At 45.5% G+C, this 227,912-nt stretch overlaps 2 protein-coding genes and 1 long non-coding RNA gene across 14 annotated transcripts; all 3 read right to left on the bottom strand.

Moving 5' to 3' along the window:
• Window positions 1–12,008: 12,008 nt before the first annotated feature.
• LOC119715628 (uncharacterized) lies at window positions 12,009–15,682 on the bottom strand. The gene is made up of 2 exons (XR_005262885.2): window positions 14,911–15,682; window positions 12,009–12,574 (listed from the first exon to the last, which is right to left on the bottom strand). It is a non-coding gene; the product is annotated as an uncharacterized lncRNA (long non-coding RNA).
• Window positions 15,683–21,819: 6,137 nt separating this feature from the next.
• Window positions 21,820–47,096, bottom strand: LOC101793878 (interleukin-1 receptor type 2). 3 transcript variants are annotated; one of them, XM_072031209.1, is made up of 9 exons: window positions 46,888–47,096; window positions 32,173–32,303; window positions 31,802–32,060; window positions 29,315–29,489; window positions 28,201–28,375; window positions 27,475–27,540; window positions 26,406–26,541; window positions 24,143–24,288; window positions 21,820–22,819 (listed from the first exon to the last, which is right to left on the bottom strand). In XM_072031209.1, exons 1-9 carry the CDS (start codon window positions 47,079–47,081, stop codon window positions 22,692–22,694), a joined length of 1,410 nt encoding a protein of 469 aa, XP_071887310.1. In that variant the 5' UTR covers window positions 47,082–47,096; the 3' UTR covers window positions 21,820–22,691. The 3 variants fall into 3 exon arrangements, with proteins under 3 accessions (XP_071887310.1, XP_027301564.2, XP_005013465.3); XM_027445763.3 differs by lacking the exon at window positions 46,888–47,096 and adding an exon at window positions 34,048–34,127; XM_005013408.6 differs by lacking the exon at window positions 46,888–47,096 and adding an exon at window positions 33,884–34,032.
• An 11,955-nt stretch (window positions 47,097–59,051) lies between these two features.
• MAP4K4 (mitogen-activated protein kinase kinase kinase kinase 4) lies at window positions 59,052–192,797 on the bottom strand. Of its 10 annotated transcripts, none has more exons than XM_027445809.3 (32): window positions 192,481–192,797; window positions 192,071–192,136; window positions 132,992–133,048; window positions 113,104–113,229; window positions 112,202–112,312; window positions 109,502–109,592; window positions 107,950–108,080; window positions 105,593–105,647; window positions 103,612–103,690; window positions 101,470–101,645; window positions 100,709–100,781; window positions 100,030–100,240; window positions 92,726–92,887; window positions 90,513–90,599; window positions 89,598–89,843; window positions 86,144–86,305; window positions 83,898–84,128; window positions 82,879–82,985; window positions 81,785–81,936; window positions 80,999–81,096; window positions 79,521–79,696; window positions 78,794–78,914; window positions 77,412–77,603; window positions 74,914–75,031; window positions 74,474–74,644; window positions 70,931–71,074; window positions 66,971–67,105; window positions 63,498–63,598; window positions 62,603–62,752; window positions 62,152–62,311; window positions 60,262–60,401; window positions 59,052–60,115 (listed from the first exon to the last, which is right to left on the bottom strand). In XM_027445809.3, exons 1-32 carry the CDS (start codon window positions 192,535–192,537, stop codon window positions 60,032–60,034), a joined length of 4,170 nt encoding a protein of 1,389 aa, XP_027301610.1. In that variant the 5' UTR covers window positions 192,538–192,797; the 3' UTR covers window positions 59,052–60,031. The 10 variants fall into 10 exon arrangements, with proteins under 10 accessions (XP_027301610.1, XP_071887265.1, XP_071887270.1 ...); XM_072031164.1 differs by having other exon boundaries at window positions 74,474–74,641; XM_072031169.1 differs by having other exon boundaries at window positions 83,898–84,122; window positions 192,481–192,782.
• Window positions 192,798–227,912: the final 35,115 nt, after the last annotated feature.

Genomic DNA, 227,912 nt, shown 5'->3' with positions numbered 1-227,912 from the left:
TTTTCCTGTAAGATGTTTTCTGTAACACCCATGGGTCTGTTTGTCCAATGTCTATGAAAGACCATGAGTCTCTTGCATTTTCTGTTCACTAAGGTTCTTCTTTTAATTTAATGAAGACAAGCTGACTCATGTCTTGTTTGGTTTTCACTGTACAGATGGAGAAAAGACAACAACAAAACCACCATTAATAGCTCTCATGTGTTTGTTCAGAGTGATGATCTCAATAAAAAAACCTGGTCTGCAGCTGTCGTTATTTGGAAGTACAAGAGAAAGTGCCGGATTCTGCACGTGGGAAGGGGCAACCCTGGCTGTACGTACAGACTGGGGGATGAGAGGCCCCGCAGAGATATATCTGGAGATTTTGGTCGACAGCAAGCTGAACATGAGCCAGCAGTGTGCCCTGGTGGCCTAGAGGGACAACCATACCCTGGGGTGCATCAGGCACGGCACTGCTAGCCGGTCGAGGGAAGGGATTGTCCCGCTCTGCTCTGCACTGGTGCGGCCTCACCTCCAGTATTGTGTGCAGTTCTGGGTGCCACAGTATAAGAAAGATTTAAAACTGTTAGAGAGTGTCCAAAGGAGGGCTGTGAAGATGGAGAAGAGTCTGGAGGGGAAGACGTATGAGGAGCAGTGAGATCCCTTGGTGTGCTCAGCCCCGAGCAGAGCAGGCTGAGAGAAGGCCTCATGGCGACCTGCAGCTCCCTCACGAGGGGAGCGGAGGGGCAGGCGCTGAGCTCTGCTCTCTGGGGACAGCGACAGGACCCGAGGGAACAGCATGGAGCTGGGACAGGGGAGGGTCAGGCTTTGGGTTAGGGAAAGGTGCTGCACCCAGAGGGGGGTCGGGCACCGGGACAGGCTGCCCAGGGCAGTGGTCACAGCATCAAGCCTGCTGGAGTTCAAGGAGAGTTTGGACAATGCTCTCAGACACATGGTCTGATTCTTTAGGTGGCCTTTTAGGGACCCAGGAATTGGACTCGATGATCCTTGTGGGTCCCTTCCAGCTCAGGATATTCTGTATATCTGTGGTATATATGCTATCATTCCAGCTGTCCATGTATTTAACAGGTATTCACACTTCAGTATGATCACTATAATATAGACTATCTTCAGTATGCCTTTTCCTATATACAAGTCATGCACATTCATTTGAGCCAATTAGATGTATACTCCCTTTATAATGCCTGCAGTGGAGAAATCCCTGCAGAATATAAATTCATTCGTATATCTACACTTACTGTTTGCAGATCTGATACCAAGTCTATAACCAGAGGAGAAATCTGCTACTTTACAAGGGCTTTGATTTAGGTCCTAACTACATGCCAGAGAACACCATAAAAAACAATGTTTAGCTTAGAAACACTCACAAAAATGCCAAATGCTTGACTAGCATTACCTTAGGCTAAGATCTATTTGTCACAAACCGAACAGGATCTATATCTTCACTTCATTGTTTCTTTCTTGGGTGACAGGTCTAACTTCCAGTGAGGCACGCAGAGCTGTTGCTGGTCCTTTAAAACATGCTCATGACTGAGTCCATGACTGAAGCCCTTTTATTTGTTAAAGATTAAAACGTCCTGTGTACAAACTTGTGCAGTGCCAAAACTGTAGCTCACAGGCAGCACACTGTCTCGCTTTTATGACTCCTAAGAATTATTGCTGTGTTTGGGAAAGAGCCAAAGTAGAAGAGAAAGCCCTGTTCAGATGATAACCCCTTCATTATGCTGCATCATTTACTGACGTATCCTTTAGGAAGTCCAAACAGGAAACCAAGCCAGCCGTGTTTGTATGAAGCAGCAGAACATAAGGCTTTGTTATGTCATGATAACCAGGAAGTAACACATTAGGTTGTTTTAACTTCACTCTTACTTGTCCACTGAATAAGTGGACAACAGTTTGGTTTAGGCACACACTCATGGCTTCAATATTTAAAGTAGGTTTGAAACCTTCACATATCTTCTCTCCAGTGTGCTACCTTCCTACTTTCCTTTATGTTGATGTACACAGATAGGACATTATTTGACGTCATGCTGATTTTATATCTCTTTTCAGTGAAGCTAATCCCCATTTTTCAAGCAGTTGTTGATTAAAGTCAGATCATTTGTTCTGCATGGCAGCTTATGGGTTAACAAAACTGAAGCTGTCAGTTGCTAGAGCCAATGTGGCAGAGAAAGAGAGATCTAAGGCCAAATGAAGGGGCCATCCAGCCCCTGAGGCAATCTCATGTTTTTGACTTTGGCTGCAAATACTTGTAAAAACTTTAAATGAATAATGCAAATACAGTTTGTTTTTATTTGTCATACTTTTCCATTTTCCAGTAATAGTGTTTCAGGCATCCACTCTGCAAAGGGTCATGCCCAGATTGTCATATTCATTAGTGACTAATTAACTTTCCCTCTATCATTTTGTCTAGTCCCTTTCTGAACTTCTTATCTTTTGTTGCCTCCACAACATTCAATGTATATTTCCTGCAGTTTAATCATTAAACTGTAAAGGCAGACTCTCATTAAAAAGTGATTAAAACCCTCTGCTACTCTTTCCTAATCTGCCCCTCAGTAATTTAGCTAGGCACCCTTCACTCTGCTTGTGTGAGAAAGAATGAACACATCTTTTCCCTCTCACTTTCTCCATTACTATTGATGACTCAGAGGAACCTCACAGCATTTCCAAGCTGCAGAACCTTGTAGCAAAGCCAGCCTGTACTACCATCATGTGTGGCACCCTTCTTTGTGCTGTATTTTATTGATGATGAAAGGACTCAAAAGTTATGCTCTTTCCAAGATGTTGGTGTGCCTGCTTTGGTATAACCACCTAAAGTTACTCATTGAGAGATTTGAATTTAAATCTCTCCTTTATCAGGCAGTTCAGTGAGAAGATTTTGTAAGATCCTTCCATAGCTCTCCCAATATGTTTCAATGAATTTGACTAGCCTAACAATTTTGTAGCAGGCACAAGGTCTGTCACCTTGCTACTATTCACATCACCTTTTTGTGAGCAACATGCTGAAAGTCCCAGATCCAGGCAGTAGGATCCCACTGAGCACTTTCCTGGCAGGTGAGCAGCACCAGTTACCTGAACCAGTGTAAGTCAGCTGATGGAATATGCTATCGTTTTTACTTAACAGCACTCAAAGGAAATTGTGGACTAAAACATTCCTGTCTGCAGTGAGAGTGAATGAAGATGCCGCACCCTTGCAGGCTCCGCTGTAGGAGTCTGGCCCTGGGGGTGGCTGGGGTTTAACCTAGAGAAGAGAAGGCTCTGAGGAGGCCTTATAGCAACCTCCCAGTACTTAAAGGAGTCCTACAGGAAAGATGGGGAGGGGCTCTTTGTCAGAGAATGTAGTGATAGGACATGGGGTAATGAATTTAAACTAAAAGATGGTAGGTTTGGATTATGTATTAGGAAGAAACTCTTCACTCCAAGGGTGGTGAAGCACTAGAACAAGTTGCCCAGAGAAGCTGTGGATGCCCCATCCCTGGAGGTGTTCAAGGCCAGGTTGGATGGTGTCCTGAGCAACCTGGTCTGGTGGGAGGTGTCCCTGCCCACTGCAGGGGGGTTGGAACTGGATGGTCTCTAAGGTCCCTTCCAACCCAAAGCATTCTGTGATTCTCTGATTCCGTTCCAGATGAAAGAAAGCAGTTTGAAGCTAGAAATTATCAGACTTTGCAACTTGCCCCAGCTTAAATTGGAGATCAGCTCTGTTGTACTTCAGATCATGTAGGAAATTCTTGCTAGACAGACAAGAGAAAGGGGTGTCATGCAATAGCAGAAGTATGATGGAAATTGCATTCCCATGGCACCTCGGAGCTCAGAGATCACAGTGATAATTATGCCACTCTAATGTGAATTGTATCCATCCTGCAGCCAAAATGCATACAAGTGCTAGGTTTGGTGTTACAAGAAATACTGGTGTTTCACACTGGTACATGCTAGCCTGTTTCAGCCACTAAGCTGCTCCTGTTTTGTGTTAGCAATATTCCAGATATTACAGGTTATGAATGAACTCTCAGGATGAAGATGCCAAATGAGTTGTGAAAATGTTGCTCTTTCTGATTGTAGAATCAGCACAAACTGGGAGGAAATAATAAAAAAAAAAAAATAGTGGGAATCCACACATTCCTAACAATTCCTTGAACTTAGACATGAACAAGAAGAGCAGAGACTGGAGAAGGACATGAACTCTCTGAAGGTTCTTCCTGGAAATTAACTTCACCAAAATAAACTCATTTTAAAAATAAGTTTAAATTTTAATAAATTGTTATTTTCCAGTGACTAAAGTTTTAATAATTAAATCCCTGTTCTTCTCCACTTACACTGGCCCCTTCAATAGGAAAGGAAAATTTGCCATCTTATGTTATGAAGTTGCCTAATTAAGTAATTTCTTTTCTCTCTGCCATTTTTAAAGCACATACTGTCAGAACAGCTTTAATTTGAGCCTGACTGTACCAATACTTACTCATTGCACTAAATATGTAACCAAAAAAAATTATCCTAATTGCATAAACACTAAAGGCAGCTTCTTGTGCCTTTGCAGAGACTGTTAAAAAAAAGAAGTCCTCTCTGCATTTTTACCATTTATTTTATTTGACAGTGACATGTGGGAGAGAAAAAATGTACTGAGGGCTGATTTTTTGTTTCCATTGTGGAATATCAGGACCTTAAATGAGCCACAACAAAAACCAAAGCTATGGCTTGCAATAACATGCAAACCATACACAAGCCCATGTTACAGCAGGTAAAGCCTCCCAGGAGCATCAGTCACTTGTCCTTGAGGAAGAAATATCTCTTTCTCTTGCTTAACTACACAAATGTAGTAGAAAACTTAACACTAAAAATATGCCAAGGGCTGGTAAGGAAAAGTGGGAAGCTGCCAAGCCCACATTATGGAAGCAGAAATCAAGTGCAGGCTTGCTCTTCTGCAAACTTATTGTCACATATCCCATTCATACACATAATCTGCTAACAGTGCAGATTTCATTCTGCATACACATACAGAATGAGAGCCTGACCTTGGTGACTGTTTTGCCCTTGTCTCAAAAGGGAATAGGATTGCACTCTGCTTTATGCCTCAGGCATCGTTCCCTAAAAACTATGCATCCCATTCAGGTTCAGTGTGGCTCCTGCTCACACGTCATTCCAGTGAAAGCGAGCAAGACTTGCTTTCTGGTAGCTGACTGCATACACTAATTACTGAGACAAACCTTTAGACCCTTCCTATGCAAGAATTGCTTTGGCAAGCTGTTCTCCAACATGAGGCCTGTTTGTTTTTTTGGAGAATTTGTGCAAGAGTTTGGGGCAAATGGGTTTACTGGAAAAGATGGTGGCAATTCTCAGAAACATTCATCCAAAATAATAACTGTCACAGGTCACCCTTTCCCCCCCCCCAAATTTTATTTGCTTTTTTAATTCACTTCTGAAAGCCAGGCTCAGTCCACAGCTCCCCTTCACACAGGAAGGAGCCACGTATCCCAGTGAAGCATGCATGTCTCCCACACTGCTTCCTTTGCTTACAGACCCTATCTGCTTCTGTCTGACGTTGTTGGAAAGGTTCCCATTGCCTGCAGGGAGATGTCAATGGAAAATTGGAGGTTCACTGGTGTTGTAAATAGGTTTGAAGACACCCGGAGGTATACATATTTGCATAAAGGAAAATGAGTATTTCCTTTGCTTCATCCTCTGTAAGGTAAAGAAGGTAGCCCTGATTCTGCCCGGGATACTAATTCTACAGAAATAATAACTAACTGTGAGACTGCTAGCATATATGGTGCAAACTAGAGCCTACAATAACAATCCACACTTGCTCTTGAGAATCCCAGGCTCAGCTGGAAACTGGTTCACAGTTTTTGCTGGAGATGTTTCAGCTGGTTTTAAGGAAGACAAAATTCTCGGCCCTTATTAACTGCAAGTCTTTCCTGACCTGTCTCTGAGCTCATGTATCCACTGAGTCCATAGTCTGAAGAGCAATGGCATTGAAGCAAGGCAATATTAAGAAAAAGAAAAAAAGAGAAAAAAAAAAAAAGGAAAAAAAAAAAAGGAAAAAAAAAAAAAAAAGACTGAAAAACTATTGTTATCCGTACTCTGATCATCCCGCTGGCAACCTGTCTTCCTTTCCTCCAGGCACTGCCTCTTTCCAGACCACAGCTCCAGGCATAAGCTTCTAAATTGTTTTTTCATTCCACTCGAAGTCCCTCTTTGCTTTGGGCAGGGTTGTTTTTCCCACAGCTATCTGCAACTAACACAACGTGAAGAGTGCTGTATCACAAGTATTTAATTACATACTAATGCCAAACCTGTCAAAGTAGCATCTTCCTGTCTCAGCTCCTTCAAATGTAATGCAGCTTCTGAAAAACACAGCCCAAGAAGCTTCTGAGTCAAGCAGGGCTGGGGTAGAGCGGTACTTGAATGACAGGCATGTTTTGGTCAGCTGTAATCAGCAGACAAGGGATGAACTGAAAAGGAAGATGTAGACACTTAAGAATAGTTTCAGGCTGTCAGAAGTGAAGAAAGAGCTTCTCATCCCACTGCGTTTCAGGTCTGAGCCAATTAGTCTCAGGCCAAATTCCCACTCAACAGTTAGTCTTTGGCCAAATTGCTACTGAATCTTATGCCATGATTTTTTATTTTTTTTTCCCAATTATTATTTTTAAGAAAAAACTTGATGAAAACTCTGGGATCTTCCCCAGCACACTCTGCTGCCGTCTGCATGGCTGAGTCAAAAACTGTTCCATGTTCTCACACTTTGTTCTTTCAGCTGCTGCTGGCGGGGGAACATAGGACAAAGCTCAGCTGCCACTTACTGGAAAACTCACCCAGCCTTTGACTAATCCTTAGAGGCATTTCAGCACTCTGTAGCCCAGCCCTGTCTGGATGCCAAGCCTTGTACTTTCACCTGGTACATCTATGGCATGTTCAGCAGGGGGACGTGCAGGGAAAGTAGGCTCCATCTCTTGTTTTCCCATTGCAGAGCTTTTCCAGAACAGCCTCTTTTGGCCCATCAGTCCAACATGCTGGTTGAAGGCATAGCATTTTTATCTACATTCAGACGGGAGCCTGTGGTTTGTACCATCTTATAGCCACAGGCCAGCCTTTGTCACGTGCCCCTTGAGGAAGGGTGGTGGGCAGAGGAGGAAAACTTCCTCCTCCTCTTCACACTGTAATCGTGTTTCTCCCTAAAATATAATTCACTTTTTTTCTAGCTGGTTTTCAACTTTGATATGTAAAAGTCCCACAAATCAACTAAGAGTGACAAGTACATTTTAAAGAAAGGAAAAAAATGAATTTTATTAAGGGACTTTGCATTTAAATTAGCTGTATTAGGAAAAGTTTCTGCAATTATCTAATTAGCAAAGATATTTCTCAGGGCTACATAACTGTGAGAAAGGTTAGAAATGCATACTTTGGCTATGGCCTTGTATTTCTGAACTATGAATTTCAGATTTTTCTTTTTTTGAAACAGTTTTTAATTGCTTTTCCTTTTCATTTCTACTGTGTAATATCAGGACATTTACAGTGTATGTAACAGAATATGTAAGTATGTTTATTTGAAACCCTTTACAAAGTTACAGCAGGACGAGTAGAAGCTTAATTCAATGGAAAATCTTTGAGTAACTTTGCAGAAGCCAAATGCAGTAGAAAATCCTTGAGCAACTTTGATGGGCTGCATGATTGGTGAAAGTGTCAATGTCAGTATCTTAAATTGTTCATTAACTTGCTGCTGACAACCAAACTCCTGCAGCCAAAACAACCATTGTATGAATCACACACACACACACACAATATTTAAAAAAAAAAAAAGAAACTGAAGTGTTTTCCTGGTTAAAAAAAAAAAAAAAAAAAAGCATACATTAGAAGCTTATACAAAAAAAAAGCAAAACAAATTGTTAAATAAAGGTGGGATTATAAGTGCAAAGGGACAAAGTTGATTATATAACTGTATTGTTAGTTGTTCTGTGAACCTGAAATAAAATTGAATTAAATATTTATATAAAATGTCCACAGACCTAGAGAGGCAACATAGAGAAGAGGTGCTAACATTAATTTTACATATTTATATTTGCCAACATCATTAAAGGCTCCAAAGTACTTCTTGGATTTTAAGCCACACTGTGTTCAAACATTCAGCAGTCAAATGCAGTCTCAGATTACCAAAAGTGAGCATGATGTTTCTGTGAAGATATTAAACCACGTATCTGTCCCTAGCCACAGCTAAAGGGGAAAGTTGGGCTTCTGTAATGTACTCAGCTCTCCCTTGCAGATTTAGTGTCTTTTTTGCTCACTTAAAGTTGTCTTTTTAAGATAAGTTTCCAGCATGCCAAGTTCAGATGGATTAATAGGGTAACAACTAATTAAATTTCTTTACTTAGTTACATAAAGAGAATGAATGGCTCTGAATGGCAGCTCAGCCTTCTGGGGTATCAGCCACTCCTCCCCATTTTGTGCCATCAGCGAACTTGCTGCGGGTGCACCCTATTGCATCATCCAGGTCATTGATGAATAAGTTGAGCAGGACTAGATCCAGTACAACCCCCTCAGGGACACTGCTGTCACAGCTTGTCCTAATCCAGTGAACATGGAAGACAACTGTTCACTGTCTTCTTGCCGTTTTGGAAGTCTGTTATCAATATCACCCCAGCCTTCTCTTACATTAGCAAATTTGTTTAAATTTATTCCCAATAAATCTTATTTTCCAAAACTTGTTTTCATGTATCTCTTCTGGATTGTCTCTAATTTATGTGCATCTTTCTCAAAATGTGTTTCCAACTGAATAAAGCCTGAATCTCAGATGAGGTCTTCCCACTAAGAACAGAGTGGAATAAATACCTCCTGTGTTATATATAAGAAAACCCTGTTAGTACTTGTCAATACAAATTGTCTGTGTTGCAACTGTTTTGCATTACTGACTCATGTAAATTTCTGCTGGACTTTGTCTTCCATATGCTTTGTAGAGCTTCTATTGCTTAATCAGTTCCCCAAATACCACCAAGGGTTTTTTTTTTTTTTTTTTTTAACTAGCATGTTCCTTTCTTGGGCTTGTCTTTATCAGTTTGTACTATTACCTACCCCCCACCCCCTACCCCCATATCAGTTTAACTTTGACCCTTGTTGTTTATCTTCAATGTGTTTCCACCCTATCTTACTCATTTAACATATGAATTCATTAAGTATTCTCTAGTTTGTCACCAGCATTACTAACTTAAATAAGATTAAGTAGAATTAAACCATTTACAGGGATTAAATTTGCAACATTGCCTTGAAATATCCTGTTTGACAGAAATTCTTTGGTGATTACTGAATGAATATTCTTTTCCAATAGCTGAGTGTCAGCCTTACGTTCCCATCATCTTAACCACATTTCTCTAGTTTACTTGTGACAATCCTCAAACCCCTTATTAAATCTGAGATAAATCACAGCTGCTGCTTTCTCTTTAACACTAAGTCACTTACCCTAGAAAAGAGGAAACTGAACTAGCATGGCTTGCTTTGGTATTGGCATACCCACCTTATTTTTAACCAGCTTTTTATCTCTTACATGTGTTCTTTTTCCTTAGATACTCCTTGGAAGTTCTTCCAAAGATATGCTACCTGTCTGACTTACACTGATTCAAGGCTTCCTTCCTTCACTTATGATGCTATTGTTTTGTAGTCTCCTATAACTCAAATTAATGTCCACCCTCTGACTGGACTGAATTTCAAACACATTTAATTATTCTCCATTATCTATTAACTTCCTCTGTATCTACAACACAAAGTTGCCACTAACACATTCCCAGAACTTGATGGATCATCTGTATCCTCATCTGTTTCTTTCTCAACAGATATCTGAATAGTCCAGACCGTTACTACCAGCAAATCCTTACCTCTGCCATTACTGTGAGACTGAATCTTTTCTCTTTAATTTATATTTTTGCCTAAAAATGGTGAAGAAGTCTGCCTTCCATCTCTTTCTGGCCTTGAGAAGAATCATAGGCAATCTGAATTTGCAGACCTCTCTTGTGTCTTCCTTGGCCTCTCCTTTATCTTTGTATACTGCATTGTAGTATAAACTATCAACTTTGTTAGGTGTGCAGAGTACACTAAAACATTTTACAGTGTAATGTTTAAAAGAGAAGAGAAAAAAATGCATGCAAATGCATAATAAAGTCACAAAGAATATAGGATAACCCATATTTTACATATACGTATAGTATATGTATATATATAATGGAATGAATTCAAAAGTAAGTAATCTCTTATTTGAAACAATGGAAGAGTAAACACTGGTTCAAAACCAGATATTAACTACTAGAGGTTTTTTAATGTTTATTTTGAAAGGCTCTTGTAAAGTGGAACATACTTAGCTCTCTGACACAATCTGTGAGCAGGAAATTAACTAACACAAATTATATTTCTCACATTTCTTCCATTCTCCCTAATTGTGTCATTATGTAAATACCACACTTCTTACACAAGTAAATCAGCACCACAAGTTGCAGGAGACTAAGAAAATCTTTGATCTGAAAAGCACAATCAGTCTAGTATCTGATTGGCAGGAAATCTAAAGCTTTCCTAGGGTTTAAAAAAAAAAAAAAAAAAAAAAAAAGGAGGACGGACAGACAAGCTGCCAGCTACTGAAATAAATTACAAAACCATTAGATTATCTCATTGCAAAGGAAGGTTGGGAGATAGGTAAGGTTGAACAAGGTTGCATAAGGCGCTCTCTAATGAATTTCAAATGTAAAAGAAATTGTATAAAAAATGAGAATTAGTATCAACACCTGTGGCTATAAATAAATAGTCTGAATTCTCTAACCCAGAAGCTGGCAGAATTAGGCACACCTAGGCTATTTCTTCACATGAAGGACCAGGAAAGGAGACTTAAGTAGAGCTATATTTCCTAATCCATCCTTTCTTTCCATCCTTCATCCTGCCACTTCCAGGGACACAGAGATACTTTGCACTCAGGGAGAACGGAGAAAGAAGGGCAGGTGAAAGGGAGCCAGACGACCTCCTCAGGGAGGAGCTGGGGGATGAGTCTGTCCCCCCTCTCCCCTGTTCATGAGGAGAACAGAACTGTGACAGTCACAGGACCTCATCATTTCCATATCCAGACACATGCAGTCTCATTGTGGCACATTTCTGGCACTGAGATTTGTTTTCCTCATTCTAAAAATCATCTTAGATGTGGTCTTTCTTATTCCCAGGAGAGAATTTTTTCATCCTATGCACTAGGCAAAGGCAGGAGCCAGCAACACCTACAGCTGTTTCGAAGCCCAGCTTTTCAGGCTGCTCCTCAGTGTCAAATGTGTCTGTGTGTCTGAATACCAACCCAGCCCTATCTTCACATCACTCTACAGCACATACGTCTATGTACATACCAACACCTAGTTACAGACACTTGGGAAATTTTCAGGTCACCTAGAATCAGGCCTGGAGGGTTAGAAAACGATGGAAATTAGGAGGTGGAGTTGTCTTGACTCTACTACACTGCAAGGTCAAGGAGTCAAAATTCATATTTGAAGAAAAAAAGGATGTTTCAATTTGTAAGTATGGTGCAAATCTGAATGGAGAATGACAGATGGCCTCTCTCTTGAGATGTAGATGAGAGGAGGTATCTCACTGCCAAACTCAGTCTCTCCTCTGCACACTGAATATGCAGACGTGCTGTATGCACACCGTTGAAGGATGCAAGATAAGATTTAAAATCTTATCTTTCCGCAAAGAGTTTCTGCGAAAAAGAGCTTGAGAACCTAATGGCCTTCAACATTAGCTTACGCCCTTCCTAGAAAAAGTGTAGGTTTGTCACCAGACAAGGAAGGAAAAGTACTTCTTTATGGGAACTAGGGAGCTATTTTCCAGCTTAAGCAGTCATCAGCTGGCAGATGCTTGTGGAAAAGCTGTCCTTTTCAACTGAGGCCAGGAAAGCAGTGAAGAGATACTGAGTGAGAACATATGGCATGATTTCATATTGTATCTCTCTGTAGCCTAATTACAAGAGACAGCTAGCCCAAAAACAGGAAAGTGAAAAATGTCAGGGTGGAGCCTGCAACTGGGTGCAGTCAGCATGGAGCGAGACAGGGAGTCACAAACAGTAGGGGAGGGGTCAGGGGAGGTAGGAAGAAATAGCCACACTGGTTGCAAACAGTAAAAATAACAACATAACCTGTAATTTTGAACAGTGTTATTTTTCTTTTTCCATCTGCAGTAAATGGTATATGCTGTTTTGCTGTTTTACTGTTTCATTAATTGACATCCTCCATCCCTTTGACTTTAACTGGGCCTGGCTTGACTAGCATCCAACTTACCATTGTGATTTTTAATAAACAAAAGCTCTTTTTTGAAAGCAAAAACACACTTAAAAACAATATTTAAAAAACATGAACAAGATTGATGAATGAAATCGAGCCTTCTGAAATTAGGCAATACAAGAATGGAGAGTTCAGACACATTATAAAAAAAAAAAATTAAATGCATGATGCATATTCTTTTCCCCAGCTTGCAGGGCACCGGATGGACAAAGCCATGGAGCAAATCAGGACTTTGCTGTACAGGAGGTTGCTCTTGATGGGATTCCTCTCTCATTCATCACAGGATCTGGAAGCTGGTAAGGGATGAATTAGGGGTGGGAGAAAACGAAAGAGAACATTGATTATTTTTTTTGATGACATGAATGCTGACTTTGAAAATCACATTTCATCTTCAGCTTTTCCACAAAACTCCTGTGGAATGACCAACAGGTCACAAAAATAAAAAATACATGGGTGATAACTAATGCTGTATATGCCTTTTGATACCCAAATGGATTGTTAAAATATTGCTTGTCAACGATGCAGCAAAGACACAGAATTTACTCAAGAAAGAAGGTTTAGCTGCATGTTTCATGGAATAGACACCTGGCAGACAATGTCCCTGATAAACATAATGATATTGCAGGTACACAATAGTTTTGAGTACCTTAAAGCTTTCCTGAGATTTCTTTTTCTTTTTCAGTACAATATGATCATAGTTATATACATACATATATATATATATATATGGAAACGATTTCATAAATTTCATCTAGATAAAACTGGGGGAACTTTTGAACAGGCTTTCTTCCCTTCCATCCTGCACTTCTGTGTATTCTTTATGAATTCATAGCAAGTAATTCCCCAAGCCCACAGTGCAAACATTGCTTTGAAAACAAGTGTTTGAGACCCTGCCTTTAAACTCTGAGAGAGTCCCAAGGTCCAGGCAGTAGATTCAGGAGACTCAAGTGTTAGTTATGTTTTGAAAAGCTTTCTGGGGCCTGTGAGAGTGAAGCAAATAATAACTTCAGTTCATTTATTTACTTTTAAGAACGTTTCGAGCTGTTGAATAGTAAGTTGCAAAAGTCTAAAATACTTCATAGGGAATCATACATCCCTTAAGATAATGACATGCCAACCTCTAATATCCAAGCTCTCCACTAATGTTAGGTTTTAGTCTTATTCCACTATGTCCCTAAACACAAATCCAAGCAAAGTTGATGGCTTTTGAATGTAAGGTCAAAAGGTGAGCAAACAATTTACATGTGGCAAAAAATAACTGTGCTAACTATAAAATCACCCTCTTTTTCCCCCCAGTGAAAACAGACACATGTTAACTATTTGTCCTGAAGGAACAAGTTCAAACCAAGTGAAAAAGATGCAATTACATTAGTCACTTCTTAACAACATCATGTGTTTTGTTACAACTTTGGCATTTGTTTCAATACCTAAATTTGGCTCTCCCACACAATCTTGGAGTCATCAATCTTAAAGCATTTACATGACATGAGAAATGCAGGAGTTTGAGAATACAATACTATCAACATCTGCATTTAAAAAAATAAATAAAAATCCATTAAATATGCCTCAGCTTACTTCATTTTATAGTCATTCACAAATAATTTGTGGTCTCTGATCACACGCTTTGAAGCTACACTCAACTCACGTGGAAAGGCTGAATGACAGTATATGGTCACATCATCCATGATTCAGCGACATATTTTGATTTGTGTTGAAAAACTGAAATATGCACTCCGTTTCACATCAGACATGTGGCAAGAAGTCAAAGGCTCCCACCTCATGAGCTAAACTGAACTGCCTCAGTCCTAAGGAAAATATATCACATGGCAGAGTGTGAAGCCAAAGTGACTGCATCCAAACAGCCATATGCCCAGAGGAACAGACAGCTTTTACATCACCTAGGATTTCAACTAATGAGAACAAAATAGCCTGAAGTGAAGATAACACAGGCAGAGGAGAATGGGAGGTACAGGAGTTGTTCTTCTCCATAAATAAAAAGCAGCTTATTTCAGTGATGTTATGACCCAATAAGTCTATGCCAGAAGGCCACTTGGTTTTAAATCCCCTTTCTCCCCCTCCAGTGTTTCTTTCTTTCAATGTTTGAGCAAGCTGCTTTGTTTAGAGGGGAAGAATTGAGTGCCCAGAAACCCACGGGCTCCAGAGAGCTGAAGGAGTCTGCAAGGCTGCCAAATTTGGGGCTACAAGGTCCTATTCTGCACCATGCCAAAACACCAAGACCTGGCACCTCCATTCAGATCTCCGCCTGTTCACTGTGCAGATCACTCTGTCTGTTTTCCCCCATGCAGGATTTTGGGTCCCACTGTGTGCCCTCTCCTCTTTCCCCCTGACAGAGCAGAGGAAAGGATGAGGTGTGACAGAATGCAAGGTGGTTTTCTTTCTGCCATTCCTGAGCAAGAAATCTTGGGATGAGAGGAAGCAGGACTACTGCTCTCAGGAGAGCTGCACAGGGACTGGTCTCTTTGCTCCTCTACCCTATCTCCATAGGAGGTGAAGAGTCCTGCATGCTTCTGCTTGGTTTCCTGAAGGATTGCTCTTCACTGGAAGGTGGGGAGAAGGGGGCAGCATCCATTCAGAGGGATTCCTACTCCTGCAAGAGGCCTGTACATACGTTGTCATGTAAGAGTGGCCTCAGCCACAGGTGAAGGCTCCCATGACCAGGGAGAGTTGCCTGAAGTTGCATCCTCTTTGCTGAAATGTATGTTGCAAACAGAATAACTGAAAGGAAGACAAAATAAATAAATAAATAAAAGTGCTGAAACTGGATCAGTTCCCTGGAGAGACTGAGGATGAAGACTAATCTCTGCAAATAATGTTTTGCCCGTACAGACAAGCCGTAACATGCTCAGACCTCCCCAGTGTATTGCATCATAACAAATTGTTTTTAGGAATAACATGCCAAAAGTACTATGGGTCAAAAGACATTGTAGAATCAGGATTTAATTATTTTTTAATCAAAAAGAAATATAATAAAGGCAAATGTAAAACATTACAAGCACAAATCTGACATGAACTTGATGACTGATGTATATGCAAAGTCTCGGGCTGCTTCTGGATAACCAGTGTCCCATACTGGGTAGACAGATGATTAGAAACTTGAATTACTGACTTAACCATTGGGGCAGGTGTTACATCTGGGTAATTCAACATTCTGCTTTTATAGTTAAAGGTAAACAAAAAATAAATAAAAATAAAAATCCAGGCACAGGCAATAATCCTGAAATGTGATCCCAGAAGCTGCAAAGTATTTCTGTCAAGCCCCTTGCAGTTATGTTTCAGCAGTTGGTTCTGTCTCCTAAAGCCCTCTTCCAGGGCTGTATGCTGCTGCGAGTTATTACTCCACTTTTTGTTCCTTGAGACTTCACTCCTGCTTTCCTGCACTGTCCGGGGATGCTGAGGCTGGAAGCTCTTGGTACCCTCACCAGGGCAAGTGGCTCCCAGTGCATGGCCAAGTGTGAAAGCCACAACAACAGCCATTAAGCAGTAAAATGAACAAGCAGAAAGTAACCTCTGTGAGACAGAGTGAAAAAGGGCAGAGCAAGGTTTAAGGGGCTCCTCCTCTCTGCATAGCACAGGCACTGGGGTCATGTGGAGCCCTAGCTCACCTCACCAACACAATATTGTTTAGAGACTGGATTGTGCCCTCCAGCAGGAAATCCAAGATTCGTTAAGGGCTTTTTTTTTCCAAGGAAACTGGCATCTCCGAGAAGAGTTTAAAGCAGATTAGGACTCTGGACATGACTACAAAGACATACAGCAACTGTGTTCAGTGTTTAATTCTTTTGATCTTCCAGCCTTTAAAAGCTTGAAAGGGCTGTATAAATTTGGCACTGGAGATTTAGCTGAGGAAATAATTGCACAATAATTAAACTCTTAGATGGGATTTTGTATCTGCATCTCTACAGCTTGTTTTTTTGTTTATTTTTTGGTTTTGTTTTTTGTTTGTTTGTTTGTTTTTTGTTTCCAATGGAAATAAAGAGCACAAATCTGCAGGACATGATGCAGCCTTGCAAACAGACCCCCTGCTGCCACACACATCAAATCCCTTTTGCAGCTTCACCCTGCTCCAGGTTAAAAGTCATTTCTTTTCCTCTCCATTACTCCTTCTGAGAAGGTATTTCAGGACCCCACTGCTGTGTAGTGATTAGCGGCCAACATAATTTTGGTTACGCGTCTTTCATCCCATTCTGCTTCATTAGCTGAAATATTTACAATCACAGGTTCTCCAGCCCCCAAAGCATCCTTTCAGCACTTCATATCCCTCCCTGTAGGAAACCACCCTCTTCCACACATCTTACCCATGCGTTCCACATTTCCTAAGTGAAACCGTGCCTGTGTGATTAAACAAAAAATAAATAAATACGATTTGTTTATATATTCTTCCCTAACAGGGAACTGTCACACATGGGGCTTTGATGATGTGAAGATGTGAATTTATGACCTTTCTCTACAGTGTATCCTCAGGCTTGTTACAGGATTAAACTCAGCAGGTAAACTAATAGCTGTGGTCAAAGGCAGGGCATCTGTGTGTCCCCTGAGCTGATAGCTCCTCTCTACTACAGAAAAGAGGTCCTCATCTCCAGCATCCACAGACTGTCAACGATGAGAGCTGAGAAACCACTGTTGTTTGCTGGATGTCTCCTCTGGAGAGTCCCTCAAGCTGGCTGGAAATCAGCTATGATAAGTCCTAGTGAAAAGGAAAAGAGCAGCACCAACATATTGAGGATATATATGTAATGATACTAATTACTTAGTTCAGCTGCATCCCAAACATGAAAGCCGCAAAGTTGTCGAGTCTTTAATTTTCCAATAAACTAACATGGTATTGACTATGTCCAGTCATACTCTGACCTCCCCAACACTTATGACAAAGCACATTCAGGATCCAAAACAAGCAAACAAGATGATTCATTTAGCCCCAAACTAAACAGATGGATGAATCCTCTATACCCAAGGCAAAAAAAAAGCTGGAAGTGAATAGTACCATTTAAGCCCTGCTAGGCAGAAGAACTGGTAATGCTTCACTGTCCGCAAAGAAATCAGAGCCCACCAAGACTTGTAGGTATGACTTGTATCAGACTTGGGTCTGATAAGCAAATATATATAAGAGAAATTCAGGTTCTGGGACAACTCAGGCTGGTGCCAAAAACTAACACTGGGAGAAGGGACACACAATTAAATGAGCTAAACTGCACTTTGCAGCTAAGAATTAGGTAATGGGTGAATTTCCCAAGTCCTAACAAGTGAGTTTGGGTCTCTGGGAGCTTTTGAAATCTTCCCCATTATTATTAGGTATCTGGCTCTCCCTTGAGGATTTTAGGAAGACAACAATATGTCCTTCCTGAAAACCGACTTGTGCTATTACTTGGTCTGCCTTATTGAACTCTTTGGCACCGTGTATACCAGCTACAGACTGCGACAGAGTAGGAGTTCCAGTCTAATGAACAGATGAAAACAGACTAATATGTAATGCATATTTATCATGTTTTCTTTATCTGCTGCTGCCCGTGTTTGTCCACCGGCAGCAGATGAGTTTTACAATATATCAGGTACACATAGCAGCTTTTTTTCTGGTCTACTGTTGTTGCCTTGCGGTGCCTGCTAGCAGTAGGTGTTCTCCAGCAGGAGTGGAAGGGCTGGCAGCCCTGCTGCTAAGGCTCTGCTTCACCTCTGCAGCTCTTTCTTTTCTTCCCGTAATAGCTATGGCTCTTCTCCAGGCCATGGACCGCACTCTGTGAGCCACAAACATTTTTCCAAGACATTGCCCAGTCATTTTCAGCCTGCTTTCTTTCATGTTGGGTTCCACAATGCCTAACTTTGTGCCTGCATCCCAACGTTAGGCAGTATTTTCCTTTAGCATGAGCCCGTGTCCTTTCTCTGCACAGGGAGCTGCCAGCACTAGAGTCATTTCCCAAGAAGGCCCAGCAGCCTTGACTGTGTGAAAGGATGTCTCTGAGCTTTTTTCTGGGCCATTTCTTTCTATAACCTTTCTGTTAATCTGAAATCATGTTGTCCACAATCAACTTTTCCACTAACACTGCGTGGATAGACCTACCTTTGTCTTGAAGTTAGATGTTTAGCTTGTGTAACCAGTGGAAAAAGGCACCTCTAGAGGGCAATTCATCCTATTTATTTCAGACACCAGAGAGAACTCTTCCTCCACCAAGTGGAGAGGAAACATCAATGACCATCAATGTTCCTTTCTGTTGGTCAAATGCTGGATGGATGAGAGGTGCCCAACCCAAGGTTATCTTTAGCAGCTCCAAGGTTACAAGTGGGCAGGGAGCGCTCAGCTCCAAAACCAATTCCTTATTTTGTTTTGCTCTCCTGAGTTTCTAGCATTGCAGACTTGAGTTGGAATAATCATCAAACTTTTTCATCAGCTATTCTCATATGTAAAGGTTTGTTTCTAGCAATGGTATTTGACATCTTTCTTCTCCTTCCTCATGCACACCTTCCTCCCTCAGCTACTAAAATCAGAAAAAAATACAACCTTCTAAACTTCATCTGCCAAGATCAGCTCCATGGATAGGTTTAATTCTTATTTCTACTTTTATTCACTCTGCTATTAATTTCTAGTTGTATTTATTCCCATGTTTATTCAAAAGTTTTGCCTGACAACCAGCAGATCTAGTTATGTGGTGCTCTCTAAATTATACTTATTACTTTATTTTAGTTGCTACTTTGATCAAACAGTTATGTTGTCTATTAGATGGACAGCTGACATCAAGATCAATTATTCTAAGTAAGACTAGAAAATAACTCTTAATTGAGCTCACTCTTCCTGCAAAGAACTAATTCTGCAGAAGCTGCTGCTATCCTGGAAACTAACTCATGCCAAGATCACGCCACACCAGTTTTTTCCCCTCTGTAGAGGTTCCTTGGAAAGTTTTGCAGATAGATGAGCAAATGCAGTTCCATAAAACTGAGACCTGCATGAGAACTGCAAATGCAGTTCCATAAAAGAGGTGGCTTTGTCTTCCTTACGTCAATTTTTCTGCAGAAGAACATTGTTACACAGAGACCCAAGTCCTTGACATGAAGTAGCCTTTGTTTTGTTTTGTTTTGTTCTGTTTTGTTTTGTTTTTCAGGTCTGATTGTAAGTTGCTACAACTAAGTCCTCAAGCTCAGTTTGCCTTGAGATTCAGGATATTTTCTCCTCAGAATGTGTTGAGACCAGAGGAAAATTCCTGGGAGAGACCTACCCAAAGGACTATACATATGGTGACAACTAGAACTCTAATTTTTATTAAATAAATAAATAAATAAAATAAAATAAATAAAATTAAAATAAAATAAAATAAAATAAAATAAAATAAAATAAAATAAAATAAAATAAAATAAAATAAAATAAAATAAAATAAAATAAAATAAAATAAAAAATATTGCCATTGGGAAATTGAATAAGATAGATCTTCCTGACTAAGGATTATGTACTAAATTCACATCCCCACAATAACAGTCTACATTTCCAGCCTCAGAAGGCATGAGAGGACACAATACTTCAAACTCTGGTAGCTGGAGAGAGAATGATCAGGGACAGCTGTGGCTGTGGCAGCAGTCAGGAAAGGAACCTGCTCCGTCCAGATTTGTTTTCCTTTTGGTGTTAAGACACTGCTGCAGGGCCAGAGCAGAGGTAGGTTGAAGAATGGAGCACATCCTAGAGCCCCTGCAGCCCAGAGAGCAGGGGACACTGCTGCCAGGGTTGAGCACTTTCCAGAAAGGTGCTGGAAAACAGGACCCCCAAGCAGCCATCTCAAGCCTTCCTTCCCACCCAACTCAGACACCAGCACTTTGATTTCTTTTGTGTGTGTTGTTTGTTTGTTTTATTTCTTTTTATGTAGTATTTACAAGAACAATGTAGAATGTATTTCACTTGCTTATAACAAAATGAAATCAAAGTAAAACATTTACATCGTGCAGTTCATTTGAACAAATCTACCTGTAAAATATGTACATACTGTAGTTTATTTGAACAAGTCTAGCTACCATGAAAGCCTTCAGAAAATTACTGTACCAATAGTTAAAGTGGGTATCACTTACTTCATTAAAGAGTAAATCTTTGTTTCTTTACATTCCCCTTGTATTCAAGACACCATTGAGTATGTAGGGGCAGCTCCCTGCATGCCCAATTTTTATCTCATATTCACATTTCCTTCTCCTTCTCTAGTGTGGAGGAGGATCTGAGGTATTTAACTTTCTTTTGACATCAATACTCCATATACAAAACGTTCTACTTCTTTTCCACTACTTAGTGTAATCCAACCCTGTTCCCACAGCCAGATGTGTTATCATGCTACTCTGGGAGGATATAGATGGATGGAAAGAGCAAACCACATTTTTGAAAGGTTATACTTATTGTCAAACCTATTTTGTTATCTATTTATAGAATAACAATTGCTGGAGAAAAAAAAAAAATCAGGATTCCTGATGTACCTAAAACTTTCTCTTTTTTCATGTTCCTTCCAACTATATTCAGCATTTTTCTTCCTTCAAAGAACAAATATCCAAGTAGGCTGACTTTTTTCGACACATTCAGCCACATTTTTGCATCTGCCCATAAAATCTATGTATCGTTTCTTGTCGTCTTTAACATCCTGCACTTGGAAACAATAATTCCTGTTGTCTTGTCTGGTTGCCATTGACACAAACCATGTCAGAAATTCAACTCCTGTATCTTTTCAGCGAACATTTAGAATGTATAAAGGGAAATTTTGTCTTAAATTTCATAAGTTGTGAAGGTTCTTGCTAATAGCCTGAAGGGTTTCCTAATTCAAGCCACATCCTAGTCTTTAAAATTCTTCAAATATTTCTTGGGCTAAATTCAGAACCATCTGTAAGTGGAGGTGGAAAGGAGATTGACAATGGCTTCTCCCAGATGTCTGAGAGAAATTCATCTCTCTGGTCTGCAGGACTACACACAATTCTAACATTCTTACTTTACAAAGTTGTTTCTTTAGAGCCAACATTTTTCCTGATTATTTTTTTCCTGATTATTTTTTCAAAAAACCTCCAGGCTGGTTTTCCTAAAGAAACAGCTTTTTCTTCAGTGTCTGTGAGAGGTGTCAGTTATGGATCTGTAACAAACTAAACCTTAAAACTGGATCTCTTCCCCTTCAATACAGATGAAGACATGCACCATGTACGATGGAATTATTTCTCCACTATCTGCTCGGAAGAGGAAGTAACCAAGGCATTCTACTCATTTTGATCCTCAAAGTACAGCATGGTTACTTATTTATTTATTGCTCCCTTCAGTTTTATGTGAAGACTTGAATCCAGTTACACGAAACTAAATAGGCACCATTCTGCATCGTGATTAATCAGACTGCATACTTCAATTCAGAGGATACGTGGTTCCCAAACCTACACCAGTCTGAGACTGGTGCAGACTCATTGTTTACAGGAATCTATTCCAGACTTTCATACTTATATCAGAGAGAAGGAGACATCCAGCAATAAAAGTTAGAAGCACAGAAGGGCAAGACTGTACCTTATTACTGGTAATCTGTTGAATCACTTCCAGGAATAAAATTTTATTAGTACTAGTCGAATGACTTTCAAAACATTAAAACATCCTCCAAATCCTTTTCTTGGCAAAGATAACAACATGTTACAGCTGCCTACAGTTCTGTAGCCATGAGATGTTTGTAGAAAAAACAGAAACAAATTCTCCAGTGTACAATTATCTGTTACGCTGAGGTAGTTATCTCTTGGAGAGGAATATTCTGAAAGCACTCATTTAAGCAAGGAATAATCCAAGTTGTTAAAAAAAAAAAAAAAAAAAGAGAGAGAGAGAGAGATTTTCTGTGGAAAAGTTCATAGAATCATAGAAGTACCGTTGTCATGACAACTGAATTTGGATCTGGAAAATGGAAAAAAAAAAAAAAAAAAACACAGCTGTTTTGTAGACTGAAGAAACATAAATTGAGTTTGGGTGCACAAGGAAAATTCTTATCACTCTGGCGTGGAATAGCTCTTCTGGAGCAAGCTTTCTTAGTTTCTGTTTTTTAGGTTCTAGTTGTTTTGTTTTGTTTTGCCTTTTTTCAAAGGATAAGGCTATTGAATTTACAAAGGGTGAGACCATCTCTTTTTCCTTACCGTTCTTCTCATAACAAGGGCACGTACCTGGGACACCATGTTTCAAAATGCTACAAACCACAGCCTAGGTGCAAAATAATAGAAGTGAGTTTCCTGCATCTAGGCAGCATTTTACACAAACTTGTATTTCTAATTTATTCAGATCATGGAAGACATGAAGAAGAAAAAAGCTGATATACATCCATCCGGTGAGAAAGCAGTACGTCTAGCCTGAAACATCTCTCTGTGTCTCACGTGGAAGTCAGCCAGGCTGAATTTTTCACTGTTGGCAGTTGGAGAATAAAGCAGATCTTAAACCTTTGCTATCATGTATCCTTTATCAGCTCTCTGCTTCCAGCACTTGTGTACAAATATCGCCCCTAAGATGACACAGGCCAATGCAACTGGGATCACTGCAATGTACCAGGACAAGCCAACAGCTGGAAAAGTAAAGAAATGAAATATTGTCAGAAAATTTAATTCTCTACTTTCAAGGAGGAAGAGGAGAAATCACATAAAAAGGATGTCTGCAAATTAACCTTCCAGCAGGGTTGACCACTTGCAAAAGGAACAGGTCTATTGATTCAGTGCTCTGGGAAATGGGTTTGTCGAGGTGGGAGGAAAATATTGGAAAACAATAGAGGGTGAGAATTTAAAGTTCAGTCCTCCTGTGTACACATGGCTCTTCCCAGCCCCTGCTCAGAGTGGCTACGTGCTTTCCATCTTAATTCGGTTAACACAGCGACAATCCAAGCAGGAAATAAAGGCACCACATGGAAAGGGAGTACATAACAGCTAGTCTGCTCTCAAGCTCTATGAAGAATTTTCTCATACAGACCACCCAATAAATTACTAATGATCAAGCCAAGACTGTGAGCTTCTTCCCAAAATACACCTAGCTTCCAAGACAAGCATCTGTCCAGACCATTTTGGATTATGCTGGCCTACACCAGTTCATGGACTGCCTCCCCTTTAGCAATACCTGTATAGCTCACAGAAGACATGAGCAGCACATCATCTAGCTAAATGAGTACAAACCCCTCATCATAGGATGCTGGAGTGAGTCATGAGCTGTAACTCATAATGAAGACTGTAAATGTTCATGTTCCTTTCTAAGATGATATGAGCAAACTTTGGTGATTCATCAACGTCACGCAAAGAAACAATTAGCATTGCTTCATATTGTTTTTACAGCTGCTTCTTAGCCAGTGGTCTATCGCACTGCAACATTAATTGCGCTAAGTGTAGGGCTTCTCTTCCCATTACTAGAAGCCAAAATAACAACACCCACCATAATTTACACCTCTTGTTATTTTGGCAACAGTCTGTGCATGAGGAGAAGGAACACTCTGATCTTTATTCTGCTATTGTCTTTTTTTTTCCTACTTTCTGAGGAGCTGGGGTTGATCTGGCCCCGTTACACCCAATGAGAGTTTGCCAGTAGTCTCACTGGAGCCATCATTTCACAAAGCATATCTAAATTTGAGCCCTAGCCAATGAACAGATATATACCAGCACAGATCTTTTCGCTTGTGGAAAATGTCAATAATCAGCCCACAAGATGTGTTCATTGTGAACAGACTATTCTAAAACACTGTGCATGCTAGGTCTACAATTTAAAGAGGCAATCAGTTTTTCCCAGGTAATAATCCAGTTCAATACTAACTTGGAAAGTGTAAATGACTTTGATGATAATTTAGTTTTAGAATAACTATAACAATTATAGAACGTTTGTCCCCCAAATAAGCAGTCAAGCTCATTACCTTCCTGCTTGACCCTTGTTGGCAGTACTTGGGATCCGTATCTGTTCTGTGCCAGACACTTAAAGTCTGTATAAAAATCCACTTCTTCGACAGATTCAAAAATCAGTGGCACTTCAATGAAGTTCTCACCATTTTCTGTGGTTTCTCTGAAAGAAAAAGAAAAGTCACATGTCAATTCCTTTTATCAGCTGGCTTTTCTCTCTCTGATATGTTCTTTCTAACAGCATATTGCAAGAAAATGCATTGGATATTTGCTCATCTCTGACTAGCCTCTTTGCATTACAGGACACCTGTGGCTTCCAGACCAGTTCTGCCAGCTCTTTGAGTCTCCATTCCTCTCAGTACCCTTGCTGCACTCCAGAATATTCTTTTTCTCTAAGATCTTTATTTGTCTTGCAAGAAATAAAGAAAAGGGAGGGAAGAAATGCAGAGAGAGTTGTGTATAACTGAGCTCCCCACAGAGGATCATGGAAGAATCTAGTTCCTTGTTTCTGACCATCTAGTAGTTTCTGAGATTAATTTTTACTATCAGCTGGAAGAGTATACATGGAGAACATAAATCTGCAAACACTCACTTAGCAAACTGAGCCACCATACCTGCTTATCATTCACCTCAAATCTAGATTTCAGTACAAGAAACTGCCTAGAAATTTTCCAGCTGACTTTAACCTGATTGTTTCATGAGTGCAACTATTTAAAAGTGGTTTTCTAGGTGCAAATACTGTCTCTTGATACCTTTTAGTCACTGTTGGAGAAGTTGTCCAGCTGCTTTGCAATGGCTTGTTCATGAGTCTGCTATGTATTGCAGCAATGGACTTCTCCGGGGTCAGTACCGCAGGAAGGTAGCAACACGGCAGTGAGTGCTTTGCCACAAATTTCTGTGGGAAATACGTTTTCCCTGTGGTATTTGACCTGATATGACTTGCTGCCCTTCTGAGGGCTTCCAGCAGAGCTGAGACATCTCACACACCATGGGTGTTGTGTGACCCTGAGATGGCATTGCCTCTTTCCATGTGCAAACATATAGTAATATTTAATAGTTACATTAGTAATATTAGTAGTAGTGGTGGTGGTAGTAATAGTAATGAAAGTCTAAGTAAGAAAGCGCATGTGCTGCTCTATTTTAAGTCCTGAAGAGACTCTAGATGTTCCACATTATGTCTTATGTCACTTGACAATGCATTTAAGTTCTCTCACTCATGTAAACAACATTATGAATGAGTGGTCCAAATCAAGCTGGGGGGAATACCAAAACACAGAAACACTCGGGAACCCAGCTGAGCTATCATGTTACCTCTGGGTCTAACTGTGCAATAAACTCAGCACGGCCAGGTTTTTATCTGGCACTGAAGCCGCATGGCTGCAAACAGCCCACATCCATAACTGTTAAACACTCTTGTCCCTCAGAACAGGGATGTCACATCCCCAGACCCTGTCGTCAATGGTCTCTGCCATATAACAAGTCTTAATCTCTAGCCAAGACCTGTTTGGGAAGGTCATAGCTGGTGAGGGACCCGTTTGGCCACTAACAACACAAGCCTTGAGGCATGCAACTATGAGGCAACTCAGAAAACATCTCAAGATGGGGAGAGACAATGGATCAGGGCAAGAGGATGTGGGATATCCTGCCTTCCCTCCCACCAGCATCCCCCCTGGTGCTTCCCTGGCGCCAGCTTTAGCACTCCCTGGGCATCTCAGTGAGTCAGTTTAAATTTTAAGTCATTGACGCGAAAAACAACAACCCTAAGGGGAAAACCAACAATAATTAAAATAACAATTTTAAAAAATAACATAAAAGGCAAAAACCATTGGGTAGCTTTCTGTTATCTAAGTGTATTCAGAGGTTCAGTGAAGTATCTGATGAATGCCAGAGATAGTGTGGGGGAATGGATGGTGGCATTTCCTTGGCACAGGGCAAGGAGAGTGATAAGAAAAGCACTGGGAAGGATCAAGGCCCATTGCTTTCCACTGCAGTCTGCTCTTACATTAGCTCAGCTGCCCACGAGACTGTGCTTCAAGTGTAAGGCTCTGAGCTGGGTCATTTACAGTATAACAGGAATGAAATCCAGAGATTACAAAAAAAAAAAAAAAATCATTCTGCTTGGTATGTTTTGGCTTTTTGCTTGATTGTGTGTTTTCTTAGCTCTGACTTTTACTTCTGGACTCTCCATATCCCATTTCATTACCTGGCATTCATCTAAGAGCCAGTGTAACACTGCAGGTTAAGATAACAACCACAAGAAAACACTTCAGTCTGACTTACTGTCGTTCTCCCTCTGTAACTCTGTTTTGCTTGTAAACCACATCAATGATGGTGTCATTTGCTAACCATTCCACGTCAGTATCGATATGCCTGCTCAGTCCAGCAAATACTTTACAAGGGAGAGTCATCTTGGAGCCTGTTGGTGAAAGATTAAAAAGCACTCAGATACATGTTGAGAACTACTTTATCTCGGTGAAAACCAACATCTCTGGTGGGAGATCAAGCTCCCACACATGTCAAGCACTGCTACATTCAAAACTGAAGTTAAGCCCCAGATTGTTTTTGATTTAGATGTATTCCTCAGGAGGCAAAAAGGGCACAGTGCGATTTACTGCTCTGGAGCAAGTGCACTAAGCAGCAGTGCAACCTCCCTCGGAGGTGCTACAGGCAAGGACATTCAGATCAAGATGGGACCGCTAGAGCCAAAGTGATGATACAAAAATTCAGAATTTTGCTATAATTATTGCTACTCTGAGCTAAGGATAAAAATCCTTCACACTAGTGCATAGCTATTTTATATGGAAAATGCGTGGCTCAATATTTATACAATGTTGTTATTATACTGATGGTGATCGGAGGGATATAATACGTTCTGTGGAGCAGATAGGCAAAAAAAAATGACTTAGTGGTACATTGACAGAAAAAAAAAAAAAAAAAGTGGCATTTAAATTTAAGAACACTGTGTGTAGAGCATCCACGTTAAAAGAGCTTAGTGTAAAATATACCTGCTCTTCTCTAAAATGAGGAAAGGCAACAGAAATGCACAGTCATAACACGATCTTCAAAGAAAAAAATGAGTTTCTGTCAAGGTACTTTCTAACCGATTACAACTGTCCAATTGAAACATTAAGAAGCAATTAAAAATATCTCCTCCCAAAAGAGTTGGTGGCTCATTCAAAACCACTGGAAGACCTAGAGCTGTTTGAGGGAATAGTGAGAAGCTGCCTCTCAACTGACATAACCAGTATCAAAGGAACTATAATAATAAATACCAACGAATTGGACTGTAAAGGAACCTCCTCTAATTTTCATCTCATTAGATGTTCCCCAAAATAACGCTGAGCCTTACCAAGAGCAGCTGATGTTGTCTTTTGAGTTGGATACACGATTATGGGGGTAATTCTCTTTTCTTGTTCTGGACAGAGAGAGAGAACGGAGAGTCAGTGCTAGCACAGGGGGAAATCTGGTCATTGCCCGGACCGGCGGAAAGCAGCACTCCATCACCCAGAGGGGTTGGATGTGGGTTAGTGGTGATATTGGTGGTAGGGGGACGGTTGGATCAGGTGAACTGGAGGTCTTTTCCAACCTTAGTGACTCTGTGATGTCCCTTTGGAGCCCGGAGGAGAAGATTTAGGCAGAAGCCTTGGCGAGCCCGGAGGATGCCGCCCGCTGTCGCTGTCGCACGGCCGCCCTCTGCTGCCCGCCGGGCGGTGAGAAGCAGCGGCCTTCCCCCAGCCCCAGCCAGGACGGAGGCTCCTTTATCCCCCAGGCTCCCCAGAGTCATGCACAGTGACCTCCCGCACCCTAGGACGTCGAGGGATGGGTTTTGCCTCCTGCAAGGCTGCTGCCGAAGGCAGGGCGAGCGCTGCGGCTAGGCGCACAGCTGTGCCAGATGTGCTATGAGAAATTGCTCTATCTCCTCCAAAAGCAGGCACCCCTGTTCTCTCCCCCTGGCAGCACCAGAGGGCTGGATGCGAGCCCCCCCTCCTGAGCTTCACTAGCAATGAGCTGTGGCAAAGAGCTTTCTTCAGCGCGGCGCTGTTTTTTTTTTTTTGGGGGGGGGGTCAGTATTTACCCACTGTCTGCAGCTGGATTGTTCTGGTGATCTCGTACGTTACGCCTTCGTACGGGAAAGACATCTTGCAGGTGTAGTAGCCAGAGTCTGTTGGCAATACAGAAGTGAAGATCAGGGAATTCGAGCCTTTCAGAAACACAAATTTTTCACCGTTGTCTTCCAAAAGCAGGGCATCCTGGAGAAAAGGCAATAACAGGTATTATGTCCCCAGTAGGTGTGGTTGCACCCAGCTCCACTTTCCCACTACAAATCCAGTTGTTCAAATGTACATCCCTCTTCAAAACGGTCTGGGGCATTCTATGAAGTGTGAAGAATTGCTATTGTAATGTAGCTATAATATGCGTGTAAAACCTTTCAGTAAAGCCACGTTTTAAGATGGAAAAATATACCAGGGTATTTCCTGAATCCTCTTACGAGTAATCAACTAAGAAATTCTTCTAAGGAAAATAAGTTCTGTGTAAACAGGAAGGTTTTCCTGCTATTACTTTCCATACATGTCCTTATAAGAATAATATTCTAAGGCACTCTTCTAAGACAGATAGATTCTAGTAATCACACAGGTTTTCACAACACATTGTGGGGAAGGACTTTCACATAGGTACATCAGTTATAGCCTGCTCCTGAAGGAAAACCTGAGCAGAGACAATTTGCTGGTGTGGTATTTATCACACCATAGGCATGGCTGTGTGAAACCAGCACAGGAATGACATCCTGTGTTAAGAAGGATAGCAGCAAGAGGCAGAGCATATGTTCATAGTGGGAGTGTAAATAAAAGCTAAACCAAGGTATGGGGAAAATATAACAAGACTCCCATGCTGTGCAGTGGAGAGCTGAGGATGGTCAGGTGAGGGATATTTAACATTAAAGGCAAAACCAGGATTTCCTACTTGAAAAGTCCTGGACTAGCAAGATAGGCAAGAGACCACTGTGAACTTTGATTCAATCTCTTCCCAGCACCTCCACATGTTGTAATCTTCATTATATTATGCTGTGACATAAAAACGCTTGTGACTTTAACTACATGGAGTTCAGGAGAAACAGAAAGTGGAGATAAGTGTTTGTTTAAAAATGGGATGAGATTAGGCTTTGCATAAAGAGAAGTTTAAAGTTCTACCTTGTACCACTTGAGCTCCAGACTGGTTATATTCGATGTAAACTCCCACAGGTCAGGGCAAACGATCTTTCCAGAGGTAAAAGTGAAGAGGACCTGCATATAAGCGATGTCTCGAGCAGCTGTCTTCTCCACAACGGTGAGGTGGATGGACACCTCGGCACAGTAGGAGTTGTTCCTGTGGGCAGAGTGGGGAGATGTGAGCACCCACAGGTGACAAGGGAGCCCAAGTGACACCCATCAAATCCATGGCAAGTGAACTTGAAAGCTGGCAGCCAATAGCTTAAGCTGGTTTGAAGCCAGTGAGAGCAGGCTTTGAGACTCTCTGCGGTAATTGAGTGGGTGTGAGCTGGATCAGGGTGTTCCTCTCTACACCTGTCTTTCCAGACCTGAGGAGACCACCCGGCCTGGTCTGAGAGGTGCCCTCACTTCCACAGCCATCTATCCCTTGATACACAGCCTCTGGTCTGTGTTTGATTCCTCCCAGCTCTATTTCCCTCCTTAGCCCGTTCTAGGAGGCCAAGACAGAGATCATACCAGGAGGGATCCCGAAGAATCACTGGTACTTGTTTTGGGCACGATCTAAACATGTTGCTGACACATGTCTGCCTCAGAGTTCCAAGCTTTCTTTTCTTATTTGTACACAAAATTTGCTGCACACCCTCAGGCTAAAGCCATGGCTTTGATTTTGCACGGAGGGGCACCGTGTCCATCTGAATAGTGGCAAGTGTGTCACGAACCCTCCACCCATTTCCTTGGAAGAGCTCTTGACTGTGAAAACCCTAATGATTGCAACGTAAGGAAGAAATAAAAAGTTTAAAGCATGTATTAAAATACATCTGCAGTTACTATTGTACAGCTGGTAGGCATTTCTGTGAGTACATATTGGTCTACATAGAAAAGAAGGCCTGAGAGTTGCACAGTATCTAGCTTTTCTTCCCAGCCCCAAGTAGCAATCACTTCCAGTCACAAAGAGGAACAAAATGGACAAATAACTTGGGGGAGGCTGATGCCTGAGCTGTGTTCTCTCCATCCTGTGAAAGCCTGCTTCTGCCTTCCCCCAGGAAGAGGCCAGCATAACCAGGCATGTGTCTGTGGTCTGATGGGCTCACACTGCCCCTATGGCACTGGGACCGGTGGGATGCCCAAATCCCAAGTTCTTTCTCAGCAAACTAAGAGATCTGTGATACTTTGCTTCCAGCCTCATTTCACAGACTGCTGAAGACATGTTCTCATTTCCTTATGGGATCATATGAGAAGGAAGTACATTTATTATTTTTTTTGTACTCCATTAATCCTGTAATAATGCTAACAATGAAGCTATTCACTCAACCCCTGCATATCTTTCTCAAACAGGTTTCACAGCATTTTGCTATAGCTGGCAGTAACACTGCCACATTTAGAGGCATTGAGGAACTGAGGCAGGAGTGTCCAAAAACAGGATAAAAAGCAGAATTTGCATGACTTCCATATTTACAACCTTTTCTAATGCTGGCTGCACTACTGAAGTCTTTTCTCCTGTCCCACCATTGCATTCCCTGCTAACACATAGAAAGGCCAGCCTAATAAGTTGAACGTGATTTATTAATTTGCTTTCTGCCTGCTGTTCTGCAAGGAAAATGAGCTCTGCAGAGGCAGCTCCAGGTGCTGGGATGTGCAGACGGGTACAGACCTCATGGGTCCCAGAGCGAGGGAGGTGGACTGGAAGGAGGGCAAAGACCCAGGCACCTTCTGGATTTCAGGCCTGCATGGCACTGATGGTTTTTGCCTTCCTCAGTCCGCCACAAGTCCAGATCCTTGTTCCTCTTTTGAAACTGTACAGCAGGCTGTCAGACCATAAACTCTCAGAAAAAAAAAAAAAATGACCAGTAAGACTGAAAATAGCCTTGGCTGCAAGCCTGTATTATCACAGGTCTGGTACCAGCCCAGTAAATACACACCGGGTCTCAAGAGACATCTTCCAGCAAAGCCAAAGCAATCAAATTCTGCTTTAAAATGTGCAAAAGAAGAAAAGTAAAGATCAGCGGAAAGGAACAGGGAAAAAGGAAGACACCTCAGAGCCACTCTCTCTTGGTATATGCTTTGTAATGCAATCCAAACCGCAAACAATGCTGTCTGCTTCTCTAAAGCTGTGATGTACAGCTTGTATTCTGCCGTGTTCCCTGTCTGCTGCACACCCCTGCTTGCTGCATCCCTGACTGACTTAAAAATAAGCTAGAGCAAACTTCTCATGTACACTATTTCCTTGTGAGATCGTAGAGTAGCAATACTGTGTAGCAATACATGACGCATCAAGATTTCTATATACTTATAGAGGAGACACAACATATTTAAAGTTTCTAACTTCCCATATATTTTCTATATTAAAGTTGGTGAGGAAATGATCTTATCCAAACCCACTCTGAAGATAAATTGTGTTTAGAATCAGGCTAACATATTTTAGATACAGTCACCTTTTTCAGCACACTGAATTTTCTTTTAAGCACCTACCTTCTCGTACAGACATACACTCCTGAGTCTTCTTGCCTTGCTGGTAAAAACCAGAGTGCATCTCCTTTTGCCCAGATTCTTGGATCTTCACCTCTTCCTGATATCATGGTTTTTGAGTCATTTTTGTACCATGTGATATTATGGGTCAAGGAAGAAAAATCCAGATGTTTGTATCTGGGGGAAGGGCATTTCAGAACCACAGGTTCTCCATGCAGTTCATAGTAGTGTTGGAAAGAGATGATGTGATCTGGGCAGTTTTCTGTATAAATCAGAAACATTTTATCATTACTGCTGGCCAGGCGCATTAAAAAAGAGGGGAGAGGGAGACAAGAAATAAAAATAATAATAACAAAAAAGGAACATGCCCTTACCTGTGCTTTTCCCTTGCTGGAGCCTGAAAGCAGAGGCACCCACTGTGCATGTAAGCAGGACAAAGAAGAGCCCCTGCATTTTTTCCCAGAGGAAATGGGAAGGAGAAGACCGACGGAAAGTGTCTTGAAATCTGAAGGCAAGTTTATTAGGAGACAAAAGATACAATTAAAATACTCAACATTAACACCAGCAGAGTTAATTCCCCTATTCCAAACACCAGGCCTGGTGATCTTGGGTTCTCCTTAGGGAACAGATGGGCTTCTTCACCCCCAAATTATGGCTTGGCATCTGGCTTGGCACAAACACTTCTGTCATTTTCCTTTCACTCTGGGAGATGCAAACAACACGCCACAAGATGCTGCTGTCCCCATGTGTTTGTTTTGCTTTGTTTTGTTTGGTGCAATAGCTAAGGGTAGAGAAATACAGCTCTGTGTATTTAGCAATAAGACATGATGGAGGCATGGGCCAGCCACTTCAAGTTGGCTGTAGTGTAGCTTGTTTGGGTAAGCCCAGGAAAGAAGATGCAGCAGAGATTTAGGTCTCTAAGCATTCCCTTCAGCTTTCTGCCAAGGCTGTATGCCTTAATTAAATCCTGTGTGACTCCATCTTCCCCACTATGGCTACCAAAATAGGCCAAAAAGCACAAAACCTTGCTATAACCAGAGCCAAGCTCTCCGTGTCCCCAGCAAATGGGGGAACAACAACTTTGACTCATGTACAGCCACCTTGCAGTTGGTACACAAGTGAGTACAGAGTATAGACACCACAACCATCTCTGAAAACAGAACTATCTGCTGCTGGTCATTCATTAGCTATCATCTGTATTGACCTGGACAGGCAAGTAGGCATCTGCGTACATCACTGGCCACTATGGTCTGCCATAAGATTTCAACTGCTGTTGCTCAGTCGACTGATCACATATTATCTCTGTGTACAACATTCAGAAATGCATTACATTTGCTATAGATAGGCATCAGTTTATGCTGTACGTAAGTATTTGTGTACATAAATAAATACAGTACACATACATAATGCGCACTTTTTCCATATTGTGTAAAGAAATGCAAATTACATACATTTAACATTAGTCTAATGCTAAGACTGTCCCATTAGATGGATATGAAATGACTAGACAACTGCTTCAAGTTTTATCCAAGACCAAAAATGTATTTCAACCAGTATAATTCATTCCTATTCATAGGTACTTACTTGCAAACACTCTCTGTGTATCCCATCATGCTCATATTCATGTGTTTTTAATCCAAATTTCTCCATGTTCTAATGGCTAAATTTACCTGACACCTGATAATCTGACTGTAATAACTTATCTCTAGCTTATTGTCATCTTTACAGCACTACAAAGCCAACCTCTTGCTCAACAAATACAGTTTCATAACCACAGGTTGGCTCCCATACCATGACACATGCAAGCGTTTGGCATGGAGCAGTATCCCCTTCCATGACTATGCCTGGATCAGGAGCTAGTGTCTTCCTTTGCTGCATTAACAGTGCCAATGGGCCAATGGTTTACATGTAATGCCCTATAAAAGGATATCTTCAGATCCTTTGCCTGATGAAAATACCTGGTTATTTTTGTTCAGAGGTTTCCAGTCCCTTAAGTGTAGTATCTAGCATTTTCTGTAAGCCCCTGCACACCCTGAGGTTTTTAAGGATAGCTTTCATTCCCAGATGTCCATAAGCTTCACTTACCTGTGGTTCTGCATCCTTTCACCCGTTAGTCTCTCGTGAAACGATGTAACAATGAAAATTGCTGGTGAGAGCCTTATATAGAGCTTAGCCCAACAGGCAGCGGAAATTTATCGCTCGTTGCCCAATCAAATTTGTGTCAAAACCAAATGACATTTTAGACCCACCTTTCTTTCCTTCCGTAGAGTGAGGATGAGAGAAATAGAGACAGGGAGAGAGCAAAAATATGCATTTGGGTTTCCCAAAAAAGGGGAAATGACTGCTAAATATATGACTAAATTTCCCTTTTTCTGACGAATGGCAGTTTACATGCACTCGTGTCTTCACATGACTATTTTACGCTCTACCTAAACCCAAACTTTCTCATGGGTGACAGACGGTGTCCTGCAGCATAGTCAGCAGCTGAACAATTGCACTCTTCACATAATGTGTTTGGTGAGTTTTTGTGTGGACAATATGGCAGGTTTTTCCTCTTTTGTGATTCCTCATATAGCCTGTGAATCACGAATGGGTTTATTCCTCTTTCCTTCCATGACAACCATCTCAGTTTCACACTTTGCATGCAGGCCATCTCTATGGTGGGGTGTAAGGAATTAACTGATGCAAGCAGGCTACGGTCTCCAGGCTCACAAGCAGGAGGGTGAAAAAATGGGTTTTCAACTGTGGTAATGTTGACTTCTGCCTATCTAGAAGAGGGCAGTCATGTGAAGGACTTCAGTCTGGAGCAGGACCACAAGTCAGTTTTTCCCGTGCCTTGCCCTGACATGTGATGCCTCCTGCAGGCAATCCAGGACTTCTTCCAGCCCCTTTGTCCCTCAGGGACCGGCTGTCATGCACCACGTCACTGCTAACCCAGGAAGGCACTGTGTGGTGTCCTGCTGACCTCCCAGCACTGGTGTTGGCATGCAGCTCCCTGCCCACAGACCTCACAAAAATGCCTCCTCCCCAGGACTTCACAAACCTCAGACAAGAAGCCCTAGTCTAGAGCACCAGGATCCCAGCTTGAGGTTAAGGCTTCGTGGTGCTGCCACTAACCGAGTAGTGACTCAGAAACAGAAGCGATGCAACCATTGATTGCAGTAAGGAGATACAAATCCTTCATGTACCATTTATTAATTTATCCCTAACATAATTTGTGAACTCTTTATTTCACTATTGTCATCCTCATTTATACTGGAGACCTTAGAATGTTGTTTAAGAGAGGGAAAATTGCCAGGTTTTGAGACCATGCTGCCATTTTCCACAGGGAGAAGAAGCATATAGCTGATGACACCTATTGACATACCGCAGTCTTTGGGGATGTGTCATATGCCAGACAGAAGAGCCATCAGATAAGGTGACCAGTGTCATCCGAAGTCTAAGCTCTACTTCTCTGGGACAGTCTTTTCACGTACGCAAGGGAGGTGGGAATCTCTAATGGCAACCCTGGCCAATGGTGCCAAACAAGTTGCCAGCACATAAACTCAGACATTTACCAGGCTCAAAAAGAGCAAAACTGCAGGAAATGAGGTTAAATGACTTTGAAACGATCACACCTACCAACTGCTGCAAACACATTCATTGCATTCATTGAATGAAGCCATCTGATCGCAAGCTGTTCAGCGAGCAGCAGAATGAGCATCGCTAGCTCTTCTGGAGATATGTGTCCTTAGCGCACACACAAACCCCTCCACTCCAGCCCTTTCAGCTCTCCCCTCATGGCCTCCCCTCACGGCCAACCAATTTCCCTCACGCTTCTACAAATTCAGATGCTCTGAAAACATGAAGTGGGCTACGAGATTCAAAGTGAGTTTATAATGCAATGATATGTGCTATCCTGCTTTTAAAAAACTAGACTAAAACCAAATACCTACAGAGTAATGGTGTAGTTGCCAGATAATATTTTTTAAACTTTCCATTTATTTTTTCCAATTTTTTTCCAATTTTAACTAAATTTCTTCAGAAGAGCTCTATCTTAGCTGTCTTTTTTTTTTTTTTTTCCCATAAAACATTGTGATCACACACCACTACCAGGATTTTAAGTCAAAATATTACATCTGGAAGTGCAACAGCCTGGTTTCCTACAGCTCAGGAATAAATGTATGTTTTTAGGGGCTGTCTGCTGAGAAGACCATGTCACTTTGTGGTCAGTTATTACTGAGTATTTATAAACAAAAATGTGCAAGTCCAGCAGCTATATATATAGAGGCACTTTTAGGGAAGCTGGTGTCGTTCTGTGGTTTCGCTGTGCAGATGATTCATTTATACTGCTCAAGATGCCGGAGCAGAGCTGTGAAATTCCTGACTTGAAGACCAGGCTATTCCCCATATGTCTCACTCATTGCTCATCTCACTGGAGAGCTGTTTCCCACACCAGGGTTGCACGCAGATACCTTTGCTGCTCATGCGTGGATTTTTCTCTCTTAGGACATCCCAACCAAATAACCCAAAATCTCAAATAATATTTAGCATTCTAGCAGTCCCTTCCTACAGGGGTTTCAAAAGGCCTTCACAAAAAAGGTGTGTCTGTTCATGATCTGTAGTTCATGTAAGGGGAAATAGAAAATCAAGTGTCATGGAGTGGGGATAAGACCATCTGTACAAGGGACTCCCAGGTTCTGATGTCTTTCCTGGGAGAACTCATCCAAATTGCTCCATGGTTGATGCTGTTTGACATCCAGGGACTGCACTCACATGGATTTTGCTAATTAGTTCTGTTACTCAGTTTGGCTGAGCCAGCTTCACATGATTAAAAATAGGAGAAAATTTCTCTTGTTCACATAAGAATAAGGTGGCAAGACGTTAAGAAATATTGAATGTTGAAAGCTAACTGGCAAGAAGATGCAAAGTAAACCACAGCTATTGCACCAACAACACATGTTCTTGGGCTTATTGATATGGGCAGACCTGGTTTTAATAATTTATAATGTCCTTGTGCATAGTTCCCAGATGGGCTCTTGGGGAGCTCTGAAATGGAGAGGCAAGAAAAACTATCCAGCTCTGAGAAACACCAAATAAAAGGGACAGAAAGAGTAAGACTGAGCAGAGGGACTAGCCTGATGTGCAATGGATGCCAAGAATACAGGAATTCGTATGCTTTTCCAGAGAAATAAGTGCTGTCACATACCAGTTGTATTTGGTATATGTGAGAAACAGGGAGAGATGGGCCAAGAAACAAACACGCTGTCACGAGGGGGTGCTTGCTTCACTAGAGAAGTGACAGCTTGGTTGCAGGCTGCCTCCCTGCTGCCCCACGGGCTCCTAAGCTTTCAACAGCTCCTTTCACTGCAAAAGCAACCCGACAGGCTGCAAAGACTGATTACACAGGCAAGGGCTGGAAGGGGAAGGGAGGAGGAGGGGACCTTCACTGTAGAAGTCAACAGGCTGCAAGGGGCTAAGTGAGGGCTAGAGAGGCCCAGAGCCAGCAGCAATAAGCCAGAGGGACTTCAAGCAACAGAAGGCTGTGTTTATCCTCTCCGGTGCTTCTTCTGCCCTCAAATGGAGTCTGAGCCAACAGAGGAGGATGTCTGAGAAGCCTCTATCTGCTTTGGCCATGCTCTTCACTGAACACATCACACCCATGTTTGCAGACCCCTTCTGGGACATGGGAAAGTCTTCGTCCTGCCCACTAGTGCTGCACACAGGCTGCCAGCAGCAGATTAAATCGTCAGCTATAGGATGATGAAATAAAGAAAGGATTGCTAAAAAAGTGGGGTTTGCTGGCTTTTTATTTATGGGAGAAAACCATCCTTGGGCATGGTCTACATGACATATGGCACAATGAAGGCAAGCAGGGAAGGTGGATTGTTGCAAAGATGAGGTTGATGGGAGCTGAAGAAGTGAAGTGTTGTCTCCGTTCCTGTGCACCAGAATGGAGATGGTAATCTAAATTGCTAAGTAGTGACAGTTTCACCATCACCACATCTGAAAGCCTCTCAAACATTACAATAAGAGTGGGGAAAAAAAGGCCCTTTACTTCCTTTTCCCATGGATAAAATTGCATATAGGTATGCTGAACTGTGTTCATGGACTGTCAAAGGGCAGTTTCACCAGTGCAGCAAGTGAAATCAGTGGGGCCATGCAAGCACAGATGTGTGCGTACTTCTCTGCATTTCTGCAGCTGATTGCTGACGAGCCAGGTGGGCCACAACTGGCAGCTCTGCTCGAGCGTTTTCCCAAGCCATCACTGCTTGGATGGAGCAAACCTATAGCATACACTTCCTACCACGTCTCTGTGCGAGGCTTTAAGTAAAGCTGCAGCACAGGCACGGCCCCTCACCATGTTGGGGCTGACCAGCGTGAGCAAACGATGCCAAGGAAAGCAGCGAGCAGACACTTCCCACAGCTGTGGCATCATCTCAGACCGCAGGCAGTGAGTCAGTAGGGGACGTGGTTTGAAAGCTAGCTAAAGCAAACCTGAGATTGCTGAGCAGCTTTTTTTCCCCTCCACTTCCAAAATGTGATGCTTGCAATCACAAACAGTTTTTTTATGTATGAAGTAACATAATGCACTCTGTGGACTTGCATGTGAAAACTGTATAGGGATTTAAATACGTGGCACTGGTTATGAAAAGCCCATGGTAACAGCAGGCAGGGGATGAAGTGTGACCAGATGAGGAGCATGAAGTCATGTAGAGTTACAAGAGCCAGAACAACAGGAATAGAATAAGATTTCTAAATCAGTTATGGTGGCTGCTTCAAGCAGTCAATCCAGAAAACAATGAACTTGAGAAGCTAAGCAAAGAAAACCAGATGACGAAGCTTTTTGTTCATGATTACTGTTCTTGTTGGCTGTATTTAAATTTAATTGGTAAAAAAGTCACTTTAGCTCTGAAAAACAATGACAAACATATATTCTAAGAGTAGGGAAAAATGTAGCTGGTGTTGATCTGTAGTAGTGGTTACTGTAGGTGCACTCAGAGGGTAATAGTAACCATTCTTTTTTTATTACATGTTCCTGAATGAAATCTTTGTCTCACCAAGGAGATGAAGTCATTTATTTAATGCAGACAGTAAATCTTGTAGTTTTAATATCCTTCTGACACACAAGTATAGTTTACACACTTGTTTTAAGAAGCACAAAAGATGAAATACTCTTAGTGGGTACAGTTACCCATGATATTTCTTTCCTGCTCCACAGAAAGAATGTGCAATTCATTCACAAGATGTTCTGTGGGACTGGGGTGGGGTGTCACAGTGCAAAACATAAGAAAATGCAGATGATAGGGAAATAAATGCGCCAAAGTTTCAGTTGTGTTTTGCATTTTTGCTCAGTACTTGTCCTGTGTTCAATGTCACGATGGTCAGCAATTCTGACTGACAGCAAGAGCTGCTTGAGAGAAAAACGAAACGAGAAACTTATTCTGGATTGGTGATATCATGGAAAAAAAGGGTTGCAAATAAATGAATAACATAAATAGATGATTCTCAAGTGGAGAAAAAAAAAATCAGAATATTTGAATACAAGAGAAATCAAGTCAATTCAGAAGAAAAAGAGCAAATCTCAAGATCACCATTGCACTTCTGAAGAAGAAATGCAAAAGCAAGCCAAAGTGATGCTGCAAGATCACATTTGCTTGCAGATTTTCATCTGTCCAATTGGTGCATGTACACAACCAAGAACCAAAGAAAAAAGAAAAGATTTTGTATCATTAATTCAGGTTAATGAACAAGTTTGTTTTAATAAAAACAGCTATCACCAGTTGATCTTGGAGGGTTCTGTTGTATTGACAATGGCTGACTACATGAGAAGAGTATAAACATACTAGGGGCACCAAAATTAATTTAAGGATGATTTCGTGCTTCAACTGCACTGAGCTAAGGCCTTCTCCAGTGTGTTCTGCAGCAGCTGAAAAGGGAAGTTGTCATTTCAGCAACTATTTTTAAAGATTTCGTGTGGATTTTACACATGGAAAATCAAGACAATATTTTATGCTATATGTGGGGTGTTTGTTTGTTTGTTTTCCTTCCAGAATATCCCTTGATTCAGAGCCTCCCTGCAAAACTGAGATCCCTGTTGGTCTTCCTGCCTGTAGCTTCCAGGATCTGCTCCCTCAGGGGCAGTTATTATAATGGGGACCTGGCAGAAACCTGCATTTTCTTTAAGGACAAGTCATCTAACCTGACCTTCTCAGAAGTGTTGAGCCATTCCTTATGTCTTCACAGAAAGCTCAAAAATGTCAGGACCTTTACGGATCACTGTTTTGATTAAAGTACAAGTTCCCGTGAATAGTCTTGCCAGGGAGAGTGGCTTCCGGCAGAGTGTATGAATAATTGATACAGATCTTGGCTTGATAACATAGTTACGGGAACAAAACAAAAATGGGGAACTGAATTTAACCATGTAATGCCATTATGATATGGCAGTGTTGTTTGGAAAATTTAACCATCGAGGGCTCCCCTAAAGTTGCAACTGGCCAGCTCTGCATGGCAAGGACACAGCTCTCAGCCACAGGCTCTTGATGGATGTTAAAAGATCCAGAAGAAATCCTGAAAGAGTCATAGTAAAAAAGCACATACTCCTCAGCACTCCAATGGTCTAAAAATTGACTCAGATCTCTTTCCCTCCATATGAAGATCAAGAGAAAGATAAATATATATATATTTAGGGAAATATACATACCCATGCATGGAGAAATACAGAGGCTGCCACCTGCTGAGAGGGAAGGGTTGTATTCCATGTGCAAAGATCCCCAAAAGAAGGGTGGAAATGAAAGCCCCACAGGATTTCTGTCTCTGCTTGTCACAGTGCCATGCAAGGTGAACCCGCCACAGGCTGTGCTCTCCCAGGATCTCCCAACTAATCTGACTGTTTGAGGCAAACTGGCAAGTGTTTGGAGAAATTCAAAACTATTTTACAGCAAAACACCAGCCAGAAAAAAAAAAGTTGTTATTATAACACAATTAACAGTGTTTTGTTGATGTTTAAATGCATAGTGAGAGCCTGAAGACTACGTTAAAACATATTTTCTTTACATAATTCTACAACATTAAAATTTCAGTAAAAACACAGAATCACAGAACATTTTGGGTTGGAAAGGACCTTAAAGCTGATCCAGTTCCAACCTCCTGCCATGGGCAGGGACACCTCCTAGCAGCCCAGGCTGCCCAAGGCCCCATCCAGCCTGGCCTTGAGCACCTCCAGGGATGGGGCATCCACAGCTTCTCTGGGCAGCCTGTGCCAGGGCCTCACCACCCTCATAGGGAAGAATTTCTTCCTAACACCTGATGTAAATGTAACCTCTTTTAGATTAAAGCCATTACCCCTTGTCCTATCACTACATCCCCTGACAGAGAGTCCCTTCCCAGCTTTCCTGTAGGCCCTCTTTAGGTACTGGAAGGCTGCAGTGAGGTCTCCCCAGAGCCTTCTCTTCTCCAGACCGAACAACCCCAACTCCCTCAGCCTCTTTTCATAGGAGAGCTGCTCCAGCCACCTGATCATCCTTGTGGCCCTTCTCTGATCTCACTCTAATTCTTCCATGTCCTTCTTGTGCTGGGGTCTCCAGAGCTGAATGCAGCACTCCATGTGGTGCCTCACAAGAGCAGAGTAGAGGGGGAGAATCACCTCCCTCAACCTGCTAGCTACAAGTAGCAGCAGTGCTGTGTTCTTTCAGGTCAAGGTTCATTAACACGTTTACTGATAATATCATGTTTATTAGAGTTGACAGACTCGTGCCAGGCCCCTGTAACTGGGCTCTCATGGAGCCATCAGATCCAAGATGCCACTCTCAAGAGCCTGCTCAAATCATTTGTCTCTAAGGGCTAATTTTATTCTTCACTTCCTAGCATCACTGCTATAGCAGAAGACAGTAATTTTCTAGTATATACTCAAATCAAAATTTATTTATGAAGTCTTGGTGGAACAGCAGAGAGGTATGAAATTTTCTGGCACTGCAGTCTGCCAAAGGGAGATGTGCAATGTTTTCTTAACAATACAAGCAGCCACCAGTTTTAACAGCCCACTTCAATGAGCATTTCAAAACCCTGTAAAGTAATGAAGAAAAGTGCCTGGCAGAACTGTCCCTTGAGGCTGAGCTTTCTGAGAAGATGAGGAAACAGCACCTTGAAGAAAGGATTCTTCTAATGTGTCAACCTGGATGTTTTTGTAAGAGAGGTTTTCATCAGATGTTCAGGCAGAAGAGAAATAATGAACTAAGGAGACTGTGCTTTCAGCAAGCCTTAAGCCTGACTCAGGATCTGTGGTGGGTAACCTTGAGTTGCTTTGAGTTCAGCTGCTTCATAGTCAACAAACAAAATGCAGCATCTGCAAATCCTGTAGTATTTTATTCATATTATCAAGCCCATTTCAAAAACAGGTTTTCCTAGACAGGACACAAGTGTCCCTGTGGCCTCTGACAAGTGTTTTTCTCCATGTCTCAGCCTGCTCTCTTCAACACCCCTCTGTCCTCTGCAGACCTCCGTCCTCCTCCCAGTGCCCCATCAGTCATGCCCAGGCTGCTATAACCAGGTCGTACATTGAGGTGCTGGATTTAATTATCCTATACCACTAAAGATGGTTATGACCCTTCACAGGCCATCCAACAGCCACAGCTCAGGGCTTACAGCATCACAGAGAAATACTCGTGCCATCTGGGGAGTCTAAAACCATAGGAATATCACAGCAGTCATTGGTCATACTGAAAGTCTGTGTAGCACGCTGTCTGATCTTCATAGTAACTTGCTGCAGATGTTTAAGGAGATGTAAGAACATAGCAGGTTTAGCGTGACTTTCACCCTTGTATTTGCTGGCAACCAGCAATTAAAGGCTTTCGGGGCTTCCAGAAAGGGCTGTTCCCAAAGCCAGCTGGTTTCCAGGAATTTCTTGAATCCATGAATACATTCAGTCCCTACCACACCCTATGGCAATGGGTTCTGTGGTTTAAATATGTTCTTGACAGAATAATAATACTACTTCTTGTACATTTTAAACCTACTGTTTGATAATTTCAGGGGATGTCTTCTAGAGCTGGGAGTGTGAGGATCAGCAATCACCCATTCCCCATCTGCCTTTTCCATACTACCCCGGACTTTTGGCCCCAACCATACCCTTCAGCTGCCAATTCTTTGCTGTGCTATAAAGTATGTAACCTTGCCATAGAGGGATGCAGCTCCTGGTCCTCTGTCACTTCTGCTGCCCATTTGCGTACATTTTATACCCCTCTTGATGTAGGATCGCCAGAGTTTTTGCATGCATAATATGAACTTAAAAAGGACTGTAACAATATTTTCTCATGCCCTCTGTTCCCTTCCTACTTGTTGAACCCAGCCCCAGCAGTCCAGCCATGCCTAGACACTAACAACTTCCCGTTTGCCTCTTAGTCTTACTACTGGGCAAAGGCACTTTATGGTGGCATTGCACATTAGCCATCATGTATTGTCACCATCATCCACCAAGTGGGTTAACAAACAACAGGCAGCAAGGTTGCAGAGAGCAAAATCTACATCCAGGGGTTCTCACATTGTCAGGCCATTGCAACAAGGGCTTCCCACAGCCTGAGGCAAGTGGAGTTTGATGTAATGAAGGTCTTTCCCTGCCACCCCATCCTTCTGACACTGTCCCCACTGACCGCTATCTGGGCACTGCTGGTTGACCCTTCTCTAGAGGTAGGATTAGCTCTGTTTGATTGCTTATATCTTTCTCATTACCCTCAGATTCAGCTTCTCACCCCGTTTATTTGCCTGACTGCAATGACTACAAAGTACATCAAGGTTTTTTCCATGCATTGGGGCAGAATTTTAAAAAGGCACCCATTTGCAGTAGCAGTGGAGTGCAGGAAAGACAGTGATGGGTCCAAGACATCCTACAGCACTGTGCAAAATATGTGCGTGTTTACTGAAAACATTCAGGACAGCTCTGAAGAAATACATGACAAGTTGGCTGACCAGAACTTGTGGCACTTACAGGCAATCGGAATTCATGAGGGACGTACAGGGTGAAACGAAGCCTATGGACACCGATTGCAGAACAGCACGTACTGTACGTGCACTGCTCACGCAACCGTAGGGAGCTCTGGCACAAATACACAGCTGAAAATGTAAAAGTGCACCCAAGGGCAACCTCACGATTGAAAACAATTCAACCCTTGCATCCACTTCGAGCAAAACCTGATGCTTTGCACTCTGGGTCATAAAGTTGTAGGTTTACTAGGTGAACAAGGTAGAGGTAAGGTGCCCAGAGTTCATTTTACAAAAAGCATCCTATTACTACTCAAGTAATAGGAAGAAATTCTTGTGAAATAAGACCCTGTGACTGTGTTTACTTGGGCAACGTCTCCGTGCAAGTATTCATTGATTTGCTTTCCACGGGGCCATCCCAGATTGCGTGTAACCTGCCTTGTTCCGGAAGAATTGCCACACACCAAGAGGCTCCAACTCGCTTCCTCTTTACAAACCCAACTCTGACAAGTTCGCTGCTCACTTGGCAATGAAAAGCTTACACTGTTGACACGATCCAATTTTCAACCAAGGCAAATCAGCAGTGCTGAAGAACAAGGTGACAGGAAAGCACCTGAGGACAATGAGGCTTTACCTCTTGAAATATGTCCTGGAAGATATCAGGCCAAATAGCTGTTATAACAACTCATGTCTTAAAGTTTAATGTTGGCTGTTGATGTATATGTTCATTTTTTTAAATAAATATTACATTCTGTAGGACTTCTATTATGACTAGCATCACCTGCATGTTTCCCCCCTAACAAATGTGACAGGGAACTTGTTCCACACAGTGGGATGCTTCCACTCCACATTTATCCAATCTTGGTGGATTTTGGAAGTGTTTCCTTTTTATGACCTCAGTCATTACTGCACACAGAAGTACTGAGAGCCATGAGATTTAATGTGGATTGCAGGGACCCTACCATTACCCTAAATATGACCCAGAACTCTTGTCAGCCAAGGTAGATAGCAGCAGGATCGTTTCAACATAAATAAAAAGATAACATTGATACCTTCAGTTATTTATTATTATTGATAAAATTATGCACCAAGTTTCCTATATAATATTTCCTTCCAGCAGCTGGAGTTGAAAGAACATCCTGCTCTCTAATGACTCCTGCTGCTAAGGTTATGGATATTGAATCAATGACCTTGTGCATCCTACCAGAACAAATCTAACTCTATTATGAACTCCAGCACAGAAGGAAAAGAAGCTGGAGAAGCACTCACATGGAGCAATTGGTCATTTCAGTATTTAACCTACTTCTCCTTTCAGCCCTGGCTCTTCACTTTTTTTTTTTTTGTTTGTTTGTTTGTTTTTAAATCGACCCTTCTCTCCACTTCGTCAAGTTTGTGTTTGTGAAACAAAACAAAGACATTCTAATGGCCAGCATTGAACTTCTTTTTGATCCACTGCCAGTTGTCTTTTCGTGAAAGATTTAATCAATATTTCAACAAAAAGAAGCCATGTATCCTTTATCCTGGCTCCAGAAATAACAATTCCTTTCTCCATCTGCGATACACAATAAATATTCATTTTATCATGTATCTAGAGGTTTTTCAGCAGCTCTAGAGACTGACAGCTGACAAGGTGAAATATTTTTCTATTTGAATTATTATTCAAACAAGAATAATTTTCTTATTTTAATAATAAAAAAAAACATACACCTTACATCAAATATGGCCATAATTATTTCAGAGAAAAAAAATCATCTAGGTTTCATGAAGGTTTTAAGAGATCTTTTTCATTCTGCAGGTTAGCAGTGCTCAGTTAACGTACATTTTCATTCCCCAGTTCATACAGTATGTCTCAGTTTCTACCAGAAAGACAGCTGGCTCCCATCTGTTTGTGCATAATGCCACTTACACAGCTAACTTAACAAGCTCTGTTTTTAGATGCTTGTTCCCTTCTCTCCTTTCTCATATCACGCACTGTTCACTTCAAGGATGCCATGCTTTCTTTAAATATCTCTCAAAAGCATCACTTTTTTAAAAAAATAATTCCCAACAGTGATCAAACAGATAAGATTCAGGCCATCAATTTCATTGAGTCACAACCCATGAGCACAGACTGAAGGGGAAAAAAGTCCATTTGTGTGCCACATACCCACCCACCTTTGTGATAAAAGGTTAAACAGGGATCACCCAAACTGACACACTTGGCACAAACAACCTCAAAACTGGGGAATGAAAACATCTGAATCTGCCTCAGAAAGATGCATTCCAGCCAGTGGAGGAATCCTTGGACAACCAAGGCCCAGCAGTTTTGCTCCTCAAGTCCAGTTCTTTTTGTGTGGCTTAGGCAGTTCAGACCTATTATTACAATGAGGAAGAGCCTAGATTTCTAAGACAAGGTTCATTTAAGGCAGCATTTTCATTTTTCAGCAACATCTGAAGTGTTTTTTAAATGTAATAATAAAGGTTAACAATAATTTTATAGCAATAAAATAAAAAACTATAAAAATAAAAGCAATTCTAAAAGTGCTGCATATCTATGTGGAAAAAAAAAAAAAGTGACATTTACACTTGGGCTATTTTAAAATTAACTTTTGAAATCATACGCTTGTATTTTTACAGTACTTGAGAAATGATAGGCATGCTAGTTACTATGCCTGGAGATCAGAGACTTAGCAGAGAACACAATACAAAATCACCGTAGCTCAGGGAGACCTCCTCTGGTAAGTGATAGCAAAATGGATTACAAACCCTCTGTTTCACATCAGGAAGAAACACAATTACCAAGCATTCAGCCAAAGCAAGTGATTGGGTACCATATTATTCTGTCAACAACATACCCAGTCAATGCATTAAGAGCCTGCCTGCTCTCCTCAACAGGATTAGACATCATGCTATTCCAGAATGGGTTGACCTGACACTCAAATCGTGCTCAGCTGAAGTAGTCTGAGTCTTTTAAATGTAGTGAAGTGAGAATTTTAACCTCTTAACAAGGCAACCAAAATGGGTTTATAACACATTTATGTGATAGCACTGAGACAAAACCTTTGATTTAAAAAGAATAACTATAATTCTTAAAAAACTGAGAGGACAAAAATAAGAATATAAAGGAGAAATTAAAAGTATATCTACAGTCTTACCCAGCGCCTCCTTTAGAGGCTGTTCCCTGCCAGCTTCTGCAGGTTTTGATAGCCCTCCAATCCCTTACCTGGTTACACCTGTGCTTTAAAGACAAGGTGGGGTAAATATGAGATTTACCAGGGAGCCACAGGTGTGTTTGCATGGCTAACAGTTCTCTCTTGAGATTTTCTGACACAATATGTCTTAAAATCATATAGTAAGGTGATCACTACATTTCATTTATTAGGAGTTTACCTGAGTTAATTGTCAAAGTCTCAGTACAGCAGCAACCTCAATGGTCCTTCCAGGACAAGCCTCTACCCCAGGAAAACCACAACAGAAATCGCAAGTGACAGAATTCCTGGAACTGCATTCTAACCATGGGCAAATGAAGTTTTGTTTTTCTTGGAGGCCTCTTTAAAGTAGGTTTAAAAGTTACAAAGCTTATGAATCTGATAATAAGTACTGCCATCATAAAAGCTTTCCAAGATGAGATTCGCAGCCTCTTCCTACCTGTGAGCTACAGATGCCATACACCCTGATAACAAAACCACCAGTCCCACGCAACTCTCAAGTCTCCACAGCTGGTGTGAAAATTCTCACTGTGAAACAGCAGCAAAACATTCTTTGTCTGAGATGTGAACCTCTTTATATGGTGGCTTTACTATCTTAATGTATTAAAGTTATTAAAAAAAAAAAAAAAGTGTCAAATAATGTGAAATATTGGCAACACGCAGAGCAGGCAAGATGTTGAAAGAGGCAGAATTTGCCCTTCTGTGGTTAGAAGGATTTGTGTGCACAGCATCACTGCTATTCACCTGGAAAAAGAAATGCTTTATATTTTATCTCTGACATGTCATGACCTTCAAAAAGTATGTGCCTCTGCGCACTTCAGATTTTGGAGCATCTCCCAACCTACTGTCATTGCACAAAGCTCCCACAAGAGCCCACCCTGCGTGCCAGCAGGCACTCGACATCCTTGCTGAGAGGTACTAGCTCAGCACACATCTTACTGGAAGGAAACTGGATGTACTTCTCTGATGGTCACATCTGTATGAGAATAGTGTTTGCTGGAGTGAGAGTAGAGCTTGCAAAACGGGCTTGCTTAATAGTGCCCTATTTCAAGTCCGAAAGGAACTCCTTTTCATTCAGTGTCTGAGAAATGTCAGCACAGAAAACGCTTTCCAGGGTAAGTAGTGAAGAAGACTATTACAAAACTATTAGTCAAGCCTCGGAGTTACCACAGTCAACTTGAAACCAAGTCACGTACGTGAAATTATAGCATTTGCTGTTATATATTTTGCAAACAGATGGCCAATGTAGAAGCCAGAATTGGATTTGGCCTGTTCAAAACCTCTTTTGTAGCCTCATCCCTTCATGCAAATCCTGTCATTTGAACAAATTTCCATATTAGCCCAAAGCTGCTTCATTAATAGATGGAGTGTCATCTTATCTCAGGACAGTTGTCACTGGAATAAGCCCAATTACACACTGTAGTGCAGAAATGCAATCCCACTACCACACAGCTGCACTTTTGCTAGAAGGAGAGAAAGCTGCATTCACTGAAAAACCTCCAGAGTATTGCTTCAGCCCATTGCATTGCAAAACAAACACTGCTTTGGACAGAAACAGAAGTCAGATAGCTGCTCTTTCAGGCACACTCATGCTCAAATGGCACAAGAACTCTGGAGACAAATAAATTAAGGAAGGACAGAAGTTGGTGAGGCCCTGGCACAGGCTGCCCAGAGAAGCCGTGGATGCCCCATCCCTGGAGATGTTCAGGACTGGGTTGGATGGGGCTTTGGGCAGCCTCACCAGCTTCACCAGAACCCTCAGGCTGAGGGGCACAGCCATGGGCAGCATCCAGACACAGCTCAGCCAGCCTGCAGTCCCCAAAGTCTCTATTCCTTTCCCTACAAATGTCTGGAGAAGAACTTAAGCTTTCATTTCTTTGGTCTCACCATGCAAACATCTCCCAGCCACCGGGAAATCATGTCTTCCTCCATGCACTGCTGTTATCACAAAGGAAGGGGAAGGAGACCTTGAAGGCAGCCATTTTGGTAATGGAAATGAGAATGTGGTCCTTTCCCCACAACTAGAAATAAAACCGAAACCAAAAGGGTAGCCTATTTATAGAAATAAGGGATCAACAACTGCACTTTGGCTGTTTTCATGACCACACTCTCCTCTTCCGATTCTCTGTGGCTGCGCTCCAAGGGGGAACAGGGGCCTCGGGGCACTGAGCGCACCCATGGTGGCAGTGCCACGTAAGGAGGCAACCAAAACACGAAGCACTTTAATTCCCTCACAGGGATGGCCAGCAAAGGCCCAGGTGTGCTTGCTGATGGCTGGGCATCCCCATCTGCAGGGCCTGGTGAAGGTTTGTCCATCCCGTGGGAGCAGAAGTCAGCGGATCCCGGGCACGGGGATGGTTGTGGGGCTGTCTGCTCATTTGTCTCGGTGCCAACAGGAGCTCGCAGGCTGATTTAGAAGTAATTGCAGTGTGATCCCTTGCTGCATCGTGGGCTTGGAGGGAGGCACAAAAATCAGAGCAGGGGATGGGCTCTTCGCCTACCCCTACCAGTAGAAGGGTACCAGCTCTTCATTGCCTACTTCCTCACAATTTATCTGAATTAACTTTCATTGTCCTGAGGTACCTGGAATGTGACTGACTCTAGAGAGGAGCAGAAATTTCCAGATTTGTTCCAGTTAATGCTACATCCATATGTTTCTGCAGATTCCAGATTGACGGGTTTCGCTTCCAGGCAATGCTTCTGGCTGGAAAACACGAGGGAAAGTTTGAACTGCTAGTCATGCTCTAGACCATCTACTCTGACTGGTCTTTTAGGAATAAATGTTCTGCTGCAATGAATCCAAGCTGCAAACGGATCCCAGGGGAGCAATATATTGGATTGGTCTCAGTTAGGAAACACAATTGTGAGGCAGTCTCTGTGAATGCGTGAACAACTGTGCTGAATAACGCCCCACTTGATTTACAGCCACATGCACATGTGCAACAAGGAGCAGAGGGAATCTATTCCTTTTCCCCATATGCTGCAGCCTGGGGCTGGTGCCCACCTCCCAGTGAAGTGGTGCAATGAATCTCTCTTTAAAAGACCCCATACTGCAAGGGGAAAAGTTTCCTGCCAAGGGGAATGCGTGAAAAAATCGATTTCATGCTGTCTTCACAAAAACAAGATCACTGTATGCACTTTTAGGCAGAAGACACATTGTTAAAGGCACGACAATAAATCATCTTCCAAAGACAAGCTTGAGAAACAGACACCAGAAATCAGGGACCCACTGAAGACACAGGGTTTATAGCACAGCACAACCAGTGTTTTTCCTCCTTTTCAGGCTGAATATCTCTTTGTTTGACTGGGAACTTGTTTTTGCTTAGGAAATACCCAGCTTATCTCCTCTTTAATTAACAGCCACCTACTGCAAGCTCTCTTTTTCCCTCGGCCAGTTGGAGATGTGGCTGGTTAAACTCAAAGGACTTGTTCTCCCCTTGTGCATAGTGCACTTGAAGAGGCCCAAATCTCCGTTGTGACAAGAAACATCACTTCTAGTGAATGTGATTCTAGTGAACACCTACCCAAAACATGTGTGTCTGGAAGTCTGCAGCTGAACCCTGTGGGTGCTGTGGCCTGGAGGTAACCAGGAGCTGCTCACCTGGGGCAGGCAGCGAGGCGAGGAGCACCTCATGAGTGGAAGCTCTGGCCAGCCAGACAAAACATTGCTGCAGTTCTTATATCAGAACCATAACACAACAACAAAATGTAGAGAGGCTCATTAGGATTTGGGAACCATATCGAGTCGATACAATGTATGAGAAAAGGAGCACTTTGGATGACACCAAGTGCGATATACACAAGGCTCCAGAACTAATTAACGAGGATGAAGAGCTTTTGAGCACTTCTCCCTCCCATGAGGACCATCTGTTGAGTGAGCATGGCACTTCAAGAAAAGTCTGTACGTGTAATTAAATGCTCAACAGTAGTAAAAGGTGTCTGGGTTAAGTTTGGTATACTAAAGCCTGGTGTTTTTCAATTTTTAGCACTGTCAACATACTTTTTTTTTTTTTTTTTAAAGAGTTGTGTTACAGCATCAACTGGCTGTGTTACGCAAGGAGGCACTCAAAAACACGCAACAGGCAAGCCCTACACTGAAGACTCCGACGTCACAACAAACGCGTTAAAACGTGTGACGGGATTTAGGTACCTAACACCAGCCTCCAGTTCCCTTCCCGATGGCCATGGCACCTGGGACACCTCATTGTCCTGAGAATCCCAACGCTCTGCAGCAGCAAAAAGCCAGCCAGGATGTTAAAGGGCATCCAGGTTTTAGGCATCCAGAGGAATCCCTCTACAAGTAGCACTAACTATTCTGAGGCATCCATAGAGAGAATGCTAAGAGCAAACCTAGAATTCATCCCCTTGCCCTTTTGCTCTGGTTGCGGTGCAATATAGGGAAAGTTAACTTCTGTTGGGTTTTGTGTAACTTCTGGGTTTGTAATTTGGTACCAGTAGGGAGTTACTCACCAGCTGTGAAGCACTCAGTGCCTCAAGAAGAAGAGCAGATGTCCCACTGCCTCACCGGCTCATCCTTTGCAGGCCACGGCCATCCCAGGTCTCTGAGTCCACCAGCAGAACCACTGCCCCTTTGCACACCATGCCTGGCTCCTGGGGAGATGCTCACGAGTCTGCTGGTCACCTACCATGCTTTACAAAGGGGCTTTTAAGGCTGATTGCCATCAAGGACTTCTCATCTCAATACTGCAAACCGGAATTCATCAGCAGCTGATTTCCAGGCTTACCCATCTGAGCACCATAGATTGAACCAAGGATGCTGTTTGCCACTCTAAACTGTGTTGTCCTTGCTCTGAATTAAAGTCCTGAATTACCATTTTACAAAATAACTTAATCTTAAGCATGTGAAGAGCTGCATTGGAGCGCATTGCTGGTCAATGTTGTTGACGGCAGGCATGGCTTTATAGAATCATAGAATCATAGAATCATAGAATATCCTGAGTTGTAAGGGACCCTTAAGGATCATCAAGTCCAACTCTTGACACCGCACAGGTCTACCCAAAAGTTCAGACCATGTGACTAAGTGCACAGTCCAATCTCTTCTTAAATTCAGTCAGGCTCGGTGCAGTGACCACTTCCCTGGGGAGCCTGTTCCAGTGTGCAACCACTCTCTCTGTGAAGAACCCCTTCCTGATGTCAAGCCTAAACTTCCCCTGCCTCAGCTTAACTCCGTTCCCGCGGGTCCTGTCGCTGGTGTTAATGGAGAAAAGGTCTCCTGCCTCTCGACACCCCCTTACGAGGAAGTTGTAGACTGCGATGAGGTCTCCCCTCAGCCTCCTCTTCTCCAGGCTGAACAGGCCCAGTGCCCTCAGCCGTTCCTCATACGTCTTCCCCTCCAGGCCTTTCACCATCTTCGTAGCCCTCCTCTGGACACTCTCCAACAGTTTCATGTCCTTTTTATACTGTGGTGCCCAGAACTGCACACAGTACTCGAGGTGAGGCCGCACCAGCGCAGAGTAGAGTGGGATAATCACCTCCCTCGACCTGCTAGCGATGCCGTGCTTGATGCACCCCAGGACACGGTTGGCCCTCCTGGCTGCCAGGGCACACTGCTGGCTCATATTCAACTTGCTGTCTACCACGACCCCCAGATCCCTCTCTTCTAGGCTGCTCTCCAGCGTCTCATCGCCCAGTCTGTATGTGCAGCCAGGGTTTCCCCGTCCCAGGTGCAGGACCCGGCACTTGCTCTTATTGAACTTCATGCGGTTGGCGATCGCCCAGCTCTCCAACCTATCCAGATCCCTCTGCAAGGCCTTTCCACCCTCATTCGAGTCCACAACTCCTCCAAGTTTGGTGTCATCAGCAAACTTGCTCAAAATGCCTTCTATTCCTACATCCAGATCGTTTATAAAAATATTGAAAAGTACCGGCCCTAAAATGGAGCCTTGAGGGACCCCACTGGTGACCGCCCGCCAGCCTGACGCAGCCCCATTCACCATAACCCTTTGGGCCCTGCCCGTTAGCCAATTGCTCACCCATCGTATGATGTTTTTATTTAGCTGTATGGACAGCTGTGTGATGTGAAATACATCGCTTCATTTGAAAAAAAAAATATAATAATTGTGGTTTTGCTAGTGGAAAACTGAGATTCTTTCCACTGGCACATTTTGAAAAACACTGGAAAAATATGTTTTTATTTGAATGGCAGACAATAGATGAATTCATGCTTAACTTGCATTATTCCATTTTAGAAAAATTAGTTTAAAAAAAAAAAAAACTATCATAGCAGCACAGTAATGATAATTGCAGCTTAATTACCCATAACTGATTCTTTATGGCCTGAAATAATTTATTCTCCTTTTATACTCGTCTCTGATATCCATTAGAATCATTACAACTGTGAGTCTGTAATTACATACTTTGCATTTTAATGTTCTGTGCCGGTTCGTGCTCTCCTCTTATCTTTCAGTTAATTTTATTACCAAAGCATTGAGAAAATTTCCACGTGGATTTTCCAGAAGTTCTTGTGGTTTGATTTAGGTAGGTTTGGGTCTTAATGAAGTCCAGGGAGTCAGCTTGTAGGTCAGAGCTTCTGGGCTCACACTGCCCCAGCTCTGTCAGCCACTTACTCTGTGGAGTCTGCATTTTAAGCATTAAAATAGAGGAACTGTATGAGATTGGACCTTTAAAAAATAATAAAATAAAATAAAATAAAATAAAATAAAATAAAATAAAATAAAATAAAATAAAATAAAATAAAATAATAAAATAAAATAAAATAAAATAAAATAAAATAAAATAAAATAAAATAAAATAAAATAAATAATAAAATAAAATAAAATAAAATAAAATAAAATAAAATAAAATAAAATAAATAAAATAAAATAAAATCACAGAAGGCATTTTACAAGCTACAGTTAAAGAAACACGAGCTAATGCAGAATTCAAGGGGACCTTCAGCAGAGGAACCTGTTGGTCCTGTCTGGACCAGGAGCTCCAGAAGGGCTGAAGGTGCACCTTCCCTGCATCCTGCCATTGTGCCATCCAAAGGGGCTAAGTGGGTTCAACGGCTGAGGTGAAAGATTTCATACCAAAACCTCCGTTTTCTTCCTCTATCCCCAGCTCACTAAAAGATCCCAAGCACGTAATTTGCTCTCGTCTCTCTTTCAACTTCGCCTGTTCATAAAACCAGAGTCTTGCTAACTATACCGACGGGGCTCTGCTGAAAATTGCCTGAAACCTCTCTGTGACAAAAGCCTAGGCAAACAGTATTTTATAATCCCCTCACTCCAATGGCTTTTTCACAGCCAAAAAAAGCACTTTTTTTTTTTTTTTTTTTTTTTTTTTTCCCATGGCTAACACAGTATAGACAAAATTACTTCGGAAATGCAAATATTAAAATAAAATCGGGGTGTGACGCTGCCTTTAAATGGACAAATTGCGTCTAATGACAAACACGGGGTTGTGCAATAACAGCTTCACACGGAGGGCAAGTAGCATTTGAGCTGTGTGCAGCAGTTGGTACAAAGCAATCTCACTTTCCCATGCTGCGGGTTTGCCCCGCAGAACCAGCAGAGCCTGAGAATAAAATGTTAAACTCAATTTCCTGCTATAATTTAACAACTGGGGAAAAAGAAAAAAAAAAAAAAAGTGTAACTTCCTCAACTGGACTGAGCACATTTTTATTGAGTCAGGGATGTATTTTCTTAGACAACAAAACACCCTCCTCTCTCCTTCTCTCCCCAGTTTAGTATTGCCTAGAACAAGAGCGGGATAAACCAGAGAGATAAAAGAGGAGGAGGGAGGCTGTCGGTATTTCGGTATTTCTAGAGCAGTTTTTACCCTTTATGGGAGCAGACGCTGCATGGAGCCAGACGATCACGAAGTGCAAATGAAGCGACTGCAGGTGCCTGATGGTCTTTGCTTCCCCCATCCTGTAATTTCCACGGCAGTTCACACTGACACGGGAACCTGCCTTGCCGTACCTGTCTGAGCAGCACAATACCACACTGATTTTATTTTTTAAAGGAGAAAAATCTCAATATGACATTTTTTTCCAGCCTTTCCTGCTTTAACGGGTTAGAAACAGGCCAACAGCTGGGTGCTGGCAGTCAGCAGCGAATTTGCCCCCCTTGGAGCAGAGCTGCAATTTGCACAGCCGCTCCGCACACACCCGCGGCTCTTTGAGCTTCCATCCCTCGATGCCCCACGGCGTCCCAGCAGGCCAGGGATGCCCACCACGTGCAGCTGAGATCCTGGCTACCAGGCATGTGTCTCAAATGCCCTTCTCACAGCATCCCAGCATCGCTTCTCTGCTGGGCTGCGCGTGGTTTAGGGGAGAGGGAAAGCCGTGCTGCACAGCACCACGAGGCAGTGCCGGTACTTCTCCAGCGATGCGGGGAGGTGCCTGGGGGACACAAACAGCTCTGGGCTGAGCTGCTACAGACTCAGGGTAACAGGGAACTGGGCTACAGTGGAAATGTATTCGCCCTGCTATCAGCAAATTTGTTGCCTTTGACCATTTTCATGCGGCACAGTCCCGCGTTGAATGCAGTGTGCTCTCCCACAGGCTCTCCTCTTCCATTTGCAGTTGTTTCTCCTCCAACATTCACTTTATTTTTTTAATTTTACAGTACTCCCAGACAATGGCACAGACACAAGCTGACGAACAAGCTCTCTGCACAATAGGCAGCCCACAACACTCAGCTTTCCCCATTCATTACGGTCCCACACAATCCTATTTCTCTATCATGTCTTTCAGCAAAGCAACAAAAAAAAGAGGCTGCTTCTCCTCTCTCTTCTAATTTGCAGCGTTTAAAACTTTAATCTCATGTTTAAGTGTTCTTTACTTTTCATTACTCATATTTCCACTTGTATGTTTAAAAGCTTTGTAAAATAAAAATAAATAAATAAATAAATAAAAGGGCTCCTTTTGATGTCCGATTACTTCTTTCTCTGGTCTGACAACTGCAGCTGTTAATTACTATTGCATCTGTCAGTTTTAAATATGCACTTTTTTTTTTTTGCCTGCTATTCTTTTCTGCCCTCTGTTCCTCCCTCCTGCCCTCACAAGGAGCTCACTGAGGGCCTCCGCACTACTACTGCCTGCAGCAGCAGCTGGACAAGCATTTTCCCGGCCCCGTTAGCTTTCCAAGTTCAGACACCCTCGGTATCTGGTACTTGCAGGGGCAGAAAGCTGCGGGGCTCAAGGATTTCAGATACCCTTGTCTGTAGGAAGCACGCAAAACCCCGACACATGTTTCAGCCCTTGCCTTCTGAAGATGAAAGTGAGAAGGCAGGAGGCCGGGAACACACGCTTCCTCCTCCTCCTGCAGAGACCAGCCCGTTCGGAAGGAAACGTCTACTGCTTATCTCCACTGAAGAAAACAGGCACAGCCCATGGTGGAAACACACGTGCAAGAGCCGAGGAGAACCCCGCCAGTGCAAACAGCGGCCTTGTATCAAACCTGCTCAGTGCTCATGGCCTAGGACTTGGAAAGCCTTGATTTTTGTTGGAGCAGTGCTTTTATACCATGCAAGAGTCCGGCTCAGGGTGCTCCCTTAGCAGACAGTAATCCCAGCCACCAAAAATCAGGTCTGGGCGGAGGTGGGAGGGCACACTCACAACACTCCCAGGCTCTCCTCGAGGCAACTTCTTCCTTCTGAACCACTGGCCACTTCCTAACGTTCCTGATCTTCTCTTTTTCCTTTTTAAAGGAAAACCATAGTTCTCAAAAGAGCAACTGCACCAGGAGACAGGACTTGGAGTACAAAAAAAACAACAAAAAAAGCCCTAAAAATTAGCCCATGTTTACTGTCAAAGTCTATAAAATTATGAGATTTGACAATAAAGCTTGTGTTCTTATGATACATGCTACTAGGCATCATGCAGCTTGACTTCTGCAGCCAGGAGGTACTCAAAATACTTTCCACATACAATAGGTGTCAATTTGACTTTATTTAAGGAAAAACGGGGAAAAAACAGTAATTTCCATAATACACAGAAGACAAGTTAGATAGCACTGCAAAAAAAAGGCTGAGTGTTTTACTTGTCACCAGTCTGCTTTGCAGCTCTACGATTAGTAATTTTAATGCAGTTTGTCATTTTGTATTATTGTTTAGCATCTTTATAATCAGCAGAGTTTGGGGTTATAAATCACAAAAAGTGTACTACTACTATGAAAAACTAAAAAACCCACAAAAATCACTTTCAAATAAACCATAAATATGTGATGCACATTAGTGTAACAAAACCATTTTTGTAAACATTTTCTCCAACATAACATGTGCATAAGATAAAAAATAAAAACACTGCAGTCATACAAGTTAGGGTTACTTTGACTTAAAGATACAGAAAATTATTACTTATTAAAGCTTAAAACTAAATCTAGGAGCTTTTTCTTTTCTTCTTTGCTTACAAAAGCACTGTTTGAAGAGTTCGATGTCTGTATATGTAGTGGTTTTGTAATACTGTTTTTACCTTGCCATGTTGCTGTCCTGGCACTTCTGCGGAGGCGAAGGCTGCGGCGCGAGCAGCCAGCCCGGAGGAGTTTCCCCCCCAGGAGCCTCCAAACTTCAACAGCACGTATCCGTGACCTGGGAATCCCTACAGTACTGGAGCATCTTCCTCTGGGAGAATAGCATCGGCTTTCAAGGACTAACTTGATTTTGGACCGCATAGCGCTGGAAGAATTAAATCACGCAGACTGGCATTTGATCAAACCAGCTTCGGGAAGCTACACTACGGGGCCGCTGTGTGATTACACCCACGTCGCTTCTCCAAGTCCCCCTTTAGTTCATTATAGTACAAAAAAAGAGTTGATCGTTCTTCTGGCTGAGCGTGCCAGGCATGAAAAGAACACATCCTTCACCTTCAACGCTATCCAAAAGTCATACGGTTAAAAAAAATATTTCTAGGTCCTCCTCTGCCAGCAAATGTAAGGCTTTCTTGAGTTTTGATTCTTTTGGTGTGTGGGGTGTGTGAGCGTGTCTGTGTGTGTGTGTGTACATGCACTTGTGGTATGCATTGACCACTCACTCTCAAAACTGTCTGTGATGTTCACAGGAGAGTCTTCAGCAGAAGCGCTGCTTGGGTTTGCAGGGTTTACAGCAGTCGGATTGGATCCCACAAGAAGGGTCGGTCGAGTCTCAGCTCTGCACAGCTCGTGCTCTCGGCTGCCCACCGACCAGTCACTCGAACGGTCGAGTCTGACTGAAGAAGACGTGTTTAAAAAGCCCTACCTGTCACGCCGTGAGGGAAAGTTAAACGCAGCAGAAGACAAAGCCCGTGAAACACTGAGAGCCTGTTCACTGAATGAACAGCTTAAGGCAGCTGTCAACAAAGTACCCCACCGAAGGAATAATAATAATAATAATTAAAAAAAAAAAAAGTAAAAACCAAACAAAAAGATGGCTGAATCATGACACTGTGCATTATTACATCACCAACAGATTATTATACACTCAAGGTTTCTCAAGTAATGAACATGTAGCCATTAAACAAATTATTACTCTCAAGACATTTATTACAAATGTCAGAACTTATTCATAAAATAAAACTGACTTAAAAACAAAACAAACAAAAAAAAAAAAAAAGAAAGAAAAAAGCCAGAGCTGGGATCTTACATCTAAACACAGGTATACGCTGTTTTTTTATGAATAAGCAGTATTAACTACATTCTTAAAAGAGTTTTAGTGCATTGCATTCTTAAAAAAGAAAAACATCACCGCCCCAAAACGTTTCCTACAACATTTAACAGTTTATAGAACTAGCCTAGTTATTTTACCTGCCTGTTACTAAGCCCACGTGTTAGAAGAGTGAAACCTCCGGTTTTAGGCTAAATTCGGACTTCTAGTAAGGATGAAATTGGTTCCAAAAAATGCTTGCTTTCCAAATTTAGTAAGCAAATTACATTAATCAGTGTCTCACTGCCATAACGCTACCACTATTGCCCCAATGGACCACTCTCTCCTCCTGCTGAAACTTGCTACACGATAACAGTCAGAAACCTTTCGATCTGGTAGTTTTGGTATTAAGATTAAATTAGACATTAATGGTTTTCATCTAAAAACGTATAAACTAAACCACCTCTTTTATTTTATGCATTAAAAACAATGAGGTAGGCACAAAAAATAAACATATGTAGTTTGGATTTTATTTCTTTTTTTTTTCTTTTTTTTTTTTTTTTTAGTTCTGCGAGTGCAGACTGTGGTAAAACTGTTGTTGCACTTCTAGGTTTAAACAAAAATTAAACCTTTAACTGAGGCAGTGCTAATACTGTGACATAACCAAGTTCTGGCCTAACACAGAATCATTATAGAAAATGAATGTTTTTTTTTTCTTTATTTTTCGTTGTTGATTTTTTCTTTTTTTTTTCCTTTTTCCTTTTTTTTTTTATCATCTGCACATGTTTCAGGCAATACCTGGTACACAGAAAATGACTAAAAGTTATTGGCGAGGCCAAAATAAAACTGCAGAAACAAAACAAAAAAATAATCAAGAATTCCACCCCAACCCCTTCCCACCCTCCCTGTCCCCAAGAAGAAGTTATCCTAGTCACTGTGTCTTTCACATTTTATAAATATTAACTTCTTAAAACCTGCACCTTCCTCTTTGTCCACATATTGTCACATTACAAAAAAGAAATGTCAATTAAATACATTGTTAACATTACTAGATAGACTAGATCTGCCCTCTGTTTCAGCCAGTCTGACTCTCTACACCACTTCTCACCTTCTCTTGCCTGCCTCCTGTCCACTCAACAGCATGTTCATGATAAGTCTGTGTTTATTTTTCCTTTTTTTTTTCCCCCTCTGTTTCCACACTAACAAACAGAGTCCTTCAAAGCCTAGGAATCCTGGAGCTGAAGGGAAAAAAAGACCTGTAGCTTTCTAGCATGATCCCAAACCTCAAAGACTTTGTAGCACCTGATGGCAATATCTTTACAGCACCAGCTGCCTTGCAGCCTCAGTTGAAAAACAAAAAGAAACCTAACACCAGTGATGCCTGCACACACATTTACACAGAGTGCTGCTGCATTAGTGCAGGTCTGTACTCCAGTTGAAAATAATTCCGAGTTATGAAGATCTCAGACTCTGGATGTCAGCAATCCCTCACCACAGCTCACTGCTTCTACCAGCTCAGAAGAGAAGTCCTGCCAAGGGTCATGAAATAGACTTGACTGCTTCCACCTGACCGCACGGAGGCAAAGAAGACCTGCAAAGGAAAGAGAGAGGGAAATTCAACAGGTAGAGCAGCAGAGGCTTCAATTTGTCTTCACCGCCCGTGATATTTACGGTGCAATTACAGCTCTGTACAGTTTATCATCTTGTCACGTAACAGGGACCGGGGGTGGCTCATACCTTGTCGTTGCGTTCACATAAGAACTTGAGTCTCTGTGCCCTTTTGTGCATGAACACACCGTCCAAGTGTCCAGTTTCCACTGATCGTATTTCGATCGCTTTTTCTCCCCAGCCCATAATCTGATTGGATCGAATATACGCTGTGGGGAGAAAGCACAACACAACATAGCCCATTAGGACAGGTAGAGGGAAGCACAGAGGGACTGAAAAAGCAGAGGAACATAGTTATATACTGTACTTAGAAATGACCTGTGTGCACACTCAGAGTGCTATTTTGGTCTTCAACATCTTCACAATGCCCCCAGATCCTTTTTTTATTTAAATTATTTCCACGTGGGCTTTCCATGTCAGTACCATAGTTCGTGCCTGAGCATTTATGACATGATGGAAGCTTTCCAACCTTCAATTAAATGGAAGGAACACTGAGTTTTACACAGGCTTTTTTCTCCCAAGTTTGGCAAGGAGACAGGTTAATTAGGTGTTGACAAGGAGAAAACAGAACCCAAGGTTTAAACAGACTAAGCCTATCCAATCTGGAACATCCCCAGCATCAGTTCAGTGTCTTAGGGTATTGTTTCTCTGACTTGTAGGAGTTTAGATAAATAAAGCAAAAATCAAGCATTTTGCCTCACAGTATCACTGGGGGAAACAGATTAGTATTAGAATGAGAAAAAAAATCTGTTCTTGATAGCAGTAAAAATTGAATAAAGGAGAAAGGCACCAGCACTATGAAAAGGTATATTCAACAAGCAATTTGATGGATAGTCTTATGAATTCTGCCAAAACTAACATATGGGAACTTAGTGAAGAATAAGCTGTTGACTCTGATTTGTATGCATACTTAATGGAAAAATGAAAAGAATAACAATAGATCTTAGCAAGGAAATTTTTATAAGATTTAATTTCACAATACTTCTCTATGTTTTGTTTTTTTTATATATATATATTAATTTTCATTTAAATGAAACCAAATTATCTACTATACAGCACATCTATACCATCATGCCTACCATTGTGCTGGATATTTATTTACTTTTACATATGTCACGAGTGCTAAGTGGGCCAAATAGTTTATTAAAATTGTCAGATGAGATGTTCAGATGATGCCAACTGCCTCAGTGCTATTTACTTCATGGGCACTCCAGTTCCCAAAGCCTCTATGGTTTTTCACTTAATATAATCTGCTTGCTTCCAGATCTAGTCAAGAGCTAATCACCAGCAGAGTGAACATGCACTGCATGAAACTTCTTTAAATTTCCTCCTCTGTTATTGTTCACGTTACTCTAAGAGCTATCAGCAGTAACCTCCTAATACGTGCATCCATTCCCAAACAAGCAAACCCAAAGTGTTTGCACAAAAAAATAAGGTGTAATCACAGCCCGTCCTATGCTCATCACTGCAATAAAGCAGCACAGATAGCAAGAGCACCTATATCAGCACCGTGATTACAGTATCATGCTAAGATAGATGAACAAACTGCAGGTAAATTAAAATAAACCCATCACATCAGATATGCAGACCGTTATCAATGTAGAAGTACCCTTAATAATATCCTACCTGTCTGCCTCTTTATATACCTTTATACTAAAGGGTTTTCATAAATTTGCTGATGTGCAGAAAAAAAAAAATTGTAGTGAATTTACAACGGCCCTCGTGTTTATTAAATGAGTTTTTTTATTTCTGCACTCCACAAGTTTGTTTGGATTTTGTTCTAAAAAACTCAACACAAAACAGATCCATATGAACCCTCTGCACTTAGTGCAGCTGTTTTCCAGCAGTATTACAGCAGCGCTGCCTCTGAATCTGAAGTCAAACCCAATGCATTTTCCTTCTGCCCACATTCACGCTCCCTTATGCCACAATTGTATTTGATTCTCTCAGGGCACTTACCAACTGAAGTTGGCATCTCTCCCCACTGCAGAACCACGTCCTTGGTGATCCTTCCATATGTGTTTACATAAACTCCTTCATCCTCATAGCAGACCAGTAGCTCCATTCCATCCGTATTCGGGAGAATTATGATTGCATGAGGTTGGATACTGCTCTGGATCTACAGAAACAGAGAAGTAAGGCCAAAGTCATTTTATGATTGCCTTGCTGGCCAACACCAGCCCTGAGTGAGCAGCTCCCAGCCAAGGAGACATATGGACCTTAGGGACAGGACAGAGAGTGAGGTACAAGACCCTAAGATACATTCACTTGGACCCCTCCATCTGCTTTTCCACTGCCAGTGGCTGGCAGTGATTCACAGGGTCCGACAGACATTTTGGTCATCTGAGGAAAGGAAGAGAGGGAGAAACCAGAAGGAAAGAAAAAAGTCCAGTCCAGAAACAGCTCTTACATGTGTTGGTAGATAAATGTCATAGACTGATCCCGAATCCACATCAACGGCATGGAAGCCAGCACAGGAGCCATAGATCACTTTTAGTCTCTGACCTTCTTCTACTGTTAGATCCACCAGCAATGGCTTATGTACCAATTCCCCAAATGACTGTAAGACAATAATCAGTGAGATTTATTTTACTGCTTAGAACCACAAGGGTATTTATAAAAATATGCTCTTAACACACATATTATAGGTCTATTCCTCCAGCGTGCCTCTGGCCTCCATTCACCAGATCAATTGGGTTAGCATCTTCCACACAGAAGGAGAGATTTACTTAGCACCCTGTTATATTTCAACCACATATTTTTACATGCTGTTTTCCCTGGGGTTTGATTTAGTTGGTCTGCTTCATTTTACTAGTAAGAATTGCTTTCCCCAAAGTTCAGGGCAATTTGACACTCCTGTAGCATTTACTTCAACCTGCACCACCGGCATTAACTCATTGTCTGCAAATCAGCCTGGTAATTACTCCAAGTCAGCTAACTTCATTCTTGCAGCATTCAAAATACAGTAATGTTGAGCATCAGCTAATGATGTTCACACGAAGAAGTTTTGACTCAGTTCACTTCTCTCGGCCTCATGGTTTATTTATAGAGAGGAAACAAAGCATTGGGATATCGTGTCATTTTGATCGTTCATTTATGCTTGGTTACAACTTAAGAGTTATAGGTATACTGCCTCTCATAGCCAGCCTCCCACACCCTTTAACAAAAATATACTATGATGTTCATGGCAGATTTACCAAATAGCTTGTAACACAGCCATGATAAAATGTCAGGCCAGTTTTGTAAAAGGGGTAACTGCAACTTGGTAGGTGAAAATCCTATGTGTGACTGAAATAAATTGTTACCTTAAAGGCCATAAATTTGTGGTATGGCTTTGGTGCCCATGCATAGACTTCCACAGAACTCTTCAATGCAATTACCAAGAATTTGATTCTTTCATATTTTACTGAAATTTAAACAAAACAAAAGTCAGTTCAGTAATCATACCAAAGTCATTCCAGTTACTTTAAGAAAGCAGAAAATGACAATATTTCTCCCTACTTACATACCTTTCAAGGTTTTCAGTAACACTGCATTTTAGAATTGCTAATTCTATGTAGCTGAGAATTTTGACACGTTTATGCCACAAAAATCATTGCTCTTGTCAGTAACTGAACCCATCACCATGCTTTCAACTACCTAGTCAGTACACACATATTGACACTTTTCTTTCCACATTAGACAGTGCTTGCTCATCCAGAAATCAGTCTTCAGTCAGGGGCAATTACAGTAAAGGAAGCCAATGGCTGTGGCAGAGTTTATTGGCAGTCACAATCACAGCGCTGTGGCAGCGGTATTTTGAGCCGAGGGAAAAATTCCCCAGAGAAAGGGAGGGAAAAGGAGGAACTGAAATGAAAAGCTAAGAAGTAATGAAATAAGTCCAGTTCAAAAACAAAAGGCAACTGTTGTTTTGTTGTCGGCTGCTTTTTTAATTTGTTTATTGCCAAAAGGCTCTGTTACCAAAAACTTCCCAGGAAAAGACTAAGTGGCTGCCAAAAACCTCTTCCTCAGCAGATGGCTTAAAGGAAACAGGTAGCTGACAAAGTAAACAAGTTGTATCACCTGAACTTTCTCTAACTGACCTTAACCCTAATTCTCAAGTAAAACACATGTGCTCAAGTCACCTTCATGACAATTCCGGTGACACGTTTTACCTTCTGCCTAAAGAATGGAAAAGTTTTCAGAGGGGTTAAGGAGTCAGGAGTTTCTCTAGAACATTTCAGAAACATAAGCCCAAAAGCAGATTCGCCCACAGAAGATGCAACATTATTCAGTATTTAGCAACATTTTTTTTTTTTTTGGCAGAGACAAATGCAGCAATCATTGCTTTTCAGCCACAAAATGCTACTAAGCAGTGCTAGTGCAAAGACATGAAAAAAAAATCAGAGAATTTATCAGAAATAATAATGTGTCATTACATAGCTGATCTGTAAATTCTCAAATGTATCTCTGTTCCCACACTCAAACAGTTGGCAAATTTAACCACCGAAAAAGGCTCTGTTTACTATCACTTTTTTTTCAGGACAGGACCCATGAAATCTAGAAATGGGCATTCAAGTAACGCTGCTGGATCTGTATTTCCAGCTGCCATCTGGGTTTGTGCTGGAAGATACGGTGAGGACTTGCAAAATGTTGAGGTTTGTTAACCTGTTTCTTTTTTGGAGGAGAGGGGAAAAAAAAAGGCATTATTTGGGTGACACCTAGAAAGCTCAAGAGATTTCTTCTCTCTTTACCTCAAGTTTTGGGGGAATGGTGATTTTCCAAAACACTGAGTAATTCCCTGCACCTCCACCTTCTGCCGTTATTACCTCCCTACCAAAACTGATTTTAAAAAAGGGCAGGAGTGAAAAATCTCAGACTTGTGAGAACAACGCTTCTTTAATAAAAACTATTTTCACGTCTTTTAGGTATCTGACTATTGTACAAGCCTGTAGCTGTTCTCTGTTGGTAGGCAGCAGGGAGACAAAGCTGCTACTTGCTCCCTTTTACTCTGCAGGAAAGCAAGAATACTGAGCTGTAAGTGCTAGAGGACTTGACACTTTTTCAGCAGGCAAAAAAAAAAGCCTCTCAACCTCCACAGCTGTACCGGCTGAAAAATAGAGCTTTTGTTCAGTCTTGTCTGGCTCGCAAGACTTCTTGGAATATTTTCTTGGGGAAGAAGGGGGTGTTGAATAAAACCACCTTATCTGTGAAAGGGAACCTTTGATAATCTTCACTCTTTGCTCTGGGTGCTATCTGGGAATTCACCCAAATTTGAAGTTTCAAAAGAGCAATTTATCATTTAGAGGAGCCAAAAGTTGCCCGAAGCGACCAAGCTCCAGAAATACCACTTCAGCCTGACGTCTGAGAGCCCTGTAGCATCAAAGAGACGGGGAAGCGGCCAGTGCCAGCTGCCTCGGTGGCAGCCACCAGACTGCAGGCGCGACTATTCGCAGGGCTCATCCTTCTTGGGAACTGAGGCACAGCTGTCCAAGAGGCCTCTCACCACCTGAAGAAGTCTACTGTACGTTTCTGGTTCAGAGGGAAGTTCAGTGCCAGGCTGCAACAAATCACTCTTCATCTGGAAGAGAATGCTCTTTGTGTCGCACACTTCCCTGCTGGAAAGCCTCCTTTCAGTAGCTGTTAATGTATTGCTAACAGGCCGCTTCATTACGCTGCTGGCACCCTGGGGTGTGATCCCGGAGAAGCACATTATTAATTGTTTTTGGGGTCAAGCCCGAGGTTCAGCAGTCCCTTCTGCGGTAGCTATTGATGACTCCCCGTGAGCAGGTTTTTGCAAGAGCACGTGTACGACAGAAGGAGACCGAGCTCAGTCCGACTGCTGCTGCTCTGCATTGACTGACACAGCTTGAAAGGAACTGAGCTGGCACTTAGGAGAAAGCCAAATCAAACGCAGCATCCAGGGGCCATTAAGATTCATCGTGAAACGGAAGCAGCAGAAAGAGCTCTTAGTTCATATCCCCACCTGCAGGGCAGCAGGATCACTGCATACGGCAAAAACACGACGTGCCTTTATTGGGTTTGGTGGAAGTTTCCACGTCTAAACCCCTTTAAACAACTTAAGGCCGCTCAGAAGGTGCCTGCCTAGTGAAAACACACTTCATCCCTGTAACCCCAGAACTGCATTGCAGAGGATCTGAGACAGCATTTGGAAAGTTCATGAGCTAAGGGGAATCAATGAATCATCTGGAAGTTAAACATATGCTTCTGTTCCCAGATGCCTCCCCAAAGCTCGTGCACTAGCTGGGCTTGATTTTTCCTCCCACTCTTTTTCTTTTTTTTCCTCTTTTTTTTTTTTTCCTTCCCTCCAGTCTTAAAAATCTACATGAAAAAGGAGATATTATTCACCCTGTTCCAGAATTTGATTTCAGCATGGTAAAATAAGAGGGAAACCTGATGACAGAGAACAGCTGTTGGTTGACACAAGTTCCCCTGTCACCTCAAGGGTCTAACAAAGGTGGAGAAACATCACCAGCCCTCAATGTCCATGTCAGCCTTCTCCTGGAAGATGCATCCACCATGGGAAGGAGACTGATGGGGGATCTGTGCTTGCTCCAGTTCACAGCCCAGCATCCCGTTGCAAAACCTCCCCCATATTCAGTTTAACCCACAGTAACCTGCCATCTATTCTGACACATCACCAGAAAGTTTGTCCTTAGGGATAAGGAAGACAGCCAGCAACAAAAACAAATCTTCAACCCACAAGCTGCATGCACTGCAGTTCTCCTTCACAGCCAGCTTTTATCTCGACAATTTGATTACCTCGTTTGCCACTTACCAACTTTATAGTGCACACAGCCTTCCAAGTCGCCCACCGTCGTCCAACCCTGTTTCTTCTCAACTTCGGGATCATTGTGAAGGATTTTATTTCTTAACCAGGACAAATAGTACACTCGCAACTTGTTCTTCTTACCTAGCCACAGAGAGAGAAAGGTTAGTTTATCTCCCCAGCGAGATAAGTGCAAAAAGAAAACAACAATACAACCCTACCCCAACAAACAGAAAGCCCCATAGAACAAGCCAAAGTAACAATGAAAGGGAAACTGCTGCAACCACGGAGATCTCTCCCAGTATTTATGCCCACAACAGCTTTGCTCCAGACTCCACCCAAAAATGTGTTTTCCTGATAATCAATGACAGAGATGCATGGCAATACCACACGAACTGAAAATGATAAACTCTTTGGCTGTCTGGATCTTAGGACAAAACCAGCTTCTACGTGAAAAAGGTTATAATCCCACAACAAACGCACCAGAGATTCCTGCACGGGGATGAAGAAAAAACCCCAAAACATAGCTGAGTAACAAGGGCTTTTTTTTTGCACAAAACTCTAGGATAGAAGCAGGGTAGAATTCAAGGCTCAGAATTAGCTACAGAGCCAGAAGAGAGTAGGACTGGTGTGAAAGGAGGCAGAAAAAGCAAAGAAGAATAGGGTGATGGGGTTATACATTACAACCTTTTTGCAGCTAGTGACCAGGACATTTCCATCACTTACATCACCCTCTCCGATACAAACCAGTCAAGTTTTACTAAGCCTGTTTACTATTTAATTGGAGGAAAAGTTTGCCAAAGAACAATTTCAGCATCTAACTGCTTTATACCAGTTCTGCTGTAAACAGGAACGAACAGCATCTGAAATTGCAGTGGCAGAATTTCCCATGGCTCACAAAAAAATTCAGCTGCTTGCTAAAAGCCAACAGCTGCCTTACAAACAGACTTGCCCCTCTGCTCCAAGGGCTGCAGTACTTATCTGGCTGCACACAGAAAACTGCAAGGGCTGTTTCTTCTTCACAGGTGAGAATCTACCTTCAGTTGACATTACATCTCCTACTGTCATTACAATACAGCCCAGAGTCTAACTTCCCAGCTGTTCCTAGCTGGATCCACCCTGGGATCCCTGCCCCTGATGGCAGAGGACCCCTGACAGAGCCAGGTACCTTGGGAAAAGCAGCTGTGAGGGCTGGGGCATCACAAGTCCCTATCTACCAGGAGACAAATTCTCTCCCAGATATTTCCATCGTTTTAGCTTCCCCAGTAACGTAGTAAAACTTAAGACTCAGACCAAACACTGCACATGGGAACTTCCCAGCACGTGGCTATTTTCTTCCGGTTCACATGATGAGCACCAGGGCACTTCTCTCCAACGAGAAACATTAAAAAAAAAAAAAACAAAAACAAGACAGAAAAATATCTCAAGTGTGTTCCTATTGTGTTTAAGTGTCTAGACCACAAGGAAAGTCACAAGACAGGAAACACCTCTGCCTTCCAGCAGGCTGACATGAAAAGAGCACAACCAGTTAGTTACATAAACATTGTTATGCATCTATTGCAACAAGTTCTGCTGCTCTTCATACTCATATTGGGGAGGGGGGTTACATCTTTCTGCTTGTAAATCTGCACCAGCTTAAGCAGCTCTCAAAAATCTAATCTTTTTTTTTTTCTTTTCTTGTCTGTTATGGCCATGAAATAGGAAAGAAACCTCTGTTCCAGCCTTTAAGTTGATCAGGCAGTGACTTCTGTGAGAACGCCCAGCTCTGCTTCTCCCACAGACAGCGTTTCAACTGCAAAGTCTCTTTTCCCATACGGAGTTCTTGTTTGTATTGTCGTGTGGTTTTTAATTACCAAGAGGGCAGATTCCAACCCGTTCTTCTACTCCGTCTACCTCTCCTACCTTGCCGAGTGCCGCGATCAGCCGGTTGTGCTTAAAAACCCTCAGGGAGCCACAGATGGAGCATGTTCTGTGCACACGTCGTTAATCTCTCTTCCAGCATCTTCATAACTCTCAGCACTGTATACTGCTACCCTGAGCACCCAAAACTATGGTTTTGCCTCCCAACAGTATGAACTAAAGAACTGCTTAGCTACTCTGCTCAAATTTTCTTGTACCAGCTGCAGTGGCTCAGTATCAAAAGCTTTATGGTCAAGATTTCGAATTTCAGACATACATATAGTGGGAAAATTTGAGTTCAGCTTTTCAAACACTGCAGAGTGTGTATTCAAAGCAAATTTTAGGTGACAATCCCCTCAGCATCCTAACGTACTGCAACTTCTTCTCGCAGTGTGGTAACATCTTTCAAGTATCACCACCACCAGCACATCACTTCCCCAAAAAGCCAAGGGAACAAGGGAACACACAGCTGCGAGAGCCGTGGTTGGGCAGAAATGCCTCTTTCCTGCCTTGTTCTTCTGTGCTCTGCCAGAAAATGCAGGACAGCGGGACAGAGACAGAGGCGTAAAATAGATCCAAAGACCGGCTGATTTCTTAAGGGTTAATGTGGCGTGTCATGACAGGGGAAGTAATAGCTTTGAAGGAAACAAAGAAGACGGATGTGTCAGGGTACTTGGATTGTGACTGAAGCAAACATAAATAAACCTAGAACAATCACACATGAGATTTATTCACAGACACTCGTCTGTATAGGATATGCTTCAAACCAGCAGATCTTACACAAGTTGGGTTATACAGTATTTTTGTTTATAAGGCAGACTCTAGAGTAAGCTCTATCAAAAGATGCTTTCCAGTAGCTTATATTTTTATCAGTGTCACACATCAAAAGGACACACAACAGGTTGTTGTTTTTTTTTAAATGTTCCTCGATTCATCTTTTCTTTTTACACATTTCATGGTGTAACTGCAGCTGAGAACTGAGCACGCAACAAGCCAAGACAGGTGCAGCTGCTCTAAACAGAAACAAAGCTCCATGATGATACCAGCACACGGCTCTTTGCACCTGTATCAGCATAATGCTGCCAATGCATTCACTTGTCTAGGTGCGTGTTCCTTCGTAAGAGAGTCGGAAGAACCAGAAAGCTCCTCCAGCAGAGTCAGATGGCTTCTGGAGCCTCAACAAAATTTTGAATGGCTCTAATGAACAACACAGGGGCCACTGCGAAACCTCATTTAACATTCCCTCTCTCACATGCGCAACAGAGCAAAGGCTGACTTCCCAAACAAACCAAGCCAAAAGGAAATGTAAATGGCTCAACGCCACCTGTGAAGAAAGCTTAACAGTGCACCACATCAAGTTGCTTAACAGCAGAATAACCTTGTGCAATAACTCTCTGGAGCCAACGAGTCTGGAACCTCAAGCTTTATAAAACACATTTTCCATCAGCGCACACAAAACAAACACAACAATCACCACCGCCCTTCTTCTCCCATTGCTGAGTTGTCTGCTGTTGCATTCAGTGAGAGGCAAGGCCAGAAGCTACCCCAAGCTGCCTCCTCACCTCGTTAATTCTCATGTCACACACACACTGCAGTCCCCCTGCCATCCACACACACTCTCTCCATGTTATTCCTATTTCTCTACATTGCAAGAACATTTCCCATTCTACATATTCAGACACAGAAGATGTCTTTAAACCCCAGTAGCAAATCACGTCTTGGTTAGAAAGCTGCCAGGCTGAAATAACTGCAGCAGAGGGAAAGAATGTCATTTGTACAAACTGCACAAAACATTCACACAGAGCTCCCAAACACTGAACACAATGAGAAGTTTTCTCCAAACCTGTACAACATTTTAGAAGGAGGAAGGACAGGGACAAGCATGCACAGGGTGTTGTGGGGAAAATGATTCACTCGCAGAAACTGTAGACTCAAGAGAGGTGAAATGATGGAAAACCCACTGACTTCAGTCAAGTCAGGACTTCCCCCTCAACACACAGGCTGCCAAGAAAAGCTTTTTGCTGTGCCATACCAGATGGAAGAAAAATCATGTTGAATAGTTAACTTTACCAGAAATTGTCACCAAGACATTCAGCCCTTCAAGTACATCCATTTGCTGGAATCTTCTTCGATTGATGAGCGGATAAACCTTCCCCTGACCACTTCTGTCTAGCAGCATCAGACCACTTTCAGTGCCCACTAACAAGTTCACTCCTAGATGAAACAGAAACAGAGATCCAAGTTAGTAGGCAGATTTTCCACGTACTCTGACGAAACGATGCTTTACACGGCAACCGTCTTGTTTCAAGCAAGCCTAACCACTCCTAGAAGGCTCTCTACGTTACCTGCACCCAGTGACTGCTGACACCAAAACTGCAGTGCACAAGAGAGTAAGAGACTGGTAGACCATGAAGCACTTTCTGGAGCAACAATTTCCAAACAAAAAGGTACAGTAATGCTGGAGATGGGGGATGAGGCATGACATGGTTCCCAAGATATATTCTGAAGGATGTGTTAGCTGTTGATTAGGGGTTCTGCAACTGGAGGCTTTAGACAAGGGCATTGCAATAAAGCACTGGGAAGGGTTTGGTCCCCATTGGGAGGGCTGGATTGTGGTGGTGCAGCCCTCCTGTAAAAAGACAGGCACAGGGCTGGTCCTCAGCTTCCCAACAGCTTTTTCCGTCTGAATCTTATAACTAGAGGAATTGTATTACTCCTGTGTTTCCATGGATCTCTCCTAAAGGTCAAGCAAATACAAACTAAAAAAAGTAAGTAGATCAGTTTCAATATACGAAAAAGTCCATACATCCACTGGAAACCTGTCTATGAGTACAGAGAGCCTTAGTATTTAAAATCCATTGCATTCTTTTAGCATATATATGAAATACATTAAAAGGTTTAAAAAATCTGTTAATAGATTATCACTCTTAAATTTCATAACCATAATTATTACAGTGTTTCAGTCCCAGACCCCACAAACTGTGCAGAGACAGGTAAAATACAGTACAGGGAAACAAGCAGTTTGATTTCCATTAGATTTCTATGTCCCAATCCCAATGTAAAACTTGTTATCCTTCAGCGTGATAAACTAATGAAACAACAAAGAGAAATTCATGTGAGATAATCACAATTACTTTGCTTAGTGCCTTAATCCCATGGCAGACAATGAATCCCTAGATATAGCTAGATTGGTGCTGAAGGTCAGGTACTGACTGATTATGTATTGAACTCTTTCTAATGCAGGATGTGTCCCAGGACGCAGGAGGCTGCATCTCAGTACCTAGAGCAGTGACAAGCCTTCTGATGGCATTCAGAAACAGCACTGCTCACCAAGGCTGCCCGCCTCCAAGGCACGAGGCACGCTACCTAAACACCATCCTCGCTACCATGCATGGGGGAGGTTTGCAAAAGGGAGGGCACGCTCACTTCAAACTGGGAAGAGGAGGGAGGGAGAGCGAGGCACAGGGTACAGCAGCACCAAACTGACCAAGGAAGCACCCAGTCTCTTTCCTGCAGCTCCAGGACAGCGCGATTAAAGCTGCAAGTGATTCAGCTTTGATACATGTTTTTGCTTTTTTTTTTTAGTGTGGTTTACAGTTCAAACAAAGGCACATGCACACTGCTCCCTCACGGTCTCTTCCTCTCTTCATGCATCAGGGCTCAAGTGCTTCTGCCTCCAACCTCACCTCCTCCTCTGCTGCCTGGCACTCATTCCTGCTCCGAGCTGGTCTCCGCGCCCCATCCCTAACCCCTTCCCTCAGCTATGTGCATTTCAGGATGAAACTAATGAGGTACCAGTGCTGGTGGCAAGCTGTGCCTGGATTTTCAAATGCAGACATTGTCTTTATTCACAGCCAGCCAAGCTCTTCTACCTCCACCCTACAATTAAGCCGTTCTAATTTTTCAAACAAATGGGAATGCTTCCTGAAAAAAACATAGGCTCTCTGTAGAGGCTGAGTGTAAAAAAATTATGATACGGCATCCATGTCGTTAACATCAACCTTCTCCGCTCAATACTAGAAAAAATAGCATCACAGGCCTCACACAACCAGCAACCTACCAGATACTAGGGCATTACCACTGGTAAAGCCAAAGGAAAACAAAGGACAAAGCCCCCTCTTTGCTGCTAAGAATCATTATAAAATGCCCTCATTTGCTTAAGGGAAAAGGAAGCTAGACCTTATCAAGAAATAAGCACGTGCACCAAGCAGATACCACCATCAGCTTAGCCCTAAATGTTCAACAAGGAAGCGCTTTGTTATAGCTATAAAACACCTCTAGGATTTTACACCTACATTTTAAATCATCGAAACAGTCAGATACATAGATCAAAGAAATAGAAAGCCATTAACACAAATTGCTATTGGCAAAACAAGGCAGATCAGAGGAACTGTGAGTCATCTTTACCGATCCCATACAACTTCTCTCTGCCTTCACCCTCTCAGACTCTGAAAATTTACACCTGCACAGGTCTCCTCATTTTACCAGGGAATTATTCATATGAATACATGCAGAAATAGCACGGGGTAAAAATTCTTACCAGTAAACTTTAGAAAAAAATAAAAATGCAGATTGGAAGATGATAAGGTGTCAGAAGAGCTATCTAACTGACATGGCTTTGCAGGCAAGAAGGCTAGGTCAGCAATGCTGTTCCAAGAAAGAAATGCAGGGAATAAGCTCAAAAGATAACTAAAGCCTTGCAAAAAGCTCTGAAAATGTGAACAAGAGAAGTGCCCTGTCCTACCTGTACACACACCATGTGGCTCAGGGGACTGGACAAATCTCTTCTTCATAGTCTTTGAAGTTAAATGCCTATACAATGTGTCTACTTTAGGAACACTATATAAGCATCTACATAATATACACAAGCACCACCTCTTAACATCTAGATAATGAAAAAATTAAAGTGGCCCCATGGCTCCTGGACAGAGAAATTGCACAGCAGGGAAAAGCTTTCAGCCTGGTGTTGCAGGGATCCTGACCGATTGTCTGACACTTGTATAAGTTAGCCCTTGTGACAAGTAGGCCAGACATATAGGGTCAGCTGACATCCCATACCCAGCTTCTCTGTGCACTAACCACCCTTAAAGAAAGGAAAGCAATTCTCACACTGGAAAGTGTTCCTCCTACCCTTCTGTTTTCTTTCTTCCTTCCTACATAAACTGATGACTGAGTTGGAAAGTCATCTTACGAAATGCATCTTCATCAAGTACTTTGATAACACGTTAGCATCAAGAAGATATTATTTTTCAAACAGAATACCCTATGTGCATTAGATGCACAACACAAATACCACCACAAGCATCCAAAAGCTGCAGTAAATGTACTAGTGGGGGTTAGAGAGAGCTGAAAAGGTCATGCCAGCAAGCTGAATGAAGTCTGAACTCTTTCATTTGAAGAATATATACTGTAGTGAGAACTTATATTGAAGCAGAAGCAACATATTGTAAAAACATAATAAAAATAATCAGCTTTTGCAATGAAGTGAACAAACACTGAATAAATCCAGAGAAACAGCTGTCTTCAGAGAGATTTTCTCGAAGACTGTAGGTCCTACTGGCAAGTCTGCATCTCAACACTGCAGGAGGCAAGTGAGTAACAGGTTTTTCTTACCCCATAAGGCAGCGCACAGTATCTCAGAATTGAATCTCTTCTTGTATTTGCGAATCTCTGGGGTATCGCTCTGTGGTCGCGTATTTGTAGGATTCACATTGACAACTGATCCTTTCCGCGTTGGGTCTTGCCTTATTGCCTCTGATCTCATTGCTTCACTAGAAAATCCTACTGAAGAAAGAAAAGTAACGTGCATGTAATATCCCTCACGTGAGAAGCTTTGGCCATATATTCCTTACACCAAACAACCCAAATCAGTAACTGAGAATATTGAGCAAGCCTTTTTTTTTTTTTTGTAAGAAATGTAAATGGAAAAAGAAAAACTATGCAATCCATTGCAAATCAAATAAAAAGCATGATGGTAACATTCGTAGTACTTTAAAGAGCCACTGAAGTCACTGAACCTTTTTTCAATTGTCGTCTTCAGCTACTTTACTTACCCACAGAAGTCACAGTTGTCCCACTAGATGGAGAAATCTGTAGTAATCTGGGGTCTATAAAAGGTGTAAAGGAGGAGGAAGATTTGTGTTTCTGGAGTGTGTTACTAGCGGACTGAGTCTGCAATGTAAATTTCAACTTTATTAATATTAATGACAATAAAAAGCAAGGATAACAACAACCAACATTTTGAAGTCACTACAGAATTATGCTGCATAGCCTCCCCAAGCTTGATTTACAGATACATAATGCTCTGCAGGCACCACACCTGAACATATGCACTCTGCACATGTTACAGTGAATTGCGATTAGCTACACCTCCATCCCTGTCACCTCAGCTGCCAGCGAAGATTTTTGAGTGGCCACTACGATCAGGCACAAAGCGAGGGAAAGTCTCCTTTTTTTTTCAAAATCTGCTTAAATGTATGCCTACTACCTCATCTGCAAGCTGTCCACTACATTCAACTCTTGTACTGATGAAGCATGTTCTAAAATGAGCTAGTTATGGAGTAAGTTAGGAAATTTGATCTCTTGGCTTGTGCAACAAAATCAGAACCATCTGCGATCAAGCATTCACTTCTGTAATGGTTTATGTTTTCACTGTCCACTACTGGTCATTCTCCCTATTTTGTTTAACCTGAGCCTCTTGCCAGAAAGCTGCAGCAGGTTCTTCCACCTTTTTTTTGACAAAGCAAAATATTAAACCTGTATCGAACAAAGGGGCTCATTAGTGTGGAAGGTGTAGCAAACGGTGATATGAAGCTATGAATATGTAGTGGATAAAATCACTGGTGCTTGCCGAGTTATGTGGTCTAAACATGAAAAAAACATAAAGAAAGGAAGAAGACGAGTGAAACAATGAACTGTTAAAAGTGGAAATGGAACGACTTAAAAACCCTTGCCAGTTTAGTATTATAGTGACAACATCGCACGCTGAAGCAGAATGGGACAAGTAAAAAAAAAAAATGTATTATATATACACAGGGTGTGCACATGGGTGAGTTATACCAAGCAGTACTGGGTTTTTGCTCAGCTTTATGCAAATGTAGTTAGGGACTTCATCGTCGTTAACTGATCTTCAACCTCTGATCTTTCTAAGGCTCTACTCTGCACAAAAAAATAGCGATGGGTCCTTGTGAGCACATCACTCCCCTGCACAGCTAAATACCAAGAGGCTCCTTCACCACCAGCCGCTGCCGCTGCCTCCACTTACCAGGCTGAGTTAACTGAACCCTGCTTATTTATTGCTTAGATCAAAGTAAGGAGCAAGCCTATCTGTGGATCAATCAACTGATCTCTCTAACCCACAGAAGCGTGCTTTTACAAAGATCAAAGGCGAACGAAGCATAGCTGAAAATGAAATATTATGCTAACTGAATTTCCAGGAGGAAACCCTCCCGCCCACCCTCCTGTCCGAGGCATTTTTCATCCCGTGGTAAAAACGAGCATTGCCAAGAGCCCACCCAGCTCACCGCCATCTATTCTTCTCAACCCAGCGCTTGCATACGTACACGCCAGGACAAATCTAGCCCGAGAAGCAGCCGCTTCTTTCCACAAAGCTTCCCTCCCCCTGTACCACTCGTTTTGGGTACAGACAGGTCCCTGAACGCCAGGCTGGCCACCCGCTGGGAGTGGAGCAAGCATGCTGGGTTCCCAGCTCACTGCTAGAGGTAGCAAGGCAGGGATGATGCCCTTCATTCACACATGTGCATCTCCTCTGATGCAAGGGGCTACACGTGTGTGAAGGACAGAGTTTGCCCAGCTCAGTGACAAAGGGCAGGCACCGTTCCTGGCAGTGCCCTGGGACTGGTCCAGGACAGCAGGAGGGAGCTTCCCCAGTGGCAAAGCCTTGCTTCTCCAACAGACGCGAGCAGAACTGGTGGAGAGCAGTGATATTTACACAGCTGTGTTTCAGAACACAAACATTTCTCCCCACTCGTTATTCCAGAACAGTAATACCCAAGGATTTTAAAACCCTCCCGGGCAACACCTGATATGTTCCCCCAAGCCCACGTGGCAAGTTTTTAAAGAGCAAAATCCCTCCGTGGCAGCTTCCTCTCCCAAAGGGTGAGTTTCCACAAGCAGCTCCTTATACGTGCACAGTTACTAGCCCAGCCTCTACTGACAAAGCCAAAATTAACCACTAATTTTTAAGAGGCACACTGCTTGCAATTAGCCTGCTCCCAGAATAAAACAGAATTAACAAAATAACGAGCACTGGCTAGAAAATACAGCAGTCAAGTTTAGTTTAAAACAAATGCCATGCAATTAATGACTCACTAAAGAGGAAGCAAAAATAGTAAACTGGCAAGTTTGGCGTGGGACTGCTCTAGAGTTAAGGGCTTTTTACACAGAACTGAAATGTGTTATTTTGGGGTGGGAACAAAGGTGACAGGAAAAAAAAAAGCAGGGGAGATTGGCTGGAGTTCCTTTGCAAACTAGCTACTAGGCAATGCTGCTATAACCCTACGAAAGCAGCCAGCTGTGGTGTAAGACATACCTCATTAGTAGTTAGCTTGTCCTGGGGTGTCTGTGGGGACATGGTGGGTGTCGGCTGGCTGGAGGATGGGGAGGAGGAGGTGGAGGAAGTGGAGGAGGAATGGCTTTGCTGTAAGAGATCTGGCAAGAGGTGAATGCGACCGGCAAAGCCATTGCTCTCATGATGGCTGGCACGCTTTTTGTCAACTGTACTCTGTAGAAAAAACAGGCACACTTGTCTTGCTCAAGTGCTGCTTAAAGGCCTATATCCCTAACAACCTCTCTCCTTCTCTCCCTCGCTCTCTTCCTACCTTTTTTACATGTAGTTTTTAAGTAAGCTGATCATCCATGCCTTGATGCCTGGATGGAAAGGGAAAGTGGGCAGAGCTACTAGAATTCTGCATATTTCCACCCTTTCTGGCAGGCAAAAGCTTAGTTCACGTGGTGGACTTGCACAGCCAGTTCCAGTAATGAACAGAAGAGTAACTGTGCCGGTAAGTCTTCCACCACAACGCAGACAAGCGCACTTTTGGAGATGGGGGAGGATTTCTGCCCTATTGTTTTGTTTAAAACTAACTTAAATCCTACAGTGATATGAGCATTGACTGTCTGGTGAATGCCTTCAGCTAACTATTTAAAACAATAAGCATGAAATCTTAATTTTCAAACCAGAGGGCTCAATTAAGAAATTGGCATTCAGTTGTGAAATTCAGAAAATGCGATTACCGAGGAAACTCCTATAAGCTAGCATGCTCATTACCATGAGCTCATTTAAAAGCAGGGCATCATTATCTTTCACAGGCAGAAGAATGCGGTATTTTCAGAATTAAAGGCAACAACACAGCACTCTAGCTCTGTCCACATTCTCTGCCTTGCCACCTGTTTTGCTTCTCCATTCCCCCACGCTAACCGTGACATGAATTTGTGTGTGTGTGTGTGTGTGTGTGTGTGAGACAGAGAGAATGATCTGGGTGGTCTGTACCTCTTCAACTACAGGTTTGGAAGAATTTTTTTAAAACCCTAAACTCTTCCCCCCAGGCTCCTCCCCAGCCCTGCTCCTGAGAGCCACACTTTGTTCTAGAGTAAAACTAAACTAAACTTCCTCGCTCCAGGTACCTGCTTCACACACCTGTAGCTTTTCTACCATTCTCTCCCACAGACTTTGAGGTATTCTGCATGGTGCTGCCATGGGTGTCACTAGAAAGCATGCAAAACAGTAGCAAGGGGTGAAGGGCTACTCTCCTCTTTGCATGCATCAAACATCTTGCTCATCTGAAATTCACTACAGCTGTGTCTTGATAATACAAACAACGAATATAATGTAGAAACAGCATGGGTGAATGAGCGAGTGGGTTAATGAGCACAGAAAAGGTGCAATACTGCGCAGGGAAGGAAAAGCAATACCTGTCGGACAATTAAGGTGCCCTCCTTAGAAGGAGTCAAGGCAGGTTCGCTCTCTACATCGTCGTGGACGATCATGGTTTTCACTGACTCTGTTTCACCATTGCTCAAGTTCAGTGTTGACCTATTTGCCAGACAAGAAATAATCAGGATGAGATAAGAGCATTTATGTCATAACTTTCACTGCTCCACAGCAAGGCAAAGTCAAATAATTTTAAGATTGTGACCAGAGTGGAATATTTACATAACCTGCCTGCATAAGCTTCTCTGTCATTAAAAAAAAAAAAAAAAGTAAGGAATTTGTAAAACACTGATTCTTCTTTTATTACAAATCAAAAGGAGAAGAGGGAAAGGATTCGCTGAGAAACCCATTTCCCGTTTGCACAAATGACTTAAAGAGACGTATGTGCTAAACAGGCTCCTAAATGCTCAGATTGAGTTTGAAAAGACTACCTTCAGTGCTTGAAAATGTGAGCGTACAAGGCTGCTATGCCTTACTCACAGATTGGTGTGAACTTTATGGTTTAGTGGAGGACTATGGTTTAGTGAAGGACTTATGGTTTAGTGGGGACTGTTAGTGTTAGGTCAGAGGTTGGACTCGATGATCTTGAGGTCTCTTCCAACCTAGACAATTCTGTGATTCTGTGAACTAATATACAAGCCAAAATGCCCAATGTCAGTTTCCTTCAGCTCCCTAAAAGTACCAAAAGAAGCAAACCACAGAACTAACACTGCTCGGACATCGTCTGGTCCAGAAGTAGATTCATCTGCTCCTTCTTGTTCCATATCATCATCTTCCTCATCCGTTGTCCCTGACTCCTCACTTGAGGACGAATAATCCGTCACCTTATGTGGAGGCCGCACATCCTCTACTGCTCGCAATTCCTTTGCCAATGCAGTTAAATCCTGATGGGAGAGGAAGGAAAAAATTAAAATTGCAGTCAGAGAAGAGTTTGCAAGACAGCCCCACTGGATTAGTGGCCAAGGTTGCTCGCTTGTCCACTGCTGTGTTTCCTTAGCCCCAGCAGCACTGTTTCCTTTGATTTATTCATTCTTGACAGTTACCAAAGCTTTCTGATAAACTGGAGCACCTACAAGGTCAACCTAAGAAGGCCATGCAATATTATAAAAAAATGCGTATAATCTGAGTCCAAACTATTCTGATTAGGACTTCAGTTTATCCCACTACACCATAAAGTTACAGAAGACGTAAATAAGCACCCAGACCCACTTTGACAGAGTGGTTGACTGTTGCAGTTCATTTTTCTTAACTTTGCAGGTAAATAACATCCACCACAAGAAACTCTGGGCAGCAAGATAGCAGAAAGAGTCTAAGAGTTATTGAGCTGCCTGAGGCGCAGCATATTTGGACAGTTGCAGACAGATGATCACCTTGAAGCCTTTTGATCCATTTCCAGTTTCATGGACATGCTCTAAGGAGTTCATCCGAGAGGACAGATTCATTAGGCCTGGCTCAGCCACACGCAACTGTCAAACAGTACAGACATAAGCTGCTTTTCTGTCTGCAGATCGGAGCGTGGGTAAAACAGGTTTGCAGTCACTGCAAGCTGCTCTCAATTGTATAGCAAGGATTTATTTAGCTGAATACAGTTTAGAGCAAGTACTTCACACATTATACTACTGGAAGTGAAGGAAGGACCAACTTCCATGTTTCTTTAAAATAGCAGCTCTGAGGGATTTGGCTGCTAGTGCATTATCATGATAGCAAGAGAAAAAAGTTATAAGGAAAGCTGGAAGTACTGCAAAATCCTACGGTGCATACAAAGAACTGTAATCAACTGCAACAACAACCAGCTTAGGAAAACATCAGAAAATAACGTTTTAAAGTCTTACCACTTCTCCCTGCACCATTCAGCACAGCATTGATACATTCAGGTCAAATGCATTATCATTGGTCCAGCCACAGCAAGGAAGCACAGGATTGAAAGAAAGAGAAAGGGAAAGGTTAGGAAGAAAGCAGATGAGAGAATAGAAATCAATTCCCAAGGCACAGCAAACCTTATTCTTTAAGGTATTGTGATGTGTAAAAGCAACTGCATCACCCAGAATGTACTGCTGGACCCACAGGCACAAACTGCAGCTCAAGCTGAAGTTCACTCCCGATGACACCACGAATGAAAGCTCACACTGTATTTTGTGGGCCTACCTGAACATGTGGGGGAACAGGGGAAAGCAGATGCAACTTACAGCAGGCTTGATAGGTCTGAAGACTTCCTTTTTCTCTTCAGGCTTTTTAGGTGCACTTTCATGACGCTGTGATGGCGAACCCTCTGATTTGGATGATGCTGCATGTGCCAAGACCCCAAAAGGAAAACAAAACAGGGATTCACCAGGAAAGTAAAATACATTTTCTTATTCCACTCTGGAGTGAGGAACAGAGGTGAGAAGGCTACCAAAGCAGTGCTTGAGAGCAAGACACCAGTTTCACTGGTTCATTATTACATTTTCCCTGAAAGACTACGCAAAAAAATATTGCTAAGCTGTGATCTCTACAGGTGCAGCTGACCTCTGACTGAAGCCAAACCAAACTGTCCACAACTGTAAATCAATGTGGTTGCAAATACTGTCTCATTTGCACAAGGGATTGGGTCTGCAGGTGACTGAAACTGCCTAACTTGACTGAAGCCAGAAGCCGAAAAGCCTGTATTGGCATTCAGCGTGCCCTATCTCAGACCCATCCTTAGCAGACTGCACCCCTTCAGAAAACAAGGTGACAGACAACAAGCATCAAAAGGTGTAGCAGCGACTCAGCATGAATCAGAGGAGAAGGAAACACATTTCCTTGATGACTTCTGCACGGTCCATCTTTCCCAAACAGGCATGCATAGCAAAGAAGGGTACTGGAAGCTAACCAGCCCTCAATACTGCAAGCACCAAGGTCTTTCCCAGTGAGGGTTACCATTCTCCATTAGTGAGTGTTGCACAGTCAGCGAATTTAAAACCCAGTGTTATGGTGGGTGGGGAGGGACTTACATCTCATCCGGAACCGCTCTCCAGACCCACTCTGAGAGCCGGGGTGAGAGCCAGGCTGGGAGCCAGAGTTGCTTGAACCCGAAGAGCTGCCACTGCCTGGCCTTGGTACGAGCTTCTCCACCCTTTCCCACAGCAGACGAGGCTCTATATTGCTGTATCAGGGGAGGGAGGAAAGCCTTTGTTACACACTTCAGTTTCAGATTCCTGTTTCTAAACTCAGATTTCATTCTTCCTCAGCGTTTTGCTAATAATCAGTCTGAAAGAAAACTTAACACTGAGCTGAGAGCATCAATGATACATCACAGCCCAAGCAGTGGCTCCCTTTGAAACACTTATTATCTTATTTAGGGTGGTCAAATAAAAAGTTTAGGTGGGTTTAAGCTATTCATTTTATTAGGAATTGGCTACCTGCCATTCTTATGTATCTAACCCAAAGTGGACAGTTCTCTCCGGCTGGATGCAACAGGTTTAGAATTGGCACAGAAGTGCCCTGGCTACCCAGGCACAAGCCAAAAAGCCAACACAGCCTGTCGCTCTCAGAATGCCCTCATCCATGATGCCAAAATCTACAGTGGCCTGTCCACATGGCTCTGCTGAGCTTAGGGGAGAAACCCCGTTTCTCCCCCTTCCTAACCTCAGATGTTCTGCATCACAGCTCAGGGATTCTTCTGCCTCTCAAAGTCTGGTTCTGGCTGAGAGGCTGGAAAGTTTCTGCGACCTCTTCACTTTAGGTCTTACAAACACTTCTGCTGCCAGTAATCCCCACAATAACCCAAGATGACCTGTTGCACCGAAGGCATGATGTTCACGAATGGCCACATTTTTTCAGTAATCTTAGGGATATTTTGAAATTATTGCAAAAGTTGTAGGACAAGCAACTCAAGAAGGAGAGGCAAGAGGAAATTTAGCCAGTGTTTGTTGGCACACATGATCCACCAGGGGAAATTAAGATTCATCATTACGAAAAGGGGATCCAAATCCTTCTTCCTTCCACATCCAACAGACAATGCCAAAAGCTCTCTGAAGAACGCCCGTCTTCCCATCAGCCTTTTCCTTCCAACACAGGAAAGGCAAGGACATGTAGGCTTACAAACCTCGTGGAGTTTCTTTGACCTGCTTGGTTATTTTGCTGCCCACTGCCCTGCAGTGGAGAATCACGACGAGACAGGACTGGTGATCGGGACGTTGTTCTCACAGGTACCTTGGGAGAAAAAAGGTTGTGTTAAACCCTTGAAGAAGAGAGAAAGAAGAGGAAGATTAAACCTCTCCTGCTACAGAATATATTCTTTAGATTTTAACACTGCTTATTCTATGTCCGAGTTAACATCAGAAACCAAAGCAATAAAGAAATACCCACAAACCCCAAAGCCTTAGTTGGGATGCTGTTCAGATTTTGAAGAGAACTCCAAGTTTAGTCTTAACATTAAGTAGTGTTTAATAGCTACCACACAAACACATACACACCTCACTACCCTCCAACTACTAAGACATTTGCAAAGAATACAGCATTTTGACTGAAGCAGGGGAGGCGCAAAGCAGTTTGCTGAAACAGCATGAGAATTAGGAGAATAAGCTCAGGGGAACCAAACAAATGCCCAGGAATGGATCAGCAGAAGGCAAAGACTGGTGGGGGAGCAAGAATATACTCGGAAGAAGCAAATCCCAGTGGATGGAAGGGGGTTGGGAGGAGAGGAGGAGGAAATATTGAATGTTTCCTTTTTGTTCAGTTCCGTCTCAATTTTTAGTACTTGTATGATTCATAGTTTGGGTTACTAACACATGAAGAAGAAAATTAACTCTGAGCAATAACCTCAGGGATATTTTAAATTCTTTCTGGAATATGGTAATGATTTGTTAACTTTGCATAATAAATTGTCTCTCTGCAATATCTGCATTCTATAAATAATTGCCAATTTTATACAAAGCTTCAATATTGTACTGAAGGTTGATTCTCATTAACCCGTTGACTTAACTCCTGCATTGTGATCTGACTTAGGAAATACTAACACTGGCACGAGGGCACGGTCTTCCCAGTGCCCAGACTATGACATGCTTTTAAAAAAAAAATCATCATCATAAAGAAATAGCACACATCTGTCTTTCTACTCCTTACCCTTGGAGGCACCTCGTCACTGTCTGATCTAGCCCAAGCCTTTTGGGTGGGGTCGGGTACCTCCGACTTAGAGTCAGAACTCTGATTTAGCACTTCACTGCGTGAAGGTGGATATGGGTCCTGGGAACGAAGATGGTGATGAGCAAATTTGGGAGAAGGGTCACTGAAGGAATGGGATCGCGAGACAGGGGAAACATTGTTCTTGAGAGATGCCAGATGGGACCACTGTACCTTACAAGAAAACAAAACATAAAACATTCAATGCGCTCAGTATAACTGGCTGTCCAATCAACACAGAATAAAGGCAGGTGGGGCGGGCAGAGACAAATTGGTTATGGCATTAGGTAAGCGTGGGGTGGAATCAATGCATTTAAAAGCAAGGCAAGCGCCCAAAGAACGTAACAGACTGAAAATACAGCACATTTTTGTGAGATACGCTCTCCACATACATGTACACTAGTGCCCAGAAGAAAAGGGGACCTAATATCTGCACCATGAGCCTGGGGCCGAAGGCCACGCAAGACAGGAGTCATCATCTGTCCCCCAGTCTTCCGTGGGTTTTGGCCAGGTCTCATGGCAGCACTGATGGGTTGGGGAATTTGAAGCAGATTTCCAATTGAAAAAAATGTGCAAAATTAAAGAATGCTCTAAAGTGTGCAAACCAACAGACATTTACGTTATCTATGAAATTTGGAAACTAGATACAGTTCCAAACTTTTTGGAGAACAGTTGTAACACAAAAGCCTTTATTCCTTTATAGTCATTGCAATATATATATAAAAAACATAATATATATTGTATATTGTATATAGTATACATATGGACAATGCATATTATACATATACCATATATGTACCATATACTGTATGTACATATATACATATTTATTCACAAACTCAACACACACGTACACACACACATATTCAATTACAGATACACTAAGAAGGCACAACAGTGACTCCAGAGCTAAAAATCCACTGGGGTTTCCTTTGAAATACATACTGACCCTTCAGCTACTCCTTCTTTGTGCATAAACCCATGTTTCTAATTTAATTTCTGAAGCTAAGGAGGAGGAAGTGTCACAACTGAGGAACATACTGCTTTTGCACCTAGTAATTAATCAAGATTTCACTTTCAACCCCAGTTTCAGTAGGCTGGTTGTATTTGTTTTTATATGATTATTATTTCCTCAATTTTCATACACACAGCTGTTGAAGTGCCTGATTATTCTTAATATGAGTGGAAGATCAGACTTTAAAAGTAACTGGCACAGAGAGCATGAAGATGCAAGTCCAATATTTTGAAATAATCATAGAGGTTTGAATAAAAGCCAGGAATTAATGAGTAAGAGATGAAGTTCTGTCCTGATTTCTCCCACTCTCTTGTCTGCAGAAATTCTCCTGCTGCCCAAAAGAGTTTCAATGCCTAATCACAACCACGGATGGGTTTAGTTTGTACTGTCATCAACAGTCTTACGTAGGAGAAGAAAATTCTGCATGGAAACAGAGGAACTCAATATAGAACTAGACTGTTTAATTTAGCATATCTCAATAGCTTAGAGCATATGGTGTATTTGTAATTTTTAAACTTTAAGTTATTTTTTAAATGTGTGCTATAATTCCCATGAGGTACGATTACCGAGCTTTGCAAGCTTCCATTAGCAAACAACAGAATGACAGCAACCATGTTGCTCAGTGGTTTCAGTCTCTTTTTCATTTTCCAGGGGTGGTACGGAACTCTGTTTAGCAAGCATAAGCCTACTGACAACAAACTTGCTTTTCTTAGTCACGTTTCATGCATCTCTTTGAAGCAGTGATCATTCTATTAAAAAACACTTGCTCGGTTAACTTTTTTCCCCCATTATCTTAGAAGACTAAGCCAGCTCACTGCTTTCCTGAACATCTTCTTTGGTGGTAAATATTTTGCACAGATCAGATTCTGAATTGTAGAAATATACTGAAACTATGACCAGTACTTAGCCAACCATTCCACTGTTGCACAGATAATAAGATAATGCAACAGTAGTCATTAAAAAAAAAAAAAGGGAAAACAAACACACAAATCCATCAATTTATCAGTACAATAAACAAAACCATACAGAGATAATCTACTGAATAAGCTGTTTTGTGTAACAGTGCTACTCTTTACATAAGACTTCCTATGTGCCAAGATCTGCAAATCTGAAGGAAACGTGTTGGGACTTCTGCACTTCCTTCAGGCTCACCGATATTTTCCTGGGCACTTACTTGGGGCTCCATTGGCCTCTGCAGGGCAGGCTGAGCAGGTTCTGAGTTTCCATTGGAAAAGGACTCTGATCTTGAAGGCACTGGTGGCTCCAACACTTTGCCCATCTGCTTTGACTGTGCTTCAGGGGAGCCCTGATTCGTTTTTCTAAATCTCTCCTCCACCTAGGACAAAATAAATGCAGGTTAAGTCTAGAATCAGGAAACCAATTACAGTAGAAATATGAACGTGACCACCTCCCTTTCTTTACCATGGAGACCAAATATGTTTGAGGCTTGGCAAGATATTTTTCCCTGCAGCTTTCACCAGCAATGTAAAACAGAATGAACTGTCCCAACATGGCAAGTATGGCATATGGGAATCCATACTAGGAAAGAGGTTACAGTGGGCAGTAAAACGTGAAGTGATATAATGAGAGACCACCAGGATACTTCCTTCTGCCTAGACTAGTTACTACCCATCAGTAGACATAGATAACAAAAAGAATAAGTGAAAACAGCAACAACTTTACAATATAAAAGTACATTTTCCTTACTACATTACTTACATTTTCCTTACCCACCTTACTAAACTAAAGAGAAGTTATATTATTGATTATCTGCTTTCCTGTGCTTGTCTCTTTGGCAGTGCAAGAAGAAAGAGGATATGCTTCTCTATCCAGTAATATTGGAGGCAGTTCAGCTTTAGATACAGAACTGTAGGACTGCTCATCCTCTCTATTATCAGATAGTCCCAAAATGACATCTAAGTGCAGCACTCTGACCTCAGACTGCAGAGAACAACCCCCGCAACCTATTCCTGGTTCTCAGATACATGTAGAAGTGACTGTATGCTAACCTATGGAGCTTTTCCAGAGGAAGACTAAATCAGAAAGTGCAAGTCCTCAACCAAACATCAAGCAAGGTCCCCATGCAGAAACGTCACCTCTTTCAAGTCCACGGCATCCAGAACAAAGCAAGTGGTACGAAGGGAAAGAGACGGAGGGAGGCTACAGGCAGAAAGGACAGACCCTCCCGTTTCCTAAAATTGCTGGAATCATGGCAGCATGCACCCTTCTGCCAGAAGAGTTGCTGCTGAGGAATGCTAAGCTCCCAGCACTTTATCAAAGTGTCAACAAAAGATCGAACCGGTAGCTGGGGCTGAGATTCGTTTGTTGAGATGCTGCTCATGAGATCTGCTTTAACCCATGTGCCTGGAGGATGAAACCAGTATTGGGGTGATTCCCTAACTGCTCCCTAGCAGCAATGGCACAATGAGACTATTTAAATATCCATGCTGGAAGACAGAGGCAAGTCTCCAGGACTCCTTAGCGAGGCTGCTTTACAAACCTAACCTGCCTCTGCTTTCCAGACTTTGAGGACAATATCAGATTGCCTGCGGGAGCAACCAGACGAGCTTCTGGCAGGTCTACACAAAATACACCGTGTCTTGGGGAAAATGACAAGAATGGAGTCAAGCATCTTCAGCATACAATCATTTTCACCACCATGTCAGCCTCACAGAGCCATCCTTTAAAGTACAAAAATAGGCCAGACTCCTCTCGGTCTCCTTCTTATGAATAGAATAAGGAAAAGCCCCAAGTCTTTTTGTCTGAAGGAACAAGCTTTCATGTCTCTAGCTGTAAATGATAGGAGGTTTCCTCCACAAAGCACATAAACTGTGACAGCCACATCTCCTCAAAAACAAGCAAGATGTGAGAAAGAGATAGTCAGTTATTCCCTTGATAGAAACAGTCCCTGTTCCAGTCATCTGACTGTCTGGACCAGAAAACAGTATTAAGTTTCATTTCTTGCTCTAAGCTTCCTTCTGTTTCCCAGAGACAATCTTAGAAGTCATTTTCTTTATATCCTCATTGCAGTTGGAATGGGTAAAAAAAGGAAGAAAAAAAAAAAACACACCAAAACAACATCACGATTTGCCAGAACAGGAGAGATGGCCCATGTTGGCTTAGCATCATGATGGTCAGCATCAGTGGATGGAGACTTTCTCTGGACAGAGTTTTTGTGAAAGTATGAGGCACAGAATACTCACTCTAATTCACTATTTTATGTCCAAAAGTACATCAGAGTTAATGTCTGCTTTTTTATATTAACTGGTGTTGCTCCAACTGCCAGGCACAGAGAGATGACAGTTATGTTTCTGACTACTGACTCAATTTTTTCTTTGCCCTCACTTTACTCTTTCTAACTTTCGAAGGTCTTTGAATCTTTAGGAGTTTATCTCCTTTTCAATTCTGAAAGGAAAATGAGAGGTGGATAACAGATGGTTCTGCACCCCTCCAAAGCCCACCCTCAGGCTGGAAAGGAGTTCTAGACTGACACTGTGCTTTCACCAAGGCGGGCCAGGAATGAGCACCAGGACAGGAGAGGAGGACTGTTCCACACTTGTACCACAACATGCTGTACAAGCCTGAACTTCTTCCAGAAGAGAGGCACATACCAGATACTTCAGCCAAGAGGAACAGATGAGATAGCACAACGTGGTTTATGAAGAACCGGGACAATAGCATCCACGAGAAAATGAGTTTGTGCTCATCAAGTCCAAACAGCAACACTTCAAAGGCAGTGAAGAACTACTGGACAAAGGTGGACTGAAAGCTATTTTATCAGGTTCAATAGCCCCGAGGATTTTTTTTGTTCTTGTTCCAGAATGTATTTACCTAGTTCCCACATGCTAGTGATGAATGCCGTTAAGAGTTTTGACCAGTATTGCCCAGTCTAGTGGTTTGTGGGCAGTGTGATGCTCAAGGGAAGCACAAGAACAAGACCGCTGAAAAAGAGCCAAGTATGCATCAGAGGCAATTACTTGTTTAGCGATGTTAACCGTGGAGCAATGAAGTCAGGGGACCACTCACTGAGACAAACAGCACTCTGATGATTTCAGATTGACTTCTGAGTGCCCGAAGTCCAAGAAGGCAGCACCACAGAGTTTCACAAAGGCGGGGATGTCATCTCAGCAGAGAATACTTAACACTTCAGAAATTCAATTCATGAAATTCATGTCTGTGTTCATGAGAAGCAAATTTCCAAGAGCATGGGCTAAAGCACCTACAGGTGGTGTGTGTAAGCATCCCACATAGGTTTGTGCTCTCTCAGTTTCCAGGCCTCAGTACCTGCCAGCAGCAGATTGACAACTGTACCAGTACTTCCTGTGAAAACATCTGATAAAGTGCAGATGGGATTGACCTGATACTTCCACTATCAGTTCCCCTTAGTCTGCAGCATTTCACAACTCCTTTTCACTCTTTACACCTAAAAACCCTGACCTACAATGATAGCAGAAGTATTCAGAAGTACCTGGGTTTGGAAACCAGTGGCCAAAAATTAGGGATATCCTGCTCTTTAAAAGTGACACCCTGGTCTCCAACCATACCCTAGCAGAACCGTAGTCACCATGATGCCAAGAGGCAGGGACCGAGGAGCAGGTAGCATATTCCTGGCCACATGCAGGACTTACCTCACGCGCTCTTTCAGCAGGCTCATAGTGGGGTTTTGGCTCAGGGGTATGATAGCTTTGCTTATTTCTTTCTTGCTGCTGCTGTTGCTGCTGCTGCTGCTGCTGTTGTTGCTGCTGCTGCTGTTGCTGCTGCTGCTGCCTCCTGTGATCGTGCTGCAGCGACAGGAGGTAGGCTTGCTCCTGCTGCAACTGGCGCTGGAGTCGCTCTGCCTGTCGATGCTCCTCCATCTCTCGCCATCTGTATTCCTTTGAGAGAACGCGTGAGTAATTCAAGACATGACGTGGAAGGTATGGTAGACATGTCCCTATCCATCCCGTTAAAAATGCACCTTTCTGGTTGCTGTTGCTCTTTTTATTTTTTTTTGGATTTATTTCATTGTTAAAGTGTAACCAAGAGCTAAGTCGGACCAATATGGCATGTGTCTCATGTTGGGAAAGTTGAGAGTGTAGTGCTAAGCTTCACATGATTGGAGAGTTATGTCAGAACTGGTTTTTATTAAAAGAAAAAAAATGAGTTATTTATACTAAATCCAGTGTAAATTCATAAAACAATGATTTAAAACAACACTAGGCCATTGTATCCCAGGGAAGATTTACATATCATGTGTGCTTTTGATCTGCAACATAAGCACTCTAGTTCGTCACTGAATGCCAAGGTCTGTTCAGAAACTCGACCGCCAAACCAGAACTGTTCCACTTTAACATAAAGCCTCCTCTTACTGCCCAGAAAGCAGTGTGACCTTACAGCACTTCTCATATGTGCCTGTCAGCCCACGACGCTAGCATAAATGGCCTTTTAATCAAGCTCCTTTGTTGTCATACTGTCAGTGCAGCTGTGCCTGACTGAGGGAAGCCTAGGACTGGCCGGATAAATGGATCCTATAGCTACTGAACAAAACAGATACAGTGCTTTACCAGTAACATGGCCTGCTCCTGGAGCAGCTGCTGCTGTAGAATTTCCAAGTGCCGCTGCTCCTCTTCTAGCTGTCGCCTGATATACTCCTGTCACATAGAAATTACCCAGCAATGAATTTATTCAAAAGGAATGCATCAGAACCCCCTGGGTGGCACACCACACGCTACTTCCCCAGTTCAGCTTTAACGAGAAACGCACTTCAGGAAGGATTAGTGCCTGCAGAACAATTTAGGGAGCCCTGTCTACCGAGCATCGGATTTTGGCCCCTTCCGTTCCGAAATTTGGACTCCTGCAAATGTTGCCAGCACGGGCCAGAGCTCATTCGTGTCTTTGGGAAGGGATTTCAGGAAGCAGCAAAATGCACTCGAAGGTTTTGGAAGAGTTAAAACACAGCAAGTCTGACTCAACACAGCCAACACAAAGTCACATGCAAGTCGTATTAAACATTAGTTTGTTGCGCTGGTGCGATGAACTGTTAGCAACAGCTAGAGCCAGGCTTAGTGTAGGTCGACCTGGTGCAAGCTTCCCCGAAAGGGGCTCTGCCAAGTGCAGCTCAGACCTGCCCTGCCGTCTCCCCTGCCGCCCTCACCAGAAGCTTCTCCTGAGCAGACGCCGCCAGCCTTGCTGAATTATGCGATGAGTTATGGCACAAACAAACATCCACCAGGAAACAGGTATTAGACCAAAGTCGCTCGCTCTTGCGCTCTAGCCGCCTCTCACCTGCAGCCTCAGCGGGCCCAGACTTTTGCCCACCGCTCCACCTGACCCCCCTAAATACGGACTCGACCCCTGAGGCACCAAAACCCAAGCTGGTCACATCCTGTCATGCAATTAATGGAGGTACGTAACACATGCATGCGCACACACGCAAGCACACACGCACGCACGCACACGTTTACAGTGTATGCAGAGAGAAAGAAATGGATCTGTGATGCAGTGATGGGAGCTGTAGGGAGTCTTGCGACGGACTGGTGATGTATACACTGTGCTGTCAGTACGCACGCTGGCTGAGCCATGGTTTGGGTGACAACAAGTCTAAGAAGGGACACGTCTTCTCTCAAAAGGAAAAATAAATTTGCAGTGGTTCGGGCTGACCACACCAATTAACCGTTTGTCATTATTGGCACTGTGCGTAATTAGCATTTCAACAGTTGAAAAAGCAGCTGGGGGAATACCCGGTGTCTGCCCAAAAGCAAATTGCTGTGCTGCAATTAGAGATTTTCCATATTTATTCCCACTGGTTAGTCTTCTCTCCTTTTTGACTCAAAAATCTTTGACACGAATACAAGCACAATAAAATTCCCCAGTAACAGGATCACCAATGATCACAAACACCGTGACTTTACGTAAGAAAAATTAGGCACGTCGAGCCAAAACTAACACTCCTGAAGGTAATGGGAAATTTATAATGAGCCTCCAGGAGAGTAGTTTGGGCTCTTTATTTAGGATCAGGATTTTGCAGTTCATGCAGAGTAATTATTACCCTGATTATGACCCCGATTAGAGTTTTTAAAGGATTTTTAGAACATGCAGATTTCATGCATAAATATAGCAGCTGAATTTCACATGGTTTCAAAGGTTTCTCACCTGTTCTTTCAATGCATTAAGGGCACACTGACAACTTAAGATATATTTCCTGCCTGAATTGGCATATGTTATTATAGCTGATTTTAAATAGAGTAAGAGAGAGAGATCACATATTTAACTACATTAATTTTAGGAAGGAAAACTCTCTGCAGCACAAAGGTTCCATCTCAAATTCAGAATATTCAAAGTTTTTGATGAGCTTCTGACCGATTCAGTGTGCAAGCAGCTGACACGGAACAGAGCAGCCTTTCTCTCTGAGGCCTCCTGAAGATGGAGCATGTCCTGCAAGAACCACTGACCCAGCAAGACAAGTCTAGAAACGATTTTCAGCCCCACTGAGAATTTTGCCAATTCTGCTCGTTTTTAGTCAAGCTCAGAGGCCAGAGCTGAATTTAGAGTAAGTACCATAACAAGAGCTCTTTTTGAGGGAACACTGAGGCTGCCAGAATTTTCCAAAAAGCCCTACGAATCTATGTTAGTGCGTTTGCTGTCAGAGACAACAAAGATGAAAATGTCAGCATAAGGCTGTCTCTACACTGATTTAGTCTTACAATTTTTTTGGAAAATAAGATTTGAACTTAGAAGAAACAAATCTATTACATATATATATGTATCATGGACTCACCTGCTCCCTTTCTACCCTCCTCTTTTCCTCCTCTGCTCTTCTTCTCTCTTCCTCCTCCTTACGTCTCCTCTCCATTTCTTCCAGACGTCTTTTTTCTTCCTGTTCCCTCCGCCTTTGCTCACGCTCCTGTTGCCTCCGAGCTTCCCGTTCTCTTCTTTGTTGCTACAAAAAGGGAAAAGAAACCACAAAGTTTTACTTTTGTTGTTATCAAAGAAAGAGGTGGGGTTATTTTCAACTGAGAAGAGAGGGATTCACCAGGACTGGCAAGCTCTGCAACTGAGTGACAAAACATTTTATGCAAGCGTTCCATCAGGAAACTAACTTGTACCTAGCACAGAACTATCCTTAAAAACATCACTGACTCTCTTGTTTTTTTCATATACACACAAAATCATGTACTATCTTCTTGACAACCAAGGTGTGGAAGCTCACCTCTACTCATCAAAACAAAGAGAGGCTTTGTGAAAATGAAACCTCGATGTTTGAGTAACTGTTGAATTAATGTATAAATCAGAGGGACAATTTTCTTGACTTCAACACCTTATCCACATGTCACCAGAAGGAAATTATTGGCCCCACTGAATCAGCTAAAACTCAAACGACAACTGTCTGAGCTGTTGGTAAGCAGCTTCTCTCTTAACAACCAGCTCATAGTCTGCAAAGAATTTGGTGGTGTTGGATCAACAATCAAGCTCAATTTAATGCACTGCCCAAAACTTTGCCTGACAGAGAATGGAAGGCTGACCAACAGCACCTCAGCCCCTCCCAGAACATCAAAAGCACCTACATGTAAAAGAGACAAAGGAGCTGAGATAAGCCTTTATGCTTACACAGATAAGCTTCCACACATAACCCAAATGCAAACTGGTGCTCATATGTCTGCTGAAGTCTGAAAAGAACATGGAAAACAGCTCTAAAAAGCATGGACCAACTCATTTATGTCCAGATAGAACCATGTATAACGTTCAGAGAAGACATTTCAAATGCCTGTACAGTCGTGACCAAATCTTCCTGCACTTCTACAGAAGCATCCAGTTAGTCCACCTACCCTGAAATCCCAGGCAGCCTCCCACAACTGCCTAAGTGTCAAAAGAGCCAGCTGTCTCCCATTCAACCATCTCTCTACTTTTGCTTTCATTATAGATTTCTACAATATGCTAAAAATCACAGAAGACGTTTAAACAAAAAAAAATCATACTCAGATTTAATTCCAAATGAAAGAACACAATGAAAAGCTACATTTGTTAGTCCTTTTACCTTTAGATTAATACAATCACCAATTCTTTTGTTGAAGCAAAGTTGCCGTGGATTTGCAGGTTTAAGGCACTCCAAATAGTCTTGCAAGAGCACTTAGATTACGATTTTATTGAGGTTCCTAAATCCATGGTTACTGGTGCGGATTTCAGAGGTGTGTTCACTGAATGAGCAAAGGCCAAACTTTGCTCCCTGTGTTACTTTATGGGATGAACTTGCCCTGCTCAGGAAGACAACCCGCATGCCTATGAAGTAACTGAAAGTTCAACAGCTTTTTCTGTCTTTTGGAATCAATACTGATACGACTCACACAGGTTAGGAATTGGTAATACTTAAATAAAAAGGGCTGCTTTATGACTTTCTTGAACTAGGTGCTCTTTTGGATCATACACACTCTGCTTGAAGACTACTGTTCATATATACCCTCTCTGTAACTGTGAAACCTTCCTTCCTTGCCCATGAAGTCAGCCTGGGTTCACCATCACCTCCCTGTGCCACAAGACACAAGTTTTCTTCTCCCCCATGTTTCCTGAATCTTCTCAGAGAAAATAAAAAAATAAAAAAAGCTTCCTTGCTCTGACTTCTCTCCTAAGTAAACACATCTACCAGCCTTTTCTCTCTTGTTTAAGCACGCTCTCTTCAATGAACGTTGATACAAAAATAGCAGAAGTGCTGCAAGGCAGCGAGGAACACAGCGCATTTCATGGGTTTCGCTGCTCCACCTCCTTCCTTTCTATAAGCTCTTTAAAAGGATTAAGTAGGCACTTTTATTTCTGAATATAAACAGCTGTGTCAAACAATTTCTATATTTAAGTCAATATATTCAGGTGCCTCTTGGCTAATCAAGTCTGACAGGCTCTTTGTTTAAGAAAACTAAGATGTGAAGTACAATAATTCTGTCGCCCTGAGGATGCAAGAGACAACACACTGCTGACTGGTTAATATGCACATTTATCAGCTCAAACACTTCTTAAACATACGAAGCCTGTCTGTCTGACAACATTGTGTTGACACTGTCAAGTGGATGCACTGCAAATCTTGTGATGGCATCAGCCTTGTTATGAGGAGGATGGGGAGGATGAGGTCTTTTGGATGAAACAAATTCATCACTTCTTGAACCAAGGGAGAAGTAGTCAGCAATAAATATAAATAACTGAACTTAATAATATGAAAATACTTTACAAATTGACTAAGAGAGAGCTGATTTCCCATGGCATCGTGAAAAAATATCAGTTGTTAAAAGACGAGATCTTTAAACAAGCCTTGAATAAGACTGCTAGCTCAGCACCTGCAGGAGATATTTATTATCCAGCAAATGATAAAATAAAAATAAAGATTCTCTGCCACCAGTGTGTGGTTAAGTCAAATCTCCAAGTCACAAACGCGCTACTGTCCAGGCGCCAAAGTACACAGAGAGATGGGGTTTCTCTGCATCGCTTCCAGCTTCCCGTCAGAAACCCACCAGCCCCTTGCCAAGGGAGTGGAAGGCAAAGCACCTGGCACTGCATCAGCCCATGCAAGCACCCTCATGACCTGCTTCTTCCCAGCCCCAGCTGCAGGAGAACAAGTCCACTTCCTTTGGACGCTGCCTTGAAACCTGAGCATTGAACGACTGGCTGTTAACGAAGTGGAATTTACATTTAACAAGCAAGGGAAAGGAAACCTAGGGTGACAAGGATCTCTCAGGTCCTATGCTACCTTTTGTCAAAAGCAAGGGCAAAGCTGGTTAGCTGCAAGCTGTCATCGACCCAAGCTGAAAACCACTACAATTTTTTAGGCTGAATTAAAACCAGTGCAATTTCTCTTTATAGAGACTGGATTTCTGACTTTAATAAGTCTGGATGCTGTAATTCTTATCACACAATACAAAAAAGTCCTGGAGTAAAACACAGCTCCTGTACCTAACCAACAGACAGCAAATAGAGATCTGGATTCTCTGAAACTATGGATGCACATACAGATCTTCTTTAGTTGGATAGGGTATTACCAACTTACTTATACGTGTCAGATGAAAAGCTTATTTTCAAAGAGGTAACTGGTACCCAGAAGGTGAGGGCAGGAACTCTTTAAAGCAATTTCAGAGATGCCAAAACAGAATTTTGACAGAAACCCACGCAAGCCTCAAATTTCTGCACTTCACAAAACATTACTATACCAACAAGGAAAAAAAAATCAGAAAATATAGTGTAAATACTCTGCCTCCTTATCTGGCTTCAGGGTGCATTAAAGATGTTCTCATAATGGTGCCCTGCACCTCCAAACTGGAAGACCATGCAGTGGAGCACGATTTACCAGGAGGGGGCAATGCAAGTTCACATGCAGTTGGTATAGACCAACACATCCAGGACCCAGTTCATACAGCAAATTGCCTAAGATGAATGTAGACCACCCTAATTTTATATTCATAGAATAGTAGTGCTCTTCCTTATACCCAGTGGAAGGCTGATAAATACATGCATTTATGATTTCTTGCACAAAGAACTAGGTAGGCTGCTATCAGCTTAGGAAGAGGATTATTAAGACTGATAATGAGACTTTTATTTTGCCCAGAGTAGAGATAAAGTCAGGAGTAGAACTTCTTACTCAGAATCAGTCCAAACTGCAGGCTATTTAAATGAAGTAGATATGAATAATCTGCTCTTCTGTAAAAGAAACAAACCCCGACAGAAATCACCTGCGGGTACATGTACATTACCATCTCAGTTCAAATCAGGAATGCTCGTTTGAAGTGAATCATCCAATCATCTCCTCTTACCAGGTTTTGTTTCGTATTTTAAAGAGGTTTCATAGTGCCAACCACTCCTTTTGGATGAAATTAAAAAGGCAGATGCACTCCAACCGCAAGCAGGCAGGCAGTCTAGACCTCGGCTAATCCAAAGCAACTCCTCCTGTCTTCAAACACATGCAGTGAAGTCTTTGGGTCCTCAGCACTCTAATTACTGTGCTGTAAATCAAAATCTGTTTCTACTGGACTGTACTGCTTGCCAACGGAGCTATACCCTATCCCCTCAAAAACATCCATCTTAGGTTCTCATAACCAGATAAATCACTTAATCAGGTTGTCCAAAACTGCAGAGGTCCACAAAGAATGGGATTCCACCACAGCTAATTCTGCATTTGTCAAACCAGACTCAGTTTTGCAAGGTAAAACTCAAATGCCTCTCCCCATGCATCACACTGAGCAACGGTGCCTCCGTGTTGCTGAACAGAAACACGGGCACCTGTTAGGACAGCCTAGATCAGCTCAGATCTCTGCTTTTAACCATCTAAGTACTCATGTGTCATAGAGCTGAAAGTTATGCAATGAATCCTTATGCTCATTTTTAAAGGAGGTTGGGGAGGAGCAAGAACAATCCCCTTTCCAAAACGTTTCAAGTAATGTCCTGCACTTTGACCCTGTATGATTTCCACCTCCTAAGCCATACACATATTATAAGGTCCCTGCAACAACGACTTCTAAAAGTCACCTATACGCCTTTTAAAAAGTAATCTTTTTCTCTTATACTGCTGAGAATTATATTTGGCAGATGTCCTAAGCACCGTTCCTGTTGCAGTCTTAGTCAAAACTGTCTAGGCTCTGGGCCAGCATTGTAAGAACAAGCCCTCAATTTTAATTTAGGAACTGGGGGGGTAGGGGGGGGTGAGCAACTTGTCCAAGGAGATTATCTAATGCATAAAATTCTTCCCAAAGAACGTCAAATAGGTATACCAAAATACACACTTACTGTACACAGGCAAAAATGAAAAGAAAGCAATGCTTGGTAAAAATATCAACAAACCGGTGAAAAACCAAAGATTCAATGCCTGATGCTAATCTTAACTCACATTACCAAGCTTCTCATTGTTTACGAGCCTCATCAAAACAGTGGGTGAGTTAAGGACAGAGTGACAACGTTTCAATATTTTGGCCTTCAATTGTGTCACAACACTGATGTTTATCTAAATACGTGTCTACCACCCTTCCCCCATCTTAAAGTGCTTGTTTTGGCTGTTGCTTTGTTAGGAATCACTGGGGACCACACATTTTTCCAGCAGAAGATCCAACAAATTGAGTTGTTGGTTTTTTTTTAAGCTCACTGTGAACCTTCATTTAATTCACTTTAAGGACAATATTCACCAGCACCACCTGCAAAAGGAAACCTTTACAGCTTGTCATTCATATTTATGTTTCTAAGTGAACCAGGCAGAGGTTATAGACTCAATAAAAGATAATAGCTTTTCTCTTTCAAACTGTGCATGGTTTACTGTGTAACCTTATTCAGTAATACATCAACCTACATTACATGCTGCCTTGTGGTTGCTGAAGTTGTTAGTTCTGCCTTGTATTTTAAGAAGCAGCAGGACTGTTTTAAACGACTGTTTTCAGGTACCTGCCTTTTCTTTCAATTGCTCATTGAATTGTGAGTTCTGCAACATCCCAAAAAACTTTCAACCCTGTGCAGCAAAGAGGGATGTTGCTTAATTTCCATTATTAGCAGCAGTATCTCCTTTATTTTAAAAAGAAACTACTAAAGTTAAATGACCTAGATAATTTAATTGTAATTGCCTTCCTCACCGAAGAAGTACCCTTGCAGAATCCTGGAAATTATAGAGGCATTTAAAAGACCTTGTTGACTAAGCTGAAGTTTAGAGGATAAGTGATATCTCAACTTTCGCCCACCTTTGTTTGACAATATTAATAAAAAAAATATTTTCACATTGGCTCCTTGCTCTCTCTTCATAGCATCTTTTTATGATCTGCTCCCCCTGCAACATCACTACGGAGCCAGAGTCTAAAAACAGCTGGATGAGCAATGATGTTTATCTTGGCAATCTCAGAAGGGTGGGGAAGAAACAGAGGAGAAAGGGAGTTTATAAACCTCCCCCTTGTCCCTCCTGCTTCTATCTGTGGCTGAGTGTTTGCTTACCAGCCTTCTTACAACAGCACTAAATGCACTGGCACATTGAAGAGGAGGGATAAGGAGCATAGCGTGACCTGGAAAGCTACTTGGAATTTTCTGTTATTTGTTATGCAAACACGTCACGTGAAATTTGAAGTCAGGATGCAAATCAACATTTGGTCCTGGTTGCCTCCTCGTTAAACATTACAAGGATTTGGAAAACCAAACTGGGTGTAGTTTTTCCACCATTGCTAAGTGAGCGGTAGAAACAGCGACTCAAACAAGAGGTCCTTTAAGGACGACTGGAATCTGACCCTGCACTTCCTGAGAAGCCAGATGATTGGTTTCGCTGCAGCTCTCATACCCAGCCTTGGCTAAGGAACCGTTTTGAAAGTTCTGAAGCTCATAGTGAATATTCTACTACGTAGATATAAACATACACAAGATCTTAGGAGGTGAAAAATAGGACAGAACAATATTTTACATCTCCATTTCTCCTTCAATTTTCAGATTGTATACTGCACACCTACCATATCGCAAGTGTGATTTAGTTATTAATAATTTTGGTACAATTATAATTTCAGCACCGATTCTAAATCATATTTATAATTCTGTGTGGCTTTTAGTCATCATGGTACTATGTGTGAGAGGAGTAATACATGAAAAAAAAAAACTTTCTGCCTACCAGGAATGAGTGCCAAACACAGATGTTTGACAAAGCTTTAAAGTGAAATTCTGAGCATGTCATGTCCCCCCCCAAAATCATCTTGAGGCACTGCCCAATTAAAAAAATAAAAATAAAAATCCATAGGGGAATAATTAATGTCTCTCATTCTCTACAGCTACCTAAAGCCTAGACATGTTGTCTCTTCTTTGGAACTGAGACCAAGGCCCAGCCTTCCCCCAGGTATCTTCAAACAACTAGGCTTTGGCTTCTGTTGCCTCCACAGGAGCTGCTGGATATTCAGTGCTTCGGAAGACCGCTCATATTCAAGTAGCCAAACATGGATTTAAGTGTTGTGCTCTACACTTGCCAGTGGATTTGCACGTGTTGTTTTCCTTCCTGAGGTGTGCGGGAGCTACAGGGAACTCTTTCTAAACGGGCGTGGGGATGGGAAACACAAGTGGAAAAGGGGCTCTTGGCGCCGAGCACCAGCCTCCTGTCTCTACCTCTTCCAGCCGTCTCCTTTGCTCCTTTTGCTGCTCGATGCGTTTCTGCCTCTCTGCCAGCAGCTGCCTCTTGTACTCCTCCTGCTCACGGAGCTGCTGCTCCTGCAGCAGCTGCTGCCTCCGAAGGGCCTCGGACCGTTCCTTGTTTTCCTGCTGCAGCCTCAGGAAATCACGTCGGAGGGTTGATTCTCCAGGCACATTGACAATGGAACTGCAACAAAAGGAAGTTGAAGCCTCCCATACAATGAAGCCTGATGGGCCATTAAATACCTTTTCCAAAGCAGGGGAACATTAATAAAATATATCACGACGTTAAATTTTAATCTCATTTCTTTCAGAATGAAGACATTGGATGCACATCAAATACACACTCGCAGTGGAAGGCGTGAAATGAGGCCAAGCAAAATAAGGACCAACTCTGACATTTTGGAGCCCCTGACCAGTCACGTTTGCCATAAATCTCCTTCCATTCAGAGCTCTCTGGCTCTAAGCCACATGAGAGGGAGCTTTAAAACCTTTAGCAGTCATAGAAGAGGTATTCAAACCCTCCGGGTGGTTTGTGTGGCTTGTGCACACACTTAACAGAAGACAGAAATTTAGTGTGCTCCTGATTTATGGTCATGGGCTTTAGACTTACTTGGCATGAACTGCCCAGAGTCCTCTGAACAGCAGTTATTACCTTGGCTCTCCTTCTTGTTCAGGCACTTCCTCCTCTTCTTCCTCACTTCCACTATATTCATACTCCGTCTCATCTAACAGGAAAGAAACAATGGTCCAGGTAGTGCTTATCTTTAATTTGAGGACAGTGGGGACTGGCAGCAGCACCTTAGTGAACCAGTTCCTGTCCCCCTCAGTGAGAAGATCCATCTGAGACCCCAGGATTCATTCTGCATATACAAAGCCCATCTTTCCACACGTGTAAAGCAGCACAGTGCTTTGCGGTGGATTTTCAGCACGTTTCCTGAATGGCACCAGGTTTGATTTCTAAGACAAGACACCTGGAAAACCTTGGCACCACCTGAATAAAGAGAACAGGCTGCCCAAGACATTCGCTTCATAGGTCTTGTAATGTGTTATTTCCTGTGAGTCTGATTTATGGCATCATTCCAAGAATGAACCTACTACAAAGAAAAAAAGGGCAAGGCATCTATGCCAACATCCTCCTGACTACTGTTTAACACTCACATGGAAGAGGCATAGCCTAGATGTTAGTAAATTTAAATTCTCTGAAAATATGACACTTGCAACTGATGTTTTCTCCATAGATGGAGAGAATAAAACCTAGAAGTCTGCTGATAGTCAACCCATGAATTAAAAAAGAACCTCTCAAGGGTATGGGTTGTTTGGAGCTTTTCTAAGGGTGGGGATTTCGAACAAAAAGCAGGACAGAAATGCCTATTTTTAATAAGCTGCAAGACTGGATTTTTAGAAGCTGCATACCTTTTTCTCCTCTCTTCTTCCTGGTCCTGTCTATATGGTCCTTAAGCTGGATTCGAACTTGCCTTTCATTTGGTTGGTCACGTATAAACGGATGTTTCAACAGTTGTTCTGTAGAAGGTCTCTGCATGTAATTCTTCACTAGACAGCCTTCTATAAAGCTGAAAAACTTCTTTGACCTGAGAAAAGAGGAAGGGGAGGGAACAAAACTTAAGTTCATAGCTAGAACTCAGCTCAAACAATTTTCTTCTGTTCTCCCCCAAAGCCTAATCCCTGTGAATTCCTTAATTTCTTCCACAGAGCATCATGTCCCAGAGGACGGTGCAAGTGCTGTCTGAAAGTGTACACCCAAAACAGAGCTGAGCGTCCTCCAGCTGAACATCAGGTTAGATGGACACAGGGTGATGCTGACATACCTGCAGCGCTTTGGCACAGCCCTGCAGTAATGTGCCCTCTTTCACGGCCATAATTGCCCTGAAAGGCAGGATGTATTAGCGAAAGCAGATCATGCAAACCCAGCTCTGCTACTTCTGGGCCAGCGCTGGCTTGCAGCCAGCTTGCTTGGAGCACAGGCAGGGCAGCTCTGGTGTGTCTCCACCTGCCCGTGCTATCTCAGGGCATGTCTACTTCAGACGAGCCATGAGGAAAGCCGCAAGAGCCGCTGCCAACATTTCACCAATGCGAGAAGCACCACACTGCTTTTCCGTGCACCTGGGCTCACTGAGATAGGTCTGCGAGACCTTACGATTATATTAATTTCCACCTTAAGAGCCAGACAAATAAATCCTCAGTGAACAACACGCGGGTGTTGAACACTGTTGGCTGTTCAACACCAGTGTGTGGGGTCAAATTCTCACTGGCACAATTTGAAGGGCATAAACCCAACTGAGCTCCTCCTGCACACCACGTAAAGTGACAGGGTATGGAAGTTTGTCAAACTGGAGCACCGTCTTTCTAAATTTGCACTTAATTTGGACTCTTGCAAGAGGACCTCTCCAGACAGAAGTCACCAAACGAGCTGCCTTGCAAAATGCCCATCATGAAAATACCCACAACCGTATTTTTCATCATTTGGCCAATTTTCTCATAACCCATCACTGACTACACTAAATAAAAACAGTTGAATCACTTTTTGTCTATTTGGTGCTCTCAGACTGCTCCTGTGCCTGGGCAGCAAACACTTCCATTAAATGGTTAAATGCAAAACCAATAATGGTTTCCACCCATCCCTTCACTCTCCTGGTGTCATCCAGGAGGCTCAACTGAAGGTAACCTCGCTGCTTTCTGTTGTTCCTCACACCTCAAATGTTATGAATCCAAATAGAAAGGTTCATGAAACGTTCGTGCAAATACTGCATATGCATCTCTATCCCTTTAACACATGCAGAAAGCACATACGAGAGAGGGAGAGGGATGCCCTGACAGGACAAGTTCACAAATAAGTCAACCCAGGCAAAGACCAAGCCCAGCAAGCAAGCCAAGTCTGTATTATGTTGGTTTTGACGAGGCAGTCAAGTCACTTCAGTATTTTGACAGGATCACAGCATCCTGCTATCACATCCAATCTATACAAAACCTCTTTCTAGGGAGTTTTTTTCATTTCATACGTGCCAGTCATAACCAGTAACTGTGAGGAAATCCTCCGATACTAATGGATTCTTCTCAGCTGGCAAGAAGCACACACTCAATTTCAATCGTTTACAATAATTATAGTAAAAGCCTTCATTAGTTTTAATAGCTCCTTTCAACTTAGCAACTAGAACACCATAGCACTGCTCTGCTTCTGTGTTATGATACATCTGAGAAAACATACTGCATATTAAGAGTGCTGCGGGAGTTTATTTTTTAAAATATGGTTCCATTTGTCACCTTGATACAGATGCTGCTCTGCCAAGAAAAGAAGAAGCTTGGTTTTTATTTTTGCAGAAATCGAGATGCAATTTCTCTGGGACAAACAGAACTAAATAAACAAGGCACGCTTTTTATTTTATGCTTCGATTCCGTAGCACAGGAGATAACAACAAATGGTTTTAGCTAACAAGTCTCCACAATTCTGTGGACGCAGTAACAGAACGGCATGCAGTGAGACAGAAGAAAACATCTCGCCACAAGAGGAGTTACAAACCAGAGGCAATTATTACGTACCATTTCTTGGATTTTAACCGTGGGGGAGGGTTTCTGGGTATCAGAAAGAGCGCCCTCATGGGATGCATGTCACAAAGCGCTGGAGGAAAGAAAACAACAGTGAACAGAAACATGGAGACATTGGCTTAGCTGCTCCCTGTCCATACCATGGCTTCAGCTTCCACAAACATTCCTGCCATCCCCAGCACATGCAGCAGACACAGGAGATGGGATTAGACAGAGCAGACACGGAGCAGGGAAGGAGGATGCCCAGGAAAGGACACTAGAAGCAAATCCTCCATTTTTATCATCTTTCTATGCTTGACCCCTTGCACCATACGTCTCAGGCTCAATAATCTCTGCAGGCAGAGCTAATGTTTTCCACACAGCAGAAATTCAGGAGAAACAGACTGAAGTGCCAGGGATCCGGGATTCAGAGATAAGGGGCCACAACTTTGGTGAAGAAGCTCCTTGGATGCCTGTGGATGCCACCAGACCACCAAGCTTAGAGATGGGCTTTTCAGCTGCCTCTGGGGGAAGAGGCAGACCCCACATACCAGTGGACAAACCAAGGCAAGTGCTGATTAGAATTTACATTGCATCTTTGCTTACTTCTCAAACACCCCTCTTGTGATTTTATGTGATGAGGGGCCAAGCTCTGCTTCAGTTTGGAAGTGAAAAAAATATTCTTGTCCAATTCCAGGTTTACAAAACCCACTGAAAGAGCTTTTAACTGACAGCCACCCAGGCAACCTAGTGCTCTGAACAAGAAGGTAAAGCAAAAAGGAGGTCAAGTGGTAGCTCAAATGCTGTTAACACAAGGCTGGCTGAGGTGTCCTGGGAGCAGCTCTCCTACGGGCATTCATGCAAATGTGTAATTAGGAAGGAAAAAACAACAAAAAAAATCAGACCTCCTACAACATGAGCCAAAACAAGAATGTGTTGCTTCATTTTATAAATTTTGCATTAATAACAACAACAATCTGGCAGAGGCTATAATGAAATGACCATTTTTTTTTAGTTAGTAAAATGTCAATGTGTCATTTCACCTTCATCATCTCAAAGACAGAGGTTTCAAGCTGGGATTCTGTGATTACATGTGGTGTGGTGGTGGTGGTGTTTGTTTACATGTAAAAAAATATATATATTTATATTGTAGTTCACTCTTGGGTACCTTAGGCTGCCAGTTTTAAATCCCAATCTCCATCTGGGAGTGGGAGTAAAAATATTTGCCAGTATACTGAGGACTTCCATAAAAGTTACCATTAAAAACAAAAACATCAGGCCTTATTTCTTTTTAAATCCCTCTGTGCTCCTTGCAGATATTTGATGTTCAGAAGGAATAAAGATATGAAGGGAAAATAAGCCACCACAAGTTGTGCATGCTTCTCTCTCAAAAATACCCACGTCAACTCCTGAGTGCTCTCAGGCAGTGAGCATTAAGTTCAGCGCTCTGTGCTGACGGTGGATTTACACTTTAAGTCATGTCACTTTTAAGGAAGATCAACACCACCCACCGACGAGTTGAAACAAAAGGAGAAGCAATGTTAGCATTACCCACCCTGCTGGAAAGGCGACACAGCAAAGATTGCTACAGGCGCTTTTTTCATTAAGGTCGAATTTCTCCAGGCCCCGCTGCACCTCTCCCCAGCTGAGGTTTCAACATCCCAGGCCAGCCCCTGCACAAACTGGGACACGCTTCCAAAAGACAATATACTACCCATAGGAAGGAAGTCTGACGCTTGATTACCTTCCAAATATTCCTGCTATAGAAATTAAATTACTGCAGTCTGCACTGTAGTGCTTATCCTATCCTATCTTTATCAAAAGTGTTGCTATTTGGGGAATTTTGTATTTATAGGGCAGGCAAAACCAAAGAGAACAGAAATAACATGAGGACACTTTCAGAAACCTCAAAACTAGGCTTAGATTACGAGCAGCATCTCCTAAGTATACGTTTCAGCCCTAATCAGCCCGCTGGAAAAGCACACGTATCACTTACGGGGAGCTCCTTCTGCCATCTCGATGGCTGTAATGCCGCAAGACCAGAGGTCGCTCTGCACAAAAAGAGACAAGCACCATATGTTAGGAGGTAGATTTACCCGTTCAGACGGTACGAACACCATTTGCAGAGGCACTGTAGGTGAAATTGTAATGAAATACCAAGGCTACTTAAATAATGTAAGCTACTTTTTTCTTGAAGGGTTTCATAAAATGCTGTTTCTCACATCATACATATGTATACACTCAAATGCACGTGCATCATACACAATATGCAAATGGCTCTAATAACACGGGAATATATTCACATTAGGACAATAAGAAATACATTTGCCCCTAATCTGAGTCTATGAAACAACAGATTTGGCAGTATTCCCTCACTTACAAAGGGCTGAACGTTTCCTTGTAACGGACTCACAGAAAACACTCATTGTATTCCCCCCCACAGAAGACCAAGAAAATGAAAGACGAAAAGCTGTGGGGCAAAACCCCAAACCTGTCAGGTCCTTTTCAGTGTCTAAATACAGATTAGTGGAATACACCCATTCCTGAATCTTTTCTAGGCAATAATAGCTAAATAATAATATAATCACATAATAGTTGTATGTAGCGGAAGAGCCATCACTGTGAAAATTGTTAAGAAGCCTCTCTTTGGCACAATGCTTGTGGCCAAAGCACCTACTCCATCCCTACCACCTCATCTTTGCTTGAGACGTCAAAAAAAACACAAGAGGCCTTCAGTGGGAGCCTTCCAAGGTATTACCTCTGGATAATGTCCCTGACTAGCAGTTAACTGCACTTGCTCCCGAATGAGAGCCAGGATCCTCAAGTGCAGGCAGCAGCTGGGGGAGTCCTGGCAAGGGGCAAAACCAAGAGACTCCTGCAACTTAGTGGGCAAAACAGCGCAGGAGGCTGCAGAAAGGAGCACAGCCACTGTACAGGTCTGTTCTTGAGAAAAGCAGGGTTCATTTTTGGTAAGAATATTGATTTTTTTTTAAAAAAGTGAAAATTAAAGAGCAGATAAGCTCTTCTGTACGACAGACAGGAGAATTTCTAGTAGTCTGGCAACTGCATTTTCAAACCCAGCAAAGCAATCATTTCTCTTGGTCCAACCTATCCACTCACGCTGAACTGCACAGCCTCCTGGTCTTACAGAAGCTTCAACCATGAATTTTCTAAGAACAAAACTAAATAAATAAAAATAAGATAGAAAGACAACTGCTTCAGCTCCCTACAGGCTCCACCAGGAGCAATATACACGTGTTTTCAGAGAGAAGGAACCCCTTCTCACATCACGATTGCATTAACAAATACAACAGAAAGGTCTTCTCCTTTACTAAATCATATTAGTCACCTTCCTAATAAATCTACATGCAAAGATTTAAAGCATTATCTTCATTACAATGAGCTGTTGGATGTAAAAAGTGATTAAATCAACAGAAATAGGATCAATCTGATCAATTAGTTGAAAAAAAACACCAATTCAAATCTCCTGTGTTTTTTTTTTTTGTTTGTTTTTGTTTTTGTTTTTTTCAAGAAATCTGGTCATACCACTGGTTTTCTGATAGCTACATTGCCTTTCTTGGTTAAAAGTTGGAATAGTTGCATTAGTCTAAGTGAAGATTTTTTTAAAAGCTTATTTTCTCATTTTTTCCTTCCCTTGTGCTTTTATAAAAGCAAGCTGAGAAGTATTCTTAAGGTTACAGGATGCTCTGACCAGAGAAATTTAACTTCAAACACAACATATTCTTAAGGGTAGTGCAAATGCCATCAGGCCAACGGTGGTTTTGCAGTAATTAAATCTTTTGTTTGTGGCGAACTACGTGAGAAATAATCTCTGTTGAGAAATGTCAAGATGGATACATTTTTATCTCCATGTACATGTATCCTGAAATCAGGAACAGGCACAGTTTAAAGACCTCCTTCTGTACTTTGCTAGCTCTCCAGACGGTGCTTCTATTTAAGGCAACACCTAAACTGCATTGTTCTGGATTATTACAATAACTGGGACATATTCGAGCACAATTTAAAGTACAAACGTTATACAAATTGAGAACACGAGCATCTCCAGTCAAACTCTTTTTTGCCTTTCTCTGAGTACCTACAGTACGCTGAAGTCCTACTCCCTCTGCCTCGAAGCTAGGACAACACAAGTCACAGCAATTTTTAAAGGTCATAAAATTGGCAGTGATCCGTACCTCGTCCTCCCCTAGCAAAATGTACCTTCACAAAATAAAATTACTCTTACAAAGCATAAGAAATCTCACAAACTACCATCATTCATAGGTGTTCATGCTGCAAAGGTAAGGTTTTTGTGCGTTGATTTGCGTATGTTTTCTGTGAACAGGGCTCTCTTACTCTGTAATCGTATGTAGCATCTGGATTTTCATCACAGGCAATAACTTCTGGAGCCATCCAGTACGGAGTTCCAATGAAAGTGTTTCTCCTGCCAACTGTCCTGTCCAGCTGAGCACTCACACCAAAATCCACTGCGGGTGGGAAAAGATTAAAATAAAATCAGAGGGGAAAATAATGCCGTGATTACTTCTGTAAGACAGTCTGGAAATAAAACCAGGTGGAAGATCCACACGGGAAGACCATGCTGAAGAGAAATATGATGATGAACACAGAGGCAGCCAAGTCACCGTGCTTCACTCGCCATGTGCTCAGGCCACAGGCGTCTGTAGACACAGCAGTGGTATGAGCACCTCTCCTGCACCTCTGACCAACCTGTGCTGTCTGTGCAGCATCACCTCCTCCCCAGACAGGACTGTGTGGCTACAAAATACTGTCTTGGAGGCTGAGGAAGGACCATTCCCTCCCTAGCCAAGCACCTTTGTCTACACAGGCAGGCTCTGCTCTCACGCCATGGGAAAACCACATGTGAACGAGTCTCCTTTTTTTGGCTGTCCACCTTTTTTGCTGTAAAATTGGACAGCAAAAATAATTTGTTGCTCAGTGAGCTGCTCCCTGCTCTGATGCACAGAGCAGATGTGTCAGCGGGAACAAAAGATGAAGATTATTCAAGAGGTGCTAACTTTGAGCACATAAGCACATGGGCTGCACCAGAGATGCCCGTTTCGTTACATGAGATTTTTCCTCCCTTCGCTTTCTCCCCCTGCCAGTTCCACTGCTGTGATCACATTCACAAGCGTGAGAGATGCTTTTCCGTACCAGTAACTGCGTCTGCTCTAGGAGGGAGGGCTGTGGCAGCTTCACAGAATCCATCATTTAAGAGACACAGACAAACTGGTGGAGACAAGCTCTGTGGGAGCACCGGTTCGGGAGCTACTGTGCTCCACTTTGGACCAGAAGGAAGAAAGCTCTCCAGAGAGCTTCCTCCTCCAGCAGCCAGGACATCTTCCTATGCCTCGTGCTGCAGGAAGGTGTAATGCAAAACAGAAGGGATGTGGGCTGGGTGGGAGGCCTTCAGCATGGCTCTATATTTAACAAAAAAAAAAAATAAGGTGGCGAATGCAGTGTGATGCAAATACAGAAGGTTAAAGTGTTCAGAAACTGGAAGAGGCAGATTAGAGAGAAAGAAAAAGGAGGATGTCCACTTGCGGAGGAAAGAAGAGGCATGGGATGAGCGCTGCTTCCAGCAGGCATGCCAGAGCTGGAACTGCATGCCACTGCTCCCTCAAGGGCGGCACCCAGGCCACGTTTTTGTGCCCAGAGCCTGAACAGCAGGTGCCGTTGTCGCTCAAGCCAAACGCAGGAGCGACTCTCATCACCTCCCGAGTCCAATATACACAGAGCCTCGATCCACACGAGAGCAGTGGCAGAGTGTACATGCTAAAGAAGGTGTTGCAGGGCTCTTAAAGAACTAAATTAATTTGGGAACATCCAAAAAAAAAAAAGAAAAAACAAGGCTAGATGAATCGGGAAGCGGACGTGCTTGCCTACTTACCAAGTTTCACTTCTGCGTTCTCTGTTAACAACACGTTCTGCCCTTTGATATCCCTGTGAATCACATGGTGGGCATGAAGATGTGCCAACCCCTGCAGGAGGGAAAAGAGAGGAAGGAGATGACGTTCAGTGTTTTTTTGCTCAGCAGCAGACGATCCATGTCTGAAAGTCTCAGCCCAGTGACACTGTAAGTGACACTGGGGTCAGTGCACCTCGGTGGCACCTGACAGGCACAGAACCCCCCTTAAAGGGATTGGAATTTAGTCTGGTAATGGGGCAGGAGGAAGAAAGGAGGAAGCACCAACACGCAGATACGTCCCCTGAGAAGGAGAAGGGATGGTCGTGGGCTAGCATTGATGTTTGAGGGTGAGGGAACACCGACAGCAAACAAAAGCTGTGGAGCAAAGCTGAGTCCTCTTATCTAGCTTCCATAATTACGAAGCCAGATAATTGTTCCTCGGGAAAAAAAAAAAAAAAAAAGAGAAGTGAGCATTATACTTTCCAAAGGAAACAAAACCTCCTGGCATACGGTGCTTTTTGTTGAGACAGCACCTGGATGCATGCCCCAAAGTGTCAGCCATGTGGAGGGAGGGCCGGGCAAGACATATGCTGCGTTTGACTCCCTAATGCAATGGGTAGAACAATAGGCAGCCCTCGTAGCAACTGCCTGTTTTGGTTTCTCCTCGGCACTCTGCTTGGAAAACTCTAGTCTCTGGTGGGATCGTCTTGCCTGTTCGTGCTGCCCTCATAGGCTTTTAATGTTTTATGAAAAATAAAGCCATAGAACCTTTACAGCTGCAAAAGGTTAAGGGAGCAGCGCTTGCTGTAAAGAAATATTTTCTAACACATGTTCTTCATTAACCGGCCGTTTACCAGTTTGCCTACAGAACCATTGGGGCTCTTTGCTTTTTTGGAAACAGCTAATGAGCACGGCAAAAAAATATAACCCGCAGCTCCTCCCTGCACATGTCACAAACTGCAAAAAGAAGGGGCAACGTCCTTGGTGCTGCCTCGATGCTGGCTGTTAACACGAAGTGTGCTCCTATTTTTCACGAGAAGGAAGGCTTTTCCGCGGCTTCGCACAGGATGCTTTCTAAAGCCTTACGCTGCGCTGCCCCAGCCAGGGTAGATAATCACATGAATCACACGTGCTCCCCAGGGTCCGATCCGGTCTTACTGGAAAAACACATTCAGGTCCTCGAGAGGTTAGGACGAGACTGAGGGGCAACGTCTCGAATCTCCTGCAGACCCCAGGTGAGTCCTCTGAGGCTGCTCCGACCACACAGGAGACTCTCACTTGAGTCTCCACCTGCGCAAACCTTGGCACCTCAGCTCACTTAGCTCTTTGTTACACAACCTCTCTCTTCCATTACTGACGAATTCAGTGTCAAATCAGGTTTTGCAACGCTCCATTGCAACGTGAACTGAGCATTCCTTTTTTCTAGATATTCCAGTTCCTGCTAGCAAGCAGTAAGGCTCCTTTTACAAGTGTCTCACAAGAAAACAGCTTTCAGGTAACTCTTTTCTGAAGGAAAACCTTTTTTCATCTTCTCAGCAAGCGAGACTCTACCACCTTACCCAAGGAGAGCTCAGGATAAATGCAAGATAACATGCCATACCTCCAGGGCTGCACAGTTGTTCTCAAGTCAAGCGTAAGCTCAGCACTCAGCACTACAGCAGTTAGCTTTCTTCGCATTAAAGTATGCTGCTACCCATTTGACTGGAAGTACAACCAGCAGTAGGTATTCATGACAGTAACTCTTCTTCCTCCTAGTAAACAGCATCTTCAAATGTGTCAGCCAAAACTTCAACAGCCAAACTCTCTCCTAGCAGATGGAGTCTGAGCAAGAGACCACAATCGCATGTCTCCATCGTCTTAAAAATCACCAAGGCAGAGCCAACGTGCAGCACAGACAACAGCAGCACTGATTTATGCGAGAGCCACTGGTGGTTCCTTTTAGCATGAAGCCCTCAGAACTTCATTTGTGATGAGGCAATTGAGCAGACGCACTGCGTGATGGTACGGGTAGGAGGCAATTTGTTTTACCAAGAAGCACGAGGAAAATCGTACCAGATTTACTTAGCGCAGCAAACATGCCAACTCAAAAAGCGCTCTGACGGTGCCAACTGGAAATTAAATGTGAGGCGTGATTAGTTAAAGCTTCAGTTTCAGAAAAACTGGTACGTGGCATCCCTCTCTCCCTGAGAAACTTTTGCAGAGCCGTATGCTGGCGCTCTGCGGCGCACAGCCGCACGCGGGACGGATCTGCCTGCCAAGCACATTTGGGATTGCCCATTCTGTACCCTCTTGTGTTAGGACACTGCTGCGACCTGGATCTTTTCCAAACTAAAAGCATCTTACAGGCACACGGGCACTGTTTCGCAGCTTCTCCAATAGGCAAGGGCTCTGGTTCTTATTGCTGGCTTCTCATGACCAAAAATTGCTGCTCTCTGCAAGGCTGCTGTTACAGCGCAGCACGACGCACACAGCCTGCGAGGATCTGCACCTCCTGTCCTCTCTGCCGGCGTAGGAGATGAAGTTCAATGACGTGGAGCAGACATCCATCCACTCCTACACGCTCGTCAGACAATGATTTGGCTAACAGGATTGATCAGAAACAGCTTCTTGCAGAACCACGAGCGAGGTTATATCTGCAAGATTGCCTCTGCGCTTTCAAGTGCAGCGGACTGCTTTCCTTACCCTGAGAATCTCCCTGGAGATGTACGCTATCCAGTCTTCTTTCAGAGTATTCCCTTTCGTGTTCTTCACGAGGTCTGTGATAGAGCCTGCTCCACAAAACTCCATAACAAGCTGCAAAACAAACACCAGCATGCAAGCACCATTACACACAGCTCCCAGCCGCCTAGGGAGGCAAAATAATCAGGCTGCAGCACCGATCTGGGAAACCCTCCCGAAGCACAAAGTATCATTTATTTTACCTCTCTGCCTGGGAAGTGGCTCCAAAACAAATGTCTCCAATGCGTGTCAGACGTATATGGAATATGTCTCACATTAGTTACCACATTTTCAAGGACTGATTTAATCACTGTAATTTAATACTGGGAATCTGGATTTGCTCAGCTATGCAAAATGCATTAGCAGTAACAGGAGTAAGAGCACATCCAATGCTGAAGGAATCAAGCTGACCACACCATTGCAACACGTCGTATTCCATAATTCCCACTTATTTATTGGACACAAGGACATGCACTGGAGTCTGTACTCTGCCATTCCAAACCCAAACTTCAGTCCTCTGCGGGGTATAGGCAAGATGGGATAAGAAACATAATGGGTAAAATTTTCAAGTGCAGCGTTATTTTTACAGCCACACACTCTTACTGCTCAGCTCCTCTGCGTTGTTCCCATGAAACATGTTACCATCCATCTGGGAAACGGGGAAAAAAGTTACTTAAAGAGCAAATCCATTGCTAATAGCAAATCTTGGTTCAGCCATCACGTTAGCCTATGTGATTCACCTCTCTATCTGTTCCAGCAAGCACCAAATTCTATTAGTTTGTCTTTGCCTAATGATGTTTCTGTCAGCCTCAAATGATATCCGAAAGGGAAAGGCTAATGAACGTGCTTGAGAAATATGTGCTTACCCACAGTTGGTCATCATGTCCTGGAGGACTTTTCTTAATGAAAGCACCATAATAAGTTGCAATATTTCTGTGATGAGAATACTTCTTTAGCATATTAATCTCCAGTTTGATTTCTTCTTCTTCATCCTTTGGAAAAAAACAAAAAACAAAAATGTGTTTAATACAACATGTACGTGACTTACTTCTTCTTTAACACGAGTAGTTTTAAAAAGTTTAATTTATAAGAGCGTCATGCTCAGTAAACACATCTCTGGTTCATGCCAACAAAATCCTCTTTATAGAGACGGGCTGAAACAGACCTGTACTTCAGCAAGCCTGATAGAGGAATATTATCACTGCCTTCCTCATTTTTTTTTCCTTTAACTTTGAAGATTTCAACCTGTCCTATTTCAATGCCACTGGTGGAGAAGGGCAGGATCCCACAGCAGGAAAGCAGAGGTGGAGAGCAGGAGCCCCCCTCCCCGCACCGACAAGGCATTTGCCTCGTGCACGGGTTTCCTCCTCCTCCTCCTCCCTCCGGCTCGGCAGAGGAAGAGCAAGTGCATCAGGAAAAGAGGGCCGGGAGCCCGACTGGTAAACAGGATGCCGCAACACAAAAGCAGAGGAAGGATTTCCCCCCGCTCCTCCTCCTCTGCGAAGTGCCAAGCAGCAGAGAGCAGCTCAGGTGAAGGGAGGTCGCCTCTCTTAGCTCACCTAAGGGCAGCGGGAGCCCTCCTTTAGCACAACTCAGTTAAAAAAAAGAGCTCATTTGCCCATTTACACAGCCTTGCAGCCCCAGGGGACAAACATGTTCAGGAAGAAGCTGCGCCCCCTGCTCCCCAGGGAGTGTTTTGATTACCCCGTAATGTCAAAGCTGATTGCATGGGAACATTTTCAGCCGCGAACTTCCTCGCAATCTGCAGCAGGGCAGCAATCAGCTGCCCCACAACGAGGTGTGCACCACTGCGAGCACAGCTCCGTGAGCCAAAAGCTACCTCGGGGCTTCCTCGGCTGCTTCTTGCTGTCGGTGCTGCTGTGTGGTATTTGGTTTTAGTCCATATGCAAACAAAAAAAGAAAAAAGATGAAGGACTAGAAGTGCACATGCCTGCACGAGAAACTACCAGGCTGAGCTTTGGATTTCGGCAAAAAATGCAAAGGGAGCTCTGCTGAACTGAATAGTTTGGGACTTGCTCCCTGGCAGATTGCTATCTGTAATTGGATTAATCTGCTGTTTGGTACCGACTCTTCAGACGAAAATTATTTCCTACCCTCGGCACATGAACACAATAGCCCTGACCATACAATGGGCAGGATGTCCTAAAGGTTGCTCCTGCTTATCTGCTACGGCAACAGCCAGAATGACAATGCTCAGACAGGATCTTTTGGGGAAGAGGGAAAAAAAAAAAAAAAAGAGCAAAAAGATAAAATAAAAAGAGCAAAATTGTTGTGCTGCAGATTCAGGAGTGGTTTTGCCCTGCCCTGCCGGGGTTGGCTTCTCCCCTCCGGGCACAAAAGGAGGGTGAGGTCACCAGTGAGGATGCAGCCCCCAGCCCCGCAGATGTCTTGCATTAGGGCGAGACGCCTCCCGCCCCAAAATCGCACAGGATAAGAGCGCTTCCGCAAGGCCCTCCTGGCGGACACGTGCGCCCGCAGCCTGGCGGCACCCTCAGCCCCCAAAGTGCTTTGGGATTTTATTTAGGGACGCGGGGAAGGAAGCTCCCTCACCTCCTCCCTCCAAGGCAGGCTGACATAGCCCCCTGGAGGCGCAGGGATCACAAAGGGAAGAATTAAAACTGACTGGGGAGAGGGACGGGCGCTCTCCTGAAGGGATACAAAAGTGCAGCCTTTTTTTTCCTTTGGAGGAGGGAGGCAGCTGGCGAGCCCTTCCCGGGGATTTTACGCAGCTGGCATCAATTACCACTCGAAGCCATTATCTGCGGATACAAACTCCCATTGAAACCCTCTTTGTCTGGGCTGGTGCAGGGGTTTTACACTTCTCTGGTTTGTGGCAGCACGGCTGCTGGCTGGCAGTTCCTGCAGCCAGCCATACTTTCACGGGACGCACGTGAGCCAAGGGGGCTCGGAGTGGATTTCCTCATCCCAGAGCGTGTCTGTGGTGGCCAAGCAAGGTTAAAGCAAAAAAGGTTTTATGATGAAGGTACAAGCAAACTTATCTACCCTCACAGGTGGTTTACGTGCTGCCCTATGCCGGTTTGCAGTGCCATACAAATGGGTGCCCTCGGTAACCTTCCTTTTTGACTCAAGAAATGAGGCAGCCAAACAGCTCAGCTCTCCCGTTCCAGAGGCCACGCCGTGATTTTAAGCTATCAGTGAGTGTTTTAATTAACAACGCTCCCCCGTAGTGGAACCCTTCTGTGAGGGGTGAAGGCAGGGAGCACTAAGGCACAGCTCCCAGGATGGTGGAGAGGAAAGTGTTTTGCCTTCGGAGGCACCAGAGATCCTCTCTTTCACCATCTTCTCCACATGAGGTGCAAGCTCAAAAAATAAAAAAACAAAATAACAGGAGAGGCCCACGAGAAACCCAGTTTATTTTCCTTCCTCCTTCCTTTCCCTTCTCTTGTGTCCAAAAAAAATGTCCTAAGGGGCACCGAACACAAACAAAAAACTCCCCGGATAATTCCCGACACCAACTTGTGCAAATCACCCTTCTCCTTGGGTGTCACATCCTCCCCTCTCCCTCCTTCCCCGCACCCCAGGCCTGGCTTGTGTCCATCCGAAGCAGGATCCGTCCCGAGCAGGGAGAGCCTGAATAGCGCCTAGCACAATAGGTGACCTTTCCTGGCGCTAGGATCGGCACTATATACACTCCTTAATACAGTTCTCACACACGGGGGGGGATGTTTTGGCAAGCAGTGCTGCACACAGCGCAGTGTTTCACCCAGGAGCTCTGGTGCTGCCTTCAAGCCGGGCAGGAGATTGCAGTTCTGGGAGGAGCCTTAACCAATATAAAACCGAGATCCCCAACGCTGGGCAAGGCCCTGCCAAGGTAGGAAGCTCATATGAAGCAGAAGGGTTTGTGGTGCTGAGAAACGTAATCCTTCCCAAGGCTGCTGTGGTGTCAGAACGGGGAATGGGATATAAAATCGTTCCTCAAAAAGCACTGAGCACAGGCTTCTTGGGAGGGAAAGCCGGAGCTGTTCAAACGGAGACTTTAATCAAGGCGTGCAGTAAACATTTAACAGGTCCATATGCACTGCCTCCTAAATCCTAACTTACAAGAGCCTCCAACTCTGTTAGTACAACCCGTCTGTCCCGGAGTGTTTTACAGAGCCTTTGAGCTTTGTTACCCTCAAGCTAAAGACCTCGTGCAAGTTCATTTCCCTTCTGTCTCCTTCCTCCGTTACCTTTTCACCCCCTGAGCTCACTGTGCCTGTCCCACGGGACGTGCAAGGTCCTTCTTTCACGGACCCTCCACTTTTCCCATCTTGGAACTGGCACCTTCATTTTCTTCACCACCCTTCAAGTCCATCCTCAATGTGCACTTCTCCAAACACCCGCAGGCTGTTCGTGCTTGGGAAATGCTCACTGTGAGGGTGCCTCTCGACTTTGCCCTTTGTCCCTGTGCGCAGCCCATGCAGAGAAAGCCCTTCGTGGGTTTTGGTGGTTACAAGCTTCCTGGAGCCCATCTTGTCACTGAGAGCTTTACAGGATCAAAAGACACCTAGGGATGCTTTCTCAAGGGTCAAAAAAACCTTACTTTTGTGAGGCTGGGCTGAGAGAGCAGGCCTGTCCTTATGATCACATTTGGGTACCTTCGGTCACAAGATTTCATCAAGCAGGTTAAAAACACACCTCCCGCCCCACGCCAGACAGAGGGCACTTTGTATCCCCTTGGCACGGCACCCAACAAGGGAGAAAATGAGCCAAATCGCTTGGGGCCGTGCCACTGCTGAGGCTGCAGCCATAAAACAATGATAAAGTATGCTGGACAAAGAAGCACGAGGGACAGGGAGCTTTTCGGGAGGCCCTGGCGCTGCCTGAAGGAGCCTGTGAAGCAGCATTGTGCAGGCACACAAGAGGGGATCACGTGCGCACAGGCAGGAGCCAAAACCCACGTGAAGACAATACTTGCCTGTTGTCTCTCCCGAGCCACCTCCCCTGCCAGTGACGGTGACAACAATATTGCCTTTCTTGCCCGAAGTGCCCCCGTTGCTTTCACTGGTCACCGGATAAAGGCACCGCTGCTGACCTGCCCCGGTAAAACCCCAGGACACAGAAGGCAACCAAGGGAGTTGTTCCCCCTGCTGTCCCCCCAAGATCTGGATGGCAGATCTCCTTCCCAAAGGGGACAGACACACACATCCTTCCCTGGGTGTGCAGTCCAGACACTGCTGGGCCACAGCTTGGACCTGTTAAAGGTGCCCGCGTCCCATGGATTTGATGCAGCCAAACAGACTCAACAAGAATTTAAGTTCTGGCTAGAAACTAAGCCTAAAATTTGAGGAACGTGGGCAGAAGGCAAACATCTGGGAGAGGAGAGAAAACAAGAGGCTGAAACTACTGGAAGCGTGCTTCCTATGTACAAAACACTAATCAGAAAACAATATGAACAGAAATTTAAGGTGGGAAGGTAAAATACATTAAAAATGGCCGTTTTGGCCTAACATGAATGTTCTTCTATTACATACGTCATGATAACCTGTAATTAAATGAACACACCATTTCCTTACAGAACGGTCCTTTGCTTCACACCCAACCAACCAGCAAAGTCTAGAGATGAACGGGGAAGAGAGATTTTTACAACCCCTCTTTCATTTTGTCTTAAAAAACTACCAACCAAACAAAAAAGCAACCAACCAAACAGCAAAAGCACCAGCCTTTTGCAATCATGAAACCAAAAGCTGTCACCATGCACACCCAAACAGGAGCAGAACAAAGGAGAACAAGGAAAAGTAATCCCACTTTGGCACTTCCTCGGGGCTGTCTCACATAGATCCTTTATTAAAAAGAGATTGGGCTGGAGAAGTAGCTGAGGAGAAATTCAGAAGCTCCATCACATGTGTGACAGCCACGAAGTGCTCTGCACTACTCAATAAGTAATATTTAGGCCAGAAGAAAACACAGATCTTCGAAACGGGGGGAGCAGACAGGTGATGGTACTCCAAAACCAATTGTACTTTAAGAAAGATTTTAGAAGATTGGAGAGTGCAAACCAGCACCCCCACAACTGCCAGCAGCAAGAAGGTGGCAGCCACGAAGCAAGTAGCTCTGATCTCCAGGAGACAAAGTCCTGCCAGTACCATTAGGACAAGTCCCAGGTCAGGCACATGGACAAGTCCCCCAGCCCTACGTTGTGGGTACCCGGCGCCCCAAGCGTCAGCACAGCAACCAAGTGCCTAAAATCAGACAAAATGAACCCAGGCTTTGGCCATTACTAACAGCAACCATTTGCTTAAATGCCAGCGAACAGGCGCTGGAAGATTTCAAGGTTTATCATCGACTCTGGCTTTTGAAACCAAATCAGCTGGTCGGTGGAAGAGCTTCATAGCATGTTGCTGATCCTTCAGCTATCCGCATTCCCCAAGTCTTCCAGGCTTTAATTAAGCGAACCCTCCTCATTAAAATGTTGCAAGGGCTGCGTTTTTTCTTTCCAAATATTTAAAACTCCATGTGCAGCACTAACAAAGCCCTGCATTTTGTCCGAAAACGAGCGCTGAGGAAAGCCTTAAAAGCAGAATTACTGGGTTTTCTTTGCAGCCCACTGAGCCAGCTGTAGGGCGTGAAATACTTCACCGAGCCCATGCTATGAAGAAAAAGATTCAACACTTCTTTCTTAAAGAAGTCTGTCTGAGATACACCTGCCAGATAAAACACCATCTAATAGACAGCCTCGCATCCCCAAACATCTAACGTCACACGCCGGATGGGGAGCTCATACCCACGTTTAAGGGCTGTTGTACGTGCCGCCTTTAGCATAGGCTCTGGTTTACATCCACAAAAGGAAAACTTCAAATTTGGGGCTACGGGTACAGCCTCCAAAAAACTCCCTTGTAAGCACGGACTGGTGTGAGATCATGAGCCGACTTATTCAACACAAGGTTTCTTTTGTGAGCCAGCCAAAATATGTAAATTACACGGGGCTAAAACGAATCGCCCGATCTGTACGTGTGTCTTACAAGCAGGCTTGAATGACACGGTGAGAACGCGCAAGCCCTTGCAAGTCTTAATTTTTGGGTAATCTTTGCCCGAAGGATGAACGCCTCGGCTCCCCCAGGCCGGCGTTAGTCACCGCTCAGGTAACCCATGGCCTCCTCCTCTGCCCGACATGGCGACGGGGCCGGCCATGACAAGTGACAGCGGTGGGCCGAGGATCAGGCCTGGCCAAGCAGCTTTTCTCCTCACAGGAGGAGAGGAAGAGCCGCCAGGAGAAAATGGAGTTGTGTGAGGGGGCCCTAAGAGGCTGTGAGGGGATAATGGAGGCCAGGAACCCGCCTGAGGCGACAGCAGTGAAAAAGGCCCTGCGGCAGGGTCAGCACCGGGAGGGGAAGGCTGTGAGGGAATGAGGTGATCAGTAAACACAGAGCAATAAAAGCATGGAGATAGGTGACTGGGCCTCAAGAGTCCAACGTGAGGCCACCAAGATGATCAAGGGACTGGAGCATGGCTCCTCTGAGACATGCTGAGAGAGACGGGGCTGCTCAGCCTGGAGAAGGCTCGTGGGGAAGCTCATCGACAGGATGTGTGTGTTAGATTGTGCCTCTAAAACAAATTCGCCCTCAAAAACACAGCTTTTTTTTTTTTTCAAAAAGGAAATCCATTACAGAACGATTATATCTGACTGACAAGATGATGATGATGACTCGGTAATTATTAGCTCCAATCACTCAAATTGCAATCTACCAGCAGCCACACAAACGACTCGAGTCACAGTGAACATTTCCCTCAGCACACAGGAGGTCCTTCCTAAACCGAGACAGGAGACAGACAACCTCTATCAGCAGCGAATAAAGGCGACTGCTGACAGGAGGAATTGAATTTGGGGACGTCTATGAGGGGCATGTGTCCTTTCACACTGGTGCCAAACCCTCCCGGAGGACCGGTGACAACGGGGGCTGCCACCAAAAGGCTTCTCCTTCGTATTGGGATGGGACTGAAGGGTAGAGAGGTACGTCCACAGCAGTGCACACCCGATAAGAAAGCTCTTCTTGAAGAGGCTCGCTGAGGTTTGGATTTCCTCCGGTAGGTCCATGCTGACTTACGCACGGCGTTTAAAACCGCCCCGCGCTGCCAAAGCGCTGTAAGGGCTGTGCACTGCAGTGTACGAGTAAGTGTGGTTGGCACCGCGCCACGACGTCCAAAAATCATTTTCGTGCAGCTGCCAGCAGAAGGGAACTATATTCCTGGAGCAGATGTTTTTGTCGTCGGGGCTGCCAAGCACGCCTGGAAACCTCACAGCTGAGCGGTGCTGCGGGAGTGAATTGACAATGAACAGAGCCACGAGATGCTCGTGGCCATCTATCAGACGGGGCGTCACGGCCCCCTCTCTCCCTTCCTCCCCCTCTTGAGCAAGGAAGCTGCTGATAGCCGGTTGATTATTTACCTGCCTGAGAAGAAAACTCCTTCTAGCTCCACTGGGATGAATAAAAGCAATAAATGCTGGCAGAAAATATTACCCCCCAGATGTTTACCCTTAGCTGGGCAGGTGACAAAGAGACCATGATTAACAGCCAAGAAAATAGGACTGGAGCAAACATAAATGGCCATAATATTACAGTGCAGGTTTGTTTCTGCTGCTGGGCTGCGAACAGGCTTGTGGTTATTAAACAGTATTTCACCTCAAAAAGCAGAGCCGCTATGGCATCTCTCTCCCCGTTTAAAAACAAACATCCTTGATCCCAGCACAAGGCTTGCTCTTGAGCTGAGACCCTGGCAGCCCCAGCTTACAGAGGAAAGCTGCATGGCTGGAGTTGGAGGACAACAGCCCTCCTCCCAGCAGAGCTGCTTCCCGGGCGGGCTGCTTCACGCCCTCGTTTTCCAGCACTCACAGCCTTCAGACGAAGTCACACCAGCTTGGTCCTCCTCCTCCTTGCCACTGCTGAAAAGTGACACTCAGCAGCTTGGCTGCAAAGTAACGTGTTCTGCTGAAATCCTCCTGTGCAGGAACGATGTGACCTCCCTCGGAAAGGCTGACGTTTCAGCTTCCTCAGCCTCCAGTGGCCACGACGTCTCCTGTGCCAAGCCTGAGGGCATCTGCATGGGAGCCACGCTCATGGCTAGTGTCTGGAGCAGCGCCTTACTCCAGGATGAATTCAGAAGTTGCACATTTAAAAAAAAAAAAAAAGACACAAAACCCAACAGACGGCCTCTCTTGTCTGAATAAATAAAGAGCCTCCTTCTCAGGGACTTTCCCTTTAAAACAAAAGTAACGCTATCACCACAGGGTCTCCTGGGAAGATGATTCATACGCAGGAAAAGGACTGTAATTCTACGCTCGGGGCACTCACCCGAACAGATATTACAACTTTTTACTATGCTGGTCCCGTAACATGACGAAGTGACAGGCTGAAAAATCTTTCCTCAATCGCACTGATTTGAGGGCGAACAAAGAGCAATTAGCCCAGCCAAAGAGCTGGGGGCGGGGAGGGGGGGCCCATTTACATCTGAACGAGGAAACCTGGCTGGTGTGCAGAGCTTCGAAATCCAGGAGGATGTGCTTTAAGGCAGCGGATTTGCTCAGAGCGGAGCTGCCTGACAATGAAGCCATGCACAAAGGGGACAGAGCACAGCAACCGTGCCAGCTCCAGCTCCGCCACCAAGGAGCGGAGCCGCCGGCCTGTTTGGAAGCCTTGGTAAGCGTAGCGGAAGAAGAAGAAATCCCACACACAGCAGTCAGAGCCCTGCAATCGCCAGAGAAAGGCTGCTAAGTGAAAGACCATGTGTCGGGAAGGTCAGCTTCTGCCAGACTACAGGCATCCAAACAAAGCCCGGCACGGCTGGAGGCTCCTCTCCTGCCATTCCCCAAAGCGCTGTCCCCACAACAGGCTGGAGCAGAAACCCCAAAGCCCAGTGGAAAGGGAAAGCCTCACAGAAAGCCTTGGTGAACTTGGCGAAGCTTTGCCTTTCCCAGTTTACTAACAACTGGCACCCCGCTCAGAAAAACCTTCAGCAGAGCGAGGGGCAGGGGTGCTGAACAGGGAAAGGCTGAGCAGGGAGCCTGTTAGAAAGTCAGCCAAACGTCTCATCTTAAAAAGTGGAGTTTAAAGGTTGTGGGTGCTTCGGTTTTCATTTTGCTTTTCTCATTTGCAAAGCTCTGTCCCCAGATCAGCTCCATCTGCAGCCTGCAAGCCTCGGAAAGTTTCTGCCAGAGCGATGAGGAGCACACAGCCAGCATTTGGCTTTCAGTCGCAGCCATCGTGTGCTCCAAGGCTCACACGCCGCGGAGAGAAATCGAAGAAATTCGGAACTCTCTTTGGGCGAACGCTAAGCCTCGGATCCGAGGCATGAGAAATGACGACAGCGCATGTGTACGGCTTCAATAAAAGCCGGGCGCTGTGGAAAAAGGGACGTTGCCTCTTTTCATGACCTATAAAACTTCCTCACTGAACGCAGACTCGGCTGAGGGCAACTCTCCAACTTACTGGCAAACATCTTCAAAGCAAGACACCCAGCTAAGGTTGTCTCTCATACAACACAGCCCTTATTCCCTCATCCCTTTGGTTCGTTACCGGATGCTTTTCCCCAGGAGCTGTACCTGGCTGCAGCACGGACAGCAAGGCACCAGTGGCAAGCCAGTTTTCACCACCTGTGTACAGCACATTTCTGTGGTGCTGGCCTTTGGGGTAAGCATGTACCACACTGACAACCCCCACGGCATGTCTTCTTCCCTTTGGGGAGGTGTGGGACACGGCAAAGCTGTTCCTCTGCTGTTACCGTCCCCATAGTTAGGCTCCCACAGGGCCAGGTTAGGCCCTATTTTACCAATCATGCTGTCAAGATGATAAAAAGCAAGGATCAAAAGGGAAAAACTAATGATGAAACAAGTTTCTCTGAATGGAAGATGGAAAAAACACTCAACACCACTCAACACCGGCAAGCTGCTACGAGCATTAGCTCAGAGGTCAGCGCCGTGCTGCTGCCTATGAGCCTCCAGAAGAAACTTCTGGCTCCTGACATCAGGCAGCAGGCAAATCAGTTCCTCCCTCGGAAGCCCTCTAGTGATGGCCCAGAGCGCAGCAGTCCCACAGGCACTCAGCGCAACAAGGAGAAAATTTAGCCAAGGATTTAGACATGGCTATGTTCGGAGTAGCTATTTGAGCAAGTGGTAGATGGGGATTTTGTGACTGGTTATGCACTAGACCTCCAATACCAAAGAGGCAGCAATCCATCACGAGTGGCTGGTAACTAAGACATGGAAAAAAATGTAGAAAACTCACAAAAATGTAGGCTTGATATTGTCATGATTATTTTTTTCAATCTCAAATGACTTTTTGCTTTATTGTGCCTTAGCAATTGGCACAATCTCTGCTGTCTCCTATACAGCTCCTGAACACTCTTGAGTTTCTACAGCCATACTCATCCCCACGTATTATTGAGTTGCAGAGAAGACCTGCAGAAAAAATGCATCTTCAGTTTATTTTCTAAGAAAAATGATTAAATGGCAGCGAGTGTTAGCCCCCCTCCAGATCCAGCCCACCCTCGGGGCTTGCGGCTGTGTCAGGTCTTTCTGTGTGACCGTGCGATGCTGTTCCTAAACCCAGGGATTTATATCCTTCTGCTTTATCAACCAGCTGCACGACATTAGACTGTAACACAACCGGGGGGGTTGTTTTTCCCATCTCAGAGCAGCAAATCGTTAGATGCATCGTGTGCTGAGCACTGCTTCCCACAGCACAGCCTGCTGCACCTCAGCACCACTTTGCTGTCAGAGAAACCCATGATTTAAGTGGAACCTAAGAAATATCTGGGGGAAGCCGGAGCAATACCCAGTGCCTTAGGAATGGCACTACACAGGGCAGGGCTCCCTGCTCTGACTTTATCCCGCACGCTGGAATTCAGCATCGCAATGTACATTATGGAAATGGTCCAGAACAAGAAGTGAAGTAATTTCTGAGGCAAGCAAGCCGACTAAAAATAGCCTGCTGCACAGTGGGAAGGAACGGAGCAGGGGGGAGCCCTGCAGAAGAGCTTGGCTCTTCGCTCCTAAGCCCACAGGTGTGGAGCACGAGGAACAAACCCTCAGCGACCATCCCAGGTGGCTGAGGAGGATGCAAGCAGGTCCTGGAGAAGGCATCACAGCCAGCTTGCCTCCTGGTCATCACAAAGCCATCGCTGTGCAGGCAGGGGCTCCCATGTGGCCCCGTGGCTGTAGTGGGGTCCTGGGCAGCCAGCTGTAGGTGGCTCGAGCAAAGGGTCGGGCTGGGTGACCTTCAGGGGTCCCTGCCAGCCTCAGCCACCCTGGGAATGCATGAAAGCCACGCCATCTGAGTGTTTAGAAATAAATACTCAAACAAACTCTTCCTCCTGTCTTGCCTGCGAGCAGGAGAAATCCTTTCATGAACTTATTGGGGTGTTTGTTTAGGTTCATACACACGGGCAGGGGAATGAGTTTGCAATTTAGATGCTGATTCCTCCATTTCCACAAGAACAGCGCGAACAGCAGCGTGCTTCCAATTTGTGTTGGAAATCAAGGCCGGGGACACCTCCCCGATGGTTTTAACCAGAACCGAGGAGCAGCAGCAGCAGCTCTGAATGAGGAACCAGCTTTACCCTCAGGGGCTTGAACTGGAGTGGAGACTTCTCCGACGATGTAGCTCTCTGAGATCCGTACAGGTCAGCACAACTCAATTGTTTTGTAATGGACTCAAGGTTTTATAAAGCCTTTACATTTAAACAAATCGCTTCCATGTGTCAGAGAGGTTAAAAGAATGAAAAATTCAGAGTGAAAACAGCTAACGGAGATAAAAACGGGTTTCTCCCGCAGACTAGAAGAGAGGAAACCCAAGTCAACGTTGGAGAAAAAGCGACGGGGGTAAAATATGCAGGAGGCAAATCAAACCCTCCGTACTGGTGCTGCCTGTGCATCACAGTTTCCAAAGCAGTGAATCACCAAAGCCTCGCTGCCTGCAGCCGCGGTCGGCCAGGAGGACAGGTTAGTGCAGGGGGAGCCGAGCAAGCAGCCAGCAGCCGGGCTGCCTGCCCTCCCTTTTGCCTGTGGTCTGTTTTCCCAATTAAATTTCCATTTGGTAAAGCATTCCGCAGGAGAAAGCCATTTTCAGGAATCACACCCACTCCCCTGCCTTGCTCTCGCAGGCACATCCAAGGCGCTTTGCCAGGCCAGGAGCAGTTATCTGAAGGCACGGGGGCTGCTGCGTTGACGCGGGGATTTCCACGCAGTTCTTACCAGCTCGTGTAAAGCGAGGAGCAAACTCTAAAGCTCAGTTCAAGAAGAAAGAGCTGCGGTGGAAGATGCAGGAGAAACACCTCATACAGCCATCAACACGAAAAATAAAATATTAAAGTTCTTTTCTGGGACTGACCTCTCCGCTTGGCAGAGAGAAAGGCATCCTGAAGGCCTTGGGCACCAGGGGAGGAAATGCCTCCCTCTCAGGCACAAGCGGGGTGTTAATCGTGCTCACAAGTCAGCTCGGAGTGCAACGAGTTCCCACGTCCTTGCACATTAACACTTTCTGCCACCAGCTCGAGGTTTAGGAGCTGTTTCTTTTTGTCTTAAGACCGTATTTTAGCCAACAACTCCCCGCGCAATCACTCACAAAAGGAGAGCTGTCGAGGGACTCCAAGCAAACATTTCTCTCTCATTAAACATCAGAGCACAACACTGCCATTTTGTATTTATATACACGTTAAAAACGGAGCAGAACTGAAAGGGGGGGTGGCACAGGATAACCACACGATTTGCAGACCCACAAACTAAAGACAGAAGCAGAGGGAGATTTTTAAACGCTTCCAAGCCTAGCTGCAGCGCTCGCTGGAAAGCCAAGCACTGAAACTTTCTCTTTAAAGGCGAAAAGAAAAAGCAAGTTATCTACCTCCTGCTCCTGATTGACTAGAGACCAGTGGCCAGCCGGCTGATAATAGACAGTGGCCACGGTCTGCCCGCCATCCCCAGCACCGAGGCTGTAAATCCCAGCCTCTCTCCTCTCTGCGCCGCCTGCCAATTTTCACATAGCTTGTCAGGGCTTCATATCTTTGGAATTTCTCCCTCATTAGGCTCGGCCGAAGCTGGCCAGCGGATCCAGACAGCATTTGGTGGAGAAGAAGGCAGGAGGCACGGACGCTATCGCCGAGAAGCTTCATTTCCTTAGGAAGTCGAGATAAAACTGAGGAATGTCACAGGAGCAACAGGAGGAGCCCCCGGGCAGGTGGGGTTTATGAAACTACAATTAAACACAGTCGAGAAAGATTACGTTTGGAGCAGATATCTCCCCTTTAACATAAACACCAAATTAATTCTTGGCTCTTTGATCCGAAAGCCAAACTTTGAAGCGCGCCCCTGAGAGGCTGGAGCTTGGGCTGGCCCTGTGCTCTCTCGCCTGCCTGTGCAGGAGGGAGGAACCTGCCACAGAGCCCGGCTGCAGCCCAGATCCTTGCGAAAGTTAAAGCAGAGCGCTCTGTCACAAGCCTCACTGTGTGTTTTTTTTCCTGTCCAGACTGACAAGAGCACACATGTTCCCGCGGTGTATTGACAGTGCTGCCTTGTTTCCCCGGAGCAGACAACGCGCCTGATTCACCGGGGGTAAATGGAGCTGCGCCGTGTGCCTGACAAATTATACAAAGCGCAGCCCCCTGCTTTTTGCTGTTATCTGCACACCAAACATTTCTGCTTCCCGTCACAAGCTGAGTCTCCCCAGACAGCTCTCGCGAGCAAGGCAGCGCCAAAACGCCGGCGTCGAGGCCGCCTCCAGCAGCGGGACTCGTGTGGGCTGCTGCTCACGCTCGTGTCAGTGCAGGGCTGACCTGTAGGTCAAATATCATGGCTGGGAAAGCATCCACATGCTACCAGAGTGATCCTTCCCCACAGCCGGTATCAGGGTCTGGGTTTCCCTTGTACAGATGTGAGCCCCTTCCAAGCACGTGGAAGTCACGTTTCAGTCAGGGACTCCCCTGGCAATGCTAGCAGCAGGTCTCCAGATGGCTGCAGGTACCGCTGGGGGAAAAGATGCACGGCCTTCCTGTTAAATGCATGAGTACTGGCTGCTTGGATCGACGGACAGTCCCTGAAAGCTGGCCTTGAAGCACCTGTCCTGTCAACTAAAATGATGGCACGGCCTCCGCAGCCCACCCAGACGACTCACCCTTTGCTCCCGAGCGCGTCAGGGCAGTGGCAGCGTCAGACCAAAGGAAAGCAGTTTTTAAGGAAGAAGTCCAGACTTGTCCAAAGAGCTCACGACGTGCAGAAAGCCTTAGCACATACCTGTGCTCCCACCCATCTGCCACTGGAAGTCAGCTGCAGCCTCCACAGCATTTTGCCTTGTGCTCCAGGTGGGTAACCACACGCTCAGTGGCAGGCTTTAGCTAAGGAGAGCATCCTGACCACCATCGATTTGTGCTACAGCAAGGTGTTACCTGGGTCTCCTACAGCCAGGCAGGCAACATTTTAAAGCTGCCTCCCTGGAACAAGGAGATTCTTCTCCAAACCGTGGCCAAGTCCCCTTCCTAAGGCCATGACTTCAGTTAGGTCATTCGTGCGACGCAAATTTATGGGGCAGGATGAAATTGTTTTCTGCTAGACAGGATGAAGCCTTTCAGACCTGGCATAAGCAGGGGGAGACGAGGAGAAGGTAGCGACTGCACAGCTTTCTTTGCACCTCCATAACACAGCGATCCACCACCAGCCAAGGTTTTCTGCCCCACCTCCAACCGCGCGTGGAGCTCCCCACTCAGCCTCCCTCTCGCAGCAGCACCAAGCCTGACGTCCTCCCTTTCCCCAGCAAGCTCCTCCAGCCTGACAGTCTCGCCAACCACCCCTGGACTTGGATGAACACGGTTTAAAAGTTTGCCCTTTGCACAAAGCGGTGCCAGCAATGCTCCAGGAAAGTTTCTTGGGTCGGGTCCAAAAATATTCCCTGCAGCTCCAAAAAGACTGCCCCACTGGCTGTAAGCCTCAGCTCTTCTCAACCCTCTCCCAGACCAGGTATTACAGCTCAAGGGATCGTTCTGCTTAGCTCTGTTTTCCTCTGACCTGTAATGGTAAGTTCCCAAGTTCCCAGCAAGTTGTTTTTGTTTTTTTTTTCAACTTAATTCCTAGAAGAAACCAGAGTTCAATCAGCTTCAGGAGATATTGCACAGCTGCACCTCACGCCTGGGGGACAAGCAAGCAGGGTGCTAGCCCTCCCCATGGGAACCATCTGGGTTTTCAGGTGAGACAAAGATCAAGATCCATCGACCATCTTTTGTTTCTTTCATTAAAAAAAAAAAAAAAAAAAAAACATGTAAGAGGGTAAAGTTTTCCCCTCATTTTGGCTGCCTGCACGTGCTGGGAGCACACATACATCTGTACGCAGCTGCAGTCTTTCTGCAGACCGCTGTCGGGATGCTTTACGGGCACCGGGTAAGATCATTTACGCTGCCAGGGTTTATAACACCATATGGACCATCAGATACAGGCTGACAGGCACCCAAGCGACTTGCCTCCTCCACCAGCAGGCTGCAGTGAATAATCCCGGTCACCTTTCCTGCCGAGGTGCAGGAGATGTGCCGCGTTTCTGTGCAGGCCCGGAGCTTTTGGGTTGGGGTTGGTCATTTTTCTGCCCAGCACCTACCGAAAGGGCAAGACCAGCGAGCTCTAGGAGCGATGCAGCCTCCTTCATAAACCAGCGGGACACAGCGCCCGGTTGTTTATTTGGCATAATTGTACCCAGACTAGACTGGACAAGCCAGGAAACGCTGGGCACAGGAGCTGAGAGATGCTGCTATTAAGAAGGCACGCGGAAAACTTTCCCGGAGGATGCCAAGAGCGCGTGTGGGAAGAGGTAGGAGGAAGAAGCGGCAGCGGCAGGGGTTACAACAAACGGAGAACCAGAGGTTGTGTTTTTTCCCCGTCAAAATCAGCTACCAAAGATTTCCAAGCAGAAAAGCACCTCTGGAAGTGGGACACAGGGCTGACAGTGGAAACAACGGCCCAGCTGCACAGAAAGCCTCACAAAGAGTTAAAGAAAGCCGAGCCGTGTGTTCGGGGCGTGAGGCAAGTTACCAAGCTCAGATGCACGCCAATCTGCCAAGTAAGCTTCGCGAAGGTTTTAAATGTTGGTTTTGTGTTGTGTTTTTTTTTTTTTTTGCTTCACGAGAAAATGGATTCTTCTAAGCGAAGGGCGGCTGCCAAATCTCACAGCATACTCGTGTTGCAGCTGATAGCATCAGTCACGGCTCGCTTGGCATCCCGCAGCGCGTACAGCAGCGTGCAGCAGGCAGCTCGTGGAGATCCAGCAGCACGGTCACCGAGAGCCTTTTGGGAAGGGGTCAGCACTGACTCAACGCAGACTCTTCCAAAACAGTGCCCCATAAGGAGCAGAGACACTTCCATAGGCAGATTGAAGCCAGACTGCAGGAATCTCTCGAACGAGGCCTCCCCCAGCGCACGCGCGCAGCCCGGGAGGCAGCCTCCAGATGTACATTTGGGAGAATCCTTCCCAAAGTGTGTATATGCTGATAGCTCGTGGCGTTCCCCTTTTAAGGCCATTGAGCTCGCTCTGGCGACAGAGCAGCTCGTGATTGATGAATGCTGGTGTTTTGTTGTTATTTGCTCCATGCTCCAGTGACATTTTTTCACCCCTCCACGTGCTCCAGCTTCACCCTCAGAAAGCAAAAACACGACCTACACGCATGCCATGCTGGAAGAAGGCTTGTAGGGCTGTAAACCTTCCCCATCTTTTATGGCTGGATCTATAGGTCTGTGGATCCCTTGAGATCTACATGATCTTACAGAGCTTTCCTTGATTTGTTTGGAGAGAAGTGGAAGAAACGGCCAAGTTGCACGCCGACACCCCGCGTCGTTCCAGGCAGCAGCGCTGACTAGTTGTAATATATTCAAAGATGGAGCTGATATCTTCAGCCCACCTCCTCTTTTCTCATCCTTACCACCATTCTTCTCGAAATTAAAAGCTGAAGAGCAAACCACAAGAAAAGCTGAGACGGATGAAGAGCGCTTCCAAAGCGCCACGTTGGGTTTGAGCTGTAATGTTTCTTCCAACGTTGCTAGTTGGAGGTTACGCTACCTCATTTTCTTCGTGCCAACCAAAACTTTTCAAGGGAAGCCTTTGCTTCGACTTGGACATTCCTCCTGTTTGGAGGAATCAAAGCTTCGCAGCCCAGAGCTGATGTAACCCGGGTGATCCTGAGCAACGCAGGAACTGCAGAATTGGGCCTCAAAAACTGAAAATCTGGGGCGTGCCCCTGCAGCTTGCCAACACATTAGGCTTTCTAATTTTTTAAGCGCTTGGCAAAGCGAGCACTGGATCAGAGGTAACTGAAAAGAAAGAAAGTCTTGTGTGTTCTCCACGCAGGTGAGACAAAACAATCAGATATCGTCCGCCGCACCGCTCGGATTTGAGCATTCAGACATGGCACTGGCAGCAAACCACGTAGCCAGGCGCGAATCACCTGCAGCTGCAGTAGCTGTTCATCATAAAAGTCACAATTTCAGTTTTGTAAAAGAGTTCCCATTCAAGCATTTCTCCCCAAAGGCACCTACTCGGTTAGTTACCGTTCGTCTACCAGAGCTTTCATGCAAATGCAGCTCTCAAAGCAAGTGGAGGAGGTGAATTTGAGGCTGTGGCTCCTTCGGCATTTCTTTCCGAGCAGTGGCAGTCACTTCACACCTCCGCTGCACCTCTGTCCCAAATCCTCTCCTCCTACCATCCCTGTAAGTTGCCGTGAGCTACAACGATGATAGAGCTGCTTTAAACGTTGCCTGCCAGCAGCAGGAGATGCTCAGGGAGGCATCCCCTGAGGAAACCAAGCCACGGCTTGACCGTGAGGCCATCTTTGGCAGCACCATCAATTTGAGCTGTCCCTGAGCCCTCTCTCCTCTGCCACCAGGGAAGTGGTACACGCAACTGTGCCGTCCGTGCCTGGTGTTAAGAAGTGGGGCTGGCTTAGCATGACTTGGAAGAATTTACACCACACTTTTGGCCTCGTCAGGCTCGTTACTTTGAACCAAAACCACATGAGCTCCGCTGGTAGGAACGACGACACTTTTTAAGCTGCGTGGGGCTGACATCTCCCAACTCCTCCCCTCTGCCTGCCCTCATCCCCTAAAAAAGCCCGAGCCTGTGAGATAGAAGCTAGACAGTGCCAACAAACAGCTTGCAAAACCGGCCAACGAACTGCAGAGAGTTTCAAGCCATGAGCTCAGCCACCCTACACGCAGCGTTTTTCAATTGTTTTCCTTTTGCTGCGCAACCCCTCCATCACAACTGGTTGTGATTAATCCAGGCTATTAAAAACAGAGGGGCGCGTGCAGCGCAGCCCAGCTCAACGCTACGGAAGGAGCCTGTGCCGTGCTTCGAATGCTGCACGAGTGGCAACGTCTGCTGTGCAAAGAGTGTTTGCTTCACATCAACGCACCTTCCTTCTTCCCTGCTCTGTCCACACGTTATCTTCTGCAAGAGAGCACGGCCTTTTGATGAAGGCAGCCTTTGGAAACCTGCAGCTGAAGGTTGCTTGTTATCAGCCCATCTAACGCAGCCAGGACGCCCGGCTCTTGGCAGACACAGCGGCTCAGGTTAGGGCTCGGCCCTCACAGCGCCCATCGATCACAGGGAGATTGGGAGATAGGACTCGAGTCCTACCAGTTAACCTACCCCCACCTCCTTGTTTTCCTCCCTCTCCTGCCTGGTCGCCTCTTGCACCTCGGCCACCCGCCCTGCAGCTTGTCTCCAAGCCCATTTTCACTCGCCAAGGCCCCTGCACACGCCAGCAGCACAGAAAACATTCTGCAGCAATATCCTCGTAGGATTTTTTGCTTAACATGAGCAGCTTGCCAAAGACCCCCTGCCCTGTGCAATGCATGCACATTAACATAATTTTTCCCCTAAGGCCTGGAGAAGATGGAGGAGCTTAGAAAGGGAAGACGCTGGGTTTGGAGACGCACAACGTCTCCGAGGCACCACAACACCAGCCAGGAGCTACAGATATCCCACGAGGGGATCTCGTTCAATTTTAAGGCTGAAGCTGCTATGTTAATTGGGGATGCAACCCCGTAAAACAGAACTGGAACCAACAGGGAAAACTCGAGCTTTTCTGAGCTGTTTTGAAGACTTAATTTAAGCTGTTTGCTTTCTGAGCAGCACAAACTACGAGGCAGCTAAGGCTTCACGTATGGGCATATATTTTCTATTTCTCTGGCTGGGTTAATTTCCCGTCTTTCTCATCTAAAGCTCCACAGTAAATCCCCCTGGGTCAGCTACAACTACTACTTTACACTGCTGAGTTCTGCCAGCAATCTGCTCATCGTTCCTGCAGATGTTTCTGCTTTTGGGCTTCTGGGAACTTTATTGGACCCATTTCCTTTGAATAAACGCACACCCTTTTCAGGCTGCACATGCACTGGGGAAACTACCGGCCTCTCCCTCGAGCAGCCTCCTCGCCTTCCTCCTCAGTAAGGCAGAAGCAAGGTGTTACATTTGAAAGAAAAAAAATACAAGAGGGAAGCAGGGAATCTGCCTTTTTTCTGAGCAGTTCTGGAGTGCTACACGTGCTGGTGTGTCCTGGGCCCAGCCGAGGCCATTTGTGCAGGCCAGAGGCCCCAGCACACAAGCAAAAATCCCACAAGGGGCAGATGGGCTGGAGAGGTCAGGCCCTGCAAGCAGCGAGCAAGCATCCACACGCCAGGACCGTGCCCTTCAACGCCACCCCGCTGTAAGCCACGTGGCACCCTCGCCGCTGGATTTCACCCGCGTTACTAATAAAGCAGGATGCTTCTCTACTCACCTCAGTCACGTCCATGACTTTGATGGCTGCCAGCTGACCCGTCTTGACATGTCGACCCTGGAGAAGAGAGAGAAGCGTCAGCACCGGCGTTTCACCCATCCCTTCAACACACACAGAGCAAAATATTCAGACGAGAGCTCCAGCTGCTGGGTTTGCCCCAGCTGAGGGACCCTTCCCTTCTGATGCTTCAACAACAAATACTCCACATGGCCAAAAAAAAAGAGAATTTCTTTTTGAAACATTCTTACAGCAGTCTTAAAACCCATTTTTTTATTATTTTTTAATATTTTTTTTATTAAAGGGGTGATCGCGGAGATTAAGCACAGACAGATCACATTTGCAGCTTCTCTTCCGTCTACTTTAGCAGAGCTCATAGCAGTGATCATTTATTAACACACCACCAGTTATCCTCCACGTGCCACAGATTTCATTTCTACACATCAGTGTCTGGGAACTGGACAAATGCAAATATCCTGGGTGGCTGAAAAAGGATTCTCCTGGATTTGGCCTTTAAAAAATGGGGAAAACTGGTGGTGTTTCTTCAAGTGGTGCATCAGACCTGCAGCAGCCCTCTTTGCCTGTCTCCTCCCGATGAAGACAACCTCTCCCTTCGGCTACACCACCATAAGGGTAGGGTTTCTCGGTACAGCTTGAGCTGAATTAATAGATCGCAGCTACTGCAGCGGGGAGCTCGTCCCCTTCCCCTGCCTCCCTCCATCCTCCTGTCGCAGACGTCTCCCCTGAGCGCCGAATGCACTCTGGCACGCCACAGATCATATGAGAAGCTGATTTAGATCACGAAAATGGCAGAAAGTTAGCACAGAAAAAGCAAACTGCAGGGCGGGGAAGAGCAAAACTTGGTTTGCTCGGCAGTCAGAGCACAGCCAGAGCCAGAGCTGGCACAGGGCAAACCACGGGGCTCGGAGAAGGCAGTGTGCCCCACGACACACAGCCTGACCTCCCCAAAGCCTTCCCAAACCTCAGCTCCTTCCCAAATCAGCATCCCCTATAGCTGATGGATGTTATCAGTATCTTTTTCCTTGGACCGACTTCTAAACCTCTTCGCTTTATTCAAGACTGGCACCCCACAAGCAGAGCACCCCAAACCACATGTCTCTTTGGAGAGATTTTGGCTCCTTCCCACATCACGGTGCCCCCGGAGAGGCAATGCCCAGCGCTGCTGATGCTGCATCACCCAGAGCTCGGGTGAAATCCCGCAGAAATCTCTGCCCCCAGCTCCTTTTAGGAGTCGCGCTGTGCTGCACTCTCCCCCCATTACCCGATCCACGTGCTTTCTATAAATAAATTACTGTACTCGGGCTTCTGCCTGCTCTCTGAAGTCTCTTTATTGCACGCCTTTCTTTTTACAGTTTGGTCTCAAGCTAGGCTGGATTTTGAAACTAAATTAGGGTCGTAACATGTGTGCGCAATGGCCAAGATCGACCTCACCTCGACCCTACTAATTCTTGAGCCTTTCGGCGAGCCCTGGGGAGATGCAACTCCAACATCCCACCTGGACCTCTGCCTAATGGCAAAAGGCTGCGGTGGTCTCCTCGAGGCTCACCCTCCTGCCAAAGGAGGAGGGGAAAATGCCTTCGACCGAGGTGGAAAGATGCCTCCTCTCTTGGCTCTGCCCTTATTCTCCGCGGCTCTGGGGAGGGAATTAAAAGGTCCAAGGACGCCGGGAAGCGCGGTTTGAGGAACAAGCAGAGCAGGCTAAAGATAAGAGAGGAACAAGGACATCTCAGAGGGGAAAAAAAAAAAAAAAAAGCTCAGAAAAAAAAGAAAAATTGCTTTATTTATCACTTTAAACCCTCTAACTACTGCTGGGCCGGCTATTTCCAGCGAGGATCCTGAGATTTCCCAGGGCTCAGCCTCGCAGCTTCTCCTCGAGACAACATTCCTCCCCACGAGAGCGGCCCACGGCCATGAGTAATGCACAGCAGCCCTGCCGGCCCCCCAGTATAGGAAAGCTTCTCCAGTCTAAAAAAGCTTCTCTCCAGTACAAAAAAGCTGCTCGGGGTCCTGCCGATGCCTCGGCCGCCTGCTATTGAAGCGCGGGGAGCTGAGGCCAGAGCTGGCGTTTCATTTCGCTGCCTCTGTGGTGGGGAGGGGAAAAGCTCCTCCAGCAGCCTCCTGAGGGACTGGAAGGCAGGGGAATTGCGGACTGTGGGAAACGTGGGCTTCTCGGGATCTCAGGCCAAATTTAAACCCCGGTCAGTTCCGAATTATCGTTAAAAATTGCTCCAAATACCCTTTCGTCATAACGTATGGAGCGCTCCTATAAGCATCTACAACATGACTGGGGGGTGCAGCGTGACAAACTGATTTATATGGGAGAAGGAAAAGGACATTTCCAAGTCACATTCTTTTTATTAAAACCATTTTTCCAAGCAGAAAAAGGGGGAAAAAGCAAACGGCACAGGCACAACATGTAAGCAGGAGCGGAGCTGGTGTTTGTTTGTTTATCTGCCTCACCGCCCTGCTCAGGAACAGACTTGTCAAACTCTCCGCCCGCCGCTGCAATTTCTCTTGCAACATAAACCGGCCAAGGGCTCCTGCTTTTGAGAGACTGATAGTCCGATATTCCTGGCTGGCCTGCACTTTGGAAAGCTTTCTCCACCTTAAAAATAATAATAAATATAGAAGTGGTTGAATATGTTGAAGGAACTGCTGGGAGAAGCCTGCAGGACTCCATCTCTGGGGGTAAAAATGCATTCGAGCCCACCACCCTGGGCACCATGTGAACACAGCAGGCATCAAGACCACGTCCATGCAGCATCTCAGCGCTGTCTGTCCCTCCAGCAGGACATTTTTCATGCCCAACGATGCCCCTGCCTTAGTGCTATGTGGAGCCGTGTCCCCCACGGGGTGTCCCAGGGCACCCCTACCCCACACACGGGGTGCCCAGCAGCTGAGCCCGGCCACCACCCTCCCAGATAAGAGCATCCCCTGCAGTTAGGCCATGTTAAGAAGTTCCCTAAGCAGAATTTCCAAATCCCTTGCTGTTTCTTACACGCCCTCCCCTGTCCCTTCCCTCTTGCCATGCATCTATTCATGCTGAAGCACTTGGTTATCCTCCCGAGGAAGGAATGCAAAGATATTTTTGTAGCTGCTGCTCCCTTCTATTTTTAAGTGGGCTGTTGGGCAAACACAGAACTGGGCTGAGCAAGTCAATGGGGCCCAGCCTGCTGACCCAAAACCTCGTCCTGCTTCTTCTCCTGCGGGATGACAGGGTTTTCATTTACATGCAGAGGGTTTTGAAACACAGCTCTCCCCGTCAACCCTGCAACATTGAACTGGATGTTGCACTGGATCCATTACTTAACCATATTCCCAGCCATGTCTGATAGCAATATGCTGTTTATTTCTCATCTCAGTGGGCTTTCAGCATCGTGAATAGCAGAGGGGACAAGGGGAATCCTTGGTCGACTGCCAAGATCTGCAGAACATTATAAATTTCAGGCCGACCCACACTCCCCACGTCAGTTAGCACACCTACTTCTTGCCTCTTTCCTCCTCTGCACACATTGCTACTGTAATTTTTTTTTGTTGTTTGGGAAAGGTTCAAAGGCAAGTAGTGTCATGTGCTGGTTTAAGCGTGGTTTTTTTTTTTTTACTTTTTATCCCCAAGAAGCCTTAGTGTTATCAAAGAGCTATGCAAATGAAATGCAAAAGGCATGCTACCTGTTCGCTTACCTCCTCCCCCCCTAAATACCCAAGATATGCATTGCACAGCGATGCACTTCTGCTGGCACATTTTCCTTGCATGGATGTGCCTTTTGGGGGACTGTTCCTGGAAGCCTGCTCCCCAGCTAAATGGCACGAAAGCAGACCGGGGGACAACGTCACAAGTTAGTTAAGGAAGGAAGGCAGCAGGCGTGACTCACGACTTGTATGCTTGGATTATCCTGCACACAGTCTTTGGAAAACCTCTCCAACCTCCCGTTATTCCATGCTGACAATTATGAACAGAGGGGCAACCAAGTTGAAAAACTTCCCCAAAAACTCCTAGGTCTACCCTGTGAAAAGCAGCAAGGGCACTGCTTGAGGAGGACACAGAGCACGCATTTGGACAGGCAAAAAGAACAGCGCAAAGCAAAAGCAACCTCCGCAATTAATAGAAAATAAAAGAAAAATCGAATGTTCTTAAAGCAAGTCTGCCTCGTTGCATTTGTAGCCAAAATAATGCTGTTCCTACTGATAAAACTACTGAGCAAGCTGAATAATTACAGGCTCCAGCCGTGGAGATAAATTTGTAAAAAAAAAAAAAGAAAAAAAAGGGATAAAGTTTATCTGACATGGAAGCTCCTTGTAAAACAAAAATCAGCAAACAACCTCAGTACAAAGGCCTGGCAGAAATGCACGAGAATTAAAAAAAAAAAAAACAAAAAAAACGATGTTCCCTTTTCCTGTTAGCTGATTTCTAAACCCGACCCGACCAGAAGCTATTAAAGACTCCCACTGTTTCAGTCAAAAGCCGGGACAGGGTGCTGTGTTTTCCCTCCGTCTAGCTCTTGACATCAAATGCCTGGAAAGCAGAATAGCAAACAACACCCTCTCGATCCGCCTTTCGATACCCACAGGCTCCCGAGCAGCCTGTGGAAGAAATAATCGGGACAATTTCCTCACGCATTTCTGTGAAGTACGAAAAACATGGTTATTATGGGTTAGGCACCTCCAGGGACACAGGGAAAAGCTGTTCCCTGCTAAAGCGGGGGAAAAAAAAAAAAAAAAGATGTACATTATTACCACAGGCACTTCCTCCTCCTGACAGCTCATTGCCTAAATAGGCAAAAAGGCCAGGAAAGCCGAAAATGGATGGTGGGAACACCATGGCAGGGAGCCACCATCTCCCTTTCCCAGGATCACGGCAGGGCCCAGGCCCCTGCCCCATGCCCACCTCACCCCGTGGAGCAGCGGGATGGCAGAGGGAAGGAAGAGCACCACAAGGGGCTGCCGGCTCTCAGGAGGATCTCCCAGGGCTAGCCGTGTCCTGCCTCAAGTGGCACAAAGCATTCCTTAACAAATGGGGCCTGCAGGCTGCCCTCCTTTCCATCTCCACACAGACCACCCAGCAGGAGAGGCCGATGGACTGGGGACTTCTGGCAACGCCCCCAGCACAACCACCACATGTTCTCCACAGGGCCTCGGCTTTAAGTCCACCAAGAAGATGAGTCCTAACATCGATTTGTCTCTGGTGACCCCACAAAAAGTCACCTTGATGGGGATCACCACAGGCCCGGGTGCCACCTCGCCTTCACAAGCACTTGGTGCCACCTCAAGAAGAGGTGGCTCCCCACCACAAGGGGCACACCATTTGCTGCCTCCACACAAAGTGACCCCACCAGGGCCCACACGTGGACACGTGGAGCAATTTACACCTGCAAAGGAAAGAACTATTTTCATTTATTACCACCCCGGAGGAACAGTACAGGTGAGCAGAGCAGGCAGGACTGCTTAATGAGGTTTGTTTCAACGTGGCTACAACAAAAAAACATCCATAACCTTTACAAAAACCTACAACATCAGCATTTAAGGAGAAAAGTTAATAAATTCTTGAATGTATTATATATATATATATATATATATATATATATACACATATATATATAAAGAAGTTCCAGTCCAACTGTCAATACTCCTCCAGTCCACAAGGCGCAATAAAGAAGCGCTGGCTCTGTGTTTGAGGGATTTTGCTTCTCCTACTCGGGGCAGACACGGGCAGGTACCTCCTTCATTTGTACCCAGTCATGATGAACACGATCGGTGCCACTTCTTGTCACTCACACCTCCTGGAGGAGGGAGCCATCCTTTACCAGGCAGCCAATGCTGAAGCTGAAATGCAGTTTCCAGGGCACAAGACACGCTGGGGAAGCGCTACAAGAGGAGGCTTTCCTGCAAAGCATCAAACCAGCCGGTGTAGGAGCCACACAGACAGGGACTGTGCTTTATACTGTGACCCTGGATGCACGAGCAAATTAAGGAATATTTTCCCAACTTGTTTGCAAGATGCAAAACACACATTTAGCCTAAAGTTAGATGTATTTTAATTAAATGAGGACTTGCATCGTTAAGGCTCTTTCCAGATTTTTTTTATTTTTTTTTTTAAATCTTCTGATATCCTGCCAAGTACATCTGTGATTCTAAAGCAAAAAAACACCTTGTCCTTGAGAAACTGGCAGGTGGCCAGAGCAATCTGTAAACAGCTTTGTGTCCACATGAACTATTTTCAAATCCTCACGCAGTATTTTCAGACCTCGAGCTATTTCTGCTTTGTCAGCACTTAGAGCCTGACTCAGAAACCCCAGCCTGTACGAACAACCCTTTCTTTACCAGACTCGCAAACAATGAAGCGCCAACCTCAGAAAGTCCCCCAGCCTGGTATTTATTTATCTAGGGAAGGAGGGAGAGTGGAAAGAAGGGCCGAGAGGAAGCCCACTTCCTCTCGGTTGCCACCTGAGCAGTATTTAAGCCGTGCTCCCAAAGCCTGTGGCCACCACGTGTATAATTTGGAGGGGCCACGCATCCAGCGGACAGGTTAATCTGGGGATGAGAGCCGTGTTAATGAGATAAATGCAGCCTGCACGTTCTCTGACGATTACTTTTTACCGAGTGCTCCAGAACACACCGAGGGCCTCGCAAAAACCAGTCAAAACACGCTCGCTGCTCTGAAATAACACAGCACGGGCCTTCGCAGACCGAGCTCTGGCAAACAAAAAGGAGACGAAATTCCTAAGGAGGACGCGTGGAGCAGGCACACTGAGCTCCTGCCGCTGCAACCGGTCCCCGAGCACCCCACAGTGAGCTCGTGGCACAAATATAATGCAGATTAAGCAAAGTTTTTTTAGTGTAAAAGGATGTCAGATTTTAGTCCCAAATACAGCTGCCTGCTGTAACTGTAGGTAGGACACCCACTGCAGACTTGTTAGCATTTCCAAGAACTACACTTGGGAAAAAAATAAAAAAATCTTTCCTCATGACACGGCACAAAAGTAGTATTTGTCTCACGCCCCAAAACCATCTGTTCCTGCAGACCACAAGTCACTAATCCGGAGCAGAGCTGTCATTAGGCGTAATGTAAAAATTGCTAGTCAGGAAGGCCAAGATTTTGGTCGCAAACCGTTCAGTGAGCTGCAACAAAGAAGACAACATGGCATTGCCCCGGCCTGCAGAAGAGGAGCGAACAGCAGAGGCTGAATTCTCATCATCGATGCTCACAGCGGGGCAGAGAGACAGCGGGGATGTGGCCCCCCCTCAGAAGCAAAACCTAAAGGAAACAGGCAAATGGGCCAGACCTCCTGAGGGCCACAACAGGCTGACCCATCAGCTCATCTCCCCTAAGCACAGGCAGGGCAATGGGAGCCTGTCAACATTTCAGCCTCGAGTACCAGCCCCAATGAAGTGATAAAATTGTCCCAGCCCCATCTCAGGAGTGCCCTCCACACCCAAAGTTTCCGTACTCGGATGGGTGTTTTCCACAGAGGTAATTGTGAAAGATCTTACGGATCTGCCCATACCCTGATGTCTCCACGAGCAGGTAGGGCTGAGGGCGAGGGACATACCGTGCTGTATCTGGCTCGCAGCACAGCTGGGGCCAGCACGCTGCCTCCTGCTGCACGGATTTTTGCAAAATAACCTGCCACCTCTGCCACCAGGGCTCGGAGACAGACCCAGACCAGGAACAACTGAGAAAACGCAAAAAAAAAAAAAAAGTAGGAGCCATCCACTGCACCTTCCTAGGGTGTATGCAAACCTGCTGAGAGAGGAAGCCCTGCGGACTGGTGCCATAAAAGCTACCTGCCATTTACACAAATCACCACTTGAATCTGGAAATCGGTCGCATTAAACAGCAATCAGGTCGTCTGCCCAAATGCTACAGCCACGACCTAAACCGATGGCGTGGTACGGTGGTGCAGAGCAGCAGTTCCTAGAATTAAGCAATCTTCCAATTAAGTGCCGTGTGTTGAAAACAAAATTAAATCAGCTGCCACGCTACCCTCCTCCTCCTCCTCCCTCCTCCCCACACCAGGGAGAGAAACCCAAAGCCCTTCCATCCAGCCGAGCGCTGGAGCTGAGAGCTGCAGCACCAGCAGGACTGGATTGCCGAGGTTTGGGAGGGGGTCAACGTGTGCCAGCTGTGCCTGTCCCAAATTACAGTACTCCGAGGAGAGCTAAAACAAAGTCATTATTTTTTTAAATCGTCGTAAAACGGGATTTCGGAAAGTTCCGATGCTTTTAAAGCTCGCCTTTTGAAATTTACAGCCACTCGTCTAATTACCGAACGAGCAATCCGGCTTATTATAATCATGTGTCTGCTCTCCAAGCATCAATACAGCGTGCTAGAATTGATTGCTCAATTACACAACGCGCGGCTATTGCAACTGCCGGCAGAGGAACATTCGCAACACGTCCACGGGCTTCTCTTCCCAACTTCCCAACCAATGCTTACCGCTGCGATTCCCCCCAGCCAGCCAACCCCTGGGAGAAGCACGGAGGAGACACGGGCCGTGGCTGAAGGCACGTGCATGGGTGAGTCCCTGAGTGCCAGCCCCCGTCGCTGACCCTGGCTGAGGAGACCCCGAGGAGTGAAAGGCAGCAGCACGTCCCCCCTGCTAGCCCAGGGACGCTGCCCGAACCCAGAAGCCAAGGGAAGGAAGGTAGGGGAGAAGACACCAAGGTGCAGGCAGCCCTGTGTGACTCCCAGCAGTCCCAGCTCCAACAAAGCTGTGCCGAAAAGCTGCTCTGCTTCCCCTGAAAGTGAAAAACGCAGACACGTACACCAAAGCTAACTTTTTTTCTTCCTATCTTCACTCACCTCTGCTTGGCTCTTTCTACAGCCAGCTCTTCCCAAGGGAAGATCCCCCTGCAGCCACACACAGCCTGACAGAACACAGCCGGGTCCCCACAGACACAAGGGTCTGTCCCAGGGGTCTTACTTTGGCCCAGGGCCCAGAAGGATGCTTTAGTGAAAACTGAGCAAAAAGAAGAGGGCTCTTGTGCTCCTCTTACCCCTCGTCCAGCTGCAGTGCATCTCAAACGGAGATGCCTGAAAAGAAAACAAACAAACAAAACCAGGCCCAAAGCCTCCAATGAATTTCCATCCAGAAAACCCCAGAAGCTTAATTTGATATTGCACTGGGCTCGAGTTCAAATAAACACGAGAATTCAAAGCTAGAAGCATAAAAGATGCCCAGTACTGAAGGAACAAGGGAAGGAGCTCATACTTCCCACAGGTGGAAAGCTACAGGGGCTTCCTGCTCTCGTTTTTTGCCACAAAACCCAAAACCAGCCAAGAAAGAAGCAAGGCTGAGAGGATCAGAGGTAAAATCATCCAAGGCACATAAGAAAGATGAAAACTGAGGAACTGCAACACCCAGGTTTCTGCAGGGAGCACAGAGCAGGGGCTCCCAAGTGCTCAACCAAACGTCTGGGGCAGAGAAAACAATCCAAAGCAAATTACTGGCAACTGCTAATACTCTGTTTTAGGGAAAAAAAAATAAGCAAGTGCTTAATTTTAATTGATTTTGATGGTTTTATTATTATTTTCATCTTTTACTAAATGCTTCAGTATCTTACAAGCCATCTTTTGTACACAGTTAAAAGCAGATAATGTACTTCTTCCAGTTTGCCTGCTACATGAAGACGTCCAAGAACCATCTTTAGGTAGAGAAGTTACTGAAAATGATGAGGAAAACCTACTAGCGTGAATTCAAAGCAGATTATTCCAGCTTCCCAGTCTTCGTTTTCATGCTCGTTGCAGGCAAAAGTTCACTTGCTGTACTCCTGTGACCCCCCCGAATGTGTACACACACACATTTAGCCCTAAGAACGCACTTACTAAGGACAAGTTTTGCCTCTGCCTCAAGACAGAAATCATTCAAAGCACAGGCAAGTCCGTGCCAAGATATTCCAGGAAAACAAACTAGAAGATTCATGATAGGCTTAACTCAAGTCTGATTTCTTCAAGGAAATTAACTTGAAAAGGAGGCCTTCAGGCTGCATTTCTCCAGGCTGTGGTACGGGAGAGGCCTGGCAGAGAGGACGGGTGATCCCCAGTGAGGAACCAGGACTGAGGTCCCACCCAGTGTCTCACTTGGCACAGCCTCTCTGGGGAAGCAAGAAGCACTATGGCTTTGGAAGAGCTCTCGAACATAAGACGTAAAGATTGCAAAAAAAACACAGAAGTATTTTACTGGTGGATGGGTCAATAGCAACAGAGCTGGAGATAGGGCGTGTAGGAGCAAGTACAGCCTTATCTTTCATCTCCTCATCAGATCTTCAGCACTCCCAGGGAAGACTCCTCCATTCTCAGGAAACAGCATCTCAACTGAGGATACCTACTGACTTCAAGCAGTGGCAGGGTTTCATTTCCTCCGGTTGGAATCACCTCACAAATGATGAGCAAAGCCCTTCTTTCTTCAATCAAGATTACCTGATACTGGATCGAATGTGACACTCACATGGCTGCTGCCTTCGGGACCAGGCAATAGCATCAAGGAACCAAAAACCAAGCAGGAATGAAACCAGAGCTTCCTTCTGATCTTTAAACTCCCAGATGCAAAAAAAATCCGTCTCATGGACATACTGCGACACAAAGAAGAGGCATCCAGTCCAGGAAGCTGGAAGGAACAGCCAAAGAAAAAGAGAAGGAAAGAGTCCTGCCTTGAGACTGTGCCAACACACAAGAGTAGGCCATTGCATCAGAGCAGCTCAGGAAACAAGTGTGAGTAACAGAAGGTTAAAATGCTAGATTTCAGTAAGGCTTGTCCATTTAATGATGCCATTTGTGACAGTCAGCAGCACTTCTTTCCACCACAGCTAGACACAGGTGTTTTCAGGACCACACTCTGCTGGGACGTCCCATCGCTTCAGCCGTGACTGCAAGGCCAACATTCAAATATGGGTATCAAACTCCATATGTTTAAAAAAAAATGTCCTAATGTTCAAAGACAGAGAAGAAAAACAAGTTTCTGTATCATTTGTCCACTGCAATGGACATGCCAGGTGCTTCCCAAGTCTACAAAAAAGAGATGGTTAAAGCCCCTGAAAGGAAAAGGTACGGTAAGAAAAAAAAAATAAAACTTAAGAAACAAGTATCTATTTAATGTTTTTTTTGCAAAGCTCTGTAACAGACCTGAGGCTTTCAGCCAAACTGCTCTTGAAACTAGCAGCTGTGCCAGGGGACCTCTGCTCATATAAATTAATTGTGGAGAAACTTGTATGTGCATTCAGAAGTCGGCATCGCTAGCATTGTTCCTCCAAGCTGTGCATGCAGCGAGAGTCTGACCCGCTCTCCACCCCTATCTCCACCCTTACAACCACTTCCCTGACTCTCCTCAGTTTGCAAACGTTTCTTTCTCCCCTTTTCAAGTCACGTCTTGCAAAGTGTGCTACTACACAAATTAAGCGCTGGCTTTCTGCTACCACATTCCGCTTCCTCGGGGGAAGCAGCCTCAGCGTCCAGGAGGTAAAGAGGTGCACGTGCACCTTGTCTTCACTCCAAAAGACAAAACGTGCCAACCCTCTTCTTTTTTTCCTGTTAAAGCAGGCAGGAACCTCTAACCCTCTCCTTACAAGCAAATCCACAAGTATCAGAAAGGTCCCCCCATGGGCAATGCGGTTGGGGTTGGAAGATAACGCATAGATGTCACCACTCCCAAGGGCAAGGAGAGAGCTGATTCCCAGGGCGAACTCCAGTCGTTGATGCCCTCAGTGCAAACCCAACTCAGTTTTTCTAGCTTTTCCCCTGAAAATGACCAGAAAAAAGCTCCAGAACCAGCCAAGGAAGAAAAGTTCACGGGGAAGTTGCTATCCTGAGCAAGCTGAGGCACGATGGAGGAGACACGAGACTACAAACAAATGTTTCTCACCTCAAAGCACTGTGAGGTGGGAGAACGCATGTGAGGAAGAGAGGTCTGAAAGGAGATGACACATTTCCACTCCGGCCAGAGGCTTCCTGAGCAATTTTGAACAACTAAATCAATTTCCTCTGTTGTTTTTTTTTATCTATAAACTACTAACCAAGCTCATAGCTGTGTTGTCAGGCGTAATTCATTACGATTTATTTTAAGAAGTGCTTACATATTCCTGGGTAAAAGCTATGACAGATAGATGGGAACAGATAAGTATTACCAGGACTGGAGCCTTCCACAAGTATTGCAGCTCCTCTGTACTGAGCAGCTGTTTTGGACCAGGAAATAGCCCCCAATGTTTCCAGCAGAAGCATCAGGCACAGTCAGTGCCTCGCAAGATAAGGACAAGAGCAGCCAAGGCCGCAGCAGCGAGGCAACGAGCTCACGGCTGCTGAGGGAAAACCAAGGAAACGGAGTCAGACTTCCCTTTCCTCCAGCTATCGGCCGAGCCCGGACTGCCGGCATCCTGCGGAGCAGTCCACAAGGTCTAAATATGGGTGATTGATGCCGGGTGGGACATCCCGGGGCAGGCAGAAAGAGGCACAGGGCCTGCTGCAAACCTGCATGTCCTTTCGGGGCAGGTGCTGGGGGCCAGGCAGGATGCTCTGGCACGCCTCAGAAGTGGCACTAATACACTCGTGCACTCAAAGGAACCCTGTGTGACTCCAGCACACCACTTGCAACCCCTTGAGAGGCAGCTGTAAGGCACCCCACCACCCAGTGAAGACACCCCAAGCTGCTCTGTGGAGAATCTTCACCACCCGGTGCAGGTGAACTCCTCTTGGCCACGCTCCTACTTGACCACACTTGGCCAAGAGGAGCAGAGGTGACAGGACACCACTTCCCACCCCTCCTAAGACACAGAACCACAGAATCATTAGGGTTGGAAACGCCCTCCAAGATCACCTGGTCCAAACACCCCCCTGCCACCACTGTCACCCACTAACCCTGTCCCCAAGCACCAGGCCCAACCTCTCCTTGAACACCCCCAGGGACGGTGACTCCACCACCTCCCTGGGCAACCCGTCCCAGTGCCTGACTGCTCTTTCTGAGCAGAAATGTCTCCTCATTGCCAGCCTGAACCTCCCCTGGGGCAACTTGAGGCCATTCCCTCTGGTCCTATCACTGGTTACCTGTGAGAAGAGGTCAACCCCAGCTCCCCACATATTCCTCTCAGGTAGCTGCAGAGAGCAATGAGGTCTCCCCTGAGCCTCCTCTTCCCCAGCCCAAACACCCCCAGCTCCCTCAGCCGTTCCTCACAGGCCTTGTGCTCCAGGCCCTTCCCCAGCTTCGTAGCCCTGCTCTGGACTCGCTCCAGGGCCTCGATGTCCTTCTGGTAGTGAGAGGCCCAAAGCTGAGCACAGCACTCGAGGTGCGGCCTCACCAGAGCCGAGTACAGGGGTGCAATGCCACAAACAGCGCTGCACACCGGCAGGCAGGCTGAAAACCAGAGGCGTGCCTATTCCAACAGGCTGTTGGGTCCTGCTTCAAGGCAGAGGAGATCCCTCCAGCTTTCTGAATTTTTCAGCCTTACTCCAACGCACGGAAAAAATAATCTCCTTCTCCTGAAGAGGTGGTGTGGTTTGTTCAAGAAGTACACGCGTTATAACTTTCAGCTTCCAAATATTAAGTGATTTCCATGTTAAATTTGGAAAGGCAGAAAGGGTTTACAGGAAGAATTATCGTTAATGCTTTCCCTGCCCTTCAGTACGGCAAAAGGGAATGAGCAGGTTAAGACAGCCTCCGAAACAAGTAGATATTTTATTAAAGAAAGATCTGTTGAATAAACATTAACAACATCATTTGGAAGTCTTCAAGAGACTGTAAATCCGAGATTTGCTGATGCGGAGGAAATGCAGATCTTTATCTAGCAGCCTGAAAGCAAGGCAAAAGAAAATAATTTTTCCGAATTCCCTCTTTGCGGAGACACTTTGTCCTTCAGGACAAATTTCCACCGCTTCAGCACCGTCGCCTCTGCACCTTGCCCCGCCGGGCGCGGGTGCTGCTGGTGTACTTTCAAGCCTGAGGTGTTCTCGCTTCCAAATTTAACCATCGCCAGCTCCTCCAAAAGGCTCCGCGTTTCAGAGGTGGTGAGAAAAGACTGCCTTTAACACAGGCCAACTCCTCCCACACTCCTCCACTGATGGCTCACTCTATGCCAAGTCGTTTGAAAAGCCTGCGCATCCCAGACGGAAGGTTCCAGAAGGGAGCAGCAGCCCGGGGCCACGCGGCATGGCTCCTGCACCCCACGGCAGACATCGGGCACGGCCTTCGTTAGGGCTTCAGCTCACCCTCTGCTTGGTGTGCTGTGGGGCCCTGCCTCATTAGGACATTACCGGGGTCCGGTTCAGGATAATCGTGCCCTGAGCGAGGCAGTCTGTAGGATTGCATATAATGAGCATGGGTTAAAGGGAAGTGTGCAAGTGCATCACGAATTTACCATAACGGTAGGGAAAAAAAAAAAAAAAAAAAAGAGCAATGTTCCAATTATCTGCTCCCTACGCCAAGTTTCAAATAAAACCCTTGGCGAGGCCGGCACTATAGCACAGTAGGGAGCAGCACAGTGGGCTGCAGTTCTGTTATTCTTCTCTTTGTTGGAAAAAAGACGGCCAACAGCTTGGAGCGGGGGGCATTTAGCTATCTGATGAGTCACTCAGCAGAGCGGACGGGGTCACCAAGGCTCCAGCGAGCATGCCTGACCTCACGGCACGGGCACATGCCGAGTCCCGGCACTGCTCCTCCCCGCATCCCTCCCAGAGCTGGTTCTGATACCAATAACCTGCTTGAGCCCATTTTTCCTGCATTTCCTTCGTTTTGAGGGAAGACAGGACCTTTCCAAGCTCACAGCGAGCTGTGGAGAATGCAGAAGTTACACGTGCAAGTATGAATACCTGCTGTATGCCCCCCAGCTTATCTGTTTGATGTATGTCCAAATGCCAACACCTGAAACAGAGCAAGGGGGAAACTCATCGCAAAAATAAAGCTAATTGGGAAAAAAAAAAAAAAAAAAGGTAGAGAAGTGTTGGCTTTTTTTTTTTTGGTTGGTTAGTTGTTGGTGTTTTTTTTTTAGCAGAACAACCACCTACCTTCCTACCTTCAGGTTGGCATAATTCAGTCTTTCCTAGGTGAAGGAACAAAGAGGATCCTGAAGCTCAAAAAAAAATAAGCTATGAAAAGGAGAAGAGGGTGAATGGGAGCCTGCCCTGGCTTTATGGGTGGAACTGACAGGCTACCAGACCCGCAGATAGACAGCTGCAGGGAGCCAGAAATTAAATCAAGCCATCTAGGGAGAGGCACCAATGGGAGGCACTTCACAGCTGATATGGATGGTCTAAAGCCCGAGTAAATGCACCCCTGAGTGCAGATGTCCTGCGGGTTATTTTCAAGGTACAAGCCACCTAGAGCAATGCCAGGCGGTGTTCCTACATTGCCAATGGTACGTGCTGGGGTGAGAGCAAACACAATGGGATCTCATTCATTGGGAGCATGGGGTTTGAGAGGGCTACAGCTGTGAAGATAGCGTGTGGAGACAGGGCTGCAGCTTCTCCACCGGCCACCAACGAGGTCTGGTTCCTGGGGGATGCTCACGCAGCAGGCTAATTACAGCTGGAACAACAGCCCCGTTGGGAGTGAATGGGTTTACAGAGGCTTGGCGTGGGAGTGCGGCTCAGCGACAATTTATTTCTTATTTATGCTGCAGTACCACTCGGAGGCCTCAAATCACGACCAAAGCGTCATTGTATCAGATAGTGCTCAACCACCCCCACACACAAACCGCTCAGCCCAAACAGATTCAGGAGAGCACGTGCACCCCAGCTAAAAATTATCTGAAGTGAAGGCAAAATGCAGTCATGGTATTCAAAAAGAGGGCACGGTGTTTAAAAAATTAAAACCCGTGTTAAAAAAACTAAAAACCTTCTTAGAAACTTAGATTGACACAATCCAGCTTGCATCTCGCTTCAGGTTTGCTCATCCTCTTTTTGGGCTCAAAGGGCATTTTGTGTGCCCAAAACCCTGACCACATTCATCAGTTCTGCCACGTCTCCCCATACATGGGATTTCATCCAGATTGCAACAGCCTGGGGGATCTGCGATACTATTTACACCCCTGGTTTTACAGAAGCACTGTGAGATTTTGGTGGAGGCAGTTTCTCAATCCCTCTGTTGAAGGCCTGCTCTGAATACATGAAAATTTCCACATCTCAACAGTTAAAATCTTTCCAACATCAGTTTCTCCTCCTGTTTCAAACCTTTGCTCTGGCCCACTATAAAAGAAAGGACAGAATTTAATCAGATGAGGGGAACCAATTCCTCCCATCACCTTCCCAATTTCAACGGCCCAACCAAAACCACTTAGCACAAACACTCAAAGCAAACTCCTGGGAGAATGAGCCAGATGAAAACTTTTGGCCAAAACAGGGAAAAAAAATCAATTATTTTGACGGTCTCCAGTCTGAGGCCCATAATAGAAACTGTTTTACAACTTGAATTACAACTTACACTAGAAGCTGAATTTATAGTATTTTCTTAGCCCTTGTATATATGCCTAAATCAAATCAATAATTAAGCTTTGGGCTTATAGGATTTACTTTGTTACAGCATCCTACTTGGCAGGGTATTTTACAGCAGCAAGTTTACACAGCAGTTCATCCATAACCATGATTTACTTCACTTTCATTAGCTGAAATCAGAAGACATTTAATTCTTCTAATTTAATATTTATAAATTAAGGAAGTAGGATCACGAGTACGGGGTTGCTAAAAGCCACTTCCATGCCAAGGAGTTCAACAAGAAAAACTTTCTGCTGCCAAGGACATCACTTCCAGCACAGCTTCACAATTAACTGCTGCTGCACTGTGCGACTGGAGCTGCAATGAATCCTGTCAGGAGGAGAAGAAAAATATCTACCTTTCTCCAGGCATGTTTCATGGGGTATTCAGTAAAGTGCCAAGAAACTGAAAAGTAAATTGGAAGGGCTGAGGCAGAGCCCTGCTTCCACAACTTTTGCTTCTGTTATCTCGTTTATGGACTTCAAGGATGGACGGATGGACGGACAGACGGATGGATGGCCAATCTCATAACTTGGTACAGAAGGACCAAAGCTGTGTCACTAAGATAAGCAACCGGATTAGATCAGTGGCTGCTAATAAAGACCGGGAGCTCAACGACAAAGTGGAGCTTCTCCAGCTGTTGTCCTTGTCTCGGAAAACAGCAATTAGCACCTCGCCTCTTCGCTGTGCTCAGGCAATGACAATGCCTTGTACTAGCTATTGACTCGCAAAAAAACCCCAGACAAGTAAATAAAATAAAATGTTATCTCAGCTGCAGACAATTTTATTACTACCCTACTCCCCGCATTTTTACTAAAAATACTGTCATTTAAAGAAAGCCATTTGTTCTACTCTCAGCTATGAAAACAAATCCTTGCTGCTGAGGACAATATAAGAGTAACTTAAGCCTTTTGAAAACATGTCTCTGTGAAAGCAGGCTCTTTCACCCTTGCCAGATCAACACAGGACTCCTTCTCCTAGCCCGACCTCATCCTTTCTGTTCAAGCTGGGGAAATAAGGAGGTTGGTGCTGAATATGGGGAGAGCAAGTCACGTTTTTTTAACGCATAAGGAAACGACAAGGTCTAGTTTGCCAGAAGTTACTTCTCTAAATGTACAGGAACGCTTGCAAAAGCCATGGTTGATTTCATCAACTGCAGTAATTATCAAAAGCAGATTTAAAAACAAAAAACTTCAAGGTACCCTCAGAGAGAAAGGAAAGAGTGGTGCAAATGCCCTTTCAAAGAGGTTTATCGCCTCGCCCTTAAAACAGAGGTGTGTTTAGGAAAAGGTCGTTCTGTTTGTAGCTCCAGCCCAGCAGCGTGCAGTTAGCTCCTGTCCTAAGGAACTAAAGGTGACTGGAGGTAAAGGGGGCAAAGCAAGGAAACCGCTACACGAGTGAAAGGGAACGGGGGAAAAATGGGCTAAAGCCAAAAGTGAGAAAGCATCTGAGAGAGTAATTAAAAATCAAGGTATAGAAACAGTGGGGACTGGAAGCCCAAGTCCGTGCACCAACACCTAGCGAGCACCCCGCTGTCCATATGTGCGGGTCAGCCTGCCTTGGGCACAGCCCGTGCTGGTGTTTCACTCCACCGCAAGCACTAACACCTCGCTCAGAAGAGACCTGGGCAGGTGTCCATGGGTGACACTGACTTGGGGACACGGCTGACACCAGCCCAAGGCAAGCGGCCACCGTGAAGAGCAGGCGCCCACCCAGCTGCCCCCCTCCAGCACTAGGTCTGTGTTCCCTCCCATCAGTGCCACATGCCCTATGCCTAAGGGCTGCGGTCAGAAACTTCAGTCCCTTACACAAGGCTTGAGCCCACCTTCCAGGGATAAAAGGCTCAAGCTGAAGGAAATTTCCCTCATCCGATCAGGGGTCACAGCCAGCCTCTGACAGGAGACAGCCACACGCGTTAGGTCAGGGGCGAGGCCGAGACCCGTGAGGCAGCGGACGCCATCTTGTCCCCGTCCCCGTGGCAAGCAGCGCCATGTCACGTTCCTTCTCGGTTCCTTGGGGCCGGCGTCACCAGCAGGGCCAGGGTGGTGACGGGGACCAGGGAGTCACCAGCTTTCCTGAGGAAATGCCACCGAGATGGTATCATCGGATCCCGTGAGAACAGGGGACAGATAAAACCACACTCTAGGAGATAATTACCCAGATGTGCTACAAACGTGTTTTCTTTTACAATAACCAGATTTCTAAGCCACTGAGTGATTTTTTTCCCCCTGTAAGGAAGGCCAGACAGCTATTATAAGAAACACTTTTGGGAAGTGTCCGCTGGAAGCATGGCAGCTTGCAGAAATGGCATGGCCACTGCCTCCTGCCACGCAGCTCAAGCACTGGATTGGGTCCTCCTTGCGACCTGTGAGCCCTCTGCCTCTTCCTACCCCAAAAGCACCTCTCCAAAGCCTCCTTGACCACAGCTATCAGGTGCACAGAATAAAGCAGTGAGAGGCAGCGATGGGAAATGGTGGGTAAAAAGGAGACCCATACAGGAGAACAGGGGAACAGGTCACATCCCCAGCAAGAGCACAAGAGGAAGGCTGGGGCTACGGCGAGAATAAACTGGTGCCCTCACCCCGAGCATCCCCCCAGACCTCGTTGCCTCCACACAGAGCAAGCATATCGTGCTGGCAATGGCATTTGTCAGCATCAGCCCTGCAGTAACATTCAATGTTACCTCCAAGTTAAAAAAGAAAACACCAGGACCAAAACGCAGCCAGTGGTTTTCAGAAGACAGGTACCATGTGCACTCTAAAAAAGCCAAGTTTCAGGAAGCCCTCCCGAAAACTGAGGGCACGTGAAAAGTCACATCTGAAAGTTCAAGCCCAGCACTCGCTGGGAATGATCTGAGAAACCTGAGAGAGAGACGAAAAGGTTTCAAAGCCAAGCACACTCAAAAACCACCCTTATTTCAGCTGGCCTCCTCCGCTCCCCTCCAAAACCAGTTATTTTCTCTGGCACAAATCCGCTCTTCCCAGAACGCGAAGAGAGCGGTGAAAAGAGCATGTTTAATAGAATTTACCCATAATGAAAGCCAAGGCCTCTTAAACACCGGCTTGGGCCAGCCGGGGGCTGAGAAAATGCAGTTTGCTCTTACCTCCCCGGGCTCAGCCCTGAATACTCACGCCTCCCAGAGCCTCCTCTGGACACAGACGACCGCACATGCCAAAATGTGCTGACCTCGGCAGTGCTGTGTGATGTGGTAATAGCCGGAGACTGGGGGGGGAGAAAAAGGACCACCAGGAGCTATTTCAAGCCCCACCACAGAGCCCCTGACACTTGCAGTTTTGGTAACAATTAGAGAGCACCAAAAAATAATCCTGTGTAATATTATATTTGTAACAACTGCCTCTAAGCCATATATAAAATTACATATAGGTAAAAATTACAGGATTTTCTCTTGTGACGGCATTTTTATACAACATCTGGGGCAGTAGACTGCTTCCCCCCAAAACATAAAGCTTCGTCTAAGAACCGAAAACTCTGAAAGCTTAATTTACAACAAGTTTTGACTAAACTTCATAAAAAAGTATAAAAACTTCCAAAAGAGGCCTCTTTTCTTCAAAAACTGTGGAGCTTTCCCTAACATCTGTTTACATATACCTGCTTACACAACATAGGAAAGGCTCGTCGCTGATGTCTACCCATTCTTTCCTTCAAACAAGGCAAAGATGTTTCTTAGAAAAAGGATTTAAAAAATCGTATGCATAACCTAGAACGTGTATTTTGTCAGCTTGTTTAAGATGCTGTAAGCTCTGCTGATTGCCAGCAAAAGACTGGGAAAGATGATGCCAGGAGCTCACACTTCCTCCACATGCCTATTGTTCCCAGTCTCCAAAAAGTTAGGAAGTTCCAGTGCCACCCTTCACATCATGATGGAGCTGAGGGAATTAAAACCCATCATGATACTGAAGTATGTGCAAACTAGGTTCAGAGAAGCTCAAAATGCTGGAGGGAGTTTGGGTTTGAATAGGCCCAGGCACCTCGTTTCTGCATCTGCCAACCAGGAGCTAAGGCTGAGCCTGAAAAGCGGGAGGAGGATGGGAGGGATGGACACAGCAGGGCAGCCGTGGAGCCTCAGCCCCGGTTTGCCACCTTCCCCTCAGCCAGTGCGAGGTGGTCACCAAAGCAGACCATAAAATTAGAAGCCAGCTTGAGAGGATTTGTAACACGAAACTGTCAGGCACAAGGCTGAAAATTTTCCTGTCTGCTGAGAGGGGGGAGAAAAAAAGAAAATCAGGCTGGAGAGGTCATTAAAGGCAGATGGCTCCATGTGGTAAGAGCGTGCTCCGCTCCCCCTCGACACCTCCTCCGAGACAGCGTGAGCATCACCGGGGGGTGGGCAGCTGCTTGCCAGGGTGGCTCGCTGACGGCTAGAAGTGGCACGCAGCATCCATCCAGGAGGAAAATCCTGGCTGTCGGCATCCTCTGAGCAGCTCAGTGCAGCTGGGCCAGCAGGGGAGGAGGAGGAGGAGGAGGAGGAGGTGGAGGAGGAGGAGAGCGGTGTGGCCGCGAATCGAGTTTAGCGCTGAGGTTTTCCTGGATGCGTATCAGCAGTCTGTCAGGAAAGGAAAGAAAAGCCCTCACCCAAGCATCAGCTGGGCTCATTAAAATGCTAAAGATGGCTGGAGACCAGCTCTTTCTGAGGCATTAAGTCCCGGGGAACTTCACCTCGGCTCTGATGGAGGCTTTGCTGTCCTCCTGCTCCCAACCTACACCGCCCGGCCTGCAGCGGGCTGAGGACCGAGGAGATGGGGGGGGTGTTCAGATAAGTAAATCCTTTGCTTTGCACATGTCCTGGTGCTATTTATCCCCTCTCCGTGGTCACGTGAAGTGAAACAGAGCCCGCAGGCAGAACAAAAGGCCTTTGCTGGGAAGTCCACAAGGAGCCCTTTAAGGGCTCCTGCGCAGCGCACAAGCATCTTCCCAATTCGTCTTTAAACTCTGACAGCAAAATAAATAAAAAAAACCTTTCATACAACAACGTTAGCCCTTCATCAGCCAACACGAAGTAAGGTGGCTGCAGGAGCATACACCCCCACCCGCTGCTGGGGACAGCATCTCGCTTGAGCGAGTCACCTGGTCTCGAAAGCACAAAATGAGTCAAATTTTGCACAATCAGGCTCCGAAATAGAAAATCAGCTCCTCTGCTTAGCCACAGCAATCGTCTCCTGCCAGTTCTTTTTAATTGCTAGACTGACAGCCATGTGGTAAATCTGACATAGCCAAGTACTTGTCATGTCATCGGTGCTGCCAATTCCTGTCTTGCTGAGACAATGACACATCAAAAATAACATTCATCTGTTTATATTCTGCATGCTCCGTAAACTATGTCACCAACTGCTGGTGTGGAAAAAAAAGGCTTTCTTAATATCCCCATCCTGGAAAAAAAAAGATTACGCACTCCCTGAAAAATATGAAAAATGCATTCCATACTTTGGGAAACTTTCTGTGCATCCCATATTTCATTTCAGATTACTGTATTCTGAAAATATTCATCACATGAAACTGCAGTAATTCATGCTCTTTCCTAAAAAAATATAAAGAGCAAAGTAACATAACCAAAACTTCTTTATCAGTAAGATACTGGTTTCCAAAGTTGCTGCAAGTATTTAGAGGACAGGAGCAGATATCTGAAGACATTTTGCTTTTTCTTTTATTCTGTAGGTCCAAACCGATGCCAAAACCAACACACACGAAATTTCACATTCTTCCTTCACATTTTCAGTTGGCCTCCCTGGAAGACAAACTGCATGAGTCACATCCTTTTGTTCCTGTCTTCCTGGGTTATTCAAATTTGCTGAGCTATTTCTTGGTGGACAACATAATTAGAACAAGTCCTGCTCCCTACTGATCTGATGCACATCTGAGTTTGGGTATGTAAGAATACGCTGTGAAATGTTTATTTGTGCAACTTCGGCTTTGTTCTTCCCTCCCTCTATATATAGCACAGAGGACAGAAAGGGTTTGAGGCACCAAACTCCACGCATGAAATCTTAAAAGAGGATCTACAAGGAAATCCATAAACCTGGAATAAAGTTGGGAAGGCCAAATTAGAAAATTATAGCAGATCAGCTCACTTGGGTTAAACACGTGAGCTGGGACTGCCCAGCCTGGGGAAGAGGAGGCTCAAGATCTCATCCATGTCTGTAAAAACCTGAAGGGAGGGTGCAGAAAGGACGCAGCCAGGTAGATGACAGCCGTGAGGCACAATGAACAGGGTGCAACCTCAGCCAGAGAAGAATAAAGCACCCACCCAACACACGCACACACTGTCGGCTGCCAAAGGTTGGGATACACCACGGGACAGGTCTCCTTTTCTCTCTGTAGCATGTTCATACCGCTTTCTGTCCTTTTCCCCATCACTGCCAATTACCCAAGACTGCAGCCCAGACTCTCCAGACCTGCAGAAGCACAACCCAGGGCTGCTGGTCTCCTCCGGCAGTCCGAATCAAGCAAGTGGAAAGAGGAGAGAATTACGTCTGCATTAAGATTAAATTCGTATTTTAAAATGCTACTAGCAGCAGATTGATACAAGATCAAATGGAACGCACCCAGTGAAATTGCTGGATTAGTTTGGGGTTTGTTTTCTTTTTTTTTTTTTCTTCCCTAAGTAAACGTATTCCATAAGAGTAAAGATAATCCCACACAGTTAAATTTTAATTCGGTTAGTTACATAAACTACATGCCACTATAAAAATTCTCACCAGCAGTTTCAGCTCCATCATCACAAGCTGTTATTCACTTTCCATGATTACACGTTCTGCCCCTCTAAAAAGCTCCTCCTTCCACTTCAAACACGGGCTAAGCATCTCAGAGATGCATTTAAATCAGCCTGTAAAAGAACTGGGTGAACTTTCTGGGTATAAAATACACTAAATATAAGCCTGACTTTGTCGTCATACTTCAGCGACCTGTCATCAACTTCACCGTTTACCAAAAGGCAGCATTGTTCAGAACTGAGATAGGGCGTAAGAACACTGAAAAAAAAAAAAAAAAAAAAAGGCAAGAAACATTATCACTTGGCTTAATTTTTCTTAGGTTAGTCTGCTAGGAAAAGACTTTTAATTTTTTTTTTTATAAAACTATACATTGAAACTTTTATAGAAAAAACAAATCTAAAATGTCATGCAGCATACACCTGAAGTGCAGTCTTACTACTGAAACATAAAACATGCTCTTAGCATGAAAATAAAGGTCGTTATGAAGTGGTTTGGTTTTTGTTCTCTTTTTTTTTCAAATTTGAAAGTAATTAAAATGTATTATATGCAAATACTAGATGGGGCTAAGTCTATGACTCAATTCACATGTCACCTCTGATCAAAGTGACACACACAATCAAGAAGATGTCTCAAATCTATGGGTAAAAAGATTTGCTACTGCTATCCCTAATTAATCCAAACCCAACTGTTTCCAGTTCTTAAATAAACTGCACACAGGTTTCTCCCATTTGTGATGCACCTAATTCAAACAGGAAACTCTTCAAATCTAGGATTGCAAAAACCTAACGAATAAATTGGAATAATTTGTCCCTTTAGGCAGCCAGTCAATGAACTGATTTGTGAATGTAAATTTGAGAGCACGCCTATAATTTCCTCAGTATCAATGCCCTGGTGTATCCATCAAAACACAAAGAATAACCCTTCAGACCGTAGCCCTCTACGTGCACCAGCCCAAAGGCACGCTACGCAGCAATTAAGCTGAACAAACGCTGGGAAGAGAAATAGAAGGGAGGAGGAGTACGAGGCTAAAATTGCCACTTTTAACATGAATTATAATATTTACTTTTTAACAGGAATTATAATATTCAGCGGGGCCTGACACAAGGTTTTTCCGAGGATGGTTTGTGTGCGCGTGCAGTTCCGAAGGCTCCGGAATGGGATAAAAACGTTTCTCTTTTATTTCGAAGTGCAAAGGCACCCCAAATAAAACCCTTGACTGCCAGCCTCAACCTGCGGCGATCGGCATAGTTTAAACCACTGTAAATAATCTCCAAGGGGAGAGCGATAATGTACAGCCATCCCCGAAACAGCAAACAGGGGTCGGGGGGCAAAGAGCTTACGAGCGCTAAGCGCAGCCCTCTCAAAAGAGCAGCTCCAGCTCCCTCCAGCTCGCACGTGACCCCTAACCCGCCTCCGAGTCCCGGGGCTGCCGCTCTGATCTTGCTAAATCTGGGAATTATTTTGGATTTGGCCAATGCGGTCAAGAGCGGAGTTGGATAGTAACCGCTGACTTCCCCTTCAGAGCAAGACTGGCCCGAGGAATTATTATTTCTGAAAGGCCAGAAGAAAACGCCAGTGTACGACAGGGATGCTGCGAGAGAGCAATATGTCTTGAGGAGTGCCAAAGCCAGACAGATTTACAGTTGCCAAAAAATGGGGGGGAAAAAAAAAAAAAACAACATCCCTGGCAGGAATCTTTGTCTTTGTGCTGGATCTATCCAAAACACAGAGCCAAGTTTTGGCTCCACTGAGACTGTTTTTTTTTTTAATCCACGCAAGCTCTCATCCATTCTCCCCGCAAGTCGGCACGATGATAAAGTATCGCCACACTCCACCTCCCCGTGCACTTCAGAACCCCTGAGCAAACAAAACCAATGTGCTAACTTGGTGTTTATGTGTTTTTGTGGAGTGGAGGATATTCCCTCCTTGCCGTCAACATTACCCAAACACTCAGTAACCCAGCCAAGATGGATGAGCTCTGGCCGGTCGCACTGTGGTGGCTGGAGGTCTTGCTGGTACTGGTGCTTCCAGCAGCACCTCAGCACCTCTTGGGGCTCAGCTGCTGGTGCCCCGGGAGGTGCTCGGCTCTCTCCTCCTATTTCAGGTTGCAGCATGAGCAAGTTCAGAAGGCAAAAACACAGCTGCTGGCTGGGATGGCAGCTTTGCCAGCCAGGTGAGTGCAGGAATTTGGCCCAAAGGGCTTCATCCCGCAGCCCTCGACTACCCATTGCAGCCGAGCACCACCAGCTCAACACACCAGCGACTTCTCCTCGCAAGAGTGTGATGCTCCAGTGGAAAATGCTGCAGCAGGGCAGCAGCTGAATATGGGAAGCACACCAATTTTCGACCAAAACAGAGGATACTGGCCTCTGGATCCCTCTTCTTTCAATGAATCAGAAAGCGCTTTGAATTTCAGTGAAACAATGGCAGAAACTCCGTTGTGTCATTCAGTTCTCAGCAGAAAAGCAAATTCTGGCTTGCTGCAGGCAGAGGATGCAAATATCCTTGTAGAAACACCACAAGGCAGCAAAGAAAAGCTTGGTCAGGAAGGCGGCCAATGCCACCTGCACTGCTTTACAGGCATAGAGAGGAGAAATCTTTATTTGCTCTCGGCTTTACAACCCCATCCCCCTGCAGCACCCGAGGTCCCTCAAACACCAGCACATTGTTTGTTGGAGTCTTTTATTCCACTTCTTTTTTTTTCCAGCTTCGAGGAAGTCTAGATACGCAAGCACCGAACAGGCCATCAGAGACCCCCAAAGGTCTGTGGTATTTTCCTAGCGCTTTGTGTTTGCCTGAGCATCCCTGACTGGCCCTAAAGCTTCTGGAGAAGGGCAGCAGCCGCAGCTCCGGCCTACAAGGAGGAGGAGAAGCCCAGGCCGTGCACACACAGCCTGTGAGCCTGCAAAACGCCAGAAAACACCCCGTGTTTGCTTCAGGCAGGCAGGACGAGGCAGGGGCTGGTGGAGGCCTCTCTGGCGGCCATACCCGGCCTTACCACCCACTGAGGGAAGCCAAAGCCACCTCACTTGAGGGAAAACATGAGGGACGAAGTACACCAGACAGAGCACTGAGGTGTTTTAAACACTAACACTTGAGCATTAGCACAAAAACCCGAAGTGAAGGCAGCTCCATGCCCTCCCACTGCCGGGCCTTGGCCCCCGCCCGGCATAGGCGCTAATCCCGCTGTTCCACAGCCCGGGGAATGGGGGTCACGGCTACCAGAGTAATCCTCCATGAGAGGCGGTATTTGCAGAGCACTTCAAGAAAAATGAAGTGCTGAGGAGAAATAAAATAAATATTTGGCCAAGACCGTTTCGGTTTATAGCTCAGCGCGCTTATAAACCCCGTGAAATCAACTTGTGCTGTTTTCTTTCTGTTCCATTAAAACACCCACTCACATAGTCGAGGAACAATTCACGAACGTGGTTCTTCCCTTTCCGTCTGCCCCCACCCCTTCTCCACCAATAAATTAAATACATGAAGAAAGTTTCCGTTGCAAGTTTTGGGTTTCTGACTTCACTTAAAGCTTCATCATGCTCAGGCTACCGCAAACACCCCCGGCCGGTCCGGCTCTGTGAAGGGCACCCATCCATAGCTGGAAAATCAAGTGCTTACACTTGAGCACCTCTCGCTCAGGTCAATACAAATAAAACGTCCAAGCATATGAAGTTTGGCATGTTCTTTCTACCCCCTGTGCTTCTGCTTTCACCGAGCCTTTGGAGAAGTGGTGCTTATGAGTGTGATCTGCCCTAATGCCAACTATCCCTCAAACCTCCTCCTGCTCCACTCCAAGTAACTTTGGTCTCCTTTGCTGTCTGTCCCGCTATCCAAGACAGACGGACAGTCCCCACTTTGATCTCCCCCATTAACTAGACTCCTTCAGGAAGGTGGCTGCTCACGAGCTGCGGGCCAAATATTCCTGTTGGGGAAATCATTTACAGCTGCACCTTCAGGACACATGGTTTCGGCGCTGTGTCAAAATAAAAGTTTCCACTTTGGCCACGTAAAACTCGTATGAAAATACGGCGTGTATAAACACAGGCACATGTGTTCACCACACACGGTGTGAGAAAGGCAGCATAAAGGTACCCTGTGTTGCCCCAGCGCTGCACAGGTTTGCGTCGCCAGCATTTTTACCAACCTCCCCGAAGAATATTACCGCATAAATACAAAGACGAAAAGCGCTAATGAGTACGAAAGCCGTGTAATCATTTCTCCAGATTACATCCATCTGTCCAACAGAATCCATCTGTCCAAGGAGCTTATTAAGGCCGAAATAAGTCCTTTATTAGGCGGGTTGCTTGCACCCAAGCCACCTCCCAGCCTGCCAGCGGGGATGCCGAGATGCTGCGGGCATCGTGGCAGGGCTGCCCCTTGCTCCTTTTTGTCCTTCTGCTTAATTGCATTCAGATCTTTCAGTCTGAAAGAGAAAAAACCCCGCTCTGAGTATTTCTCCTAGCCCAGGAAAAACAGGAAGGGCCCCACCGCAACTGCCCACAACTTCCACAGAGCCCGAGCTTTCAGCAGAGGCACAATCCCGCGCCTGTGCCCTGGGAGCTATGAAGGGAGCCACTCAAAGCCAAACCCATGGCAGAAGAAGGCGACTAATGTCTTCATCAGCCTGCAAGGGCACAGTCCCCGCGGCCCGCCTCACCGTGCCAAAGAGCAAAGAAGTGGAAAGCGAACAGTGCCCCATCAGTCTCCGCGACCGCTATTCAGAGCCTGGCAAGCGGCTGGCAAGGCAGAAGACTGCTAAAGTTCAGCTTTGTTTGCTGCTTGGCACGGCCAGGAGCCAGCACTGGGAGCATTTATAGGAGAAGGGTCTCCCAAACATGGAAACGAGGGGAGGAGTGTCTGGACAGAGGCATATTCCCACCACGGATGCCAGAAAAGAAAGGAAATTACCAGCCAGGGCATAAAAAAAAAAAAAAAAGTGCTCAAAAGAATGTAAGTGAGGTTACACCAGGCAAGGAAAAAAAAATAGGGCATGAGATCACTTAGTTCAGAAGGGAAATCATAAGAAGAGATTGTGATTTTTTTTAGCTTGAACAAAAGACATCCCTCAGGAATATGCTACAATTAAACATAAAGCACAGCTTTTGCCCCTTCTGCATAGATATGCTGGGGCTTTGCTTACTCCTTCCAAATCCTACAGCAACTTTTTCCTGTGTTTTATAAACTCTCTATAAGATAAAGAAATACATGCCTGCAGGCTGACAAACGACTAGCTGATGCACTGCAGCAGACAAGAAGCTGCAATAGGAAGAACACTCCAAAGAGGTGGCAAAACACCCCAAAGCGGTGGCATATCCGTGGTCACTGCTCCCGATCTCTGCTGTGGGAGCCCAAAGCTTGCTTTAGAAACTCACTGCCACATCAGGCAGGACACCAAACAGAAGCCACCGCTGTAACTGCTGCACTTTAATGACAAACTGCATCAAGGACAACACGGGCGCTGAGGAACAGAAGAGGATGATATAATTGCTTTGATTTTAAGCGCCGCACAAACAGGGATTGGGAAGAGCAACATAAATCCCCCCATATCCCCTCTGGCGGTGCCTCTAAGCTGTCAGGACAGAGGACCATTAAGACAGCCCAGAGGGCCTACGGGGATGATCTGTAACATACGAAGAAGCCCTGGGCTCAGCCTGTGGTGTCTGCACTTCAGCGAGCGTCTGTGCATGTCTGTGAAACAAGATCTTTACATCGAGAGGGCCCCGGAGTTGTTCTTTTACCCCTGAAATTACTCACCCTCTTTAGCATTTGGAAGTGCTGGATGAAGGGTTCTGCATCCAACACAACCACATGCAGGTGAATTGTATGCAAGTGTGCGCACACAGGAGAGAAAAAAGAAAGAAAATTAAAAAAAGAGGAAATACGTGGCTCTCTGCATCAGGGCTGGGGCAGGCAAGCTGAAAAAAACTCTCTCTGAAACTCCACCAAACCAGGATATGCATCTGACAAGCCAGTATGGCATAACACCGTACCTGGCCCATTTCACCCCTTCAACTGGGCTTATTTTAGCAGTGAGATGAACTGAAAAAGGGTCATTCATTTTAAGACGTGTACATGTACATGACCCTGCTTCCTCACTCACTGAAGAGGAAGAAACTCAAAGTTATGTTCCAGCATTTAAGTCATCAAAGCCCTCAATGTCTCCAAAAGCTAGCAGGACACAGCCAAAAAATCAGTAGGACACAGCCAGAATTTCCCATGCTAGGCCATAGATAAAAACAAAACAACTGAAGGCTCCGCATTTTGTACCAGATTGTACAATTTTCCTTCTCACATTTTCTGCCTCCCAAGAGGAAATAAACAGATCCCAGGCAATGAAATGCGATGAGGGAAATAACCACCAGTAAGTACATCCTATAAGAAATTTAATCTGTTTCTGTAATTTCCATGACACTTATCTACCCTGACATCTCAGAAATCAAGAACAGAATTACTTCCTCTACCTAGACCAGATTTTTTTTGGGGGGGATTCACTAATAGTTGAAGTTTAAACACGTTCGGTACTCTCTACAACTCCCTGAGAGGAGGAGGTTGCAGCAAGAAGGGCGTCCTGCTCTTTTCTCGTTGTGCCAGGGGAGGTTTAGATTGGGTATTAGCATGGATTTCTTCATGGAAAGGGTGGTTAGGCACTGCAAGGGGTCTCCCAGGGAAGTGGTGGAGTCCCCATCCCTGCAGGTATTTAAGAAACATTTGGATGTGGTGCTTAGGGACATGGTTTAGTGATGGGACTTGACAGGTCAGGTTGATGGGTGGACATGATGATCTTGAAGGTCTTACAACCTAGATAATTCTATGATTCTACAAAACTACACTTCAATGAAGAAATAGCTCCTCATCATCTAAGCAAGGGGAAGAAAATTCCTCCATATCACCATGCTCTTTCCAGCTTTTGGTTACTCCATTTAGGCTGTGTCAAACCTGCCTTCTGCTCTGGTGGACACACACCTTGCTGCACCTGGTCCAGGAGCAATTTACACTCGCATGTGATGGACTTTTTGGTCTCCATCAGAAGTCACTCCTTCCTTCCCCACAGAGTTAAATGTACAGAGACTCTTTACCAGCCGCCAGGCCAACAAAGCCCCATTAAAACCTGATCTGCACTGAATCTGGTAGAAAAATTAAATGAATTTAGAAAAAGAAAGAATCTAAGCCAGAACTCTGAACAAGGACTTTTTATCCTCAGCTGACTAAGGGCTTGTCTACATGGGAAAGTCAGGGTGAAGGGAGCCACAGTGTGAATTTTCAGCACACTTTCTTTCAGCGGACTGAGTTAACTCGCACAACGGGCGCCCTTAGTGCACACTCAGCATCCACAGGGGGAGTTAGTGCAGAGCAGCTAGCGTGCTGTCAGTTCACACCCTAGCTTACTGCGCACTAACTGCCCCATGTAGACAAGCACCAGGCTGCTGGAGGCTTCCTTCGCGTAAACGCATCCATGTGTTTTGTTTTTTTTTTTCCTCTCAGTTCTGGAAAACTCGGGCCCCCACTACACTAAAGGAAAAAAATTAGCCGGCGAAACAGGATGAATACTTAATACTTCTGGGAAAGCAAATCACAACCACACACAGAAGTACTTTAAACGGTACGTAGGCACGCCAAAGTGTTCTCCACTCAGTTTGTTTTCCTCGGGTCTCGACTCAGCCCCGAAGCCCATGCAGATGAAAGCCACCAGCACAAGTGGCTCCAGTAAGACCTTGCCACCCAAAAACTGCGTTTTGAATTCTCCCAGGTTCTGCACATCATGCCAATAAATAATAATAAAAAGTTAAAGCAGCTGTAAAACAGCATGTGCCTCATCACTGCTGAAGTGAGAGATGCCCCAGCAGCAGTTGAGTGGGGATGCGGACCTGCCTGTGCCTGGGAAAAGGTCCGTGCCACATAGGCAACGCACAACCGGTTTCTTCTCTATCTGTTAATTAACGAGGGCTCTTTCCCCCCTGGCTGACTAAAGGGAAATTTGTCAGCCTTCCCTTCTTAATGCCTGCCTCTAGCACGGTATCACATAAACTTCCCCTTGCCCCTCTGCAAAGCACACTCCATGTTAGCAAGCTCATGATTCAGCTTCGACCAGACACTGACATCCTGATGTAATTGTTTGAGGAGCTGTCTGTACCGAGCAGGGATTTTCCCGTTTCAGACTCATCCCACTCGGTGCTCCCCATAAACCCACTGCAGCTCCTCCACGACCTCGCTGAGGAGCACCTGGGCGGGCACCTCATGGCAGTAACAGATTAACAAGGCGCCCTTCGCGGGGAAGACAAAGCAGCTTAGCGAACACCGGCTCCGTCCTCTTGTCTGGCATTGTTTCTGACCACGGATTTGGCTGAAGCGATCAGACTTCAGACCTCTGAACCGATCCCAGCACTTGTTTACCCCAAAGGCCATTACAAGGTTAATATTGCACCGGAGGGAACAGAGAACCTCTCCTGAATCACCTCTCTAACGTTACCCACGTCATACTTTTCGTGCCTTACTTCTACACGGACAGTGAAAAGAATGAGTAAAAGATAAGGTGAGGGTTTAAGGAGCTGCCATTCACAGTGCTGTACACCTCAGGAGCCAGATGATCTGAACTCAGAATGGGACAGACCTGGTGGTACCCCTTGTCTTTAGTACCTATATCTTGTGCATCCCGCACCATCAACAATCATATTTGTAACTTAGTGCTGCCAGAGTAAAGCTACAGCTGAGGCTGTAATTGGACAGATGGGACTCTACATGGAGTTGTCTTCACTTTAGGGACCCCTGATGAGGCCTCAGTCCCAGCAGGGCATCACCTCCAGGCAGGACACCACAGAGCAAAGGGCGCTGCTGAGGGGGAGCTGGAAGTACCATTGGTGAGCAGGGGTTACACTGCCTCCTCATCAACCTTTAAAAAACCTAAAACTTCCTTTCAAACAAACAAACAAGACAACATAAACAAGAAAGCTGGCCTGCCAACTTTAGATTTACCTCTCCATTGCAGGATCGCTGACTTTCAGAACATGGGCTGTAAAGGCAGGGCCTGAGCTAAAGACAGAAACCCCGTCACGGCCGACTGTCGGCCTGCTGGTGCCTACATTCAAACAATACCTCACAGGAGACAGCTTTCCACTGAGCACAGCCTCCTTCTTTTAAGGCAAGTCAAACATTCCTGTATAATTACCTACAATAAAGATTTACCCTTATCCGCAGACAAGGTTTTTTTCTGAGGCGGCAGAAACTCGCAGGCCCTCAGCAACATCGTCCCCCACACGCTAAAGCCACAGGGCTCCCGGCATTCCTGCTGACAGCGAGGTCAGGCTCCAGAGTGAAAATTTCCATCAAAACCAGGAATTTGAGCTTTCAGACTTCAGCCTTTTTCCATCTTCAGGAAGATGAAACCCTCATAAACCACACAGACCAGCACCAACTCATGCTGAATCTGACAAAAGTAGGCTCGAACAAAACGTTACAGGTTTTTACGTTGTTGTCGTAAACTGACGTTTCCCCTTCTGTCTGAAATTTCCCAGAGAAACTCCCCAAATTAATTCCTCAGGGTAAGCTTACAAAAAAGAGAAGCAAGTGATAAAACCCATGTTTTTCACGCAGCTCTGCTGCCTTTTCCCTGCAACACCCTCCGCTCCAAATGACCTACAAATTAACCAAAACAAGAAATCTGACCCCACACGTCTGCTCTGTAGCACAGTCAGCCTGCCAGCAAGCCCCAAGATGAAAAAGAGGTTTCAAAGAAAGCCCTTTAAATATATTACAGCTTGTCACTGTTACATTTTCCACAAATGCTGCAATCTCACATAAATGGGGCACATGCCGTTCGAGCAGGGAGGTGACCAAGAAGGAGAAACACTCCCAGAATAAGCAACAGCATCCTGAAGCAGCCAGGGCAAACAAAGGATGGCTAAAGTGGCTTCCAGGCAGTTTGCAGCTCCTCGACCTCCAGCTATAATCAAGCTAATCAGATCAAAAATGGATCTGGTCCCTGCATGCATCACGGACTTTCAGAGAATTCTCCACGCAGAAACTGATAAGGACAATTGCTCTTCTCTGGTCTCTGGAGCAAAACAAAATCCTAAAGGTCTGCAACAGCAGCAGCAGGCACAGCGCTGTTGGATGTACCTTGAAAACAAGCAAAAAACATCCTGCAGATCACTACCAGCCTCACACCTTGGCTTTAGAAATGAAGAGAAGGCAGGAGAACAACAATCCTGGCATTCTGACCCAACATCAATGGCTTCTGGTCCCCTTTTGTCTCTAAAGCAAAACTCCAGAAGAAATTCTGCACTATTAGCTGGATATTTTTTCTCTGGGGAGGCAGTGCTGCCTTCTCCACCATTTCAAGCCCCGTCCTGCTGGCATGGTGTCCTGTGTCAGGACACCTGAACACACAGCTCAGCGCTGAGGACAGGCTCGCCACGTGCAACCTGCACCAACCACCCTTCTCTTTGCACAAGGTTATTCCTGTAGAGCTCACTGTATGATTCCCTGTTAGGCCTCAGGCAAACAAAATTGGCCCAGTCCACATTCAACATGCCACTCTTTTCATTCTTATGTGGTCCTAATAGGATGGGGAATGGTCTAAAACCAGGGCTTACACTTCTTTGACAGCACAGAGAAACAAAGGGGCACACAAACACAAAGCCATGAACCAGGAATCCTTGAATCTTCAATTTGTTCCACCTCACAGTCTGTAGGAGCAGAGGCAGACACAGGGAATTAAAAGCAAGTATCTGGGCCTTTGCTCCTTTCCCTCTGCTACAAGTCCTGCTCTGGGAAGTTCCCTTGGCTCACCACTACACTTCTTCGAGCGTGTCCCTCCGCTCACGAATGCAAAAGGAAGGCTTTCAGGAAAACACACAAGGTCACCAAAACAAGTCTTCCACTCATTTCCACAGCTACAAAGGAAGGTGGAAGCTCCACCACAAAGAAACCCTTCCAAGTTTTCTTTAGCAGCCCACAGAAAAGCTCAAATTCAATTTTAAATTAAAGCCTCCTAAGAAAGCAAGGTATGGGGCACGGGGTTGAGATAGTGAGTGGGTAGCAAGCATCCCATTTGCTGTGGGAATATGCAAAATAATATATATATATATATTTATAACTGGAATATAGGAGGAAGAAAGGATTGGAAGCAACAACAGGAGTGCGTGAGTTTCACTTCCAGCTTGTTTTCTGCTCTAACTTTTAATTTAAAAACGCCTCCTATGAAAGGTTTGCAGATCATCCAGGCTGGTACTGTAAAGGCTACAAAACAAGGACCCTTACAATGCAAACAAGAGAGGGATTTTGTTTATGCTGACAGAGCAAATCAAGCAGACCAAAACCTATCTTCAAATATTTATTTTCACATTGTGAATGTCAACATTCTTCGCAGGCTTTGGGACAGGCGGGTTACGTACAGTAACTGCACAAACCAAGGTCAAACGCATCCCTTCAAGGTTTAATTTGGCTAGATACCACCGGAGGACTTATTTGTGCAGGCTCAGAGATATGTAATGGAGCAGGAGGCTGCAGAGATTTCTGAGAATTTTGGGGAGGAGAGCGGTGTATTTATTAGTGTTTTAAATTATAAGCGGGTGAAGGATTAATTGTTAAAACAATAAGGGGGCCAGAGCCGAAAGGAGGCCCACAAGTGCCAGTGCAGCGGGGTTCCTCTCCCCGAGAGCACAGCCCCACACACACACACCCTGACCCCCCAGCCTAAGGAGGGAGGGGAGGCCTGTGTAATGGAAGGGTAAAATAAATAACCGAGGCATTTAAGCTGTATTTCTCCTACAGTTACATTTCCTTCAGGACAGAGGGGTCAGTGAAGCAAGACCCCTACGGCTGGAGCCCACCAATCTTCAGGAGGCTTTCAGAAAAGGGGTGTTGAGGAGAATAACTCCACAAAGGGTGTTGTAGTTGACCCTCTGCAAGGCAAACAGTCGCCTGAAGTATGTGCACGGACTGTGTTTTTCCACAGGGCGGGGTCAATAAAGCAGTTTTTCAGCAAATAGCCAAGCTGTGTGCCTGCATGCCGTGGGGACACAACTTCTGCACGGGTAGGGATCCCAACATCTGCACCACGACGCCTGGGTACACACAGGCAACCTACCAGAGCCTTGATGGGTACAATCGACTCACCTTAGCACTGAGCTTTTTTTCTGAAATGTCCCCTAAAAAAATAGACACAGAGATACACAGCACTTGTCCTTGCTTAAAATGTTTCCACCCTAAAATGAAATAAATTGGCTCCTGGAAGAGCTCAGCCTTAAAAGCTGCATTCGGTACCAGGGTCTTTTCGCAATTAGACACTGGCGTTGATAACTTGAGCTGAAGCAGAAGTACAAGCAGGCACGTGTGGAAAACTCAAAGACATAAAATTGCACATTGTGGGTTTTGTTTTTTTTTTTTTTCTCATCTCTGTTTCTGACACAAAGACCCTATATATCACAACTGCCCCCCACATACATGCCCTGATGGCACTTTGAGGCGTACCATTTTGAGATACCTCTAACTAGAGATTAGGTCAGGGCTCAACAACCCTAAACATGATTTTTTTCCAAAACGTTATCCCTCCCAGTGCTGCACCTGGGGGAGTTATTAGCAAACTGCCAGAGGGTAATTTTAGCCAGCAGTTGCTTCAACCACCTCCAGGTTATCCTGTTTTGCCTTTAGCTGATCCTACAGCGAAACCTCCCTTCTCCTACCTTTGTGAGAGCCTTCAAACTCTTTCACAAAACACTTTATCATTCACCGAAGTTCAGATGAAGAGTACTCAGGAAAACAAACACTATGCTTGCAGTTACACTCTTTGCCCAGCACCAGATTGATTCTGGGGGCAATCTTGGAGTGTTTGGTTACTGCACCTATATGCAAAAACATCACGCACTGCACTTCCAGCTCAGTGGGCTGCTAAACAGATGAGGTGCAGGTGAAAAGCAGTGAGGATGACGGTGGGGCAAGCAGAAACTCCAAACAGCTGCTTTGTCTCCACCTCTTTAGGAGCCTCTCATCTGAAATTTGGAGCACGAGGTCATTGCCCTGAGCAAGTTGTGTGACGTGTAAAGGAAAAGGGAACATTTCCAGACTGTTTCTGGGATTTTGGGGGGATTTTTTTTAATTTTTTTTCTCCTGGTGCGTGTGTGTCTGCCTGCATGGGTGTTAGTCACCTTATTTATGAGGGGTAGTCATTCCTCCTACAGACAAGATCAGCGCGGGCTTTTCTCCCGCTGGTACTCCCGAGCACATCTTTCAGCGGTACGCACTGCTCTGCCCTATGAAACGGCAATTAGTAAGCCCGGGAGGGGAGGGCAGCGCTTAACCAAAGCCAGCTTTGCGAAATTTTGAGCAGAAACTCCACAAAGGTCAGGTATCAGAGAGGCACATCACAACACGCTGCTGGAAATCAGATACAGTGAGACAGAAACCCGTGTGCAAGAGCACACACGGGCTCACAAATGACAGGCGGCAGGAGGAACCTCACTCCAACAGGTCCTTTTTTTTGCTTGCTTTCCTTTCGGTAGTATCACGGCTACGTCACCATCTACAGTGACTGCATTGTGAAACAATCCACTCTAGGAGATACGTCTGAGAGAGGCAAGCCAAAAGTGATGCCAAGGATGCCTTAAGCGAAGTCGGTGCAGCAGATCAGAAACCTTGACTTTAAAGAAAACACCGGGGCTGTGTTTCTAGGAATGTAAATGAGACACCTGCACATCCAGCAAAATGGGAGCATCTCAAAAATATGAAGAAAGAGGGAAGCTCACCCGCTTGAATATCCGATGCAATATTCAACGAAATAGCAACCGTTTGGTGAAAACCAAGTCATGCTCAGGGTCAGGAGCCTGAAGCCCTCGTGCTCCTCTCCCTGAGCTTTGCCAGACCTTCCAGGGATCACCCTGGGGGCTACCAGACCTTGCGTGCTGCCCTGGGTGATATCAGGCTGCAAATGGGCACGTTTTCATGTCCTGATGGGATTTGGGCTGTAGGATTGGTGCTTTTTTTTTTTTTTTACCGGGTGAGCCATCTGACACGGGTGAGAAGCCTCACCATTCAACCTGTGCGCGAGGTTAAGAGCCGAGTTAAACTGCACAGTATTTATGAAACACTGCGGGAAGAAAATCGATAGCAGCGCGTTTAGAGCCATTGTTCATGGTCTCGTACACAAAGCTTTTGCCACTGCCAGGCTGTGCGATCACGCCAGTAGTCTCCATTTATGCCTTGTGCTCCCCAAAACACTATGTAGTCAAATTTAATCCTAGAAAAACAAATCAGGAATTTTTTTCACACCCAGGTGGCACACAAACTCCTTTACCTCCTGTCTAATGAATACTATGCTATCCTCCTGGTACGTAATCCAGTATCTGGCACTTGGCTATCTAATACGTTTTCAAAGCTGATGGTAAAAACAGAAAAATACCTAGATAATTTGTCAAGTTTTTCCCATACCGTCAAAACCCACAACCCACACACCTTTTCCTGCAGCTCTGAGGCTCACCTGCTTAGAGCTTAAATAACAAAAAGGTACGCAGGTCTCAGGTGGGGAAAAGGGGGATGTCAGAAAAAGCCCAAACGGTGTCTGCAGCTTTCCTGTTTTGCTTTCACCTCCAGCGATTACTCATCCCCACAGCAGGAATCCAGAATCTGCCCTTTCCTGCATACGCTTGTCCTCCTCTTGCCTTCAGTCCCACCCACCTGCCACTCGCTCAGCTGCGCACCTGAGGGATGTTTGGTTTGCACGGGGGGGGGGAAAAACAGTAAACAGGAGGAGGGAGCATCCCCAGTTCAAACAAATAAAAGGGCTCCGCGGCCAAAATACGATCTCAGTGAAAAACCTGTAAAGAACGTCGCACGCCCTTGCCACGGCCCCGGGGTAAAGCGCAATTATATTCCAGTTTTCTGATGTGGGTTTTGCATGTTGATTTAATCTCCCGTCAAGAAACAACAACAACAATAACAACAACAACAAAAAAGTGAATTTGGTATTGCGTTGGCTGGGACATCCGCTACCCCACACAGGGCAGGATGGGGAAGAGGGAGCAGATCTTCCTAGGGTTCTTGGAAGGGGGCAGAGAAGGTAACACCTAGCTAGATTCGGGGTTGGCCTTGCTCTGGCACGGCCTGCACGGTGTTTGCTCTGAAGCATTAGGGTGCCATGGAACAGGAACACCCCATTTCTAAACGAAACTCAAAGTGTGAACCGATATGGGGGAGGTGGGGTGAGATAACAAGGTTGGTGAGGGGTCTGGAGAACAAGTCCTACGAGGAGCGGCTGAGGGAGCTGGGCTTGTTCAGCCTGGAGAAAAGGAGGCTCAGGGACGACCTTGTCGCTCTCTACAGGTACCTTAAAGGAGGCTGTAGTGAGGTGGGGGTTGGCCTGTTCTCCCACGTGCCTGGTGACAGGACGAGGGGAAACGGGCTAAAGTTGTGCCAGGGGAGGTTTAGGTTGGATGTTAGGAAGAACTTCTTTACCGAAAGGGTTGTGAGGCATTGGGATGGGCTGCCCAGGGAAGTGGTGGAGTCACCATCCCTGGAGGTCTTTAAAAGACGTTTAGATGTAGAGCTTAGGGATATGGTTTAGTGGGGACTGTTAGTGTTAGGTCAGAGGTTGGACTCGATGATCTTGAGGTCTCTTCCAACCTAGCTGAATCTGAGATCACTGCAGGGTGCTCCCAATCCCAGCCCAAGAGCCATTTCTTTGGGCTGAGCAGCCCCCTGTGGAGCGAGGCCTAGACGTTTATCTTCTCGGCACAGGTGAAACCACAGGGGCTTCCCTGCCACACTTCAGCCTGAGGTTTTTAACAGAGTTTCGTGTACTTTCTAGCTCGAAAGCTGGCAGCAGGCCCCAGCAGAAGGTGCTCAGGGCCACGTCCACACGCGGAGCACCCCGCCAAGGCAGCTGGGCCCGCGACGCACACTCAGAGGCGGGGGAGCTGCACGGGCAGAGCCCCGCTCCTGCTGGGTGTGTGCCATCGGGGCCGGCCCCGGGCGAGATACGAGCCCTGCACGGCTCTGCCAGCACACCCATGCCAGCTGGGCACCATCCCCTTTCCCTCACACCCTGCAACACCCACAGCACAGTCAAGGCCCGGCGCTATTCCCACCCTGGACCGGGTACCAGCAAGCGGCCGCCTGTCCCCACGTTGGCCGGGGCTGCAGTGGGCAGATAACCTGTTTTGAAGTAATAAATACATAAAGAAAGCGCAGATTTGAACCAGCAGAGTGAGTTCGTGTTGCGAGGACTCAGCACTTCCAACGAGGTATTAGAAGGCCCTAACACCAGCTTTCGCAAATTGTCAATCTCCAGTTTCCCAAGCGCTTGTTTCGACAGCGGGGCCAAGCCCAGCATCCCTCCTCCCTCCAGCCTGGGGCTGCTGCTTGCGGCTCCAACCCCACAAGGGTAAAAATAAAACCCTAGAGGAAAAACTAAACACGAGCCCAAGAGCAGACAACCTCATTTTGCAGTGAATGTCTCACAAAGTGAATTTTCGCCATGCTTGCCCTCTTCTAAGCCTGTTTAGATCGCCCCGATTCGCCCAGGGCGACTATGTAAGTCGCAGCTCCAAGCTTGCACGGAAATAAGGTAACAGTGTGCTGCTTCTCGGGAACGCATTAATGATTTGATCCTTACTAGACCACGTTCCTGTAGGGTTTTTGCAGGTTTGAAAACTTCAGCTGTTTCCAAGGAAGAGAGAGCTGGAACAACCGGAATGCAAAGACGGCGAGAGGACAGGAAGCTGTGGACGGGCACGTAGGCGCTGAGCGCAGTGGCTGATCGCAGCAGAGGGCACGCTGTTTGTGAAATAAGCACGCAATCTATTCTTATAATCACACCCGGAGTTTATAATGCTGAAAACCCCACACGGATAAACAAACAAACAATCTCATCAGCCCGAGACCCAGACGCCCGGCTCTCCCAGCCAAATCAGCCGGGAGAGGATTTGCATATCTAAGGAAGAGCTGAATGCTTGAGTTGGTATCGTACTGGAGCTCCCAGAGCCAGTTGGTCTGAACCAGCACGTCCCCAGCACAGTGCCCTTTGCACCTCACCTACCAGCTGTGAAATCCTCCTCCTCCTCCTCCTCGTCTGCACAAAGCCACCCGAGCTGGTGAAATTACAGGGGGAGAGGGAGGGAGCACATCTGTCCCAATACAGGGCATCCAACTTCAGCCAGTCACCTCCTGATCGGGGTCTAAGACGGGTCAGATGAATCACCCTGAAGTGTTTATCCCTCTCTCAGCTCTAAGAGGAACAACGTCTGAGTAAATAGGTGAGCCGGAGACATTAATTGCAGACGTCTTGACTTTCAGAAGTGAGAAGGATCTGCACCTAAGGTGCCAAAATTACACCATCGTGCTTAGCAAAATAAGATCCAAAGAAAGGAAGGCCAGGAGAAATAAACCACTGGCTCTTTATAGGATGAAAAGGCATACAAATACACCAAGCAGGTATGATTTTTTTTTTCCATATTCCTTCAGTTTCCACCTTTTCCCTGTACTAAGTGCAAACACTCTGGGAAACTACCAGATTTCACCGGAACTTCACAAGCATCGCACCTCTGTGTTCAGCTCTGTTTCAGTGGGTCAAAAACCTGTATCCGTGACTCCCATTAAGGTACAGAGCACGTCACAAAAATAGCCACATTTAAATAAGCACGGTTGTGTAACATCCAGCAGAGCTCCCATACAGCCTGGCTTATTCTTGCTAGCCTGGATAGAAGGGGCAGGTTATAATTACATTAGGAAACCTCTTCTTTAACCCTGAGAGAGAGCTAGAGAAGGTAAACCCTGTCAATATCTCGGCTTTCTCTTCTGTTTTTCTGTTTTGCCTCCGCTGTCAATAAAGGCAGAAATGTGTATCGCAGCACTTAAGCCAGCCCATAATTCACGGCAGCATCCCGAGCTGCTTAGTTCTGTTGTATAATCAGGTCTCCTTGATGCAGCAGGGGACTGCTGTGCAGGCACCGGGAACTCACTGTGCCACTTTCACCATAAGCTGTATTAGACAGGATCCTTTTTCACCTTTATCAACCTGATTGAGCCTTGCATAAACCTACTGATTGAGACAGGGACTAACGATGAATACACGCACATATGTGTCCAAGAGAGAGGGAGGGCAAAAATGTTAGAATCCTGATTTTAAAGCAGCTAGCAGCCTGCCAGAGCAGTTAGCATTCTCTTTAATATGTTAACATGCATGATTTATGTTATTCTGATGTGCAAAACACACACGGTTCTCTCGTACCCTGAAAAATTCATGTTAACTACACAGAGACCAAGCAGCAATACAGCAGTGAGAGCTCTTAGTCAGGAGTTGCATGAAATGCCTGAATAGGAATATTCCACACGTGGCTTTAATCCCACACAATAATCCCACCCCTTTGCATGACATCCACTTTTCTACCCTTTTTGGCTTCCTTTTGTTGTCTTACCTACTGTGGAGAGGCAAACTTTTAGTCAAAATCAGCACCTCAGAGGATTTCACCATTCAAACCCTTGGGAAGATGCTGCTCAATATCTCCAGCACCGTGGAGAATAGATAAAGCACAGGTCGAACAAGACCATTCCAGCAAACTCTGATTTGCTTTTTGCTATTTTCTAGCCCACTTGAATATTTAATCCCCATGATTTAAAAAGAAACAATTTGGGGCTCAATTTACTGCAATTTTGTAAAGGGAAAGTTTAACACAGAGACCTAATTTCTGAAAATAAGGTGTGGAACCGATGTATACAACAACTAAGCATTGTCCTGCTGAAAAACCCTACCATAGTACTTCAGTACTGTTGTGTGAATGACTTTGGGCCCACACAGCAGCCACCCTGGTGGAAACATCTCCTCTACCAACCACTGACCTTCCTGAATCAAATTTTAAAGCACAAAACCCAGAGCCCGGCTCCTAACTGAGGTTCAGCAGCCACTGAAGGTCACCCCGGTGCGGTCCTGGGCTCAGCCCAGCAAAACTTGAGGACAGCTGGAATAGAAAGAGTGACAATAACCTGAAACCACTGCTGGTCCTCAATCCCTGACTTAAGCGATTTCGGGCAAACAACAGCTCAGCATTTTCTGAGTTTCTACCATCTACCAACAAAGGCTAAGCCAAGGCAACAGCCTCCTTAGGAAAACAGTTACAAAGCCTTCCCCCAGTTTAGCATTTTTAATTTCTGTTTAAGGTGATTAGATCCGAGATTTGGAAGTTGGGCAGACCATGAGATGAAAAGGCAAGCATGAGGCTCCAGGTCAGGATTAACCCCGGTGGCAGCACGTCAAGGTAAAGGAGTTCATTTTCAAAGCAGCAATCTCCCTCGGAGCAGGCAGCTTAAAGCCAGTGCCTGGCATTTCTGTTTTCTCATTATCGCTTCCTCTGAGGTACAACAGTTTAGAAGGAAAAAGGAAACAAAGCAACACTTCATCACCATATACCCATAATACGGCACACCCAGTTCTTGCCCAACTAAAAACACCTCTGAAGCTTTTCCTGATAAGCCAAGTAAAGCAGGCAACAGAAACACCGTGGGGATGTGCTTCTGAGGATGGGGAAGTGGAGAAATATCCCTAACAGTCACCACAGTGTTCCTTGATTTTTCCCGCGAAAGGAAATGATTTGGTCCTTAGCTGATATACAAGAGACGGTTTGGACTTGTAACCTACTGGCAAGCCTGATAAAGGAGGCAAACAAGCTTTGTGTTCTCATTGAGCGCGGTATTTACAGAAGAATTTGGCTCCTTCTGTCCCTCAGTCCTTCGCTGGGGGCAGACTGGCACCTCCCAGCACGAATGTCTCCATTCAGTGCTGAGTGGGGGTGCTGAGGCACCTTTTTCCTGAAATTTTGCAGCCCAGGCCCCAGCAGCCCGCAGGGCTTTGACAGAAGGGCACATCGGGCAGGAAACCTGGGATCAGAGAGTCCACAGAGCGCTGGCTGAGACCTTAAAAAAAAAGGATTTTGTGAGTAATTCGACCTTGACTGGTTGCACACCCATCCGAGGGCTTGGCGCAGTGCGGTCAAAGCGGTTGCTGGATGAGTCTTATCAAGATCAAATTGGCACCGCTGAACTCTGCCTGAGAGCGAGGGCAGCACTGGGCTGGCATGGGCATCACTTCTCGCAGCTCCTGCAGAAGGAAGTTAAACGTGCCAATCACGGCCCCGCCGGGCACCAAACCACAACCAGACACAAGGTTTGCAAAGACCACCTGCAGAAAGAGCTCACACCCATGCACGCATCTGCATTAAAATAAAGCCAAACCTGATGCAAACAGCTGGACGCCGCGTTTTAAAAGCTTATCGGGGGAGTGTAGCCAAGTTGACGGGGCCTCCACAGGAGGAGGACGTGCTTCTCAGGGGGATCCCTGTGAGGCTGGGCTGACACTGCCTTCTCGGAGGAAAAGGAGAGCTTGCTGGAGCAATTTGCTTAATGCCGCATCTATTTTAAGAGCGGTGACCCAGATCTTTGTTTTGTCAGCAGATGACTTGTATAACAGAGATGAATTGACAAGGAGTTCAACCAGCGTTGGGCAACGCCAAGGTGCTGACAAGCACCGGCAGGTGACGGAGGAAGGTGGCACCACCGGGCTCTTCCACCTGAGCTGCAGCTTCCCAACCTGCCGGCAGCCCGAGGGTCGCCTGTGGCCAGCTTAAAATCTGCCACGGGTATCACCTTATCAGCTGTGTGACCAAACCCACGGGGTAAGCACCACTCAGGCCACCACCACCACCAGGAAGAGCTGCAGAGACGTTCAGGCCGGGCCAGGATGGCGAGGCGCTTGCCTGGTCTTGAGCACACATTTTTATTAGGGTTGATGAATACGCAACTGAGCTCTTGGCAAACAGAGAGGAGCCACTTCACCCAGGCCCCAAGACACAGGGAAATGAGGGCTGTTAGCAGGCAGCTTGGAAAGACAGAGCCAGTCAGGTGGCTGGTATTAGATTTTCTGTCTGCTAAGGCCTTTTGTTTCAGCTGTCTCCAGCATTTCTTAAATACCTACAACCTTATGGAAAACAGACTGGGGAAAGATTAATTTCCCACGTATCAGATACTCTGAAGGACGGGGCATCCAAAGCTCAGATGTCATTGTGGGGAATAAAATTGCAGAAAACATCTCCAGAGAGGGGCTTAACAGGGTATGGGGAAGGTCTCTCAGGAGACAAACAACCACAGATCTGCTTAAAACACGGGCAAGACTGCAAGCCAGCCCCCAGCCTGCACCCCGAGCTGGGTAAAAGTATTTTTAGCAGCCCTGCTCTGCCCAGGGACATGCTGATTCCTCACAACAAAACTTTCTGCCCGGCACACCAATGCTTACAAAACATTTTTTTTTTTTACCCTCCACAGTCCAGAGCCTGCTGGACCAAAGCACGAATGCTAAAGCAGCAGCAAGAACAGACTGCCTGAAACAGCAACGAGCAACTGCTTATGGTGTTTGTTTTTTTCTCCTTGACCTCCCTCTGCATTTGGCATATCCTGAACACCACCACATTGCCTGGGGTAAATTACAACGTGGGGACACCGTGGGTGCATCTGGTAGCAGAAATCACCTGAGTGCACGGCTCCCTGGGAAGATGAGCTGATGCAAAGGCTGGAAACGCGACCAGGCTGCTGCTCAGTGCCGAGCAGGTGAAAGCTGCGACCTTTGCTCCGCCGGCAGCCGAGGAGAAAGCAAACAGGCTCGGCAGCTACATGCAAACACCCTCCAACTACACCTCCGTGGGAGAGGAACAGCCAGAACCCTGCAGAAAAGGGCATCAAACTCTTCCTAAGCTGAAAAAAAAAATGAAATAACCACTAAATCACCGTGGGGGCAGAAAAAAAAGGCGGGATGAAGAAAACCGTCGGGATCCTGAAGGCTTAAAAATCAGAAGTAATTAAAAGGCAGCGGAATTCGAGTCTACTACAGATTTATCAAATATTTAATGCAGAAAACCCTGAAGCATGCCACTGTCACCCGAGCTTGAGAGAGATGTGCTTCTCTCCTTGCATACAGCTTAATCTGCTCCCAGGGTGCATTTCTTTGCTCGGTAATTTCGGTTTAAACAGAAATGGACTGAAGATGTATATTTTAGCTAAAGGACTCCTGCTCAGCACCACTTATCGGTGACACAAGGCGCCTCTTTTCAGAGCACGCCCTTTCATCCTCCTGCTGCCTCCACGTGAAGCTCCAGCAGTGCAATGCCCCCACAGCGCCCCATCCCCCTGCCCTGATCTGCAACCAGTCCCCTCACCGAGAGCATCAACCACAGCAGGTTAAATTCAGCGGCGCAGGACAAACAGGATCCCCATCCAAGGGCAAAACCCTTTTGAGTTTGCTCTGGCAATCCAAACAGAGGGGTCGAGCTGGAAACGCGCCCTTTCATTTCAAATGTAAACTCTGCCCAAGAACGTGACCCGTTTGCAGTGAGGGAAGTGAACCCCAAGTACCTGAGCACCTACATTACGTCTGAATTTGTTATATAGGAGCAAAATGATTAAAATGATTAGCAATGATCAGAACCCTTTGTCTAGTTGGTGCCTTAAAGAGGCCAGCACCAGACCCTTCAAGAAACAGCTGTGCCCCCTTGCCTGGGCTTCCTGCTATTTTTCACCCAGTTCTTTCTCCAAGAAACTCAAAGTCCCACGGTAGCCACGTAACAGCCCACACCTTCCACGAATGCCTTTTCAGCCTACAGCAGCGTACAGACACACACCACACCCGAACGATTTTCCTCGGGGATCAGCACAGCTCCTCAACAAATGAATCTCTGCGTCCAGATGGTGCTCTCCACAGAAACTCCTCTAAGTACCTCCTAATACCTAAAAAACAGACTTGGCTCAATCCGCCCACAACTGTCACCTCCTTGCAGAGCAAGGGCTGGGGGGAAGGAGGTAATCTTAAAAAAAACAGCTTGAGCAATAGATGCTATCATGTTTTTCCTGAGAAAAGGCTATGTGAATACGCTCAATGTTGCAGACAATGGAGTAGGAGAGTTGTGATCTTCATAATTTGTTGCTGGCCACTACCAGGGGGGTGACTGCAATATTATCCAGCACTGGAAGGACTGAATGAAGATACAATAGCAATTAGCACACATAGTGTTGGACAGGGGATGGACATCAGCTTATTATTCTTCATCCCCCACTGCTCGCAACGTGGCACAAGCTCATTCACACCCTTCTACGTGCCTAAATTCATCCACACTGCAAGGAAAACCTGGAAAACTAATTTCACTTCACCTGGCAAACCCAGCAGGCCGGTGCACTGTGAGTACCGAAGCCCAGCATCGCCTGCAGCTCTGCCAGCTGCTTGCCTCGGGATGCCCTGCCCACATTTGTGGGGCCAAACAGAACCAGCAACAACAACAGGGGCAAAGCTGCAGGCTCAGGGGGCTCATAGAGCCACCCGGCACTTCTTTATACATAAAGGAGCTGAGCATTCAGAAGTTGCATCAAATTTTGGAGAGCCAGAAGCACTGAAATGGTTTAAAACAGAGCAGTCAAAGCGGGGCAGGGGGTGCTGGTAAAGTGCACGTGCTGCACTTTAGTACACTCCAGAGAAGGTTATTCAAAATTCGTTGTATTGAAATATAAAGCAGCCCTCCCTGGTTTTATCCTCCTGACAAGACGTCTTTTTCACCTGCCACACCCAGCCTGAGAACAAGAATCAGCTGAGCTACAGAGGATCCAGCTCAGCAACGCAAACGTTTTCCTCCCCTGAATAAAATTAACAGCCACCTCCAGCTTAGAAAGAGATGCCTTAAACAAACAGCTGCATCAGAATCAGCAGTGAAATGCCTTGAGAGCTTCTGCTGCAGCCCACACTCTGAAAAGTCATGACTGGGTTCATTTTCATAAGTCTGAAGACATAAGAAAGCGAAATGTTTTGCTAAAATTTGTTCTGCATATGCGTAAGAAAGCTCCCCTCTAGAAATGCTTTTTTGCAGAAGCAGGCAGAGAAGCAGCTTGAAGCCTTTCTCTCTGCAAAAGAGCAGACTGATTGCAGAGGTAGGGCTGGAGGCTGAAAAGGGCAGTCCGGAGCTAACTAGGTCCGGTGTTTTGGGTTTGTTTTCACATCTAGAGTTTCCCAGAAGTCTGCAAGACACCTGCCCTAAACACCCATCCACAAACTGGTTTAAAAAAATCCTTTGTTCCCGCTCGGCACTAGCACTACCATCAGACAGCTTTGTTTAAATAAATAAATAAATAAATAAGCACCCCCAAAAGTCTGCCCGGTGATTCACAAGCAGCTTGTATTTCAGCAGTGGATGCAAACGGTGCCGAACTGAGTCCACAGGACTGCTTCGTCTGGCACCAGTCCCAACAAGCTGCGATTCCTTTCCACAAGCCATCGCTGGTTTGCATCGTGGGGGCAGAGCAAAGGTGAGGGGTTGATGGTGAGCTTGTTTTTCGGCAGGGAAGGCCGGCGGTGCCCGTAGCAGGCGAGCCGCGCAGCATCGCAGCCCAGCCTTTTGTCCTGCTGCTGTGCCGCCTTGCCTCCCCTCCTCCCCCAAAATCGCGAAAACAAAGGACAGCTCGAGACCGAGGGATCTGGGGTTTGGTTTATTACATGCTTAACGGAGCACTGAATTGCTGGTGGTTATTGCCTGCTTTAACTGCTTTCCTTAAAAGAGAAACATGAGTAAACAAGCATGTGTCATGAAAAAGCCCCTATTCAAACAGGAGCTGACAAGAGAAAGAACATCCACGTTTTACAGCTGCTCCTCAACAGTTTTGCAGGCAGGCACCAGCTGAGATGGCAGCAGAGACGCATGCAGAGAAACCCCCAGCTCGTCCCCCACCAGCTCGGGGGGCTCGTCGAGCCCTGGATTTATGGCCCGAGGTCAGCACACACTCAGGGCTCGAGGCTTAAACTGCAGGGACTTAGCGTGTGCCAGGGGCAGCCTGACTTGTCTAGACAAAGACTTTTGATGCCCTCCAATCAGCACCAGAAACCTTTGCCCTGAAGCCCTTGGAGAGAACATCCCCAGCCCCATCCCGCCACCCCTCGCCTGAGGAGCCCAAGGCCTGAACCCAAGGCCTGAGTCCTCCAGCAGCGAGGACAAAGGCCACAGTGACCCCCCCAGCCTAAATTCGGTGACAGACACTGCCATCCGACCCCTGTGGGAGCAGGAGACCGTGCTCCTTCACTTTTTGGCTCAGCTGGCAGGCAAAAACTGTGACCCCACTGTCCCTCCACACAGGCTGACAGCGCCGCGGGCGGGCTGGGCCTGAGGCCTGGCGCAGGTTTTCCCAATCCCCATTAAAGAAGGGGTTTGTTTAATGGGCTTTCTCTCGGAGAAAGCACAGGTAAGAGAAGAGCAGCCAGGTTTATCGCTCCTCTCTACCTAATCACCTATTTTGGTGAAACTTGTAAGGTTTTTAGGCCTCCACCCCATACCAAGTCACCAGCTCAAGTCAGCCCAGAGGTTGAAAAATTGTGGAGGACAGGCTAAAAGTGACCGAGCCTCACTTCTTCAGAAAGCCAGGGTAAAAAGAAACCGCAAGAAAAAAGATCTAAAGGAGGTGCAGAATGCATGTGGAGAAACACATTAATGAAAAAACAAACAAACCTCACATTGGCAGAGCTGCAGCCAGTACCAGAGGTCACATGGATTTAACTATACCCCTGCTATTTGTTAGTTACTTTTGTACCGAAAAAAGAAAAGAAAATAGAAGAAAGCCACAGACAAGCCCAGAGGAAGAAATGAAATGCAAAGGATGAGTGTAGAGTTTAGAGGAAGGGAGCAGTGCAGGAGGAACTCACCCACATCAGATGACTATGAGGGAAGGGTGAGAAGAACAAAACAAGCCACACGAAGAGAGACAAACCTCTTGAAAAGAGACAAACAGGGGAAAGAAAACTCATCCTAGGAGGAAAGATTAAATCTTTAAGACATGAGGCACTACCGAGAAGTGATATTTCTACAAATAATGCTATTTACACACCTAAACACTGCGATAAGAAGGATTACCTCTACCATACCCTTATTCTATCGCACTTGTTTTTCTCCCAAATGACATTTACGCCTCTTAAATTATGAATTCAGAGGCAGCCTGCATAATCGGTGAAGAACGTTATTCCCGCAGGCCTACCACAGCAAAAACATTCAAAACATTTCCCTCGTAACATCCAAATCGTGAAATCGAGTATTTGGGGAAGAGAAGGCTGGCTCAGGCCCTCACAAGACTTTTTCTGACATCGTGAACAAAGGTTCCCGAAACTAGGTGGTTTTGCTGATGGCTGTGATTCAGACCCGAGTCCCTAGTCATTTCAGCGTGCTGTTTTTATCATCTTTCAAAACTGTCCGTAGGCACTATTAAAAGAAACCCACAGACTCCGGCATGGCAGAGGCAAACCCAGTCTGTGCTTTGCAAAGAAACCCAGGACCGAGCATCCCTGCACAGCCCCATCCCTCTCCCACAGGAGCAGCACGGCAAGGTCAGGTTATGAGCTGGGCTCTCTGGGAAACGCTGAGAACTGCTGCTGGATACCCGGAGCACAATCTGCACACTTTAAAAAAAAAAAAAAAGGAACAGCCCTCAAAGGCGGACGAGCTATTAAGTTTTTACTAGGTGAAATGTTTACCAAAATAAATCTAGTCCTTTCCACCCTTCCTTATTATCATAACACATATGGTAACTGACATACAATTAATGGAGCTTTAAACCAGGAGTTCTTGGAAGGCAAGTACACTCTCAGCTTCTCAGCTAGCCTTGATAAAAAGCCAGCTCCTGACAAAGGGCAGCAGTGCAAGTGGCTTTATGAGATTCCCTGCTTACCGGGTACCCCCCGCTCTTACAAGGCACACCAGCCACATGCAGAGAGGTGAGGAAGGCTCTTCCAGCACCCACACAGGCAACAAGAGTTTCAGCTCCTCCTCTCTTACATGTATCCGCCCAGCAGTGAGCTGACATGAACAGTGTTGTGACATTTCAATACCCAAGGCTACTCGGTTCCTATCTGCACTCCCAAGGAGCTCTGAACTGAGGTGATGCTGTCTTTACAGACCTGACACGCAGTTCACGTTTCCTTTTCCCATCTTATCCTACCCAAGTTACAGAGACGGGGTGCTTTCAGCACAGCCCTGTGCAAGGCAAGCATCTCTCTGTAACCTGGGAAGTAACCAGATAGTTCCCAAGGTGTTTCAGAGATCTGCCTAACCTTCCCTTCTCCTTTCTGCAACAGGGAATCCTACCGCTGGGGAGCACAAAGCAAAACTCCCCTCTTAAGCTTCCCCTTTCCCACACAGCACCACAGGTACACAAAACCTACTTCCTTGTAGCATGAGAAGACGCTGACACAATCAGGTTATCCAAATGCTAGGAGGTAACAGCAGCAAAAGAAGAAGACACTGCCAAGTCACATCCTGGGTGCTACCTTGAAGGAGGCAAGGCCTTGGATCTGGTGTGCTGGTTCCCTTGCCCACTTCTCTTTTCCTTTCCCAAAACCACATAGAAAGTGCTACCACCACACCCAGCGTGTGAGGAAGCATCTCCAAACTCAGCAAGTTAAGCAGAAAGAAGTCCCGTCGATAACTAATATATTTTTATTCCTGAGGAGGAAACCAGAGCACTCTTCCATTACCTCAGAGGAAACCTAAGGAAAGGTAGCATTACTCAGGGCTGATTTACTGCCTCCAGCCATTCATAAAACCATAAAGCCAGTGACATATAAAACAAGCAGCTCATTCACAAGAGCTCTTTGATCTTAAATACAAATAAAATTAGGTCAATATTAAAGATTTTCATTCCTTGCCATATAAGACTTCCACAAAGGCTCAGGAAAGCTTTTCCCATCCATCTCTTTTAACACTCAAGTTATTTAGAAACTCACATTTCTTTCACATGACTTCAAACATGTCCTCGACAGCCACTTGTCATTGCTCCAGGATTTAACCCTTAGAAGGCACAGGACACCGTGCGAAGACTTCTCCAGGACCCCCAAGGTAAGATCAGAGAGTTTTACTTGGTTTCACGTGGAAGAAAGGAGGGAGCTAAGGGCTTAATCTGCTGAAATAAGGAGCGTGGGACAGGCTTGGGGTGCAGCATCGCCTTGCATTTTCAGTTTAGCATGCGTGATTGTGTTAGGGTGGCTTTCAAATTGTATTTGCTTTCTAAATCAACCAAGAGCTCTCATAAACAGCAGAAGGCCCCTGAAGCTATCACCGTAATGCAGTATCTGCTCATAAACGTCAATATACCAATTTTAAAGGTATTAACGCTGATGTTTAGTCATGGTAAAATATCCTAATACCTGCCCCACCTCCTGCACAGACAGCAACACAGTTAAATGGGAGCAATTCAGCTCAGGGCTTCCTGCAAAAAGGCCTCTTAAACCTATCAACCCACCGTCTGGAAGGCAGCACGCAGCGATCCTACTGCGAAACGTGGGTAAAACACACAGGGGGACCACGAGGCTCTCAGCATGAAGTCCTCCTGCTCAATGCCCAAAAACACGCAGCCCTGTCCATGGAGGGGTATTAAGAGACCAGGATGCCAACACCCAGAGCCCTCCCTCTCTTCAGCCAGGGCAAGCATCAAAGCTGACCTCAGCTATGGTTAAGGCAAAGAAGGGATGGTTTCTGATTAAAGCAAGGACCTTCACACCCAGAGATTTGGATCCTACCTCTGCCACACAGCATCACTTCCCCATGGTGCTTCCCTCCCACAGCCTCGCTCAGCAGCAAGGCGCGGCGGATGATTTGAGTAGCAGGGAAGAAGCACAGGAGAGCTCCGCTTCCTTCTGTGTTTGTAACGGAGATTTCCATGCAATTTCTGGTTCATTTTAACAAATGGTACAGAATATGAAATCTCAAACAGTTTGGGAATGTCTGCTGCAGCTGATGCAGGAACATGAAGGATACTGCCTCCAAAAAGAAAGTGTTAATTAGAGAAAAGATACTCGGGTTTACAACAGATTGGCATTTAAAAATAAGATTCACAACCAGATTCAATTCTACTAGGCAAGCTTGCAGCTACAGAGAAGCAATACAACGACAGAAAAAAAACAAAACAGGTTGGATGGGAAAGGATACCTTAGAGAAGAAGCACACCTTTGAAAAACACTGCTTGGATGTCAGGCACTTAATTACAGCCCTTATCAACATCATCAAAAGAGCTCGAGTATTTCTGTAATTCTGTCCTGTAAAACAGTAACCCAGAATAAATGCACTCTCTGTAACAACGTAATTTATCCAAACAGAAAAGATCCTGCTGCTTACAGCTAAGGGCAGGCAGCAGGAGCCACCCCGTGCGTGGCATGTGGCAGGGGCAGTCTGCCCAGCCTCAGACATCTACAAGACCTACATTTCAGACCCTAGGTTCCCACTACGATGAGCGGGCACAGGCAGAGTGGTGTAAATAGCGATTTACCTCATCCTAACGTTGGTGATCTCCAGAGACCATCCGCCTGACCTGCTTCTCTCCACTACGAGCTCGGATTGAGGCAAGACACTCACCGAAGAGGCAGCGGGCAGCCCACCCACGTGAGCACCTTTTAGAAACACAACCCAGGCCCAGAGCACAGGAACGAGTTGTAAATGAACAACAGGACACGTGCATCTGCAGCTCGCCCTGCTGAATGCGTTTTTCTGCCTATCAGTAAAATAACTGGAGAGACACAGCACTATCTGCTCGCGGGGAAGCACAAAAGAAATGCAATTAGAGCTTCCACTCAGGAAATACCTCGTCAGGACATTCAGACACCACTGTGCCAATTCCCCCGAGAAAAAAATAAGAAAAATAATGAGTTACCATCGTGTTCCTGGGGCCCAGACCCTTTAAGATACACAGAAACAAGCACGGGGTAAGAACACTTTACTGTAACACATTAAGGTCAAAGGACCTTGAGCTTTTCTTTCCTGGTTTTGAAAACAAAACAACCCCGAACCAGGAGATGGCTCCAAGTGCAGGGGGCAGGTTTTAGGGAGGTTTATTTTGCTTTGAGCTTACTGTTTAAATCGGAGAGGCGAACTTTTATCCGCTGTCGTCCCCCACAGCTACTCTCACAAAATCCTAGGAAGAAGCTCTTGAAACTACCGAAGCTTAGCTCAAATTGGCTGTTGTGTTTTTAAGATTTCAAGCAATCTTGAACAGCTCCAAACGCAAAAATTCCAAACAAAAAACGCGCCAGCTTTGAGGTAAACCAGCAGGAGCGGGACTCTTGTGGTGGCAGCACCCGAATGATTACCAATAATCAGATTTGTTGCAAGAATGTCGAGCTGCTGCTGCTCTTTTACCTATTTAAGTGGTGTGGTGAAGGTGATGGGGTACCAGGACCTCACCAGAAGCCCCCTGGCGCTAAGGGGGCACTCGAGGCACAGGAGGAAGGTGAAGAGTGGCCAGGGCTCACCCCGATTAGCCCAGCAGTCGCGTTGCTGATCCCAGCTGAGTGTGGACCCCTTCCAGCAGCAGCAGCAGCAGCAGCATTGCCTCCAGGACACATCTCCAGCCCGTGCAGCTCCTCCAGGCACCAGCACGAAGCCCTGAGTCCCCCCACGGAGAGTAGCTCCTATCAGCAGGCCATGGGGCAGCTCCAAAGGGAGGGGACGGGGACACAGCAGATAAGCACCACAATACCTGTAGGACTGCATCCAGGCACGGAGCCTTACCACAGCAGCTGGTTGGGTGACGAGGCAGGCTGCTCAGGGCTTGTTGGCACTTGCAGTGTCCTGTTTGAATGCCTGCAGTGACAGCAGCTACGGTGGCAGGGCAACCCAGGGAGGTGCAGCATGCCTGGGAAAGAAGCACCTCGCCAGGAGCGTTGAACCATCTCCCCCAGATGACATCCCTCATTCTGGCACACGGACACAGCCCGGCTAGGTGGGGTGAGGCAGGTCTCCTCAGCAGAAAAAGGCGTGTAAATAAACCTTCCTTCAACGTGCAGGAGTCCAAAGTGTGGCTGGCTAGCGAAAGCAGAAGGCTCCTCGATCACCATGGGTAAGACTGATCTCTTTCATAGTATCTATGTACATTTACAATGTCTTTCTACTGACAACAAAGCTGTCTTGTTCTTATATTGAGCAGTTTCCTCCATGCTGCCTTTGTTTCCCACAAGTACGCATTGCCTACTAATCCTCAGCGTTTAAGCCAGCATCTCCTTCATCGCCAGCCAGTTCCCGCTGTAAATTCACCTTCAGCCAGGCTGCTTTCCTCTGAGCCGTGTCACCGTCTCCTCCCAGCTCCGGATTTTCCCATGCGTTTGGTCTTCTGCTTGGCAGCACGATGCAAGATCGAGCAGGAGGAGGACATGGGAAAACCCTCAGGAGAAGCCAACGCCCTTCAGAAAACAGAGACCACTCCATCCGTACGTCCACCTGATCCTGATGCAAGGTCCTCTGCCAGCGTGGGCATCTCCATTCCTCACTCACTGGGCTTTCAGGCTGCCTCAGTGCTGCTTCTCCCAGCCTTCCCCATCAGCAGCAAATTAAATCCAACGCCACCGAGGTCAAATCGCAGCTCCTCGTTGCATTGAGAGCTGCAGCTTGCACTTGGCTGCAGGACAGCAAAGCCCAGGAGGGCCCAGGGACTGCTCTGTCTGCGGGGCTATCGTGTCTCCAGCCTGTAATCACTCCTCCTCCAGAAAGCAGCTCTGTCCTTGCTCTCACGCCGAAAAAAGATAACCGCAGAGGTTCTGGCTGCACTGTGATCAGTGCTATACTTTGTGACTCTGTGCGAGTTGTTTCACGCTGCATCCGAGGTAGGAAATACACTTTGACAGTAGTATCGAGATGCAATGTGCAAATCTCTGTGTTTCCAACATTCAAAGTTACCTCACAGCTCCCAAGCAGTTTGCACAGTTGATTTTTTCCCTCCCCCTTCCTGCAGCTGATTCCTTTTAGAACCAACAGCATCTTTTATTTTTGAGCCTGTGCCGATCCGAGGAACAACCAGGGACCCGTAACGCTACAAACCTGAAGTATTTGATAAGAAACCCCTTGTGCAAGGCTCTGAGATCCCCTCCCAAGTCCACGTCTCGTTCAAGTGCGTTGAATTCTTTCCACCAGCCCCAGTGGGAGCTGGACGGGGACCCAAAATAACGCCGCAGATAAGGATCTGACTGTAACTTCTGACTACAGGCAGGCTCCCATTGTGCAAGTCGCTGCTATTGAGCTTAAATACCAGCGGCAGCCAAAGGCAAGGAGAAACGCTTCTGGAGGAGCCAGAGCATACAGCCAGAAATGTGCAGCGGGGGAAAACAAAAATGCCACTTTTCTCCAAGGACAACGTATCCCGAGAGAGGAGGTACACGAACTGCCGGGCTGACATCGCGCTTGCAACAGAAAGCACCAACTGAAAGGAAAACGGCTGGAACACGATGTGTACACACAGACACACAGCAGACCACATGAGGAACGTCAGCCAGCCTGCTGGCCCAAAGATTTCATGCTAAAAAACCTACACAACGAAGGCGGGGAAACGAACACCTCTTCTAATATGGGATCCCCCTTGGGATCTTCCTACAGCAAATAATAATAATAATAATAATAATAAATCCCTAGGAGTCAGCGTAAGACTCTGGATTGCATTTTGTTACATCCATCACCTCCAAGCGCTGCACACTCCCAGCTCCCGAGTGCCAGGGCCCCTTCTAACGACATTAACAGAGGGTCCCTGCCCCAGGATTTAGCACAAGGTGCAAAAAAAAAAAAGACATTTTGACAAACAGACAGATGGACCGGGGGAGGAAGAATGAGAGGGACATGTGGTTACCCACAATTGGCAGGTTGCTTTCTTTTCTCTTTTTAATAAAAATAAATATCAGTAATCCCCACTGGCCACCTGCCTGGCTGATGTATACTTAGTTAAGAAGGATTCGAGCGATGGGAACCGATCAAAAGTTCAGCAAATTTGGGGTAAGGTTGGGTAGGGGGGGGTTAAGGGCCGCAGCTAACCACAGGACCCAGAGAAATGCCACTCTCCACTCTCGTTCCAGCCACCCTCTGGCCCTCCCTGCTTTCTCCAAGAGTCAATTCCCACTTGGGGAGAGAATCCCTGAAAAATAGGAAGGGAAGAGGAGCAGTTGGTAGGCAGTGACCTCAGCGCTCCTCGGCACAGCTTGCCCTCAGAGCGATAAGGCTGGAATTGTGTTGGTGTTTAACCAGATCATTTCAATCCACAATGAGGGCCGTTTAGCAGCCAGAGCAAGCACGGGGAGAAGGGAGAAATGAAAAAAATAATAAATAAATCTGCCGAGTTTGTGCAGAACAGCAAGCACTGGGCTGTCCCCCTGCCCCCCAATGCGGCCACCTTACAGGCCAGGCAGCAACAGGGCGTCCTCAGCGTGGGAAAACATGTACCCGAGTTTTAATTTATTTTCAAATCAGCATTTAAACGATCGCATCTTACATCATTTCCTTTTATGAGCCAGCAGCTAGACAATATGCATCATTTACATGCACTTTTGGAAGGCTGCTCCGTAAATCAACACAAGGAGCCTTCAGTGCGCGTTAACCATTGCGAGGCTCCCGGGGAGCCACCCCGGCCTGCGCTGGGGGCAACTGGGGGCATCGGCCCTAATTCTGAGCTTTCTGGTACAATCACACGAGGGCTGCTCCTGTCCTGGGGGCACACGGAGCTCATTTCGGCCCTGATTCACCCCCAGGTAACGTCTTCTTTGTCACACAGTGCTGACAAGGCTCCTTGACACACCAGCGGGGTTACGAAGATGAAAATTACGTCCGCGCTGCGGACTTGAAGCAGAGCAGCCCAAAACTTTGCATTTTCCAGCTTCGTACCCCACCGAACGGCTGAAACCCCAGAAACACGCCGCTAGACACCTCTGAGCCACCTGCAGCGAGCGCAGCCCAGGCGGAGAAAGGCCAAAACCAGCCCACGTGCTGCTCCCCAGCACCTGGAAGGAGACCCCCGACGGGGCCGGGGCACCCCCGGGATGCCGAGCGGCGAGACAAAGAGATAAGGCCGGAGATAACGTCATGCCCTCTCCCCGCGGTGGCAGGTAGCCAGCCAATCCTGCCGCCAGCGCCCGGCTGACATCAGCGCCGCTGCCGACACCGACGCCGATGCCCGCCGGTGGAAAAGGGGCTCGAGGGAGAGAGGGAGGAAGGCTTTGCCTTTTCCCTCAGCCCCTCCAAAGCCCGCCCAGGGCACACATGCAGCCTCTGGTGGCTCTGGAGGGATTTTTCCCCGGCAGCTCGGTGGCTGCGAATAGTCAAACGCTACTGCAGGGCCTACTGGCATTCCCATTTCAGAGCTGTTTTGGTTTTAAGAATAAAACCGAGCCTGAATCACGAGAAGAAAGTTATGTCCAGCCCTGCAAGGCGTCCACACCTTGTGTGCACACACATGCAAAGCAAAGACAGGGGGCACCAAGCGGCTGCGCGCATCCTGACGTTTGCACCTGCCCCCCCAGGAGGGTCTGGCAGCCTCCCCAGCCATTTCCTTCACTCCCGCCTCCAGCTACAAAGCAAGAGGAAACCGTGCTGCCACTATCAAAACTGAGAGGAAGGAGGGGGAGCCTGGTGGCACAGGCCTGGCAGAGCTGCCCCCAAAACCTCCCGGCCCTTCCGCATCCACAAGCACGTGCGCTGAGGTTTGCTCCTCCTGCAGCTTCGCCCCGAGAGCTGCCCCACGCGTCAAGGGAGCGAAATTCACAATTTCCAGGCTCAAGACAGTTAAAGCCAAGCAGGACTTTGCTACTTAAGCCGAAGCATTAGCAAGTAAGCCGTGAAACAATGTGCCAAATTGCAATAATTAACAGGAGGGGATAAAGTCACACATTCACGCCCTGCGATTTTTCCTATGAAGGGTTTGGGTGACGCAAGCTCTGGAGCAGAAGGATTGCAGGGAAAAAAAAAAAAAAAAAAGATTAAATGGTTGAGCACGGGCGGGTGGTGTCAAAGTGCAGCTCCCAACCCACTTTCGGAGCCGTGCAGGGTTTTGCAGCCCTCTGCAAAGCGGGGCAGCCTGGCCACTGCCCTGCCAGCCCCGAGATGCACGCTGCGGGGCCGGGCTGTGTCCCGAAGGCTGAGGTTCACGCCCTCAAAACAAACTGACATGTGTTTCGCTCGCAGGAGACACACCGAAGTGCTTCGGCTGCTTGCCCCAGCAGCATCTCACAGTCAGGGAAGCCTTAAAAATGACACCGCCTTCTTTATCAGCACAAAAAAAAAAAAACAAGCAGCTAGGGGTATCGAGCTCCTTTCTTTCAGTTATCTCGCCTTCCCTCTGCAAATTCTCCCTGCGTTTCTAGTTTAAGGCAAGCTCCTTCTGTCTGCGAGTATTAGGGCTGTGTGAATAATTAGTCATCCTGGGAGCTGCCACTCGCTGCAAAGTCATGCAATCTCGGGATTTGTTTGTTCCACTGACTTGCACACTGGAAAGGGGAAAAGGGAAAAAAAAAAAAAAAAAAAAAAGAAAAAAAAAAAGGAGCAAAGCCGCCGAGTTTCACACCCACATGGGCACTCTCCCGTTTCTATTTTCTAAAAGTCATCCACTCGCCGAACAGGTTATTCTGGGGATCCTCATTCTCACCAAACCAATCTTCCCCGCTTATCTGATCGCCGCCCGGCGTGGCGTGCCCCCCGCTGCCCCGCTCGCCCCGGAACCCCTTCAGCCTCGCTGCTCCGAGGGTTTTCCAGCGAGGCAGCGGGGTGACAACCCCGGGGGAGGCCGGTGCCTTTGTCTCGAGCCGCAGCAGCGGCAGCAGCTCCCCGTCAGGGCTCCCCGAGCGATTTGGGAGCAGCCCCAGGAGCTATTTCTAGGGCTCGGCCACGCTCTGACAGCGGCCACCCGGCTCGGCCTTTTCTCTGGGGGCACCCAGGGCTGCTCCATCGCTTCAGGGGCGTGCCTGGCGAGGCGCTGAAGCCCCTTTTTGCGAAGCAGGAGCCCAAGGGCCGGCCAACTCGTCACGCCAAGGCCAAGGCCACGGCTCCTGTCAGAGCCCCCTGGGCAGCGCCGGCGAGCGAGAAGCGAAATTCCGCCACAAACCTTGTAGACTTGCCCGTACGTGCCATTGCCAACCACTTCCACCAGCTCGAAAATCCCAGCGGGGTCCTAGAAAAGAGGGGAAAAGAGGGGGTAGAGGGAAGGAGAAACAAGAGCGGGGTTACATTTCGGCCGGCTGATGGCTGCTGCCACAGCCCCAGCCAGGCGTGCTGCGCTGCTGGCGGCGTGCAGCTGTTGCGCCCTGCTTCTCCCCGCACATGCCAACGCATGCAAACAAAGGAAAGCAGCCCAGGGCCGGGCTCAGCCCCCCACAAACCCTTCCAGCACCCCTCCGGGGGGCTCCCCGCACGCCCACCCGGCCCCACACGGAGCCCGACCCCGGCCCTCGACCCCCATCATGGGGGGGGGACCCCCACTCCGGGCCGCTGCCCGCCCCCAGCCCCGGAGCTCACCCGCAGGGAGGACAGGTCGATATCCACCAGACTTTTCGCAGGAGAATCGTTCGCCATTTTCCCGTCTCTTCCTTTTCTTTTCCTTGATTTTCTTTTATTTTTTTTTGTTGTTTCCTCTCGGCGTTAAATAACAGCGGCGCCCCCCCCCCCTTCTTCTTTCCTCCTCTCCTCCCCGAAAATAAAAAAAAGCCGTGAATGGCGTGGGGCTCCTCTTCTTATTTTGGTTTTTTTTGTTTCTTTTTTTTTTTTTTTTTTCCTTTTTTCTTTTATCTCCTGCCCTTCCCTTCTTCTTCACCCCAGCCCCGCCGGGTTGAAACTCTCCAGCATTGGGAGGGGTTGGCGGGGGGATGATGGATAGATGGATGGGTGGTGGGAGGAGGAGGAGGAGGGGGGGGGGAGAGGGAGGTGAAGGCAGGCGGGGAAGGGAAAGGAAGGGAAGGAGGGGAGGAAAGGGAGGGAAGGAGCCGAGGAGAGGGGGAAGGGGGTGCCTCCCGGAGGGGCTCCGAGCTCGCTGGGGGTCCCGCAGGGTCCCCGGGGCTCACACCATGGCGCGGCGGCCGGAGGAGGAGGAGGAGGAGGAAGAGGAGGAGGAAGAGGAGCGGTGCCGGGGCCGGCAGCCTGTGGTGGCAGCCTCGGGGTGCTCCCAGAGCCCGGGCATGGCCCGGCCCAGCCCGGCTCGGCTCGGTCACACCGGCAGGAGGTGGCAGCCCCGGCCCCGCTGTCGCATGTGGGGGCTGACGCCCAGCGCCGCGGCGGGGCTGGGAGAGGGCTCGGCTGTGAGGCAGACAAAGATAGCCGGGGCGGAGGGAGGGAGGCAGGGGAGGAGAAAGGAGGGAGGAGGAGAAGGAGGAGGAGAGAAAAGGGCTGCAAAATACACCAAGAGCTGAGGGAGGGAGGGAGAAAACAGCTCCCCCTTCCCTTCTCCGACAGGAAAAACCGGCGGAGAGGCGGCCGCAGCGAAGCACTGCCGGGTGAGGGCGGGCAGGGAGGCGCCAGCCACGGGCGACCCATGGGTGGCCATGGGGTGGCTCTCCCCGGGGCTGCCCTGCGCCCTCCTGCCCCAAAATCCCCCCTGGAGAACGCCCCCTGCCTCCTATGGGGCTCTGTGGGGGGAAAAAGGGAGCCCAGGCTTGGTGGCGAGCCCCCCAAAGGGCGTTGTGTCCCCTTATTCACCGCCACCGAGGCCTAGGCTAGCTGGAAATCTTTTTCCACATCATGTGGCAAAATCTCCTTCACCTCCCTCTACTTGCAACCCCAAAGGGCAGTCGCAGGGAGGTGTAAAGCTTGGCAGGCCCCGGCTGTCCTTGAGGTGCGCTCCCCGCCTGCCAGAGGCCGGGCTGTGTTTCCTGTGGGAACCAAGGTTTTCCTGTCTCCTCGGCCCCAACCGCAGCCTTGCATATACATGGCTGCGAGTATCGCAGCGACACGCTCCTCCAACAGAGAGAACCTGTTGAGCAGAAAATGCCAGGAGGAATTACCATAGCAGCTGTAATGGTGCGCTGCCTCCTGCAAAGGAAGCCGACTCGGGCCCAGACCGTGCAAATGTTTTTATTTTATTTTTTTTAGGGGAAATCACAGGAAGGCAGATGGGTTCGGATGGGCTGCACCCATCCCTGTGCGTGCACGCAGCGCTGGGATGGGGTTGAGATGCACAGTGGGTTTTAAAATCAGGTCTGCACGGAGATTTACTGTCGACGGCTTGCTCTGTGTTACGTGGCGTCTTTAACTCAGCCTCTCCGTGCACGAGAGCAGCCTCGGCAGGTCGAACCCACTGCCCGTCTGGCCCAACATCTTGTCTCCAAATGCAGCCGGTGGTGAACGCCGAGGGAAGATCACAGGAATAGTTTATCCGTCCAGCGATACTTCCCCGGGGCGTCCTCCCAGCTGCCAGCTTGCTGCTGCTCAGGGACCTCGGCAGCGTTTGATGCCCCTGCACTCAAATAGTGCGTGATGATTTTCTTCTTCCATTCAGTTGCCCGTTTCCTGGGTGAATCCATACATGCTTTTGGCTGTGACAGGGTCCTCCGGCAGTGAGTTCCCCAGGTGAACAGCTTGGTATGTTGAAGACCATTTTTGTTCAGACGCTTTGAACCGTTCTCTAGTAGTTTGCAAGAAATCCCTGCTGATTCTTGTGCTGGAAAAATAAAATGGTGATTGTGTCCTATTTATTTTCTCCTTTGCATTCATTTTTTTATAGGCTTCCGGTGTGGTCCCCTCAGTTTTTGCCCTGTAGCAAATTCTGATCTTTTTACTGATGCCATGAACAGCATCCATTTCAAACTCGCCCTCCATTGAGCCACTTCTGCTGCGTAAGCCGTCTTTTTTAGGGCAGAGGAATGGACCTCCACACCCTCTTCTTGATGTTGGGTGCCCCATGCAGTGCCGTGGCAATGCCCTAGTTTCCAGTCCTTCCCTGGTAATTCCCAATACTCCCCTTTTTCACTGTTGCTGAGTGTGGAAATGACATTTCCATGGAATATGTCTATTGTAACTCCGCAGTCTCATTCCCTACAGCTAACCCTATCCCAGAGACTGTCTCCGTGTGCTCCTGGATTCCAAACCCTATATGTAGCACCTTTCTCATGCCCTTGAAAAATACAGCCAGAGTTCTGCAGGGCTGAGCCAAAATACACATTTTCAGTAACACAGCTCTGATGTGGCTCCACCACAGTGGCTCCTTGCTGCTTGGAGTTTGTATTTTAATATAGTCACTTCTGTTTGCTAGTTGGCTTTATTATTCTGCCAGAGCACCAGTAAGGAAGCAGAACTGCTAATGAAAAGTTTGCAAATTCTTGTCACAGCCCCTAAGTTTAGTGAAAAAATAGTTTCCATAAATCCATAAATGCCACAGGACTTCTTCGTGCTGGTTCCCAGGGAGAAGCACCACACAGCCTCACCTTCCTTCTCCTTCCTACACAAGCCGAGGGATTAAAGAGTTGCTCTCTTGAGGAAGAAGTCTCTCTGGCTGTGGCCAAAACCACTCTGTTCACATGTTCGTCATGTTCATCATGCTCTTCACCAGCACAGCAGACTTGCCCAGTGTAGAAAGCCTAAAGGTTAAAAGACCAGACGTAAAACCACTGGAAAGAAGATGATGAGCAGTCTGTTTTAGCTTTTCCTCACAAAGTTAAACCAGCATCACCGAAGCAGGCAAGTGACACGAAAATCCTAATGGGGGTGAAGTCCTGCGGATAGTCACCCCGCACAGCAGTACATGACTGCGTTTTCTAATGACAAACTAAGTACCAGCATCAAAAACTCTGAGTCAGCTCCATCTCTTCAGGAACAAAGCAGGAGAAAGCTGCAGGGCCAGCGTGCTGTTTTCTGTGACCCTCAGAGAATTGCACAGGTTCCTGCTCTCTGTGCTCACCGCAGCAGAGGGAACAGAGGAGCTGTAGCTTCCCGAGCACTTTCAGCATCCCTGAAGGAGGGAGTGTGAGCCTCTCGATCCCTCAGCCATTTGTTCCTGCCCTCTGGCACCTCATGCCTTGTGTCAGCGTGACCATTCATATACAGCTGTGCAGTGGCTTCTTACTCATAGCCAAGCTGGCCCAGGAAAGGAAAAGAATTTTTAATTTTAGTATTGAGCGGTTCCCCGGGCTGGGGGTTCGTCGCATGCTTCTTTGAACAGTTGTTGACAAGAGGCAGCGCAGGGGCAGAAAATATGTGCAGGAGAGGAAGCGTGACCATCACGTTGCCTCTTGGTGGTAGCTGTGGCTTAGGCCAATTCAAACTCTCCGTGGACCCATCGGGGTAGAGCTGGAGAAACTTCCTTCCTTTCTGGAAGAGGCACTGTGGGGAAATGGAAGCCCAGCAGTTACGTTCAGGCCACAAAGCAAATTCCTTGCCATCTATTTTTTTTTTTCCAGTTCTTTGAAGTTGCCTTTGTTTTATTCTTTTCCGCATTTAATACACTGGGGTCCTGATCGCTGACCAGAGACCCAGAGGTCACCAACTACATTAACGCTGTAAGAGCTTAATCACCAACAGCATTCAGGGAGATGAGTAAAGAGACAGGAAGTTCTGAGTTTTCGTTTTGTTGCTGCTACTGATTCACCCCGTAGCCCTGGGGCATCTCATTTCCTGCCTCCCCTCCCTTTCACTGTTGGGGAAGCGGGAATGATTTGGACCTGCTCGATAGCACGAAGGGTGAGGCATGCACCCCCTCGTACTGTTAGGAGAAAGGGCTCTCAGCTCGGCCAGGAACATCCGTGCTGGATGAGCCAGCGTGAGGAGCAGCAGGGCAGAGGGCAGCGAGTGACACTGAGAGAGGCTTTGCACGGCCCAGCCCTCCTGCTGCAGCCGGGCTCCCAAAACCAGAGGTCTTCAGAGCTTGCCTCTTCCCCTGCTTCGACAGGTCACCGACAGCAGGATGCCAGGCGATCAGCCTTTCTCCCGAAAAAGAAAGGACACCTAAAGGACAGGATGCTGCCTCGGTAGCACAGGAGAAGTGGCTGCTTTGAAGGAGTGGTGGGCAGCAAGGTGAAAGCAGGGATTCCTGGAGCTGTTACTGCCACAGGTCTAGGTATCATGAAACTGTGCCCTAAAAGTTACTTTCAGGTGAAAATGTTACCTCAAATGGCATCGTAGTATAGCCTGGGGAGACAAGGTAACCTTGGTCCTGTTATCATTAATATTATAACACGCAGCACCGGGGCATCCAGCAGCTCTGACTTGATCCAGATCATGAATGAGCATATAACATTGCTCTTATGAAAATAACCAGGGCTCACAACACAGTGTTTGTATCACTTTTATGCTGGCTGTGAAGAAGGAAGATGTTGTCTGGTCCATAGGACATCTCTAGCTGTAGGTCCATCCAAGCTAGGGGACGCGAGGAGCTGGTAGTCAAGGCAGCATGGAATTTGCCAGTGCTCCCGGAGGAATCAGCGAGCAGATCTGAAGCAGCAGAGCAAAGTTCAGCAATTTGCATCACATAGCTGGGGCATTTTGAATCCGCTTCTGAACATGCCCACACAGGATTTACACCCCGTGGAGCCGCAGCCTGCGCGGGGAGGCTGCTCCCATCCCTCCGACAGAACAGGACAAGGAGGGGCGATTTCGTGCCGCCGCCGTCTTTGGCTGACTCCACATCCCTCGCCGATCTACCCAGGATCTCACGCTTCACCTCAGGCCAGGAATTGTCAGTCCTGCAGCCAGGCTTAAAGCGGGCAAAAATGCATCAACCCGGCATAAAAATACCGCTGCATGCCTGGGCTAATTGAGACGGTCCCGGGTGTATTTTTGGACGCTGCCTGTGCTCTGGGTTTTAACCAGCTAGCTGTTTCTGGTCCTGCTATCTATCACACAAAGCATGCAATTACCCCGCGTGGCTGCTGTCTCAGGCTATCTGCGCTCGCAGCTAAGCTGGCTTGTAGTTATCTTCCCACGACCCAGCTCTGGCACTTATTTCACCCCTTATCCAGGGCCCTGAGCCAGATCTCTAGCGGCTTTGACCGAATTTCTCTCTGAGTCAGAACCCTTCAGGGAGCATTGTCCCTCCTCGTGTTCATCTTCATGTCCTGTACCTCACCCAGGGGCACCTGGGGATACTCACCCGCAGTTTATGTGGTCCGTGCTTTGTTTTTGTGGTGGTGCTGGTACCGTTATGTGCTCAGCCACACGATCAGACAGATCAGAGCTGGAAATAGCCCATTTTTCCCAATTTTGTTTTGTTTCACCCAGCTCAGTTGCACTCACAGTGTGGCGAAAGACCAGAAACAAGCAAAGCAGAGAGCATGGAGGTGGTTGGGTTGCTCTTTCATAAGCCTCCAGCTTATGCAAACATAGTTCAGGTCAAGTTTGCAAGTCTACCGGGCTCTTGAGGAGATAGGTGGAGATTAATCCTCATAAACCTAGGCCTTGTTTTGACATGGCCCTGAACGTAGTCTTTAGGTGCCGTGTGCTGAGTCAGAGATGCCACAACAGCATGATGCAAAGCACTGAACCTGTATGAGCTTACCGTGTTCAAATATCTTCAAAAAGTTCAGAGGGAGCTGTGTGGTCCCAGCACAGAAGCTGGAGCAGGTGCTGAACTCAGTACAAAAGCACAAAGCTGGCACAGAAATATTTCTGGACACTGGGCTAACCAAAGAGGTTAATCCAAAGGTTTTTGGATGCTTACAGCTGCTGCAGAGCAAGTTGGCCTGATGAAGCCTGCAGATCTGGTAATGACCATCCTGTCACCATGGCCTCGGCTGATGCAAAAGCCATCATGGTACCAGATGAAGCCAATGCACTTCTACCAGCAGCAGGCTTCAGCCCTGCGAGGACATAAATTCCCACACTGCCCCTGGTCTGAGTACAGTTGCCTTCAATCCCACAAATTTATCCCTGCGTTTAACTTTGCGCATTGTGCAGACTCCCTGTGAGTTCATAAATCTTTGAGGACTGTGGCTTAAGTGAGGTGAATTATAGAAACTGAAATTAAAGTACAAAGCATATATTCTAAACAAAAATTAAGGCTACTGGAGGCTGCCCTTTGAAAGCCTTCTTCTTCAGTTTCCAGGTAACTTTTATTTGAGTGCTGAAGGGGTTTTATTTAGAGTTATATTTTACAATGAGTAGGGAGTTACGTTTTGAAAGTAACTCTAAAATTGAAGAGTGAATTATCACCAAATTACAAAAGAGAAGAGAAAAAAAGAGCATAGGTGAGCACTGGCTGTCCTTTCAAATGAAAAATTAAAAACCCAAGTGCTGTTGAAGGAAACTTAGAACAAAAATGATAACATAAGGATTTCCACAATTAATACACAGGCTTAATTGGTTTAGCTTCCCTTTCATTTTATACAGCATGACGTCCACAGAGGCCATATTTTCATGAAACTCTGGCTTTGCCAATGGAGCTAACTTAAAATGTTCCCTCCTCCCTCCCCTGGTGCCTTACAGCTGGCCTCCCACTGCAGAGCACTGCCCTCCCTGTGGGCATCTCCTCTTGGCAGAGCAAGGTATGTGGCTCAGCCCTGCAAACCCAGGGCTTTTAGCCAGGTTAGAAATAACACTCCCCAAAATAAGTAATTTCTACCATCAACCAGTTCTGATTTCTGGTGTGTTCCCCCAGGCAACTGCAGTGGTGTCACCGAGGAGGCCGTGGTGACGAAGAGGAGCACGTGGGTTCTGCGGGGCTGAGATGGTGAAATGGCACTGGAAACTTCGTGAGGTAGCTCTGACACCAGAGCCAAGCTCTCACAAAGCTGCTGCTGCTGACATGTCAATAGAAATGCCAGCGAAAGGTCTGTGGGAAGAGAAAAAGCCTTCGGGCCCCACAGTGCAGCATATAATTTAACAAAAGACACCCACTGGTCATAATAGATGGTTGAAATGAAAAGTATTAGTCACCCTTGGGATGGTGATTGACACGGGGTAATCCTCCAGGTATTACTTTTTTTAAGCAAAATGTTGTCATCAAAATATAGCGAAAGGTTGGATGTTATGGGGCATCACTAAGCTTTGATGTGAGGCTAAGTATTTTAGCTAGAGATTAACCCAAAAGGGCATTTTCTGTTCATTTTCTTTTCTTCTGGATCTTGTTGATTAACCAGGTGGCTCTTTTGTAAAATACATTTACCCTCTGCGATCTATTTTTAAGAAAGCCAAATATCAGGGATGCTGTGACACAGCAGTTTGGTAAAGCTCCTCAGGGAAACTGTAAGCAAAGAACTTTGTAACCAAGGAAATCATTTCATCTTCTGAAATGTGGAGGGGTTTAGGGGTCTTCTGGTTGTGAAGAACCACTTTGAATAGAGAGGGTCTACAGAGAGCTCCCATCTCAAGACAAAACTCGTGGGCTTCACCTATCACATGTGGCAGGCATTTTTGGATGCCTATCGGAGCTGATTGCCTAAGCTTCCTTTGACAGCTGACAGAAATAAACAGAGCACTGACTACAAAGAGGGGGAGTTCAGATGCTGGAGTCTGCACTGAAAACATCTCCGGCTGGTGAGACGAATCCCATGCAGCTGGTCAGCGCTCTTTCATGCAATGCCAGTTTTTAAGATTTTCAGCTGCACAGTCCTGCGTAATTGGGAAGTAATTTACCCATTTAAGTAGCAAAGTGAAGTCAAGGGGAGAGATACTTAGCTGCTGCAAATGAGCGTAGCTCTTCTTGTGAAATTGCATGGAAGCTCTGTTGACCAACTTCTCCCATTTAAGACCGGTGTGTTTACTACAAGCATTCATCATCAGAGGCAAGTATGTTGTTAGGCAATGGGGAGCAGGCAATTTGCCCTCTGCTCAATTAGCTCTGAAATGGAAAAAGCAGGAAAATTTATAGGATGACTAGAAAAATAGCACATGATTTCCCAACAGCACTTGAAAAGTTTTTACGCTGCTTTGAGTGTGATTGTTCCCTACTCTTGCAAGCCCAGACTGGAGCCGTTACTTGGGCTAGGTGTAAGTGCAGGGTGTAAGTACTCAGACCCTATCTGCAGTCCCTTTGCTGGTCAAGTCCTCCATTTCCTCCAGGAGACTAAGGCCGTCTTTGCACTGCTGTCATGACCTGAAATTCTGCTCGCTGGGGATGACCGTGAGCTCACCAAACTAGTTTTCCCTTGCACTTGAATCTTGGCAAGATGGGGTAAAAATCTCTGTGGCTGGATTGCTCTTGACCTCCGTGGAAGCATGCCAGCACCAGAAGTGGCCCTTTCGTCCATCTGCATCTCCACCACGGTGGACATCTGTGCAGAAGAAAACAAAAATATATATATAATAAAAAAAAAAGGCCCAGCCTTGCTGTTTGTTCATTCAGCTCTGCTGGGAAATAACACGTAGATATATTTTCATAGCATTAAAAATACAATACTAAGTAGGTGGAATTACAGAGTTTTAAATAAGGGCCAAGTACCTTAGAGTCAGGCATTCCAAGCATTTTTCTCCAAGCCGCTTTCCTCTCACCACCAAAATAATGTTGGAGGGAAATACTTCATAATTTTTTCATGATGAAATTTCTTCATGATGAAATTTTACACTGGCAAGGTAATGCCATAATATTTAAATATCAAATTCTCCTGCATCACACAGCAGTTTCCAACATGTTTGTGTACTCAATTTCACAGGACAACAGATAATATCTACACTTAGCATCACTTAGATCTTATATCGTTATCTGACATCTCAGAGCACTTTGGGGAGAAAAGATCGTTGTCTTATCCAAATGCTGAGAAATCACAGGTCACGAGTTCTTTTAAACCAGGAGCTAGTCTAAAGTACCTAACCTGAGACAAACTGATGTTGTTTTTGTTGACTCTGTATGTCTTTTTTCTTGGCAGTTGACTTCGTATACTCTTTCTCAATCTATAATCCTAACGAAGATACATACAGATACCTAAAAGTTGAGACTTCCCTTGAAAAATCCTGGGGCTAAGTGCCCTGCCCAAAGAGGACTTGCCTAATGCAATCTGCAGCTCAGCTGTCTTACAGAACCCTTGCAGCAGCTTCAAGGTCAAACTCTGACTTTTCCAAGGCTTCCAGGATCACACTGCACATGCACACAGCACACCGCCACCTTATCTTACATATTGTGTGCTTATACAATTTACCTTTTTAAAGTGTGGGCAGCCCTCATGCTGCATAGACAAACCACCTCTGCCAAGCTTGATCAGTCTTCTGATCCCCAGGTGTGTGCTCAAAGGGACAGCAGTTGTATGCTGTGTTGCCTCAAGATACATCAAAAGCTGAGACAAGACAAGCTGTGTGATCTAGCAGTGTCCTTCAATTATTTGGCACGCCAGCATGGGACCTATCACTGCCAAGGACGCACAGTATCTTCTGGCTGCTTGTCCTTGTAAGAAGTTCAGTCAACAACATGATGGGGTGAAGATCTTCTGTCCCAGTAAGAACCCATCCTGCCAATGGAAGTATGCAAAAAATAAAAATAAAAAATGAGGTAACAATTGCAAAGGATATCTCCTCACCGAGACACCTTGTCCTGAGTGCAGTTTGCCACAAATCTCTTTGCTGACCCCTGAGACAACAACATGGACTGAGCAACTAACCAGTTCCCTAGGCTCCCATGGGCTAAGGAGCCCAGCCACACAAGGAATCTCTAGAGTTGGGTTTGGGGCCCTTGACTTTGGACCAATGTAGTAGATGAGGTCCCGTTACTCAAAGTGCCCTGGAGTTGTACCCCTGAACGCTCACTGTTGGGATAAGAAAGGGCTCCTTTCTGCCTCTAAGTTGCTTGTATGAATTTTTAATCTCCAGCACTCTGTGGCTTGCCTGTCCTGTTTAGTTGTCTGTTTTTTTAGTCCTATTTTGAAGCAAAGATATATTCATCAAATTTGACTGCATTTTATGGTATGTAAAAATTTACTCTGGGCAATAACAGATAGGCTTCTGCACAAATATCAGAGGTAGAAATCATCCTAAATGCCATAAAATATCCACAGCATAGAAGTCCAAATCTGATCTTCTTCATATAATCTCTGCTGATAGCAGAGAAAGAAAGGCAATTCTTGAGCATGATTCATCTCATTTAAAACAGGTCACACAAATAACTTTCTAGAAATGCTTATTTCTCTTACTGAGTCAAAAGGAAGTTGAGATATGTAACTCAAACATTTACTGTAAATGTCCAGAGTTAGATGAGATGAATCCCACATGCATTGTCTGTACTGACACCCTATGCAAAGACTTTTTTCCTCCCCTACTCCTAAATCAGGTGTGCTTTTGTCAGCTGCTCAGGTGTCTCTGAGTACCTGCTGCAGAGGAGCTAATTTGTCATTTCCCCCAGGAGAGCCAAAGAGCACGCCATCAAGATATTTGAGGGATGATACAAGTAAGGGTAGAGAGACTTGACCGCAGGGCATCAGGATCAGCAAGCAGGATCACAGAACAGCTGAGGTTGAAAGGAGCCTGTGGGAATTGTCTATGCTGACCCCCGCTCAGAGCAGGGCCAGCTAATGCAAGTTGCTCAGGACCATGTACAGTCCGGTTCTGAGTATCACCAAGGGTGGAGACTCCACAACCTGTCTGTGTGATCACCCTTCCAATAAAGAAGGTGAGTGTTATTTTTTCTGTTTGTTTGCTTTTAATGTTGAAATGGTATTTCTTGTATTTCCATTTGTACCATTCGCCTCTTGTTTGAAAGGATGCCTCAGTAGTACCCTTTTCCTGGGTACCACCAAGTCTGATTCCATTTTCTTTAGTCACTCCGTCAGGTATCTACATATGGATAAGATCCTCCCAGCACGTTCTTTTCTCCAAACTGAACAGTGCCAGTTCTCTCAGCCTTTATTTGTATGTCAGATGTTCCCATCCCTCCATCTTTATGGCTTGCTCCACTAAGTGCCTGTCTCTGTTGCACTGGGTGAGGAGCCCAGGACTGGACCCAGAACTCCAGATGTTCACCAGGGCTGAACAGATGGGAACAGTCACCTCTCTCGACCTGCAGGCAGCCCTCTTCGTAATGCAGCCCAGGGGGCTGCTGGCATCATCTTGAGATATTGCAGTAGACAAGGGCAGAGGGCAGCTGCCAGCATGACTTTAATTCAGTTCCTAGGGATGCCAGAAGCATGTCTTATAGTTAAAGACCTGCAGCCTTTAGGCAAGCCAAGTACAGCATGCTAGCAAGGACACTTCATAGGAAAGTAAGTAAGTGGAAAGGCAGGTAGGGAGGTCATAAAAAGGGCCGCTATTTTGGTACTAGCCATTAGCTGCTACTGAAGGAAGAGATATAAGTATGTCATTGTCTTTAGCTGGTGGGGTGTAGGGCTAAAAGATGCCAGCTAGCTCTCCATACAAAAGGAGACTTCTCCTGTTGATGGTGGATAGGGGAAAAAAGAAGAGAGGTGAAATATGAAAGGGAGCAATGGGGGGAAAAAATGGTGGCCAGGCAGGTGTGTCGACAGGTGTAAGGTCCCCAAGGGAATGAAGCCTCTGACAGTGATGCAGATGGCATTACATGTGGTCTTTCGTGCCACAGAGCCACATTTATCAAGGCCACTGCCATGGTTGATCACAGGTAGCTGTAGAGACCACTGGAGCCACTTGGCTTCGAAGGGGCCCCACCAACCTCACCCAGACTGTGAAGAGCACAGCTTAACCTGCTGAGCCGGAGGGCACTCTCCAGCCTGGCTTTGAGGTGGTATTGTGCACAGTCCTAGCAAGCCTTCAGCCTCTCTAAACGATCTCAGCACAGATAAAGACGCAACACTTATTTCTGGCAGACTGAAGAATGCCAAGGATCGATGGCCATGACAGAAAGAAATTGCTGCTCTCTGAAACTCACTGCTTTGCCCTGTGAATGGGCACGGTGTGTATGGATCGCGCTATGTGCTACCTGTTCATAGTGTTATCTGTACAACATACATGTCATTTATTTGATGTTTTGGTAGAAAATTGAAGCAAAGCTGGTGAGAGAAGATAGGCTTGCTTATTACGACCTTCAGCAGGTCATGTTGCCTCCCCTTGGGCCTTTATCTTTCATCTCTCTCAGAGAGGTGTTGCGGAAAGGAACAAACAGCCAGCGAGCGGCACTGGCAGATGAAGCGAGGCTGCTGCTCCCCGGCAGCCCATGGTGAATTATTTAACCTCTTCCCAGCCAGGTGGGCCCATCTCCACCCTTACGGCCCAGTGGCTGTTCAGCCAAAGCACCAGTGGTGCCCAGCTCCATGCTCCCACCAGGCGAGGGTGACAAAATGGCCGCGGGGCGGCACGGCTGCGGAGCAGGAGGCGGGGAGGGCCGGCTGGTGGCAGCTCACAAGCAGCCAGGCCACGGCCTCGGTGGGATGGCAGCCAGCAAAACCCAGCCTTAATGCTTCTGCACACAACCAGCAAAACCCAGCCTTAATGCTTCTGCACACAACCGAGTCGCCGGTGTCCCGTAGGCTGTGGGGGAGCAGGGTGCGCTTGTGGAGGCTTTGTACACCTGAGTGAGTCACCGAAGAATGTTGCCGGGAATTTTTATTTCTAGTTTGCCCAGTCCGCCGAAATGAATCAGTTACCAGTGGAGATAACAGAAAGTATTCACTGAAATACTAAATGCCAGCATTCAGCAGGGTGGCAGCCCAGCTCGGTGCCTGCTGTAAAATTCCAGCAGGCGAGGAAGGCCGCTTGGCTGGCGCTCAGAAAGCGGCAGGAAACACCCCCACTACGCTGTGATTCAACACCGAGGGAAAAAAGAAATCCCTTCCTCTGTAACAGGGAGTGTGGGTGAGCACGGCTGGGCTAATAAAGCAACGCTGCCCTGTCACATCTGGAAACACGGCTTGGAAAAAAAAAATAAAATAAAAAATCCAATTAGCTCCAACTCTCCTTACTGTAGTGGTCCTAAATCAGTCCCTAGAGAGCCATTGCATCAGATAACTGCATCCCGCGCTGAGTGGCTACATGCTCTACAACGCGTGCCACAGATGGCAGCCACCAGCCAGGATGGAGAGGTCTCTCTGCCCATTAGCAGAGAGGCAGAACTTGGCTACAGGCTCCTCTCCAGCCCCAGGAAGGTGGTGATGGCAAGGCACGGAGCTGCCTGCTAGCAGATGCCCCCCTCCCATGCGGAAGAGGTTGCTGATCTAAATTAAAAGAATAAAGATAATAATAATCCTGCCTTTTTTTTTTTTTTTTCATTATAAAAGCATCCGGGCAAAGCCAGAGCTTGTAACCCTCCCTTATCCCAGGTGCTAAAGCTGGTTGTGTGCAGAAAAGCACCGTGAGAGACTGGCTGGATTCTCTCAGTTAGCAGGTGTTGGGAGCCTGCAGGGATCTGCAGGTTAATTAATCCTGACTTACCAGGGCTGGGGAGGCTCATTAGCCTCCACCCTAAAAACGAGGAAGACAGGAGGAGCCCTCTGGGGGGAAGGCAGGCAGTGTTTGTGGGGATAGGAGCTGAGGGAGAGCCAACTCTGGGGAATAGGCTTTAGGTGGGGCTTATGAATTAATTTTTCATCCCTTTTCTCCGAATAAAAGCAAAGTTCAGGAGAAGTATGTTTTTACACTCTGAGACAAGCACCCAATTTGTCAATGGTTAGCAGAAGCCCCATTTGCAGAAACCAGACGAAGCCTCCCCACGCTGCACCGCAGACCCAGGCAAACGCTCACCCCGGTGAGCTTTGGTGCTGCTTGGGTTTGCCATCTCTGGCCCTAAATGGGGAGATTTCCAGGCCTGTAAAAGGGGGAGGGGAGGAAGGGGGATATTTGACTTGTTGTCAGGGCTTGTGAGACCACACGCTTGACTTGATAGCATTTCTGTGCTCGCCTGCCCGCATGTCACAGGATATACATTACTTTCTAATCAAATCCAAAATGTCAGGGAAGGTATCGCTGGCCAAAACCCTGTTGACTGCAGGGGAAGGAAAGGGGAACAGGAACGCCAGAGGAGGGGGATGGGCCAGCTGTTTAGCATAGCTACAGCTTCCAGCACCTCTGCAATTGTTTATAGTTCAAACAACTGCCTGATGGCACCCACTCGCACCTTCTTGCTCAACCATGCCTCCACCTTTCCCCCTCCTCCTCCTCGTTGCCTTTGAGGTGCTGACACCCTGACAAACCCGGCCTCCCCTGCTCTTGCCCTGAGCAGCTTCTGGCACCACACTGGCCAGCTGGAGCAGCTCGGGAGGAAGGCAGGAGGGAGAGGTAGCAGATGCCCAGGTTGTCACCATCACCTTGCACCAAGCCATGGGTCTGGTGTATGGCCGAGTGACAGGGAGAGGGACACAGCAGTGCCAGGATATGGAATTGCCCTATCTAGGACAGGAGGAATTGCCCTATCTGGGTGCAGAGCTCCCGGTTCAGGAAAATATGTAAAGCCCTGTACACAAAGGGAAGGGCAACCCAAGGAGCACCACGGAGGAAGGGGAAATGGGGATGAGAGGAAAACACTGAGATTTGGGATGGAAGGAAGTGAGAAAACAGACTTGGCAATTCCTTCAGGGCAACCGTGGAAAAGAGGTCAGGAGGGCGGCAGTCATAAAAGCTTGTGGGGATCAGCCTTGTCATGTGCTGGGCTGGTGAAAGCTCTCTCCCCAGCATGTTGGGCAGCCGTCTCATCAATTACATGTTTTCAAGGCAAACTCAGGTCAAAATAAGCCCTTAATGATGGTAACAATTGCCTTTGATAGAGCTTAAAAGAAAAAAAAAAAAAAGAAAAAAAAAAAAAAAAGAATACACATTTTTCTTTTATCAGAAAAAAAAAATGTGACTGGTATCCCAGGGAAGACTACCAGGCTTCAGGCTACCACTTGTCCCAATTCTCAAGGAATAAATCAAGAGAAAACTCCCCGCGTTTCATTTCACGTGAGAAATGAGAACGAGCTTGTTCCCATTTCATTCTTTTGCTGGGATGCCCCTTTCCCTCCTCCTGCATCTGCAACCGAGATCTGAAAATTACAGAAGCGATGAGGGTGGTGCTCACCGCCCAAGGATAATTCCCAAATTCCTCCTCCCCCCCACCATACATCCCACTGAAAGTCGTTGCCTGTCGAGGGCTCGGTACTGAGCCACCTAGTGGCATTGGGCAGGAATCGGTCTAGCAGATAACATCAGGCTACAAGCCCCCACAAAGGCAGGAGGTGGAGAAAGAGGTTTATTGGCAGCGTTGTGGCCCATCCGTGCCTTGCCCAAGTTGCATGGGAAACCCTTTTCGTTGCTGGCTGGATTCCTGTTCCTAAAGCATCCTTTGGGACGTGGACCAAAGGCTGAGTGTTGATGCAAGAGCAACTATCATGGGATACAAACCCATCAAACCCATGCAGCCCCCCTCTCCCCAAACCCAGCTGCTGCTGGTTTCCTTTGGTTAGATCGGAAGATGCTCATGTGTTGCAAATGCCTTAATGAACAGAAAGTCCTCTCTCCTGTATAAAGGAGACATGGGCACTGTGTAGGGGCCTTTATGGGGCTCTGAGCAAAGGAATTAAGAGAAAAAAAAAGGCTTATTGTCCTCCATCAGGGGAAGGGAAGGTCTGTCTGGTGCCGTATCCCCTCAGGCTCTGCTGTGGGGGAAGGGGAAGTTGTGCAGAAATTGAGCAAAGGCAGCCCTAGGGTACTTCATAGGGTGATAAACTGCTGTGGAATGGACATCTGAGTCTGGAAGCAGCCAGCCTATATTGCTACATTTCAAAACATGGGAAGCAAAATTAAATTGGTCAATCTGACCGCTACTCATTGCATCGTGTCAAGGAATAGCTCGTGTAGTTATTTTTCTCTCCTGCTTTCTCAAGCGAGAAACTCAAATCTACAAAAATTGTAATTTATTCCCTCTAAAATCAGTACACACCCAAAATGGCAGTTCTTGAAATCTGCTTTTGCCTTTTCAAGTTCCATGGCTATGAAGCTTTAAACAATAGAAACATTTGTTTTGCATGCTAAGATTCTCCCAAAGTCATTGCTTGAGTCAGGGGTTAATAAAAGCACCAAATACCACAAGGCTTGCAGTAAAATCATACAGATTGACATCATTAATATATGGAACTTTTTAGTTTGAATTAGGTACAGCCTTCTGAATGCCAAACTTTCCCATTGTTTATGTATTTATTTATTTATTTTGCCTGCAAAGCACAACCCAAAATATTAGAAAGCCAAGTGAGAGTGGTTTAAAGAGCAAGATACACAATATGTAGAGGCAAGGGTATGGCAAGAATGCTGTGATTGGACATATCAATCATTTCTATGGCAACAGACAAGGATATAACAATACTGTAGAACTGAGCAGAGGAGACTGGAAAAAAAAATCATTATTATACACTACTGATACTTTCATTTACTCACTGTAAAAATGGATTCAAAAAATACAGAAAACCATAGGCAAATGTTCAGAATTATTGTTTATTTTTTCACATTTATAGTTCATGGTAGCAAAAATATCTTTTGTACAATGAGTATATCCTTGATCTTCCAGAGAGTGCTTGAAGGTCCACATGACTATAAAGAAAGCATGTGTTTTGTGCGAATGTATATAATATAGCATAATACAATATGATACAAAGGAGCATGTGTTTGCAAGTAAAGAAACTGAGATTGAATCTTACATATCCACAAAGCTTCTGCCTTTCTGTACTCTTGGATGAAAATCACATTTAGCACAAAGACTGATCATTTTCATATTCTTCTCATAAATTTATTTATTTATTCTTTTTTTTTTTTTTTTTAGTCACCATGGGTGGGATTTAGCTTGCCTAAGTTTTACTACCTGGATGTGAGATACTGCCTAAACTGCTACAGCAGCCAAGCAGGACTGAGCCCTCGGGTCAGTGGAGCCGAGCAAGGTCCTCTGATCTTCATGAAGTGGACTTCTACACCTCATCAGCTTCAGTGGGAAACAGCAGGCAAGGAGTGGGTACAAAGTCAACCTGGGAAGTCTAGGGAGCAGGTCAGGGTCAGCCGGGATGGGGTGTGGGGCACAGGCACACCTACAACATAGCTGGGTGCCAGGGTCGGAGCCCACGTGCAGCCCCTGGCGCAAGGGGTACAGGGGGTGAGTCTGGGGGTGCTGTAGGAAGCAGGTCAGGGCACTTAAAACCTGTGAGCACACAGGACCATAACACCCCAAAATCAGGGGGAGGTGAATCTTCAGCTTTGATGTTTACAGTGCAGAGATCTGCATTTGAGCCTGACTACCTTTTTTTTATGCTTTTCCTTTCTAGTAGCTGGGAAGAACAGGCACTGCGAGGAAGTTGTATTATCTGTTCTGAAGGTATGGTATCAAAGGAGAGAAATTATGCCCTGGGAATACATGTATCTCCAACCACAAAGGGAATCTCAGTGTGGATGGGTGTGCTGTAAAATGGGTCAGAGGAACCCTGCCTGAAGTATCTTTAAGAAGAGCCAGGGTGGGCACAGATGGCAAAAAGCACGCAGGGGTGTGGCCCCGTAATGCGGAGTCTTCCTGTCCACTCACACCTCTGTTGTGATGTTGAAGACAATATGAACATACATTTCTTAGATTGGACACTGATGGTGTCATGACAATATTTAATGTCTGACTGAGTCCTTAAGGGTTTTGTTTCCTATTCCGAGGACAGAGGAGGTATTTGCTGCAACTCACCTCTGTTCCCCGTGGGTCTGTCCTTGCTGCTGTTTCTCTTTAGCTGCCTCTACATGGCATTTCTACATGTTGAAATATTTGTCATAGTTTCCTAATGTCTTTTAGAGGCGTGGTGGGGGGAACAACAACAAACACGCACAAAACAGGTGATGTGTATTGGGGGTGATGAGCAGCAGGCTGACGGCTCTGTGCTGGAGCCCTTCCTGTGTCAGACAGCTCAGGCTCCTTCCCACTGCCCAGACAGCTTCCACACCTGACCCCGAAGGAGGGTCATACAGCCTTGTGCATATTCCTTTTCTCAAATAGGTGGTAATTAGCCCTGCTTGTGGTGGTAGCTTTGGTGACACCTACTTAACAGAATGGGGAATGAAAGCACCAGTTCTCAGAGGGCTGTCCCTTCCCTTGGAGAAAGCTGGGCAGGACTGGTTTGAATTTAAGGTACAAACTCCTACACAAGGCCAGGCATGGTTCTGAAAGTCTCCTGTGCACCTACATGTAAACACATACTCCACAAAATAGATCATAAAAATAATTTGATTGGAGATGGCCTGTTTAGGTGCCTCTCACCCATCTGGTCCGTCCCTTCCTTAAAACAGGGCTGTCTCAGATCAGGTTGCTCAGGGCCTTGTTTAGCTGTGTTGTGGGCATCTCCAAGGACGGGCATTCCAGAGTCTCCCTAGGCAACCTGCTGCAGCACTTACCACCCTCCCTGTGAGACTTGTTTCTTCTTTTATCTGATCGGGATTTCCTTAGTTGCGATACTGTGCCAGTTTCTTCTTGACTTGAGCTGGGCTTTCACTGTAATCTCTCACAGGATCCTTAAAGCCAAACTGCTGAAATGTGTGCTGGATGAGTGGACTGTAAGGTGGGTGGAAAGCTGGCTGGAGCGCTGGGCTTACAGCTTTGTGGTCAGCATTACAAAGTCCAACCAGCAGCTGGTTGCTGGTGGCCCCCCTCAGGGGTCAATACCGGGGCCTGTAATGTTTAACTTCTTTGTCAAAGTGCATTGCACTCCCCTTGTTCACGGACCCAGTCATCTCACAGGAGGAAATCAGGCTGGTCAGGCATGATTTATCCTCGCTGAACCCATACTGACTGTTCCCAGTTACCTTCCTGTCCTTCGTGTGGCTAGTCATGGCTTCCAGAAGATTTGCTCATAGTCCTGAAGTTAGGCTAACCAGCCTACAGTTCCCTGGAAGATTTCTTATCCTTCAGGTGTGACATTTGCCTTTTGCTAATTCTTGGAGACCTTCCCCAGTGACCACAGCCTTTCAAAGATGGCAGAAAGCAACCTTGAAGTGATTCCCTTAGCACCCTCAGATGCATCCCAACAAGTCCTATGGACTTCTGTCCTGCCTATCTTCAGGCCAGGTGTCGCATCATGCACATTTTACAATGCCAAAACACCACATCCACTTACAATTTGATATTAAAAAGACAGTGCCAAGAAATGCAAGCTTCTAGCTGTGTTTTTTCTAGAGAATATTTGGTATCTTTGTAGAACCAACTTGGGAAGTGAAACAGTACCAAAAGTAGCAGTGTTTGCAGAGAGACAGAAGCCGGCCTTTTCTTTCCTAAAAAGGCTTGCAAGCACCATCCACCCTGCTCTTAGAAACTTCCCAGTCCTTAAAGGAAAAATTAAATCCTCCTCCCTAATAAACGTCTCCAAAAACAACATAACACTCCCTGCAGAATCGGGAACTGGAAAACAGGTCTCGAAGGTCTGCTTGTTTTTCTTCCTTCATGCATTCGGCTACTGTAAATAAGCTACTACTTCTGTCAGACCTTGCTTCTCGCTCAGCCACAAAGGGTGGGATTCCCCATGGCCAAACTGGCTGTAAGCTTCTGCATCTGAGCATGTTTCTTGGATCCCTTCACAGCTGATGGAGCGGCGCAGGCTTTCCTAGCTTGCAATTCTTTTTCTTGTAAAGTTGCTATCTAAAATGGGTCAGGTGATTTTCACACAACTAGGATGTGACATGGAGGACCACCAGCTCAGATGTAGATGTCTACAGTGAAGGTACTTAGTGATAGCTGAGGAGGATGCTGTTAGAAATGCACATAAAAAGGTGGCACAGATCTCTAAAAGTATGTTCCTTGCTCCTCTGCTGGCCTTCCAACTATATCTGAGTCACCAGAGAAGTCCTGTTAGGACAATTAAATCTCCTGACATATTGCAACAAATCCAGGAGGAAGCAAATTCTAATAGTTCCCTCAAAGCATCTCTCCTTTAATACCAAAACCAAGGTGTCAGCTTGATTATCTGAGGTGATTTCAGTGGTAACACAAGAAGACACAGATGGCTTCTCAGGAATTGTCAATTTGTCATTTCCGTTCTTACGTCAATTCTCAGCACATGTCCACTGTGCACCAGAACTTCTCTCCTTCACAGCCTCATGCATGGTGTAGTGATTCACAGTTAGAAAAGAAATGTAAAACCCTTTCTGTGGGGTGGACAGAGCTCCATTTTGCAGAGGCTCACAGCACAAGATAGAAGAGAGTAAGGGATCCAAGCCCTCGCTCACAACAAACATGTTCAGAAGTTGAATACAAGGGATTAGCCTAGATACTCCCTACAATATTGCATCAACATCGTGTTTGCATAGCTACTCCCAGTCTTAGAACAAACAGTAAGGAAATAGTGAATCAGACCATGGAGGTTTCCAGAAACCTGAGCAGACAGACTGACTGAGGAGCTTGTGCAATGAAGAGAAGTACTGTCACTTCTCCCCAGCCAAACTCATTCTGTAGTAATTTACTCACTGTTGCATGAAGCACCTGTAAATGTTTCAACATTAGGACGTTTATCACTCAGCTGGAGTCCTGAAGCCGAAAAAATATTCTATCTGAATGCACAGCATGTTCAAGGAGGATTTTTGCTTCAAGACAATTCCATGCTTAACTGAAACCTGGGTTTTCGTTAACGAGCTGAGCCATGTCTGCATCCCTAATGCCCTGCACGTCAAACTCTGTTATCCTGATTTGGGTCTTCTACTAAAAATAAGAAGCTTTTTTACCAGAGAAGGCATTGGCTAAAGGTGCAGCTCTAGAACCAGCTACACTAAACACTGAAGAGTTTCCATGACTTCAACAAGTATTTTGAGGTGAGTCAAAATCCCTTCAAATAATAATACAAAAAATAAAAAAGATTTGTAAAAATATTCAAATGAAAAACACAAGTGCTTTTATTACATTAAATTAATTACAATGTCTCTGTCTTCATGGCTTTAATGGATTATTTTCAGAGGGCCATATTCTATGCTGCCCCAGGTTTTTATTGCATATTTATTCTCTAATGGTTCGAAAGCAACAGATTCAGCTGCTCACATCCTGCCACCAGGGTTAAGGTCAGAGAGAGTAAAGGTAGCCGTAATCTGTACCTTTCAGATATGAAGCATTTCCTCTAAAATTAAAGAGAAAACAGAAAACAAACAAAAAGAACCCCCTTTATCTCTATTCTGAGATAAATTTATCTGTGAAGGTAGCACACGTAATGAGAGAGGAAAAGATGCCAGGAGACAGGTGTGACCTAGCTTTCATTAGCTATACCTTTATCTAACTGGGTGGAGACACAAAAGAAACAAAATCTTTCCATTTAGCTGTGTCATTATGGGGTGAGGCACGCTGGCTTTGGTGCACTGAAACTCTGACAGCGGATACAGTCACGCTCTCCCACTAGCCTCAGTTGCTACATCTCTTTCCCAGCTTTTCTCTCAACGTCCTCACTTTCCCTAGCTTTCCTCATCGCTGGAAAGTGGCTGTGTGTCTGTGAAGGCACATTCCAGCATACCAGAGTGTTTATGGTATCACAGTTTATCACTAACATCTTTCCCCTCGCCCTCTTTGGTCATCTGACAGCCTGGGCAGTTCGAAGCAAGAGACAAAACTCATCTCTCAGGTGTGCACTCCATGGACTCCAGCAGATTTTGCACACATGGTACCAAACGAAAGTGTCCTCAGAGGAATTTGGCCATACAGCTCGTTATGTAACACGCACACAGCCCTGGCTGCGACAGACGATGTGCATGTCAAGAGTTTCAGAAGGAGGAGTTTAGCTTTTAGGTCCTTTCAAAGAGCAAATAAACGATGCACAGTAAATAAAACTGTAAAATTTAATGTACTGTAACTTCTCATAAAACACAGTGGTTTATCTGTCTGAGTTTGGAAGCCATTCTGCAAATATTTCAGGAACTTACCACGAATAACCTGCAGAAAGGAAGAAGCACAGAAAAAGAAAAGAAGCACAGAGGTACACATTCACCCTTTGCCAGCAGGGAAGTTTCAGTCCTGCCATGATGGAGCATGTTGCTTAGCACTCCACATGAGATGGGAGTTACATTCAATAGCTTGCAGATATCAAAAAGTTTACAGACATCAAATAAAATATTTCACAAACAAGCAATGGTTTGAACACTGTTCCAAAGTATTTAGGCAATACTTTGAAACATATCTATTCAAAGAAAACTGGGAATTTTCAACATTTCTCCAACTCAAATGGGCCAGCTTCATAAGAAGTGTTATTTTTTATCTGTTTCTACCAAGAGAGTACAAAAATTCTAGCACTTAATATGTTTAGCAAAGCAATGCTGTGCCTGGAAGCAGCACAAAGGAAATAAGGGCTTGCTGCACTATCCGGGGATTAAAACTGGCAAACGTATCCCACTAGTTTGGTCTTCCAACAGTCACAGAGCACAAATGAGAGAGACACTTACTGCACTGAGGCATCTCCTCCTGTAGATTGAGGTTTGTTCCTTACAGGGCAACAGGGGATGCAAGAGCCCATGGGTGGGACACCCATCGCTTCCCTGGGTGTCTGTTTCGGCACACGTTTCCCCATCACAGTGCAGAGGAGGCTTTGCAGTCCACAGAATCACAGAATGGTTTGGGTTGGAAGGGACCTTAAACTATCGTCCAGTTCCACCCCACTGCCATGGGCAGGGACACCTCCCACCAGAGCAGGTTGCCCAAGGCCCCATCCAGCCTGGCCTTGAACACCTCCAGGGCAGCCACAGCTTCTCTCAGCAACCTGTGCCAGGGCCTCACCACCCTTATAGGGAAGAATTTCTTCCTAATATCTAATCTAAATCTACCATTTTTTAGTTTAAAGCCATTACCCTTTGTCCTGTCACTATCCTCCCTAAGAGTCCCTCCCCTTGCCTGCAGGCCTACTTTAGGCACTGGAAGGCCTCTGTAAGGTCTCCCTTGGGCCTTCTCTTCTCCAGGCTGAACAACCACAATTTCCTCAGCTTCTCTTTAGAGGAGAGGTGCTCCAGCCCTCTGATCATCATCTGTCCCTCCTCTGGACTTGCTCTAGGTCCATAGATAAGTCCATGTCCTTGTGCTGGGGGCCCCTGAGCTGAACGCAGCACTCTAGGTGGGGTCTCACGAGAGCAGAGAGGGAGAATCACCTCCCGTGACCTGCTGTCCATGCTTCTTTTGATGTAGCCCAGGATACAACCTACCAGCGCAGACCTACCTCTGAAACAAACATCCAACTTGATTAGTTTCAGTGGTTCAAGACAACTTAACGTGGCATGCAGCCAGGCTGAGCCAGCACCTCACAGATTTCCAGTTGCCTCTTCCTGCAGCCTCACTAGCACAACCGGTGCCTTGTATATGCAAGGTTTCTGGGATCATCCTCTTTTTGGATGTCACTGAAGGGTCACAGTCACAGAAAATAAGGACTATAGGGCCCACTTAGGGTGGTTTAATCTCCTCTGCCTGGAAGGGCAGCCACAAACCCTCCAGCATTTTACAGCCCTTGAGGAGCTTGTGTGGAGCTGGAGGGGGCTCAGGACAGAGTTCATCAACTGCATTTGCATCGGAGCTGCTTATTCCAGCTGAGCTCCTAGGGTGATTTAATGCCAGGTATACACAGCCCTGCATGAGATGTGGCCTGAGTCCAATCCCAAGATTAAAACTCTACAGCATGGTCTCCCATTTGCCCCTCTTTGCAATTCTTCCCCAGCAGCTGACAGGCAGGAAGCACTGCTAGCAGTGGGATATAGGCAGCTGCAGTCAAAAACTAGCCGTCAAAAACTGGCACTGAGGAATGATTTTCAATAATCCGGAATACAGGCTGAATTTTCTATGCACAAATATTGGAGGCAGTAATGTGATTAGAGACAATGATGTATGAGGAAATATTTACCATGGGCTTTAGCCAGAAAAGTCTGTGAAAGAGCATACGTATTCTTAGCTAAGCTAAATTTCAACCTGGAGTGAGAAACACCTTAGGAATGGTCACGAGCTAAAACAGAGTGGGCCTGGCCACAATGAAAGGTAAGGCCTGGCCTCTTTCCTGAAGGATTTCTATGTCCTGTGGTGAATCAGAGAGATCTGGTCCCAAGCCACCACAGGGATGTGTGGGGATCTACGGCTTGGGGATGCTAGACAGAGAAATCCTCAGGAAAAACCCAACTCTGAATTGTCCGCTGGTGGGAAACTGTTGGAACAAAACCAAAAAATCCCCAAATTTTCCAGCCCTCTGAAGTTCATCAGCTCACTGCCAGGTTCACTCATTTTCTTCCCCCTTTGGCAGAACCCTGAAACCCAGCTTCCATCTAGAGGAATACAAGTGCTCTGGCTGAGCTGGCTCACGCACCAGGGTGGCATTAGGCTATTTCATCCCCTCAGGGCGCTCCCTCCCTGGGGCTCGGTGTCCTCCTTTCTCACCCATCTTTACCACGGTATCTGCTGAACCACAGGATTTTCTTCGCCCCCCATCCCAAAAACAGCCTGGCATGGCCCAAAACTTCTTCCTTCCCCACGCTGCTTGTCCAGCGGCACGGGGGAGGCTGGAGCGTGGCAGGATAAGACCTGTTTGCAAGAGTTGCCCAAGGTGAGTGTGTTTTGCTTCCTTGTTGGCGGCGCCTTGACAAGGTCAGGTTGAAGCATCTGGCACTGTGACTAACTCAAGGCCGCCGCGTGAGTCAGCAGCCGCGGTCCAACAGGATTCAGGAATGCTGATTGCCGGGTCTTGCCGTCACCACCAGATAATGCTTTCCCCATGGCTGCCCCAGCAAGGCTCTTGTGGGTGAGCACAGCACGGAAATACCTCCCGTAATGAGGGTTTCCCACCGCAGTTCTTGGCAAAGTGGAACCGCCGCGGATTTACGAGCCTCCGTTCAGATCTTCTCTAATTCCTCTTTTGAAACCCCATTACCTCCATCTGTGTTTCCTTTTGCCTCAGTCAGCCATTTTTACTGGATGGGATAGTTTTTTGTTTGTTTTGTTTCTCGCGAGCTCTGATAGAATTTCACCAACCGCATTTTGTATGCTCCTTCATTACTGGCATCTTGTGTGCAAACAAGCTTGGATGAGGAAAAAATACAAATCAGCACTTTTTTTTTTTTTTTTTTCTCTAAGAAAGTAGAGAAATTCTGAGTTTTACTTAAAGAAAAGCAGTTTCACTGAAAAAAAAAAAAATAGGAAAAAAAAAAAAGCTGTATTAACCAACAAAGATGGCAGTACTACACCAAAATGATTCAGAAACGTTGCTTGGGGAAGAATTTTTCCAGACCCAGAACTGATTGTTTTGCAGCTTGCACTTCAGTTGCATTCAATGACTGAGGGTCAGATTCAGCCTGATGCTGAAGAATGACCAAACTTACACCTCTCAGGGCTGCTGCAAGCCTCCATGTCCCCTCCAGAGGTGACTAACTCCAATGGCAGTTCTCAGAACAGCAGACAATAATTTTTCCTTTATAAATCATATGGTATGGGCAATAGCTGGATCAACGGGTGGAAGCAGGCAGACGCCTAGTAAATGCCCTATCCAGCCCTATCCACATGAAAAACTCAAGTTATTTGGTACCAGTATTGTCCCAGGCAGGGCTCAGGTGATGAGAGGTCAGCAGATGTCCCACATCCAGCCACCTCTCCGTGGACTAAAAGCAGGTAAGAGCCTGGTGTTGGCTGTGTTTGCTCACAGGTGGCAGCAACCTTTCCAACTTAGACCCCAGATACTCTGATCCATACTTGTAATGTTAAAGTATGGTAACAAAGCTTTTCTCACCTGTCCTCCTGCAGTCAGTTTTCACCAAAAGGCATGCCCAAAGGTAACCGCTTAAAATCTGAAGAAAACTGTTTGCTACAGGAAGGAGAATAGAGGTGTTAGGACAGTTTTCAGATGTACATAAATAAAATAAAATAGTTTGCACTTCTTGACAAAGGTTCCCTGAAGCCTGGGTGTAGCTGCAGACACTATTCTTAGGACAAGGATTCCTCCATAATAGTAACTTTCATCAGCCAACTTGATATATATATATGTGTGTGTGTATGTATGCATGCATGAGAATATATTTCTGCTGAGGCAGGGGAAGTTTAGGCTTGACATCAGGAGGGGGTTCTTCACAGAGAGAGTGGTTGCACACTGGAACAGGCTCCCCAGGGAAGTGGTCACTGCACCGAGCCTGACTGAATTTAAGAAGAGATTGGACTGTGCGCTTAGTCACATGGTCTGAACTTTTGGGTAGACCTGTGCGGTGTCAAGAGTTGGACTTGATGATCCTTAAGGGTCCCTTCCAACTCAGGATATTCTATGATTCTATGATTCTATGATTCTATGATTCTATGATATTTCTGTGTGAGAGAGACAAACAGAAGAAAAACAAACCTTTGCATTTCAAGAGCTCCGAAGGCTTGAGCAAACAAAATGGCACAACCAAGTGCCATTCCCTTCAAATAATCTTTGAACACTGATCACCATGCAGAAAGATATACTTCATAATGTAAAAGATAAAGCCGGATATAAGAGGCAGATAGGCACTTGCACTTGAGCAGAAATGGCTTTTCAAGGCGTTGCTCTGTAGCTCCGTCCACCGATTGTTGCAGTCTCAGCTGTACAACCTGTGCTTCATTACAAAACATAGTATTACATGACCGAGATGGATGTTATTTAGATCCCTCATATATCCCTTGAAAATGAGTCTTTTCCCGACAAAATTAACATTATCCCAACGCCAAAGCTTTTTAGTAAAGCTTGGGCTCTGTTTATGAAGAAAGAATGGCAGGAAGCATTGCCACACGTTGGACTCAGATGCACCAGTCTCCCACCATCGCCACTGGTTGGGGACAATCTCCTCCAGCACAGCAGGGGTTACCAGGCTTCTTCCCTGCTCCAGCTCAGCTCAGGAAAACAACGGAAGGCTAAAGAAACCAATTCATGAATAAATGCCCTAGTGGTAATAGACTGAAGGTCAAAATCCGAGCCTGGTCTATAGCTCTATTGTATTTGGATATCAAAGCAGATATCTGAAGTATGCATGAGTATGCATTCATTCATTAACAAGGGTTACTATAGTACATTTTGTCCTGATCCTTTTTTCCCCTCAGCTCAGTGCTCTCTCCAATGGAGAGGTCCCGAGGAAGGTTACGCTGATGCAGAAAGATCAAGTCGCGCCAAGACAACGATGATCAGGCTTGCAAAAGAGCCCAGTTTCCATGGAGGCTCCTACGTGAAGCGATCCAAATTTTGCAGAGACTTCATCCAGAAAGACTGGCTCAAATCTGCTTCCGAGAGCTGCTGAGTCCTACATACAACAAAAGGACAAATGCAAGAGCCTGATTAAAAAACCAAGGCAAGTCCCTTCTGTTTCAGAGTATCAGAAGTTGGTGCAAACAGTGGGGATCAAAACCCACAGTGACTTTGCAGTATGACTAGCAGCAGCGCTGCTGAGGCAAGCATTGAATCTGGCCACAGCTTAGGCATTTTGGCCCTTCTGCTTCAGAGGCACATGAACCATCGCTTTTGGGGAAATGCACAAATAGGTTGTTCTTCTCTAAGCCTGTGCTTTGACCACACTGAGCTGGAAATGTAAATTCTCGCCAGCCTGCAAAATGCTTTGCATTGTCACACGTAGAATTAACGGCAGTATTTATGAGGACCAAACAGACTAAATATGAAGCTTTGCATGCTATCTCTGCCCCTGAACAAAACTTCCCATGTCCTTATAATTCAGGCCTATCTGCTAGAGCTGACATCATGTTCTTTCCACTCACATTGAACTGCAGGAAAGTCTTTCTGCTCTAGGAGTTCGAGCAGACTTTCCTGTTTTCACCCAAACCCGGATATTGCACCTAATAGACAACACCACCTCTCTATTTATCCAGATATTTTTAATTTATTAGGAGCAGTCACCCACAGTATTAGCTGTTTTATAATTAAAATGCACAAAAGAACAGGATTAACTGGCAGAACACAAGCAGCCACCTACCCAACAAAGACAGGGCAAAATACCACATTTAATACTATTAAATGCTATAAATAAAAAAAATACTAATAATGAAAAATTACTTCAGGATTAACCATTCATAGCTTCTTTCCCACCCTTTTATCAAAGGGCTAAGGTTTTTTAGCATGCACTAATAGCTGACAAATTGGGCTTTGGGAGACTGAAAAAGCTTTGTCACACACAGGATCTTTCTTTCTTTCAAACTAGCAGACAGTGAACACTAACCCCTCTGTCATAAATGTGTTTGTCCATCCCTTATTTGAAGTTCTTCCTAATTCCTTTGCTTTCTCCCTGAAGGTGATAACCCACTCTTTAATTTAAGAGTCATCCCTTATTTCATTCATTTGTTGCATAAGAAAAAAAAATGAATCAATCAATAAATCCTCTGCAGAGTAATACTAAACAAAGTAACTCTTGATTAAATTTTGTTTTCAAAGTAGAATTTGGCCCAAAGAAAGTTAGAATTTCAATAATAATTAATCACAAGACTAAAACAAAACAAAACAAACAAACAAAAAGACTTCTCTTTTTATGTAGATCTAAGACAACATTAAATTGCTCACTTAAAATGAAATCTGTAGATAGGCCTTAATTTTTTACCTGCTAAAATATGATGTTACTCAGACCATTGTTGGCACACATTTAACCCAGTGAAGGAGCTGATGTGCAAGGCAGAACACTACAAAGATTTGCCGATGGCTGCTGGTATGGTGTACCGTGATGTTTCAGTGCCTTGATCAGTTGGGACTGCCTTTTCATGGGAGTTTCTTGGCAGAACTGGAGGCTCCTGGACATTTCCAGCCAGGCTTCAGCAACCTACAGGAAAGGAAGCTTCACCTTCCAAGATGGAATGGGGAAGAGGAAAAAGAAATGGCAAGGACCCACTCAAACCATTGGCAAGGATCCATTCCGTCCATTTGGATCCATTCAAGGCTCCAAACCCTCATCCACCCAAAGGTTGAGGGTTCCAGAGGTGGGAGATTACTTCAGAAAAAGTGGAGTGAAGATCCCCCTTCACCATGGCCTCCAATTAACATTAAAATGAAAGAACCCATCAGAGTGAGCCAAGGGTCAGGGGAGAAAATGCTGAGAACATTCACTTTGTCCAGAGCAGCTGAGGCTCACCTGGAAGGGACATCGTGGTCCCTGAGCTGTTCAGCTGCTGGGGTGCACCACTCCTTGCCGTTTTTTGCCTGCTCATCCTCCCCACACAGAGAGGAAGAAAATAAGGGGATGCTGATACATTTTCCCCCAGATCTTGTTCCAGTATGGAGTCAGATTACAGCTGGAGATCCTTCACATTTGACAAGGGTAAATGTGAACTGCATGGAAAACAACATCTAGGGCTTAGATATGCAACAGGTGTTTCATAGACAAGTAATACTGAAGTGAGATCAACTCTACGTATTATTTATTTATTATTTTCACTTGGTCAGGTTTCATTTTTACATCGACTTTGGCCATAATTGTAATGGAAACCTCCCATTAAGAAGCAACCATTGAAAAGAAGATGCTTTGAAATTTCTAGAGTGTGTTAAGAAGTGACCATGTATAAAGTATTACCATGAGACTAAATAAAGTATTTACCATGAGACTTACTTCAGTTTATGAAGAAGTTTCTAAACTACTTGTATCCTCAAATGCACTACTGCATATAAGTGGAGTGGATGATAAAATAATTCCAGCATCTTAAATCTGTTCTGCAGCTAAGAAATATGATAATTAGAAGAAGAAAAGATGCCTGCTGCAGAAGCATAAAAAAAGTGTGCCATAAGATTAGCTGAAGCCATTCGTATATATCACTTGACTGTGACCACAAATTAAATCATGCTGTTTTCTGAGCGTCACTCATAGCTAAAATTGTGTATCTTCTCAAACAAAAGCTTTCTGCATTTCTAACAATACATTAGCATTTCCTTCAATTAAGAAAACAATTAAAGATTTGATTAAAAAATATTTTTATCTGTAGCCCCTGAGGCATCAAATGATGGAAAATACTTCTGATACTAATTTATTGTTGCACGGTTGAAAGGGGAATAATCCATTTTCTACCTGTTTGCTTTCAACACAGTAGTGAAAACACATTATAAATATTTGAAAACTTAAAGATATACTAAAATTGAGCTTTTGAATGTTGAAAATATAGTTTGTGAATTTTAATTTTGAGGTTATGCTACCCAATAATAGGAAACTAATGGATGAGGGCTTTTAGGTAACTGCCCAATTTACCATGAAATGCAGCAATGAACTTCATAAAGACATCATCATTTCATCTTGAAAGTTTGAATAGCTGAGGTTTTTCAGTGCATTTTCCATATCCATCAAATACATTTCAGAATTATTAAAAAAAAAAAAATCTTAAAATGTTGACTAGGTTTTCTTTCATATACAATAGATTTAGAAAAATGGGTTTATTTTGTACAGCAGGTTAGGATTCTCCACTGGCAATTTAAAAATTGTTAAAGTTGTCAAATATGAGAATGGTGAAGAGGCATGACTTGCCTTGTACTATATCCAAAAAATTTGTTACCACGTTTCTAAATTTTCAAAGCTTAAGAAGTTTTAAAATCACAGAATCACAGAGTCACAGAGGGGCTGAGGCTGTCAGGGCCCTCTGGAGGCCACTAGGCCCCAGCCCTGCTCCAGCAGGGCCACCCAGCGCAGGCTGCCCAGGCCCATCTCCAGGCGGCTTTGGAAGGCCTCCAAGGAGGGAGAATCCACAAATCAGGACTAAATCATTTTGTATGGATTGAATTTCTTTATTCATTAAAAGGTAAATTACAAGTGACTTGAGATAAAGCATATTTCTATAAAAACACACTATGACAAGACTAAAAAATTGAATCTGTGGTATGCATTTTCTCTTCAATACTTATCTCCACATTTTTATTTCAGCAAACATGAGTCAATTATTTTCTCAAAAGAAAAACCTGCATTTTTGGTAAACAGTAAGCATTACTATGGGTTTGAAACATGCTTCAAGACTGGATGAGGAATACAGCAGACTGAGAAGTTCTGAAGCCATCTCACATTCCCAGAGAGTTGTTTATTATTATTATTATTATTATTATTATTATTATTATTATTATTATTATTATTATTATTATTATTATTATTATTATTATTAATAGTATTAACTTCTATCTTCATTTTCATCTTTTTCTCATTTTCACAGCTTCTGGAAGTTAAGAAGTCTGGTCTGAACTCAAAGGCGGCAGTAGAAAATATATTTTATTTTATAAACACATTTTGGCAAATTAGAGAAACTTGCTACATGCTGTTTCTGTCAAGACTGAGCTTCAAATGAAAATAATTTTCAACTTCTACAAGCAGATTATTTTATAAAAAAATGTGTATTAAAATGTATTTGCAAGTATATAATTAAAAAAAAGAAAATCCAAAGATATATTAAAAACATATAAAAAGGTACTAAAGCACTGTGAATTGTCTGTTTGAGGGCGGTGGAGCACATGTGAGAGAATAACGTATGAGGTAGCTTCTCTTAAATGCTTTTAAAAATAATTTTGTGTCTGTTATTTTTTCCGTAGCTCTACCTTCTGTGCAGGAAGGAAGGGCACCCTACCTACCACCGGCTGCAGATGCGAGACCGATGACTGTTCGTTCAGGTTGCCCAGATCCACGTTTCAGATGTTAACATTCAGCAGTGATGCTATTCAAAATAAAAGCGCAAAGACCATCTCCATAGCATGAAGCGCAAAGGCATTGTGCTCTCCAGGTGGACTCCTACTTAGTAACCAAGCAACCATATCCTGCATCTCTAGCTCACACAGGCTGATCTCACCAGAGGATTTTCTTTGTCAAATTTTGCCTTGAATCATTTGAAGAGCTGCAGTTTTTGTCTGAAATATGCTGGTTACAAAATTGTGAATGAATGATTTCAGTGAATAAACAGGTCTGCAAATCATTTAATTTATTAATTTTGCAATACACTTTGAAAATTTCAGCTGGGAGTGTATCTTCTGCAATAAATCAAGTAACTTTAATTTATAGCCTATACACTTTTTGATCTACATTGATACAGTTTTTCAAAGTAACAAGGAGAATATTAATATTAATTGTCCCATGGACTGTAATATTGCCAACCTGTGCTTTGCTTTATCTGCACGGATCATAACATTTTATTTGAATAACTAATCTAACCAAAGTCAATTGAAAATTTTGAAGTGCCTTTTAGTGACCGAACATTGGAATTAAATGTTTGCTTCTCATGAGTAAGTCACAAGGGAATTCTCACAAACAACTATTAAGCTTGTAAAGCTCAAATGATCACATATTCATAGAAAATAAATATGAAAGTCTTAGAACCACAGCTAAATAAAAAGTCCCTTTTGAATGCAAATGGACATTTAGGGTATGTATTCACTCAGCCCTGGTCCTTGCTCATGCACAGCTCCAATAGTACTAACCGGAGGGCCGGTCATGTTACAAATAGCACACAGTTGAAATAAGAAGTTTGCAGTGGTTGAAATGTTTTATGCAAGCCATCTGAGGAATGCTTAGCAATAAGGAATGTATTTGTGAGTGTCAGGAACAGCTAGAGATTCAGTTAGAGAACAGCTAGAGTTCAAGATCAGGATCACAAATCAGGACCGTAAATCAAGGATGTCGACTGGCCCAGAGTCCCAACACATCTGTTCACTCTGCAAAGCCCCTCGGAGATCCTTCATGTCAGTGCAGAGCTGCAGAAAAAGCTGGAGAGTATAAACACTCGAGCTGGTCAAAGGAGGATTTTGCACCAAATGTTTCACAAAGCTTGATTTTGTAATTTATTCAATGGAAATATACAGTACAAATTTATGTAAATGGCCTTTTTTCATCCTAATCTGTATCAGACTAACCTAACGAACTATACTGGGAAAAGAAATATACCCTCATCTACCAGAGCAATTGTCCCTGTCTTGTATTTGGCTTGGTTTTTGCTGCTTTTTTAGGATCTGAAACAATGTGTGGGGCCTCCCAATAGCAATATTTGTTCTAGCAGCATCAGATAGCCTATGAAAAAGATACTAATTCGCTTTATAAAGCTTGTTGGGGTTATATCTTTACAGTGCTCTGTAGCATTATGAAGGAGCATTCTACTTGTTTGCCTTATGATACTTGTTTGAGTATAAAGGAGTGTGCTACTTACTTGAACAAAAGCCAGATAGACAAATCACAAATGCTTAGGGCGATAAAGAAAGAGACCGTGCAGCAATCACAGAGGACTGGAACTATTTAAGCTGCAAGCGATACCTGGAGGAGCCAAATCCACCACCTGCTCAAAACAGGGTCCTGGTAGATCTGATCTTGTCAGATCCTGGAGCTTTTAGGTTTTTGTTATTCCTGTGGTGGTTAAGTCGTAATGCTTATTGAGTTTGTTATGGTATTTTCCCTCTCTCTAGAATATACTGTGGGTCTTAGGTACAAGTATTAAGTGAAAATGTCATAACTCGTGCCATCTCCACTTTTATTTTGTAGTCTTAAGGATGAAACAAGGTTTGTTAAAGAATAATAGGAATATAAGGCTTACAAATTTGGAGAACAGTTATACAACTGTATGCAGTTCTAGTTGGAATCATATCACTTCTGACACCAAATGTGTAAAACATTTCTTTGATGTGCCACTTTGGTCTAAGAAATTCAACTGGTGAGAAGAGGAAGCTACATCAGTCATGTAATACATGGTTTACATTCAAAGAACAATTGAGGCAGGATTTTTATTTGTTATAATAAAAGTCATTCTCAGAGGAGATTAACTGTTAACTGCATCGTCATTTAATTATGTCAAACTTACTATATTGAAGCTTTCAACAAACACTTTCAAGAAAACCACTGCTTAATCTAGCTATTTAAATGAAATATTTTTATCTGTCATTTTTAATTTAATTTTTCCCACTGTTGTACAAAACAAATACACACACACATACAAAAACCCTACCAAAGATAGTAATTCAAAATGGTTCCTCTAGTATCAAAATGATACTAGGGCTTTCCAGCATGCCATACTCCCATATAACAGAAGATATGTATGTTTTTTCAAAACAAAAGATGTACCACATAAACAAAAATGAGTATTTACTGTGATGTTCAGATGCTTGAGATCAGAAGCCCACATGGTAAGTAAGCTCTAGTTTGTACAAGTTGTAAGCTCTATTTTTGCTCTAGTTTGTACAAGTTGCCCAACATTCTTGCCATGAGTTTTTAGGTGGCTTCTAATCTGAGGAACATACTTGACTTTGGAGCGCCTCTCTTCACAGTAAAGTTGAGTATTTACTCTGGTGTGGGGGGGAGATGTTTTCTCTCTTACCCCGAGCATGCCCCTGATCTCATTCCTTCCTCTGAAACTAATTGATTCACTGTGCAAACATCTCTGGCGCACAAACATAGCCAAAGATCTCTTGCAGGTCATCTGAGAATCAGGCACAGAAGCTAATGTCAGAGCTGCTGGTACATCCACCAGCCTCTGAGATTGACCAACTTCACTGAATGGCTTAACACTGCTTTTACTGTAAAGAAAAAAAAATAATAAAATATTTCTGTTCAACTTATTGTAACATGCAAAACCAACACAATAATTTAACGGCTTATAGCACAGCTGTCAAATAGGTTGTTAATGGAAAGGTAACTCCGGATATATCCGAGATATAGAAAACACATGACAAAAATCACAAAAACAATGAAAGAGGGAAGCACAATAAAATACTGCTAGACTTGGAGGAGCAAACGCTGCATCTTCTGCCAAGCAGAAATGAACCAGTGGCTTTCACCGGCAAGCATTACCTCAGCCACTTCTGGACAGACAGGCAGTTAGCTTTCATCCCTATCTCCTTCTTCGTGAGTCACTGGGCGAATGGTTTGGCTGCCCCGAGTGGATCTAGAAAGAGAGAAATACAAAGAGCGGGTGTCAGCCGCACACAGTGGAAACCACAGCCTGTGGCTCCATGGTCACCCTCCTAGAGGCACTGGGTGCACAGGTAGTGTGAAGGATGACTGGCAGAGCCCTCAAGGCTTTCACACCAGAGCCTCACAGGATGAGAGGAAGAGATGCTCAGGTTGACCCTAGCACTACTGGTGGCAGTACCAAAAGCAGCTGGAAGTCAGTGATGCTGAGGAATGTGGAGACACCTGGAAATGCTATCATGGTACCTTCCTTCATCCTACTCAAGAGGTGATCAGAAACCAACACTGCAGGGCTGCCCTGGGCAACACCTAGGATTGAAGTT

Source organism: Anas platyrhynchos, chromosome 1, assembly GCF_047663525.1.
Source record: "Anas platyrhynchos isolate ZD024472 breed Pekin duck chromosome 1, IASCAAS_PekinDuck_T2T, whole genome shotgun sequence".
Classification (NCBI taxonomy): Eukaryota; Metazoa; Chordata; class Aves; order Anseriformes; family Anatidae; genus Anas; species Anas platyrhynchos.
The sequence above is the reverse complement of the archived record's forward strand: the minus strand, read 5'-3'. Positions and strand labels throughout refer to the sequence as shown.

Coding starts and splice junctions, on each gene's coding strand:
- LOC101793878 (XM_072031209.1), bottom strand. CDS start 47,081: ATGATTTTAAGACATATTGTGTCAGAAAATCTCAAGAGAGAACTGTTA. Junction 32,061..32,172: donor CCAGCAAGGGAAAAGCACAG/GTAAGGGCATGT, acceptor TGATTTATACAG/AAAACTGCCCAGATCACATC. Junction 29,490..31,801: donor GTGTATGTCTGTACGAGAAG/GTAGGTGCTTAA, acceptor CTCTGCCCACAG/GAACAACTCCTACTGTGCCG.
- MAP4K4 (XM_027445809.3), bottom strand. CDS start 192,537: ATGGCGAACGATTCTCCTGCGAAAAGTCTGGTGGATATCGACCTGTCC. Junction 103,691..105,592: donor GATGGCAGAAGGAGCTCCCC/GTAAGTGATACG, acceptor TCTTTCCTCCAG/CGCTTTGTGACATGCATCCC. Junction 90,600..92,725: donor GGAGGGTAGAAAGGGAGCAG/GTGAGTCCATGA, acceptor TCTATGTGACAG/GAGTATATCAGGCGACAGCT.